This window comes from Sturnira hondurensis, unplaced genomic scaffold (assembly GCF_014824575.4).
Source record: "Sturnira hondurensis isolate 20B ecotype Veracruz unplaced genomic scaffold, ASM1482457v3 Scaffold0022201, whole genome shotgun sequence".
Taxonomy (NCBI): Eukaryota; Metazoa; Chordata; class Mammalia; order Chiroptera; family Phyllostomidae; genus Sturnira; species Sturnira hondurensis.
This window is the reverse complement of record NW_028094832.1, coordinates 4,524,860-4,793,565: the sequence shown is the minus strand read 5'-3', so window position 1 is coordinate 4,793,565 and position 268,706 is coordinate 4,524,860. Positions and strand designations below refer to the sequence as shown.

The 268,706-nt window shown below is 43.0% G+C and overlaps 2 protein-coding genes across 6 annotated transcripts; one reads left to right on the top strand and one right to left on the bottom strand.

Annotated features, from left to right (window-relative positions):
* Positions 1–6,811: 6,811 nt before the first annotated feature.
* On the bottom strand, positions 6,812–20,313 carry FUCA2 (alpha-L-fucosidase 2). The gene is made up of 7 exons (XM_037034762.1): positions 19,993–20,313; positions 16,379–16,566; positions 12,925–13,264; positions 11,407–11,617; positions 10,967–11,157; positions 8,594–8,702; positions 6,812–7,316 (listed from the first exon to the last, which is right to left on the bottom strand). The coding sequence occupies exons 1-7, from the start codon at positions 20,223–20,225 to the stop codon at positions 7,176–7,178; spliced, it is 1,413 nt and encodes a 470-aa protein (XP_036890657.1). The 5' UTR covers positions 20,226–20,313; the 3' UTR covers positions 6,812–7,175.
* Positions 20,314–40,793: 20,480 nt separating this feature from the next.
* Positions 40,794–264,085, top strand: PHACTR2 (phosphatase and actin regulator 2). 5 transcript variants are annotated; one of them, XM_037034855.1, is made up of 13 exons: positions 40,796–41,167; positions 190,231–190,398; positions 212,259–212,339; positions 216,924–217,082; positions 222,591–222,830; positions 226,852–227,377; positions 233,635–233,819; positions 235,047–235,203; positions 237,401–237,456; positions 242,361–242,422; positions 245,082–245,219; positions 248,462–248,538; positions 259,665–264,085. In XM_037034855.1, the coding sequence occupies exons 1-13, from the start codon at positions 40,960–40,962 to the stop codon at positions 259,678–259,680; spliced, it is 2,073 nt and encodes a 690-aa protein (XP_036890750.1). In that variant the 5' UTR covers positions 40,796–40,959; the 3' UTR covers positions 259,681–264,085. The 5 variants fall into 5 exon arrangements, with proteins under 5 accessions (XP_036890751.1, XP_036890750.1, XP_036890754.1 ...); XM_037034857.1 differs by lacking the exon at positions 40,796–41,167 and adding an exon at positions 160,212–160,450; XM_037034856.1 differs by lacking the exon at positions 259,665–264,085 and having other exon boundaries at positions 40,794–41,167; positions 248,462–248,542.
* The last annotated feature ends 4,621 nt before the right edge of the window (positions 264,086–268,706 follow it).

Here is a 268,706-nt window from a genome sequence, read left to right as displayed (position 1 = left end):
GATGGTTAGTGATGTTGAGCATCTTTTCATATTATTTTTATTGCATTTTTATTACCATTTACCCCCCATACCCTCTTCCATCTCTACCCATCCGCTCCCCATGTAATCACCACTGTGTTGTCTGTATCCATGAATTCTTTCTCTTTTTTTTTTTGCTTGACCCCTCCACTCTCCCCCAACCATCCCTGCCCCAAATTATCAGCCTGTTCTTAGTTCAGTTTGTTCATTAGATTCCACATATGAGTGAAATTATATGGTAATTGTCTTTCTCTTCCTGGCTTATTTCACTTAGTATAACATTCGCTAGTTCCATCCATGCTGTCGCAAAGGGTACAATTTTCTTCTTCATAGTTGAGTAGTATTCCATTGTGTAAATGTACCATAGCTGTTTTATCCATGCATCTGCTGACGGACCCTTGGGCTGCTTCCGAATCTTGGCTATTGTAAATAGTGCTGCAATGAACGTAGGGGTGCAGAATGGCTATCATCAACAAATCAACAAATGTGTTGGCAGTGTTGTGGCAATAGGGTACCCTCATGCACTGTTGGTGGGAATACAGACTGGGACAGCCACTGTGGAAATGTACATAGTTATCTCAAAAAATCAGCAATAGCAATTCCACTTCCAGGAAGAACCCCAAAATACTAATTCAAAACAATATATGCATCTTTTTATATTCTTATCAGCCATATGTATATCATCTTTAGAATAATGTCTATTCAAGTCCTTTGCCCATATTTTTTATTGAATTTTTATTGAATTTATTGGGGTAACATTTGTTAATGAAATTATGTAGGTTTCAGGTGTACAATTCTGTAATACATCATCTGCATGTTGCATTGTGTGTTCACCACCCAAAGTCTAGAAGTCTAGTCTCACCATCATCCACTCCTTTACCCTCTTCTACCCCTGCACCCCCTTCGCTCCCAGTTATCTCCCTGCTGTTGTCCATGCCTGTGAGGTTTCCTTCCTTTGTTTAATCCCTTCACCTTTTCCATCCACTCCACCAACACCCCTCCCCTCTGACAGCTGTCAGTCTGTTCTCTGTATTTATGAGTCTGTTTCTATTTTATTTCATTCATCAGATTCCACATGTAAGTGAAATCATATGATATTTAGCTTTCTCTGGCTGGCTTATTTCACTTAGCATAATACTCTCCAAGTCCATCCATGCTGTCGCAAAAAATTTCCTTTTTTTTTTGCAGCTGAATAGTATTTCATTGTGTACCACGGCTTTTTTATCCACTCATCTACTGATGGACACTTGGACCACTTCCAAATCTTGGCTATTGTAAATAATGCTGCAGTGGACTTAGGGGTGCATATTTCTTTTGAATCAGTGTTTTGGGTTTCTTTGGATGTATTTCCAGAAGTGGAATTTCTGGGCCATAAGTTCCATTTTTAATATTTTGAGGTAACTCCATACTGCTTTCCATAGTGGCTGCACCAGTCTCAGTTCCCACCAACAGAGCACAAGAGTTCCTTTTTCTCCATATCTTCACTGACACTTGTTTCTTAATGTATGGCTTTGGCTATTCGGAGTCTTTTGTGGGTCCATATAAACTTTTGGCATATTCTAGTTCTGTGAAATACGCCATTGGTATCTTAATGTGAATTGCATTGAATCTATAGTTGCTTTGGGTAGTGTGGACAATTCAATGTAAATTCTTCATTGAATGTGGCATTTGCTTCCACTTATGTGTATCTTCTTCAGTTTTTTTCTTCAATGTCATAATTCTAAGTATAGGTCTTTTGCATCCATGATTAAATTGATATGTAGGTATTTTTTGAAGCAATTGTGAATGTGATTGTTTTCTTAGTTTCCCTTCCTGATAGTTCATTATTGGTGTATAAAAATGCATCTGATTTCTAGGTGTTAACTTTGTATCATGCTACTTCACTGAATTCATTTATCAGTTCTAGTTGTGTCCTAGTGGAATCTTTAGAGTTGTCTATGTACAGTATCACGTCACCTGCAAATAATGACAGTTTTACTTCTACCTTTCCAATTTGGATAACTTTTATTTCTTCTTGTCTGACTGCTGTGGGTAGGACTATGTTGAGTAAGAGTGGTGAAGCAGAACATCCCTGTCTTGTTCCCGATTTTAAGGGAAACACTCATAGTTTCTGCCCATTGAGTGTGATGTCGGCTGTGGGTTTGTCATATATGGTCTTTGTTACATTGAGGTATGTTCGCTCTATTCCCACAGTGCCAATAGTTTTTATCATAAGTGGATGCTGGATTTTATCAAATGCTTTTTCTGCATCTATTGATATGATTATATGGTTTTTATCCTTCACTTTGTTTATGTGTTTTTTCTTATTTATTGATGGGACAAAATCTATGCTACACAGTGAAAGCCGTCATAAGTGGGAAATTCATAGCATTAAAGGCCTGCCTCAAGAAACCAGAGAAATCTCAAAGAAACAATCTAAATTTACACCTAAATGAACTACAGAAAGAACAACAAAGCCCAAAGTGAGTAGAAAAAAAGGAAAGAATAAAGGTCAGAGCATAAGTAAATGAAATAAAATCTAAAAAACAACTTAAAAGATCAATAAAAACAAGAGCTAGTTCTTTGAAAAGATAAACAAGACTGACAAATCTTCACCCAGACTCATGAAGGGAAAAGAGAAAGAGAGAGACCCAAATAAATAAGAAATGAACAAGAAGTAACAACTGACACCAAAAAATAGGATTGTAAGAAAATATAAATAACTACAGGCCAATAAGTTGAACAACCTGGACAAAATGGATAAATTTCCAGTAACATACAATCTTCCAAAACTCAATCAGGAAGAATCCGAACATCTGAGTAGACAGATTACAAAGTGAAGCAGTAATCAAAAGACTCCAACAAAGAAAAATCCTGGGCGGAATGACTTTGCAGGTAACTTTTACCAAACATTCCAAAAAGAACTAACACCTATTTTTCTCAAACTACCAATAGTTTAATCAATTCAAAGGGAGAAAAAGCACCCAAGCTCCTTTTAGGAGGCCAGCATCATCCCAGTTCTACAAACAGATAAAGACACTACAAAGAAAGAAAATGACAGGCCAATATCCCTGATGAACATCGATGCTAAAATACTCAATAAAATAGTAGCAAACTGGATGTAGGAATACATTGAAAAGACCATAGGCCAGAATCAAATGGGATTTACTCTGGGGATGCAAGGTGGTACAATACCCATAGCGTTTTTGCTGTTACTTTGGGAAGATGCTAGTTTTCAAGTTTCATGTACTATAGTTAATGCTCTATTTTAATTTGTTAAGAAAAACATAGCATTTCCTTCTGAAAAGAAATAATTCATGTTCCTTTAAATCTATAGTACTGGCCCCGGCTGGTGTGGCTTAATGCATTGAGTGCCGGCCTGTGAACCAAAGGGTCGCAGGTTCAATTCCCAGTCAGGGCACTTGACTGGGTTGCAGGCCAAGTTCCCAGTAAGGGATGCATGAGAGGCAACCACACATTGATGTTTCTCTCTCTCTCTCCCTCCCTACCCCTCTTTAAAAAATAAAAAGTAAAATACTTATAAATGAATCTATAGTACTGTATTTATAAGGGCAAGTAGTGCAGAAATGAATGAATCATATCAGTATATTAGATGTATTTTCAGTAATACAAGGATATTTCCAGTAACTTCATTCTATGTTTTTCCAACATAACATGCAGCTCAATAGTAGAAGGCAGAAAATGTATTGTGAAGTCTCTTCTAAGGCCAGGCTAAGCCCAAAGCCACTACCAGGGAATCTGTGTACAGAATGTTTTAATAAAAAGTGTAAAGGGGGAGGACAGGGAAAACATTTCTTTTTAAAAATGTGACAATGTAATGTTATTTCCCATGGGGAGCTATAAAAATGGCATTTTGTAGAATCAGTGGACATGTGTACAGTAGGGCATCTCTTCCAGCAGCATTAACCCAGGATTCCATCCAAAGAAAATTTGAGGCTGAACAGGTGTGGCTTTCTAAGGATACAAAGTGGAACCATCTGCATCTCCAGCTGTGGCAGCTGAAGAGATGACAAGGTAAGAACCACATGTGTTTGAGCTCATTGGCCTTAGACATTATTACAAAGTCATCTTCTGTCAGTTGGTGAGAGCCCTCTTCTCTGAGACCATTCGTTGTTCGGTTAGTCCAAAACGTCATTTAAAGCAGGGTACTGTGAGTAGCACAGGTATTCTCAGATATTTTATCTTAAAATATAAGTATTGTTTACTTGCCAATTATTTAATGTAGGGACCTTTTTGGAGTAAGCCTCCTTAGCAGTGTTCCCTGGTTGTCTTTCTTGCACAAATCACTTGTATTCCATGACATAGTTGTGAAACAGCAGTACAGAAGTCTTGTAGATTTTTCCTGTATTTTCCCCTAAATGCCAGCTAGTACACTGATATAGATGGATTCCTAGAACACTTGCCTAGCAGGGGAAGCCTGTACTACAAGGGTCTCGCCCTCCAGAAGACAATTCTACTTTTGGGGGGTCCCCCTCGTACTGACTGGTTGTTAGCAAAGCATTTTATCAGCGTCTCTGAGAGCTGAGCTGTATTTTGTCATTTCACTTCCTCATAGCTACTCATTACCTGTACCCTATGCCTACCTATAATTTGCTTAAATATTTGCATTTTTCTCCTTTATTCTCAATGTGTAAAGGTAAAGGTGGACAGGATAGGAATTGAAGTGGTCTCAAAAAATACTTTCTTCAAAAAAGACAGATGACCCTACTTTGAAGATTCATATACCACTATTTATTTGTGTTGGTTTGGTTTTTTTTCCTTTTTTGTTTTTTGTTAGTCTAGTGTTTAAGATCACATTAAACACATTAGAGGTCCATGCTGGATCTCAAATAAATTATCCATTGAGATTTAGAACAGGAAAAGTATTTATTTGTATAAATAATTTGGCATGGTTTCAAAAATTTGAGGTCTAGAAATGAATAACTTTTTTCCACTTCAGCATGATTTTAAGAAATAAGTAGTGTTTTATTTCACTCTCTATTTAAGGCATTTTTTGGAAACTATGGTATGTCCACATTTGATTACGTGGCAAAATGGGACCTCAGATGACGGTCTGGCCATGCTGCAATCTTCCATTCAAGTTAACTAATCAATAATTAGTGTTTCTTTAAATTTCCATCAAAATCAGTATTGTTTTTGCTTCATTATCTTGCTTTATTCGTAAAGAACATCTGAGCAGGTTTTATAATTTTTAAGTAGATTTTCAACTTCATTTTGGTTGAAGGCAAATAGAGAGTAAACTTATTTATTTTTTTATTTATTAATTTTTTTAGAGAGGGAGTGAGGGAGAGAGAGAAGCATTGATTTGTGCTACTTATTTATGCATTCGTTGGTCGATTCTTGTACCTGCCCTGACCAGGGATCAAACCCACAACCTTGGCAAATCAGGACGAAGCGATAACCAACTGAACTACCTGACCAGGGCTCAAATTTTAAACTTAAATTGGACCTCAAATTAGCCCTCCTACAAAAATAGGCCCACACCTCCAATCCCATCAAAAAAACCTGGAAGAATATGTATTAAAATGTTAGTAGTGGTCATGTGAATAGTGATTTTACCTTCGAGCATTTCTGTATGTTTTAAAATATCTACAGTGAACATTAATTAGTTTTATTACCAGGAGGAGAAAAAAGACAATATTTTAAAATAACACAATTACTCTATTTACTGGAAACATGTATTAGGCCAAATTTATTATACACCCACCACTTGTCCTAGTCTGCTAGGGCAGCCATGACGAAATGCCTCTGACTGGGTGGTGTAAACAATAGTGATTATTTTCGCACAGCTCTGGAGGCTGAAAGTTCTAGGTGTCAGCAGGTTCACTTTCCCCTGAAGCCTCTCTCCTTCACTTGCAGATGGCCCACCTCCTCACGGTGCCCTTACACGGCCTTAATGCTCTGCTTGTGCATGCCTGGCACCTCTTCCTCTTAGAGGGACACCAGTCATGCTGTATTGGGGCCCCGCCCCTATGATTTCATGCAACCTTCATACCTCCTTACACGCCACATCTCCAAATACGCTCACACTGGGGATTAAGGCTCCATCGTGTGACAGCGGACACACTTCAGTCCTTAACACCACTAATTCCTAGCTAATCTGAAACAAAAATCTCCGCCTCAGAATCACACATGGAATTCAATTCAGTATGAAGATACTTTAATGGCAATGTGGGAGCAGGGAGAGAGGAAATTTCCTCTACCCTTCTAGGTTCTTCCTCCCACCTGGTCTAAATCAAACTGACATGAGACAGAGAGAAGATAATCAAATTTAATACAGATAATCAAATGTAATACATGTATGTGTGGGAACTGCACGCACATGAAAGATTCAGAGACACTAAGTTAGAAGGAGGCGTACATGACATTCTGAGCTGGGGCTGAGGTAAGGAAGGTGCCGGGGCTTCAAGGGGAGGCAGGGCTTTGCAGGACAAAAAGAAAATGAGATGTTCCGTAATTCAAAGTTGGCCCTGCCCTACAGAGAGGTCATCAAAAGTTATTTCTTTCCAAGATATGTACAGTGATGACATTTCTGTGTCATACTCTCTCAAGTGAAGTGGGAGAATGCATGTGAGGTTTACGATTGCAGAATAAAGTGGATTATTAACTCAGCAAAGAAGGTCTGGGACAACACTGTTCTGTGGAATTTTGTTTTTAATATTAATTTCTACATGAATTCTAACAAAATGAAATATCCTGTCAAAGATTTAAAGATATTCTTCATGTTTACTTTGTAGATCTGTTAATTTTCTGGAAACCTTAAAATGCTGAGAAATAAATTTTTTTAAAAAAGTAAATTCTGGTGATAACCCATTATGGGCAGGGTCCCAAGTTTAAATTCTCTAGGGGAGAGGTAAAAGTTCCTCGTGAGCCCTCACGATCTTGATGGCCTTCAGCTCGCAGTAACTCACGGGCCAGCGGGGCACACCTTGGCGGGCATGTTCGGAACACAAAATGTGCTGGAGAGTTAAAACCGTTACATGGCTAATTTAGAAAAAAAATTAGAGAGTAAGAGAGGGAAAGGGCTGTACCGCCTCAATAATCACTTGACTTTTCTCGCTCCATTTCACGTATGCTTTCTCCATGTGCTGTCATTCTGCAAACCTGACATTGTCCAGTCTGAGCTGTGACTGCAGCGTGGACCACTCCGCCGCACATTAGGTCACATCAGTGAGTGCCAGAGCCCAGCCCCATTTACAGGGCATCTGATGAACGGTCAGACGTGGCAGCGCCACCACGATGCCGTTTTTCTCCAAAGGGGTCCACTGAAGTGGCTGTCCGTGTCCCAGAAGTCTAACCTGAAATTAAAACACACACACAAGCATCTCCAGTTGTATCTCTCACTCACCCACTTTACTGAGAAAAGGTGGTTGATATTTCTTAAAAGCATGGTAGAGAGAGGATTCAGTGTTTTACTGTTATTTAGGAGTTCACAAGCTGTTTAATGCTGGATTAAAGAAAACATGCATCCATCTTGCTCCTGTATTATTCTCAAAGAAAAGTGCGAAGGACTTGGGGAAGAAGAATAGTAAAGGTTGAACAAAGTGTCAGAATAGAGAAAATGCAGAGGAGAGGAGCAGAGACAATGACCCTGGAGCCAGTCTGCCCAAATTAAGTTCCTACACAGAATGTTTGCTTCCTCTCCCTTACCCAGCCGGACTTCCTCCCCAGATATTGAATACCTACAATGTTTAACTGTGACCAATTATTACTGTAATAGTTTTGTATCCTTAGTCTTATACTAAGTGAAGTTAATAAAGTGTTTTCCACATAGGCAGAGATTCGACCCAGTTGACCCATAGGTGGTTATTTTGACTGATTAAATTTTGTTTGTCATGTAGAGCAATATAAAAACAAAACCCATTAACTTTTAACTAACAGCATTAATAAGGGCCAAAGAGAACACTGATCAAATAAAAAGTTAATGTCATACCCAGGCCACTAAGCTATAATTAAACCTCAGATTTGAGCTCCATTTTCTTTGCTTCCTGATCAATCATAAGCATTAGACATGAAATATAAAAAGATGATGCGAGGGGAAGCATATGGATGACTTGCCTCCAAAGAAATTGTCACTTTCTTAAAAATAAGCAATACGATTTATCAAAATGAGCTCCAATACCACACCTAGTGGTCATAACTTTTAGATTAATCATCACCTCTCTCCAAAGTGTGTTATGAACTTAAAATAGTAGGGCCAGGACATCTTTCTGTTACTCAGACATGTTCTGGGGCAACATGTCAGCGGAAGGACCCGAATTCCAGTTTTATGACAAGAATCATTTGGGATGCATACGGTAAACTTGAACAACAGAGAATGGCTGTGAAGAAGAATATTTACATTGATACACACGGAGATGATCTAACTGTTTTTATAAATTTAGTTTTCTTGGAAATGAAAGAAAATGTTCAAAGGTTCTCACCAAACATTGCCATTGATGAAGCTCATTTTAAAATTACTCTTACAGAATGAGAGAAACCCATAAAGGCTCTCCTTGAAGTTAAAAGTGATGTTTTCATCAGGATGTTCTAGTCAACAATTAAAAGAAACAATAAAGGTAACATTCCCTCTCACCTCTGTTGACGCCAGAGTAGCTTTGGGTTCACTGAGAAACAGCTCTCCAGAGGTGGGCCATCGGAGAAACACGGCATAGACCATTTTTTCCTTAGGTTTCCATGTGTACCTGGTTAAAAGGGGGGAAAGGCACAGTAATAGTTCTCATTAATTATGGGTCGAGTTTGGAATTATTTACAGAGATACTTCCATTTGGTAAATATTTTCAATGTCTTCATTAATAGAGAGAAGGAAAAATAGCCCCATGGTAGTGGAAAAAGCACCCCAAAAGTACTAATCCCAAGTCCAGTTGAGGGGAGGGGGCTGCCCGTACCACAAAGCAATTATCAGACAGCTTCAGGGGGTCCCACAATTCCACTCAATTCGGACACTATGCACCCAGAGACGGTGTCAGATCCCACCAGTTTAGAGTAGTTCTGGGGACAGTGACAGTAAGCCAGGGCCAAAACTCCAAGGATTTTAACGATGGACCTGGGAGTCTATTGCAAACAAAAAAGGGGGTTCTGCGGAAAGTAACCGCACAGGACGATCTGTTCCCGACGTGAGCAGGCGGTGGTGGTAGCCAACACCCAAGGCACGGACCTCGTTTAGTAAAGGTCCCCCTTTGCTGTAAGCAAGCCCGGTCTATTATTTTCAGAAAACTGTACTTGAACAAGAATTAAATTTAAAAAAATAAATTAATTAAAAAAAACGCCTAGTTAACACATAAGCACCCTCAAGGAAGCACATAATCTTGTCAACTATCCTGTAATCCAATCCCTGCCTTGCTTTCTCCCACCTTCATGGACTCTTCCTTTCCTTCCCTCCTTAATTCCAAATGCATACAAGAAACTGCAAGGCGATCCTTCTCAGGAGCATTTGAGATCTTGCTTCCCAGCAGCTGACAACAGTTTTGGCTCAAGAAACGCATTAAAATTCTCTGTAGGGCTGGGTGTTCCTTACACGGACACTTATGGATGGCTGCGGCGAGGAGGGGCCACCAATGAGACGGAGTGGAAGCGCACTCTCCGAGAGGAGCAGGGAGCAGGGCCACCAGGGGTGGAGCCATTGGCGAGAGCCAGACACAGGGCTTTACAGGCCTTGTTGGATAGCTCGGCTTTTATCTTTACTTATTTAAAGAAAATGGAATGGAATAACAGTTAATGATTGTGAAGGCCCAGATCAGACACTGTACTAGCAAATGTAAGCACAGAAAAAAAATTCCAAAACCAGACTTCAATAAGCCTCTGTGAAATGAAGGCCCAGGACTGAGTTTTCACTGTGGCTTCTCACAGCTCCAAAGTTCTGAGCTTCTGCCATGTGTTGCTTCTGTCTACACTGCCTTAGTTTCTTTTCTTCAGTGAGCTGATGATTTTTTTGTCATGTCAAGTGAAATCAAAGAACATTTAGTCTAAGCTTTGGATCTGTACTTGGTCAGGCTATCCTCACTTTGGTGGTGACACAAGGTGGATTTTTAGAGCCGCACTCGCACTACTCTTATCTGTGAATAAGACCCCACATCAGAAGCCACAACACACACAGAGTCTGATTCAGGTATTCACTAGCCCACAGAACCTTCCAAAACTCAGACAGAAGCCTAAGCCAAGGCTTTTAAAGGAAAATTCAGTTGCCCTGGCTGGTGTAGCTCAGTGGATGGGCGTGGGCCTGCAAACCAGAGGATCACGGTTCGATTCCCAGTCAGGGCACATGCCTGGGTTGCAGGCCAGTTCCCAGCAGGGGACTCACGAGAGGCAACCATACATTGATACTTCTCTCCTTCTCCCCTTCCCTTCCCCTCTAAAGATAAATAAATAAAATCTAAAAAGAAAAAAGAAAAATACAGTAAAGAGAAAAATTAGCAAGTTGAGATAATCTATTCTAAAGAAACTCCAGGTTTAGATTTACCTGACTACTATGAACAGATTATACTTTTTTAATCAACTAAATGCTGTAATTGGAGCTAATCTGTAAAATTTTACTGCCCTGCGGCACCTCTTGCTTGCTAACCTGATTGATACAACATCTGCAAGAGTTAGAAATTCCTTAACTAACTAAACAGAGTCTCTCTTTGGAATTAGCCACTCAGGGTTTTTCACTTTTCTAAATGACTCACAAGTCTTACAAGTTGATTGCTTTCCACTAAAATTGGTCCACCAGTCAGAGATATTCACAGATGGTTTAAGCTCAATTTGCTAAACAGTAAGTGTTCAAGAACATGCTCATGTCTTCCCCTCCCTTCTCCTTACAGTAAATAAAGTTCATAAACTTTAAAAGTGTTTTATATCGACAGGCAGTCATCCCATTTCCTTTTTTATCCTACCGTTCTCTTTATATCTCTGAGAAAACTTCAGTGCCTTCTTCAATCAAACAGCACTTGGTAAAAGAATAGCTCACCACACATCTGGGGTGACAGTGTCATTCTGCAATCTCCAAGCGCTGGTTTCATAAATGGCTTCTCCATTGACTTTCAGCCACGTCCCCATTTGCCTCAGTCGCTCCTCGAAAATTGGAGAAATGATGCCATCTTGTGTGGGTCCAATATTCATCAAAAGATTTCCTCCACACGAAACTGTTTCTACAAGTTGCTAAAAAAATAAACTAAGAATGAATAGAGTTTTTAGAGAAAGAAAACAATTTCATCATGAATGTATCGAGAGATTATATTTATGGACTCACACGTGCGTGTGGTCACCATCTAGGAGAAGCAATGTGGAAGACAGAACGGGGCCCTGTGTTTATAGGCTCTTGAGCTACACAAGTAGCAAAAAGTGATTCCCACAAACCCACCCTAATTAAGAGTAGTCCCATAACTGTTATAAGGCATTTTACTGCACCTTCACCAATTCTTCAATTGTAAGATAGTCACAGATTCCAGCGTTCCTCCGATAGCCCCAGGAAAACTTGTCTATTGTCATGCAGTTTTCCCACTTATGTGGCAAAAGATGTCCGGGGTTGTAACGATCACTGCAGGTGTAGTAGCCACCGTGCTTACAGATGCTCCCAGCTCCCCAGCGGTCATTGGTGACAACGGTGTCCCTCACTGGGCTGAAAAGAGAAGTATACTTTTTATATACAAAAAGTAAACTTTTTTAACATGAAAGGAAATGTCACTGAACAGAGGCCTGACTGAAGGCACCCCTGAAAATTCACCATAGTGTAACATAACGCAACACCCAGGGTTTTGAAATCAAGTAGACCTGGGCTGATTGCAGTCCTGTCTGTCTCTGTCCCTCCACTAGAGCAAGTTACCTCGCCCCCGAGAAAACAATTGCCTCAGCTATTATTACACAATAAATAACACAGAGGACACTGTGCCCAGTGCCCAGCACTTATAAGAGTAGTAAACTATTGTTGGGAACTTCTCCTAATAGAGTAAATGATACCCAACATTGAATTTACAATGAAGACATTCTTCTCACCCATGACCAAACAACATGATACATACATTCTAGCCTCTTTCTTCCTCTTACAACTGTGCCTAGTATTGAAAAATCTCAGGGAAGTCAACTGTCACCATCAAGAAATTCACTGGAATGTGAAATATTCCTACAATAGTATTTATCTTACAGGTGGTACCCGCAGCATCTCTCCAACTTAGAGGGGACGGTGTTGCTTCACAAGTTGAAGTACATGGCTCCCAGGCTGCCCACTGGAAGGAGTCCATGAACAATGTGTTGTTTTTGCTGTCAAGAGAGCTGCCTAGAGTATCTGTATGTGGGCCCTCTGGGGCTCAGGGAACCCGCAGAACACTTCCTGGCTTCCAAACACAATACCCAGTATCTTCTGTTGTAGTCACAAACGTAAATTTGTTCCACAGTTTAAGCCTAATAGAGAGCTCAGTCAGAACTCCCTCTTCTAAAAAGGGCAGGCTGGACCATGCTGGAAAGCAATGGGAAAGAACAGAAGACTTGAGAATGATGGTGAGAAAAGGAGACAGACAAAGGGGACAGTGACCAGCAAAGGTTATCAGAGGGTAAGAGGATAAAAAGCAGCAGCCATCAGAGAAATCGAAAAGCACATAATGAGAACCAGTCATGAATCAACAGAGTTGTCCCAGAAAAGGAGATGGACGTAGAGACCCACAACATTCATTCATGTCTTCAAACTCTGCATTCTGTGATTTTCAGTCTGATTTCAAAAGCAGACTTTTGAGTTGCATTTGACTCCTGCTTTGTAACTCTTGACTATTTTTCGTAAATATTAATATGTCTCATAAGCCTTATTTATAATGATTCCCTTCCCCATACCATACAGGAGCCTGGAAGGAAATATTTCAAGAATCAGGGGAATGACATGCAGCACCTGTGCTGAGCACGGTGCAGGTCACCACAGCCATCCGGGCGCATACGTGCCTCTCGTTGTAGAGCCAGGCTAAGAACCCCGTGCTGTTCCAGTAGCAGTCGGGCGCCCCTCCATCACCGTCCGCCCACAGGACCTCTGGCCGGTACTCGTTCACCAGCTCCCGGAGCTCGGGCAGCATCTTCGAAACCGGGAATTGCCGCTTCTGGAACGAGCTGGATTCATCATCGAGGAAGAGCGGGTGAAACCACTCAAAGAGGGAGTAGTACAGTCCGAAACGCAGGCCAGTCCTGCGCCTAATGGCCACCTCGAGTTCCTTGACCACATCCCTCTTCGGCCCCTCGTCTATGGCGTTCCAGTTCCACGAGTGCGCGGAGCCCCACAAGGCGAAGCCTGGCAATTACGTTAAAACCCTGTGTGAGAACGTCCACTGAATCATTGCAGGTCAATCTCTACGCTACAAAGGCCAAAACAAACTTGATCAAACGTGGGCTATAGAATCGACTGCCTCTACAAGCAGCTCTTACAGTAATTTTTTTCATAGTATATATTCTGCTTTTATATGCAAAAGAGAGAGAGAGAATTTAAACAAGGGAAACCGAGGTTTTTAAGAGTAATCTCAGGGGACCCCCAAGATCTGTATAGTCTGGTCTATCTTCTGCATTCTCCCCCCTTGGAGTACAAGCTCTCTGGGGACGGCATCCCATCTGCTGCGTTCCCTGTGAAGTCCGGGCCGGCCAACCGCGAGCCCAGGGTCTAATGTGAAACCAACACCAGGAGGTCACGGCTAAGGTTAAAGCCTATTCCTGGCTCTAGGATTCTTTATTTGATTATAGTGTGATTCTCAGAACACTGGTGATCTACGTGTAACAGCAAATCTCCATTAGGTTCATTACTCATTAAAAGCAGTGAGGTGGGGGGGAGGGGGAGGGGGCGGGTAAGACCTAGTCCATGGTAGTAGTTCTGTACTTTGCAATACTACACCCACCATTTTGCTCCTTAAATTACCGTGGATTACCTACCAACTAAATGAGTAAGAAAAGTAACGTCTGCCATTACACAACCANGTAACAGCAAATCTCCATTAGGTTCATTACTCATTAAAAGCAGTGAGGTGGGGGGGAGGGGGAGGGGGCGGGTAAGACCTAGTCCATGGTAGTAGTTCTGTACTTTGCAATACTACACCCACCATTTTGCTCCTTAAATTACTATGGATTACCTACCAACTAAATGAGTAAGAAAAGTAACGTCTGCCATTACACAACCACTGTGAAACAATTCATAGTTTTCAAGGAATTGGCATTTGGATGGCTGGTTGTTCTATCTAAAAATATTAGAAGCGTTATGTAAACTGATATACTTTAAAAGTCATATAAAAGTCTCAACATTTTTAGTTAGTGCTTAGGAACATAGGTACATTGTTATTATCCCACCAAAATCTACAAGAATCTCTGAAAATGGAGTGCAATAAGGCACTTTTGTTGAAACCATTAACCCTGGTAAATTAGGTCCAATCTAAGGTGGACACACTCTTTAGATTCGTTTTTAAGACACTTTTAAAAGAGCTCACACTTGCTCCAAAGATGTCTGCGGTACACTTCAGGGCAGTGGGGATATTTAAAGTCTTATTCAAAATGTCTCCACTTGATGAGCCCTAAGTCAGGCAGCGCTGAATGCAGGTGGGTCCTCAGTGGGTGTCACGACCATAAGCTCCCAGTGTTCTCCGCCTGACCAAGCTCAGCAGGGTCTTTCCCATGTCTGACAATGGGGGTCCTAGGAAGTTTTTCAGTGTGAGCTTCAGCTNGTACACTTCAAAGCAGTGGGGATATTTAAAGTCTTATTCAAAATGTCTCCACTTGATGAGCCCTAAGTCAGGCAGCGCTGAATGCAGGTGGGTCCTCAGTGGGTGTCACGACCATAAGCTCCCACAGTGTTCTCCGCCTGACCAAGCTCAGCAGGGTCTTTCCCATGTCTGACAATGGGGGTCCTAGGAAGTTTTTCAGTGTGAGCTTCAGCTTCTGTCCTCACAGTATTATCGCACTGTTTTGTTTGTTTTTTTCAAACAGCTCACTACATAATACTTTGTGCCATACGGCTTGGAGAAGCTCCTAGAGCCGGAAATAAGCATGTTCACAAGCAAATATGCTTCATAAATATTCATCTAGGCAGGAGAACCATTTATACAAAAAAATTTATTAAGCCACTAGAATGTGGCCAAAGAAAAAAATATTCTAAAATAATTCCATATTTGTGGTTTTGGTTGTTCCCTCCTACTCCCCTCCCCACCCTTGAAGAAAGCAATGAGGCAAAGTTTCTTATGCCGAGACAAAGGTGGGCTTACAGAGGAAACTGTCACATGAATTAACAGGAAGTTGGGGAAGTAACAATTTATCGATACTTTCTTGATCTTATAAACTCTTGAATGGTGATGGGTGCAACAATCCTACTAATCTAGGACCACAGTGATGGCCAACTTCACTGGGCCACAGGGTACCCATATATTTAGCTAAACCTTATTCTTGGTATATCTGAGGGTATTGCTATGTGAGATTAACATTTAAATTAGTAGACTTAGTAAAGCAGATTGCCCTCCCAAATGTGGTGGGCCTCATTCAGTCTGTTGAAGCCTACGTAGAATAAAAAGCTGAGTTAGAAAAAAATTCTCTCTATCTGCCTGTCTTTGAGCTAAGACATTGGTCTTCTTCACCTTTGGACCCAGACTTAGATTAGAACCTACATCATTAACCCTGCTGGTTCTCAGGCCTTCAGATTCGGACTGGAACTATAGTACCAGCTCTCCTGAGTCTGGACCACTCAGCCTCCATAATTGTGTGAGTCCATTTCATACAATAAATCTTTTTACATCTATTATACTTCCTCTGGTCTGTGTCTCTGGGAAACTGACTAATACAACCACTGTGTTTCCTTTGAGCTGTTCTTCTACCATCTCTGATATTTCTGGTCACCATTACATTTCCACAATCTTTTTCTTTTCAGATAATCTGTGTCAGTTTCTTCATTAGCAGACTGTCCCCCATTTGGCCATGCAGGAGTTGGCCAAAAGCACAGCCACGCATGCCATTCATTGACGCTGCTGTACTACAGCCGCATAGCCCCGTGGTGCCTTCCCAGAATGCATTATGGAGGTGGAATGAAAGGAGAGCAAAGACGCTAATTCCAGTTATAAACTGTGACCTGCCCCCCACATCCCAACTCAAATAGCCTTAATCGAATTTTGGAAATATTGTTAAATGTGCATATAATAAAATGTGATCATTTTTATTCTGTTATGTGGAGGGTATGATCTTTCTGCTTACCAAATGCCTCTTAATTGGGTGGGGCATGTGGCCCTTAAATTATAAGCAAAATGTCAGCAGCCACTTCCAGTGGCTCCCAAGAGAAAATTCTGATCTCGTGTGAATGACCTTGCTTTAGTTTATTCTTCCAAAAGAACTACTTTACATTCCATAACCATCGCCCATGTTTGCAAATGTTGCACTTACTTACCTTCGTGATGTTTGGAAGTTAAGACAACGTATTTGGCACCAGAAGCCTGAAAAATATCTGCCCACTGGTTCGCATTAAAAAACTTTGCTGTAAATAGTGGGCCAAAATCTTCATATTTGAAATCAGGAGGGTAATTATTTTTCATAAAGTCCACAAACTTCGGTATCTTTTCCTTTTGCCAGTACCACCTAAATGGAGGAACAGAGACAAGCACGTAAAACATACAGACGTTTGAAACAATCATGCCAGCTCTCTTGCCTACTCTCTCCTCTCTCAAATACTGCCCACACTCCCTTTCTCACTTCCCCACCAGTCTAACTTTTCCTGAAAAAAAGCTTACGGAAACCAACTTTCCTCTCACCTTCCATCTATCCCTCTGTGAAATCCACTCAGCTCATGAACTAGAGCATTCTACACAACCCCACCACACATTTGCTATTAATTCCCCACTGTTAAATTGCAATGGGTAGCACATATCTTTGTAACCTAAGTGAGGAAGGCTTCAGAAGGAAAACTAAGTTCCTAAAACATAACATGGGTCTATTACATTTACTAGCAGAGAACAGTTAAATTAAGAAGATGCTGTTATTTCAATGTATGGACTCAACCTTCAAGGGTTACTTGTTATATGCATTTATTCTGAGCATTAGGGCCAAAACTTCCTAAGCAAGGCCTCATGAGGAAAACAGTATCAAAATGTACTGAATTTTGCTATGTACAATGTGCACCTTTTTTGCCCAAATTTTTGAGGGAAAAATAAGGATGTGCATTACACATGGGTAGTACTAGTTCCATATCTATATAAATGTCTTTAATTCTTTTATTTACGTTTATGCATTGAAAGTGTAATTCTAGAAAGCAGTAACAATATCCACATGCAAAATAGTACCCTGCAATATGATCATCAGTTTTGTTTCTAAATATAAATAAATGAATAATTGAATTAAAAAATTAAAATGAAATATTTCCCCAAACAGTTTGAGCCCAAGACATGGATGCACATTATATATGGCAAAATACGCTATACATTTTAGATGAACATAGCAGTAACTATCCTCATGAAGCAGTCTCAAGCCCCATCCCTGACCCATCTTCTGCTTTCTCCACCTCCACCCTTCCAGAGTAGTTCTATAGGATGAGCAAATCCGTAACTGGCACTCCGTCCCCTCAGGTGACCAGGCGGTTCTTCCTGCTGAAAAGCCTTCATTGAAGGCACCATATATCGCAGCCACTCTTGTTTGCCTGCTCAAAAGTCAGACACATAATCTCCCAGATTCCACTGCAGCTTGGTCATGGACACGTGACCCACGCTGATCAGTGGAATTCAAGGGGAAGCCCACTTGGGAGATTCCAGGAATTGAGAAGAAGAGACACTGGGCTTCCTGCCATTGGACAAGGTTGTGTGAAGTTATGGCTGGCCACCATTGTGTGACCATGAAGGATGGAGTCAACAGGCTGAGTGTGACAGAAAGAACCCATGTCTCTGATTTCATCAACAAACCAACTAATTCTTCTCATGTATGATAGCAGGCCCCTATTATGTATGTTTTATTTGAATTTTCTGTGCCTTGCACTGAAAGTGTCCTGTTGATCCACGGCACATATTCACCTTTCACATGGAACTATAATAGAGAAAGTGGGACAGTGAGAAAGTTGAACAGGAATTAGGGACTTCTATTTTCTCCTTGTACAGTCTAATACAAACCTGTATTCTCTATATTGTCTAGGGCCACTTCTCAAACTTCATGCTAATGGACATGAAAAGAGGCACTTGAAAAGTCTGCCATTTACATTTGGTTTTGAATTGCCATTAAGAACAGCCAGATACACTCATCAGTACTGCTGACTGCCCCGGAGTCAAACTGCGATGGGGTTTAGAAAAGAAACAAAGGAAACCACAATAATTGAAGAATCCTCTACACTACAGAGTAAATGTCTTTCCACCTATCAGAAATGTACTCTATTCTGTTTTGATTGAGAAGTATTTTTATCGTTCTTGGTCACAAAAAAACAACCCTGCGTCCATTTGGAGAAAATAAAAAGTTTACCATTACAAAGAATAAAGTCACTAAAAACTAGCTGTTTGTGGTGGAGCAGTGGTCTCCATGAGCAAACGTCAACCATTCTCCCAGCACCAAACATATGTTTACCTAATCACCATGGTTGAACTAAATGATAGCTTAAAATGCAATGGATTATATTTAATAAAAGAGGAAGAAACTCTGTTAATTTATGTACCTAGCTAATCTGAAACATTTCAAAGAAACGCCAAATGCCTCACAGCACAAAACTTGCACATAAAGATTTATGGCATCCTGAAGTAAAAACATTTGAAAATATATGATGCGGTGAGAAAGAAGCCCTTGTTCACAAGCAGCTTTCTAAAGAGCAGGTGACTAGTACTGTGCAGGTTACACAACTGGCCTAATTTAATAAGAAAGGTCATTGGTTGCAGAAAGTCAATGTCTTTGTGGAAAATGGTACAATGTATACCATGCAATGTTGATACAGTCTAGAGTTTATACTATATACTACATAAAGTATGTGTTAAATTTGATGTGCACTATATAATAGGTATAGTATAAAAAGTTATGCACTATATATATATATATACAGTATATAGTAGATTTAAATACTCATTATTTATTTTTATCTTACTTAGGAATATATGTATATATATGAACACGCCTATATGCTTGATTACATTTCAATCTTGAAGAATTTAACACCTGAAGTAATCAGGAAAGCCACGTGAAACATGTCAAAGTTGTAGATTACATGCACATTTTTACAGAGGCCTCAAGGCAAAACCTAAAGAGCAATTTCTTGTGCATCACCTTCCATACAGTAGACTATGAATAATTAAAACTTTTTATTTCTTTAAGATTTTATTTATTTATCTTTTAGAGGGGAAGGGAAGGAGAGAAGGAGAAAAATATCAACATATGGTTGCTTCTGGTGTGTCCCCTGCCGGGAACTGGCCTGCAATCCAGGCATGTGCCCTGACTGGGAATTGAACCACAATTGTGTGGTTTGCAGGCTCAATCCACTAATCTACACCAGCCAGGGCTAATAATTAAAACTTTTTAAAATCAAGGTAACATTCTAGAACCTTTTTTAAAAACCCCTAGAGGCACATGGTAACACTTTAACATTAAAGAGCCAGTACATGCCCAAATGAGCAAACGTTTCCCACACCCATGAATTCACATTTGAACCCTACCGCAAGTCAGAATGACCGAAAATGAGCAGGTGGCAGATGGGACATCGGGAGTCTCCTGGGACAGTTAGGCCCAAGCTTCAAAGCTTATCATTGGACCCTACACAACTCCATGGACTTCTGCCAGCCTAGACGTTTGACAGTTATAATGTATGTGATAAACACAAGTTGGTAAGTGCAACTATCCGGAAGCTGGGAAGTCAGAGCCGCCTTAAGTGTCTGACAATTACCGCAGTCACGCGGAGGAAAAGGGTACAATAAGGCATTTAACGCCCAGGAATACTAACTGTGGATAAACCACTAGGAGGCGAAACTGAGAGCGGTGGCTGGGTCCTGGCTGGAGGCCCCGGGTCAAAACGAGGGTCAGAGGATAAGAGGATAGAGGCGCACTCACCAGAACCATTCGCTCCCGAAACTGGGCACGGAGAACACTCCCCAGTGGATGAAGATGCCAAACTTGGCCTGATCGAACCAAGCGGGCAGCTGTCGGGCGTCCAGGGACTCCCAGGTGGGGTCGAAGCGCGCGGCGCCGCGGGCGGGACGTTGCCCGGGCAGCAGCGGCAGCAGCAGCAGCAGCAGCACCGGGAGCAGCGGGAACGCGAGCCTTGGCAGCTCCGGGACCCGCATGTCCCTACGCGCTCCGAGCCAGGCCCGCCCGCTCGCGTCCTTCCGTGTCCCGGCCGAGAACGCTCCGCCTCGGTCACCTGACCAAACTGCCAGGGAGAAAGGCCGGGTCCAGGCTCGGGCCGCGGGGACCGCTGTCTGGGCGCTGGAGGGCCGCCTCGCTCAGGTGCGTACCTAAAGCGCTTCACTCCGAAGCCAGCACCACCGTTGCTTAGCTGACGCTCCCGGTCCGTCATCTAGCCGTTTGAGAAGGGCGGCGAAGAAGGGCACCGGAAACAACCCAGATCAAACTCTGCCTGTGGGTGCCTGAGACTGTATCAGGTGAAACTCCAAGAGTTTCTAATTCAGGGTGGGCACCCATAACGTGCATTTCAAACCAAGTTCTAGTTGCTGTTGTTACTGGCTCAGCCGCCAACCTCCAAGAACCACTGCACCTAGGAAACCAAGGTGACCTGAAACGGGTGAAACCAGTGTGATGAATGTCTGAGAAATCTGCAGCCTTGCAAAAGAAGCCAGAAACTTGGAGGGCTTAATCAAGCGGCAAGGCCAAAACTCAGGTCTCCTCCTCTTAGGCATTCAGAGCGAAGCCAGAACCCCCAAATCCCTTCTGCCCCTGCAAAACGCCTCTCCTCTTTCAATGGGCCGGTTCAAATGTCACCTCCGCCCAGTTTTCTATCACCACCTTCTTACCTCCCTACGATTTACTCCCTGCTGTGTGTTCCTATTAACATCTGATTCCAACCTCTAAAATAGGATTCCAAAGATCAGCTTGTAGTTGGGAGGAAACAGATCTCACTTCTCATCAGGATGTGAGCTTCCCGGGTGCAGGTGAGTGACCTTCATTCCCGTTGCCCCTGCATTTAAGGCAGGGCCTGGCACGCGGCAGCACTCTCAGCATGTGTATGAAAAGTCCTGCAGTGAGTTAGAACTAGCGCTCTAAACACGAAGCATGTTAAAAGGGCGAAGAAGATGAGGACTTACAGAAACTTTAATAACCATGTTTTGCCATGTATAAAATGAGCAGTGTTTTACCCAAATTTTTGTGGGGAAAATAAGGACGTGCATTTATACATGGGTAGTACTAATTCTTTATCTAGGGAAATGTTTTTAATTCTTTTATTTAGGCGTATGCATTGAAAGTGTAACTCTAAAAAGCAATAATGATATCTGTATGCAAAATAGTACCCTGGAATACAATAACTGGGTTTGTTTCTAAATATAAATAAAAAATGGAATTAAAAAATTATAACAAAAGTTTTTCTTTCTGAAAGCTTGGGTCAAAAAAGTGGGTGTGTGTTATACATGGCAAAACACAGTACTTTGTGGCCCAACATTGGGATTTTTGCAGCTTGAACTCTGAGGCTGCTTACAGGGCTGGACTCTCCGAAACTTGGACTTGGAAACTGCTTGCAGAACCAAGGGCCTCTTGGTCTGATTTTGGTTGGGAGGTCACCGAAGCCTTGTTCTACCAGCGTGAACCAGAACTGGGCCAAGAACAAATGCCTAATCACACACTATCTATTGTTTTCCTCTCACAGCCACATTTGCTGACCACTGAGTCAGCTGCCTGTCGAAAGCCCAACTGCCCCTACCATTTGGAAAACAAATAATTTAAGTTTGTGGTTTTGTTTCCCCTAGCAACCCATCCCTTTGCTACAACTTACACCTTTAAAACACAATCAAACAAAAAACAACCTGTTCTCTCTCCCTCCCATCTCTGTATGTGTCTTCAGTTCATACTGAGGACTAGCCCCTGGATTGCACATCATATGTGGATAAAATACTTGATATCTTTTGGAATTTTTGCTAACAAAGGAAGTGACACTAAGTAGTGGTTGCCCTCACTCTCCGTCTGATCTCTGCAGAGACATGGCCGCGGCAGCTGCCACTGTCATCCCAGGTGTGTGGGCATTCACGCACTTGACACAGTGTAACAACTCCCCGGGGGCTGCAGCTGCAGGCTACAGCGCCCCCCTCTTCTGCTCCGCCCCAGTGTCTCCCCAGGGCAATGGGACTCCTGGCAGAGAGGGATCAGGGAACCCACTGAACATAGATGACCAACTGCAACAACCCCAGTTAGTGACAGAGTGGATGCCAATTTTTATTACTTAGTATTTGATCCTAGAATAATCTAAGGACTTCAGTGGCCACTGAGCCCCCAGGGCACATTTTACAAAAAGGTGGACATTTTAGCCACTGCGCCTTCACGTCCCTTGAAACAGAGTTTTGTGAAATAAGTGGAGAAGACATTTTTCACAGTGACAATGAGATTGTGATCTCTTAAAGGGACAGTAGACATAGCCAAGTGACAATGCAGCAGTGGGGCCCTGTCTTCTCATCAGGCATTTGCCCATGTAAACCCCACATTTTGAAAGATTCCATTTCCCAAACAAGTTATTTATCATGCAATAAATTATTTGCCTTTTCATGTATTTCTGTTAATCAGACCTTCCAATATGCACATGCCATTTATGATTTCACTTGAAGGCAATGAAATTTTTAGTCAGTAGGTACCATCTTAAAATAAAAGTAAAATTTCTGTAGGCAATACTGAAAATAGGGAAGAGGGCACTCCTTAGTGCCCTTGGGGACACATAAGAATCCTAGGACACCACACAGGGAACCAGTAATACAGGATTTGGAATAAATAGGAAAGAGATGTATTTGGAAATGAAGAGGAAGAAGGGATTCTACTCCAAATAAGATGGCTAAAAGAATGAAATTTATAAAATATTTTATTTTTTAAAGATTTTATCTATTTACTTTTTAGAGAGGGGGGAGGAAGGGAGAAAGAGAGGGAGAGAAACATCAGTGTTTGGTTGCCCCTCATGCTCCCTCTACTGGGGACCTGGCCCACAAACTCAGGCATGCGCCCTGACTGGGAATCAAACCGGTGACCCTTTGGCTCGCGGTCCCGCACTCAATCCACTGAGTCACCAGCCCTATGAAACATTGTAAAACATGGCCACTTATACAACGAGAGCAGCATGCAGTACAATGCACTTCACGTTTTATAACATAATACATGACGAGCCTACTGTGGTTGCACTTTACGCTACTGCTCAGTAGCAATGGGACCGCACCACCTTAAGACTTCAACTCTACTGAAAGTTTTGATAGAGGATCCAATTACCTGAGAAATGACAGGTTCCCCATGGCTCACCTGGGGCGGCCTTGTGCCTCCATGGGGAACTCTGACAAGGATCCCTGATCCCATTCTGTTTGACGTCACCGTGAGCTACCAGATGAAGAAATTAAAGGCTCTCTGTCCCTGTAGCCACAGGCGAAGCCACCATAGTCCGCAGCCAGGTGCTGGGCAGGGGCAGGCACGTGGATGGGGCCTTACCTGGGTCACTGCTCCTGATCTCCCAGGGAGAGGGGGCCGGAGGCCAGCCCTGGACGGCTCTTTGCTGCTGCAGGAGGAGGTCATCACACCACTGCTGTCCTCTCGGGGTTATCGGCAGCTGACACCTGAGCGAGGCTCTCGAGAGCACGTTCTGTGTCTCTGTGTGGGAGTTGGACGACTGCCAGCCGCCCGTCTCAGCAGTTCCCAGAATTCCTCTGAAGTGGATAGTGGACGAGGTGAAGCGTTTGCCTCACAGATGACGTCAACCCACAGTGTGTTTCTGTAATTTCACAACGGCATTCAGAACAAAGTGCACCCGATTCATTCTTTATATGGCAAGAAACCAGCTCTATGGGAAAACAAGCTGATGATGTGGGGGAATAAAAGCCTCCCCTTTACTGACCTGGAGGTGGGCAATAGAAAAAGGAATGGGGGCGGGGCACAGGGTTCAGGGCAGGCAGGAGAGCAGCAGGACACGAAGTGTGAGGGCACAGGTTCTGCCCCCTGGCACCGAATTCCCATGCCAGCTCCTTCCACTACCACCAGGCTGTGCGATCTTTGAGAGCCACTCAACATCTCTGGGCCTCAGTCTCTGTACCTATTGGATGTGAAAATAGAAATAACAGTACATCTTCCCCCAAGGATTGCTGTGCAAACTAAATCATGCAAAGCACATACTAAGCCTCATCTAAGTGTAGACCAGTATTATGTATATTAGTGAATCAGTGGGGGTTAAGAGGTGGGCATTTCTGTCTGGAATCCCATTGAAGATTCCAGAGGGAGCCATTTAAATTAACCGATAAATTTCACTAGGTGAAGCCGGGTTGTTAGGTGAAGGGAGAAGCTGCTTTTTAGCTTTCCCTGGTGACCTTGATACTTAAGTGATACACACCGGACCCAGAAGTAGCTGAGACCCTACCAGGAAATCTGGTCTGAGTGGTTTCCTGTGGCCAGGCCTCTGTGCTGAGGATACAGAGTCCACGGCCATCCTCGGAAGACTCCATCATACCAGTGCAAGCTAAGGCGGGCCCAGCACAGACCAGATCATGAATCAGAGCAGCTTCAGGCTCCATCTGCAAACACCAGCAGGGCAAGCGTCAGCGCCCCAGTCCCTGGAGGGCAACGCCGAAGCCTCCCCACCCACAACCCCTCGCCACCTTAGGGAACAGCAAGGGGTGGGGAAGCATCTAGAATGTGGAGTGTTTTTACCCCCAAAAGAGGCTAAATATTTGTTAATAGGGCTGTTTGATTTATAAGATTTGTCTACATTTAGTCCAGATAGAACAATTAACATTGGCCACCAACCAAGAGAGAGGGACAGTGTGCTGTTCTGCCAAGGTAAGCAGGTTGACTACAAACAAAATAAAGGAGCCACATGTCCTTTATTTTAATAGAAGGAGTAACGGTGGGTACCACCGGGTCACGTGAGGACCCTGAGCTTCTGAGTGTGTGACACTTGCCTTCTATTTTACTTCTTCCTGAAGTCTTTTTTAAAGAAGATTTTGTTCATTTATTTTTAGAGAAGTGGTAAGGAGGGAGAAGGAAAGGAAGAGAAATATCAATGTGTGGTTGCCTCTCACGCGCCCCCTACTGGGGACCTGGCCTGCAACTCAGGCCTGCGCCCTGACTGGGAATCAAACCAGTGACCCTTTGGTTTGCAGGGCCATGCTCCATGCACTGAGTCACATCAGCCAGGGCCCCAATGTCTTCACTGAAAAATTGAATGATCTAATCAGTATCCATATATGGAGGCCCGATTCAGGGAGAAGAGGTCTGTGTCACACCTCGACCTCCTTCCCAGTGGCCCTCCTGCCCGAGGGGCATGGCCTGCTCCGGGCTGTGTGGATCAGAGCAGACAGAGACGTTTCCACAGCCCTGGTCAGGAGTGGCAGGGAAGGGGCTGGGCCCTTGGAGGAAGAGGAAGCAAAAAAAGAAAGAGAGAAAGAAAGAAGTTATTGTACAACAGCGTGGAGCTAATAATGATTTTTTAAACAGTAACAGGAGAAATAAAGAGTGCCTGAAAGTGGAATCAGAAAGAGACTACAGTGAAAAGAAAAGCTGACAATGCACAAGGATAGGGAGTGAAGAGAAGGAAGAGAGAAGTGAGGGGGGGTGGGGGGTGGGGGGTGGGGGGCGGGTCAAAAGGAGGTGCCACAGACGAGTAGGGTGACAGGCCCAGGGGCCCATCCCCAAGGGGAGAAGACAGAGTTCCTACAGAATACTCAGAACAGGGGGCGGAGGGTGGACAGCGGAGGAGGGACACGGGGGGATGGGGAAGGAGGTGATGTGGGCAGGAGACCTGGGCGAGGAGCAGGGGAAGCTGAGGAACCAGTGGGAGGCACTGGGTGGATGAGAAAGGTGGGATGGGGAGTCCTCCCTCCTGCCTGGTGCCAGCTGAGTGCATTCGTTTTCCTGGGCGTAGACTCTGCACACGAAAGTCCTCTTCTGGGAAGTCCCTTCTCCAGCAGCAGACCAGCCTGACCAGAACCAACCCCGGTGCGCGGAAGTTACGCCGCGCCACGCAGGCGGTTTTGTCCCCACTTAGTCTCCCAGCGGAGCGCTGGCTCTGGGGCTGAGTGGCAGGGGGGGGACCGCCTGGCTGCACTCCGACATTCGCTGCGGCCACTGGGCACTGCTGCCTTCACCGGCCCTTTCCTCTTCCAGAAACCACCCCCTCACACAGTGAGAAGTATATGTCATGACTATGTTGGTATAAAGGCAAATATATTACGATTACATATTAAAACATGTTTTTTAACCTAAACATTTCTTTTCTCCCCCATTCAGACCTTAAAAGAAATTTTAAAAATTTTGTGGCCTCTGCAAGTACCGTGGGCCCGGTGCCTACTGCGTGGAGAGATAAGTCTGCCCTGCAGAACTTGGAGACACAGGATAATAAGCACTAAAAATACACAAAGAGATTAGATGAAATATTTATATTAATGTGAGCCAGGGTAAGTGCATTAGAATAGCAACAACTGAGTGTGGAAATCCCATGGTTACAGAGAGGTGTTTTTTTAGGGTGGGCATATATAACATCCAGTACTTACTATATTCTGAGCACTCTTCTGAGTATTTGATGACGTATACACACTACATATGTATTGAATGATGGACATAAAATTAAATCTCCTCATAAGCCATTCTATTATCCCCATTCTACAGATGAGGACAAGGGGCACAGAAAGGCTAAATAACTTGCCTGAATAGACTAAGGCCCATTTTTTTAACCATCATGCTGAACTTTAGTTACTATGTGAATGAAAGCACTCTATTCCCTCACTCATTCATGTAGTCATTACTCCTTTACTTGATTAGGTCAGAATATATGTATGCGACCCCTGCTCTGTGCCAGGTACTGAGCTGGGCCCAGCCGTTGCAAAGGCAAGAAAACAGACCCAGCCTCATCCCTCATGCGGCCTATGTGGCTCACTCTCTAGTGGGGGATAGAGACACCAAACAAAGGCCCACCCACACGGAATATTGCAAACTGAACACTACGAAAGCATATGGCATGGAACCTCAATCTAGTCTTGGATTCAAAGAAGGCTTCCCTGGAGAGTGAAAATTTTAATGAAAGTCTCCTGGACACGTTAGTTAACTAGGAAGATAGGCAGTGGGGCACCAGCGTCCCGCAGAGGCTAACAAAACGGGTCAGGTGCCCAGGGTGCAGGAAAACCAACCCTCCAGAAACTTCTGAGAACTGTTTCCCTCTAGAACTAGCGTCTACTGGGAAGAGAGAAGGAACCCACAGCGACAAGCAATGATGGAGTGCTGCTGTGTGAGAGATGTTCGGTGCGTTGGAGTGTCGGGAGGGAAAGTGCTGGGGGGGTGCAGGAATGCTAAACAGTCATCCGGGGTAGGACCTGTAAGGGAGACTAGAGAATCGTCTAGCACTTCTTACAAGAGGCAGGCAGAGGAGCATCTTATCTATTTTAGAGCCCAAAGGGATATTCGCCACAGTAACTGAAGACATTGAGGATATCAAGGGTCGGTCCTGTGGATAGTCTAGCAGACAGAAATCGCCATGATCTCGTCAGAGACCAAATCCTCACGTGAGGCTAAGATAAGTAAGATCTGTGCTACTATCAAAGATTGCACCATGACACACGGGTCAAGACAGAGAGGCAAGCCTGTGCGGTGGTGAGGTGGTGAGGTGGTGGCTCATCTGACGAGGTGCCGTGCCCTACAGACTGGCACCAAGCAGAGACCCCATTGCTTGTATTATTATCTGTGGAATCTCTTATCAAGGAATAAAGATGCCAGCGTGTGGAACACATGTGACTGCAATTCCTGGAAGTCTCCAGATGGGGGCCACATTTTCATTCCCTTCCCAGCACATTCTCTTCACTCCTAAATATGGATACCTTGAGAAGTTAGAAAGAATTTCCCTCATTCTGTGAAGACAGGGAAAGCCCATATTATTGTCTGACCACAGAAGTGCTCAAATATTCATTCCAAGAAGTGAAAGACTCCCTCGGACATCTGTATCAGATCTAGTCTCTATATTTTGCTTCCCCAATGTTCTTCACAGAAAATCACACTTTAAGTCATGTAGTTATTCACCAACAAGTAAAACAGGATTAGAAAAAATGAAATATCTATGACAGTTTTCGAGAAACTACTATGAAATCTTCTGGCTTGTTTCAGGAGGCAGGTTCCAAATCTGAATCTTCTTACATCAGCAACTGAACAACCTAACAAATGAGGAACTTCCAGGAAGGCCTTACTTATTAAGTAAAGTGTTGAAACATAACCTTATGTGCACGGATTCATCCTCAGGATTAAAAGGATTTTCCATTTACTATTTTTTTTCCTTACGTGCAGGATTAATTTTGTCTATATTTAACATTTTGGTATTTGTTCATTGTGTTTCGTTTGCTTTTCATTAATTCTGCCTCAAGTATTCTTGTTCATGGCAAAAAAAAAAAAAAAGAAACCCTCTTAGTATCTCCCCTTTTCCACATAAGCCGTTGTAGGCACTCTTGATATTAAAAAAGAAAAAGAAAAAAAAGAAGTCCAATTTCCATATCCCAGTGGGGAGAGCGCTGGTGTTGGACCGCCCACGCTGCCCGGCCTCTTGCTGCTCTCCTAGCTGCTTGTGAAATTTGCTGTGAGCTGCTCTACGGAGTTGAACAGATGACGCTGGTTCTGGGCTGTGGCACGTTTGGGGCTGGCTCCTGGGTTCTCCAAGGGAGGACGCTTTCACCCTCTGCTTGCTACCTGCCATCACGTCCCCGAGAGCCCAGGATGACTTGTGTACAGGCTCTCACAGTGCCCTGCTCTCCATGGCCAGCCCCCTGTATTCCCACCGTGGCCACCTCCTCCATACCTGGGATGCCTGTTTGTGGCTTCTGAAAGTGGTAGCTCAAGTAGTCATTCTTTTCCTTTAAACACAGTGGAAGAAAGCAAAACAATGTTCGCCCGAGGATATCCACTCCTAATCCTCAGAATCTGAGCATATTAAGTTTCATAGCAAAAGGGAATATAGATTGCAGGTGGAATTAAGGTTGCTAAGTAAGGCTGAAATAAGGAGATTAGCTTGGATTATCTGGGTGAGCTGCCCCAAACGTAATCATAAAGATCTTTAAATGGGAAAGAGGGATGTCGAAGAGCCCTAAACTGGGGGATGGCATCAGGAAAAAGACGTGACTGGTCTTGGCTGGCTGTGAAGATGGAAGAGAACCATGTGCCAAAGAATGATTGCAGCCTCTACCAGGGGTGTCCAGCCTTTCGGTACCTCTGGGCCATGGAGGAAGCAGCGTTGTTTTGGGCCACACATGAAATACACAAACACTAATGAAAACTGATGAGCAAAAAACACAAACCCATTTTTAGTACATTTGCGATTTTGTGTTGGGCCACATTCATAGCCATCCTGGGCTGCACGCAGCCGGTGGGCTGCAGGTCGGACGTCCTGCTAGACGCTGAGAAGGGCAAGGAAACGAATTCTTCCCTAGACCTTACAGAAGGAACACAGCTCACCTTGATTTTAGCTTAGCAAAACCCATTTTGAATTTCTGATTTCCAGAAGTATAAGATAATGTGGTTTTTTAAAAGATTTTATTTATTTATCTTTAGAGGGGAAGGGAAGGAGAGAAGTACCAACATATGGTTGCCTCTCATGGGTCCCCTGCTGAGAACTGGCCTGCAACCCAGGCATGTGCCCTGACTGGGAATTGAACTGCGATCCTTTGGTTCGCAGGCCCACGCTCAATCCACTGAACTACACCAGCCAGGGCCAGATAATGTGGTTTTAAGCCACTAAGTTTGTGGTAGTCTGTTACGGCAATAAGAAGAAATTAGTACGTCCAGGCGGCCTCCCTAAATACCTAGGGCTCCCTTGCCTGGGTTTTCAGGTGGTAGCTCTCCATGGTCACTTCTTTAGCCTGCACATGTAGCGATCTCCTAGAGGACCCTGGGGCCCAGGTCTGGCTGTTCAAGGTGACAGGTCTCTGTGGTTAGTGATGTTGGCTCACATGAGTGGCATCTCTCTGAGTGCCTGGAGGCCATGTCCCTCAGGACGGTTCTTTGAGTTTGCATCACAGGCCATCTCCAGAATTTGGGGGACTGGGTTGTGACTTTCTGGAGTCTGAGCCCTCCCCCTCTCCCTCCCAGGGAATAAGAACCCAATGCCAGGAGTAGGGACACATTTACTTGTAAACCCTCAGAACTCAGAGGGTCTAACGAACCCTCTCTGATGACTGATCTTCTGAAGGAAGATTACCCTTGGAGCTTCCAGGAGGCCACGCAGCTCATTCTGTAGAAGGTTACTTACGGGGGCAACAAGTTTCTCCATCACTTAGGGGGCACACCCACCTTTCTTGGGTGGGAGTAGAGCTGAGCAAAAGAAGCCAGATATAAAGAGTTCATACAGTATGTCTGTTTATGTAAAATTCTAGACAAATGCCTACTATTCCATAATCACAACAGAGCAGTTCAGTGGTTTCCTGGGGCTATGGGCAAAACACGGGATGGCCTACAATTGAGAAGCAGGAGGTGTCTTTTGGGTGATGGAAGTTGTCAGGGTCTTGATTGTGGCAATTTTCCTAGTGTGTCCACCTGTGGAAATGTATAAAAGTGGCCCTGATGGGTGTGGCTCGGTTGGTTGGGCGCTGTCCCACAAAGCAAAAGGTTGCCAGGTCAATTCCTGGCATGCCTGGGTTGTGGGTTCAGTCCCTGGCTGGGTCGTGTAGGAGGAGTAACTGATAGACGTTTCTCTCTCACGTCAGTGTTTCTCCTTCTTCTCTTTCTCCCTCCCTTCCCCCCTCTGCAAATAAATAAAGTCTTTTTTTAAAAAAATTATAAAATTCTACATTTAAATAGACACAATATATTGTGTATAAATTAAACTTCAAGTAAGCTGATATTTTAAAAGGGATGAGATCTATTAACACAAGGAAAATCAAGAGACTGGTTAAATAAATAAATAAAAGTTTGTCCACAACACGGAGAAATAGTTGAAGATTTTTCTTCATCCTAAAACTGAATATGGGGTGTTGCTAATGCACTTTTTTGTTTAAAATTTTGCTTTTATTTCTGTTAGCATCTTTGGTAGACAGGAATGATATCCTGCCACAATATGTCTTTTTAAAAAAGCAAAAACATTTGACTATAAGGATGGATAATCTTAAGATAATCATTAATATCTACATCAAATCCAGGGCCAACTTCACAGTTAAGAGTGAAATTTTAGAGACATTCCTGTTAGATTTGGGGGGGGAGAAACTATGGTATTTATTATTATCAACTTGGCTGAAAATTCTGGCTAAAATAATAGCAAGCCGAAATAAAAAGTATTATTATTAGCAAGGAGAAACATCCCCTCCTTTCCTCCTGTCCTCACTTGGCCCCTCCTACTTTTTGTAGATGATATTATTGTAGACCTAAAAAAAAAAACAAGAGAGAATCCGCTGAAAACGCTTAGAGCTAAAAAATAATTCAATAAGGTACGAGGTTACAAAGATATAAAAATCAATAGCTTTCCTCTACATATGACTGGCTTGAAAAAGGAATTAAAAAGCCCATTAACAATAGCAACAAAAAAAAAGTGAAATAGAAACTAAGGTAAACAACAAACTGGGCAAATACATTTTCCGCAAATATGAGAAAAAATTGTACTCTTCTCGATCTATAAAGTGCTCACAAAATCAATAAGGCTAAAATCCCCACAGAGAAAGAGTGCAAATAACCATTTCACAAACAGGAAAGACAAATGGCCAATAATGAGATCAAACAGGTGTTTGGAGTCACCAGATTTTTAAAATGCTAATTATAACAACAGATGTTTACCATTATTTATCAGTCTAGAACATGTTTTAAAAAATTTTTTAGTCAAAGCTGGCAAAGCATGATGGATACTCAGAAATACTGGGAGCAAGGGTATGAATTTTGTGAGCCACAGTGTAAACTGCATGTGATATTTCTGGAAAGCAATTTCATTTTTTGTTTCTGAGTTGTTTGACATGATAGTTTCTTGTTTTTATGAAGTCAAAACAAATAACAAAGATATTTTTCTTTGTAGTTTTTTCTGTTACTTTCATTTCTAGAAAGTACATTCCTATCTCATATTTTCTTTTATGGCTTCTGTGTGTTTCTTTTTAAATTAAACTCTTTAATCTGTCTCTACGTAGTGCATCTTTCCTAGTGATATGTCAAAGGAAGATTTTAAAAATAGTTTCCAAGAACCCTGGAAAAAATTCAAACACTTTTTATTGATGAATTCCCACTAATCTGTCATAGTGCCTTTCTGATGGACCAAGATTCAGGTATATGTGATTTTTAGGATTTCATATCCTGCTCCATTGGCGTAGTGATGAGCAAAGTGATGTGTGGTTAGAACAGGGGCCTGTGGCTCAGCCTTCCTGTGCTTTTGTTTCCATCTGTGAAATAATGCGGATAGGTTTGTGTGAGGGTTCACTGTGTTATAGCGATACATCAAACACCCTTAGCCTCGTGTCTGGTATGTTAGACATGTCAACTGAATCTTAATATGCCAGCTCCACTTGTTTCCATTATTTCAGCTCTGTCTTGTTTTAAAACTATTGAGAAAAGCAGGTCTTCCACATTTCTACTTCTTTAAAATGTCTGCTGATTTTACCACCTTGTTTAGTCGAAAATCTTGGAGTGCCCCCTGATTCACTGCTTTCCCTCTTCCTCCACCTCCAATCCAAAATAAAATTTCAGAAAGATTTAGAAAGTATAATGTCGATATGTCACTGTCCCCCTTGAAGTCTTTCAGATACGTCCTTCCACCAGAATCAGCAGAGCACCTGTATCGCCGCCCCCCATCTGTGTGGCCTGCGCATCTCCTCCCCCTTGCCCCTTACACCCTGGCCTCCCTTGCTGCGTTCTGAGGCTTATTCTTCCCACGAAGTTGTCACATCTGCCGTCTTGCAGCCTGCAGTGTGTCCTCTGCACTCTTGGTCCCTGTGATGTCTCATCTTCCAGGTCTGTACAAAGGTCACATCTTCAGAAAGTCCTTCCCTGACCCTGCTGGTGAAAGGACCTCCCTGTCCAGCTATTTCCTATCAGATCACCCTATTTATTTTCTTCGGAGTATTGTAACTGTGAGGAGTGACCTTGTGTGTGGGCTTACTTTTCTCCAGTCTCCTCTGCCGCCCTCACTGTCTCTGTGAGCTCCAGAGCGTCTCCCCCCTACTCCCCGCTCAGTCGCACAGATGGGGCCTTCAGAACAGNCCCCCTTGCCCCTTACACCCTGGCCTCCCTTGCTGCTTTCTGAGGCTTATTCTTCCCACGAAGTTGTCACATCTGCCGTCCTGCAGCCTGCAGTGTGTCCTCTGCACTCTTGGTCCCTGTGATGCCTCATCTTCCAGGTCTGTACAAAGGTCACATCTTCAGAAAGTCCTTCCCTGACCCTGCTGGTGAAAGGACCTCCCTGTCCAGCTATTTCCTATCAGATCACCCTATTTATTGTCTTCAGAGTATTGTAACTGTGAGGAGTGACCTTGTGTGCGGGCTTACTTTTCTCCAGTCTCCTCTGCCGCCCTCACTGTCTCTGTGAGCTCCCGAGCATCTCCCCCCTACTCCCCGCTCAGTGGCACAGATGGGGCCTTCAGAACAGCTCACCGGCTGCGGTGCTGTTCAGAGGGAGAATGTAGCCAAAAACTTGTTGGGAGGTTGCATCGTCCTGTTCCTCCACAAGGCCTTCTCACCAAGGAATTAAAGGTAATTTTTATCTACTTCTCTCCCTTCTGGGAGTTCAAGCTTAAAAACAAACAAACCAGACATCTCAAGTCTCAAGGACAACCCCTAGGCTGGCCTGTTTGTTTGGGCCCCCCTCTCGCCCCCATGCAGCTGGAGATGCATTAAGAAGGGTTAAGAGATAATTTTGTATTCCCTCCAGAAGGGCAGGCCTTTGCTTCTTGGGAGCCAAAGCATAGCCTTCGAGCATCTTTTCTGCCTTTGTGTTCGACCAAAGGCCCCCAAACCAGAAAAGTCCCTAAGCACAGAGCGATCTCTGGGCAGGTCTCTGCCTGCTGCTCGTCTGGGCCATTCAAGGACATGAGGCTGGATTGTCTCCAAAGGGAAGGAAAGGGAGAGCAACTTGGTGGGAGTTTATTTTTTCTTTTTTTTTCTCTTGAGATATAATTTCCACACAGTAAAATACTCTCTTTACGGGCGTGCAGGTCTATGACTTTTGACAAATACCACTGTGTAATCACTGCCATTGGTCCCAAATGTCATTCTCTCTCCACTTCCTGGCCGCCACAACTCCGTTTTCTGTTCTCAGAGCTTCGCTTTTTCTGAATATCACTGAAGTGAAACAATACTATGTGAAGTCTTTTGAGTCTTCCTCCTATTACTTTGCACACTGCTTCTGAGATCCTTCCAGGCTGTGAGTCTCAGCGTGTTGTACATCTGCATTGCCAAGTAGTGAGTTGTGCATTGTCTGAAAGCACTTATCTGGGTTGTTTCTAGTTCTTGCAGATTATGAATAAAGCTGCTATAAACACTTTGGATAAATGTAATTTTTTACTGCCCTTGGGTAAATGCTTTTGAATAGGATTGCTGAGTCACAGTGTGAATGTCCATTTCACTTTAGAAGGAACTGCCAAACTAGTTTCCCAAGTGGCTGTGCCTTTTTGCGTGCTCACCAATTGATCTTAGTGTTTTGAGGGTTGAGTTGAGGAGATCCCCACCCCCCAGGTGTGTTGGGTACTTCCAACCTTTTAACAACCGAGCGATGGGTTCCTTAGCACCCCCTCTGACAGACAGTCTCTGAGGATTGAGGACGTGGGAGAGGGACTGGTTGTCCTGGACACTACATGCCCATGCCTTGGAAGTCTAGGTGAGGGACCCTAGAGCTGACCTGGGCAACCACTGGACTAAGAATCAGTACAGTCTCCTCCCGTCCTCCTAAAGCCTTACGCACTAAAATTCTTGTTTGGCCTAAGGAGAAGGAATTAATTCTGGAAAGTGTCTTTGGGCTAAAAATGTCTTTGGGCTAACCTTAATAGATAAAGCTGAGCTGGGTGTGATTTATAGAAACAAAGAAATATGCCACATATTGCGAATGTCTTAGAGTATTCTATTGAGCTCCCAGCATATGCCAATCATTACTCTCAGCACTTTATATACATTATTCTTCAATCCTCAAAACAACCCAACAAATTAAGTATCTGCATCACTTAGGGATCAGAACTGTAGCAAAAGATGATGACTCTGATCTCGTTCCCACTCTGCCGTACCCTTTGACAGACTTCTCTGCTCCCGGCCCCACCACTGCCCCACTCTCCCCCGAGAGTCCAGATTCATCTGCCTACTTCTCTCCACTGTTTCCTGCCCCGGCCCCGGAACCTGGCATTCCCTCTGCCTGGGGTGCTTTTCCCGCCTCTTTCTCTTTTTCATCCCCACCCCCTTTTAAAATGAACACAAATAAAAGTGTTCACAGGACCATCAAATATCAGATAAGAAGTGTGGGCCATCAAAACTAGTTGCCTCTTTCTTATTGGTTTTTTTCTTTTTTTTCAATGTGACCTTAAATGCTGGCCTACTTTTACTCTGTTGTGGTCCTTTAGCTTCATTTCCTTTGTTGTGAAGCCCTGTGTATTACCTGGACTCCTTGCCCTTCTGTTATTTCATTTTGATTGTGTATGTCATTCATTCTGGTCTCTGCCACTTCCTCTCAAATATTACTTTGATTTCCCTTCTCTCATTCAATCTGATTTTATCTGCCCATATTAAGGAAATAATATTGCCTGTAAAAGACACTCATTTCCAATGCCTTGATTTTAAAATCATTTTTCCTGAAAAACAAATTTACATGGTGTTTGTGTGTGTGTGCTTTACATATAAAGTCTGATAAACAGAACTTTGTAGAAATGTTATGGGAGAGGAAGACAGCAAAATAAAATTACTAGTATAAAAGTAATCCAAATTAGAAGGGGATTGGTGTTGCCTTCAAGAAATGTCTTCAGGAAGTTTGATTTTAATTCAATCAGCACGCCTGTTTGCATTCCAATCTTGTCGAAGGACTGTGCGGAAGAAATACTGATCAGTCACAAAATATCCTTCAGTTCCCTAGTGTATCTAGTTTCAAAAACTATAAGTACCTTTGATTCTGCATTAAACTATTTGAATACAAGTTCCTCCTCCCATAGGTTAAACCATGATATACAAAGAGCCCTTCACCTTGGCTGTGGCTTTAGGAGAGGCCCACTGGGCCCAGTGAGGGTAGAGGAAGGTGCTGGCCTCTGAGCAGGTAGGTTCACACCACATCCATGCACTCCTGTTGAAAGCAGAGGGCCCTAGGCACCGATGGGCAGATCAAGCTAATTTGCACTTATGAAATGAATGATAAATGAATATAATACATTTTCCTTTTTTATTTAATTCTTGTTCAAGTACAGTTTTCTATCTTATATTCCCAGCCCTCCAGCCCTGCCTCCCCCAGTGCTCCCCACCTCCCTCCCATTTCCGCCCCCCACCCTTAGTTATTGTCCGTGTGTCCTTTATACTTGTTCATGTGAGTCCTTCCCCTTTTCCCCTGTGAGTCTCTCCCCTCTCCTCTCTGGACACTGTCAGCCTGTTCCATATTTGAGTGTCATTGGTCATATTTTGCTTGCTTGTTTGTTTTGTTGTTTAGATTCCTGTTAACAGTGATATCATATGGTATTTGTCTTTCACCGCCTGGCTTATTTCGCTCAGCATAATGCTTTCCAGTTCCATCCATGATGTTGCAAAGGGTAGTAGTTCCTTCTTCCTTTCTGCAGCATAGAATTCCATTGTGTAAATGTACCATAGCTTTTTGATCCAGTCATTTACCGATGGGCATCTAGGTTGCTTCCAACTCTTGGCTGTAATACATTTTCAATTTATATCTTATGTCATCTTACATAAATCATAATTTTGAAAAAAAGATAAAACAATCAAGTTATTTCTGGTGTGTTAAATTGCTGTTTTAACACTAGGTAATGAAAACGAATCCCTTTTTCATCTTCAGTTTTTATTTCTAGTGTTTCAGAACTAACATTTAATGAAAAACAGCCAAATAAAAAGCAAACCAAAAGTATCTACAAACATTTTGTTTTAAAAAACTGAACCACATGCTTCTCTTTTTGTCAGTCTATCAAATAGCTTATGTTTATTAAGTGCTGGGCAAAATATTGTCCTCTGGGCCAAGGGACATTTTTAAGGAACTAGAAATCCTATAGCAGGAGTGAGACAGGATAAGCAAAACTCGAAATAAACAGAACCCCAGATAAACATGATTACTAATCATTTCAGGATTGCACATCCATAATCATATTGGAGAAGCGAGTCCTCATCCACTTCTTGTCTACCATTTCAGACTCAAAATTCATTCCCTCTCCCCACCCCATGACCTCCTGTTCTCCAAACACACACGACAGCGTCCCGAGAAGGCCCGCTCCCTCAGACCTTCGTGTGCTGGCAGACGTCCTTCCTCAGCCCGGGTGCCTTTGCATCTCAGATGCCACTTCCTCTGAGAAGCCTTCCCCTCAGGCAAGTTTGGTGCCTGCTCCTGAGGGTTCCCTGGCACGTTCCATGCACATGTCACTTTTGCCACTCGCCATGAATTGCCTGCTAATTATTTGTGAATGTCTGCCTCCCCAAAGAGACTTCGTTCACTGATTCATTCATTCAACTCACAGCAGTGCTGGGAGAATATAGGCCATCCTGGGTAATTCTGGCCTGAAGCAGCTCTCAGGGAGTAGGAGAGACAGGCTAGCACCCCCAAAACTATAACCTGGCATGAAAAGTGACACAGAGGCACACATGGGACCTTACATCCTGCTCAGGAGGGCCCTTGCCTGGCGTTGAGGTTGGAGAGCTTCATGGCGAGACACTTGGCCTGAGGCTGAAGGATGGGTGATGGGCAGGCGGAGAGGAATGAATGAAAGGTGAGGAATGATGGTGCAGCGGGGCATCGGTGCAAAGGTCCCATGAGAATAGGAACAGGAAACTACAGAGACGCCTGCATGCCCGAGAGAGGACTATGTATAACAGGGAAAGAGTTCGGGGCAGGGTAGAGAAGTCCTGACCTGCCACACTGAGAAATGTGCCCTGGAGTGTGTGTTGTGGATACTTGTTTCTGGAGGGGAAGTGAAGTCCTGTGAGCCTCTTGGAAAGATTATCCTGGGAATGAGATGCGGGCAGAGCGAAAAGAAAGGAGCCTGAAGATGTGGCAGTGGAGGAACAGGGAGGAGACTGATTCTCAAGATATTTATTTCAGAGGGAGCGTGGACAGAACAGGTTCCTGGAGGAGAGGGAGGCGATCAGCTCCGGGAAGGCTCACCGCCAAGAATCTGGAAACTGAACCTTACGAAGAGAAGCCCAAGAGGCAGCTGGACATTGTGGTCCTGAGACCAGGAGAGAAGTCGGGGCTGGAGGGAGAGATTTGGGAGGCGTCTGTGCATAGTTCAAAGCTCAAAATGAGATTTCCTAAGAAGGAAAAACGTCCAGTGTGAAGAGGAGAGGGCTAATGCTGGACCACTGGGGAATATTTGATGAGAACAGATGGAAACAAGAGGCCTGAGATGTGAGTAACAGGAGGCGGAGAAGCTCAAGGGATACCCAGAGAGATGCGTATCCCAGAAACCAGGGAAGCAGAGCACAGAAAAGGAGCAGGTGGTCAAAGGTGTTCAAAGTTCCAGCCAGGACAGACTAAGCCCAACCTGAGAGATTCCCCAGTACATTTGGCAACTAAGTACTCAAAAGTGATCTTGGCTAAAGCAACTCCATGAAGTGTCTAGGCCAAAGCTGTCACAATGCAGAGAGTAAAGCATGAATGGAGAAGGGGGACTAGAAGCGTGGAGGACCAGCTAGTGGATGCTACTCTCTCTCGAAGCCTGACTGTGAAGGGGAAATGACTGGAAGAATATAGGGTTGAGGGGTCCCTTGAGGGCATGGAACACCTAGCACAGCGCCTGGCCCACTCAAATACATATTTATTGAATAAAAGTTGAAATGATAAATTGCAGAATAAGTGAATAAGAGAGCTGGGGAAGACTGTGTGTGTTCTGAAGCATTTAATTACTTGTTTATATTCAGAAGAGATGGCAGAGAGAATAAACAGGAGAAGAGGAAGGCCTGGGGGATGATGGGAGCCCTCATATTGTAAGCAATAGGGAGAGGAAGGTGGGCTGAGACCCATACACAGGGAGCAGGGATGTGAGCTCCAGAGACAAGGCAGCCTAAGGGCGGGGGTGGGGTAAACGCTGAGCAAATGGATTCAGGAGTACAGAGTGCATCACTGGGCAGTACGCAGGGAGCCAGTGGTGATGGGAGAGACCACTGTGATCCAGTGCTGATTATTCAGGGAGGGTGGGAAATCCACCTAAGTGTCTTTTCAACCCCATCAGCAACCTATCTCCTAGAACAATGCAAGTCAATGCTGTGAAGCAGACCTCCTTTTTTTCTGTCCTAAACAGCACAAGATGGCAAGAAAGTGAGGTAACATGTGGAGTGGTGTGAATTGTAAAAGGTGAGAAAGCAGGCAATACTGCCTGGCAAGACCAGGCACGCGTGGCTTGTTTTGTGGAAATGGACCTGTGTTTGCACAGTTTTCACGGCAAAACTGGAAGAATCATATCCTGCCCACAGAGATGTGGCAAGAATTATAGGTGAAAGCCCTTTTAAATCATTATTGGTGAGCTGTTGTTATTACGGCCTAGTCGCTACAGAGGCCTCGGTGGGTGTTGACGTGCCCCTCTAGGTTGCACCCCTTGTTTTTGTCCCTCCTTTCTCACACCTCCTCCACTTGGACTGCTTTTCTTATTAAAAGACTAAAGGTGGGCGGTGTCTGACACGGCCCCTGGAATATGGGGGTGTGTGCGCCCAAACAGGTGAGTTGCTAACCCTGCTCCCCCATCACCTTTCTGCTGCCTGTCCGTGGCCTACACTCCACCCCAGGGACGTCTGTCCCTTGCCACGAGCTTCCAAGAACAGCGACTCTTGAGACTGATTTACACCCTTAAATCCCGGCGAGTCCTAACTTGGGGACCTAATGATCAAATCGGTAAAGTTTAGGTTGTGACGTCACCAGCTACACCAGCCAAATCCCCACTGCCCACTCTGCAACCCCCTACAAGGCAGGGTGTCAGCTAGGCTGTTTCCAATGAGCGCGGCTGGGAGGCCCCTCCTTCTGTTAAAAAGCATTGGCTCATACATCAAATCTGTGTTATTTAGTGAGTTCTTGGAAGTCCAGTCTTTCAAACATGACCTTTGACTCTACCCAGCAGACAGAAATCCAGGGGTATGGGCAACAATGAGAAGGCGAGAAGGACTTTTCAGGTAAGGGGCGACAGGACAAGCTCATCAGACTTAAGGGACTCCGGGCTCTGCCACTGACCCCGCAGTCCCGTGGCCTTGCAGTTTGACACTTGTAAAGTGGGTATGATCGTTTCTGTTCCACGGGGCTCGTGTGTGTGTGTGTGTGTGTGTGTGTGTGTGTGTAAACATGGCATTCCTTGCCCGCCCCCCCCCTCCGCCCCCCAATAAATGGAAACGGTGTTGTTAACCCTGACCTTGCATCCCAGCTTCGGAAGCTCAAACCCCACCTCTCTGCAGGCCGGTGACAGCCAGCCAGAGAGGACCCTCCTGCTGCCACCCTGCAAGGGGCAGTGGCCAGGTCCTTGGGGGCGGAGCAGTTGGGCAGGTTCGCGACACCGAGGGAGGCCGGCAACGAGCCCTGCGGCTTTCGCCGGCGGGAGGGAGAACAGGCTGTAGGCGGCTCCTTCCTGTGCAAACTTTTCTGTCCTCTTCCTCCTCCCGCCCTCTCGACCAGCTTCTCGGCGCCCGGAGTCCAACCTCCCGGACCTTCGCTTTGCCAAGGGGCCGCGGCGCGCCCGGCAGCACAGCGCTCGGCGCCGGCCCCACCCCGCGCTCCGGCCGGCACCGGAGGAGCCAATGGCCGAGGCGGGCCGGAGCCCTGCCGAGCGCCCGCGGGAGCCAGTCGTGCAGGTGGCGGCTGAAGCCTCGGAGCCGGAGGCGTCCGCCCCGCCGCGGGCCCTGCGCTGGCTGCCTGGGGACCCGAGCCCCCGTGGCCGCTCCCAGAGCGACCTGTCGTCGTGCTCAAGCAGGGGCCGCCCACTCCGGGTCCACATCTCCGGCTCAGGTACGGGCGGCTCGGGGCTCTGGGGGCCGGTGGCGGCCCAGGGGAGCGTGGGCGCAGGCAGGGGCGGCTATGGCTAGGTGGCCAGCCACGGCGTTCTTGGGCACTAGTCTCGCAGGCTGGTGGCAGGAGGGGAGGAGCTGGGGGGGGGGGCAGGGGAAGGCTGGGGGGGGGTGCGGGGAGGACGAAGCTGAACTCCCCCCTCCGCCCTCCTGGTAGGTTGCCGGCGGCCGGGTACACTCCGCCAGAGGTGCTCGAACCCGGCTTGCTGCTGGTGCGCCGGGTGGGCGCGCGTCTCGCCGGGGCGAGCAAGCAGCCCGCCGGGTTAGGGAGCGCTCCTGCAGCTGTGCGATGCCCGGAGCACCAGCTGCTCTGGCTTTGACCATCAGAAAGAGGAACCTTCTCTCGGTCTTGAGCGCGACTTTGTCCCTCGGAAGGGTGCGGTCCTCTCACTTCGGGGGCTTTGAATGCAGATCTTTGAAACCCCCCCCAACTGCTCATGCTTCTGAAATAAAGCGCTCTGAGGAAGAGTAGGTGCTGGTCAGAGAAACTGGGGATGTGCGTTTTTCCTCCCTGTGAAAACCCATGCAGGCGGTGCAGCTGGCCTGTTTGTTCGTCTGGTCCTTCACTGTGTTGGATAAAGCCTGGAGCCAGCACCTCTACGGTAGCCCGGCCTGGCACCCAGGCTCCCCTCTGCGCGGGGTGCATGGCCAGTCCTGGGGGTGTTCGGTGCGCGCAGGCGGAACCAGGAGCTGGGTGGGTGCTGCCAGCGCGCTGCTGCGTAACGTGGAGTGCATCACTTAACTTTGCCTTCCGTCGTCGGTATTTAAAGTAGGAATGAGAGTGTGGAATTCCCACATGGGGAGGTTATGAGGGTTAAATAATTAATACTTTGTAAATGCTTTGAAACAAGCATTATCTTAAGAACCGCAGAACTGTTTTTACAAGTCCACCAGGTTTGTTGTGTCCCAGGTTGTTAATCAAGGGTGGATGCAGGAGAGCTGCAGGTGGAAGTCAAACTAACGTGAAAAGGACCGATTGCAGCTGAAGGCTCGGGCAATGGCGCTCAAGTGCACACTAACCCCCACCTTGACCCCTTCAGGCTCTGGCCTCAAGCCTTTCAGCTCTAACTCAACCTCTTTTACGTGAATCCGAGTTTCTTTGTCAAAAAAGGGCACATTTCTGCATCTCTGACGCCACTCGGACTAGATAGCTCTGCTCTCCGCCGAAGCCCTCTGTTCCCTAATTCTTGTGACACTTTCTGCTGCACAACATGCATGCTTAGAGAACAGTAAAGGCATTGTTGATCTGACTTTGTGATCGCGTTGGATAAAGCTGGGTAAAACTGTTCAGTTCAGGTAATGGGGTGTAGGTTGTGGGATTTGTGTAAAGATTCTTCTGCTGAATTCATACTGTGCAAAGCATTGAATGGGAAGTATTTTACCTCTTGCTCTTTATGTCTTGGCCACACTGAACTTGACTGATGCATAGTCTTGATTGAGTTTCACAAAGATTAACTGTTCCGATGACTCTAAAGAGACAACTGAAAATCAGTCCAGTTGGTGACTGTAGATAAAAGAAGCGTAGCTCGTATCACCATTTTCCATTTTCGTAGAGAGTAATTAAGGTACGTATGCACCTCTTAAATGAGAGTGTGTGAAGTGTACATCATGTGAACTATGGGCTTCGTTTTATAATATTATTTTTACTTCCAAGAAATCTTTGTTTTCTGTGTGCTCTTAAAGAACACGGGGAAGTGACAGCTTCAGCCAAGTGGTCCCCTGTGTCCCCGATGCTGACCCTTGTGTAGAAGAGTGACCTCCTCCCAAGAGAGGCTGTTCCATTTTCAGAACTGAACCTCGGATTTCAAGAGCAGGCGAAACGTGACGAGGAGCTCCCTGTATTTCTTAGAGTCAGAAAAACGCGATCTGGTTCCTCATGGACGCAGGCCGAGTATTTTCCCAGAGCACTGCAGTCTCTGCAGCTTGTTGGGAATGGATGAGATTTAGCCAGGCGACTGTGGGTCGGGGATAACGGAGTCGTCCCAGGGATGCGATGGGAAGGTTCCACCACCTTGTGAAAACATGCCTTGGCCTGGGAAAGCGCAGTTTAAATTCCAGGCCCTCCCTAGGAGCCCCGGACACACGCGGGCAGTGTCCACAGCTAGACTATGTGTGGCCTTGCCAGGATGGCCCCAGAGCAGCCGCCAGAGCCTCATCTCGGAATGGCAGACCCCACTCCAGACCGACTTAATCCCAGTCTGCCTTGGACAAGGTTCCCAGGTTGTTCTCAGGCACGTTCACATCTGAGAAGCATGACTCTGTCTCTGACACTTGTTTTCAAAGTCAGTTACACACAGGAGTCACGTGGGGAGTGAAAAACAACCACAACCACAACCAAACGATTTATGGCTGAGTCCTGCCCCAGGGATTCTGGTTTAATTGGCATCTGATGCAACCTGGCATTAGGTGATTCGAATGTGTGGCAAAGTCGGGAACCACTGTTTTGTGGCATATATGTCAATATGTACTGTGATTCTGTGGCCGGGGGCAGGGTTGGCCCGGCAGGTGTAAGACTGAGGAATTTGGTTGAGTGCCTTCTCACACCCCCGTTGGTACTTTCTCCTACACTGCCACCCCTGCGAGCAGCTTTCCTCACTCCCTCTCTGATTCCAGTCAACAAGTTTCTCCTAAGATTACTTATTTATTTATTAGAGAGAGGGGAATGGAAGGAGAAAGAGAGGGAGAGAAACATCACTGTGTGGTTGCCCCTCACGCATTTCCAACTGGGGACCTGGCCTGCAACCCAGGCATGTGCTCTTACTGTGAATTGAACCGGTGACCTTTTGGTTTGCAGGCCTGTGCTCAATCCATAGAGCTACACCAGCCAGGGCAAGAGCTAATTTTTGGTAATAAGTTAACTACCTGGTGTGAATCCTTGGGAGAATGTTGAGGGGGGAGGGGACGTCACATTTTGAAATGATTAGTGGCTGGGAGGGAGAAGGAGAGGGGAAAGAGACGACTGGAGGCGTTCCCCAAGGGCTGGTGGAGAAGAACCTCACTCCCAAACAACCGTCCACTCCCTGCTACCCCAGTCTGTCACCCCACCTCCCACCCCTGCCTCCTCTCTACCCTTGTTTTTTCCATGAAAAACTAACTAAAACCCTGAAACTTGGCCGTGAAAATGTTGCCAGCTATGGCAGTGGCAGCCATTCCAACACGAAACATTTTTTAAAGACCTGCTCTGTGCTTACACCGAGCTGACGCTGTGGGGCTGTCACAAGAGAACCTACTGTCCCCCGCTGTGCTTTAATAACGAGACTTTTGTCAAGAAAAGCAGTTCAGACTTCAGTGGCTTCTATTAAGCTTGCGATGTGAGTGGCTGTGTTTTCACAGGATACAGATGCATGTGTGTTGTCAGCAAAACCTTTATGTTGTTTTGCACTTTAAACCCCATTCCAGCCCCAGACTCAGTGGCAGTGTCCTTTCGAACACCGAACACTGGGGGCTTGTTCCCCGGGGGGATGCTTAAGGAGGCGGCCACCAGTGTTTCTCTCTCCCGCCTCTCTCTCTCTCTCCCCCACCCCCTCCCTTTTTCCTTCCTCTCTCTTTAAAAAAGTCAATCAACTTCTCAGATGAGGATTTTTAAAAATCCATTAAAAATATGAAGAAAATCAAATATTTTCATCTAAGTGCATCATTTAAATAACACTGGAACTAATACATAAGTGCTTTCATTGAACTTATAAAAACTGAGGTTGTTTTTTTTCCTTTATAAAAAGTCATTATCATTTTGCTTTACATTTTTTTTGAACTTACAGTTCTGGAACACAAAAAAGTTCTGGATTTTAAAAACCTAGTATGTCTTTGTAAAGGTAGTGATATTTTATCATTAAAAAATAAAATCCTGAAATAAGCTTTTGGTGGTATATGGTCAGGCATTTCCTTAATTTTCCAGACCAATCTTTTCTCGGGTTGGAGACTCTAACTTAGCGAGTTCTGATGGGCTCTTTGGATAAATCCAATGCTTAGTGAGCAAAGAACCCTTAGCGAGGACACGACCCAGCGCATATTTCTGTTGTGAGCTTTCAGCAAGTGCTGACTGTGACCTACTGTGTGCCAGGTGCTACGCTGGACTTGCCAGGCCATGGGATGGCCAGGAGGCGTTTGCTGTCTTCAGGTGACTCTTAAGTCCTGCATCTTGGTCCATACAGAGCAGAGAACTCTTCAAGCCACTTCACAAAAGGGAGGTACAAATAAATGGCTTTATTAGCTTGATGTCCAGATGTCTGATACCCTGATTGATCCCTCCAGCATCTCTTTGCCCTGGTGTATAAGTAACTGCAAATCCAGTATCTTTTTCTTGAGGCTTTCATCCCTAATGTGTTCATTGACAAGGAAGTGAGAAACCTGGCAAACTTGGATGTTCTGTGATTCCTTACCCTCTGCTGCTTGGCCACCGCCATGAGGTGCTGCCATCCGAGGTGGGCTCTGCAGCTGATGGTCACCTGTCCCATTGGGGGAAGTCCTTCCTGTCCACATCTTGCTGGCGCTCCCACAGTGCCTCTCACTGACCTCCAAGGTTGTAACTCTTGGAGTTGGTGCTTGCTTGTTCAGCCATTGTTCCGAAAACCTAATGCAGTGCCAGGGTGGCTGCATCCCCGGGGCCTCAGTCCCTGCCGGGCTGGGGCTGTCTTAGGTCAGGAACCTGCTTGGGCCATTTGCTATGCTCAAAGCGGTTTTTACCAAACAAAGGCCATCTGGCTCTAAGTTTACTTTCTGTGTGTGCCTATTCACCGAACACCAAAGCCTCCTGCCAGGAGTGCAAAACCGATCTAGGCAGAGCACACGGCAGGGCTCACATCCAGCCCATGGCCAGCCCTGGTCAGGCTGTGCACCTTGGCGTGCATGTGCCCCCCTCTCACTCCCCGAAAGAGGGAGCCTTTTTCTTTGCCCAAAGGCCATAGGCTTCTATCCAGCTGGGAGCCAACTATTGGTTGGGCCTTATCCCAGACAGACTGTTTTTTCTCTGATTCTCACAAATTAGCAGCTGATGGTGGTCCTGGACCTGATGTTGGCACATTTAAAAATTCCTCTTTACCTGATATGCTGTAGCAGAGGCTATCACACTAAAAATCAGCTTCGCCTGTTCAATAAGGATATACCTGTCCAGTCAGGTGGCACTTTATCTGGGGCTGAAATCAGGAAGTTGTCGGGGACTGAGGCAACCCTGGGGACCAGTTCCTCTTTCTTTCTCTAGCGCTCACCGAAGGCTGGCAGCCTCGCGGGCCCCAAGCCTCTCAAACCAGCTGTCTCCCCCTCTGATCTGAACAGGTCCTCCTCCACAGCCACCTCCTCGTCCACTTCCCTACAAACACCACATCACGGCTTCCGTCTACGTCGCCCCATCCTTGCCTTTGCTTTCTCTCAGCTCCTGTCCCTATATTTACCAGGAAAAATTTCTTCATTCCAATTTCCTAGAAAAGACCTACTGTTTGAAAGCACCTCTTCATAGTAGCTCTTAGGTCACAGTGGGGCAGTCAGATCTGATGATACCTGCCCGCTCAAACAGCCTGTGGCCTGGAAGGTGAAGTCATCACACTGTGCCAATGTGGCCACTTAGAAAGGACTGAGCCAGGGAAGTTCCCGTTCATTCATCCATTCATGCAACTGGTCTTCACTGAGGTGAAGGCCACCATAGTCACTGTCTAGGTACTAAATGTACAGAGGTAACAAGATATGATTCTGCAATTTGAGGGGCAAGATTGAAAGCAGAAAGGGTGTAGCAGGCCAGATACAGCAGCATGCCTAGTGTTCTTAGCCATTGTTGTTTGCCATGATTGTGCTAAAAAATGGTGATGATGATAACAATTGCTCTTGTTCTTATTTTCAGAGGATGTACCAATTGCTAATTATGTTTGAACTGGGCAAGCTCTAGTTTGCACCAATAGTTCAAGGGTAGCTCTGAGACTGATAGCAAAGCCATGGGTTTATTTTGAGCTCCAGCTACTGTAGGGGGCACATGAGGTGAGCACATCTCAAATTTTTACTTCATTTATTCAACCAATAAACAGCAAATGAGCCAAACACAGAGGCTGCAAACACATCCCTAAGGGACTCACATTCTAGTGGGGGGGCGGGGGGAAGGTGGACATCTGCAGTGCAATAAAGTATGAGCTCTGACCTGTGCACTTTCCTGGGCCTGGGAGAGAACCCAGGAGACCCAGCCGTAGGTCAAATGGCTTGGGAAAGGGTAATCAGGGAGGGCACCCTGGAGGAGATGAAAGCTGTGCTATCTCCACGCAAAAGGAGGATCAGGAAGATGGATTTGGGTGAGGTGGAGGTGGAGTGTTTTGGAGAGAGAACAGTACACACAGAAGTACCAAGGCCTGAAACAACCTGACATCCTCAGAAAACCCACAGCCGTTCGTGTGGCTTTCAGTAGGGTCCCGTGGGAGAGGGGAGAGAAGGGAGATTAGGGTGCTAGGCCAAGGCCAGAGCAGGAGAGGCTCCCATGTCAGTGTTTCCTGACACAGTGTAGGTGACAGTTGTAAGGCGTTCGCAAGCTCGATGGGGCTGTGTTCTCGTGGCTCCCAACCAGAACACCCAGGGGAGGGAAGGACGAAGACAGCTGCAGTTTGAGACATGGAATCATGCTCGTTACCTGTGGGATCTCGGTCCACTTACTTTCCCTCCCTTTCCTGCTTGGCTTCCTCGTGTCTGACCTGGACTTGGTGAGTAGCAGTAACACCGGGCTCCGAGGGCTTGTGTCTGAAAAGTGCCCCTGAACTTTAAAGTGCTGTGCAAATGGGGGCACCTTCTGCACACTTCTGTTTCGGGACTTCCTATATAGTCGATTCAGATTATTCATGAGTTTGCTTCCTTTGTACTGCAAAATCATTGCAATCAGAAAGTAAGTTGTATTTATTTTTGTAGTTGTTGTGCCTAATGCAGGGCCTGGTAAACACTAGGTGCTTACTGTTTGTTTACAAACTTAATGCATGAATTACTTAAGTCAGTTCTTTTGACACCAAGTATCTATGAGTCAAAAGCTGGGCAAAATGATAAAAATGATAAATGGAAGATTGGGTAGAAACTGTTACTCACAAATGTGTTAAGCTTTAAAAAACAACTAAGCCATGTGTTTTTAAAGAGCTCACTAATGAGATAATTAGAGCTTCTTTGGTGGTAGGGGGCAAACCTTGCTTTGTGACATGTATAGAAGGTTGTAAAAGGGGTTTGGTGAATGCTAGTCCAGCTTCATGCTGGCGATGGTGGAATCAAGTCACGGGGGATTCTTTAGCCTCCTTGGAGTGCTGGGTGCTGGATGCAAGAGTGTGGACGAGAGGGGTTAGAAGGAAGTGAACTCTCGTGCCAATCCAGTGTGGTGCTGTGTACACACATTATCACAGCTCACCTTTATAGCAACCCTGTGATGTAGCTATGTATCTCTTTTTGATAAAGGAACCTGGCTCTAGACAGGTGGAGCAACCCACCCGAATCCCACAGGTAGCAGAGAAGAAGTAAATCCAAAACTGAAATCTTTATGACGTCAGAGCTCACACTCGCCTCACCACTTTCCCTTACCGTGCGCCACCTTCCTGCTTATCCACCCCCCTCGTGGAAACCACCAATCAGGCCCCCGCCCGCAGCGGGGAAATCCACGGCAGCATGCTTTACTCGACAACCACCACACTGAGCGAGACCATCAGAATAAACATCCCTTTCTAGCAAAAGGTCTTTCTAAGGCCCCAGCCAGTTGTCTGTCCATTTCAAGGTCCACCCAACACATCAGATTTCTGGTGTCCACAGCAGACCTGTCTTCGTTGTGACAATCCCAGCCCTTGCAGGCCGGCTGGCTGGCCCACGTGGGTGTCCTTGTTTAGGTGCCTTCCTTTCACCTCAGCCCACTCAGTCCCAGGACCAGGCGTGTGATCGTGCCTGAGAACCGTATCTCGTCTCAGAGTACAAGTGCAGTTTCAGTTAGAGTGGAGCGCAGGAAAAAAACATCGAAGCAGCTTTAGTGTTTTTAAAATACCATACTGGGTGACTCATTAGCTTTGATCACACTAGCTGAAATTTGCACAGAGAAGTAGGTTGCACCCGCTTGCCTTAGAAAAGTTTCTAAGGTCTAGCTCGCTTGGTGACCTATGGGCTCAACCTTGACATTTATGTAGCTTACTTTGCATTTTCTTGATGCCTCAGTGAAGGCCTCAGAAAAAGTAGCTATTGCTTATTCCTCATAACAAGAGAAACTTGCAACGTAGAGAAAAGTACGTTTTCCATATTGAGAGCCCAGGACAGGGTCTGGGGCAGGAATATCACGGGCGTGATGCTTCCGTTTTGGATCAGGGGCTCGCATATATTGTGTGACAAGAAATGTATGGTCGTGATTCAAGTCATCCACGATGGTCTGTAATCTTTTGTTTTCATGTTTGTTCTCACTTACCCGAATACTTAGCTTACTTCTTCAGAGCTATGCTTTCTATTAGACAATAGTTCAGTAATGTGAACATCAATAACAAACATATATTAAACCCCTATTCTTCAACCTACTGGGCATTATAAGCCTCTGGTTTCTGCTCCAGATACCTGGATGAAGGGGACAGAAATAGATGACAAGATAAAGAATGTGATTTATATGTGTGATAAATGTAATATAATTTATGTCCTCAAATGAATGTTATCTTGTAGAGCGTTCCTTTTGGAAGAGTTCATGCTGTTCTAATTTTGATCTTGCTGAGGCAAGTTTAACAATACTTGTGTGACTCAGATGTTTGGTCCCTCATTTTATTCAGTTGCCCTGATTACAGCTCGATAGTAGCTCTTTCTAAAAATCATATCGACCTTTCAGACACTGTCATTAGAGGAGATTTGAAATGGCCTTCTAGAAATTGCTGGGCTAACGGTCACATGGTGGGAATTTATTTATTGTTTCTCAGGATGATTATGTGGGTGGGTAGAACAATCATTTGGACATCTAAGTCATTCATAATGCTTTCCGGTGCTACTTCATACCCCTGAAACACACACCCAGGCAAGGGCAGTGCATGCTAACCGAACAGGTAGACTCTTAACAGAGTGACTGTGAGACTAAGAAATTAAAGAAACCCACTGTGACATTTGTGGGAGAGACTCAGTAAGGGATGAATGAAGAGGTTACTAAGTGGTAGCAAGGGTTTGGTCAAAATGAACAAATTTTCGTAGCCAGTAAAAGAGACTTCCTTGTTTGAGTGAAAGAAGACAGTTTTTGAAGATAAGAATACAAGAGCAGCCCCACACCAGGAAGTGGAGTTGTGAGTGTATCTTAAGGTCCTAGATCCAGGAACTGATAAGTTGCCTGTGCCAAGGGGACGCTTTCTCTCCATCTCCCCATCACTGTTTTTTTTCCTCTAGGGATCTATCTATCTATCTATCTATCATCTATCCACCTAATGCAATCCATTTTTCCACCTGTACTTATCATATGTCCCTGCTGTTATGGGCACATGTTTACTCCCTAAATTTACACATCTTCAGTTCAAAGCAGCAGAGAGACTCCTCAGGGCTCTTGGGTCCCAATCGCAGATGCCCAGCCTGGGCCAGGCAGCCATTCCTATACCCTGCTCTATCCATCCCATGGGACAAGTCAGGCTGCTGGCATGTGTGGGTTTAGGTGTGGAGAAGATAGTTCTTAGATACATGAAGGGGGGATGGGAAAACACTCCAAAAGTATCCATCACCTCAGTGCACCAGAGGAGCAGTGAAGTGAGGAACCCCTGGGCTTCTGGGAAGCAGACGTGTCATGAGAAAAGCCAGTGCCTGTTAAGGTAAGAAAGAAGAAAAAAGGGTGGGATCGGAAAACTATGTAGAATACGGAAACATTTGTGTGTAACGAAGTGGACGTTCTGTATGGCACAGTGAGGTATTACGGAGTTTGGGGGGAGGAAGCAAGAAGAAAGGGTTTTCTGGGGAGCAGCAAGGTAGGAATAGGAACAATGACGGACGTCATCGGCTGGGGTGCAGGGTGCGAGTGCATGTTGGGGTGTCACAAGGGAGCCGACCTTACAACGTGAGGAATGTGAAGCATACGGGAAGTCCTCGGCGTGAAGACAGACATTCTTCTCTTTTTCCAGTTGCTGGGGCGGCTACCCAATTTCCTCCCCAACAAGCATCCCACCAGCGGGTGCAGGGTGCCTGTTTCCTGGTGCTTGCTGTCTGGGCTCCTTTTATTTCCACTCCACCCGCAGTGGTCATCTTACCAGGCGCCCCCTCTCCTGTAGGAACAGTAATAATGGGCCTCACGCAGCAGACCAGGCCTATGCTTCCATCCAAATTGTCCCCTGTGGTTGAGTGGCTGATCCGAAACCCGGCTGTCTGGGCATTACGTTCTCCCAGAGGGTGACTTTGGCTTCTGATGCTATTCAGGGTGTGGGGTGGCATTCCTCCACGCTGATCTGATTAAACATTTCTGAGCAAGCATTTAGAGTTGGCATTAAGTCACAGTGATTACTCAGATGTAGATTGTTAGTTTTTCACTGGGAGGACTGCTCTTTAGGCAGCCGACAAATTCCCAAGGACCTGGGACCTAATACAAGTCCATGGCCTCAGGCAGTGGCCTCAGGCAAGATGGAGCTGTTTGCCTGGGCCTGGGAACACACAGGAGGGACCAGGCAGCTGCCCAGCAGCTGCAGAGGAAGAAAGAGGTGTTTTTGAACTTTCTGGTGCTAGCAAAACTGACACATCAGACTCTGTGTGCAAATGTCCCTGACCCACCGCCCCTTTGGGCTGCCAGGCTGCACTCCTCCCTTCTCCAGCTCACACCTACTCTAACTGTTGCCCTTTGGGCCCTCTTCCCCCAAGGCTTCCCTTGATGTTCATTTCTGTCACCCCTCACCTGTGTTCAAGTGTTACTGAGGAGTGGGCGTGGAGATGTCTCGAAATGATTCAGCTGCTCTCTGTGCCTCATTGAGGAAGCCCTTAATCCCAGGCTGTGGCTTCCAGTCATTATCACCTCACTGCTCTGTTCATAGTCAACAGGCAACAGAGGCCCCCCCCCACAGAGGATGAAAAACTAGAATCCTGGTGAGCCACAGGAGAAGGCAGCAAGTCTCCATTTTCTTGGGGTGACATTTCAGTGCTTCAATGGACAACTCAACTCAAATCAACGGTGGTGGCCTGTTGGCCAGAGTTCTCACCTGGGTTCAGGTCTGCTTTAGGTAACAAGGTTTTATTATCTCGTGTAGCATTTCCCAAGTGTTTCTATGGTTACGAACCCCCCGGGGGTCTTGTTGAAATGTGGCGAGTCTGGGGTGCAGATGGAGCCTCTGCCTTCTCTAACAGGCTTCTAAGTTTGATGCTGCTGGTCCGAGAACCACGCATTGAGGAGCAACCCTCTAGGGAAAGCTTTTTATTGGGCTTGTCGACTATTTTAAGGGCAGATTCCTTTTGCACTAAGGTCTTAAAATTCCATCCGTGGAAACTTCTGTCCTGCTTGAAAGCCTACTCTTGCTTTCCTGTGCAGTAAGCCTCACTATATGGTAATTGTGGGAGAGGGAAGCTCTGAAAGATTTAGGAGAGAGGGGGCCTTTAGAAATTCCACTTATGCAGGATATTTTGCTTCAAGAGACCCCCTGAGAATGGGCTCCTGGGACTTTGTCGGCAGAGCTTCTAGTGTCTAGTGTGTAGAGAGGCGATTTTTAACCAGCGTGCCACAGAATTTTAAAGCATGCAACACCTGACTATGTGGTCAGGGGCACTGACCTCTTTTCCCTAGTTTGCCAAATAAAAAAAATGACAGCAGCCAACACAATAATCGCTGTGCAGTGGGCGTGCCCTGCCTTGAGCCTTAAATGCATAGGTCTTACAATAGAGTTACGTCTTGTTGATCACATTGGATAATAAGGTTGCATTTGGGTAGTTAAGTCTTGGTATCAGAAACCCTTGCACACAAGTATAAGCACTTGAATTTTTTTTAAAAAGTCAGGTTGGAACAAAAAGGGTAGGTAATTACTCCTTTTACTGTTTTTCATAAGTCAATCAAAGTTATACCTTTTTTTGTAAGGTTGCCAGTGTAATTTTCGGTGGGCCAAAGAATTTTAGTAATTAGCCCTGGCTGGTGTAGCACAGTGGATTGAGCAAGGCCTGTGAACCAAAGGTTGTCAGTTTGATTCCCAGTCTGGGCACATGCCTGGGTTGCGGGCTAGGTCCCCGGTGGGGGCCACATGAGAGGCAACCACACATTGATGTTTCTCTCTCTCTTTCTCCTTCCCTTTCCCTCTCTCTAAAAATACATAAAATCCTTAAAAAATAAAAAAAACTTAAAAAAAAGAATTTTAGTAATTAGTTTATGTGTGCCACGATATGAAAAAGGCTGGAGATGAGCTATGTGGAGGGCTCTCAAATAAGAGGGTCAAGAGATGGAGGTGGAAAAAATTTTGAGATATAATCAACATATGACATTTTATTAGTGTTAGGTGAATGACACAGTACTTTGATATTTGTAGATATTGCAAAATGATTGCCACAAGTCTAGCTAACACCGACCTGCTCTCTGAGAACTCCCACATGTGCAGCCCAGGGTTGTCCCTGCGGTCGCCGGGCTGTGCGTCATGCCCCCAGGGCTGGCTCACCATATCCCTGGAAGTTCCTTTGACCACGTTCATCCAGATTTTTTTAAAAACAACATATTAAAGCACCAAACTCACTGGAAACTCAAAATTCAAATTTATTTTTTAAAATGGCATTACCCAAAACAGGTAAAGACAAGAGTAAAAGAATATACATTTTTGAAAAGTTTTTTTTAAGATTTTATTTATTTATTTATCTTTAGAGGGGAAGGAGAGAGGGAGAGAAACATCAATGTATGGTTGCCTTTTGTGCGTCCCCTGCTGAGAGTGGGCCTGCAGGGAACCGGCCTGCAACCCAGGCATGTGCCCTGACTGGGAATCAAACCACGATCCTCTGGTTCGCAGGCCCGCACTCAATCCACTGAGCTACACCAGCCAGGGCATTTTTGAAAAGTTTTAAGTCTTCGTCTCTTGGTGTCCATGATGCCTTTAGACGAGCAGAAGAGGAATAGGCAGAGAAGCCTGGAGCTGAGGTTACTGATGCTCAGACGAGGGCTGTGGTTGTACAAATGAGAAGGACGGGAGACCTCAGGAACTACTGGGTGGTGGATTGGGATGATCTTGGAAGGAGACTGAAGATGCTAAGACACACCTCAGTCTCAGAGTGACAGTGTCCTGATCATTATGGGGACGTTAGAAAATAGGCAGGGTTGAGGATGCAATAAGGAGATATGTTAGCTTTGTCAGCTGTGACTGATGTTGCAACATCCATGGGAGACCCCCTGTAGAGGTGCTAAAATAACAATGGGAGAGGCTATGGCTCCAAATGGAGAACTGTAAGTTCTTGATTGTGTCCATCATATGACAATTTATTATGCCTGGATAGCATGAGACTTGTCATACATAACCCTTTTATTCAACAAATAATTATTAAAGCAACCACAATGCATTTAGTTTTAAGTTTTCATATGGGCATAGGCTGTCTTGAGTACAGCATTTGAGTATCAGATTTTTCTAATCTCATAGTGCCTCGCCCATAGTAGTTGCTTATAAAGCCTTTATTGAAGCTGACAGGTGGTACTTGGGACTATTTGTAGTCACCTAGCAATGCTAAGGAGCCTCAGCTGAAAAAAAATGAGAATAAGGGAGAAAGAGTATGGTCAGTGAGGCTGTTAGCAGCACTCAAATCACCTAAGAGACCCTGAAGAATAAATCCTGAAGAGACTCATTGGTTTGCTTCTGAGGGAAGTTACTTCAGACGCACCTTCAGTGAAGTTGGAATGGAAACCCAGAGAGGAACTGGAGGAGTTGGGGATGAAGGGAGGTTTCTGGACCAGGACCACAGATGGAAACGAAGAGTGGGGAGTAGAGAAACTAGCCATCAATGGTAGAAGTCTTCCCGTGAAGCAAGGGCTTCTCGGGAATCTTTCATGAGCACAGTTCTGTGCGCCATCCCGTATGTTTAGGGATAATGTTCAGCAGGTAGCAGACGATGCTCTATCGAGACTGAAAACAAGCTGAAGATAAGCTTAGGAAGACCGGCATGCTCTGTGACTGTCAGCCACCTGTCTTTTGCCAAGTATTTGAGGACTGACGTGAGCAGTGATATTTCATCCACAAGCTTCACCACGCTATCCATCCCAGAAGTGAGTCTGAGGCACTCAAACCCGTGCACGATCGTCGATCCATCAGCCGTGCTCAGCAGGTAGGTCCTGAGTCTCCACTAGGCCCGGTGGGAAACGACATCCAGCCCGTGGAGCCCACGCGGTAGTGGGGAATGTCAAAGGTAAACAAAGCTGAACATCCGTTAAAGTGGAAAGGCCAGATTTTAATCAGTCCTATGCCACAGCGATAGGGAAAAGACTTCAGCGTGAACTGAACTCAGCTCTCCTTTGGGCATTTTAAAGGGAGAATGAGGAAATAGGAGGGGGGCGAGTGCAGGTTCAGCAGAGTTAGGGAAGTGAAAAATTACAAGCAGGTTGGTCCGTGTGAGTCTCCTTGGGTTTGTTATTTGCTACTTATCAAAGTCAGGCTCTTTCCTCCCACGGGCTGGGAGACAGAGGCCCTATCTTCAAGTGTTGGTTGGAACAAATAGTGAATTACTCTGGCAGCCTTGAGTTGTCTCAGGCAGTCACTGTAAAGGGTGGGGGACAATGGTCATTCTAGGGATGTGACCTTGAGCTATTAGAAACCATGTTAGTGTTTGTTCAGATATTGTATTTATAGGCCAAAGTTGAGGCCCAGTCAAAAAGAGGGCTCAGAAGAGCCTGGCTAGAGCTTGGTCAAGGAGACAGGGCTGTTTTCTGCGTCCAAGCCAAAGGGGTGGAGTGAGCGGGGGAGGGGGGTTGGGCTGTGAACTCAGAGAGGTGGCAAGGCCATGGGCCCCTTTGACCAGGGTAATGGCCTTGACTTTTTCTCTGAGGGAGATGGCAAGTCAGCAGAGGGCTTGGGTAGAGGGGTATCGTGTTCTGTGATAAAGTTAATGTGGAAGGCAAAGTTGGGGAGATAGGTTCATTAACACAGTGTCGACTGAAGAACGAATCCCCATGTATGACAGGGCTGTGGCGTCTGCTTCCCGCAGGTAATGGACCGTAGTGTTAGGGAAACCTGGGGAGACCCTGTACCGCCAACCTTGTGTGGAAGGAGCTAAACGACTCCCAGACCCTCAGGATGTCCTCCCTGAACCTGCAACAGTTCGCCTTGAAGTTGCAGCATAACTGAACAGCAGTTCTCCACTTTTCCAGCCTCAGCAAACTCGGATTCTAGTTTTTCTATCATTGAAATATTACATTCTTTTTTAAGTCTTTTATTTATTCCATTTTTAAGAGAGGGGAAGGGAGGGAGAAAGAGAGGGAGAGACACATCACTTTGTGGTTGCCTCTGGAACACCCCCTACTGGGGACCTGGCCCGCAACCCAGGCATGTGCCCTGACTGGGAACTGAACCTGCGACCCTTTGCTTCACAGGTTGGTGCTCAATCCACTGAGCCACACCAGCCAGGGCTGAAATATTACATTCTTAATGTTGAAAGTTCAACTACTACAGACGTGTGTAAAAGAAGAAGTACGACTTCTCTCAGATCCCCTGCCCTCACTGGCCTGCAGCTCGTACCTCTCAGGCTACTTCTGTGAAAACATTTCCCTGTATGGAAATATACAGGGACCGTGTGTTCCCTTCACAGAATTGGGATTACGATATGAATAGTCTTCACAAACCATGTTTTTTTACTCAGAAATCTCCTGAACATTCTTTTATGCCAATATACACGATTTTATGTCATTCATTTTAAAGTTTTCAAAAATTTTTATGGTCTTTTATTGTATTTTTTATAAATACTTCCCTGTTTACAAAATTTGTGGGACTTGGGGGGTATTTTTTGATGTTACAAACAATGTTCAGTGAAAGTCGGACGTACGTATCTTTCCGTGTATGTGGCATATTCCCATGAGAAAGTTCCCAAATCAAACATTATCAGTTTTCAAAATCTTATAAGGTGCTGCTGTGTTTTTCTCTAAAAGTCTGTACACATTTACACTCCTAGTAGAATGTGAGGGCCTGTTTCCACACCCTTGCCAGGACCCAAATTTGTTAGTACCTTTTAGCTTTCGCTAGTCTAAGAGGTATAAATTTTGTGTCTAATTTTACATTTCCCCGACTCCTTTAGAACTTGGGAAGTCTTTTATTTATTAGCCCTTGGTTGTCTTCCTCTGTGGTCTTCCAACACATATCCTCTGCCCCTTTCTCCGTTACATTACTTTCTCAGCTCTTGGTGTATTGAGGGTAATAATTCTTTGTCACATACGTTGGAAATACTTTCTGCTACTAAGTTGCTTTCACTTTGTCCTCAGTAGCTTCTGTGGCTCAAGAACAAATCCAGTTTTGATGTGTGCAGGTACATGTCGACAGACACACGTGAGGATTCACGAATGTGCCGTGTCTGTCTGTAGTTGCTTTGAAATGCCCTTCAGTAGAAGCCCTTCTGACATCTGCGATTTTTATCTTCCCTGGTCGTGGGGGAGGCTTCCTGCTTAGCTCTCATCTGTGTCTGCGCTGGGCCTGCAGAGCTTCGTTTAACCAGTGGGGACTGAGAGGAGCGATGTACAATCAGGTCAGATTACTTCTACCTCCTGCGATATTCCGGATATTTTCTTGGGGGTAAGTGAAGATGTGGGACACCAGCTTGCCTGAAGCACATTTCTGTTGCTGTGCAGATTGGAAGGTGTTATCTTTTCAACACCAGCACCGCTGCTAAATTCCATTGCCTCCAACCCAGATTCTTGATTTAGTTCAGAAACACCTAATATAACTATCTGTGAAAACTTGTGGTAAGAGGGGAAAGAAGGACGGTCTTTCTGGTCTGTTCTATTTTCTACCATGATGATCACTCACAAAGATATTTTATTTCTCGGTTTATCTCTGCATTTCCTTTTGCTTGAGTTTGTGTTCCTAAATGTCTGGCCATAGAAAGGCAAATTACACAGATAGCCACCTCACTGGAATGTCCAAATTTACTTGATTTGATAATAACCCCAGCCCCTTGTTTGGGTGTGTGTGTTTTAATTTTTTCTAGCTAATCGTGTGAATTGTCTCATTGTTCTGGTGAAATGTTGCCGCTACCACCTACAACCACCCTCCCACCTCCAGTTGTAGATAAAATCTAATTATCACCTAAGAATGGTTTCTTGTCAGACAGAAGAATTTAGGGCACTTTGACATTTAGGGCTTTTTTTTTTAACTGTTGTTTTTTTAAATGGATGTCTTTAAGCTAGTATTTCACAATTAATTTGTAAAAGAGGAAATAAAGAGAGAGCAAAAGGAAAGAAAGAAGGAAGGAAGGAAAGCAAACCTGTTACTGGGAGTAATTGCTCTGTTTGTAGTCTTGATTGAACTTGCGGTAAAAGGAACACTGAAAACGAGATGTTTAAGAAATGAATGAATTTCAGGGACCTCAGGCCGGTTCCTTTTCTCTGTAGATAATGACCAAATGTTCCAGCTTTTATTATAGAATTTTTTGACACAGTATTTTGTGATGCCTATTATTATATAATCCAACCCCAAGGTTATTCTGGACTTTGGTTCTTAAATTTATTTCAAGACGTTACGTGGGGACTTTTGGGCCGGGCATCTCCAGTGCTCATGGGTGGCAGGTAGAAAAAGTGGGCTGGTGGACCATGGAAACAATGGCCAAAGACATCCTCTCTTCTTTCCTGCTAGAAACCACATCTGTCTTTGAAATAAAAAGGAGGCCAGAAGGAAAGGGCCTTGCTAGCCTACCAGTCACTTAATGAAGGTCAGAAGGACTGGTTGGTGAGCATCTCTCTCAGCTCTCCATAGTTCACCAATAAGAGATTGATTCGGTTTGACACACTTTCCCTCTGAAAAAATAAACATTGCCTGAAGGATAAAGGCCATCTGAGGGTCATTCACATCCCTATGTGTGTAAACTACTTTAATCATCGTCATCGTCACAAGAGTATTGCAGAGAAGTTCACAGCTGCCGTGTTCGATTCTCCTAGCCTCCGGAATCCAGCTTGACTCTGACTTACCCCATTTTCTTGGGTGAGGGAAGGGGGAGGTAAATAGCCTTGGGTCTTATCATTGGGAATGCCAGGCAGAATTCGAACCCAGACTTCTGATCTTCAGTACACGCCTGCTGCCCCCACGCCAGATGCTCAGACCAATTACATCCCACATCCGTGTGCACAGGCACTTCGTTTGGGAACAGGTTGGGGGAGGGTGTCAGCGGCAGGCAGTGTGGGCAGCCAGAGACTCGGCCTGAGGCTGAGGCTGCTCTCTTAACTGTTGAGGGTCTTGATGTTGGAGGAACTGGCCTGATCATGCAGTTCGAACTCTGAACTCGCGCCGTTTAACCTGGTCCACTTCTCCCTCCAGACGGTGTCCTCTCAGGTCGAGAGGTACCAGTTCTTTGCATATTCTACCCACCATGTCAGGTTAACATGCTGCCACCTTGGGAACTTAGATAGACATGTAGTTTCGTTTGCATCGGATGTGATGAGAAAAAAAGTGGAAATATAAGTCATGTTCTTGAACAGGTCAAATTTAGGCCCACAGTCCATGGAATAAGCTGGAACTGTGGCCGGCAGTTAGACATACAAAAGCAGACCAAGGACACCAGGCCAGGCATAGAGGTCACCAGGACAAAAAGCCCCGGGTGCCTAGCAAGGGGCAAAACTGGGAGACCAAGGAGCCACCCCCGGGTTAACCTTTCCTTAGACAAACCTCTGGCCGTGCAGTTCAGATCTTCCCCTGACCTTTCCTCCCCCCGGCATGGTTCCAGTCATATGGGTTAGACCCCCTTAGAGGAGGAACGAACAAGCGGGCTAGAGAACAGCCATAAGCATTAAGCCCCCAACACAGGGAGGTTCTGACCCACATCAAATATGTCTAGGCCTCAGCTGTGTTTAAGATACAGGCCCAGAACAGCAGCAAAACCAGATAAGCCACAGCTGCATTGGCCCATGACCCCCTGCCCTGGTGCTGACCAATCAGTGGAGACCAGAACCCTGAAAGGACAGGCCTGGAAAGCTGATGAATATTCTATTGGGACCCTCCCCTGACACCTCCAGATAAATACCCTCCAGCTGGAGGACCCAAGGACCCAGGCCGTCTCCATGGAGCACACCCGGGCCGTCCCCACCCTCTTCCCAGGCATGTTTTGTTTGCCTCTTGCTCCTAGGCTCTAAGGGCCCTTCTTTCGCCTCTGTGACTTGTATCCTGAGCTCACTTCTTCTACAGCTCCTGTCTTCTACCTCTGTGACTTTCTAAATACACTTTCTCTTATAGTTTGAGTCTTGGCTCTGAATTCTTTCTTAGTCAGAACTGCAGTCCTGGGGTTGCTGAACCGAGGTCCGATCTGAGCCCATTGATCTAACACTGGTGCCGGCCTCACTGCCAACAGAACCATCTCCCATCCGGAGTACAGTCTGCACACGGCTGCCAGGAGCACCTTTCCCAAGTGCTGCTTTTGTTTTCCTCACTCCTGGCTCAGAGACACCTGCGAAGGGTGGACAGGGTCCCCCGTGCCCAACCCAGGCTCACCTGCTCCAGGAAGCCCACCAGCGCGAATGCTCTCCCTCTGAGCCTGCCCTTGGGCTCCTCCATTGCACTGCCACAGACGGGGCTTCTTCCTTCTTACCCCGCATCCCATGCCTTTCTCTCCCCCCCACATGGGAAGCCTAAAGATGGAAAGAGAATTACGAGAAACATGGTACCATCAAACTGTATGGATTTTATTTGAATTCCTCTTCACACAAACAGTTACACTGCATATTTTATGATGCTGAAAAATTGATATCAGTGGTTTTTAGGCATGAAATGATATTGCAGTAATGTTTCTTAGAAAAATGAGAGTTTCTATATTTCTATGTTTCTAATATATTTCTATATTTCTCTCCATATGACAGTATGGAGAGAAAAGAGATATACACTCTTTTTTTCTCTAAAATGCTCAAATTTTTCTTTCATTTAGCCACTTTTTTACCATGTAAACATGTCATGCTGGCGTTAGAAATATTAACGTTTCTAAGGTCATATGCAGTAGTAGTATTAGGTTTTTAAAACAATAAGTCAAGAATGTCAGATATTACAAGAAGCAAGTTAAATGTACCCATGTTCATTTTCACCTTTAGGCCACACGGTAGAGGAATCAGGACCTTCGCCATTTGCCTTATTCTTCTCATCTTGGTCATTTTCCTTAGTAATATTCTGGGCAGAGGAAAGTAAAGAGGATATGTCAGTGAACTCTGCAGCATTGTGAAGAGGTCAAGAGCAGTCCTTGTAGACAGTCTCGTTAACTGTTTCTGAACTGGAAACCGTTTCCATACACCGGTATGCTTGGATTGGCAGGCCTTTGAAGAGAATGTCAGGACCTTGCTCCGTGCCGGACTCGTAGTGGTGAGCAGGTGGCCGGTCACGCATAACCTCCTCTCTGAAGACCGCGCAGCTGGAATGCGTGGGTGTGGCCCAGCCTCTCCCTCCCCCCGTCCCCCGGTCACAAAGGCCAAGGAAAGAAGGGGTCACTCAGGGGAGCTGGCATTCAGACCCTTTCAGCTGCTCCTGGCCCATCTTTGGCTTCTGCTGGACATGGGGTGAGCAGAGAGGTGCTGAGCCAAACACAGAATGAATTCATACAGGAAACTAATCTTCAGGGGTATGTGAGGATATCCCAGGAGGGGAGCAAGGCTTCGCCTCCCTGTAATACATAGATGACTGTCCCAATACAGCAGGAGTCCTTGGACTGTATGTACTCCTCTGGGGAGGACTGTGGGTCTTGGCCGAAACATTCTTATTGCAGGCATCTGCTCTTTATCTGCCTCTTGATCAAGTGGGCCGACTCCACCCGAGTCTGTCAGGCCAGCGTGGGTTCAGAGGCAGAATCCCATGGATCTAACGTAAGACCAGCCTGTTTGGAGGCCATTTCTGATCCTTCTGAGGCAATGTCAGGCGAAAAGAAGGAGAGGGAGAAGAGAAAGGTGTATGAGTTATTCATTGGTCTGTGGTACTCTGAGTATCGCTAGGAACTCTGCCCTGACTTCTGTCCCTCCCATCCCCACCCCTCACTCTCCCTGGGTCTGAAGTAGGACAAGACAATGTAGGAAGGAACTGAGTATAATTCATTCATGAGCGTGGCAGGCAACTCTGTCTCTTCTTTCCTCTTGTGCTTTGCAGATGTTGCCGGTTACTTTCACACGCTTAAAACAACTAGGACAAGGATCGTGGAGACTGTTATAAAAACGTGACCAAGGACTAAAGTTCTTGTACATATGGGAATTGTTGGAAGAAAATAGACGCTTGATGTTTTTAACCTTTTTAGCAAATCTTACACAGTATTATTTAGTATGTAATTCATTGGGTTTTAAAAACTAAAATAAATCCCTTAATTAAATTACTCTACTTAGGAAGAGAGATCTGGGGGGAAAGTACATTGCAGAATTTCTGTATTTATAAAGGGCCCTGCAGTTTTGACTGATATCGTCAGTCAATTAATTGATGAGAACCCGCAGCAGGTACTCATTTTTTGCATCTGAAAGCAGGCTAATTCCTCTCTAAACCAGGTGACCAGTAGCCAGTTAGAAATGACCAGAAACTTAACCCAGTGTGGGACAACTGTCCTGAGCCCTTTCACGTCGATGTTACCATTTATTCATTTGATCAACTGTGATTAGAATCCATTACATGGAAGGTGCTAGAGGCACCAAAGTGACTGAGACATCATTTGTCCCTCTATCTAGGGGCAGATTTCTATGATATAAACGAACTTGACGAGTTTATGTCCACTACAGTTCAACACAGTGTAGCGTGGGCTACCATAGGCAGGCAGCCTGACCTAGACTGGAATTACCGAGAGAAGTTACCCATAGGAGGTGCTGGATACCTGAGCTGAGTCATGAAGGGTTAACTCTGGGTGCTGACCAGGAGAACAAGAAGAGGCTGTTCCAGGCAAGGTGAGCAGTGTGGGTACATAAATGAGAGGAAATACAGGCACCACGGGAAATAGTAAATAACTCTTGATGGTTGGAATATAAAATGCAAGGGATATGCATGTGTTTGTATGTTTGAAAGAGACTAGAGGTGAGTGGGAGGAAAATAATGTCAAGAATTGGAGGGATTGCCGGGGTTAGGACCCATAAACACTCCTGGGAGTTTTTAGCGATGACCAGGACAGGCTGCTGAACCTGGCCACTTGGCTGGGCTAATCCGTCTAGGGCCCTGTCAGGCTTAGCTGGTGGCCAGCCTGGCCCAGACCCAGCACCCAGCACCCAGCACCCCTCAGAGGCAGGCAAGGATTGGAGGAGGGGGTGATGAGCAGGGCTGACCTCCTTCTGACCTTGGCGTGACGCCCATGCTGCCCGTGAGCCTCTCTGCTTCTGTCCAGGGGGCAGGCCCCCTCAGCGCCGTTTCCCTGTCCACGTGACAACAGTGTTAGTGCTTGGGGATGGTGTGATTTGTTAGTACTGGAGCGTGCTGCACAACCATAGCGCTTACACTCTCTCTGAGTCTGGTGGGTGCAAAGACCCTCAGGCCCTCCAACACCAGCAGAGGGCCCTTGGATCTCTAGAGGACTACGAGGGCGGTGATCCCTACTGCTCCAAGCTGAGCGCTTCACAGCGAGGCCGTAACCGAAAAGACTGGGCGACCTCACATCAGACAGAGAACTGAATGAAAAAGGAGTTGCTTTTAAGGAAAAGACCAACCGAAAGCTTTTCTTCCTGTTGTTTACATATTACTCCCTTTATTACATATAGAAACAAAAAAATGAATGAATTTGAACAGGGAATGTTATTAGTATGTAGCATGTTTTTTAAATACGAGTTACTATTAAAAATGTGTTTTAATAAATTGGGTCTGACCTGAATTGTATAATTCTGAGAAAGTGACATAGATGTTGAGTCACCCTCAAACCACTCAGTCTTTGTGGAGGTCCCGATCTGAAGATAAAATTATGCGCCTGAAACGAGACCATGTGTTGTGAATTGGTAAGGACACGGCGTGTCTGTTCTCAGAGTGATTTTGCAAGAGGCCCCGGCTACAGCTCACCTGAGCACCTGGCGCCAGTCCCAACCCCTGTGTAGCCCGGCCATCCATTTAGCACACACAGCAGTCCCGGTGCTCCGTGCTACCTTGTGGTTTCCTCTGTAATTAAGCCATCGCTAGAGTTCCCTTGTTTGCATTTCCCTGGACACGTGTGCACGGGCTAAAAAGCTTTGTGAGAACAGGGGTCTGCCATCTTTTTAACTCTGTCTTCAGGGCCTGGAATGTTAAATAGTTGCTCAATTAATATTTGTTGAATGAGTAACTGAATCATGGAGATTGTTGAAGAAGAACTTTCTGGAAGAAATTCAGGAGCCTGGATAGCAGACAGGATTTGGGCCCCTGGGTTTAGGTCTCGGCCCTTTGGAGAAAGGAGCTGTAAGGCTCAACCAGGCTGGATTTTCAGGGGCTGCTGTGAGCCCAGAGTGTAGACACAGTGCCCCGTCCCCTGGTCTGATCAGCACTTGGTGTAGCCGGGCACGGGAAGGGGTGCAGGAGAGGCCTCAGCATGGACTCCCTGTCCCCACAGGTATCATAGTGAGATGCCTATCAAGTGACCTTGAAGTCAGGACATCTGAGGGGAGTGGGAGAACAGGAATGGAGACTCCCAGATTCATGGGACAGCTTTGCCGGGGCCCAGGAGCCCTGCATCAGTACTGGGGCGGCGAGCCAGAGAGAGCTGAGTGATTACCATTCATGCGATTCCCCGCCCTTAACATCTGGCTCATGAAATCTGAGGAAATTCGGGTTGCTTCAGAGGTTAACCTCCATCAAGACTAGGATTGGTTGAGGTTTGGGAGCCTATTTTCTCTTGTTGCCTCCCTGGAATAGGTCCCAGCCTTTCAATTGTGCCCTGTTCTCTAAACATGCCCCCGTTTTCCTCCCCATGTGTCGACATGTGCAGCTCCCGGAGCTTCCAGGGTCTCTTCTTTCTTGATGTAGAGCGTCCACTAGTCCTTCAAAACTCTGGCCAGGAGCAGCTGCCTGGCTGGAAGCTTCCTTAGCTCCTCTGGCCGCGGGTACTTGCTGTCTCTGTTGTGGTCTCACAGCTGTGTCACAGTGCCTGTGACCGTGTTGAAATGCTCTGTCTATTCGACCGTCTCTTCAACGTGACTCTGAGTCTTCAAGGGTAGTAATCTTGTCTTTAAATTTACATATGTCATCTTCACTGTCTCTGGTTATGAAAGATAAAAGCAAAATTAAAGAACATGTCCAAAGTGTTAAAAACAGATCAGCCACAATTTTTTTTTCCCAAAAGGCAGTGGCTAGCTGGGTAGATAAGTGTGGGATGATACATACAATGGAATGTTATTCACGTGTTAAAAGGAAGGCAATTCAGGCACATGCTGCAACATGGGTGAACCTTGGAAACATTGCGCTAAGTGAAGTAGGTCAGACATAGAAGGATAGATATCGTATGATTCCACTTATATGAGATATTAGGACAGGTAAATTCATAGGGACAGGAAGAAGAATAGAGGTTGCCAGGACCTGGGGGGAAAGGGAGAAGGGATTGTTATTTAACGGGTACAGAGTTTCTGCTTGACACGATGGAAAGTTCTGGAAACAGTGGTGAGTGTACTTAATGCCACCGAACTGTACGTGTGAAGTGGTTGAATTTTTTGTTGTGTACATTTTACCACAATTAAAGGCAGTACGTGTGGAAGAAATGCACAAAACATTGAACCACAAAATGTTCTGAAGACGCAAATGCAGAGAGTACTTCACAAGTGTGAAGACCAGTTAAATGGGATACAACTCACAACAGACACTTTTTTCATCGCTCACCTGAGCGTGTTTTTCAGAGAGAGAGAAAAGGGGAGAGAGAGAGAGAGAGAGAAACAGTGAACAGCTACCTCCCGTGCATGCCCTGAGCAGGGGTCAAACCCACAACCTGGGGGTGTGCCCTGACCAGGAGTGAGACCTGCAGCCTTTTGGTGAATGGGATGAAGCTCCAAACGACTGAGCCACACCAGCCAGGATGCGATAGACTCTTTATCAAGAGAACAAAACCTGTCTTCTTCCTCTTGACATTATTTTTAGGGAACGCAGTGAGATTCCATCGAAGTCAACACAGTATTCTCTTCCTTTTCTGCAAAACCATCAGCTAGAAGTGCTTTCTTTCAACATTAAATTCAACATCTGTTGTCTATGAAATTTTATGACAAATAAGTGGAGAGATTTCAAACTTAGAGTATTGAAATGCCTTACAAATTTAATTTCATTATGTTTAGTTTTTAACCTGTTTTTATTTATTTATTTTTTAATTTTTATTTATTTATCTTTAGAGGGGAAGGGAAGGAGAGAGGGAGAGATTTACCTGTATATGGTTGCCTCTGCTGGGGACACACAATGTATCGTGTGTCCCCTGCCAGGAACTGGCCTGCAACCCAAGCATGTGCCCTGACTGGGAATTGAACCACGATCCTCTGGTTTGTAGGCCCATGCTCAATCCACTGAGCTACACCAGCCAGGGCATTAACCTGTTTTTATAATAATATTACACACATGTAATAAGGGTAAAAATGAAATGAACAGCTATAATATGATTAGTGGTTTTATGTGTCTTTTACTTTCCTGGGGTTGGAGTCCTCTGTTATGTCAGATAAATCTTTTCCTTGGATGTTGTATTTTTCATTCTCAGGCACATTTGTGGAACTCATTAAAGGAGGGAGTCTGTATGTAAGCAGTGCCTCCAGGAAGAGTTAAAGGCCAAGCGGTGAGCTGCGCAGGACAGGAGGAAACACGTCAGAGCCGATGCCCGGGCTGGGGCTGTGTTTGGATTGCGTAGGGGCAATGCCCAGAGACGGTGGCTGGTAAATGCCACTGACTGATGAGACGTCAGTTCTCGGAAGGGCTGCTGATCAGAAGCAGAGGCTTTTGGCAGAACCTAAATGGCAAAGTCACAAACAGTAACAGGCCCTAAAAATAACCAGTGCCGCTCCAGCAAAATTCAAGGCCTGATATGTGGGAAGTATAATGGGAGACGTATCGATTGGTATTTTTTTGTCCTGATGCGGGCATGGTGATTACAGCCGAGCCGCTCACCTTTGCCCCAGAGGAGGGCGGTGTGGAACATCAGTCACCTTCAGCAGAGCCTTCCAGCCACCATGACAACTCAAGTCCATGGATGTGTGTGAGCAGTTTTCTGGTTCTAAGTGTCTGGAATGGAACTAAAATCAGCGGTCATTGTGTTCATTCTTTCATTCTGCTCATATTTAATGAGCACCTACCAAATATACCACACATGGTTCTTGGTACTTGGAACACTTGGTACTTGGAATCAAGTCAGAAGCAAGTTCTCTGCCATCCTGAAGATTATGTTCTTGCAGGGGGAGACACAAATAAGGAATAAACATTATATTATACATACATACATTATGAAATATGTGAGAAAGCGCTGTTACAGAAAAAAGGACAAAGTGGAGCAGGAAGAGGAAACTGAAGCGTGTCAAAGGGAGGTGTGTGGGGGGGACAGGTGGCTGCAGTAGTGTGGGCAAGGTAAGCTTTGTGGAGGTGATGACCAAGGTTTGGAGCAGGAAGTTGGCAGATGGGGGGGGGGTTCCCCCCCCAATCCAGGCACTGGAGGTGTGAAGGCCTCAGGCAAGAGCGCCATCTGCTGGTTACAGGCCATGTGGTTGCTCAGGGCCCTCTGAAGAGACGGCAGAGGGAGAAGGGCCTTGGGGCTTTTGCTTGGGGTGGCCCTGCAGGGTTCTGAAGAGACGAGTGACCTGATCTGATTTTGATTTTAAACTTTGTTTGGCTGGTGTGGCCCAGTTGGTTGGAGTGTTGTCCTGCAGCAGAAGGTTGTGGACTGGATTTCTGCTCAGGACACATACCTACCTTGCTGGTTTGATCCCTGGTCCGGGCACACAGGGTCTGCACATGGGGGTGGGGGGCACTCAACTGTTTCTTTCTCGCATTGGTGTCTCTTTCTCTCCTTCCCTCTCTGCTCTCCTCCTCTCTAAAAGCAATGAAAAAGTGTCCTTAGGTGAGGCTAAAAAATAAACAATAACAAAACATGAAGGGTTCACTCTGCTGCTGTGTGGAGAACAGACGAGAGGGACACAGGCAGAAGTGTGGCTTGTGAGGCGGTTAGTCCTCGACTGCAGGGCAGACAGGCTGGTGGCCCATCGGGTGCGGAGGGAGGGGCCTGGTCTGGAGATGTTCTGAAGGCGGGATTGGCCTGATTCCTGGTGGAGGTGCCAGGGCTGGTGTGTGTGAGAGAGAGGAGTCTAGGATGCCGCCGAGGTTTCGCCCCACGCAAGGGAAAGATGGCGTTGCCGCAGGTGGAACTCGGGGAGGCTGTGCGGGTGGTAGCAGGTGTGGGGCAAAGGGCGGAGCTCACTTTGGACGCATGGAGGTTGAGATGCCGGTCAGATGTCCAAGGGGAGGTGTTGAGTAGACCCTTGGTGTATTCATTTTCTATCCCTGCTATACCAAATCACCACAAACTATTCCTTCAAACACTGCAGCTTTATTATCCTATAGTTTTGGGGTGGGGGGCGGATGCGGAAGCCCTGAAATCAAGGTAGTGGCAGTACCATGCTCCTTTTGGAAGGTCTAGGGGAGAACCTGTTTCCTCACCTCGCCCAATGTCCAGATACCCTGCCCTGCCCCTTCAGAGTGTCTCTCCGACCTCCCAATCACCTTCCTCTTGTAAGGACACCTACGGTCACTTTGGCCCACCTGGACAACGTCTCAGTTCCCCCAGATTATTAATTTACATCTGTGAAACTGAGTTTGGAGTTCTGAGTTCTGCTAAGCCATCCAGTCTGGAGTAAACCTCCACATTTGAAGCCCACGTTGGGGGGATTCAGTGGCTTCCGTCACTTAGGCTAGGGTGGAGTTGGACACCGGATCCTGGGCTTAAAAAATGATCCTCATACCTCATGTTCTGCCTCACGTTCCCCCCTAGTCCACTTGCCCACCTTGCTCCACCGCCCCCCTCCCCCCCCCGTCCTCTTGGCTCTGGGTGTCGAGGATGGGTCCATTTTCTGCTACTGCAGGATCGAGTGTGTGGCCAGTGACTCCAGGCTGGACCACCTCGGTGAGAACCCCAGAGAAAGGATAGAACCTCTCTTTCATGGGGCTACAAGCAAGACCCTACAGGGCTCTGATAGGGCCTTGGGTGTCACCCCTGTGGTTGGTGAAGTTGGTCCACATAGAACAAAGTGGTTAAGGGGATGGGCAGTTGCCCAGAGTAAAGTATGTGTTTGGGGTGGGGGAGCTAGTTCTAGAAAAGAGGGTGGGAAGCTGATGAAACAAAACTCCGAATCCAGCTTCTTCATCCAAACACCTGTCTCCTCCCCTGCCCGCACCTTAGACTAATTTAAATTCCAGACGTCAGATTGTTTTTCCTGTAAAAAAAAATATTTCAGTACGTAACGCTAAAGAATAAGGACTCTTTTAAAGAACACAGCCACCATCCCATTATGGCTCTACAAACAGAACGTTACTACCATGGACTCTTCACTGTTCGAATTTCCCCACTTGTCCCATAAATGATGGTTTGAGTCAGGTTCCAAACTAGGTCGATCCGTTCCACTGGGTCCAGAGTTTCCTTCAGACATATGTCTATAGATTGTTTTTCAAAAGCTGTCAGCAGACACTCAGCCCTGTGTTCCTCGCCATCCATTCACTGTGCTGCCTATTCTGTCTCCACCCGGTCACCTGCCTTTCTCCGGTGACGGCAGCCCTTCCACTTATTTAAGTCACTGCCACTAAACACCAAAGCGGCTTCAGCTCCGGAAGCTTGCTGGGGTCATTTTGAAAGAGCCAGATGTGGTTTAGGCGCGGGTTTGCCTTCTGAAAATCCCCGGAGAGCTAAATACACAGCATTTTCTGTGCTGCTTCCCTGTTCTCCCATTGGGAGATGAAAACCAGGATGCTCCCTCCTCCCCCTCATCTTCTCCATATAGGCTTTTCCCTGTGTTTCCAAATGCTCACTTGCTTCAGGTAGGACCTTCCCCGAGTGGGCCCACTTATGAACTCCCCTCCTTGTGGAATGTGATAGGTCGTTGGCCTGTCAGTGAGTCCCTCAGGGCCCTTGAGGTTTAAGGTGGCTTCTGGGGGAGAGGGCTGGTGAGAAGGTTTTTTGTTTGTTTGTTTGGTTGGTTTGTTTAACGGAGTCATTCTCTAGTGTTTCATACTAGAATATTTACAGGCAAAATGATACGATGTCTGGAAGTTAAACTACTCTGATGCGGGAGCGGGAGAGGAGAGAGTCACATAGAAGAACAACTTGGATTCAGAGCTCCTCCAGCTTTCCTTCCTCTTCAGCTCTCCCAGCTGCGAGCAAAGGAGCGCTGAGGGTCAAACCTCACCTCAAGGTGTCGGCCTTTCCCACAGCTCACCCAAAGCCACCAGAGGGTTTTGGCCCAGTCGCTGCGCATCTTCTCATGACATTGTAATCGCACAGACAGTTTTACTCCTTGTCTATCCACCATGACACCATTAGCATTTCTTTTATCTTCTTACACCTTTTTCTTTACCTTAGTTTGCCAAGGATTCATAAAAGCCAAGGAATTCTTTCTTGGTAGGAAGAGGAATCTCCTGGGAAGTAAGAGAAACATTGGGAGTAAGAGACACGGTGCCAGGCCTGGCTTTGCCACTAACTAGACAGTGATCAAAGGTCTGTCCCCCAACTTCTCTGAGCTCCCTCCCCCACTAAGTGGGAAGAGCATCTCTCATTTCCTGGAGTTACCCCAGGGATGAAATGAGGTAATGACATTGCAGGGCCTTTGTAAACTCTGAATTAATAGTCTGAAATAGTGGGTCAGTGTCTGTGTTCAGATGCAGTATGTGAAGTTCTAGAAAAACAGTCATTCTCTCTGTTGACCAAAGGTACTCAGTCCTTGAAAGCCGAGTCTGACAGAGAGGGAGAGAGAAGGAGTTTGTTCAGACTGTGCTAGCGCACAGTAGGGGGCTCCGTGAATAGCCATCTGGCTCCCTTCCTGGGAGATGTTGTCTTCTCATTCCCTCCCTCCCCCATGTAAGCAGTGGATAGTTGCCAAGCCCAAATGAAGTCTTGCATCCAGAAAGCAATAGACAGTGGAAGAATCATTGCTTTGATTGTAAATGGAGCTGAGAATCTCAAACGCTTCTGATATTTTCACGAAGATTTGTGGAAATCGCACTGTACACATGCCAGTTTACTTTTATACGTTAGAATGAATTGCTGAGAGCTCAGCAGGTTTCTTGCTTGCTGTAGGAGTCTAGTGAACCTGAATAAAGGTGCACACGCAGGAGAATCATGCATGCAAATATGGCAATGGTTTGCATTTCCCTTATCACTGAAGAGGTGATTATAGCATTTCTGTGGTATGATAAATCCATGTGCACATTTGGAATTTAGTAATCAGAGCTGCAGGTGCAGTCTGACCATACCTCCTACCATTCAGCTCTAGTCCCTCCGCTGTTTCTCAGTTCTGGTTCCCAGATACAGTCCTCCCTGGGCAGGGCGGTGTGGTGAGTTGCCACCAGTGGGCTATGAGGGAGAGACACGTGTCGCCCATGGGCTGAGGCAGTGAGAAAGTCATGCCTCACGCTTCTGAAGAGGTTCTGTTTGCGGCCAGTGTATTAGGCTCAAATCAGACTTAACCAAAGGTTAGCATTCATGGCGTCATGGCATCTAAGAATTTAAAATTTGAGCACAGCTGACGTTTTAAAAACAAAGATTTGTTGAGCAGATATCCAGGAGGGATGTTTCCGTGGTCTGACGGGAGTCGCGAGGGTAGCCCCCTGGGTTCTTTCTTCCTGCCGTCCCCTGGACCCTAACCACAAGTGGCTCTGTGTTCCTCTTCCTGCTGTCCACTGTGGCATTAGATTTGACTCACTGGGCTGGATATTAAAGTGTGAGATGAGAAGTTGCGTATCTCTCAGTGACGGGGACAACAAACACTGAGTGTGGTAACACTCATATGTTAGTGGTAACATATGAGTTACCACTGGTGTGGTAACTCACCATATGTTTCACTTGGCAGGTAACTGGTGTGGTAACATCATATGTTTCACTTGGAAGGTAACTAAGGGGTTCTATCAATAGCTTTCTACCGATTGGCATTTTCATGGCGTCAGTGCAGCGACCGGAGCTGTTTCCGAGGAGGTGAGTCAGCCTGTGCCCCTCCCCCTTTGCTCCTCCTGCCTAAGACCCACGCATTGTTAGGGAGAGTCAGCAGCAGAGCCGTGGCTTTGCAGGTGTCTCCAGTGGAAAGACAATCCACCAGATGTGGCCAGAGACAGCTGCTCCTGCAGGTGGCAGGGTTAGCGGACTCAGCCACCTGTTCTGGAGAGGGACCTTGGTGCCGGCTGAGCCAGTGTCCTTTCCAGCATCCTGGCAGCTGACAGGCAGCTGTACTGGGGGGCTGGCTGTCTTTCCCGGTCTCTGCCCAGCCACCAAAGCCCTCCCCTGCACTCCTCCTCACCTGCCAAGGTTCACGAGCAGGACCATTGCCCTGACCCTCCTAAAAGTGCTGACTGATGTTTATCGTAATGACCCTGAGATTAGAAGAGTCAAATTATGTTTGTATTTTTTTCCCTTAAAATTTAAAAAACTTTCTAGTTCAAAGTAGTGTTAGCCTTGTGAAATTGCTGCAGAGCCAGTACACAGAGTTCTCTCATAGTCTCTCACCTGGCTTCCCCAGATGACAACAGCCTACACACCTGTACTGCAGTCATTGAACGCAGGACATGAACATTGTTGAAGTACTAACTAGTCTACAGACCTCACTCAAATCTAGCCAACTGTCCCGGGAGTGGCCTTCAATACTTCCTGCCTCCAGCAATTACTGTGGTCCTTGCTACACGATGCTTTGCTATTTCTGTGATTCCTTCTCCATTTAATAATTGGGATTCCATTACAGAGAAGAGCTGTCTCATCTGAGCTATTTATTATTCATTAAATTCTTTGTCTGTATCCATGTGGACTCACGGGGATTTATTTTATTCTATGTGTTCTAATCCATCACTGTTGCTACTTATTTTCCTGACCCAATTGTTGCATGTTTGGCTATTGAGAGTCCTTCAGGTTGGCTCCTATGTCCTTCTGACTTGCCCCCATCATTTTTAAAAGCATTTCCTTATTTCTGGCTTATCTTGTATTCCCTGCCCCCCATCTAGCAACGAGGAGCCCTCATTTAGGTATCGTTCTAATGGTACATTTATAACATTTCTCTTCGTATTCTTTGAAAATTAATATTTACCTATGGGAGGTAGGTTCCTACCATCTAGAGTACGTGATTAATCATGAAACGTTGCTCCGCCGAAGTCTGACTCTGAAAGCATATTCCATGTTGTTACCCATGGTGAAAACCAGAAAAGGAAGCCTCACCCTCAGAGGTTCTCACCAGACGATCTGCTGGTTCTTTCTCGGTTCTGTTCTTCTCTGCACCTGGCCACGGAGTCTGTGTCTTTTAGAGCTCGCTTTACTTTTAGACTTTGGTGTTGCCCCCCCAATTTTTTTCCGTATCATGTACATTTTCTGTCACATTGCTCTTTTGCAGTTTAGCTCCTTACTGGCCAAATCTCTCTCTCCTGCTGTATCTCATCACCTCTGACCTTTGCCAAATTCCTGGTGTGGCATCTCTGCTTCTCTGACCCCCGCGCCCATTTTCTAGTCAGTTCGGCCGATGTGTGCAGCTCTCACTGAGGTGGCAGAGAGAGTCTGGGCCAAAGCTCCAAGGTCTAAACGCTTCTGTGAGTTGTGTCCCCAGCGTGTATTTTTGCCAGGGGTTGTGTGGGGTGGGGAGAGTGTGTGTGTTTCTTACAGAGATTGATTTTAGGCTCCAAGAATGACTTATTTTCTTTGGGAATTTTCACATCTTACTGCTACAAATATGTTTTTTATTGTCACACTTAAAAAACCTAATACCTTTAATTTGTGGAAGTTTGGTCTTTGCCATATCTAATCTAGATGTACAAAATGGGATCTTTCTAACTTTCTACTTTGAAATGATTTTATGCTTTAAAGTATTAGGAATTTAGTACACAGTATTGCCACATACGCTTCACTCAGGTATAAGTATAAATTCCTTACAGGCTGTTCGAATTTCACTCTATATCACATCTATGTCACTTCTCACTCAGAATCAGTAGGGCCATATGGTCAACAGTTGGTGACTGCCTAACCTTTGACCTCCCTCGACTCCCAGCAGTAACTCTCAGATTTCCCTGCAGAGAAACCCCTGCTGTGTGGCATCCTCCTCCATGTACAGTAGCTCAGAGGGAGTGACCTAGTCTTTGCTCCAGGGCTGGGCTATACTTGGCTTTGACCAGTCAGTCTCGGCATGCAGCTTGGTGGGAGGGTGTGAGCATGGTCCGTCTCAGACCCGGGAGGTACGTGGAGACTTTCAGTGGGTCTTAGGGAAGAGGAGCTTCCTCTCATTCCATGCAGACCCATGATGCCATATCTTGTCATGGTCGTCAACCGGGGGGGACCTGCACAAGTGTGAATGTAACTCACTTAGGAGGAAAGAAAAATTGAGACAACTCCAATAACAAAATCAATAAAATATACTTTTAGAAAAAGCAGCACCTCCTAGAGTTGTTTCCACTGGAAGTTTGATGTAAATCTTTTCCAAACGAGGCGGCACCTACTCAGTAGCAACATTGAAACAACCACAAAGGGTGATGCACTGTCCCCCACAGATGTTTTACTTCAGCCCTAAGTCCAGCAGTGGGCCACTGGCCATTGTTTTCACTAATAGAATGGTGTTTTAAAAAAACCCACAGAACTCCCTTCTCAAATATAAAAATGTAACACTTTTAGTAGGGACCTGTGAAGCTTGGCCAGGTTTTTCTTTATCTCTGCAGAATAGCTAGATGCGACTGTCAGATTCGATTTCTCGATATTTGCTTGGCTAGTTAGTTATAACAAAATATCCACTTGGAACATAATGAAAAGATATAATTAGGCAAGTAAACACATAGTTATCAATGGCTGAAAACATTTCTAATCAATGAACTAAATTATTTTTGCATATATTTTTATATTTTATGTTCAGTTTTATATCTAATTATTTTTCTCCATTTTGTTTGTATAGCCCACAGACATCATAATTTCTAGCCACAGTTCATGATGCAATGACGGATCTTAGCTTTCTCTTTTATAACCGTCTCTTAAAGAATAAGTTCGTTAACTTATCACTAGCTTTACGTGTTTTATTTTTTCATTCATTTAGTTTGTATGACATTTTATAGGCACAAGGTATTAATTTCCTAGTGCCCTTAGAAATATTATAGTGATTAATAGTTTATCTGTAAACAATCTGTTTTTTATATGCTTGGCAATTTTACAAAGTGACATCTAGAAAGATGGACTTAGAGAAAAATCTCTCCCTAGATGCTGTTTGCAGTGTGGACACTAGATGGAGCAGTAGTCATGCTGATCAGCAAACATCCTGCTTGTTAGACACCTGAGGCTTACCGTTTGCACTTAAAGGCTTCTATTGGGAAGACAGATGTTCCTATAAATATGTGGTTTGATTTTTTTTTTCTCTTGTAAAATACTGTAGTCATTGTGAAGCAATATTAGATAAATTACTCTTTCTTTTTAACTTCTTAGCATTTATTTATCTTCCAATCTATTAAAACCATTATTGGACCGTTTTGTTAAGTACAAATGCAGTGCCTCTGGGGTCAATTGTTTTCAGAATACAATTGATTCTTAAGTACATTAAGTCTTTCTAAGTGGGCATTTGTTTTCAATTTAGGAAAAACCGTCTGTGAACAAATGCTCAGAAAGTTTCTAGAAACTTTTTAGGAGTGGCTGTTTTCAGTTAATAGGGAATAATCACATTTCTGGAATGAGAAAGCCAGTGTCCTTGGTGACATTGAATGCCTTTTAAGTTGATGGTCCGCATTCTCACGCACAACATGTCCATAGGGTTTTTCTTTATCTTTGCTGGCAATTCGGAGAATTTTCAGACTTGATGTCTTCACTTTGATCCTTGTGATAGGATCTGTCATGCAAGGCCGAATCTCTTGGGTCCCTTTGAATCTCACAGGGAGCCGCCCCGGGGCAGCTAGTGAGGGTGCTGTTGTGTGACCAGGGCTGCTGTGAGCTCTGGGAAGGGCCCTTCTCACCCACGTTTTGGGATTACATAGCTTGCAAGTCACAAGGTCATTCCCGAAAAGGAAGTTTGCTGAATTGCATTCATTCAAAAAGGACCTGTGCTTAATGTTTACCGGATTTTAAATTTATTAAAGTTAATAACCTACAATTCTTTGAGGAGGACCAAATTTTCTATAACACAGCTTATATATAGGTATATTCTATTTAAAATGCTATGCTACACCCACAAACATGCACACACACACACACACAACCACGAAAAACTTCTCTGTCAAATTATATATTTATGTACTTTAATTTTGATAAGATGTGCATTTCAGAGTTTATGATTGAATTGTATAGTTAGTTGAACTTGTTTTGAGAAGTTGGATGGAATATGAAAATAACTTTTGATTTAAAAAGTCATATTTTAAGTCCACTAAGACTTTTGTTATGGTGGATCTTCTGGTCAATGGAAGAATCAACCAACCAATTATTTTATGTTTAGTTTTTTTTTTCTTTTGTCCGAAACCCTGTGCTAAGCAACTAAAACATAGATAATTAGATTTGGCTCCTGCCTCTAGAAAATCTCACAGTCGTGGGCATCAGCATTTTGAAACAAAACGTTGCATAGCAGCACTGGCTGGAGTGGTTGGAGTGTCCTCCCGTCCAGGGAAAGGTCGAGGGTTCCATTTCTGGTCAGGGCACATGCTTAGGTTGTGGGTTCGGTTCGCATCGGGCACTTCTCAGAGGCAAGCGATGAATGCTTCTCTCTCCCATCGATGTTTGTCTCCCCCCCTCTGTCTCTCTCTCCCCCTCTCTCTGTCTGCAATCACTGGGTATATCCTCAAGTGAGAATTTAAAAAATAAATACATGAAATAATTAAAGTATGATTATAAGCAATATGAAAGATGAGGAAAGGACTCTAGAGGTTAAAGAAAGTAGGAAAGACTTTGGAGGAAGGGACATTTTTAATGTGTTAACCATTAATTGGTGCAAGTTTGCGGAAGATTTTCATTTTTTTAAAAAAAAGGGTGTGAAGAAAAACCCCAACCAGGAGGAATGGGTGGGGCAGACTCACTGAGATGAGAAGGGTCCAGGTGAATTTTCAGTTTGGCTGGAATCACGGGCAAAGAGGGAAGGAAGACGGAGCGGATCTGTGAGACTGTGTGGTGCGAGGCCTTGAACCACAGGCTAAGTCTTCGAACTACAGCCTCACATCAGTGAGGAGCAGTTGAAGATGTCTGGGTTCTAGAGCGATATCACGAGAAGCCATGTTTTATGAGGGATTAATCTGGTGATCATATATAGCACATGGAAAAAAGTCGGAGATGGGAGACCCATGTTGAGCCGCAACGCACCCATTCCAGTAACTTAGATGTGAAAGAACCTCAGGCCGCAGCAAAGGTTTAAGCAGTGCAGCCAGAAGTAAGGGGTGCGTGGGAGGTGTGGTGAGGGAAATAGAGAGACTGATATAATGCTGTTATATCAATCTGTGCAGATGCGGTCTTACCGCTCATCGTTCTAAATGAACCCAAGTCTGGTCCAAGACACCCACCCCTCATTCACTTTCCAGCACTGGTGAGACTCCCACCAGCAGTCTCCGTGTGGGTTACATCGGTAGCAGGGCATGTGTGATGGGGCAGGGGCCTCATTCTCTGCCCTTCATGGTCACTGTCACTCCCTCCCTGACCAGTGGAGGCACGTGCAGGCCCTGTGGCTACTGCAGATTGCCCCTAGACCCGCCATCCTCAGGCTCCAGGCAGGAAAGTTATAGCCACATTTCCTCGTCCTCCCTTTTCAGTGCAGAGCATCCTCCTCCATCTCCCCTTTTCTTGGATCATTTAGTTTAATTCAACTCATGTTGGCGCTTGACTTTCTTTAGGGAGATGAGAGGGCTCAGAAGTCAAGAGAGCAAATACCTGGCCTCAGGCTTTTCCCTGAGGGAAGGGCCGAGCAAAGGAGAGATGTAAGGATGGGAGGTTTTCCATTGCGCAAGAACATTGGCCTTGGGAGACAGTACGGCCTGCAATCCAGCTTGCGTATCGCCTGCCAAGCCGGGCCAACTGCCAAGAGGAAAAAAGCACCCTTAACTTTTTTTTTTTTTTGGCATAAAGAAGCCTGAAGGGAGGTCCTGATTTAAGGAAAGAAAATATTTTCATTTGGTGGCGGGGGGGGGGGGGTGGTGGTGTCAGTAGATGATTCTTTAGTAAAAAATATCAACGAAAATACCAGTTCAGCCCATTACTCTGTTATGGGTATAGTTTTAAAGTACATTTTCATCACCATATTATTTCATTTCATTTCCATTTTAGGTTTAAAACAGGGGATATGGCAATGCTAACCAACACCGAAAAATTTTTAGACTGTCTCCACAAATTTTTTAACATCTCTTCGTGATATAGTCACTTACCATATTACTATCAAGGGCCTTCTGTGTGCAAAGGATGGTAGTGGGAAATGAGGACGCAACGGTGAACTGGGTTAGCTCGGCTCCTGTCTTCTCTTTGTTTACCTTCTGGGGGCAAAGACAGACCAGGGAAAAGACAAGTGGACAAGGGGGATGAGAAAGCACAGGAGGCCCACAAGTCAGGCTCGACCTTGGAGGAGAAGCTTGTTTGTGGAGAACAGTAAGACCGGAGGGCGAGAGGGGAAGGCCCTCTTCTACTGGTGGTGGAAATCTGCTTCAGACTGGAGGACAAGCTCCTTCCCCATTGCAACAAGCAGAATGGCAGAAAGCGTGTGTATTCGTTACCTATTTGCTGTGTAATAAATTACCCCAAATGGAGCTGCTTGAAACAACACATCTGTTATTTCCGTGGGTCAGGAGCCTGGGCCTATCTTAGCCACGTCCTCTGGCTCAGAGCTGCTTGCGCACAGTTGGCAGTCAAGACCTGTGCCAGGGCTCTGCTCCTTTCCACACTCAGCCCCCAAGGCTGTCGGCAGGATTCCTAGTTCTGTGGGCCGTTGTTGGCCCGAGGACCCCAGCTCCTCACTGGCAATTGTCCAGCAGGCCACCCTCAGCCTCTTGCCACGGGGGCCTCTCCATGGGGCAGCTCACGACATGGTGGAGCGAGCCAGAGAGCAAGCATGAGAGGACAAGCAAGAGGCAGGTCTTGCTCTTTGTGTAACCCGATCTCAGAAGTGATAGGGGCACTGTTGCAGACCCTGTTAGGAGGGAGTCGCTTGCTCCAGCCCACGCTCGAGGGAGGGGATCGCCCAGGAGTGTGGCTACCAGGAAGTGGGGGTCAATGGGGAGCGTCTTAAAAGGCTGTCCGCCACAGTGTGGTTGGGCTGGAATCTGGTGGCAGGAAAGCAGGAGTTCTCTGAGGGCTTCCCTTTCTTTTGGGCGGCAGGAGGGTGATTCTCTTGTCAAGGGCTGTGGAGAGAGCCTCGTTTGCTGGAGAAGGTTTGACATGGTCATTGCATATCACAGAAAACAAAATTAACTATGGAGACTGAAAAGAATTGCTAAGCAGTTTAAAGCAACCAGAGACAGGCCTAGAAGAGGCACAATCTATGTGGCTTGTGTGGATTTTCCCAGCAGTTCAGAGGAAAGTGAGGGAAAGGCGGACAGTTGGATTCACAAAGTTTTTTGTTGTTGTTGTTGTCCAGACAGATGCCACTGAAGAGCAGTGGGGCCAGAGCAGGGTTGAGAGTGGGCAAGTGTGGGCTCTAGGCTATAAACTGGGCAGGGAGGAAAGGGAAGAGTGGAGGTGATGTGGAAGGAGAAAGGAGAAACCATGGGTCTGGAAGTATCAAGCAGGTCATTGAATAAGACAATTAGAGATATAAGAGATTGGGGTCCAAGAGTAACACGATGGAATTTAAAAAGTTTACAGGTGGTGTCATTGTCCTGGGTAGGTGGCTCAGTGGGTTAGAATGTTGTCTGGAACTCCGAAAAGTTGCTGGTTCAGTTCCCAGTCAGGGCACAAATCTAGGTTGCGGATTTGGTCCTAAGTTGGGGTGTATACGGAAAACAACCAACCGATGTTTCTCTTTCATACCAGTGTTTCTCTCTCCCTTTCTCTCTCTCTCTCTCTCTCTCCCCCCACTCCTCTGCCTTTCTCTTCTTAAAAATCAATTTTCAAAAACATGTTGTTGGGTGAGGATTTAAGAAAGAAAGAAAGAAAAGAAAAAGAGAAAAAGAAGGGAAGAAAGGACAGGAAAAAAGGAAGGAAGGAAAGCTAGAAGGTGGTGCCATTGATGGTGTGGACGAGGCCCCCCGTGTGCTGGCTGAAGGGCTATGAAGATGAAGGTCACTGAGAGGTGATAAATGTGAGAAGTTCAAATAGTTGAGGTGATAAGGAAGGTATTGGACGGGGCCCCCACGTAAGTGTTGTTGAAGTGGCTCCGAGTGACAAGAGCCTTGGAGTGGAGGGGAAGCTGCGAGCTGGGTGCCAGCACTTCTGGGGAGTCCGAGACCTCAGGGGGCCCTGCTCTGGCCCCCATGGCAGACCAGATATCCTGAAAAATGCTTCCATTATGGAATACCTACAAGTCAGAGGCAAAACCACACGCGTCACTTTAAATGTCTAGTTGACATTTCCGAGAAGGAGAGAGAGCAATCCCTCGGGGTCCAAACCAGAGGCAACTGGATGCCAGAGTGGTAACCAGGGACTGAAGCCACCGCCAACTTCTCTCAGCATCCTGGGGCTCTGGGGGGCGCTCCCGAGTCTCCTGGTGAACAGAGGACGAGCCCATCTGGTTTCCTTCCATTGACTGTGACGTAAGCCCCGGAGGTGTCTCCAACTGGCCTGGAACGTAAGGGTGGGAGGTGTGATGACAGTGACACTCGCCCCNTTTCAAAAACATGTTGTTGGGTGAGGATTTAAGAAAGAAAGAAAGAAAAGAAAAAGAGAAAAAGAAGGGAAGAAAGGACAGGAAAAAAGGAAGGAAGGAAAGCTAGAAGGTGGTGCCATTGATGGTGTGGACGAGGCCCCCCGTGTGCTGGCTGAAGGGCTATGAAGATGAAGGTCACTGAGAGGTGATAAATGTGAGAAGTTCAAATAGTTGAGGTGATAAGGAAGGTATTGGACGGGGCCCCCACGTAAGTGTTGTTGAAGTGGCTCCGAGTGACAAGAGCCTTGGAGTGGAGGGGAAGCTGCGAGCTGGGTGCCAGCGCTTCTGGGGAGTCCGAGACCTCGGGGGGCCCTGCTCTGGCCCCCATGGCAGACCAGATATCCTGAAAAATGCTTCCATTATGGAATACCTACAAGTCAGAGGCAAAACCACACGCGTCACTTTAAATGTCTAGTTGACATTTCCGAGAAAGAGAGAGAGAGCAATCCCTCGGGGTCCAAACCAGAGGCAACTGGATGCCAGAGTGGTAACCAGGGACTGAAGCCACCGCCAACTTCTCTCAGCATCCTGGGGCTTTGGGGGGCGCTCCCGAGTCTCCTGGTGAACACAGGACGAGCCCATCTGGTTTCCTTCCATTGACTGTGACGTAAGCCCCGGAGGTGTCTCCAACTGGCCTGGAAAGTAAGGGTGGGAGGTGTGATGACGACAGTGACACTCGCCCCTCCTTTGCCTGGCCACCCAGTCCCCTTTCACTGCGTGCGCTTGTTTCTACAATGAGCCATGGAGACAGCGAGGCAGCTCCCCGGGCACTGGCTGCAAGATCTTGGGTTTTAATGCCTGTGTGTGCCACATAGACCCTGGACAGTGGGCTGCACCCTTAGTAACGGGGAGAGAGAGGGAGATCTGTCATTGCAGGGACACAAGGGACCTTCGTGTCCCTGCGATGTCTCCTAGGTGGTCGATGGAAAAGGGCCTTCCATGAAAACATGTAACCGAAGGCCCATCCTCATGGAAGCTGGGCCCAGAGTCTGTGCTACCAGTTTAGGCCCATAAGGGTCAAGCCAGCAGGTAAGTCCGAGTGGTCCTGGGCGGGAGTAACCCCGTCCGGTCCGAGGCCACTCCTTTCGGGAAGTGGCACCTCAGCTGGAACTGCATGCTCTTCCCACACAGTGTTCGACTGGGCATGAGTTCACGATCAGAATTACAAAGTACACGAGGAAACAAGTCTCAAGGGGAGGGAGACAGAGGAAGAGAAGGTAACAGGACATTAGATTCCAAGTTATCAGCTATAGACAGTGTTACCAGCAGGAGAAGAGGAGATTCGATTCAATGGCCAAGTATCTGGAATACTATTTGGCTGTTAAGATTTTTAAAACCTTAGAAACTTTTATTTTGTTTTGTTTTGTTTTATTTTATTTTTTATTTTATTTAGCAATTTGATTCCTGCAACTTTTTACTACAGAGTGATCAGATATGAATATATGATATTCATCAAAGTATTATGTATAACAGTAAAAAAACTTGGAAACAGTCTTCATACTCTAGGATTGGGCAGTGAATAATAGAAGTGATCAAGTATTATTCATATTTACAAAGTTTTTGTGACCTGGGAATGGGCTGACAACATAATACTAAGAGATAAGGGCAAGATCAGAAACTGCTTGTTACATATGGCCGTATCCAGCTTGCCAAATTATTTAGCTAAACAAAAGCATTTCACTCTGTTTAAATAAATATCTGATGTATTCAGCAGTGGAAAAAAGGGCATGGGGAAATTGGTGGCCTTGCAAAGATTTCGTTGAAAGATTCAGCTGTATTGAAAGAGAAAAGTCTACGAGGAACTGAAGCATAAAAATACATAAGTAATAGTTTGCACAGACAGACTTCAATTTCAAATTCTGGTAGATGCACTCAAAGCATGCAGTCTGCCTCCCTGTTCTTGAATTAGAACACCATACTGGATCCTTCTATTTTGGATATGAAAACTTCTCACAGGATTTAGGAGGTAGTGTGTTTCTGTTCTTGTCTTTGAATGTAATTATGTATCAACTATTTATGCCATAGGAGCCAGAATATGGGCCACTTAGGTCCCCGTGGTTCCACCATGACTCACAGTAGCAATAAAAAGCATTCCTCCACAATCTCCCATCTCTATGAGTTGAGGAGTTTCCATATTTTTTACCAAACCGAGATCGAGATCATGAAAGCACCTGTCATACCACAAGGAGATGGATGATAGAAACGCGTGCTTGCAGCTCTCCTCAGATTGCCATCTGCAAAACACCACCTTCAAATGAAACACAAATCCTTTCTCACTTCTGACCTTGGTGGAACATTGGTTTATGCTCCCAAGGTTTATCCTCAAGTTGCCAAGTGACACAATGATATGTTTGTACTTTGCCCAGGGCAAGAACTATAGAATATGAATGCCATAGAATTGAGCAATGACAGAGCCAACTGCTGTCTTGATTTGGGTAGCAGTGTGTCGTGTGGCAATAGAGAGGACTGAAGTACACGGTAATAGGTTCACATCTGGCTGCACAACATAATTCATCCTCCTCCAAGTATTTATCGAGTTTGTACCTTAATACACTTCAAACATTCTAATGCCACGAATACAATTTTTTAAAGACATGGTTCTTGACCTTCAGGAGAGTATAACGTGGATGAGAGGAAGCCATGCCTGTGAAGAGACTGACAGGTAGTAGGAGGTCCATGAAGGTTGGGTTTCTCTCCCCTCGGGATAATACTTCTCCCTGGAGGTGATCACCAGTCGGGCAGTTGGGCACAGAAAGCAGTGGGAACTCCTGGCGTAGGAGGCTCTCAGAACGGACAGGCAGGCAGGGAGTCAGGCAGCTTCAAGGACATAGCTTGCCGGTGGGCAAAAGAGCCTCAGCTGCCCTTTGTAAATTCATTCCTTCATCAAATTTTTATGAAGTACACCCTGGGTGCCAGGCAGTGAAGGAGTAGTGATCAGTAGACACAGCCCCTGCCCTCTAGACTCGTCAGAATTCTGGTTACTCTGGGCCCCTCTGGATGTGATGTCTGACATCTATTGTGGTGGCCAAGGAATTTTCCAATCATCAATCAATCAATGATTGTTTTGCATCTAACATCTGCTACATACATGCTTCCAGAATAAGCTGCAAAACTTTTGGGTGGGGAGCTTGAAAAATTGAACTTTCAGTTCTGGGAAAATTACAGTATTAGGCAGGTGATCAAGAAAGGGATTTGGCCTTAGGGGCCAATTGTTAGACGTGGGGTCCAGATGGATCAGCTCCTGGGATCCAAGCAGTAATGAGCAGCTGGGACAGAAAGTTGGAGACGGAGCTGGGAACTGAGACCAACAGGAAAGTGACTTGATGTGTAATCGCAGTGTTGGACAGCTGAATCCCCATGCTGCTCATACAGAAAGGACTGGCCCCAGCTGCTGCCTCAAGAGAAGGTCAAGCAGTTCAGTTCTGGAGGGAAGAAGGTAAAGCACGGAACAAGCACTGTGTGATTTAAGTAAGGCGTCGCCTTGCCTCTAGTCGTGGCACCAGAAGAGGCTGGCTTTACCTGATGGCCTTTCCTGGAGGCCCTAAGGCAGGGTTTGTTCTGGCCTGGAAGACCTCAGGAAGTTCAAATGGTGTATAGGTTTTGATGTGATTTTTCAACCAACCTTGGTCCATTTCTACTACACGATATAAGAAATGAGCAAATGTGCATTGCCCATCAGCACAGTGACCTCTCCACCGGCCCAGTGGCTGTCAGACTCTGGATGATCACACTGGTCATCCCTTTTGTGGGGAAAGTAACTCCAGGGTTGAAGGGAGTGCCCGAGTTGAGGGCAGAAGTTTCCTTCTAGGGGACCAGAGTAACAGGCAGGCAATAAAGACTAGGAGTCCGGTACCAGGGGAGAGCAGGGTGCACAGCTGGGAGCCGTGGAGAGGGAGGCGCTGGCATTCCCCTCGAAACATCGAGAGCCTGATTTGTTTTTACCAGCTGAAGGAAGCCCCACCTCTCTAGGCTCTGTGGTCATAACTCAGGTGGGGGAAACATAGGAATATTTAATCAGCAACTGTGGTGCACCGACTAGATGGGCAGGACCAGGATTCGGCACTAAGCCCACACACTGAGGGCAACTGGTGGAAAAGTCTCAACAGGCAGCAGGGCCTGGGAGTGGGGCTCATCCGGGTGGGAACCACACCTGCCCCAAGGTGCAGGTGGAGTCCGGTGACAGGGAGTCTGTGCGGTGACAGGGAAGGATGCTGGGAAGCCGGTGTCAGGGAGCAGGGGCGTCCTTTGGAGCAGGACTCCAGGCATCAGGAAAGGGTTGGGAGCCAGCTTGAAGTCTCGGGGTGAGATTGATTTAATGTAGGCAAAACTCTGCTCCACGTAGAAACGGACATAAGCAGACAGGACAAGGACAGCACATCAGAAACTGAGAACCAGGTTCACTATTAACTTAGAGCATAAGGTGTGGGGAATTGGATCAGCACCAGAGTTGCTGGAGCCCCTTAACCCAGCAAAGTACAGTATAGGGTTGTACAATACAGGAGGCCGAGGGGGGCTGACAGCTCGGGAGTAGCGGGCTCTGAAAACGACTCCGGGGCTGGGAAGCAAGCTCAGTGAAGGCAGGGATCTTCCCTGGTTTTTAAAGGGCTAGGCACCTGCCAGCTGCTGAACAAATGTGAATGAATGAATTGCACTGGTGACTGTGCCCAAACCCCTCACAATGACGTGGAAGAGTGAAACTTGTTAGGTAATTTGTTTCAAATGTGGATTGGACCAGAGCATTGATGCCCTGCATGGTTAAGTGCCGGGGGTGGTGGATAAACTCAGCAGCAGAGGATTTTAAGTAGGGGCTGCTATTGCATCATGGAAGGAACAGATTCTTTTTCCTTTAAAATAAAATATAAACTTTGGAGACACATTATCATGTGCTTAAATGAGACCCAGATGTGTTGCACTGTATTAAGCGGGAGAGAAGTTTTTATGTGGGATCCTTTCAAGGGCAAACAGTACAAATAGGCCACATAGCTCGGAGGAACGGTGGTGTGTTGTCTGACTGTGAGTAGACCTGACGTGGGGCAGTCAGGCCACATGAGCTGCGCCGGTCTTCCTCCAAGGCTCTGAAAATGGGCACCTCTTCAGCGGTGTTCAGCGCCACGTGCTGCAATAATAAAGGTTGTCCAAATCACCGTGCTGGGATCGTCGTCCAGTCATTTTGTTCCTGATGGTAATTACCTAGCAGTTTCAGCTAATTAACTGATCTTGGTTTGTGAAATCCACAACATCTGCTGGAAGAGAGATAATCATCTATTAGCTAGGGTGGCAAGACATGATAATTATTTTAAATTTTAAATCAAATTACTTAGCTGCAAGTATGAAAAAAAGAGAGGTGTAATGAAGACTCGGTCCTGTTCTACAGTATTGCAGTTTTTCAAAGAAACCACACTTTATTTTTTGACAATGAATGCCCAGTCATATAGGTAAGTGTATAAGCTATTTCTGTCCCAAGGGTTTAATCTCCAAAAGATACAAAGAACTCACACAACTCGACACCAGGAAGACAAACAATCCAATTAAAAAATGGGCAGAGCACCTGAGCAGACACTTCTCCAAGGAGGACATACAGAGGGCCCACAGGCATATAAAAAGATGCTCAACATCAGTAGCCATCAGAGAGATGCAAATTAAAACCACAATGAGATACCACTTCATGCTGATCAGAATGGTCATCATAAACAAATCAACAAACAAGTGCTGGAGAGGTTGTGGGGAAAGGGAACCCTCGTGCACTGTTGGTGGGAATGCAGGCTGGTTCAACCACTGTGGAAAACACTATGGAGTTTCCTCAAAAAATTAAAAATGGAACTGCCTTTTTATTCAGTGATTCCATTGCTGGGAATATACCCTAAGAATCCTGAAACACAAATTCAAAAGATCTTATGCACTCCAGTGTTCACAGCAACATTATTTACAATAGCAAGTGCTAGGAACCCAGCCTAAGTGCCCACCAGTAGATGAATGAATTGAAAAACTGTGGTACATTTGCACAATGGAATACTACACAGAAGAAAGAAAGAAGAAGGAACTCCTACCCTTTGTGACAGCAAGGATGGAAGTGGAGAGTATTATGCTAAGTGAAGTAAGCTGGGTGGCGAAAGACAAATATCATATCTCATTTATAAGAGGAATCTAATGAACAATATAATGAGCAAAATCGAACCAGAGACGTGGAAACATGGAGAAGACCGACAGCTGTCAGAGGGAAGGGTAGAAGGGAGGAAGGGTGGAAAGAAGGAACTAGTCAGAGAACATGCATGTCCCTGTCCCATGGACAGGGACAACAGTGTGGGGATGGACTGTGGGAGTGGGTGGTGGGGCGGAGTGGAGGAGGGCAAAGGGGGGAAACTGGGACAACTGTAACAAAATAAATAAGAATAAAAAAATTACTCTGCCCATGGAATCAAAGATGTATATTGGATGGATTAATATTATCCAAAGTTTTACCCTAAAAAAAAAAGATCTGATGTTATTCTCAATTCATTTCTCAGTATCATGAAATGGTTGTGGTCTATAATTGAATAATTATACAAAAGCCTGTTAGCAATTCACACAAGGTTAAATTAAAAGATTAAGTCTGGAGTCTGTTTACAAAAAGCTGGAATACTTTTTCATGGAGATATTCAACAAAGCAGTGAAACATTTGAAAGCAAGAAAGTTGTAGTGAAGTTAAGAAACGCTCTCCTTTCATCTGCCCCATGGAAACTCTACTTGAAGGGTTATTTGGAGTCGAAAATTAGTGCAACACTCAGCACAAATTCTAAATCTTACTGGCAGTGGAAGATCCTGTAAATCCTTTTATTCTTAATATCATTGATCTTATAAGTGTAGATAGAATTACAGGATCCCAAATTAGAAGGGTTCTGGCATTGACAAACGTGAGCAGTTTTCCTAGCTAGAAATCGGCACCTAGTAACTCACTACCTTGTCAATAGAAATATGTGTGTCTCTCGGTACTAGAGTTACATAATATGGGAGAAATAGCGCTCACTGGCCCAGCCCTCCAGTAGTCTTTTCATCTTCAAAAACATTTTCTCATTTAGAAAATGCGGCCAGTTTATCCCCAGACTTTACGAAGTCCTGCATGTAAGACGGGTAGAAGTTTAGCTGCTTTAATTAGAACAGCCAAGCTTGCTCAGTGGCAAGGTTATCTCTGAGTCGCCCCCAAAGAATATCACAGGATCCTGCAGAATAGAGTTTGAAAACCATTAATTTACGCCAGATGTCTGAAATGTCAGTCCTCAGAGGAGGACTTTTGTGTGATAAACCCAGAGAAAGAAACAGAGGAGGGACATAAAGATACATGTAAGAATTAATGAAAGAGAAATCAAACATACGAGGATCAATAAAGCCGGAAGTTGGTTCTGTGAGGAGACTAGTGGAAAGGACACAGCTGGATATGTGCACGGGCGAGGGAAGAAATAAACAACATCAGAAATGGAAAAGGAACAGCTCCCTACAGGCTCTAGGGATTGAAAGATGGCAAGGGTATATTATAAGCAATTTGATTTCTGTCACCTTGAAAACAGATTAAATGCACGTTCCTAAAAAAATTAACTGAACCATAACTGGCTCAAGAAGAAATAGAAATTCACCAAGTCCCATAACTATTAACTAATTTGAATCACTGATCAAAATATTTCACCAGACCCAGAAGATGTTGCTAGTGAGTTCAACTCCGCATTTAAGAAACAAGTCATTCTAATTATATTAGTTTTCTAGGGCTGCTATAACAAAATACCATAGATTGGATGACTTCCACAACAGAAATTTATTTTCTCCCATTTCTGGAAGCTAGAAATCCAAGATCAGGGGTGTTGGCAGGTTTGGCTTCTTCCAGGGCCACCTTGGCGTGCAGATGGCCACCTTTTTATTGTGTCCTCGCATGTCTTTCCTCTTGGCGTGGGATGTCTCTGCATGTGCAAGTATCTGCTTTTGTAAGAGCACCAGCCGGAGTGGATTAGAGTGCCCCCCCAAAGCCTCATTTGAACTTAATCACTTCTTTAAAAGTACAGTCTCCAAATACAGTCACAGTCGGCCAGACTGGGGGGTTAGAACTTCAGCATATGAGACACAATTCAATCCACAACGCTAACATTACATGGACTATTTTATGTAATAGAAAATGATGAAATCCGTCCCAGCTCAGTCTATAGCCAGAAGGGAAAATGACAGGCAAATCTCACTTATAAGAGTGACGAACAATTCCTAGACAAATGTCTGTAGCCTAACCCAACAATGTATTAAAAATGCAGTAATCGTGCCCAGGTTGAGTTTATTATAGTCACTAAAACTCTGTGCTCAGCGATTAAAATTCATGGCAACCGTTTACAACAGATTAGTTTGCCCGTACTTAGTGGTGAAAGAAAATGTACTGATTTGAAAATATGTTTAATTTACACGAGCACTGGAATTTTGGGTGGTCTTCCATTCATTAAAACTTATAGGTTTGACAGGGGTACCTTCACTGTATTTGGGACTATACCACAACTTGCAATGTGTTGCAGATTTCCTTAAGGAACTCACCACGGCGAGGCCGAAGGATCGACATTCACAAGAACATAGTTTTCGCACAGGTCCCCCTGGTTGAATTGTCAGAGGAGAATGCCAGTCTCTGACTTTAAATGTTCTTCTGGAGCAAATGTCTCCCAGCGTGCGGCTGCTCACATCTGTTATTTTAAGACACTAATCAGGGAGAACATAGCATTTCACCTCCCCCATGGTATTTGTGTGACTCGCTAAGAAATCGGTGCTAGAAAGCTAATTGCCGTTTTCTGGAGTGCGCAGTCAATAGGCATTTGCGATCACAAGTGGGTGCTGCTACGGAGGAGGGGAGGAAACGCCACCGAGCGGAGGCCATTCAGGGAACTTTTTAGGTTTAAATATCACTCCAGGAGTTCAACTTTCAAAGGGGTTGCGTTTTTATTTATTTATTTAGTAACAGCGACAAGCTGTGTCACATGTTGTAGCTGAAGATCTGAGCAGGAAAAAGCTTTGTGCCTTACCAGCGGAGGTGGCTGTGGTGGAGAAACTCAGTTCCCAAGGACGGTCCTCGCCGGAGTCTCTGTGTGGGTGGATTAATTGCTGCTGTTGTGTGGCCTCATCCTGTCCCTCAAGCCCAGATGGCCATCTTGCCAGTGCATGTGCTTGTCACCAGGTGGACTGGCTGAGACCACGGACGAGGTGGAGCAGACCCACACCCACTGGCAGAAAACCCTACATTTATATCCCACCGACAGCCAGGGTAATTATAGCTGTGTACGGAGGACAGCATTTCTTACCATAATTTATGTAAGTTTTTGAGACAATATTTTAAAATATTAACAGATTTCCGCCCTCCCTGTAATTCTTTGGCCCTTGTGATGTCTCCTTCGGCCCGGACAGCTGGGGCCTTCTGCGCTCACTAACTTAGGAAAGGGGGACAGAGCAGAATGCAGAGCACAGGGAAGCCAACTCCTGGTTGTCGAGTTCCAAAGCCTAGGCCTGGCGGCAGGTAAAAGACTGGAAAGAATTGCTGGAGGGTCACCCTGGAGGCAGACAGACCCAGACACATCTAGGGCACTCTGGCGTGACCCTGTGTCAAACACATTGAGGAAGGAAAAGAAGCATCTGCGTGGTGTTCTAGACCAGCTGCCTCCGTGTCTCCAAGGGCCCTGCCCCACCGGGTGGCACAAGAGCAGAGAAGGAAGTAGGGAGACCGGGGGCTCCGAGGCAGCCTCTCCCCAGTCCAGGGGGTGTGAGGGCAGCGGGAGTGTGGCCCTCGGAGCCACAGACCTGAGGAGGCTGCAGGTTCTAGGAGGCAGGACACAGCCTCGATGTCCGTGGGCCCCTGGCTTAAGGCTGGCAAAGGCGAAATGGTATTAAGGACTTCTCAGGAGACTCAGGTGTGGACGATGGCGCCCCAGTACTGCTCTGACAGTCAGACGCCGGCAGTCATCATGTGTTGGGGGGGATGTGCCACCAGAGCCCAGGCTGCTCCCCTTGGCCACGCCCCAGGTACCTGAGATCCCGGAGTTCCTGGTCCAAACAGCCCTCAGCCCACCTCCAGGGCCCACCTGGGCTGGTATCCTAGCCCCGCCTTTATGAGAGTGTGGGCAGCCTGAGCGCTGGTATTCGTGCCCCTGGATTACAGGGGTCCCGGGAGATGGCTGTTTGTCAGGAGTGTTGACAGAAAGCACGTATGTGGATGCGAGTGTGGTGTGAGAGCCAGAGCCGCTCTCGGTGTGGCCATGTTCCAGGCCATTATGAAGGTATATTTGCTGAGGTTAGAGGATAGAACATATTTTAACTAGCAGTCTGTTAGCTTGCTTTTATACCTTCTAAATGTTGGACATAGGGGTCGTGGACTTCCATTGGTACTCTTGCACTGGGCCCACCTCTCTGCCCATGGCGGCTCCTTGTAGCAGTTGCCTGTCCACTGTGAAGTCCCTAGTAGCCTGCTCAGTGCCCTGCCTGCACTGTGCCCAGTGAGTGGTGATGGAGTGAACTGGTAAAATAAGTGTGTGTTTTTGACAGCTGTTCATCTGAAAAGGCATTCGAGGTTAACCACGCGCGTTTAGGACCAATGAAAATATTCCGGTGGAATTTGGCAACAATACTCAGAAGTTGGCCATAGGCTGCATGCCACTAACTATCTTTTAAATGAAGATAGGGTGTCGCTGCTGCCTCCCAGGAACTGAGATAGGAAAAGCCCTTGACTTGGTCATGGTCCAGGGGGTAAGCCCGGCTTCTGCCCGAGCGCTGGCCTTGGCTAGACCCAGTTGGCCGAGCTCTACGTCCTCTAGAGCTTGCCGTCAACTGGCACGGAGCCAGCGGCCTGCGCTTCTGGGCAGGGGAGGCTTGGCTCCCGCCCCTGTGTCCGGAGACTGTGCTGGAGCCAGGACAGCGGACTTGGCCCTGCTTAGCTCTCATTAACCAGGCTGTGGGTGGGGCGAGTCGTGTCCACGGGGTGGCTGACATCGTTGGGGCTCTCTGCTTCCCATCAGCTTGCTTTAGCAGAGCTCCTTTGCGAACCCATCAGCGTAGGGGAGACGTTCTGAAATGAAGACCATCACATAATGATTTCATGAAGGACATAACAGCTTCTAACGTCAGTCTTTTCCTGTTACCTTTTCAAACAGGGCTTTAGAAGCAAGTCCATTTTAGATTCTGGTAGTAAGAACAAATTTAGAAACGGTTAGAAGGTGTGACGCATTTGATGGAAAATATAGATGGACAAGGAATGATATTCCCCATTAATAGGGATGATTAGATAATGGCCACTAAAATATACATGAACTAAGGTAACTATGTCAAGTGAGGTGCTAAAGGTTAACTAGGTAAAGCAAGGAGCACAGGCGATAAACTTCTGATATTCTAGCTTCATTCCGCAGGAAACTACGTGGAGGGTTTTGTGCCACCGTTACTTGGCTCTGGGGGAGTTTTTTGATCTGTGGGGCAGAGCCGGCAAGGCCCAGGGCGTCTCCAGGGTCGTAAGCATTCTGTGTTGCTGACTGGGTTTGGAGCTTAATTATTTAAATGTTTCCAGACTCAAATGACTGATGAGCTAACATATTTTTAATTCAGTCTTTCACAGAGCAAGCTGTAAGATGTGCCCAGAGCAAACGCTGCAGGATGCTTTGAGGAAACTGAAGCTGGCATCAGTTTTATGCCGTGTATTTTATTTTGATGTTTACATTTTATATTGTACAGTTAAAATGTCATCTACAATGTAAGGGAATAGTGCCCTACCTTAATTCCAGTCCCCAGCAAAGGCTCCCATGAAGAGGACTAGAGTTTGTTTTGTTGTTGTTTTTTTGAGGAGAGAAAGAATGCTGTTAGAATAAAAAAAAAAAATGTTGCCAGAATGTTCTACTTAATTTAGCCCTCTAAAGATAAACACACTGGTGATTCATTGCATGCTGATGTTACTATTTTAATGTTAATTCTGCAACCTTTTCCCACTCCTTTCCTGTCTACGAGTAGGTGGGTTATAGGTAGACTGACTTAGAGGAAGAGTTTGTCAGACTCCTTGTAAGTTCTCCCATGGTTCAAACTATTTCTTATGTAACCGAGAGCTACTGGGGGCTCTTAAAATAGTTCTGTAAAGAAGAAGAGCACATTTGAGAATCCAGTCTGCAGAAATTATATAAAGTTAACACAGTTTACTAACCATCACACTTAAGTGCTTTAATTTAACTATCTCAAATGGATGGCGGATCTTTTATAGCACTAGGCAAATGGTAATTGAATCTTGGTCATCGGTCCTGCAAAATTGACCATGAGAACTATTTTTCCTGTCCTCAGCAAAACGTATCACTGAATTCCTTGTCACTTCTCAGTCTTGATGCTTTGTGGTTTTAGGGTACATTCCATGTCCCAGGCTGAGGGCGGTGCACTAGGCAGATCGTGCTTTCTCAAAAGGTTTGCCCCTCATTGCTTATTCTGTGGTAGAGGGTCCCCTCTGTCTGGGCTTCTCTAGCAAAGAGACGGTCTCACTTAAGTTTGTAGTGAAGTCTTCATGCATTTTCAATGAATGGCTAAATATGATTTCTTTTCCTGAAGATGAATAGAATCCTCTACATGTAGATCTTCCTTAACGTCAAGTGAAATCCCTACTTCCTACAATCCCTGCACCAGCACAGGCCTACAAGGTCAGAATAAGACGTACTGTGTGTGTCGTCCTTGTCGAGTTGTATCAGAGTATCAGTAACACATATTTACAGCAAAGGTTTGAGGGGACAAGATAGTAGGTTTTCAGCAAGTGAAGGGCTGTAGAGATACCAAATCTCTCTCTCAGAGTCCCAGCACCCAACACTGAGGGCTTGCCGTGAGACCTGTGAACTCACTCGGGTGGCCCCCACGCTTTCTGTCTGTCTTGGTCCTGGGCCACCAAGTCCCACTGTTGTAGGAGCTGCTCTCGCTCCTGTCTTCCTTCTTCCTTCGCTCCCTGCTGCCCTCCCCCACCCCGCCCCCTCGGCCAGTGTCTGCATGAAGACTACATTACTCTGCTGTACACTCTGGATCTTCCTTCCTACCCCTTGCACTTGACTTTCCTGTGATCTCTCCCTATTGTGGAAGAGCATGTTCATTTTTACCTCAGGAAAGCCCATTGTCAGGGAGGAAGAGGAATGACCTCCAGGAAGGCAGTTCCTCGGTCTACCCTCCAAGAGAGGAGAGAAGTGCACTGACGAGCTGATAGCGGTTCCCTCCTTTATGGAGTGGAGGTCAAGTGTTCCTCAGTGGTGTGGCTTTTTCTGCTTGAACCATGGAAACATAATCCTGGTGTCCAGGAAAGTGGTGAAGTCTTCATGCATTTTCATTAAATTAACCACTTAAAATGGTTAAATATGATTTCTTTTATTCAAGGTGAATAGCATCCTGTACCTATAGATCTTCCTAAATGTAAAGTGAAATCCCTACTTCCTACAATCCACGCACCAGTGCAGGCATACAAGGTCAGAATAAGACATACTGCATGTGTCGTCTCTGCTGAGTTCTGACCCTTGGATTTTTGTTCTGCTGTCTGTATTTGCTGATGGGGAGCCAGTGATACAGGGTTTGGGGGATCTGATTCTCCCATCCTCCCTCACATAACACACAGTTTCAGCTGTGCACTTGGTTTTTAAACTCTGCATCTGGCATTGACCTCAACACTCCTCGTGATAGCCTCAGGGGCATCCTGGACCCAGCCTTCTGAATGTCATATGGAGTTAGGTTCTTAGGAGGCCCCCAGTGCTTTCTTCTTTATAACTCCCCCACTCTTTTCTCTTGCCAAGTACTCTTTCATTACCTGAGCAGATCCCACTACTGGTGCCCCTTTGACACCCCTCCCACCACCTACCACATTTTCTACCTATTACCCAACCTCAGGTGCGCCCAGGGAGCAGCAAGGGGGCCTTGGCTGTCTCAACAGTTCCCAGTGAGAGTGGATTTTCATTAAGATGACTTGCGCAATGACATGTAGTTTGTTCAGACGATAATGTGGTGGCTGAAAAATGGCCACCACATCCTAATCACCAGCACTTGTCAATAAATTGCATTATATGGGAAAGGGGGACTTTATAGAATCAATCAAGTTAAGGGTCTTGAGTTGGGGAAAGTATCCTGGATTGTTCTTTTTAGGTCAATGTAATCACATGGGTCCTTGTAAGAGAGAGGCAAGGAGATCAGAAGAAGAAAAAGCAATGCAACAGCTGAAATAGAAGTTGGCGTGATAATGGCCGTAAGCCAAGGGCTGCCAGCTGCTTCCAGAAGTCAGAAGAGACAAAGAACGGATTCTCTCCGGGAGCCTCCGGGAGCCTCCAGAAGGAGTTAGCTCTGCTGACACCTTGACTCTAGCCCCTCAGGACTCATTTGCGACTTCTGACCACCTCCAGAACAGTGAGAATAAATTTAGGTTGTTATAAGCTACCAAATGTGTGGGCCTGTATTGTAGTATAGTTACCACAAGCAGCTCATACAGATGAAAGGCAATGGGAACAGCGAGCTGCAAGGAGCACTGTGAGTCAGGTCTGGAGGGCAGTCGGAGGAGGGCTGATTACTTCTCCGGGAACAACGGCAAGAGCTCCCCGTTGTGGCCCGTTTCCCTGCTCTTAGTTAGAACCTGGTTAAACCCTGCCTGGTACCCAGTGTCTCTCCTTGTTCTGCTCCTCATTTCAAAGGCAAATGTTTCATCTCTTTTTTTGCCCCATGGCTCCCAGGAACTTTCCCACAATTGTCTTGGAGGAATCACTCAGCCTTACAGTCCTCAAAGCCTGCAGCTAGATGTTTGCTGGGGCCCTAACAAGTCCTTCTGGAGCCATTTGGGTGGCTTGTGTTGATGTTCCCTGCTCCTTGTGCCAAGTTTGGTGAGCTCAGGGAGGGAGGTGGCTCCCTGATTAATAGGTAGGATCTTCTCTGGGCCTTCCTTGGAACAATGGTTTTAATGAGAAAAGGCTGAGAACTTAGTTCCCAGTTGAATCAGCCAGACACGCATTGGCTACCTTTTGTGGACTGAGCATGCTGTTCCCGGTGTTCTGGGTTGATACGAAAAGCGCAGGTGGCCTCCACCTCTTTCTTCAACGTGCGCCTGGATGAGGAAATACAGACAGTGGTGACGCAGAATCGTTTCTCCAGTTGATCCGATGGCTCAGTAAGTATTCGTACTTAGCCAGTGTTTACTAACAGATGGCAGAGTGTACTTGTGTAGGAGGGCACAAAGTTTTCTTTGGGCTTTTTAAGGAGATCAGGCGGAAACTGGTGAATGAATGAAAAGGTGACTGGTCCTGTATAGGCGTGATGGGGTTTCCCAGTTGGTGAAATGGCTGGAATTAAGAGTGGGCCTTTGCTTGCACCACGGTGTTTGTTTCTTTATCGACACACCCCTTAGGTGGCGAGGTATCATTCTAAACACAACTGCTGAGCACTTAGGAGTCCTCTCAAAGATACCAGGACTAAGTGGATCCCGGATTTCATGGACTGTTTACTGTAGCAGAGGTAATCAATTTATGATGGATAAGGCATTTGCAGGGTAGGAGACATCTTGTTATCTTGTTACTAAATTAATGTTCAGCCTCTTAAATTTGCGTCACTCAGAGCACAGGATACCTTGTCTGGTGAGAACCACCAAGGTGTCCTGTGAAGGAACTATTTTTGGTTGCCGTCTGTAGAAACAGCTCTTTAAGATCCAGCCTACACCTCTCTGCTCATCTGTGCTGTCTAGACAACTGAAACATCACACCCTTTCTTTGTAGAACCATCAGTCTGGGAGGGACTGGGAAGAGCCCCTGTTCCTTCATGGAGGTCGTCTTCTAGCTTTTCAAGCCCAGCTGGGACTTACCTATTTAATAGTCTATCTATCGTCACTGTGTGTTTGGAACAGAAGCGCGGTATCCGAGCAAGGACTCCCCAAACCACCTTGACCAAAAGTCCAGACAAGTCAGAAGACTGGCCAATGGCTACAGCCTCCTCCAGGTCCAGACGCCAGGCAGAGCTCTGAAGATCCTGAAACATTTCACGGCCTCTGCTTTAAGATGTTATTTCAGCCCGTGTGAAGAGAAGACACTTGAAGGCCTGTGTACAAAAGAAAAGAAACAAACTTTAATGAGTAATTCAGGAGACCCATCCTCCCCCATGACCCTGGAAGAGAAATCAAGAAAGGAAAATAGTTAGGAATAATCAGAAACAGTGTCGTGCCATGTAACTGTTGTCCTAAAACCCAGAAAATAGAATGCTATTTAAATGGGTAATGGGTTGGTTTGGTTTTTGCCCAGTGTTTTCCAGGAAATACTCTCTGTTGCAAAACTTTCTCCTGTGAACTTTTTTATTTTTAATAGTTGAGGGATTTGGTTTAGTACTTAAGAGAGTTATAAATCCAAGCACTTTGCTCATTGATACTATGTGTATCTGATTGCTGTTCTTGTAAAAACAGTGGCCAAGTCTTTTCAGAACAGATTTCTAGTAGAATCTGTCCCCCAGGGGACAGATTCTGGGAGGGAGCTTGACCACTTCCTGAATGGTAGCTGGTATTCTGGCACTTGATCTCTCTTATGAGTCAGAAAGAGAGAAGGGCTGATGGGCTGATCTGGGTCTCCAAGAGATCTGCTGGGCCAGGCAATGTGACTATGTGGGCAATTTCTTCTCTTATTTTTTTCATTCTAAGGAACCAAGTCTAGCTTTGCAGAGAAGGATCCCAGTTGGTCCCTCCAAAGCTAAACCAGGTGGTCCCCCCAAATATAAACCATTATATTTTTAACCTATGATTTTGGAGTTGCTACACCTCTTAGAAAAGTGTTCCTGCCTCTTGTTCTCCATGGCATCCATCTGAATGGGTCTTGGTCTACCTGGGCTCAGATTTAGGTAAAAAAAGATAGGGCATGCCCTGGCTGGTGTGACTCAGTGGATTGAGTGCCGACCTGCAAACCAAAGGGTTCCCGGTTTGATTCCCAGTCAGGGCACATGCCTGGGTTGCAGGCCAGGTCCCCAGTAGGGGACACGTGAGAGGCAACCACACATTGATGTTTCTTTCCCTTTCTTCTTCCCCTCCCCTCTGTCTAAAAATAAATAAATAAAATCTTTAAAAAAAAAGACAGGGCATGATTGCCGACAGCCCTCAGCTCTTCCCTGTGTCCTCAAAATCCAAATAACTTGTCACAGAAAAGTTAAGAAATAATATGAAATAAGAACTTTTCTAAGAAGCTAATGACATTCTCTTCTTTGAAATTGGGAAAGAAAGAGAGGGATGGCAATAAAGTTTTTTTTTAAGAGAAAGATGCAATCTTGGCCAGGTTATCTTCGGGAAAAGATATGATTACACCAGGCTATCTATCCCCAGGGGCTTGGTGGTGCATCTGAATGTTGTGCTGGTTGCCCCTGGTAGCCTTGCCCTTTCTGCCTCAGCTGGTCAGACCCAGAGTCATAGACGCCTTACAGCCAGCCTCAGACAAACCACCCTTTAAAATCCCGACAGTGATGGGCGGCAACCTCCTTTCTGTAGGTGGAATAGCACTGAGGGTATGTTGGATGCAAGTGCTCCCAACTACCATTGGCCTCAAACAGATGAGTCCTGATTCTAAGAAAGCTGAAGAATGTGGGAAACTTAATAAAAATAGGAACTAACCTCATAGTTAAAACACAATGTCAAACGTTAGGCTCACTGATGCCTCTACTATGCCATACAGCTTCTGTGGGACAATGGGAAATGGCCTGGTGCACATTTTACATTCATGCATTGCCCAGCGACAGCATATTAGTTGTGGGCCTGGGGAGGGAGCGGATTCTCTCTGGAGCTGAAGGACGTTCCACTCACCGGGATTGTCCCCTGTCAGGCTGCCTTCTCCTCCTGCCAGGTGGGGACGGTGGTGGTGCTGGCGGCGATGCAGGGAGACAGAAAGCAGATGTGCCCTTGGCAATCTGTGGAGTTTTTGTGCATCCAGTCCCTAATAGACACCCAGCATCAGTTTCATTATTTTTAGACCTCTCTCTCTGTGGCTCACCCCTTGTTTATGTCTTACGTTCTTGGGTTCTTGGTCGTTAGAGAGTCATGGGTGCTTAGCAGGTGAGAGAGGGAAGAGTGGGTTCCTAACTAAGGAAGGGATCCTGTGGCAAAACACTAGAAAAGATTACTCTCTACCCTTTTAAATGGCAAAATTGTACTGAAGGGCTGTAGTCCATCCTCTGAAAACGGTGGGGGCAAGTGTGGCATGGTTCTGAATTCAGGATTTTTGTATTTTTGAAAGCAAATATATAACGCCGATGTTATATGTTACATTTTACCCCAGCAGGGTCTAAACAGATTTCCATAACTGATAACATCAACATTTCTGTAGCAAAACGTGATTATTCATCCTAAATGGGATAAGTGAAGATTTTAATTAGCCTCACATCAGTCCAATTCGGGTTGTGACACAGATGCATTTTAGAGCCAAACTAACCCTACCCCCAAGAAAAACCCAAACCACCTTATTCTTTTCAGAGCTTTCTGGATTTTGGAATTGTGCACGATATTGTGGCTCTTGCATACAGCACATCACGCGTTCAGCGGTGTTTAAGACTCTGTCCTTGGGACCCAGTCAGGATTTGTGAGGAAAAGTGTTTTTCAAATGTCCAATAAAACTAACGTTTGGACCACAACCCATTTGTAATTTGGGAACTGACTGCATTGATAACAATATTTAAAAGCCATATTTCGCACTGTGTGCACAGCCAGTAGAAGTCTACTCCTGTTTGTCAACAGGCACTGCCAGCAGGTGACACTTCTGAGGTGCTCCTTCCCAAAACCTCAGACCGCACGATGTATTTCCTCTCCCTTGTATATTTTGTATTTCCCTAACTCTTCTCTTTTAAAAAAAAAAGTTAGTTTGCCCTAGATTTTCTGCTGGTAACAGTCTGAGTGGTTGGCGGTCTGCATCAGGACATGGAGATGAGATGCTGAGGTGTGGAAGCCTCAGCAATTTCAGTCCTATGGGAGTCAGGCATCTTTAAAAACTTAGGAAGATTTTTTTTTTTAAATTGATAGAGTGATAGGTCCTCAACTTTGTGTGACAGGATTAAAATAATGGGACTAAACATCTCAGGGCAGAATCACTGAGAAATTCAACTTTTCTGTGATGAAAGTATTTCTACACTGGTACTGATTTCGCAAGTGAGGTATTCTGCTTAAACAGTAGGGGAACCCCAATCTCTAGGTAAACCTGAAGTTACATTAAAAAAATATTATAAGCTATTGAAATGGAAGACTGGTTTATAAAAAGTTTGCAAGTGCTTTGTCACTAGAAATTCCAGCGGCACAAAGAAATGCTAAATAAATTAATAGCATTTCAAATTCAGCAAGCCTGGTAGAACAACTACACTAAGAAGTGTTTTTTAAAAACGTGTCCAAGTTAAAACCTGTAGAATCTACTCTGCACTCATTGTATCGTAGGTCAGGTGAAGCCATTGTGATTTTTTTTACCGTATGAGAAAATGCAGTTATGCTGTTCCCACATTCTAATATCATAGCAGCCACAGGATGCGACATACGATTTCATCTGCATCTGCCCATCCTTGTGCCGCGATACTGGAAGCAGTTGCAGGTATCTGGGAGGGTCATCCATCCACAGCCAAACTAAAGAATGGAAGAGAGATGGGTGTTCCTGCGTTAGTGAGTGCATTTGTCTTGATCCTCAGATTTCTGTTACTAAGTTGGCTACAGATTGTCACACGCTCTAGAGTCCCTTAACATCTTGTGATCATTATGCCTTGTATTATGAGTGGCATTTGGTAAAATTCCTCTGAATTTCTCTGCTAGGCTAGGCAGGCAGAGAGTCTGACTGGAAACATAAACACTGGTCATGATGAAAACACTAAAAATGAATGACAGGACTCAGCTTCTTCGCATATCCTTAGAGCAGAAATATTGAAGATGGCCTTTATTTTAAAATGCTTTATCTGCAATTCGTTGCTTGCCCCCAACAACAATAACAATAGCAACTGTAAGAAAACGTCAGCCCCGGCCAGTGTGGTTCAGTTCGTTGGAGTGTTGTCCCATAAACCAAAATGTCACAGTTCAATTTCAGCTCAGGGCATGTGCTTGGTTCCAGGTTTGGTCCCCGGTCGGGACTCATACAGGAGGCAACCAATCGATGTTTCTTTCACATTGATGTTTCTCTATCTCTCTCTGTCCTTGTCTCTCTCTCTGAGAAAGAAGACTATGTCAATAAATATATCTATTAAATTGCTTTTAAAAGAAAACTTTAAACTTTTACATGGAAAAGTTGCCCAGGTATGCAGTGATATCAGTGGTAAAGGCTGGACCACATTTAGACCAGCCCCAGAGAAAGGGGAGTTCATTGTATTTTTCAAGCTTCCTTTCTACCTTTTAATTATCTCTGCCTCCTCCTGCTCGTGTTTGCTCTGGCATCTTTGGGAACAGCGCTGTGTTCTGCATAGCATGTGCACTTCTTTTCTGAAATGTGCAATACACTCCACATGGCAGTGATTTTTTTTTTCCTCCTTTGCTTAGAACCGAGGTGAAAACCCCTGTGGACTCGAGTATCCACTTGATAGGCTCGGTCTCTCTTAATCAGCCTGTAATGGAGCTAATGGCTGTTTGTCATCCTCGGAGATATAAATTTCCTGGCGGTGTCTCTTGCAGACAGTGCATGAAGTATGCTGTGCGTGCCCACAAGGACTGATAATCGGCAGAAGGGCAGGGTGCTTCGTTAGCCAGGAGGAGAGCCGGGCTTCCCGGCTGCCAGGCTACAGAACCGCCTCGCCACTCCTGAGACATGGACAATGCCGGTAGGTAAAGCAGGCATGCATTCCTCCCACCCTCTTGGCTCCTTTGCCGTCTGCAGCCTTCCCTGCAGAATGTTTGTCTGTTGTCGGTCTTGTTCTGCACCGAAGGGTCCAGGAATGGGAGACATGTAATGTGCTCACCCTGCTGCATTGGGCGAGAGGCGGGCGGTATTTGCTTTGAAGTTCAGGACCTGGGAACGCAGATTCTAATTCCACAGTCACCTTTTTGAAGACTACACTGTTATTTTATGTAGGCTGCAGGAGGTGTGCTGTTGGGTCCTTTCGTGCTCAGAGCAGTGGATGAAAATTCATGTAGTTAATGAAACAACTTACTAAGAGGTGGCAAAAAATAGATGGAGTTAGTGAGCAGAACAAAATTTTTTTCCGGTGTTACAATATGAACTGTGTGAGAGCAGATGGATTCTTGTGTCCGAGGCTTAGTCTTCATGTTCGGATGGCAGGTAGAAAATGTCTCAGCATCCTCTGATATTTTTATTTCAGGGTATTTCAGGACATGAGTGGCCAATTGGGTACCTTTTAAAAATGTTTTTAATATCTTTACTTGACAGCTAGAGATCCATGACTGTGGAAGTATTCTAACGCAAATTAAATGACTAGCAAACAAATTACTTCCCATGCAGCACTTTTTTTTTCTTTGCTGTGTTGTGCTTTTACAGGGTCCACACTGGGATTATGCCCCACTTTGGGGGTAGGGACACTGAATGCAGAATTCTCCCAAACGTGTTATGGATTCCCCGTCTCTGGCAGCTCATTAGCTCCGTCGCTCTGCGGGTCGCAGTTTTAGAGGGAGATGCCCTTCTCAGCCTGGAGAGACGGTCAGCTCTGCAAAGAGGCCGCCTCCTTTACAACATGCCCTGCACAATGAGACCACCCGTGTTTAGGAAAGCACGTTCGTTTGTGAAATGTGGCTGTTTCAGCCCTCGGTTCAGGTAGCACAGGCAGACAGAGATTGGGAAGGCAGAGTGTTGTGCATTGTTCTATGAAATAAGTCACCAGGAACCAAACTCTGTGACTATAATCATTTTGTCTTTGGCAGGGAGGACATCGACATAGACTAGAACAGGGCGCTATTAGGGGTGAAAATGTTAGGGTTGTGAAAGAAACAAAACAAGTATAGTGGTGGGGTGTAGGAGAAAGGAGGCTGGACTGGTGTCTGTGCATTATACTCCACATTTTTGGTCATTAAAAAATATGGCACTGGGGCTTGTCGTAAGAGCATGTAGGTATGATGTCCTATGACGAGGCAGAATTTCAAGATCAACCCAAAGCTTCTCTAATGACAGTGGTAGAGTCAGTGAAAATAAATAAACAAATAAGTAAAAATCCCTAATTTCGCTTCATTTAAAACTCCTGCCACCCACAGTTAGTTATACTGAGGTCCTGGCAGAATTCTCACTTTAATTCAAGTAAGTACCTTTCTTAACTGACTCATGGATTTATTTAAAGGCCATTTGAGAAAAGGAATGAAGCTGCTCTAGCAGCCCTTTTGCAGGTTTAAAAATGCGAAGGGTTAGGATTTACTCCTTGGCTTGCTGTAGCTTAGAGGGGTAAGTGCTTTCATAATTTGTACTTATATTTAGGCTTTTAATAAAACACCTCTGCTTCCAATATGTTTAAGAATGTCTGTGCACCATGTCGAGGGGCTTTTAAAGCAGCAATATCTGTCTCACTTCAGATTTTAGGTGAAATACCAAATGCAGGGATGTATACATATGAGTAGAATAACAGGCTTTTAAATTACATTATTTTAATATTTCAGAAATAACATCTTTCTCCTAATGGTTAATTGGCTGTCAGTGATCACTTTTCATGGTAACTCTTTGATGCTGTAATCAGCCTCTCTCACACAGGGAAATATGAGCATCCATCACACACACACACACACACACACACACACTCTCTCTCTCTCTCTCTCTCTCTCTCTCTCTCTCTCTTCAATCACTTGTATTGACCATAGGAAGGCATTTGAGATAGTACTGGTAAGTGTCCAAAGGGGGGAAAAAACACAAAGCTCAAAATACCTTTAACATTTTACCAAGATACTCAATCAACTTGGAATACTACAATTTTACCAATTTAATTTAAATGAGATAATGATGTTGAAAATCTGCTTAAACGTTTCAATCAGAAATGAGCTGGGGCCTGGGTATCGAAGGCCAGCTGTGTAAAGCTGAGCCCCCAGCCCTCACGATTAAGCCATGTGTTACCGAGAAGCTGGGCCTTCTTCCTGCAGGGGGTTTGGGTACTTGTTAGGCAGAAACCCAGTGGTGGGCGCCCACTAGCCCACTGCCTCTGATTTATTCAAATCACACAGAAGCCTGCCTAGGAGATAGTTGTGTGCATTTCCTTTTAACAAATAAGAAAGAGTTGTTGCCTGGGGCTGCGGCCCTCAGGACGTCTGCGAGCGCATTTCAGCCGGCATGCTGGGCGCTTCTGTCTGCCCTCTCCTTAGCAGGCAAGAGCCGACCTTCCTCCCATCTCTGAGAGGGAGACGTCCCTTCCCCATAATTGCTGGCTTATGTATTCCTTTAAAAGCTTTTCCTGGAATAACAATAAAATATTTATCTCACAGTGTGTGTGAAATGTATCAGGGCAGTTTTAGCAACATCTAAGCTTCTCTTCTTTTTGTGTGTTGCCATTTCTTCCTGTAAGTTCTAGAACACGTACGCGTGTCCCTTTAGCAAACAAGTTTAGGACCACAACCACAGCGCACACTGTTCTGTCCCTGGGTTTGTGTCTCTGGCTCGTCTGCACCTGGAACTGCATCAGGTGCCCTCGTGGGTGAGCTGTGGAGAGTAATGCTGAGACAAAGCTGATGGATAGTGTGCGATGAACGTAGAAGAAAGCCCATGTTCGGAAATGTAATTCCTTGTTCCGCCGGGGCAGGGTGGTATCACGGGTTCTGTGGCCTTTGTCGGGCTGATTTTTCTTTCCTCAAGACCAACCTGTTTCCATTACCGTGTGTTTTAAGAGGCACGTTCACTTGGCAGGGGCGGTGTCATCTGTGAGAGCCACTGTGCTCTCACTTTACATTCTGTCCCAGTGGATGAGAGGCTTTTGACCCATGATGTACAGTCACTGAATGTGAGAAGTTCACTGTCTAAGGGTTCCTTGCAAAAGAGACTGGAGAATTACTTGGGAGCCAGTAGAAGAAAGGTTTACGATGGCGTGATCAAGAACATTAACTAATCTGAGATGAAAACAGGCTCTGCCACCTGCCGTCCCAGTGACCGTGACCAAGCTCTGTAAACTCTTCAGCCATTATTTTCTTGTCTATAAGTGGTAACAATAATTGAACTCATCTCAGGATTGTTATAAAGAGGAAATACGATGATATAGGTAAAGCTTTGGGCACAGTGGTTGGCATATGGTCAGACTCAGTGCATGATGGCAGTTTAAAGAGCCATCAAGACAGTGAAGCAGGGTTGCATTATGAAGAAATATGTACTCTCGCAGGATGGCTATAGCAGTGAGATGACGTTGTGGAAAGGTGAGCAGTTATAAACCAAGAGCCGTCAGGTGGTAGTTGGAAACTGACGTGGGTGGTGCAATGGGGGTGGGGTTGAGGGATGCACTGGACATGCACCAGCAGAGCATGACAAGTAGATAAGGAGGTGGGGAAGTCAACCCGTCAAAGCAGACCTTCAGGTTCCTAGTTGGAGAATCTAAGGTAAGAGTCTTGTGCTACGGAACACACAGGAGTTTTAAGGGAAACGCGATGAGTTCCATTTTGGACTTGTTGGGTTTGAAATACTTCTGTGTAACCCCCTAGCCTTGGTAGCTATTCAGCGATGACATTTAATCCACTAAAAGGTGTACACACACACAGGCATGACATGTGTGCACACATGAAATTCCTCACTAACCATGGATTTGAGATAATACAGGGCTGCTTTTGTTGTTGTTTTACCCCCAATCTAAACTCTCTTCTATTTCACATGTGGTTTCAGTTCAGTAAACCCCACAGCAGCTAACACTTTCCTGCCCCGCCACCCTCAGCCTTGGGGGGGGGGGGGACCTAGGGGGTGGTGTAGAGAAAGGAGACTTTCCATGGCCTCTTGAAAATTTTTCAACACAGATGAAGATAAGACCAGGCCCAGAGAAATACGTCCCTAAGCACTGAAGTAATGTTGGCCAAGGCCAGGCTGTTACCTAAGCAAGTGTAAGCACCAAGACCTCTGTTTCACACTGGTTCAAAACCTCAGTGTGAGAATCTACTTTTGCAGCTCAGGCTGCCCTAGTGGAATAGCAGAGGATGGTGATTCAGGAGAACCTAATGGAGTAGACTTCTGATGGGAGTTAATTTGCTTTGGAAATGAATGCTTTCTAGGACATTTGGCCTTGTCTGAAAACTATATTTGGTGCAATTAAATTCTTTTTTTTAATTTACTGTGTTCATGATATCTTGGTCTTAGTAGCTAGAATTTTGTTAACTGTGACATTTTTAGAAACATAATAATGTTGTATACACATATTTATACGTGATATACACATAGATTTGCATGAATTAATGGATCTTCATAGATGTACTTGTGTGTGCCTTCTTGAGAGGGGGATTCCAGCCTTGATACAGGGGAGTAAACTTAATAAAAATTTAGAACACATCTTCTTTTTAGTTAAAAGATAAATTTATTTTATTCTCTGAAATATCCCTTATATTGTAGAATTAGTTACTGTTGAACATTTTATTAGCTACAAAACAAGTAATTACAATATTTTCTCTTGAATTTGTTCTGAAGCCCACCGTGCTGGTGTAGCACTTTATAGTTCATCCAGTAAGTATTTCTGAGCACCTGGGATTCACATAAATGTATTTTTCTAAGGGAGAGACAAACATTTGATAAATAACCTGCTTTTAAGAACATCGGTTTTCAAAATTACAATCTTATTATGGAAATCACTCTAGCTTTAAAACCAAATGCCGAAAGGAAAAAACAGGTTCATGTTAAAACATAAATGTACTCTACACGTGGCACTACATTTTCTTAGTAGTTTTTACTCTAATTGTAGAGCAATTCTGACCTCCTGAGCATAAACCAACAGACTTGGCTTACAAGTGTGCCAAAGCAAGAAAAAGTCTTTGTTTCTAAATAAGTTTTGGATATTTTTCCAGGTAATCAAAATTAGTTCTGAGTGTTATTTTTTTGCAAACACTCATCTTTCCAAAGATAAAATGAATTCTGATTTTTCTATGTTGATAAGATAAAGTAGAAATTCTTGTGAAATAGCTTGCTTGGATCAAGAAGAATCATTGGAAAAAGATATGGAAAACAAGCATGAATGCATTTTGGTGGCAGAGGGGAGAAATCAAGCCAACATTTTATAAATTATATGCCATTGCATAATAATTCCATAGCCTATCAATAATTCCCCGGCACACACACACACACACACACACACACACAATGAATTTAGTGTTCAGGCAATTTGGAAAATGGCTGAGTTTAAGAGTGTAAAACAGGCTTTGTAGCACATTATTGGAATTAACATATAATTCCTTGCCTGTGCTAACATGTTGTTGCAAATTCCCAAGGGATATAGAATGCAGCATTTCCTGGTCATATCAGCCACAGGTTCTCCAGGGGATACCTAGTTACAAGGTGGATAACTCAGACTTCGTGATCACTGTTGTAATCCCCTCATTCTCAATCAGCCAGGCAGGGGAAGACAAATACCATATGATCTCACTTACATGTGGAATCTAATAAACAGAACAAGCTGACGAACAAAATAGACACAGAGGCATAGATGCATGGAACAGACTGACAGCTGTCGGAGGGGAGAAGAGAGGAGGACCAGGTGAGAAATGGTGAAGAGATTAGCTAAAGAACATACATGCTTAACCCATAGACAACAGTGTGGTGATGGCCAGAGGGAGGGGAGGGGGAGGGGGATAGGAGGAGGTGGGCAAAGGGGTAGAAAATGGGGACATCTGTAATAGTGTCAACAATAAAAATAAAGTTAAAGCTTTCCATTTTCACCTTACTCTTCCTCTCTGGAAGTCTTCTCGACTTCTCATTTCCAGATCTGGAAAGCCATTTTGGGGAACTAGGCAACTGTTCACTTGCATGAACATCAAACCTTGATTATTTTGGAATTAAATATCTGTGTCATCTCTGCCCAGGATTTCTCTTCTTGTTCCTTGTTGCTAGCCTTTGGGGCATTTCGCTGATTATTAGCATCGCCACGTGATAATGGAGAGAAGGGAGGGAGCAAGGGCTTAAACCTGCTTTGGGGATGAGTGGAAATCAACTGCACCTGTGAGATTAGGCATAATATGCAGATTTGTACAATTCAGACAAACATTGGGTTGAAAAATAATTGATAATAGGAGATTTTATATGCAAAAAATTAATTTCAAAGTTCTGTTGTGTAGGTCAGCCCTCACCAACATATATAACAAAGGCAAACCATATTTAAGTAAGTATTAAGTGTTTTGAAAGAAAAGGAGCTTACTTTTTCTAAGTGTCTGTTGTGTTCTAGGCACCAACTTCATTATTTACATGTTCTATCATGAACTCTTGCAATCACTCTTACTCCATAAGTAAATATTGTTTCCCCAAGTTACACATGAGGAAACTGAGGCTAGGTAAGAGTTCATTCAATGAAGAAGTGGATGATTTATAAACTAGAATCCAGCTCTTTCTGATGATAGCAAAATTCGACCCAGGATTTTTTATGTTGTCGTATTCCATTGAGAATGGGCAGTCTTTACCATCATGCATTCCACAGTATCTTCCTGGTGCCTGGAATGTAATCAGCATATAATATGTTTTAAAGTGAAATTGAATATGCCATTTCATTAATTGAGAGCATTTTTTCCAAAGGGAAACTCATTTTTAAAAATCACTGTCAAAGATGATGTCACATCTGAGGATCTGACGACATCCTTAGATGGAAGTCAGGGCATGGGTAAGAGACGATGTGGTCCAGTGTTTCTGTCACAGTCACACATTTCATATGAGCAGGGGGCCTCAGCCCAATCATGAAGGGGCTGAGGTCTGACTTCTATTCTACAAGCTCTTGGGGAGCCTTAGGTTTTAGGAAGAGGCGTGAAGGAGAGGACTGACTATTTCAAGGCATAATAATGGAAACAAGGAATGAGACAGAGGCAAGAATAGAAACTCTTAAGAATGAAATCCCTAGAAGGCTCTTGACTGGGGTGGCGGCATGGGTGGGGAGAGGGAACTGAATGAAAATCTAGCCCTGTTTCAAGTCCCAGCACACACCCCATTTTCGTGGTATGTCCCTGCCTGGTCTCCAAGCCCTGCCTTTTCTCAGGGCACCAACAGACCTCACCTCTCGGTTTGTTCTCACTAGAAGTCTCGGAGGTTATCCCCCCATTAGAGCCTTTTCTTCCCAACCAGGCTTTCAGAATTTCGAGGGCAGTGGGCACATCATAGACGTGTGTTCTGTCCTCTGAAGAGTTTTCGTGCTGGTTCTCAACTCTGCCACCCATTAGAACGACCTGGAGTGCTTTCAAAATATACAAACTCTGGGCCCCACCCCGGGCAAATTAGATCAGTGTCCTTGGGATGCGGTCATAATATTGGTATTTGTTTGAAATCTCCCCAGAATCTTCTAATGGGCAACTAGAGTGAGAACCACTGTTATAGACGCTCAGAAATACCTACCAAGTAGAAGTAAGCACTCAACTTCTCTCCCTTTCCTCTTCTTCTCTGCCCCTCCCTCTCCCTCTCCCTGAATAAGCCAGTCTAGCTGAGGATTTGTACTTGGGAATCATCTGTTTCCAGCTGGAATAGGAGGCTATGACCCTGAATGAGACTGCCCAGGTAGGAAATAAGGTGAAAACAAAGGAGGAGAGGCTCCGGACTGCATATGAGAATAGGAACAAACAGAACAGGAATCCAGTCTTTCTGCAATCCATCCATTGGGAATACGGAAAGCTAATCAAATAAGGCAGCGATGGAGGGGCTCGGTCACCCGCTTCCTAATCAGAATTGCTGAGTGAAATAAGCCAGGTGTTGAGGACAAATACCATATGATCTCACCTTTAACAGGAAGCTAAACAACAAAACAAACAAGCAAGCAAATATAACCAAAGACACTGAAATGGAGAATAGGCTGACAGTGACCAGAGGGGAGAGGGGAGGGAATTTCAGGGGAAATAGGGGAGGGATTTAGAGGAACATATATAAAGGATACATGGACAACAACTGAGAAGGGTGGAAATGGGAGGGAGGCGGGGGAGCACGGGGTGGGATGGAATGGGAGTAATAGACAGAAAACTGTACTTGAAAAATAATTAAGTAAAAACATTGGGGAAAAAAAAAGAAAAGTTGTTTTCTCCCCCAGTGTCTCTCGGGCAATTTCAACATTGAGTGAAGATTCACTACAGTGGCAGAAACAATTTCTGGTGAGACTTTCAGCATGTAAAGATTTAAACTACTAAGAGATGCTAAACATCCCTTGTCAAGTGCTTGTGATAGAACAGGTACATTATTAGACCCCAAACAGCCCTGCTATGGCTTCCCTGATTGTGTATCTGTGCCGAGCGGCTGGGTCAGAGCCACTGTTAGACACCGATGCTCTATTTGCTGTACCCATGTGACTCACCACAGGTGGCCTGCTTTTTCGTGGTGGAGAAATAGGTCCTGTTTCACCTTATGCTACCTTCTCCAAACACCCCCACCCCCACCTCAGAATGGGTTTCAGATCATTTTGAACTGACAGTGACTTTAAATAGATTTGATAACTTGCTTTGCTGAATATTTTGGTAAATGATGCTTTTTACACTAGGCTCAGTATATACTTCTTAATGGAAACAGTAAAATTAAAACAACCCGCCTTTTATGATATTTGATTTAATATGGTCACGAGGATCATTTGAAAAAGTGTCATTGACAGAGGTTTATGAAAAAACTCTCTAAATGCTTTTATAAATGAAGCATTCAGTACTGGGGGCCCCCAGGGGTCACCGAGGGGGCTTTGAGGGGACCCTGATTCTGTTTTTGTTTATTTGTTTGTTCTGCTATAAATATAGCGTCACTCCTGCGTGGGTGCATCTCCTACCCCCACCCTCACTGCCCTCCCTGCTCCGCCTCCTGCTCCTTCTCGCCGTCCCCTTCATGCACATGCGCCGTGGTCTGGCCACTCCGCGCTTCTCAGTGCACCCCAGAAACACACATAATTTCAACATGCTTGGCCTTCTACATGGACGGCCCTGGCTGCATCCCCCGTTGTCCCCTCAAAAAGCCTCCACGTTAAATGAGACCCAGCTCAAGGGCCCCCTCCTCTGTGGGGCCGTCTGCAGTTCCTCCAGCTGGAGTTGGGGTTCTCCATCCTCTCATCCAAGCAAGTAGTCTCCTTCCTCTTCGACAGCTCCTGTCATGCCAACTGTGGTGCTGTTTTATGTCTGCCTCTTCAACTAGACCACGGACCCCTAGGGGACAGGGCCTTGTCCTCTGCGTGACTCACCGCCTAGTGCAGCCTGGCCTGGCATAAGAGGGCTGATGGGTAAACTGGCTGAAGTAAAGCCTTGTGTGCATCCTTTATTGCGCACTAATACTTACATAGAAACTATGAATTAGTTTTTATTGGCAGTGGGATGGTGTGGCCATATATTACTTGAGACAAGTAGTGGGGAACCCATCAGAATTTCTTACAGAATTAAAATGTGTCTGTCTGTCTGTCTCGCTACCTCTTTATTTAACCATCTATCTCCCTGGATATCTGTATGTCTATCTATCTACCTATCTATCTGTCATCTATTCTTTTTTTAGATTTTGTTTATTTATTTTTAGAGAGAGGGGCAGGGAGGAAGAAAGAGAGGGAGAGAAACATCAGTGTGTGGTTGCTTCTTGCGTGGCCCCCACAGAGCACCTGGCCTGCAACCCAGGCATGTGCCCTAGACTGGGAATCGAACTGGCCACCCTCTGGGTTGCAGGCCTGCACTCAACTCACTGAGCCAAACCATCCAGGCCTATCTATCACCTATTTTTATCTATCTGCCTGTCCATCCATCCATCCATCACCAACCCACCCCTGCACCAGACTTATATTTAGATTCCCCCATGGGGGAAAAAAGATAGTTGTATTTTTTTAATGTTGACTGGTGATTCACTGCACACCTCTGTTGAGACCCATTGTCAGTTTCAGGGACGTATACTAAAACTGGTCAGACACAGCAGATTTCTGTTGTTTTGCGTGTTGCCAATATGAAAGTACATCATTATTCAAGAATCATTAAGGTATTGTGCCATTTACAAAATTGCTTTGATGGTTGCTGTTGGAGGCTTGGATTGACCAGTGAGTAAAGAAACATATCTCACTGAGACTGGTGCATAAAAGTGGTGGTGAAGTCTGTATTTCCTTCCTCTATGCACGGTGGAGAGACACTCTCTAGGGTCCATATCATGAACTAAGACTTGCTTAAAGCTCCCTACTCCCAACTTGCCTTTAATTTATCACCTGCTGCATGCCTCTGTCTGCATTTTACATACTTGGGTGTTACGTTCTTCGTAGTGGAATTTCGACCACCTTCTACTTTTTAGGAGCAGCTTAACTTAGGGATTTAAGTAAGGGGATAAAAGGAAGACTTGCCAGTACTGACCTACAAATGGTCAGCATGATAAAAGCATAAAAATATCTTAGGTTTCCTCTGTGAAACTTTAGTCTTCACCACACCCACTTACAGAACGGAAATCAATTCATTTGCTCAAACAATGAGCATTTTACAACATTCATTAACCAAAGGCTCACTTCTTTATATTAAGGAAGTTCGAAGACATTTGTTTAAATAACTGTGTGACTATAACTCTAATTGAAAAAGGCCAGAGAGTTGAAAGTGAAAGCCAACTTTGTCTTTAAAAGTCAGACTTCGTGGAAAACAAGAAGCCCTGCAGCACCCATTTGGGGTGAAGCACCACCGTTACCTTTTCAACATCCTGGCTTGTGTCAGTTTTTATCACAGCGCTCACGTTCTATAAACAAAGGTGTCTCTCGTGCTAACAGACATGGGCTTTGTCCCCAGCAGTTCCAGGGAAGGTTTTCATGGGGCCTTAACACTGTAAAAACTCCTAATGTACTCTTGGGCGCCTGGGTTATTTTAAAACGAAATCAAGTCCCACAAAATTATGTTTTAAATGCAGGACTGGAGCTAAGTGATTTTTTTTTTTGAGAATGCTGAACATTCTGCAGTAATATCCCTTTCATCTTTGGAAATGCTTACAAATATAGTTCATTTCTCACAGTTCTCCAGTGAACGATGTAAACATTTCAGATGATCAGCTCTGCTCGTACAGATATGAAACTAAGGCAAAGAAGGGCTCTTATTTATTTATTTCCAGAGGGTGGCCTCGTGCACAGCCTAACTGCCCACGGAGAACATCGCGCTGACACGGGAAAAGCATGTCTGCCCGCGCAGATGCTTGGCCTTTTGCCAACTCCTGATGGCTGGGCCCTGGCAAATCTGATTCCCATTGACTTTTATGCAGAAGGAAAGCCAAACACAATTCACCCTTAGGGTTGCATGCAATATTGTTTTCCAACGAAATGTGCTTGTACTTGTCCTGGCTGCAAGGGCTGTCTCTGGGGAGGACAGCCAAATGGCTTTGGTCACAGTGTCCACACACACACAACTGTCCTCATTTGTTATCCCAAAGCTGTCTGTTTAGGATGCACAGGCAGGTGACGAGGGACTGGAAATCAGCTGGAAATTTCAGTAGAGGTCCATTAATTTGGGGACCAAACCTACGAAGGACGTGTGTTTATTTGGGAGGTGGGGAGCAGATGAGGAGACAGTACAACCCCTCCCCCCCCCGCCCAAAGAAATGACAGAAGGAGAAAGATTAGGGAAGCCTCACCATCTCCCCATAGAGAGTGAGCATGGCGATCCAGCTCCAAAGTTGGGACTGGCGCGTTGGGCAGGGGTTTTGGGCAAATGAGAGAGAGAGGGAGAGAGAGAGAGACCAAGGTAGAGGCAAGTTTATGAGCCAGGTGGAGGGAAGACATTGGGAGGATGCATGGGTTTTATTCTGGCTTATCCGATTTGGTGTGAGCTGGCAGCAAGGCAAATTCAAGAGATCAGGGGCAAGTTCCCATGCACCCGAGTGCACTCAGGCCCCCTCAAGCGCGGAAGGGCGGCTTGTTGCCATAGTGGTTCATCCTCTCTCTGGAACAGCACAGGGCTCGGATGGCCAGCAGCTAGGAAGAAACTCACCCTTCTTCCACCACCATTTTCTTTCAATTCATGTTTTGCCTGAGAATCATTCTTATATTAGTCTCAGAATTAGTCTAAGAATCTTCTTATATTAGTCTCATTTACTTGCTTTCCCAAATTGAGCACACTCTAACATTTGGAAGAGTGTGCAAAAAAAAAAGTGTGCAGAGAAATGAGAGTCAGAAAAAGAGAACACACACCCTGGGTGAGCCTCTTCCACTTACCAGCCTGGGGCCGGGGCACATCCCCGGGACTCACTTCCTTCATCTCAGCGGAGGGTTGGCTGTTCTTGGTACTGCTGTGAGTGTAACGAACAGCAGGTTCGTTGAGTGCCTGCATGGTATTTGAATCTCTACAAATATGAAGTCATTTAACCCTCACAGTCACCTCACTGACAGCCGCACCCTGAGGCTGCTGTGGCGCCTGCACTCTCCCTCACGTTTCCAGGCCCTCCTCCACCCTCTGCTGTCGTCATGGTACTTGCATTTGGCAGCTTCCATTTTCTTCTTCTTTCATGAGCTGTTTCTTTTGTTTTCTTTCCATTTTATTGAGATATAATGACATATAGCTCTGTATAATAAGTTTAAGGTGTCTGTCCTGGCTAGGCTGTTCAGTTGGTTGGAGCATCCTCCTGTACCCCAAACATTGCAGGTTCAACCCCCCTTCAGGGCGCATAGGGGAGGCAACCTACCCCTGTTTCTCTCTCACATCTCTCTCTCTCCAGTAAAACATATCCTCAGATGGGAATTAAAAAATAATAATAAATTTAAGGTGTCTAGCATAATGACTTGATTTACCTATATTGTGAAGTGATTCTTTCACAATGATTATAGTTAATATCTATTGATCTATTATCAAATAGCAATACAAATGGGTGTTTACCTGTGCTGTTTCTTATCTCTGTGGTCTGGGAAACCAGATAATTGAGACTGTTATCCTTTTATCCGAGTAGCACACTGACCCCAATGAGGGCCTGAGTGGGTTTCCTATGGTCCATGCATATGAGCCGGAGTTCATGATTTTTTTTTTTACTTTTCCTTGAACCAAGTGGCAGTGTAGTTGAATTCCTAGTTCTTGACAGAATCTTCAGTGGTCTTGCCTGTGCTCTCAGGATAACACGAGATAAGGTCTCAGGATAAGGTCTCACACACAGCTCCAGTCTCCCCCCACTTGCATCACCAACATTTCTATCACCCACCATTCGTCACATAGTCCTGGGCCCCAGCACCCTGGACTCCTCCTCTCACCTTCATTCTGTGTCCTTGCTTGTCATGTTCTTCTCCTGGCCCACTGCTCCTTCCCTGGTCTTCACCTGGGGAGTTCCTGTTTGTCTTTTAGGATGTGTGGCTTATTGTGCACCAATAGTGCACAATAGTGCAAGACAATAGTGCGAGACAGACAGACATATTTTAATGTGCATCTGTCTGTCTCAGACAGACAGACGCATTTTAATTCCGCAAGAAATTCTGATGGGTTCCCCACTACTTGTCCCACCATCTGGGAATCCTTTTCCACCCTGGTGCAGGGTGAGTTACTGCCTGAGCTCAACTGGCACACATACCATTGTGTCGTCACCATTGTCGTTGGTCCTTCACGTCCTCTCTCCCACCAGCTAGGGAACTGCCCAAGGGCAAGGTTGTCTTCTCCTTGCTTTCCTTAAGGCCTAGCATAGTACATGACACACAGTAGGTACTTGCTACACACCAGCTGACTCGCTGCTTGTGCCATTGCTACCGAGTTGCAAATTGTGCTAACAGCATGATGGTATATTTATACTTTCTCTTTACATAATTTTTTTTAAAGTTTGAAGAGATCAGGGAGTAGAGAGACTGAACAAAAATGGAGGACTCATGGCCATGGACAACAGTGTGGTGATTGTGGGGGAGAGGGGTTAAGGGAAATAAATGTAATGGGGAAAAATACAATAAAGATTACATAAAATAAAATACATAGAAAAAAGATTAAGTTGAAAAAAATCATCACCAAAATAAATAAATAAATAAAGTTTAAGGAGACAAAGAGTTTGAAGGAAATGCAGTTGGATGAAAAAATATAAAACGTTGCTGTCAGCCTGATGATGTTGGTAAAATCCTTATACACCCAGAATGATCTTGTGATTACTGATGACTTTTTTTTTCTGTTTAACTGCCGTTAAACCAAATTTAGAGTTTTAAAATGTGTACTTTTGTAGGGATTCCTTGCAGGGGAAGATAGAACATGTAATAATTACAGCAACAAGTGCATTGAATGGGTAGCTTATCAAGAAGACGGTAGTGTCTGCCTAAAGGAATCTTATTTCTCAAGGGAGATTTGATTGTGCCATGGGCAGGAGGCACATCACATACGGTCATAAGTGGGCAGTAAAAAGGGATCAGTCTTCAACCTGAAAAGCAGCTCAGCCTACTGATATTTTTTATTCATTTTTTGGAACATTTCCAATGACCTTCTCTAGAAAGAGAAATTCTTTTTCAAAATACCTCAGATGTATCCCCCGCTCTTAATATATGGAGGTGGAAATAAAACTCAGCCGTGACACCCAGAGGAGAGGGAAATAATTCTGAACTGTTGGTGAAAACAAGCTAATGTGACTGTGGCATAGAAAGTTGGTTTCATTTTTATGGAAACGTTTTGTGTGTGCGTGCGCAGTGTCTGAAAAGAGTATGTCCCAAGATGTCAGTCCACATCCCCTGGGGAATGAAAGCGGCATTTTAGTATGCTACTTCATATTTTTCTATTTTGTTTGACGTCTTTTGGATTTTGCTTTTCACAGTAAGCATGCACTGCTTTTAGAAATGCTTAAAAAGCCAATAAATTATGTTTCAGTCAGTTAACTGGAAAGTAGTGTGTACGCTGCTTTAAGTATGAGATGCGCTCTGTCCTGGGCACACATCAGATGCTCCTGACGAGGTGCCAAACTCCTAGCAACTTGGAATAAATGGTTTGAAGGTCCTAGCCTTTCCCCGCCCTGCCCCCAACACAAGCTCTTATTGAAAGTGTTCTTTGATTCGTCCAAACTAGCTGTGAAATGTTCATTCTTGCCACCAAGACTTGGTCATAGTGATTCACTCGCATGCCATATTATCACAACGAAATCATTTTAACTGGATTTTCTTTTTTTCTTCCTATGTCGAGGGTGGACCTGAGGTGTATGAGCACCATAAGACATTTGGGAATATATCAGCAGTCTTTTTTCATGTGGTAGGAAGCGGTTTATTTTCATAGCATGGAGTTGTGTTCACATGACTAAACTGCACCCTGCGTGTACCTGGGAGGTGGCGTTGGGTTCGCAGGGCCTCGGAGGAGCTCCAGGCCAGTGGTAGGACCCCTGGGCTGCACTGAATCAGGTCAGGTGCTTCTGAGAAGGGCTGAGCTGGGGAGCTGGAGGGTGAGTGTAGAGGTGCGGCCTGGGAGGGGAAACCGAGTTTCTTTATTGGATGCTGGAGTTGACAGCAGTGGTGGAAATGAGAGATGGAGACCACAGTCATAATAAAGCAGGGGTCAGGGGACATGGTGGGAGCTCTGTTTAGAATACTTGGTAAGGGCATTGTTGGTCTCATGTCCCAAACAGGGTCACAGACACACAGTAGAATGGGATAAGTTCTGTGCCAGAATTGTGTTTATTTTGAGATATATCAAAGTGCTATTCGATGACTCAGAATTGAAACTAAACTGCTACCTGGGCAGGTCCTTCAAATACTAGTTGATAACTTATCAAATGAGCCTACGCTCCGCATTGATTTTGGCTTACCCACATGTGAGGAGACACAGGCGCTCTGGCGTCTTTCTGTACGCCAGGGTGTCCATAATAAAGTGAGTTCTGCTAGTGAGTGTGTGAATTCACCGTTGTTAAACATGGCCGCGTGAAGCTTATTGTTTTGAATTACTCTGAAATACTTCTTTCTTAGTTCATGTGAGGATCACCATTTTTTAATATAATTTAGATGAGAGACATAGGCGACAAGGGGGTGGCAGTTGTCCTCCTCGCTGCAGAAAGAGCGGTGGGGACAAGATGCCTCAGGTCTTTGCTACCGTGGAGTTCACATCCTATTGAGTTAAACAGACAATAAACAAGTGAACAAACAAATATACGATCAAATACTAGGAAGAAGATAAAGCAGAGTAGTTGTGCGGGGCTGAAGGGGTGCTATTTTGGGTCGTGTGAATTTTAGCTCCATGGCTGGCCATCTGAATGGGCCTAGGTTTCAAAACCTGGCAGATTCAAAAACCTGACTTTTAAAAAATCTTTTATCCGTTGGTATAGTTTTAGATGAGCACTACACTATATTTTCTTCTTTGAATCTATTTAAATCCATTAAGTTTCGTGCTGTTTCAAGTTCCAAGAAGTGCCCCAAGGTAAAAAAAAAATGCTAAGAATTCCATCTTGTTTTATGTTAGGACAGAATGAAGGCACATAATTACATGACTATCCCCACCCCTGACAAAACTGCAGTGGCCTAGATTTGTTTGAAATTTAGCACAAAACTACATTGTTATCAGAGGGTGTTCCCAGGAGATAAGAAAGGTCTGACAGATTTGCCCTGGCAGCTTGATTACAAAAATTTTAAAACATTTCTTCCTTAATGACAAAGACTCGTTGTTTACCCTTGTAGAGAACAAGTTAGCACATGTCTATTCTTTTTTTTTTATTTTATTTATCTTTAGAGGGGAAGGGAAGGAGAGAGGAAGAGAAACATCAATGTATGGTTGCTTCTCGTGCATCCCCTGCTGGGAACTAGCCCCTGCCGGGAACTGGCCTGCAACCCAGGAATGTGCCCTGACTGGGAATCGAACCTCGATCATCTGGTTCGCAGGCCCGCGCTCAATCCACTGAGCTACACCAGCCAGGGTTAGCACATGTCTATTCTGAAAAACGTTGGTCTTAGGGGCATCTGCCCAACTGCTGTGCACACCAGGCTCCCCGGGAGGATGGGTAAGGTGTGTCAATCAAAGAAGGGTGGAACGGAGTTTAGCACAGACGTTAAATTTCAATAGCCGGGGAGTTTCTATCAAGAGTTACATTGGATGCATGTACATTCATTTCAATATTTTGGTATTACTCAAAACAAATGTGTTGCATTCTGATGTTAAAGTTGCCCCTTGAGCTAGTTCACTAGCCAGACCGAAACTTTGTTTATTCAGTCATTCATTAGTTCTTCCATTCTGTCATTCGACACGCACTTCTGAAGACCTCTATCTGTCAAGGTGGTGCTTCTCGCTAAGTGTGTGTCAGTTAATTAGAGGCATTGCTTTCTTTTGAGTTGACACTGTTGTGGGGAGTCAGATAACTTACAGAATTAGAGGTGCTCAGATAATCACGAACAGTACAAGACGGAAGGCCCGGAGGAAAGCTCTGGTGGGCAAGGTGGGTGAAGCTCCAAGGGGAGGCTGCATTCAGCCTGGTGTGTCTGAAGAGCAAGTTCAGGTTTGCTAGGCAGAGGGCAATGTGAGTTTCTGGCAGCATTCTCTGACTTTATATTTACGCATTATTATTTTCAAAACTAAGATGGCATGATGCAGTTTGATAACCTGTCTTATTCAACAGAATGGCCTAGAATAATCTTGACTAATTCCCCAAAAAATAAATAAATAAACTTACTGACAGGACATGAATATTTTCTACCATTCAAATCCATAAGTATTTACTGGGCACCTAGCCACAAGCAATGTGCTATGCCATTATGTGGGTCACCTTGGAGAATTCAACAGTCTTCTCCCATTAAAAAAATTTGTTTATTGAGCTAAGCTTCACATAATATAAAATCAACCATTTAAAATGTACAATTCAGTTTTATTTAGTACATTCAGAGTTTTTACAATCACTACCTCTATCTAGTTCCAAAACAGTTCCATCACCCCAAGAAAACTCTCTTTCCATTATTCAGTGATTCCCTATTTCCCCCTCATCCCGACCCCCTACAAACACCAGTCCACTTCCTGTCTATGTGGATTTACCTATACTGGATATTTTATCCAAGGGGAATCATACAGTATACAATGTTTTGTGTCTCCTTTCTTTTACTTATAATGATGTTTCCAAGGTTCATCCACATTGTGCAATGTATCAGTATGTCATTTCTTTTTGCAGCTGAATAACACTTCATTGTATAGCTACCCCACGTTTTGTTTATCCATTTGTTCACCGATGGACATTTGGGTTCTTTCCACCCTTCACTACTGGGAATAGTGCTGCTCTGAACATTTGTGTCCACATATTTGTTTGACTGCCTGCTTTCAATTCTTTGGAGTATACACTTAGGAGTGGAATTGCTGGATCATGCATATTGTTTAACTTTTTGAGGAACTGCCAAGCTGTTTTCCACTGTGGCTGCAACATTTTACATTCCCACCAGCAATATATTATACAAGGGTTCCAATTTATCCACATCCTTGCCAACACTTGTTACTTTCCATTTTTTAAATAATAGCCATCCAAGTGCATGTGAAGACTTATCTCATTGTGGTTTGGATTTACATTTCCCTTATGAGTGATGATGTTGGGCTTTCTTTCTCGTGCTTGTTGGATGTTTGTATATCTTTTCTCTTCCAACTTTCATGGCAATTCCAAACAAAAGAACTTATATAAATCTTCTGAGTAATAGCGGCCATGTTAAAATGACTGAAGCACTTCACGAGAGCACTGACTTTAGGCAGAAAATATTCATTTGACTCTGAAAAGTATGGCATGATTGTTTAAAAACTAATCTTATTTTCTAATCATTATTGTATTAATTATATTATGCACAGCTGTTGTTACATTGCTTAAAATATGAACTCACGAATGTCTTCTCAATTATAAGTATTATCTTATACTCTGCAATAACTTGGGTCTGGTAAGAAGTTACTGAATTTGAGCCAGATCTATGATCTACCCATTTCTTCTTAGCCTTTTGAGATGTTAAAAATTTTGCCTGTGGGATATAGTTCTATAAATTTTATACTAGCCAAATATTTATGAAATATATGTGTATACTTGGCTGGTGTAGGAATTACAAAATACAGAAAATATCATAGTGTCTAAGGACTAGGAGGGGTATTGAACTTAGATTTCAATAATTCAACTCAGCAATTATTTCAATACAGCATATTTATTCTATTGCTTCACCAGAAATCTCTCTAGAAAGTGAAATACATCTTTTTCAATATTCCCAATGAAAGTTGCTGCTCATTTTTCTTTATAACTTCATAGTCACACAAAGATTAGACACTCGGGACAAGGAGAGGCCTAGAGCCAATGTTCTGTATCCAGAGGAAGAGAGAGATGACCCCAACACTGTTTGCTGTAGCAACAGCTGCCCCCCAAAGTACTTCCCACGTATTCGAAAAGTTTGCATTGAGCACGAACAACGTTTCGGGAATTGTCTAGCACCTGGGAATTTAGCAGAGAGCCAAACGCAGATCTTCCCTTATGTGAAGGACAGGTTCACCCATTTGAGGGACAACGTGGGATGATTTCAAAGGAGAATGGGAGGAGGTAAGGTCAAAGACATAGTCCATCGAAACAGGCCAGTGCTGAAGCTTAACTTGGAATTACAAGGATCGAGTTTACCTGTCCCTGAAACCAGGTCTGGCTTCTGGTTCGGTGCCTGTGTTTGTTTCCTGTCCGTGCTGTAACAAATTACTACCTATGTGGTGGCTTCAGCAAAACAAATTTATTGTCCTACAGTTCTGGAGGTCAGAAGTCTAAGATGGGTCAGCAGGACAGCATTCCTTCTGGAGGCTCTGGGGGGGAATCAATTTGATTTCTTTACTGGCTTGCGGAGACCACTCGCATTCCTTGGCACATGGCTCCTTTGGCCCCTTCCTCCCTCTGTAAAGCCAGCAGTGTCAGCAGCATCTCATCTGGACATCTGCTCCTGCTTTTGCATCTTCTCCTCCTGACTCTGACCCGCTTGTCACCCCCCACAGAAGGACCCTATGATTACACTGGGCCCACCCAGATAATCCAGGACAATGTTATCTCAAGACTCTCCTCCCATATCAGATAACATATGCCCAGGTTCTGGAGATTAGGATGGGAACTTGGGGGGCAGGGCTTTCTCCCACCCACCACAGTGGTCTTTCTCAAAGACCACCTGACCAAAGTCTGATTTTATTTTATTTGTTTAGCCGTGCTGGTTCTAACATTCTTAGGCTATATTATGATTATTGAAGGTCTTATTTTTTAGATTATTTCCCTTTTCTTTCTGGTAAGAAGATAAATGTTAGCCTGCAAATCCTTGAGGGCGGAAGAGATGGACTCATTCATCCATTTTCCCCAATACTCCCCTAATGGAGGTCAGAACGCATACTCCATCCATGTAGGAGGTAGTGGTGAGGGTTACTGTGCAGCGAGGGAGGGTGTGATTTTGTAGTTTTCTTAGTAATGCCCATGGAAATCATAAGGTTCTTTAATTCCAAGGATGAATATGGATCTATGACATGAGACTCATTTTGACCACCTACCCTCTCCTGATATATCTTTGGAAAAATAAAAAGGTAGAAGATGCCCCTCAGGTCTGCTGAGAGACAGAATTTTACCGTCTCAAAAAGAGCAGAATATATTTCTGGTACCCAGCCTAAATTTTCCTTTCAGTGATATTTTGAAAAATAAGTTTCACCATTTGAATTTATATCAAGCCCCGCTTTCGGCAAGGAATTGGCTAACTATTAAATTAGGTAATTTGGGCCTTATTCACAGATAACCACTACCTCTCTGTGGTGGAGAAGTACCATTTGGCATCATGTGATTTCTCTACAAAATGTCCTCAAGTGTTGGGATGGAAGGTGACAGATTAGCAAGAGACAGGGGCCCTTGGAAGCTGCAGATTTTACCAGCCACTTCACGGGGCATGAGCTCTGCTGTGTGCAGGGGGCCTTTGTCTGTGGTGTTGTCACTGCACAGAGGTCCCGAGGAGCCCTTTACTTGTTGAGTGTGCTGCCGAGAGGAGGCGACAGTTCCAGGGAGCTGCTTAGTAAAGGGAGCCCAGAGCAGAGCAGTGCTCTTCCAGGACGAGAATTCTCAGCCCTGAGACAATGAAATTCAAGTTCAAGGAGCCTTCGGGCCGTTGCTCAGCTTCATCTGCGGTGTGCGTAATGTGTGAGTCACTGCTGGGAACAACCTGTAAAATGTGCCATCTGCAGCGCGGAGCCTCCCAGCCCTCGTGAGACAACAGACAGCGTGATCCCAGCTGACCTCCGCGCAGCGATCAGCAGGATTGCTGCTCAGATGTGTTCACCTTCTTGTGGTTTGCATTTTCTCTTCAGGCCACTTCTGTGGCAAGAGGAAGATGAAAGCCCTGGATATGTGGCTAAAATAACTTCAGCAAAGGGATCTGAGACTCTCTGTCTTATATTGAGATGAGTGTTTATAAATATTCTGTAAGCTTAAATAATTAAATGCCTTTATTTTACTATCATTTTAAAAAGTCCTCTTTCTTTGTGTGGATGCAAACAGGAAATGAAGTCTGTCTAGAAAGTCACGGTCAGGCATGTTAACTCTGTCTGCTTTTAGAGGAAACTTAAGAAAAACATGTGACTATATATATATGTGTGTGTGTGTGTGTGTGTATATATATATATGTCACGTGTTTTTCATATATATATATATATACACACACACACACACACACACACACACACATATATATATATATAAAATCTTTGATTTGGTGACCTGTTTAACTGCAGTGGTAGAATTGCTGTAACTACTGTATATCCAGTTCTGATTAATTTTACCTGAATTTTATTCCTAACCTGAAACATCTATCCCCTAATTATGGCTCAAAAATAAATTTAAAAATTTGTGATAACTATATTGACTCTGTAAACAACTATCATTTTTTCTGGGCTGTGACAAAGGTTAAATGAGTTAGTATTTGTAAAGCCCTATTCCTGACACATTCTTTATCAAATAAATTAAGGTCGTGAGGATGAATTCCACTTAACCAATACTCTTGACAAGGCAACGTGAACTCCTTTCTTTAATTGAAACCTAGTAGAGCAGGTGTATATCGTGCTAATTCACTCGGGGTGGCAAAGAAGGGATCTTTTGCACCCTAAGTCTCTCTCACAGTAAATTACTCATTGGTTGTCCTAATAACCAGTGCCTCCTGCAAATCACGTTTTTAGTGGTTGTTTCGAGCAACACAAGCCGTCACAATGCACTATGCCGCAAATCCTTTCCTCTCTCCCATCAATGGTAGCCTTCCTTGTTGAAAGTCGTGAAGCAGGGAATTAAAGTACTTCACACAAAAACTGAACACCCATGTTAGGCTTTAATAAAAGGAGGTGTTATATAGTATCTAACTTCCCACGTATGGGCTCACTTCAAGGCTGTTTAAGCTCCTACAAGGAAATCGGCTCTCAGACCCCTTCCTGGCCCCGTCCATGTGCTTGCCAGTGTGCACCTAGGGTGCACCAACTGAGTGTGCACTCAGTTGCAAGGAAGACTATCTCACTCTAACAGGGAAAAGACAGGCCCTGAATCTCCCTGGTCTCCTGACCTATAACATCCAGCTGCCTTTCCAAACCCTGCAGCCTGGGTTTCAGCAACAGAGGCAAGTTTTAGCCTGGTCCTGAGAACTCTGTGTCCATCTGAGAAATATCGAGCTTCTCTTAAAATGCCTGCACTTTAAAAAGCATCATTAAGCCCTGGCTGGTGTAGCTCAGTGGATTGAGCTCGAGCCTGCGAACCACACAATCACAGTTCCATTCCCAGTCAGGACACATGCCTAGTTTGCAGGCCAGTTCCCAGCAGAGGACTCATGAGAGGCAACCATTGATATTTCTCTCCTTGCCCCCCCCCCAAAGATAAATAAATAAAATATTTTTTAAAAAAGCATCATTAAGAGACGGGATGAGGAGAAGAGGACAAAAATGATACAAGCCCTGAATTCCTTATTCTGCAGTGCTTTTTTTGATCAAATCTATTTTATTTCTAGGATTATGAATCTATCTCCATTATGGTGCAATGCCATTTATTCTGGAAAATTGAAACTAATATAGTGCAAATGAGTAGTGATGGAACTAAGTCAGAAACACACTGGCATACATAGGCCTTTGAAACTGAGAAGGACTGAGGTGTTTCACTTCCCAGGCCTGACCCCATCCCCAAAACCACTTCAGCCTGACCTTCCCTTGACCAGCCAATGTTCACTGATTACTCTTCCAGCAGTGGAGAAGCAAAAGTACATTAAACACCCAAAGGAGAAACTTAAGCTGCTTTTGTACCCCCGTCTTAAACACTGGCTACAACTCACAGTTATTTTTTGAGGTTCACAAAATATTGTTCTTTAGACTGCTTCTATTTGCGGGAAAACAAGTAAGTTTTTATATCTTATTTTGGGTCTCTATATTTTACCTAAATATTTGTTATTAAAACAGTTTAGACCACCCCCCCAAAAAAATTATTAAAATAATTTGGCTAGCATTTATAGACATGGACAAATATTTTTGAAAGTTTGGCTTACTTTAATTAATAAGCTTTTATTTTTAGAGTGGTTGTAGGTTCACAGCAAAATTGAACAGGAAGTACAGAGAGTCCCCATGTACAACTGTCCCCACTCTCAAAGTCCTGCACCAGAGTGGTACATTTATTACGACTGATGGGCCTGCACTGCCATGTCATTGTCACCCAATGCCCATAGTTTCTATTACAGTTCAGTACTGGTGCTGTGCATCCTGAAGTAATGATGTCCATCTACCATTGTATTATCGTACAGAATAGTTGCACTGCCCCCCAAAACCTAACTACTGATCTTTTGATTGTGACCATAGTTTCACCTTTTGCAAAATGTCACGCAGTTGGGAATCATACAATAGCCCTTTCAGATTGGCTTCTTTAATTTAATACTTTGCATATAAGTTTCCTGCACGTCTTTCTATGGCTTGATAGCTCATTTTGTTTTAGCACTGAATAATGTTCTATTGTCTGGATATACCACATTTTATCCATTCACCTGTTAAAGGACCTCTGGATGGCCTCAGATTTTCGCGATTATGAACAAAGCTGTTGTAAACATCTATGTGTAGGTTTGGCGGGGGGGATCAGTTTTCAGTTCGTTTCGGTGAATTTCATGGAGCATAGTCGCAGGATGGTATGGTAAAGTGTGTTTCCTTTTGTAAGAAATAGGTAAACTGTCTTCCAAAGTGACAGCAATGACCAAGAGAGCTCCTGCTCTTCACCATCCTCACCTGTGCTGGGTGTTGTCAGCATTAGGTGTGTGGCCATTCTCATCAGTGCAAAGTTATCTCATTGTTGTTTTAGTTTGCGGTTCTCTGATGACATGGTGTTGAACATCTTTCCATTTGCTTACTTGCCATCTGTGTTTCTTTGGAGAAGTGTCTTTTGCCCATTTTTTAATTGGGTTGTTAGTTTTCTTCATTCAGTTTTAAGAGTTTTTTTGTATATGTTGGGTAACAGTCCTTTATTAGATGTATCTATTACAAATATTTGCTCCCAGGTTGTAGCTCGTGTTCTCGTTCTGTTGACATTGTCTTTCGCAGAGCAAAAGGTTTTAAATTTAATGATGTGAGCTTATCAGTTGTTCCTTTCATGGATCATGACTTTGTTGATATAGCTACAAATACATCACTATGCCCAAGTTCACCTAGATTTTCACCTATGTTATCTTCTAGGAGTTTTATGGTTTTGTGTTTCACATTTAGGTCCATGATCCATTTTGAGTTTATTCTTGTAATGGATGGAAGATCTGTGTCTAGATTCATTTTTTTGCACGTGGACATCCAGTTGTCCTTTTTCATATGAACTTATAAAGATTTCAAGACGAAATTTAGGTTTAAGATCAATATAGAAATAGTCTTGTTTTCGAAACAAATGTTTTACCTATCAACGCAGTATCATGAAATGACAGTGACAGTTATATCCCATTCCACTGCTGTGCAAGACTCATGAGCACAGATGTTTCTGCAGGCTTTGTTCACACTGCACTAGAGTCGGCCTTCGCTAGGGAAGTAAAATAATCTCATGTAGAAAACGGCATAGAAAATTTTAAGTTTCAGGTCCTGAGTTCACATTACTCTATGTAATAATTTCAGGAACAGTACCTTTTTCCTTGCAGATAATCCAGTAATGCAATATAATTTCTGAACTGCAACTCCTTTCAAGGATGGTCTTAAGATATGTTCTAGGTTCTCTTCCTGAAGGTTGTAGCCTAAGAATGTCCTGTTCTCCCCACAGGCTGTGATTAAGCAAATAGGTTTTCTTGCTGTCTGATCGTATCAGAATGAGGACACTGAGTCCTATTCAATGAGAGGGCAGTTTTGCTGAAAATGCAACTTGCATTTTTATTTCGATATATAATTTTCTATATATTTGAAGATGGTATTTATGTACTCAGAGACTATTAAAGGAGAAATGGTTTGATTTTTAAACTGAGGTGGAGGCCAGCTGTGACTCATGCTACTAAGCAGTTTTGTGGTCATTGTGTAAATGTTCCCAACAAAGGAGTCTGATGAGAGTGAGGCTGAGCCAGTGAAATGATTTATCTCTTGTCTATTCCACTGGAGAGTGAGCCCTGAATTCATGCCAAAGATGATAGAGGCCAACAGCATCTGTGTTACAAGGTGTCAAGCTGATGACTGTGCAGCTGGGTGTGTGCAGATTGCTGCAGGCAAATCCTGGGTGATTTGCGTGCCACAGATGTTTGCTCATTGGATCTGGCAAGGCAAAGGCAACAGATATTGCAGCGGCTCTGAAACATGGCCGTGTCCCCGTGGGATCTCCTAGCCTCACATTAGCGGGTCATCACAAATTTAAAAATCAGCACTGACATTTAAAATCTTGTTTTCATTATTTTTAGGAAGGACAAGCTCATTTAGCTAAACCTAGAAACCATATCAGTTTCTATACACAGAACATTTATTTACTCAAGGAAATTGAACCTTAAGTTCACTGTTATCATTAAGATGTTAGACAGAGTCTTTATATGTTCCCAAGTATGGCATTTATCCTCTCCATCTTATTTGCAGATAGCAAGTGTTATCTCATTTTTATATAGTACAGCTTTTCTTTCTCAGCCCAAATTGGATTTTATATATATATATATAAAATATCCATTGGCTACCTAGCCATATGGTATGTATGGATATTTTAAATACTTTCTCATTATTGGGACATACTGAAATGTATTTAATCAGTCCATTTCTGTTAGGGGTATTTAGGGTGTTTTTTGGGGTGTGCATGTTTTCTATTACAAAATTGCCACACAAAGTATGCATATTTAGAACTCTTTGTTCTCTTAAATATGTCTACAGGACAAATTCCTCAACGTGGAATTGTGGGATCAAAGATATATGTTTTAAAATTTTTGATAGATACTGCCAAGTTATCCTTCTAAAGACTTCTATCAATGTATATACCCTGTAAACAATATAAAATAATACCTCTTTCTCCTACCCTTACAATAATTAATATTATTAAATATCACCCAAAAGCTGAAAAATAGTTGGTAATTATTTTTGTCTGTTTAGTCCTGGTCACATGTACTTGTTTTCCGTGACCCAGCTCTTCATCATCCTTGGCTTTTGCCCATTTCACTCTAGTGTCCTCTTACTGATCTCTAATGCCTCTCTCTACTGAGGATGTTGTGCCTTTCATAAATGATGCAAATGCTGAAAGTTTTTATTTCTATACGATCACATTTATAAAGCTTTTTAAAATTTAGGCCTTCTGAGTGTCGTATCCCATTTAGAAAAGCTCTTCATGCTCTAATTTATTTTTTAAAAAATTGAACCATGTTTTTTCTGATTCATCTTTTGTTACATATATGAAATGTTTTATATACCTTGCCATATATATAAGAAATATTATATTATCTATACATGTGAAATGTGTTTTTAATTTAAGAGTGAGGTAGAGATTCTCATTTCTTTTCTTTACCAATGCACTTCTACATTGGTAAAGAAAAGAAATGAGAAAACTGTACTTGAACACTTCTACACACCATTAGTTAATCTTCTCATTCATTTGACTTATCATCTTTATTACTTGCCATATTTCTTGCCTGTTTCTGAATACTTAGGTCAATGTTTCTCAAATACCAGTCAGTATATCACTTAAGATAATCTGTGGTCTCTCTCAGGTAGTGTTTAGGCAAATGGTTTCCAAGAAAAGTATGGCTAAACTATTTGACTTACAAATTTAAAACATACAATTAATTCTGATTTCCATGATGATCCAACATTTAGTTTTATTTTGAATTTTTATTTTAACCTTACGTGTTCTAAAAATGTATGGTGAGCAATTAATTTTTAACAATAAAAGTACTATTTCACACATACTTGTACATACATATATAGTCTCATTTTTTTGGTCATGTCTTAAACATTGCCTTTAAACATTGTCTTTAAACATTGCCTCTAGCTCACCTTGGCTAGCATGTTTAACAGGGTATGTTGTGTCATAAACAATGAACTCTCAGGTCACTAGTATATTATTATTTTTATTATGAAATTTGCATCTTTTCTTATTTCTGTTGGGCTGTGATATGTTCTCAATCCACAAAAACAGATGAGTGGCCCTGTGGTCACTCACTAGAGTATAAATGCTGAGTCTTTTTAGCGGGCGCGTGTCTCGGCGCCTTTCTTATGTGAGGAGCCAGATTCCAGTTCAATGTGGGACAGGTGCTCCCTTTGCCACCCTTCCCTGGCAGTCATCACTGAGAAATGCGGCTGTGATGTCACTGTCAAATGCTCTTACTCCAGGTCTCAAACCTGAGGGTTGTTACACCGTCAATGTTTCTGGAGACTTTTTCATGGGCACTGACGGAGTGGAGCATCTGTCCAGCAGTAGGTGGGGGCCCCGGGGCTTCGGAGTTCAGCAGCACGGCTGACCGGTGTGCTGTCCTCTGGGGCATTGCAGGGGCTGTTGTCCTACGCAGGTGGGTCTTCTGAGGGATTGTCGCCGTGTCTTGTTCCCTTGTTCTTTCCCTACCCCTGATCCATGAGCCACTCTGTATCCTCCCAATTAATTATTTTTCTGTTTAAGCTAATCGTTTTTGTTGTTTGTGGCCAATAAGAGGTAAAACCAAAAGAAGGAGACATATGAAACATATGTCTAGATTTAGACATAATAATATTTAGATTTTCTTTGGCTATTAGCTGTTGGTCCATCTATTTCCAGTCCTCATTATGTTGTCAGTGATAGATTTGCCAAACAGGAGTGGATTTGTTTTCTATGCTGTGTAACAGATGACCACAAACCTGGCCACTTACAATACACAGTGATCATCTCACAGTCTTTGTGCCTCGGTTGCTGAGGCACCACTTAGTTGGCTCTGCTGCAAGGCTGCAGTGAACACGCCAGCCAGGGCTGGTTCGCATCTGGGGACTTGAGTGGGGAAGGGTCTGCTCCGAAGTTCACTCAAGTTGTTGGCAGAATTTGGTTCTTTGGAGCTGTAGGAGTCACAGCAGCTTGCTTCTTCAAAGCCAGCAGAGAGAGCAAGTCTCGAGAGCACAGGTGGCAAACACAAGGCCCACGGGCTGAATCTGACCCTCCACCTTGTTTTATCTGGCCCTCCACCTTGTTTCTACCCAGAGGCAGCCCCAAGCTCTTTGCCCCTAGTTAAAGAGTAGTTACATTTATACGGTCCTAAAATGACATTCAGCCCTTTGAAGGCAACCACAAGGCTGATGTGGTCCCTGGTGAAAATGAGTTTGACACCCCTGCTCTGGCGCAAATCTGTTATCCAAACAGAAGTCTTATGCAATATAATATGAGCACAGGAGAAAGATCCCATCACCTTTGCCATATAAAGGTGACATAATCATGGGAGTGATATCCAATCATCTTTCCTGTGTTCATCAATCAGGAGCAATTCACTGGTCCTACCCACCCTCAAGGGGAGGGGAGTTAAACAAAGGCAGGGCCACCAGGAGACAGTCATCATGGGGACCCCTTGGTGTCTGCCAAAAGCAGAGCAGAGTCAGCCAAGCTTTCATGTCAATTTCAGACAAATGATGTTTCTGGTAAAAAAGTAAAATAAAATGTTTTGAGAACAAGGTCAAAATATTTTCAGTAGGGAGCTAATGAATTATTTGAGTGAAGATGGAGAAAAAGTGCTGAGTCCTTCCTTGCAGCAAAAAGAGATGTCAGTCATCCTTCTGAGAGCGTGGTGGCCTGCCACACACGCAGTGGTCACCATTGTGGCTTGAAAAGAAGCACAGCAAAAATACTAGGAACAATGACTCGCACATAGCTATTGCTATAAAATGAGTTGTTAAAGAAATGATGAACAATGACATGGTAAAACAAGGGAAGTGGAAAAAGCTATTTTTAAAAATTCCTTTATCAAAATTATCAGATAACAGGGCAGTGTTTTGGTAGAGAGATTGAAATCTCAAAATTCCTGGTGCAGTGGTTGTTTTGAATATCTAGTACCAGCAGACAGAGCCCCAAAAGAGTCACCGCCATTCCCAATAACCCACACTTGCAAGCTTGGATTCGCAAACCAAGTAGAAACAGAGATGGCAGCAACTGCTGAATGTGTAACCCGACCAGTTGCTCAAATCTGTCCATCTCACTGCACTGATCAAGGTAAATATTTGCAAAAAGATCATTCCTATCACGGGTGACAAAGGTGATGGTGATGTATTCATTTAACGAGCATTCCAGACAGAGGGGATAAAGAGGCTCTGATGAAGAATGCATTCTTTATGGCATGGGAGTAAAAGACAGAAAACTGTACTTGAACAACAATTAAATAAATGTAAAAAAAGAATTTAAAAAAAAGAATGCATTCTTTGAGGAGCAGCAAAGAGGCCTCTGAGACTGGAATGGAGATCTGAGCGTGAGAGTTCAAAGATGGGGGTTGGGGGTTCATTTGTCAGGCCTTTTTGTCATTGAAGGTCTTTGGCTTCTACTCTGAGTACATAAGGCGTTTTTATGAGTTCTGACAATAATAAGTGAAAGAAACAAAAAAAGGACTCCCAGACTGTAGTGTGTGTTTGTAATAGATTCTCACATAAAACTAATAAAATGGGCATAGGAGCATCTGGGATATATATATATATATATATATATATATATATATANTATATACAATATATATTATATATAATATATTATATATAATATGATATATATAATATGATATATAATATATATAATATATATATATAGAGAGAGAGAGAGAGAGAGAAAGAGATAGTACTTTAGCCCTCATCTCAAATACTAGAAATAAGACTATAATTAAGATTCACTACACAGATTTTGAGTCAGTTTTTCAGTTCTCTTAAGGAGTTATCCTCTCAAATATATATTAGCTTAAGAAAAAATTCAAAATGCACAGTACTTTTACGAAAAGAACAGACAAGTCAGAAGATGAATGTTTACTCAGCAGGGAGAGCCACCACACTCTCCCATCAAACACACGAACATACCCAGCCCACGGGAGACGTGTTTGTGCATGGGAAGCACCAGAATCTGTCGTCCTTTGCCCTCTTTCTAGAAGCTTGGATGAATTCCTTTCTTCTACTCTGTTCATTTTCTTTTTTAGTAGCATATTTGACCTTAATGATCATAAGTTTATGTAATTTATTCTATGCCAAAGTTGTAATTTAGGTAGTTTGTCGATTATCCAACAACAGTGAATGACATTATCTCTCTAGCTGTACTTTTTGCTTAGGCTTCAAGAAATAAAACTGTTCTGTGTAGCATCGAAGCCTCAGCTGGGCCTGATTAAATCTGTTGAGTCTACCCAATTAGGGCCGGATTTTGGACAGTGTCTACTCTTGTACCGAATACTTTTGAGTCATTGTATCTTTCTGCTTTCATGAGCCCTGGGCGATGCTGCTCATGAAATGACTGTTGAAGTAGCGAAGTACTGCTAGTCTTTCCAAAACTGAGTCGTGGGTGAGACGGGCCTACGGCAGTATGACACTGTGGAACAGACAGAACGGGACTTCACAGAGTCGGGAGAGTTTCCGTCTTTAGCTTCCCCACGTTGGGGGTTCGTATTTATGCCAACGTGCCCACTGTTGCTCAAACCACTGAAAAAACTCCTACATGTAAAGGTACTCAGTGCCACTTTCTAGGTGACATGAGGAAAAGAGAATTATATTGAATTTACACTTTGTTTTATGCCTGTGTTTTCATCTGTTTTCATTTCTGATATCTAAATGAAATCTGGCCACTTCAAAAAGAATCAAACTTCTCTGGGGATAGCGTCTTTGGGTTTGGTGGTAATAGAATGAGTTGATGGATGGAAAATACTCCAACATGAGTAAAGGTGGGAATGGTTTGAATAACATGATTGGCAAGACAGGTAAATATTATACATTCTCTTTACGCACATACGGAACATAAACGAACATTTACTAAGTCACAAAAGAAATTCTGAAAACATTGGAAAACTAATTTGATATATAAACTATTCTCCGACTCTAATGGCATTAAATTAGAAGTCAGCATGGCTGCCCTAATAATGACGTGTTGTTTCTGAGGCTGCATAGAACGAGTTATTAATGTCCTCACTTTATGCATTGGTTCTCGTATTTTTCTTTATGGATAGGTTAGTATACAGTGTTACAAATTCCCATAGCGAAGACATTTAATACAGAATTGTTGGATCGTGAACACTTCCTACCACAGTGACTCCTGGATTGAAGGCCAGAGGATGGACAGGGGAGCAAGTTAACCCAGAGACTCAGAACCCCACAGCATAGACCCTGGGGCAGAGCCTGGGGCAGAGCCTTAAAGAGAGACCCTGGGGCAGAGCCTTAAAGAGAGACAGGAGAAGAGCAACTCGTCATCTAGGTGACAGTCAGAGATAGAAGAGAGGCGAACTGGGTGATGAGGCTGGAAAGTAGAGAAAACCCAGTAGAACTGGTCGAAGCTGGAAAAACTTAATGGGTTTTGTCTTCATCCTGACTTAGCCCCAGAACAAACTGCCCATTTGTTTTCTGCCAACTAGTGTATTCCTACTGATACACTAGTGTACCAGAGCTTAATTTGAAAAGTATTTAAGACATTTTCTTGGACAGTTGTATATTGGGTTAAATAGTGGCTCGACGCCCCGCCAACACACACAAAAGATATGTCAATATCCTAACTCCCAGAACCTGTGCATGTGACCTTATTTGGAAAAAAGGTCATTGCAGATCTAATTAAGTCTTTTGAGATAAGATCCTCCTGGCTTACCCGCATGGGTGTTGAATTCAACGTGTCCTTATGAGAGACAGAAGAGAAGATCGCGATGCACCGAGGAGAAGGCAGCAAAGACACAGGCGGAGGCTGGAGGGTTGTGGTCACAAGCCAAGGAATGCCTGAACCACCTTGGAAGAAAGAAGCAAGGATTCTCCCCTAGGGCCTTCACGAGGAGCGTTGCCCTTCTAAAACCTTGATTTTAAATTTCTGGAGTCCAGAGCTGTGAGAGAATAAATTCCTTCTGTTTTAAGTGGCCAAGTTTGGGGTCATTTGTTATGACAGCCACTGGAAGCTGATACAAGGGGCTTCAGTGAAATTTAGTTTTACATTTTCTTTTTGTAATGCTACAAAAGGCCTAGAGATTCATGCATACGTGTGGCCAGAGCTACACAGTGACAAGTTGCAGCTGCTCTGGGGCCGGCTGCATGGTGGCATCATTCCCGTTGTCACCAGTTCCTTGACTCAGAGTGTCCTTTCTGTCTCACTTACTACACCCCAAACCCTAGGCAAGGTCAAATGCAGTGTTGTCCTAATTCTGTTGTAGAATGAAAAGCATTTCAACCCAAGTTCTATTGTTTTTAGAACTAGTGTCTGTAACACATTGTTGTTAGGGAACAGTTCGTTCTTTACAGTTCGTCTGAATTACAAATACACTTGCTTTGGAAGCACTGTGAGAACCAAATAAAGTGATCAGTTGGCCAGTGCAAAGAATAGCTATGTTAACACAAGTAAATGAAATTCATGAATAAAACGAGCATTTCATTTGAGTTAAAGGTCTGAACCTTCTTATCTTCACAACTCTACAGCCATCCGAGGTTCTGGTTTGGGCCTGGCTTGTTGGGTTGTTTGTGTTATGGATTTACTTGTCACCCTCCAACGTCCATAGGTTCAAGTCCTGACCCCTACTCCCGCAGAATGAGTCTTTATTTGGGATAGGGTCCTTGAAGATACGGTGGTTAAGATGAGGTCATCATGGTGGGCCCTAACCCAATATGACTGATGTCCATATAAAAAGGGGACAGTTAGACACAAAAATGCATGCAGGAATACCATGTAAAGATAAAGACACAGATTAAGCAATGCTTCTACAAGCCAAGGAATACCAAAGATTGCCAGCAAACCCCCAGAAGCTGGGGGAGACCTGGAACAAATTCTCCCCTACAGGACACCTGATTCTTGGGCTTCCAGCCTCCAGAACTGTGAGACCATAAACTTATGATGTTTAAGCCACCCAGTTTGTGGTACTTTATTACAGCAGTCCTAGCAAACAAATGTAGTATAGCCCGTTTCCCATTAATTTGCTTGTGAATTATTCACGAGTGGCTCGGGACAATAGAAAGAAGAAGACCTGGTTTAGAATACTATGTTTCAGGTGATTTCATCCTTCACTATTTTAGAAGTAACTATATTAGTACTATTGTATGTTGCATATATAATAATGAATTGAGTACCTCATTATTTTACAGATACTTTGTTGGTGAACAAGTTACATAAACTTTTACTTAAACAGATCTTTACTAGGGCAAACTATTTAATAAATAATCTATCCAGTGACTTTGATTGGCTCAGGTTGTATTGGAATAAATATAACCTCAAATCAGATTTAACATTACTTCTATTTGGAGAACATTTTGGTGGCTCAATTCAGAAATTCTTTAAAAGCAATAGGTGGTGTCAGCTTGTGAAGAAGTCTCACATGCACACTGGTGGATTTGTAGTTCAGAAATTGGTACCATTTGGGGCTAGCTCAGTTTGGAATTTAGTTAAGTCTTGGAAGTAAGCATTCCTTTGTGGCGTCAAGGTATTGATTATACCAGTGTTCCAACTATCAGCCAATTATGACACTTGATTATAATGNCATTATTTTACAGATACTTTGTTGGTGAACAAGTTACATGAACTTTTACTTAAACAGATCTTTACTAGGGCAAACTATTTAATAAATAATCTATCCAGTGACTTTGATTGGCTCAGGTTGTATTGGAATAAATATAACCTCAAATCAGATTTAACATTACTTCTATTTGGAGAACATTTTGGTGGCTCAATTCAGAAATTCTTTAAAAGCAGTAGGTGGTGTCAGCTTGTGAAGAAGTCTCACATGCAAACTGGTGGATTTGTAGTTCAGAAATTGGTACCATTTGGGGCTAGCTCAGTTTGGAATTTAGTTAAGTCTTGGAAGTAAGCATTCCTTTGTGGCATCAAGGTATTGATTGTACCAGTGTTCCGACTATCAGCCAATTATGACACTTGATTATAATGAGTTGTTGCAAGTATCTACATCCAAGTCACGGACATTGAGTCTGGACAGTATTCCTTGGTCAACATTGATATTTGGTTCCACAAAGCCATGGAATCACTAGAGGTAAACAAAAAGTATAAAACTCATGATGTGTGTGGCTCTTCACTGTTCAGCTCTAAACTGTGACATTGAATTCCCACCTTTCTTGCCACTTAAAATCACACCTCAGGGTAGCTTTAATCTGGCTCTTTAAAATGGTAACTATCTCACTTGAAATGAGTCTTGCGTTTACAGGCAGCAATGTAGTGTTCTGTTTCCATGACCGATAGCGATATTCGGTGTTAAAGAAAGCACTGAAGAGGAGTGATCTGTCCCAACTTGTTTTTCCTTCGTACAAGCCCCTGCGAGCACCACATGTCCTGCTCCTGAATAGCAAAAGAGATTAGAGGCAGCGTTATTTCAGATCAAAGAATATGCATCTGCCTAAGCCAGGTTTTTCACATTTAGAAATATATGTCATTACAGTCGCTCAGCAGAATTCTAAAGAACATGCAGTTTTAAGAAGTCAACATTCCCTAAATGTTTAATACGCTGATACTTTGAGCTACTGTTCACACTTTTTCCATTGTATTGAAAGTAAAAGTGAACTTCTTTGCTGAAGAGAGCTAAAATACACTGAAATTCTGCACAGGAGCACAATTTTCAGTGTGCTTTATTATGAAGTGTTTAGACCCCCGGGACTTTTAGTGGCATTTACTTGGACTCATGAATATTTTAGGTTCCTTTTGTTTTCACAATAGAACATACAGGGTTTTTTAAATTTAAAGTTAGACTTAGTGCTGGAAAGTGCTGTTTCTAATTTTCTGTTACTGGTCCAGCATCCCCAAGCTAAGGAAAGGTGTGAATGCAGTGAAAGCATTTTGTAAATTTTTGCTACTGAAGGGTGAATTTCTCAGTGGAAGGGAAAAATTTCTAGTGGATAGACTGACAATGATTTGTGCTGCCATTTGTAATTCTCTCTCTTTCCCAATTTTGAGAATATAGATATATGACACGATTTAATTTCATTTTATAATAATGTTCTTTAAATAATATTCTTTATATCTGTAGTGAACAAATCAATTTTAACAAGTAGTGATTGTCCTTAGTAATGAACAATTTGAAGGAGATAGTATATATCTTACCTCATACACGACACACACAAAAATTAGAGATGAATTAAAGATTTATATGTAAAAAGGTAAAAAGTACCAGAAGAAAATAGGAAAAGTGTATTTTTATACCATTTGAGTGTGAAAGGCAATCTGTAGTACAACCCTAACATCAGAAAACCTTAAAAGAAGTGACTGAAAGATTTGAGTATCTGTAATTATAAATCACTACTCTATAAGAAAATTTGGATGTAAAAAAACTGGGGGAAAATATTTGTGCAGTGATAAACATGTCAGAAACAATGCCATAAATACTCTTTTAAATGTTTTATATCAAAATGTGTGTTCTCCAGCCCTTTAACAGGTGTTTGAATGAGCACCTAATATGTCTAAAGCCATAGGCTAAATACAAGAAAGGTACAGAGTCGACTCAGATGGGTCCTTCCAAGAGCCCCAAATCTAGATTTCACTTCCATTGTTAGAGTGCCTATGTGAATAAGTAGTTATTTTTAAATTATAGAACTCCATGCCTCTAAATAAAGCAGGCATTATCTAATATTAGTAGGACAACATAGATCCTTAAAGTTTATGGACTACCTAAAATAATTAAGTTACTTTGACAAGTCAGTCATATCATGAGTAACAGACCTTTAAGGTTGAATTGACTGTACGTGGCAGATGCATGCGGACGCGTATAAGTGCATTTTACTGTAACACAGTCACTTCTTAGACATGGGCACTTCCAGTGCAGCTGAAAAGGTGCCCCACGTTGCGTGATTTATCCTGGAACCACAGCTCCCTTTCCTGTGTTCATGGAGCAAGAAGGGACGATAGTTAGAATTCCACGTTTCATGAAACATCAAGAAAGGCAGATGCACTCTGACCTCAGCTTTAAATTTAACCTAGAGTATGGGAGGATTTGAGGCTGCTCAACATACTTCTCAAGGAATTTTCCCCCAAGCACTAATATCTGAAGAGCCTGAAAAAAAATATGCAAGAAAAGTCTTCTTCTCTCTTGACATGAAGTTATGCTCAGCATGCTAACTCCAAACAACATTTTCCTATTCTTTGTAATGTCTGTGCTAAAATAACAGTCTTGTGATGAGGATTATTCTCTATAATCAACATTTCTTAAGTGCCTACAGTAGGGTAGGGCTTGCTTCTTAAGAATTTTAAAATGTATTTTTTAGCAAGGCTCTGAAGATTGAATCTTTATTTTGCTGTCATTAGTTACATTTTTCTAAGAAGTTAAAAGAATACAAAGCAGAATTATTTTAGGTCCCCATTAAAATGTAGAACATTTTGCCCTGGCTGGAGTGGCTCAGTTGGCTGAAGCGTTTGACCCGTAACCAAAGGGTTGCAGGTTTGATTCCTCGAAACGGCCCGTACCTAGGTTATGCACTCAGTCCCTGGTCCAGGCATGGAAGGGAGGCAACAGATTGATGTCCCCCTGTCTCCCTTCCTCTCTGTCTAAAAGCAATGAAAAAATGTCCCCGGGTGAGAGTAAATTAAAATAAAATGTAGTACATTCTATGGTGACTGCTTACTGGGGACCCCTGATAACCGGAAATACTGCAATTTATTGAACTGGGATGAAGTGGTGTCTGTTGTTAGGAAAGTTATTAACCAACTGGGCATGTGGACAAATGTGGACACGTGGACAAATCTCACAGCAGAATGCTGCAATAATGAAGGCAATGTCCAATTAAGAACAACATTATTAGCTGCAAATTCCTCCAGGTTATCTCCTGCATATGATTTGGGGAAGGCAGGATGGTGACTGGCAGGTATTTGACATGGGGGAAGGCTGTGACAGCCTCGTCTGCATTTCCCTGAGAGCCACCAATCGGTGTCATCCAGCCACCGATTTTCCTTATTAATTGGTAAGAGTTCATTGTAAGGCTAGAGTTCTCAAATGAATTAAATCCATAATAAATGGACCCGATTGACTGTAACTTGGGAATAATTGAAGCGAGTGGGAAGGTGAGGCACAGAAAAAGCAAGGCAGGGCTGATTGAGAGGGAAGGTCAGTGAGTAAGTGAGGAAAGACAAGAGGCACAGAGGGGCGAGGAAATCCGAAGTTCCTCACTGAGACTGAGCTGAGCTGAGGTGGGAAGGAGTGAGGAGCCAGTGGCATTTGTAAGTGCTGAGAAACACTGACACCCTGAACGGGACGTGCTGGCCAGCACTGCGGAGGGTGCCGTCCAGCTCCTCCTATTCCCGAGGTAGCCGACTGGGGATCATGCCTCTCCTGCCCAGCGCCGGTGCGTGTGCTTACGCATGCGTGCACGCGTGAGCCTCTGGGGTTAAATAAAGCCTCCTAGATCTTGTCTCCCCTTGTGGCTTCTGAGTTTTTGACTGTGGAGGGCTCATGCTCAGCCAACCAGCATCCAAAGTCAACAGCTCTTCCTTCCTTTTTTCCTTCCTTTTTCATGTATGTTTGTAAACAGCAACGCCCATCCCCAAGGAGTATGAGGGGCAAGGAGAGTGTGAAATGGGCCTGAGTCAGACAACATTTAAGAAGCGCAAGGATGAGGTTGTTGCCTTGGCTTTACAGTGTTAGTAGACTTCTCATGGACACCTAAAGCATTGTGTGTGTGAGTGTCTGTGAGCGTGTGTGTCTGTGTGTGTGCACCCGCATGCTAGGGAACCTCAGGATGATTGGCTAAAAGGGAGTAAAAGCCACTACCTCACTACCTGAGAGCCTCACATCTTGAAATGTATGATTTCAGCACAGATGAGTGTCGGGAATCTTCTGTGGGTAAATGTAAAATTCCAAATAAATGTTAATGTAATACATTTTACATAAACATTCTAACAAGGAAACGACCTTTTCCCTGCCTGCATCAGGCGGTGGCCTTGAGCCAGAGGCGGGTACTGGACCGCCTGCTTCTTTTCCCTGCCTGCTGGGTTAGTTTGGCCCGAGGGCGTTAGAGCCAGCATTTCTCAGATGAAACTCTCTTCACGGTGACTCCAGCCCTGCCTTTCTCTGGGGACGTGTGATTTACCTGTCGGCACTGTGAACACACATATGTGCATCGCTTTTGTTCCCCCAGCAGAGAGACTCCCTCTAAGCTGGGTCAGTTTTCAGTTCTTATTACAAAGCTCAGAGTTTCGGGAATCCAAGAGGGCTGCTAAATCCTATCGATAAAGGTGAGCAGCCTTCACACTTCCAGTATAAACAGAAAGTTTATTGTGAGGTAAGCAGGGCCGAAGGTGGTTTTACCAGAAACAGTGCCATTCACACCCAGGGGTTGAAATTAAGCTGAGCACCCACCTGGAGCTGAACCTGGACTGTCACACTCAGACCGTTTGTCTACTCTGGTAGACTGAGTGTGAGTGTGTGTGTGTGTGTATTATAATATTTTCACGGCACTGTGAAATTCTGTTGCTTTTCAGCAGCCAGTGTAAGCAGGGAGGTAATTCGTGAGCCCAGCCCAGGAACAGCACCCAGCCCCATCTCAAGAACTTCCATGCTGTTTCCGGCAAGATTTAGGCTGGAAGCTTCTGGTAAACAATAGAAAAGCACCAGGTGTTCACAGCAGCAGTCTCCTTCTCCCTTAAAATTTGTGACTGGCAGTTTTCCCAAAGCAGGAGAGGCGCTCTTGGTTGCGCAGGGAATGGTGATTGTCTCATCACGGCAGCATTTGTCCTGATGCCTCTGGACCCAGCTGCCTCGGCAGTGGTCCCTGTAATTACACTTTGGCCCTTTAGAGACAGGGTGTGCCACAGGACATACCGGGAAGCTGATTCGTGTTCAGAAACTCAGGTTGCTTTAAGGTTTCTCGTTGGATTTTAATAAAGCTGTTCAGAGAGAGTTGGTCTTTCCACCCTTGTGTAAGGAAGGATACTCTAGCTCCTGACCATGAACTTCGTCTTCTTGCCTAAAGTGAGACAGTGGGATGCTTCTGCACTGCTGTTGCCAAACCCCTTATCTTCTGTGGAGGTGGTAAAGGTATAATCTCCAAGTTGTTTTTTACAATACTTTGAGGACAGAGTTGACTAACGACCTGAAAGAATTAATGTAGCCTTCCATGTGCCAAATGTATTTTTTTACAAGTAGTTTATATGTAGAATTAAAGGAAGGCTGTTGAAAGTCTAGAAATAAACCCTCACATCTGTGGAAATTTGATTTTTCATCAAGGACAAATCAGTTGCCATGACAACTGAATGAGGGGAAGGAACCATCTTTTCAGCAAAAGGTGCTGGGGCAGTAGCACCTCCACGTGCAAAAGAACGATGTGAGATCCCTGCCTCACACCATATGCAAAATATTAACTCAAAGTTAAACAAAAATCTAAATTTAAGAGCTAAAGCTGTTAACACTACTTATTTCCTTTAAGAAACAAAGCTAAAAAATAGTATTTCTTTGAAGAAAATATAGGGGTAAATCTTCATGATCTTAGAATAGGCAATACTTTCCTAACTATGACCCCAAAAGCACATGAAACAAAGGAAAAAATAGATAATCTGGACATGATCAAACTTTTGTGCCTCAAAGGACACTGTAGGGAAAATGAAAAGGCATCCTAGAGAATGAGAGAAAAATTTTATAAGTCATCTATCTGATAAGGGCCCTGTATGCAGAATACATAAAGAATTATCAAAATGCAATAATATAAAGACAAATACCCCAATTAAAAAATGAACACAGAATCTGAATAGACCTTTCTCTAAAGAAGATACACAAATTGCCAATGAACAAATAAAAAGATACTCAATATTATTAGCCATCAGAAAAATGTATTTAAAATTGCAGTGAGATACCACTTCATTCCCACTAGAATGGCTATAATCAAAGAGACAGATAATAACTAGTGCTGGCCAGGATGTAGAGATATTGGACCCTTATACTCTACTGGTGGGAATGTAAAATGGCCCAGGCCCTTTAGAAAACAGTCTGGCAGTTCCTCAAGCGATTAATCTTAGGGTTGCCGCACGACCAGCAATTCCACTCCTAGCTGTACATGTGAAAGAACGAAAACATGGTCAACAAAAACTTGCCCGTGAATTTCATAGCAGCGTTATTCATGAGGACCACAAGGTAGAAACAACCCAAATGTTCATCCAGCTGATGAACAGATACATTAAATTTAGTACATATGTACAATGGACTATTACTTGGCCATGAAAATAAATGAAGTACTGATATGTGTTGTAACATGGATGGCCTTTGAAAACACTGTACTAAGTGAAAGAAGGCCACGTGTTGTATGATTCCATTTACATGAAATGTTTCAAACAGACAAATCTCTACAGACAGAAAGTACATTAGTAGCTTCCTAAGGCTAATTGCTAATGGATACAGGGTTTCTTGTTGGGATGATGAAAATATTCTAAAATTGGTTGTCGTGATGGTCACACATCACTCCATTGCATGCTATGGGAGTATATCTCAATTAAGATGTTATAATAAAACAACCATGAGGACATAGATGGGCAGAGAGGTAGAGTATGTCATTAATTGTAGGCTTTCTCTGTATTTTTCATTCTCTTCTCTTGGCCTTCATCTGCTCTCCCAGGCGGCTCTTAGAAAGAAACTATTTGGAGGGGAAAAAAGGTTTACAGCATAGTGTGCAGAAAACACAGAATTTATGAGGAAAATCTAGGGAGAAAGAGATGCTTGCCCTAAAGAGTTTACATTTATGTTTTACTTTTTGTTCGTCTTTCAGACTTTGTTCTCAGATGTGCACCTTTTACCACATACTAGCCATTGTCTCTCAATAGAAGTGGAAGCTCTTTAGAATTTTAATAAAATGTCGTCAGTTTCTTGGCCAAACTGGTTTACTGACCATCAAATATAGTTTACTTCTCACCAAACCCTCTTCCAACCTGTTGACAACATGAGAGGTAGAAAAAAGGAAAGGTGTCAGATCAGCTGTTTCCCCCCCATTTATGGCAAAAATAAGATCTCTATCAAGATCAAGGTAGGGCTCATTATTCCCCTAACTGAACTTCTTATTCTAAGCTGATTACAATGTAAGCATTTTAAACAGATGTTGGTGGAGGGGACTGGCAAGGGAGCTCAGTTGGTTAGAACATCATCCTGATATGCCAAGGTTGTGGGTTCTGTCCCTGGTCAGGGCACATACAAGAATAAATCAATAAATGCATTAATCCGTGGCACAACAAATCTCTCTCTGTGTCTCAGAAGCATTAATAACTTTTTAAAAAATTGGTGGAGAGAAGAGGAAATCACAGGATAAAATACATTCTTTCGTTTCCTTCTCCAAGCCAACCTTAGAGGAGTCCAGGCACAAGAGAACGTGGTGGGCTTACCTGGTCGGATGTCTGCTGGGATGTCAGTCTACTCCCACCTAGGCCTGGTGACTGACCTTGACCACTCAGTCACCTCCTACGAGCCTAAGCTTCCTTGTCAGCAGCCTAAGGGGTCCCAAGTCTCTCCCAGTTCCGAAACTCTATGATTTTATGATTTCCTAATCCGATCTAGAGTTCTCTTAATGATCAATACTGAAGGAGCATCTAGGTAGACGAATTTGTGATTGAATGAATATTATACCCAAGTTTTGATTAATGAATAAATGTCATAATAGAAACAATTTCATGATTTTTCACAGGCCTCTATAGCACTAACTGATAGTGAAGCATTTTAAATGAATGACTCAAATAGAAAAAAAACATGTCATCGGTTTTGCAGTCCACAGAAAAATGCACAACACACACGTTAATTTCCAAACTTAGGCTCAAAAAAACTAACTGGCAGATTCCACATGAACAGAGCTTTGCTTGACCATAGCAAAATGTTAAATGACCATAATTTTAATTTGAACCAAATTTGAAGTGGACACTTTTTAATCTTTTTACATTTTTTGGATTGGACCGTGATTGATATACAGTGAAGTGCACAATTTAAGAGAACTATTCAATGAGTTTTGACAGTTGCATCCACCAATTCAACCCGTTACAGAATATTCACATCCACACAGAAATCTCCTCGTGGACCGTCCTAGTCAGTCCCCACCGCCAGGGCCAAGTCTGTTGTGGCTTATTTCACCCTCCATTAGTTTGTCTAGTCCCGGAACTCTATCAGTAGAATCATACACTAGATACCCTTTTGTGTCTAGTTTCTTTCAATCAGTAAAATGGTTCAGAGGGTCATCCATTTTGTCGGGCTTATCAGTAGTTTCACACAGGTTGGATTCCCTGGAAAGAAACAGAGTAGCGTGCAGGGCATTTACCGAGGAGGCCCCTAGGGATCTACAGCTTTGGAGGGGAGGCGAAGGAAGCAGTGCTGAGCGGAGGGAAGAGGGGAGCTGTGAAGCCCGACCCCAGCCTCAGCTGCTCCCAGGGGGTGCTCTCGTCGTGACAGCTGCCGGCCGCGCATGGGACGTTCCGTGGTAGAATTCTCTCCACCAGTGGGAGCGCTGGAGCCGGATGGCCCGTCAGTCGTCTCCAGTCCTGGCAAGTTCCGCTCCTTGCTATCCATCAGGCCTTGGATAGGGGCTGCTTTGGGGAAGGATGTTTGTTTCCACCAAGGAAATCTCCCTGCCCCAACTGCTGAGGGCTGACTTCCAGCAACACCCCAGCAGAAGGGGAATAAGTCCTGAACTTCTGAGAAGGTTCGGGCAGCACGTCATAGAGTTTCATTGCTGAGTTCCACTGTTGGATATAACACTATATATATTATCCACTCTCCCGTTGATGGATATTTGGCTATTATGAATAAAACTGCTAGGAACATTCTTAAACTGTTTTTTTTTTGTGGACATATGTTTTAATTTCTCTCAGATAAATGCTTAAAAGTAGAATTTCTGAGTCATTGGACAGGTGTATGTTTAACTTAATACAAACTGCCAGACCAACTCTCCATGTTCCAAATAACTATTTTACACTTGCACCAAGAATGAATGAAAAGTCCAAGGTGCTATATGTTCTCCCCAACATTTGGTATCTAGTCTTTTTAATTATAGAAAAGACTCAAAAAGTTTGCCAACCACTTGGATTGGAATGTCAGAAGGGATTCCTGCTTGGCTTACAGTTTGGACTAGACTGGTTCTGAATTTACAAGATCAAAGAAGCACAATTTCATATATATTTTTATAGCAAAAATCACATTTAACCCATTGACTTTAAATCCTCTGTTATTTTGGAGGTGTACTGCCATATCCAAACTGCTTTCAGAATTAGTTTGGATTCTTGAAGTTCAGGTTAAACTTAAGTGTGAACTTAACCTGAAATTGAACCCCCTTAAAGGTCAGTTTCTGCTGCACTTGGAAATGAATTATGCTTGGGTTCTTTTTCCTAACAGATAGGTTCAATAAAGTATATTTAAATTATTTGCTTTAATAGTGCAGATCAGTTACTACATGCAGGGCTATGTGCCAATCACATCACCTGTGTCACATCAATTCATCCTTACAGTTAATTTAGGTGGATATTATAGTTATCACTCCCGTCTTACAAATGAGGGGATGACAGGGAAAGATGGAACTGCTTCATTAATGCAACNTTTCTGCTGCACTTGGAAATGAATTATGCTTGGGTTCTTTTTCCTAACAGATCGGTTCAATAAAGTATATTTAAATTATTTGCTTTAATAGTGCAGATCAGTTACTACATGCAGGGCTATGTGCCAATCACATCACCTGTGTCACATCAATTCATCCTTACAGTTAATTTAGGCGGATATTATAGTTATCACTCCTGTCTTACAAATGAGGGGATGACAGGGAAAGATGGAACTGCTTCATTAATGCAACAAGTATTTACTGATTGCCATGAACATGCAAGGGGAGAAGGTGTAGGACAAAAAATATATTTTTTCTTTTTTAAAATATTTTATTTATTTATCTTTGGAGGGGAAGGGAAGGAGAGAGGGAGAAAAATATCAATGTATGGTTGCCTCTGCCGAGGACGCACAATGTATCGTGTGTCCCCTGCCGGGAACTGGCCTGCAACCCAGGCATGTGCCCTGACTGGGAATCGAACCGCGATCCTCTGGTTCGCAGGCCTGTGCTCAATCCACTGAACTACACCAGCCAGGGCAAAAATATATTTTTTCTTATGGAGCTTGCTTCAATAGAAGGAGATGAGACAGGACGTGAAATAGGAGATAGAGAATAGTTTCACTCTTCTGTGCTTTCAGTCCATGTTTTTAAAGATTCGGTGTAGTAACTGATGTATGATATACGTTCATACACTATAGTATATTACTATACTTCTAGACATGGTATACACAGAAGGCACCCACACTGGCTAAGAGTTGCAGATACGGGTCCAGATTATTGTTTGAGGGTCGAGAATGGGTCAGGTGTCACAGTCCTTGGAGCTTAGACTCATGCTTTGGGCTCTAAACTCTTTAAGTGACTTCCTAAGAATTGCTTCTGTAATTCAGATATGCTGGGTGGGGTGGACGATTCATGTGTCCAGTATAATATTTTTGAATGAAAAAGAATATAGGTTCACAAAAGCCATACATTTTGATNGGTTGCCTTTCATGCGTCCCCTGCTGGGAGTTGGCCTGCAGGGAACCCGCCTGCAACCCAGGCATGTGCCCTGACTGGGAATCGAACCGCGATCCTCTGGTTCGCAGGCCCGCGCTCAATCCACTGAGCTACACCAGCCAGGGCTGGGCTCTAAACTCTTTAAGTGACTTCCTAAGAATTGCTTCTGTAATTCAGATATGCTGGGTGGGGTGGACGGTTCATGTGTCCAGTATAATATTTTTGAATGAAAAAGAATATAGGTTCACAAAAGCCATACATTTTGATATACAAACTGCATTTCTTCCCAACTGTTGTCTACGGTCTATTTTTCTGGCGCTGCCTCTCTTTGATGTCACAAAAGGGAAAAGTGTGGATTTAACCATCTGGCTTTCTCCTCCGCTGCTGTGCAGGTCGCTCTTTCCCTTTGCCTGCTAGACCTCCCTCAGCTCCAGTTAACCTTCTTGTGTATCTTACTTTCTTTCAAATAGTCCATATTCCCACCTGTATTCCTTACGTACTGCTGCATAACAACATTACCCAACACTCAGCAGCTTGAAACAATGTATTAGCTCTGAGTTTTTGTCTGTCAGAAGCTTGATGGGGTCCCCTGCTTATAGTCTCAGGAGGTCACAAAGCGGCAACTCAGGTGTCAGCCAGGGCCGTGGTCTCATCTACAGCTTGCCTGGGGAAGCGCATGCCTGCACGCTCCTCCTGCGCTGCTGGCGGCATCCCCTTCCTAGCAGAAGGCCAGACCACAGGCCTCGCTTTCTTGCTGGTTGTGAGCACAGGTTCCCTGCCCGTAGGCCCTCTCCATACGGCAGCTTCTAACATGGCAATTTGCTGCTTCAAAGCCACCAAAAGAGTGTCTCCTAGCAAGACAAATAATCCCATTTTACGTAATGTAAGCCCACGCATATAAGTACACACACTTTTGCTATAGTCTGCCGGTTAGAAGAAAGTCCGCTCCCGCCCACCTGCAAGAGAAGGGGCTTATGCAGTGTGTGAGTGCCCAGGAGCCACCTTAGCATCCATCCACCCCGCCCCCAATGTTCTGAAACACTTCCTGTATTACCTTGGTCAAATGTTTCCTCCCAGCAAAAACAGTACACTAGAACTCTCCCTCAGTTTGTTAACCTGTATGCCATGATTTGTGCACTAATGAACATCCCCATTTAGCCTTTAGCACTGTTCCAATGTAACCAAATCAATTTTTAACAAGATGTGGAGTAACTGAACAAAGCTTTAACAGAGGGTATTGAAAATGTAAATGTATATATTCATTAGGAGATAGCAATATTCAGATTCTATGTATTCTCCATTACTGAATCAAAAAAAACAAAACAAAACAGAACCCGTAAGTACTGATCAGTAAATGTGGTTGTAAATTGCTGACTGCTGGGCCAGACAGTGAACCAACCCCACAGTACTTCTACTGCATCCTCACTTTCCTTTTCCTATTTCCCACAGATCTGCAGAGTTCATTGATGTGGATCAGATTCATTCATTCATTCATTCATTCATTCATCTATAAAATACATGCCCACGGAGCGCTTCCCCGTGTGCTGGTGCTGTGCTGGTCTTCCATCAGTAAACAGGACACAGCCTCCAAAGGATGTTCAGTCCAGTGCAAGAGACACCTGGTGGGACACCCTTGGGGTAGATTCCATGGTGGAGGTTGCTGTGGAAATACACGTATTTAGGTCCCAGAAAATTTAACATCTAAGCCAATGTGTCTTTGAAAACATAAAATATCGAACAATCAGAGGCCAGATACTGAGAACCAGGCAACCCAAGTAGACATAAAAACATAAAACCCGAGGAAGGGTGAGTCCTCTAGATGTTTGTAGAAGAGGGAGACGAACAAAGGCTATAGGGAAAACCTAGATAGAAGATAAGAAAAAACGTGCCTTGAGTTTTTAGTAACTGCAGTGTTGTCCAGCTGGGAGAGGAAGTCTCACTCTTCAGATGGTAATTTCAGTGTTCAGGGTAAAGTACTAGGTATTTCTCTGTTGACATAAATAATGGAATACACCTAAATATCCACAGTGCTTCTGTGTTAGATGAAAATCTCTAGGGGAAATAGGGTATCGTATAACTTTGAAGCAAAGCATGAATTATCACCCTAAAATCATAGACTCAAGTGGGAAATGTATATTAATGTCGACTGTTGTATTAATAAATGTAGGTGAACTTTGTTTTCAGCCCTGGTTCACAGTGTTACTGCTTATTCACAAAACAATACTCTATGCAAGCCTATAAAGAAGAAATCAGATAATCTGAAGAAACGGTGAACCCTTTGGGACTTTATGTGGATCTTGGAATATTCTATAACGAAGCAAAATCTACAGCAGTTCCCCCTGCGAAATGAATAAAGTGTAACCATGAATATTTCACATACAGATTGCTGCTGCTTCTATAGCGAGCCCCTCCGTGACTTGCAGAAATTCCCCTTGTGCCTTCTCATAATTGAAAGCTCTCTGCTTAGAGAAGTTGGGGAGTGAAAACCCTTCAGGAAAAAAAGCCTCCAGATGCCTGAAGAGCGGTATGCAGGTTTAAAGGGGCAGTGTTCCAAGCCCACTGTGTATCTGCTTCTTAAGTGTGCGATTTGTCCCTGAATAAATCTGGTTTTGATGAAAGATTAAGTCTGAACACCCGCAGGGCACCTCGCCCCCCTTCTTGGCTCCCTTGTGTTTTACCCATTTGGAGAACGTGTCAACTTTCCTCAATCGAGAAGTCACTTGTAGTTACTGAAATTCATTTTGTATTACAAGGTCTCTTCGATATGCTCAACGTTCTCTAGAGAGTTGTTTTACTTGGTGACATGTCTTAAATTCAGATTCGAGTCTTAATAAAACTATGTTTTTAGGAACGAACCTTACTGCTTTTTTTTCTGGTTTAAAATACTAGAAGCATAAAGGTAAAGAACAGTTGAAGTTAAGCTTGTTAAATACGAGAAACTAGTAACTTTTTTTTTGTGATTCCCTTAAGAGATCATTCAAAGTTTCAAAGATGCTACTGTGCTACAGATAAAAATATAAATGAAAATAAGCAGTGGACAGGAGGTCTTGATCTGTTTTTAGTTATAGGATGCTGAGCAATTTCACAATGGAAGTGGTATAAATAACACTAAAAATGCATCTGTATCTTCCCCGAATGCAGAATCATAACTTTTAAATTTGCCTTCCACTAGTGATGTTTCCGTTCTTATAACTTACCAGGTGGTTTTATTCTTCATCTTAAATTTTCTTCAGCCAAATTTCAATTACTTATTCTAGTCTTCTTTCCCTTTTTTCTTTTTTTAGCTTCATCAGTTTAATACTTGCCAATTTATTTCTGTATGTTATTTCTCCCTGAATAAATCTTTTATAATTTTTCTCAATTATTGATTTTTAGAGAGAGAAAAAGAAAACATTGATTTGTTATTCCACTTTTTTATGCATTCATTGGTTGATTCTTGTATGTGCCCAGACCAGAGTGGTTTGTATTATATGAATTCTTTAAAATTTATTGAGATTTCTATTATTACTCAGTATTTACTCAATATTTAGTTACTATTTCAGGAATACAGGTCTCTATGTATGTCTATTACAACAAGCTTCTAAGTTGTATTGTTCAAATCCATAACCTTAAAAATATTTTGTCTTTTTGATCTTACTGCTTTTTGATTTGTTAAAATCTTTCCATATATTATGGCTTTGTCAATTTATCCTTGTAATTCTGTTAGTTTCTGCTTTTTGTATTTCGAGGTTCGGATGCAAAACATACTAGTTGCTAATTTTGTGTCTGTCTTCTTGTTAGATTATTCTTTTTCTCATTATATAACATTACCCCTATACTATTTATTATTTTGACTTCAACTTTATTTTTTATTTTTTTTAGATTTTATTTATTTTATTTTTAGAGAAAGGGGAAAGGAGGGAGATAGAGAGGGAGAGAAACATCAATGTGTGGTTGCCTCTCGCACAACCCCTACCAGGGATCTGGCCTGCAACCCAAGCATGTGGCCAGACTGGGAATTGAACCAGAGACCCTTGGGTTCTCAGGCCTGCACTCAATCCACTAAACTATACCACCCAGGGCCTGATTTCAACTTTAATTAATCTTTTATTGGTATTGATATACTAATTTTCCTTTGCTGAGTATTGGTATGCATTTTTTATACTTTTCTTTCTAGCTTTTGCTGTTTCAGTTGCGTCCCCTAAAACTGGCAGATAGAGAGGTGCGTTGCATTTCTCCTCCTTCCAATCTTTCAGCATCTGTCATTAGATAAGAATATTCCTCACATAGTTTATGCATTCACCATTTTGGACTTACATCTATCATCTTAATTTGTGCCGTCTTTTTTACCATGTTCTTTTTCAGTATTTGCTCTCATGTTATTTTCTAACTATTTGAATTTGTGAGATTTTTTTATATCTTCTTTCTTTTAATTACTGATTTGGAAACATATTACTCTTTTTCTTATTATTTTAAACAATACATTTTTATAACAAAGTCAAACATTTTTAGTTGGTCTGAACTCCTTTTGGTCAAAATCAAGACCTTAATGCCTTAATGCTAAAAATTCACTGACCTCTTTTCCATTCCACATAGCCAAGAGTTTATTAATTCATCTCATGTTATTCACTTCTGTGCTCACTGTTATTTCTTGCATCTCACCTTTAATCTGGGCTTCCTTTCTCCCTTGCTGAAGAATAGTCTATAGTTCCTTTAGTGATCAATTTTTTTTAAAATAAGTGATTATTTAATTTTAGTGAATGATTATTTCTCTAGGTATGGAATTCTAAATTGACAGTTATTTCTCCATAATACCCCCAAAATAAAAGTCTATTGTTTTCACCCTGGCTGGTGTTGCTCAGTGGATTGAGTGCCAGCCTGTGAACCAAAAGGTCACCAATTCAATTCCCAGTCAAGGCACGTGCCAGGTCCCCAGTTGGGTGTGTGCGAGAGGCAACCAAGATACGTCGATGTTTCTCTCCTTCTCTTTCTCCCTCCCTTCCCATCTCTCTAAAAATAAATAAATAATTTTAAAAAATATCTATTGTTTTCTTGGATTTATTGTGATTCCTCAAAGTGGAATCTGTCTTTTCTACTCACTACTTTTTGACTTTCTCCATATTCTTGATACTCAATTGCACTAGGGTTGCCTAGGTGGAGATTGATTGTTCTTCTCTCATGGCACCTAGGATTGTTTCATTCTCCACTTGGATGTCTACTGAACATCTCAAAATTAAACTTCTGATTTTGACCTACTCTGTTCACTGTTATGCCCATTTTAATTAATGGCAAGTCCATCCCTCTTTATTTGATTGCTCAAATAAAATTTGAAGTCCCCCTGCGTCACCTCTCTTCTTCCACACCCCACATTCGACCTATGAAGAAACTTGGCTGTGCTTTAAAATTCACCCAGAACTTCACCAGTACTGCTGCTGTCCACATGGCCTGAACCACTGTCATCCCTGGCCTGTTTTACTCCTGCTCTCTCTTTTGGTCTCTCCTGCTCTCTCTCCTGCTTCTAACTTTGTCTCCACTCAGAAGCCCTAAGGACCCTAAAATATAACCTAGATCATGTCATTCCTTTATCTAAAACTGTTATTGCTTCCCCATCTCACTTAACAGCCAAAGTCCTTATGGTCGACTACAAAGCCCTGCATGGTTTATAATCCCCTTCCCAGCTCCCCTTCCTATACTCTGTTGCAACCACACACACCTATCTTTATGTTCACTGGTCTTTCTGCTTGGAACACTTTCCCCCAAAATAGCCACGTGGTTAACGCAATCACCCACTTGCAGGTTATGTTTCAATATCACCTTTGCAGTAGGACTGCTTTGACCATCACATGCCAATCCGTCCTTCTCTGTTTACTTCATAGCGCTTTTCTTCTTCTAAATTGCGATAAAATTTACTGATTCGTCATGTTAATTTCCCATTTTCTGTGGTCTCATTAAAATATAAGTTCTATGAGTTTAGGTATTTTTACTTTTTGTGTAATTATATATCTCAAGTACCTGGAACTGAGCTTGGTACAAAGGATATGCGTAATAAATATTTTTTAGTTGAATGATGAACCAATAATGAATTCCTATTTATATAGAACTGTCATGCATATATAATATAGACCCTTATGTATTTTCACCAAATAGGAATGCAGTGAAATAACAGTTATAACCCAAATGCCCATTAACTGGTAAATGGGTATACAAACTTTGGGAAGAGCTATATAATGGAACACTACTCAAAACAAAAAGCAACAAAATACCGATAAATATAACAACATGGATAAGTCTTAAAAATAGTAAGTGAAAAAAGCCAAATATGAAAAACAGCACATGGTGTTACTCCAGTTATACGAAATTTTAGGAAAGTCAAACCAATAGCGATGGAAAGCAGGCCAGTGGTTGCCTGGTGCCAGAGGAGTGAGGCAGGGATTAAGCACAAAAGGACATGGTGGAACTCTATAGCATCCTCAGAATTTTCTAAAACTTCATTGTGGTGGTGGTTGTACTGTACACTTACCAAAATTCATTGAACTGTCTGCTTGAAGTGGGTAGATGTTAGGGTTTTGAAATGATATGTCGAAAAGCTGTAAGCAATAAACACATACAGCTAATACTGATGGCATTGTCAGACTTGAATCTTTCTTTGGTCTAAGAGGTGCTTTATGGTCTTGAAGTGTCTTCAGAAAAAATAGCTGACTCTGTACTGGAGAGATTTGGATTTAGCAATCAATAAAGTTCAGAGCCTCCCCTCTATAAGCCCATTGTTCATAACTCTCGGTGGAACAGACCTCTGCCAGTACTCACTATTGTGATCATTTACTTGTAAGCCACAACACCCACCCTTCACCATGTACAATACCCCCTTATCGGTGGTTTGTCTTTCCATGATGTTAGTTACCCATGGTCAGCTGTGATCTGAACATGTTACATGGAAAATTCCAAAAATAAGCTGTTCATAAATTTTACATGACTGCCATTCTGACAGCGTGACGAAATCTCGAGTTGTCCGCTCCTTCCTGTCCCGGATATGAATCATCCCTTTGTCCCGTGTCCAGGCTGTGTGCTCTCCCTGCCTGTTAACCACCGAGTGGCCCTCTTGGTTATCAGACTGACCGGGGCAGAATCCAGGTACGTTCAGGGAACCCTTATTTTGCTTAGTAATGACCCCAAAGCCATTCACATAACTTTTTTTATAGTATGTTGTTACAATTATTCAATTTTATTATTGTTGTTGTTAATCTCTTACTGGACCTAATTTATCATTTAAACTTTATTATAGGTCCAGATATATAAGAAAAAAACAGTACGCTTAGGGTTCGGTACTGTCTACTGTTTGAGGAATCCACGGGGTGCATCTTGGAAAGTATCTTCCACAAACTGGGCGTAACTGCTGTGTAGGGAGGGGCAAAAGCAGATTCAGAGTTGTGAGTACATGAAACACAATTTATTCCTGTAGTGTTCTTCATTAATTATTGTAGTGTTCCCCATAGGAACAACTGTAAACCTACTTTTGCCCCACCCTGTGTATACTATAAACCCCAGCAGGGGCGGGTCTGTACCTCACTTCACGTACACGCACCAGAGGTGCTGGTCCCTGTGAGAGGTCCTCTGTGAATTCTGGTTGAACCTCCAGGTGATTGTTAATAAAATGGCATGGAAAAGGAAACTTACAGTCACTGCCAGGCTTGATATTGTCTTGCAATGGAGTCCCCATCCTATTACCACAATCATACATGTATTCCTAATGGACTTTTTTCCCATCCACACCTCAAGTTGCTATAATTGAGGAGATAACCTGAATGGGTATTGCCTTATTTACCACATATATAATTAAGTGCCCTGTGTGTGCCCAACACCTTGTTATATTCTAGGGAAGGATGCAATGGTTAATAAAACCGTGATTTGGACCTTATTTAAAACAATTATTTTCTGTAAACTGGGCAGTAATTATTAAAGATGTCTGCAAGGACTGTTCTCTATAGATTCGTGGTCAATAAATTAAAAATTATTCATTTTATAGCAGTGATCAGAGTTTTAAGTACAGTGAGTGAGTAATTTCTTTTTCTTATGAAATGATGTGCAGCAAGTTGCATACCTTTTTTTTTCCTGGGGTGGGGGAAGGTTTTTGGAAAAGGAAATTCCAGCTCCACCCCCTGAGGTCCTTATTTGCCAGAGTAAATCCTCCAACAGCCCAGCTCAATCGTAAGTAGGCACACGTGAGACACAGTACACTCTCTGCACAAAGGCAGGACCTGGGTACTCTGTTAATCCTTTTAGCTCGAGCAAGCAGCAGAAGGAAAACTCAGGAAATAAATGGTATAAAAATATGAGAACAATGGGAAAGCAAAGCCTGCCTTACAGGTTTGTTTCCTGTTCCAATACTTGTGGAATGTGGTTTTCTCTCCTACTGTTGCAAAATATAACTAAACTACCCAAAGTTGTCATTTTTTCCTTAACCAAAGTTCTCCTTGATCTGTTTATATTACTGTGTTAAAATGACAATCTCTCAGAATTGTCGAAATAAGCAGCATAGGAAACATTTGGTTGCAATTGCTACAGAGTAATATTTCTGAAAAGCAAACACAGAATTTCAAGTGAAATTATAAGATAGAGTAAACTTTGCTTTTTAGTAGTTATATTTTTTAAAGTAAACTGTCTTTCACAAAATGTATCCAAGTTTTGGGGTAATACAAAGTGTTTAAAAAAACAGTGGATATTCTAATAAAAAAGCTATCTTAGTGTTTTAAATGGTTTGCACATCAGTTTTTAGTTTCTGAGTTACATATTCTTTTACCTAATTATTAGAGCCTCTTGTGTTAAAATGAGCAGTTTAAAAATTACCCCCTAGCACCTCCCTCAGAGGAAGGGGGAAAGATAGTGTTCTTTTTAATAAATCTGATAATAATTGGAAGGAAAATAATTAGCTAAAATGATGCTTTAAATAATCTGTGAATTTCTGTTGTTTTTGTCTGACCATTGTATCTGGAAAACAAGCGCATTTTTTCAGATCCTATTTGGACACTTTCTAACTTTTATTTACTAAGTTTCATCTCCTTTCCACTAAGAAAGGGCTTCCTGAGACTACAGTTTCCATTACTCAAGGAAATGTCAGTAATTCGCGGGCTCGCTGTGGCTAACTAAGTTCAGGAATATGGGTGCTGAGTAAGAGGACCTTCACCTACTTGTACGTAGCCATCACCTGCCACTGTGGCTTCCACAGTCACCACTGCTGCCATCAACCACGTCATCTCCTGCCACCCCTCCTAATCCTTCTCTCCTCCCGAATGCTGCTGTCTCCAAATGGCCCTAGCGCAGCCGGCAGCATCCGGGCAGAGCCAACACCCAGGATGTGTGTTCATGGCATTTGTGCTCTTCGGGATGAAGTGCTCATTCTTTCTCCCACTCCAAGTCTAGGTTGGCCCCCTAGACAGGCTGGCAGTGACCTAAGTGACAGGATTTAGTAGTGGTGACAGTAGTAATTGTAAAGCATCTTCTCTAGCCTCTAGAGTATAGATCTGCCATTTTCACTTTGACCTAGTAGGAAAGTTTTCCACAAATAGATGCCCAAGTTTAGGTTTATGTCTGCTTTTAACTTTTTATCTAGTATTCTCAATCAGGGCACATGTGTGGGTTGCAGGCTAGTTCCCAGCAGGGGATGCACGAGTGGCAACCATCCATTGATATTTCTCTCCCTCTCTCCTTCCCTTCCCCTCTAAAGATAAATAAACAAAAATCTTTTTTTAAAAAAGCCAAAGCTTTTTATCTAGTAGATACAGTGATTTCCACTCATTAGGAGTGCAAGTGTAACACTGGTTACTCCAGATGGGTGAGTTTAATAACCCCCACATCAGACAAGCCAGTGAAGTCTGTGTGATAGGGCAGAATGCTTGAAAATCTCAGTAAGTAAACCTCTTTTTTAACAACCCAGTTTCAGGAAGAGGAAGCTCTAACTAATCCATGCTTAATTTCTTACCAGAATTAAATGAATGAATCACAGAGGGTTTTTCAAGGATTGGAAAATATTTAGATAGACTGTTAGTGGAAAGCTCGGTAGACGCCATCATTGTGTATTTTTAGGAAGGCTTAACATAAATGATTCCTCAAATGCGGTCCTGGAATGATCTGGTGGCAGTGAATTACCAAAGACGACCGTAGTGGTCTGCCGAAGTCAGCTCCTCCAAGCCAGTTGTTTTACGTCCAGGAATTTTGCAAACCATTTGCCATAAATTTTGAAAGCTGCTGGGCCACTTGTTGAATTGGCCATTGTAGGAGTAGGTACGTCTTGGAAACTGGCGAACACTATAAATCACAAATCAGTCTTGTCCCCTACCCCAATAAAGCTGATTAAATGTCAGGGCACCACTGGATAAAAGATTGGTGTCGAAATATAGTCCAAATAGCAGGGTCAATGAGATAAATGCTGAAGAATTATAGATGGCTTCCTCAGTGTTAAATGTTGGCAACTAATCTCACATAGCATCTTTATAAATTCCTTGGAAAGAGGTAAGAGAGAAATATCCATGTTTTTCAGATGACCTTAAGCATTCCCACCATTTAAACTATAGAACCATGGGAGTAACACCCAGATCTCTTACATAACTGTGAGTTGGTTGGATAATAGCGGAATAAGAAAAGATTAAGGCAGTTGGGGGACAGTTATATTTAAATACCTGTGTTAAGTTCTAAACTGTATGTTACGACTTAGAAATAAAATTTAGTGGTTTCTGTAGACTTCATCTGTGTTCATTTGAATAATTTGTTAGCTCTGATAGAAGGCCTCCTTCGGTGCCAAGCGCCATCAGAAGCTCTGGAAACCAGAGCGAGTAAGTGTCCCGCCATCGAAAGGAACCCCAGTGCCCACTTCCTGCAGCTTTGGTTGACATGCTTCATGGATAATGTAATGGGACTGGAAAAGTTTCAGAGAAAAGTTCGTAACCTGATCGGGGGATTATAAGGATCCCAGATGAGGCTAAGATTATATTAACTAGCAAATCATGAAAGGTTTTGAATAAAGTAAATATAGATGGATTTAGTGAATACCGAAAGACTGGAATGATAGGGTAGTACCACTTTGATGTTTGAAAGAAGAACCTGCAGAAGAAAATAAAAGAGACGTGTTATTGTTTCTCAAGGAAAAGAAGTAACGAGAGCAAAAATATTATATCTCAAAGTTGAATTTTAGCCAATTTTTAAAGATAATGACATTTACATATTTGAATGTGCGACATTTAATATGTATTTCCTCTAATCAGTGATCTCCATCTGAAATTAGATTCTGTCAGTGGAAGAAAGAGGGGCCAGTTCCCTCCTCTCAAGTTTAGGTTGAGAGAACCCTTAACCTGGGCTTTTTTTGCTGTTGTTTTTAGGCAACTTAAAGCAAAGAAATGGAAAAATCATTATAATTGTTTACTTTCACTGTTGAACTCCCCAGTGAGGATGTGTTCCCAAAACACATTTTTGCACTTTTAAGGAAATTTAATTAGGGTTAATTTCAATGTCCTAATTTGAACTCACATCTTAATCCTCAATTTCATTTTTAAAAAATCAGGGTTTCTCAAGAGTGAATTAGGCAAAGGGAAGTGGACCACACTACTCTGGGTTGGCTTTCCCACAATCAAGGGTGGGTTGGGGGGTGTTAAAAATTAGGGCAATTATGATGAAACAAACAAGAAAATATCTTTAAAAAATAAAGCAACACAAAGATACATCTAATCTTTTGCATTTAACCAGATATTTAATGAGTTTTAATTTTATCATGCTTTTATAAGGATCCTAGTTTCCACCTTGTATGTTCTTTACTTAAAATAATTTGATCATTTTATGTAATGAGCATCTGTGTATTGGTGCTGAAATGTATTAGTTGCCTTTTGCCTGAAAATACTATGCTTTGGTATTTTGGAAGTGTATTTTCAAAGGTATGGATTCCTAAGGTTTGCAGGATTTTTGTAGAGCACCCAGCACTCTTTCCCAGTTTCCATGGTTTATGGTGATACATCAGGTGTCATTCAGTGTGCTCTACCTCTCCAGGTCCTACAGGGTGGGGCGAAAGTAGGCTTACCATTGTTTGTATGGAAAATACTACAATAATAAATAAATAATAATAAAAGAATGAGCTCTGTTTTGTGTGCTCACGACTGCACACCAACTTCTGCCAACCCTTGTATATATATGGCCTAGATTATTCATCATACTAATTAGTCATCGATTGTAAATACCAAGAGTATTCATATTCATATTTGGGGAGGTTTGTTTGTTTTTAATCCTCACTCAAGGATATGCTTGTTGACTTTAGAGAGAAACATCAGTGTGCTGCCTCCTGTAAATGCCCAGACAGGGGTCAAACCAGACCCTGGCAAATGTTGATGCACGGGCAGATACTCCAACAACTGAGTGACCCAGCCAGGGCTATATTCATATTTGGAAGAAGATGGAGATTTAATAGGATGTTACAGTAGAATTTCATTCAATTTGGGGGCAATATTATCTTTTAAAAGAAATTGTTGTTTTTGTTGTCTTCACCCGTTGGGTCAATGTATCCCAAACACCTTGCCAGGTGCTCTCCCAGTCCTCACAGTGATTCTTCTGTGATGTAGGAGAGGTAAGCATCCTAGGCTTCAGGGGGAAAGAGTGAGGAGCCTGCTTTATCAATCTCACACACAGATCCAACATTCAGGTTTACTGTGCAGCCTGGCTGAGGGAGGCCACCAATGGTGTGTTTTTTCTTAATTCTATTTGTTAAAAGGAAGATAATTTTTTTCAATAAGAAAAAATGCACAAAAAAGGCATCTAATAGTGCTGTAATACTGCAAACACAATGTTAGGAAGGAAGCTAACTTCAAAGAAACAAATTTTCTCAAATTAAGTACTGTGGCTAAGTGAGTCCCTTTCTTCCAGCGGTAAAGGATCATTTGACATTGGACCTTTTAAGTTAAAGGGGAGTCGCCTGAACTATCTACTACTATGGTGGGAGGGGGATGTGCCGGTCTCACACAACCCAGGCCTCTCCCCTCCCCATTCCTTGGTCCCCCACTTCCCCCTGCTCCCCTCCCTCTGGCCCTCTCCCCCTCACTCCTCCTCCGTGACCCCTGACCCCGGCTAATCTGCATAGAGGAATGACAGGCATCCGCTGGGCAGGATCCGCCTTGCCGGCTGCGGCCGGCAGGGCAGTAAGACCCGTGCAGGGGAGAGGTGAGGGACCATGGGCAGCTCTGCACGACCGGGAAATGAGCGCTTGGAAATCTGTCTGTGAGCGGACCCATGATCAAAGGACCAAAAGAGCCGCGTGATCACTGGACCTGGCCCTGCGACCCTAGACATGGGCCAGACCTCGGTCTCCACGCTGTCTCCGCAGCCCAGCAGCGGTGAGTCCGGGGCGCACGCGATGCGCTCCCGTGGCGCCGGCCAGCGCTGGGCTCCAGACGGTTGGGGGCTCCTCGACTAGTTCTGCTCTGCCCGAACCCACGGAGTCCCTCGTAGAAACCCGAGAGGCAGCGCTGCCCCAAACTCTTTGTCGTGGAAAAGTGGAATGCCTTTTGGGATCCAGCCGATTTTACCTTAAAGGCACAGGCTCCATTTTCTGCACGGGATGCCTCTCTTCGGTCTTTATCTGAATTACTTCTGAGCCTGAAATTTACGAGAAACGCCATTTGCGTAGTACTGTGGTTTTAAAACGAGAAACTCAGAAAGATAAACGTGCCAACAGGTTTCTCTGTATTTACGCTTGGCTTCTGAACAGACCAGAACTTCATTCTTTCAAGCTTTTCAACTGATTTATGGTTTGGTGTTTTTCTGGGGTAGATGTGCTTTTTCTTCCCCTGGCAGAACGCTGAATGCTTAGTATGCTTCGTAACTAACTACACAAAAAATTGATTGTTTCAAGTGATTCTTGAGTTGTTTATGTTAGACACACAGGCTATACACTTTGGGGAGTATGCCTCATGAACTCTTACTGAGCGCTAAAGTTCGTTTTATGGAAACGTGTGTGACGTTTCTGAGTTATAATGCCCTGTTTTCTTTTTTTTTTTTCATTTAATTAAATGAAAAAAGGAGAAGGAAGGTGTATGTCTGGCATTTGTCCAGGAGCGTAGGGATAAACAACTTTTGGGTGGCGTTTCTTGTGATTGGTTAATGAAATTAATTTAAAGGGTACTATTTTCATATTTTTCCATTGACAATTAAAAATACCCTCAAAAGGGCTATTTACATTATTCCTTGAGAAATTTGATACACTTTTAAAATTTTGAAATTGTGTAAACATCAACAGGATCTTACTGAGAGGAAATGACAGGGCACCAATGAAGGTTTTTTTAATCAGCTCCAGGATGTCTCCAATGAGACAGATTTCTGTCACCCCAACCTCTGCCCACATGGGTTTGTTTATTACACTCTAGAGCCTCATTCCCTGGAATACCATGAATTTTGCTGGGTCTTAGGTCAGTGCCCTAAAGAAAGAACCCTCTGCAAAGGAGAGAAACTAGAACCCCCAAAAGTTAGTGACAAGGTTGCACAGAGCTCCAGAACAAGGGAGACTTCATATTGATGGCTTTTTGGAGATTTGGGGGGTAGGGTGTTGATTTGGATCTTAATTTTAGAAAGTTTTTTTGCATACTTTTCTTTGTCCTTAAAGCAGTGTCACTTCTCTTATTTCAAGAAAGAGTTATATTTTTGTATTTCTGCACTGGCAAGGCAGAGATTTAAATCAGTACCCCAGCACCTCAAGTATAAAGTACTGTCCTGAATTTAGTTCTGTTGCCACAAAGTATTAAGGGGGAGTTATTATTAGAAGAGTGAATTTTGCATTTACAACAACCAAGGAATATTCCATAGATGATAACTAAGAAGCAGAATAGGGCCCTAAAATGTAACTGTTCTAGCTCTTACCCAGTAGGGCAAAAAATACCCAGACTGCTATACTGCCTAATAAAAGGACTAGTCATGTCCTGAGAGTGTGCCGTTTATTTGGATCAAAGTAATTGAGACAAAAAATTATTGACCGTAAAAGATATTTTGGAGAAATAGCTCATGGTATGAGTTGACTTGAATTGTGGGGTCTCTGTCTGGTTGTTTAAGAGTTTGTATGGATTGACATGACCCATCCAGACATCATGAGTAGAGAGTGTTTCCAGTTTTGCTTTTGTTTTGTTGGTTAAGGGATGGTAGTGGCTATGCCTCAAGTTTTGGTATTGGAAGAGTGGAGTAATTTTCTCATGATATCCGCTTGGATTCTCTAAGCCTATTACTATAACTCAATTTCCCTGAACTTTTACCATCATCTGATTTGCAGTAACAATATAAAACCAACAATGGCCAAAGAACATTTGATTGCCATGTCTAAGTTTTATATTCACGTTGTTGTTCTTCTCTGAGAATGTCAGACCCTCTACTCTTCGAAGTATTCTGTTCACTTCTTAGTGGTTTAACTGTGGCTTTATCAAAGGTGTAAAGATTTCTGTTCTCTTTGGTCTCAGCCATCTACTTGTTTCAGCCTACAGGAGCTGCTAGGGATTATGATGGCGAAGATGATTCTCATCTTAAACATTTAATGGGGAAAGTCTGTTTGACTTTCACGAATCCGTGTCACAGAGTCCAATAGTTCACACTTACTATGCATATGGGCTTTTGTAAGAATTATAATTATAGGTTTACAGGTTTGCTTGCTTTTCACTCTCTCGATTTCAGGCATTTTTGAACCTTTCAGCTTAAGGCTGCCTCTGTTCTCTGGGATCTAGAAAGACCATTAAAAATTACTTCTGAAAACATGCAGTTAGACCCATTATTTCTATTTTTAAAAATAGCTTTACTGTCATAATTAACGTACCACAAAAGTCACCCACTAAAAGTGTATAATGTATTGTTTTTTAGTACATTCACAGCACTGTGCAATCATTAGTCCCTATTCCCATCATTTCCAACCTCCATCCCCTAATTAACCAATAATCTGCTTTTTGTCTCTGTGCATTTGCTTGTTCTAAACATTTCATATATATTCACACAACACATGGCCTTTCGTGACTGGGTTCTTTCACTTAGCATGATGTTTTCCGGGGTCATCCACGTTCTAGCATATGTCAGTACTTTTATTTCCAAACAGCAATTCTTTGTATATATATGCCATGTTTTATTTATCCATTCATTAGTCTGATGAATATTTTGGTGGTTTCTACTTTTTGGCTATTATGAATAATGCTGCTCTGATCTTCATGTACAGGTGATTGATGAACTTGTCTTTCTTTCTTGGGTGTATATCCAAGACTGCAATTGCCCAAAGAAGGTGATTTTACTTAGGCAATTTGCCTTCCTATAATTTAGGTACGAAAGTTCTTTATATAATGGATACACGTCCCTTATCAGATAGATGATTTGTAAGTACTTTCTCCCATTCTCTGGGTTGTATTTGTGCTTACTTGATAGTATGGTTTGCAACTCAGAGTATTAAAATTTTTATTGTGTCCAATTTATCAATTTTTTCCTTTCATGTGTATATTTGGTGTCATATCTAAGAAACCATTGCCTAACCAATGTCAGGTGTGTTTGCTCCTAAGAGTTTTATATTTTAACTCTTATATGTTGTTATGTGATATATTTTAAGTTAATTTTATGTATGGTGTGATGTAGGTTTCCAGTTTCATTCTTTTGCAGGTGCATATCCCGTTGACGAGCACCATTTGTTGAAAAGATGCTTCTTCTTTTTTGTTGAATTTGTTGGCACCCTTGTCACATGTCAGTTGACCATGTACCTGCATGTAAGGATATATTTCTGAACTCTCAATTCTGTCCCATTGACCTGACATCTATTAACACGTCACACTGTCTAGACTACTGTAATTTTATAGTAAGTTTAGAAACATAAAATGTAAGTCTTCTAACACTGTTCTTCTCTTCCAAAATTCTTTTGCCTATTGTGGTCTCCTTGCATTTCCATATGAATTTTCTAATCAGTTTTTCAATCTCTGTAAAAAAAAAAGCCAGCCTCAGGCTTTGCTAACAATTGTGTTGAACTTATAGACCGGTTTGAGTAATACCGCCATCTTAACAGGAGTCTTTCAACCCATAAATATGGATGTCTTCCCATTGAGTTAAATCTTCTTTGATTTCTTTCCACAATAGATGTTTAGTGTAAAAGCCTTCCTCTTCCATTGTTAAATTTATCTGTAAGATTTTATTGTTTGATACGATCATAAATAAAAGTGTACTCTTTTTTTGTAAAGATTTTATTTATTTATATATTAAGAGAGAAGAAGAGAGAGATAAAGAGGGAGAGAGATAAAGAGGGGGAGAGATGTGTGAGTGAAACGTCAATCGGTTGTCTCCCACACCCACACGCCCCGACTGTGGACCTGTCTGCCAACCAGGCATGTGCCCTGACTGAAATGGAACGTGTGACCTTTGCTCAACCAATTGAGCCACACCAGTCAGGGCTGAAATTGTTTTTTATTTCATTTTCAAAATGCCCCTTGCTAGTTTATAGATATACAAAAATTGTAGCCTGCATCTTTTCCAAACTCATTCTTTTGTCTTAATGTTCTTTTTTCAGTGGATTCCTATATACAAGATCATACTATATATAATATCTGTATATAAAGGTCATGTGCAAGGAAAGATCATTTTATTTCTTCCTTTCCAATCTAAATGTCTTTTATTTCTTCCCTTGTCTAATTGCTCTCACTCATTGTACAGTATAATGTTCTCTCACTTCTATGTATAATGTTAAGTAGAAGTCAACATTCTTGTCTCGTTCCTGATCTAAGGGTAAAAAAGTCAGTCTTTCACCAGTAAATGTCATATTAGCTGTGGTTTTTTTCATAGGTGAAAGTTTCCTTCTACTCCTAGTTTGTGAGTGTCTTTATCATAAAAGAGTGTAGGATATTCTCAAAGGCTTTTTTTTTTGCCTCTATTGAGATGATAAAGTGGCTTCTATTCTTTATTCTGTTAATATAGCATATTATATTAATTTATTTTCAGATGTTAGACCTTGCATTCTTGGGATAAAGCCTACTTGGGTATGATATACAATACTTTTAATATTTTCCTGGATTTAGTTTGCTAGTATTTTATTGAGGCTTGGATCCATTATTTCTAAGTATAGGCTAAATAGGTATGGTTTCAAATAGTGTGGTTTCTACATCCTCTGGTCTCTCTTGCTTTAGAAGGGTTAAGACTTCCAGCATTCCCATTGCCAAGTACAAGGCATAGTGGATTTGACACAATAAATGTTTGTTGATTATATGAATGACTCCACAAATATTCTCAATGAACAGCTCAACTACTTTAAGCCAGTGACCATGTGAATGAGAGATATGTGTTACTCTTACTCTTTTTCACTCAAGAATTGAATGTTACTCCGGCTCTATTGTCTGAAGGGTGGTGTCTGAATCCAGTAACTATTCCAGTCTCCTTCAACCCCACCCCCACTCCCACCAGGCCACAGACTAGCTCTTGCCTACTCAGCCTCTGAGCTTGACTTGAAAGCACAAACAAAATCACTATTTTCATTTTTAGGAGACAAGGGAACACAAGTGAATAAAATGTGCAGGTTACTTAGGCTATGATAGGATCTTTATCTGTCTGTGTTTCTCAGTTTCCATATTTTTGGTTGGGGCCTTATATTTATCATGTTCAGGATATTTACCTATTTCCTTGGGAACATTGTATAAGAAGAAATCATAAAGGTAAAAGTGGATAAAGTTTATTCTCCTTAATGAAAACAGCATGCACACGGCCAGAAGTCAAACTTTACATGATGATTCAGTATAAAAATGACTTTCCTCCTTCTTAGACTTATATAACCCAGCGTGCATGACTTTTTCATTCCAGATAGTTTTCATTTATGTATGTATCTTTGTTAAAACACAAGCAAGACATATAATACTTTCTGCTCTATACTTTGAGATTTTCAAGTTTGAAATATTTCCATATTTACATCTTTAATCTTATAAACAAAATATTATAAATGGGTATATCATAATTTCCTTTAAAATGACTCTCTATTGTTTTTATACTTTATGTTTATATTCTTTATTGTTTCTGGGTTCTTTTTATGTGTATGCTGTTATGAACAATGCTGAATGAACACCCTTATCTAAACATCTTGAACTACATGTACCAGGAAAATCCTAGCAGTGGAATTGCTGGGTCAAAGATTTGTGTATTTATTTTGATAGACTTAAGTTACTCTCACAGAGGCTGTATCACACAGCCGATATATGAGAATTCCTTTTCTGCACTCTTTCTCACCAGCACTGCGTAACAGGGTCTCCCTTAGACCCTACATGTGGTGCTTTGTGAGAAATAGGAAGTCACTCTTTTGGGGTGAGGCAGTTCTCAGGCAAATGGCTTACCCAGTGGAACGTGAGCAGGAATGCAGTTCCCGGTCTTCCTTGCCTTGATGACCTTGTGCACTGAGCACTCTGAACAAATATGGGACCCAAGTGTTGTGCCTAATTAACTTCTAGAAATCCTTGTAAATCTATTTGTAAAAAAGTAATTTCTTATTTTGATTATGAGTGAAGCGGGGCATCTGTTTTTTTTCTCTCTGAATTGCCTATTTATAACCTTCCCTTATTTTATGTTTTTTTTCCTGGATCTGTAGGTTAAGGATATTAGCTTTGTGTATATTACATATTGTAAATATCTTTCCATGTTTATCTTACCTCCTATATTTGTTTACGTTTTTTATGTAACATTCAAGTTTTATGGAGTCAAGTCTATCAGTTCTTTTCTTTCTTATAAACTAGAGCTGCTAGGAAACATGCTTTACTTTGCCGTTGTTCTCATATTTAAATATTTGATTTCTAATTTATTCTGATTGAAAGGAAATGATTTAATGATATTATAATTCTAAGCTTCCACATGGTTAAAAAAAACACCAAAAAACTGACAAAGGAGATCATAAAGTTCATAAAATATTTGCATTGTACAAGGAAAACAGTGCTTAGTATCTTATTGTAAAAAGACCTTTTAAAAACTATAAAGAAAAAGAAATTAATAAGAAAAAAGCAAACACTCAAATAGAAAAATGAGTGAAGAACATGAACAGGCATTTTTCAAAATATCTAATCACTATTCTGAGTGCTTGCTTGAATTAACTTCTTAATTTTCACAACATCCATATAGGGTTAACTACAATGTTTTCAATTTTATTTTTTAAATACACTTGACATTTAGTATTATATTAGTTTCAGGTGTACACCCCAGTGGTTAGACAACACATACTTTACAAAGTGATCTCCCTGATGTTTCAAGTACCCATTTGCCCTCATACATAGTTATTACAATGTCATTGACTGTATACCCTATATTGTAATTTACATCCCCATGACTATTTCGTAACTACCAATTCGTACTTACTAATCCCTTTATATTTTTCACCCAATCCCACAACCCCTCCCCTCTGGCAACTGTCTGTTTCTGTTTTGTTTGTTCATTTTTGTTGTTGTTGTTCTTTAAATTGCACATATAAGTGAAATCATATGGTATATGTCTTTCTTTGTCTGACTTACTTCATTCAGCGTGATAAGGGTAACTACCATTAATTAATATCTCCATTTACAGATGAAGGAAACTGAAGCACAAGAGTTAAGTAGCTTGCCCACATTACTTAAAGAAAAAACATAAATGATCAGTTGATGTATGAAATACAGCATAAGCAATTAAATTTTTAAAAGGTGCCTTTGATCATCTATGGACTTAGCAAAGGTTTAAAGGAATGATTCCCGGGAGATGGTTGCCTTGTGGTCGTTTAAATTGGTCCAGCCTACCAGGGGGCAGCTTGGTAATATATATTAAAAACCTTAAAATGTGCATACAGTCAGACCTAGAAGATCGACTTCTAGAAGCATACTGTGAAGGAAATAATTACTTGCTCACTGGAGCAATGTTTATCAAATTGGAAAAAACTCATAGTCAAACAGCAAGGGATTTTGATTTAATTGGGGTATAGTCATATAATAGAATAAGCCACTTGAAAATTAAATTTTTTTTGATAAAAGATTTTCATAATAAAAACCATAAAAATGTGAAACATTAGGTTTAAAGTAATATGATCCTATTTTGGAAATATGTGCCCAGAGGACACAGAGGGAGGAGTGCACTCAGGTGGAGATAGTGTGGCAGCGGCAGCTTGGCCCTCCTTTGGGCTCGACCAAAGCCCGGCTCCCCATCCAGGGTCCACCTGGGCTCCCCTGGAGTTAAAGCCGGGAGCTCACCTGCACAGCTTTTCTCTAGCAGTTGCGGACTCAGACAGTTTTCAGTGCATGTGGCTGTTTTTCAACCAGTTCTATTTTTTTCTTGTGAATTCAATGATGAAAAAATACAGTTTTAATATAGCCATTTTCTTATTAGATTTAATTTTCTTCTTTGTCTTTGATCACAATGCAAATGTCACTCATTTGGAGAGAAAGACGATGAGCACAAGTTTGAGCTTCAGTTACTTCTTTTTTAAAAATAAATTTTATTGATTATATGATTACATTTGTTCTATTCCCCCCTTCATTCCCCTTCACCCTGCACACCCCCTCCCCCACCATTCCTCCCCTTTAGTTTATGACCACATGTCTCATGTTCTTTAGATTCTATATTTCCCCTACTATTCTTGCCCTCCCCCCTATCTATTTTCCACCTACCATCTATGCTATTTTCTGTACCTTCTCCCCCCTTCTCCTCCTCCCACTCCCCTGTTGCTAACCCTCCATGTGTTCTTCATTTCTATGGTTCCACTCCTGATCTAGCTGTCCTCTTGGTTTGCTTTTGTTTTAGGTGTGGTTGTTAATAACTGAGTTTGCTGTCCTTTCACTGTTCATATTTTTCATCTTCTTTTTCTTATATAAGTCCCTTTTCATATAATATATAAGTCCCATTTCATATAATAAGGGCTTGGTGATGATGAACTCCTTGAATTTGGTCTTATCTGAGAAGCACTTTATCTGCCCTTCCATTCTAAATGAAAGTGTTGCTGGATAGAGTAATCTTGGTTGTAGGTCTTTGGATTTCATGACTTGGAATACTTCTTTCCAGCCCCTTCTTGCCTGTAAGGTCTCTTTTGAGAAATCCACTGACAATCTGATGGGAACTCCTTTGTAGGCGACTGTCCCCTTATCTCTTGCTGCTTCTAGGATTCTCTCCTTCATTTTAATCTTGGCTAATGTAATTATGATGTGCTTTGGTGTGTTCCTTCTTTTCAGTCTGTAGCGCAGTAGGTCTGGTCAAAGGAGTAAAATCCCAGAGAGCTTTGGCTTCCATTTATTTTCTCTCCAGAGGGCTGAAAGGAAAGGGTAGGTTGACCTTCACCTGGTGCCTAGTCATTGAAGTAGGGAACGAGCTAAGAACCCTGGATTGCCTGTCCTCTGATTAAGCCTCTTTAATTTGGATAGGGGGAAAGGTTCTATCCAGAAAGTTCTCTTTTCTCAAGGAATTTTAGTGTAACAGAATAACTGCGAGTCTCTATTCTTGGGAGGCAAGAGTCATGTTTGGTGAGGACTCAACTTATGTAAAAGTGCTACTGAGGTAGAAATACTCTTCAGAAAGTAAACTCTGTTTGGTCCAGGGCCCTCAACCTTCATTTGAAGCAGCCGGATGATAAACAAAAGCAACAAGTTTTGTTTGGGCAAATAACAGTACTTTAAAAAGTTTGGTCTAACTGGTATCATTTACACTTGTAAACAACTTCTCCATTCATTTTCATTTCAAGGGTCTGGATGTTTTTATTCGTATAAACCTCCTGGGAAGTACAACACCCCAACCCTTAACACTAAGGAAATTTTGGCTGACATAGGATCGAAGTGGTATTTTGCTTAAGAATATTCTGAAAGCTGTGTTAGTATGTGCATGGTGACTATATCGCTCACATTGCCTCATTTTTAAGGGGATATTAAGGAAAAGGAGGGACACCTTGTTCCAACAAACACTTCCTGAGCCAAAGTAATTCCATGTGAGGTCAGATTCAAAGATAAACCATACATAGACCCTGCCGACAAGGGTTTGAGCCTAGAAGGCACTAAGTGGAGAAGTACAGAAATGAGGCTGGAAGGGAATGGACCCCAGAGAACTGTGGGGACAAATCCAGGAGGCCGAAATGTATTTAAGGAGGACAAGAACCCAGGCCCCGAGATGGAGATTGGGTTGAAGGCAAGACTGAGACAGAGGCAGTAGGAACCACTGAAGGTTTTTTTTTTTAATCAAATGAGAGAAATGAAGAGAGCTTTCCCTGAAGGGGGTGAATCTGCCTTTGTGCAACCTTGATTTCACTGGAGAAACTGAAGGCAGGACCAGCGATCCAATGAGGTGAAATGAATGGCTGCCCTGGGATTGGCTGGTTGTTTCTGCCTCTCTGCCATCTCCGTGATTGCCAGCCAGGTTCAAATACACAGTTTGGCAGGTCCGCTGGAATCCTTAATGGGTGGCTCACAGGTAAAGGTCTAAACAGAAGGCTTGATTCTCTCCCCCCAAAACAGTCCTTAAGTTTGGCTTCCTGCATTTCACCAAGGGGTGCCTCCAACCACTCACTCATTCTAGCCAGAAATCTCGGAGTCATCCTTGGGTTTTCCCTGCAGATCTACCAGCATGTCCTGTCCATTTTTCTTCCGAAATGTATCTCATGTCTACTCACCTCTCTCTGTCCCTAGTGCCATCATCCAGGCCATGGCCGTCCATTGCGTAGACAACTGCAGTGGACTCCGGATGGTCTCTTGCTTCTGTGCTCAACCTTCTGCATTTCATCTTCCATACATTTAAGCGTAAATCATGACTCTTCTTATTCAAAACCTTCCCGTGTCTTCTCGTTGCACTTAGGATGAAATCTACATTTTATGCTCTGGCCCTCAAGGCCATATATGATCCTCTGTGACCCACAATCCCCACCTACCTCTCCAACTTCCTCTTCTACCACTTTGTCTCTCACCCCTACCTCACCCCTGTGATACTCTTTTTTCAGTCATCAGACAGGCTTGGCTTGTTCTTCCCTATGATGTTGGCAGTTGCTGCCCCCGGTTTGTCCAGGACATTCAGGATACGCTTCCCTTGCCTCTTCACAAAGCTGGGTCGTGTTTTGGCTCCAGCTGTATACCCACTTCACAGAAACTTGGCTGCCCATCCCCAGCCACAGCTGTCTCCTCCTTCATTGCACTTGCTCCCGTTATCTTGTTCACGTGTTTATTTTTTCATTGTCTCCCTTCTCCAGAAACAAAGCTCCAGGAACTAAAGGCAGTCAGTTGTCTTTCCTCCATATATTATTGAATATATCTTATCCCTAAACATATGCCTGACATGAAAACTATTTGTCGAATAAATGACTATCTCTGTTTGACCAGGTCACATATTAGTAGAGTGGTAGAAACTGAGTAGAAAGTTATGTGGCGTCCAGGAATCGTAGACTTGTTTAAACTCTAGTGTTTATGACCACCGTCTTAGCTAGTGTGCTTCCCTTGCTACTTATCGATTGTTCAGCTGACACGTTCTTGCTGACCTCACAGTGTGGACATTGAACCTATAGCTATTTTTTCCACATTTCCTCCGGCCCTGGTCGTACATTTCCCATCCTCCCATGTTCTCATCTTCCCAACGTTCTTACAGTGCAGTTTTGGCTACATTGGTATTCCACGTAATTACGTAAAAGCTAACAACAGCTAAGTCTGCACAAACCGTGATTAGTTTTTCTTTCCTGCGTAGATTTTGCGTTCCCCGCTAGTGTTTGTTTGCTTGCTAAAGATCCTCTATACTCATCCCCAAACTTTTTCTCAGTGACATACATCTTGGTATGTTCAGACAATTTTGTTATTCTTTCAAGTTCACCTTCAAGAAGTTTGTCTGTGGTCTTTGCCCTTTTCCTCTAAGTCTACTGCCCAGCTCTTGCTGTGGGATCTCTCCTCATGTCTAATTTTTTTTATGGGTCTGTTTCCTTATTTTGACAGATAAGGAGCTTCTTAAGAAAGCTCATGGGGCACATTTTTTATTTTTGAGACTTTGTATTAGAAAATGTCTTTATTCTGGCTCCCTACCTGGTTTATAACTTGGCTGGGTTGTAAGGTAGCAAAGCAGACCTGCTATAATTTACACAGACACCCACCATCACTTTTAATGAATCAGTCAACATTTTTCTTTATGTAAAAGACTTTTTTCCCACTTTAGCAAATAGCTTTTAGTTAATTTCAAAATACTCTCTTGGTTGGTTGTCACACAAATCTTCTTTGATCTGCTTTTGTTGTTTGATCTACAAAATGTTTTATGAAAGTTTAAAAGTTTTATAGTTGAATAGAATAAACATGTGTTTACTGTGATAATAGTGTGCTAACATTTTCGAAAAGATTTCCATCGAAGATCTGTATAGAATAGTGATTTTCAACCAGGGCACTCACCTCTTTTCTCTTAGATGATTGTCAAAAAACAAAAAAAAACTAAAAAACTAAAAAAAAAACCAGTTCACATAACAATAGCCGTCCAGTGTGAATTCATCAAAATTACACCCTTTTGGGGGGGGCGGTCAGATCGGCAAAAAATGTCATTTATTTTTTGGTGTGCCACAGAATTTTAGTAATTAGTTTATGTGTGCCATGAGATGAAAAAGGTTGACAGTGGTTGGTGTAGAATAGCTGTGCTTTTCCTTTACTTTTGTGCATTTTATTGTAGGGGCACATCATCCTCAGAGGGTGTACTGGCCCTGAAGGAATCCTAGGGCATTACCGACTGAATATTGGTGTTTCAAAGACTTGCCAGTTATGAGAATCGCCTGGATGCTTGATAAAAATACTGATTTCTGGTGACCATATTGTAGACCAGCGAAATCAGGCTTTTTAGAGGGTCTCAGAATGTGGGTTTTCAGTAAGCATTCCAGAAGATTCTCGAGGTAAGAAACATCTGCTGGAGATGAGCAGTTTTTAAAAGGGTAGCTTCGAACAAAAATTTCGCTTCACTAACAATGTGTATCTTCTCTCAACTTGAGGTGGAAATGAACAGAATGTCCAGTTCAAAAACACAGGTATTCTGTACTTGGTGCCTTGATGAATTCAAACATTAATATTCCTGTTCCCAAACAGGTATTTCCATTGTCAAGTACAATTTTGGCAAAAGCTCATTGCCAGACTCCTACATACATTTTGTTAGTATTATAAGCTGCAAAATAACTCATTTCCTGCAATACCCAGGTATGAGCCTAATATAGTTACATTGGAAGAGAAAGAGGCCATGAGCAGATGGTAATTACTGTTTAAGGAACAGACTCACAATTCCGACTCTGTTGCCTTTTCAGGAAGACCCCTGTGAACTTCATCTGAGCCAGCCACATGGTAATTAAGGTGGAACCCAAGTCAGAGAACAGGGCGTGCAACGAAAACAGGTGTTCAGTAATGAGGGGCAGGAACTGCAAGAACGGTTTTAGTAGAATGGACTTCTAAAAAGGAGGCCGAGCCCTTTCTCTCTTTTAGAAATGTAGGCAGCAAATTCTAAAAACTCCAAAAGGGAGCAATCATTTATTTAAAAATTCTTCGCATGTGTTCCTTCTTGGACAACGACTGGCATTTTACTCTCGCCTCCGTGAGTACTTCAGGGTCTTCCCTTTCAGCGTTGAGCCTGTCTGCAGTGCGTCACCCAGTGTGAAGTCAATTCTGGTCAGCCTCACTGGGGTCTCTTAAAAGCTCTTTCTGAAGGGTTTCTCAACCTCTCAGCAGAAGGCCACTGTTTGTCCAAGGGATGCTGAGGAGGGCCTGCTGGGCACTACCTTGCACCCTCCTTCCAGGTGGATATGTTTCTCACAACCTGGGTAGCCCACAGCCTGAGAGGATGGATGATTCGGGATTGCTGTGGCCCTTCCTCTCTTGGAAGGGGTTTGTGTTTTCCAAAATTTCTTCTCTCTCTGTCAAGTGAACTTGTCTGCCCAGCCAAGCTGTCTGTGGGGGCGTGCCTGAGAATGGAAATTTGGAATAAACCAGGATACGTTAACTAAGCTCATGTCGAGGGTTTCTGTGGGCCTGACTGAGCAGTGTTTCATTTTCCTAAAATCCACTAAAGCAGAACTGTATACATAATGTGCCCAACTGGTGTTCTGTTGCTTGGAAAGTACTTGACTGCCAGTTTTTTAAGAAAACATAAAAAGAATAAGATGAAACTGAAGATTTTTAAAAAGAATCTAGAACTACACTCTGTAAAAACTGAATTCCCTTTAGTCATCCAAGCGCAGAATATGAGAAAACACATATAATTTGTTTTTCAAATGATAGTGTTTTAATTTATAAAGCCATTATAAAGTAATCACAGAGCTTTGAAAGAACATTTCTTTCCCCTCTTTTGGGTGGCGTGGGGTAGTGATGAGATTGAAAGCCTTGTGATATTTCACTTTACCTTCAACATATGGATAAGTAGCTTTACAGACAACGGTAAATGTCTGTATTAGTTTGCTGGGATTACCATAACAAAGTACATAGACTGGGTGGCTTGAACAACAGAAATTTCTTTCTCACAGTTCTGGAGTCAAAGAACTTAGGACTTAGAAGTCCAGGATCAAGGTCTGGTTTCCCCTGAGGCCTTTCTCCTTGGCTTATAAATCACCACGTTCTCCCTGTGTCCTCACGTGGTCCTCATTCTGTATGGCACATGTCCACGTCTAAACTTTCTCTTCTTTTTCTCTTTTTTAATTTATTTTTGTTTTATTTATTTCTAGAGGGCAAAGGAAGGAGAAAGAGAGGGAGAGAAACATCGATGTGTGGTTGCCTCTTGCACGCCCTGCCATAGGGGACTTGGCCCACAATCCAGGCATGTGCCCTGATTGGGAATCCAACCAGCAACCCTTTAGTTTTCAGGCCAGCACTCAATCCACTGAGCCACACCAGCCTGGGCTTAAACTTCCTCTTCTTAAAAGGATACCAGTCTTATTGGATTGAAGCCCACCCATATGACTTCATTTTACTGTAATCACCCCTTTAAAGGTCTTATGTTCAAATACAGTCACATTCCGGGGTACTTGAAGGTTAAGATGTCAACATAGGAATTTTGGGGGACCCAATTCAACTCATGATCGTGTCCTTAAACAAATTAAAAGCTAGGATCCATTAACAATGGCCCCAAAGCACATTGGATCCATTGGCTTTTTTCTGATTTCCTTCATTCCATTCCTTAAATAGATTACAGCATCATCCTGGCTCACCTCCAACAATGCCACACCTTTAGTAGTTATGATCTGAGTAAGAGTGTACCTTGAACGTGATTTGCTACAATGGGAACCAGACAGTGCCACTCAGGAAGTGAAGCAGAGAGCAGAGGGTGTGAGGGGTAACATAAGAAAAGGGTCTGGGTGAAGAGGTTATTTCTGCCATCACTGTGTAAGAAATCCTACTCTTGCGACTGGCACGCCAAGTTGGTTGCGTAATGCTGAGAAACACAAAAACAAAAGTGCTTATCAAGACTCCAGTCCCAGTGTGGTCAGCAGCTGTGTGCCACCTGGCTGGTTTTGTGCCTCCTTTGAGGTCCCTTGATGGGAGGCACTCTCTTTAGAGAGATGTTTTGTTCCCAGATGTCACTACATATCAATATTTTTTTCCTTTTTTTTTTCTGTGTTTGATTTCTCTTGCTCTATATGCTTTCATTTTCTTGGATATGTTTGATATCCGCCAGGATGACATGTCTCTTCATAAAGAGCTGCTAAAATAAGAGAGAAAATGAATAGGGATGCTAAAGAAAGAGAGTGTTTAAACACCTGTCAAAGTGAAGCCAGAGCGAGAATGTTCTTGCCAGAAAATGCAGTAGCCTCGTTGAGTCAGGTGAGTAATTTAGAGATGATTCACGTGTGACTACATTTGTATTATGTGCCGTACACACTGTAGGGCACCTGGCAGGCTTTCAGTGATGGTTTCCGGTCGCTTTCTAAATTTCTCAGGAAATTCTTCACCAGGATGGACGGTCTGGGAGGACTTGCTCATCTGGTCACAAGATGTAGACAGGGCTTCAAAAACACCCCCACCTCTGTTAGCTTCAAACCTCCTTAATTTAAATGGAACTGGTCCTTCAAGCCCTTGACGCACAGAGACTGGGGTGCATCAGAATCTCGCAATCCTGGGCCCTCTCTGTGGATTTAAAACTCTCCAGTAACCTCAGAAATTATTTATTTATTTATTATTATTATTTATTTATTTTTTACCAGAAGTGTCCTAGAAGTAAGTTAGACAAGAGATGGCTGAGATTCAAACAAACAAACATTTCCCCAAAAGCTGCGTGCAAGACCCCATTTCCGTGGGCCCTGATCCGAATCCAAAGCAATGATGTGGTGGGTGTTGGGGTCATTCAGGAACTCCTAGCCGTGCCTCCTCACCCACCAGTGGTCACTCTGTCGCTTCAGTTTTCTGACGCATTCTGCAGGTTAGAATCTGCTGACCACTCAGTCTAAAGAAAGAGTCACAACGTTTGTGTTCTTCCAAGTGAGAACACTTCACTTGGATCCAAGACCCTGACATTTCAGACTCAGAATTCGATATCCTAAAGCGAAGAATTGAAGTCTTACGACATGCAATGGAAATAACTGCTAAGGACTTAATTACCAATTACTTGTGAGTGTGCCTCAGCAGTCCACACTTGTGTTTATGGCTGGTACTCCAGTTCCAGGGGCACAGGGAAAGAGCACACGGTTCCTGGTAGATCTTACAAGAGGAAAGGGTGCAACGTAAACAGTGGCGTCTCTGAGAATGAGTCTTGGCCAATCCCGAGGGTAAGAGTTATCAGTACACAAAGGGCCCTCAGGACTTGGCGTTGCTATTTCACTTAAAGGTAGCCTGGACTGTAAAGAATCTGAGGTTCTGAGGTTAACAGAATCATGAAACAGAACTTTTTAGATTTCAACATTAGGCTTATTTGGAAACAGAAGTAAATGCAACTTCCTGTGTGTGGCAGCTGTAGCCGCACATCTTATTGTAGTGCAGGAGTTAAAAAAAGAAAAAGCAACAACTTATTAGTTCAATTAAATGTAAAAAGTTCCACAGTTGTATTTTCAAAACGATTCACTAAATGTTGTCCTGACCATATAAGCAACCAGTATTTTGAATAAAATAGTTGTGGGGTTTTTTTATTTTTAATTTTTTCCAGGTAAAGATAAAAATAAATTGTGCAACTTCCCACCTGGTGGCAAATAGAGCCACATTCCATTCTAGCTACTCTCTCCGGTTCGGTTCGTGCAGGTGATGTCCACCTTCTTGCTTTGTTTCTCTCCTTAGCCCAGGGCATTTCTGTGGCAGGATGATGGTGATTTCCCTGGGGCGCTGGTGGGTCTCGGCAGCTCCCAGCAATTATCTTGAGACCAAAGGAGAATGTAGGTGGCTCTATGCCAAGTCCATTTGTGTGTGGGGGCGGGGGGGGAGGGGCTGTGTTTGTTTTCCTGGAGACTTCTAGAAGACCAGGAAAATATCTTTCAAACAAAAAAAGTACTGCTCCAGTTTCTCCAGATCATATATAGTCCACTTCTATCATTTGTTCCCCTCAAAGCCTTTCAGCGGCTCCCTTTCCACCTGCTTGGGCAGGCAGGAGGAGCAGAGGTAGTGAAAGGAGCTGACCTTTCTTGCACATTGCTGAGGCCATGGGACCCTTTCCATGGGTTGCGTCTGCTCATCCTGTGGACTGGATAATCCCATTCTGTGGACCAGGAAAAGGCCCTGAAAGGGTCAGTCAGGGACCTGCCCAAGCCAAAAAAGCAATCTGGACTAAGTTCCAGTTTAGTTAGATAATTTGCCATTCCCAGTTTCTTTATCATGACTAAATTGTGTTTCTGACTTCCCCAGTTAGGAGAATGGTGAAGACGGAGGAAAGATCTCAGATGCCTACTGTGTTTTAAACGTTTAGAGAAGAAAGAAGGAAATGTCAGTGTGGTGCGTGTGGAACGATCGCTCTTGAAAATATTAATTTTCACCATTCATCACTGTGTGAGAAGAGAAAGTTTTTAAGACTATTTCACATTGTAAATTATCCCAGCTGTTTTTCAGTTGTTTGTCTTTGATGGTTTCTTTAAAATTATATAATAAGCAGCATTGAAGTCTTTGTTCACCTGGAAAATTTGTCCAAAATGTCTCTACCATTCTTACAAGTGTTAATCATCCTTCCTGCTGGCTTTGATATTTTCTCAGTTTCAAACTTCAGTCTTTGTTATATTATCTTTCAAAATATTTGGAATTCTACAGGAAGGCACTTTTGGAACAATTTCCTCTGGGTGAAAAATCTCAAGCTAAAATAAATCATTGCCTATTTAGGCCAGGCCTTGTACATTATTGCCAAACATTTGTCCGTGATTTAGTTGCTCATTTTGTAAATATTTATTAAGTACCTTCTGTGGCTTAGGTACAGGGTGGGGGCACCGCCCACTGGGAACCAAACCCTTTTAGTCCCCATCCTCATGAGACCCCTGATCTAGTGGGGAGGACTATTCCATTTTCTTATACTTGCTTCTCGAAGAAGCAGTATTTTTCCCTTACTCACTAACAACAACAATTATTTTTATGGCTTGTGGAAAGGCCAGCACACTGCAACCAGCTACTTCTGAATTTTGCCATGGGCTTTTCCCATGGGCTTTTCTATTCTGCATTCAGCATGCCCTCAGGCCAGTGTTGAAAATCTTAATAAAATTTTATCAGAAAAGAATTTTGGAATAAGCTAGTTGGCATGCTGGTGGCCTAATTGGATTCCGAAGCTCTCACTGGAACTGTACCCAAATTCTGGGGATACAGCACGTTCTCTGGAATTCTCACTTCACACGCCTGTGTCACTGGAAAGAACAAAACCCAAAGAGAACATCTTGTAATCAGCATATCCTCAGTGAGTACACTGGAGGGAAAAATCTAAATCAACCCTAAAGGCATCATTACTATAAACTTATTTTTTAAGAAAGCAACTAATGGGATTTTCTTTCTCTCTCTCTGTCCCTCATTAGGTGTGTAGACCAAGGAATATTAATCCTTTGCATTTCAATGATTTTAAGTGGTTTCCTACTTAATTTGGACAGGATATTTCCACCTCTTAGGCAACATTAGGAAAGTAGACTGTGTCTGGCCCTCAACAATTTTATGCTGAACTTGACCTCATAACTTGGAGACCACTTTACGCTATGCCTGTCACTAGAACGAATGCTAAGCTGTCACAGTGTTAGCCCCTCCCGTCACCCCCGTGCTCTGTGCTGTTGTGACTTGTGTTTCTCTTTTGGAATGGACGGTTGCTTGAGTGGTAATGTCAGCCTCCCTCCTAGACTGTAAGCCTCCTCAGGGCAGAGAGCCAATCCACTCTGCTCACTATCTGGGTCCAGTGCATTACCTTGTTTATAGTAGTTGTTCAACAAATTAACTATAAATAAACAACTGCATTTCACAGTAAGAAGATTTTTCTACATGCTCTTTTTTTGTTGTTGTTGAAGTTTTGCTCTTCTTCCTTGCATTGTCTGAAACCCACTTCTCTGTGGTAGTTCTTCCCTGGTAACCGTCTGTATTGGAGACTCCATTCTTCATGTCTCACCATTGACATCTGGGCCACTCCTGCCCATTTTGCTTCCGGTATTGCAGATATTCTCACTTAAACTACAAGCTATCCTGCCGAGCCTCTGTTCACATCCCTTTGCTGCTGTCCTCACCTCCTGACTTCCCAGTCATTCCTCATAATCACCAGGTGTCCAGGCTGTCCCCTCCGCACCCTGAGTCTTGGTATTACCCTAAGGGAATCCAGGCCTGTGTCCTGGTGTATTTTCTGGCATTTTCACTCTCTCCCTCCCTCCAGGCTCTTTCCTCCCAGCCCATGAACAGTGTCCTCTTCACTTTTGAACTTACAACAAATAAGTAAACAGAACACTTTTCTTCATTTGGTGACTCTGAGTATAAAAGAAGTCCATGGTTCATTATTGATTGCATAAAGCCTGCTGCCTCCCAGGTATGACCACTCTCTAAGAGTTTACCTGTGGTCCTCAAATGCTGCTTTTGTTCAAGTAACTATCTCAAGACACTTCAGTACCAACTTTTTGCTAGTGTGCCAATGATGTATTTCTGACTCTGCTGAACATCTTCCCCTGAATGTCCTGCCAACATCTGGAGTTCATGGTGCCTGGACACAGGCCATAGGTCTTTTCTTCATGTCATCTTCTCATCTTGACATCCCACCACGTCCTCAGAGAGGTTAAGGCCATGCAGTTCTCCTCGACTTCTCTGGGTAGTGCGTCTGTTTCCTTACCTCTTCCTCAATGTCTCTCGGGTCCATTTGTCCTTTCCAATCCATTTGCCCTGCTCTCATCCAAATTCAGATGCCTGGATTGTCACAGTCACCTCTTAATTGAATGACAAGGCTGTAAATCTGGGTGCTGTGGGGACTCTTTATGACTAATTGGCATGAATTCTCCTTCTAGCATCCTGCCTTCCTTTGTAAAGGCCTGTGGGCTTCATTTCTGCCTTGGGAAGAGGGTCCGGGTTTCTGCATGTGGCCACCAGTGTCTTCACAGATATCAGTGCAGGGAACACGGTGTGCCTGCCAGGGGACTGTCAGAATAGGGACAAGGGTAGTCACATTATATGTAGATTCTCAGGGCTCCTATTTACCCACCAGCCTCTTGACCCAAAGATACTGGTTTAATGTGTTATTTCAATAATACTTCTCTTACATTTCATCCCCTATGGCAAATTTTTAACAATTTTGTCTGAGGCAAAATTTAGCTACTTACGTCATGAAATTACATTTGATTCTTCCTCACAATTTATGTACAGGGTCTGCCAGCTTCTCCCCTAACATGCCATCCCTGTGTGCTTGCTCTGCTTAAGCCAAACGGTCGCTGTCCCAACAGAGGAGGTGAAATTGTCTTTCACTCGGTGGTTTGTCCACTGGAGATGTAGCGACTTTGTCTTCCTTTTCACAAACACAGCTCACCCTTCACACAGCAAGACCTGCTCTCCCCCTAGGCTCTTAGAAAGGGAAGGAAGGTAGAAAGCTGGTTGGTTCCTTTCTTATTTTCCATCTGTGTAGCAGACATCTTGCTGTTCTTAAGCACAGCCATCATATCTGTTCATAGAATCCTTTACTTGTAGTAGGAACAATGATATTCAAAACTCAAGATGTTTTTGTTTACATTTGAATTGATTTTCCATTTGCAAAGTGACCCCGTTCCCACTCATTCAGAGTCTCTTTAAACCCCAAACGTGAGTGGCATTATTTAATCTGTTGAATATCCTGCAGCAAGTCTAGGGGGTGTTGTTCATGTCAGTGCACCAGGATGTCACACAGCTGCACAAACACACTCTCATTCTGAGGCCTGCTGGCCACAAGTTGAAACTCTGAAGTTCTCTGCGCAGACTTGCAGACAGATGGAAGTCTTTAGTAGCTTTTCCCTTCGGAAGTTTAAAAATAATGGCTGTGTCTGTTAGAAAAACAAGTTAAAAAACTGATGGTATCAAATTTCTAAAATGCATACAATGGTAAATAAGGACTCTATGCAATCAAATGACTATAGTCAATATAAGTGAAGTATGCACCCTGCCTGCATTCAGCAGGAACTTGACCGTGATGACAGCAGGCATAGCTTTAGAGAGCAAAACAGCACCTGCCCCAACTCTTGGATTAACCCAAGGAAGTGGTTGGGGGTGGAACTCAGTTGTTATTCATCAGGGTTTTTGTCTTGCCGTCTCTTAGAATAGAGCCCTATTCCCACTCACAAGCCTTTGATCCACTTTGTACAAAGGACACTGGAAGCAAATGGTTGAGTATCAATCCCATTTACCATCCGTAACCTTGGGCAAGTTGCTTGGTCTCTCTGGGCTTCAGCTTCCTCATTTATGAAATAGAAATACTAGTAGTTCCTACTTCATGGGGTTGTGGTGAGAATAAATGAGGTAGTATTTATAAAGCACTTAGAATAGTTCCAAATGCGACCTGAGGTTTGATATACTTAGCACAAAGCAGTATGTGAAGCATAGAAATTTTAAAGTTGGAAAAAACCTAGAGATCATTTAACCTACTTTCCTCATTTCAGCCATGAAGTATCAGGGTCCTTGCTTGAGATCACAGGGCTAGTTAAGTAGCAGAGTCAAGTCTGGGACTCAGCTATCTTCTTGGCTAACAGTTAACCATCTCAATTGGACGGTCAAAACCCAGAACATTAACTGCGAGTTATTGCCTCTCTGGATTGTGCAATGTCTTCTTTGCTTTTCGTTCTACAAACAGAGTCTCACTGCTCTTTTAGAGTTACTAGGAGGTGCTGCTGGTTCACCATGAGCTCAGCTGTCATTCCAGTGAGGACAGGCTTGTGGAGTGTGGAAAAAAGACTTGGTCAAAATCAGATGACCTAGACAATGTCTCTGCCTTGATTTAATGATTTGGAAAGCTACACAGCCTTCTTAGGTCTCGGTTTCCTCATATATAGGGCTTAAATATGCACATTATGTAGAACCATGAAATGTGATTGTTGTTCATGTAAATCATAATGTTGTGCCCGTGTTTCTGTGGGTAGTCCTGATCAGAACGGCTGCCTGCTCTATTATGCAGAGTGAGAATAAGCATAAAGCTGTCATTTTTCTGTCATTACAGAAAAGAAACTTCTCCATCTTTAACCTTGCTTCTAATTTAGCACAGCTTCAGGGCAACCTTAAAACCTCAAAAGATGGTAGAAAGGTAGATTAGCTCTCCTGGAAACCTAGTAAGGGCAAGGAGATATTACTTACATTTTCCAGGTAAAGGACGCGGTAATGATAGCCTTTCTAAAAAGAAGAGCTGTCTATAAAGCTCACCACTTTCAAGAACGCTGTCATCCGAGGTCTTGCTGAGATAGCATTTTTCTCATTTTGTGACTAGGTAGCTTCACTTGGAAATGCTCATGTATTTGGATGAATCTCATCTATATAGTGTCCAGTGCGAGAAGACAGACACAAAAGAAATGCTGTGTATTACTCTAAGTTGAAGTTCAAAAACATAAAACAAATCAGTGGTGGTGGAAGTTTTTTGGGGGAATGGCGAGGCGGGGGGAGGTTTGACTAGGAAGGGGCATGAGGAAGCTTCTGGGCCTGGCGGTGAACTAGACCTTGATCTGGATGGTGATTGCATGTGCAAAATCATTTACTTTCTGTGTGTATGTTTTACCTCAAAGTTTATTTTGAGAGAGCTCCATATTATTAACTTTAATGACAGTGGGAAGTACTGATCTCATCCCACCTCCCTTTAGAGAACTTTATAGTTTCTTTCAAGCCACAGGAGAACGGAAATTGGCAAATTTGGAGGCACGTTGTAAGAGCAGTCTTCCTCTCAGGAGACTAACTGCCTTCATTTGACTCTATTATAGCAGAATTTTTTACATTCTATTTATTTTTCTTTAAATTGAATTTCTTGTTTACATTCTGTTCTTTTTACTCTTGCTGGATTTTAAAAAGATGATGACTAAATAATTTAAAAAATATTTTTAGCCTTGACTATTATTACTTTACTGCTGATTTTTTTAAAGGAACTATTAGCTGAGTAAAAGCAAAATTTTTTTGCACCAACTAAGGTCATTTCTAACTCTCAAATTCTGTTATTCTCAGATTTTTAAGCAGTGGTAGATACATTTAAACATAGAAAGTTTAGAAATTCTGTAATTCCTTTTTAAAATTTCACTCTTAATGGCATTCCACATTCAAAGACATGCCTTTAGCAGTTTGTTTTTATCTTTTTTTGTATGTATATTTTGGTGTGTACCATCTGTTAGGAGCACAGCACGGTAATAATGAGAACATTTTTCTTGGCATCGCTTTCAGAGGTCAGCCACCCTTGGTTGGTTCACTTTCAGGCCGTTCCCACTTTCATTTCCACCAAAAACACCTACCACCCATCTTTGTGGTCCCAGTTATGCCTCCTGCTCCCTGGGAGCCAGAGGTACCAGCTGGGTTCCAGGCGGCTCTGCTTTCGCCTTTGTCCCAGAGCCTCCCCTCTGGCTGGTATCAGTGACCATCATCCTATCTGCTTCCCCCACCATGCCTGTCCGTGACCTCCCTGGCCCTTACGGGGTGAGTCACAACCCCAGGTTAAAGCCCATCTCTGGGTAAGAGGCTGATCTCTGGAGGTAGACAGGCCTGACTTCTGTTCCAAGCTCTGTCCCCTACTTGGCCTGTCACTTGAGGAAGATATTTATTCTTGACTCAGTCACATAATTTAACCAGTGAGTATTTATTTACTGGTTACACTGTACACACACACACATGCCCACACACACATTATCCCTGATACTGCCTTAGATGCCCAGTCTCTGGGAATCTTTGTTTCCTTATCCCCAGAATGAGACTAATAATGGTACTTATCTCAGAGCTATTGTGAAAATTAGCATGAGCTAATAATAATTCAGGTTAAGTGCTTAACACAGTGCCTGACGCACAGGAAATACCCGATAAATTCTGCCGTTAATAAAGTGCTCACTGATTTCCACTTTCAGGAGAGAATGAAACTCGGGTTGGGTCAATGACTAGCTCAGTGTTGGAGCACGCTCAGCAGACCTCTCCCACCAACGGGAGCCATGGGAGCCACAGAATCCCTGCATTGTGCCGCTCTTGTCCCCTCCCCCAGGAGGTCAGGGAGAAAAAAAATGCATGAGCTAGAACATGCATCCTCAATTGTCATAAATACATCTAAGTCCTTTAGATATACTTTCAATTCTCAGACAAAATTGTATTACTAGAAATAGTTCAGCTTCAGTGATTTAAAAATAAAGTACAGGGAACTTTCTGTCTTTTTATTGCCAGTGCTATTTCACGTGGGCAGTACGCAATACTAATCCCAGGATGGGGTGTGTGTGTGTGTGTTTGGAGGAGAGTTCGCTCTCTCCTCTGCGTGGTGTCGCAGGAACTGGGGATGAGACCTTCCTGCCGGGATTCTGAAACTGGACCCACGATCTAGCCTCTTGCAGGATGTTGAATACAACTACCTTATTGGGTCTGTCATATGCTAAAAAGTATTGAAATAGCAGTGTGATAACCTGTAAATATTCTTGTAGTCATAAAATACTGGGAATTTAAAGTATTGGTAAAGGGAGATTTCTAAGGGAAAGATGCACAGTTCGGAAATGCATCTTCCAAAACTTCTTTGAGCAGAAATCTTTATTGTTGACAAAGGCCAGGGCTCCCTGAGCCCTCTCCGTGGCTGACATCCTCTCCTTTGTGAGTCTCCCAAATCCTCATTGGCCACCATGCTAGTTAATGCCGCATTTTAACAAATGAGGCCTGTATTTTAGAATAGGATTAGTTTTGCAGAAAAGTTACCAAGATAGCAGAGCATTCTCGGCTACCCTTGACTTGGTTTCTCCTAGTCTTCATCTCCTCCCAGTAGGATGCATTTGTTACAAGCCTTGGTGCATTACTGTTAACTGAATTCTACTGTTTACCTCGATGTTGCTAGTTTTCCTCAAAGGTCCTTTTTGTCCCAGTATTCCATCCAAGATACCACATCACACTTATTCATCGTGTCTCCTTAGCCTTTTCTGATCTGGAACAGTTTCTCATACTTTCCTTGTTTTTATTGGTCTGGACAGTTTTGAGGTGTATTTGGTCAGGTAATTCATAAATGTTCCGCAGTTTGGTTTTGTCCGATGTTTTTCTCATGGTTACACTGGAGCAATGGGTTTTGAAGTATAATTCTCATCACATCCCCTCCAGGGTGGATGCTATCAACATGACTTATCACTGAGGACATTGATCAAGATCGCTTTGCGGAGGCAGTGTCTGTTAGGTCCTTCCACTGTAAAGTCACTCCTCCCCCGTCCATGATGTACTCTTTGGAAGGAAGTCATCGTGGGTAGACCACATTCAAGGAGTGAGGAGTAAGCTCCACCTCCTTGAGAAGGAGTTTTTGTATAAGTTATTTATATTTCTTCTGTACAGATTTATCTGTTCTTCCACATTTATGTATTCAATATTTATATCAGTGTGGATACTGCATATTGGTCTTATACTTTAGATTATCATCTAGTATATCACTTATGTTGTTGCTCAAATTGTTTCAGCTTTGGTCTTTGGGACTCTTTCAGTTGGTTCCTGAGTGGCTGTGATATACTTCTGTCAGTATGTTTTTTGAGTACTGGCTTACATTCCAGCCCTATAAGTTGCTCCAGGCTCATCTAGTATTTTCCTTGCCCCAGTTCCAGAAGCAGCCACTTCTGTGAAGAGATTGGATTCTTCTTACTGGAGAGTGCTGTTAGAACCCAAGACCCGAGTGTTCCGTGTGCTTAAGGGTTATTGTTGGTCCTGGGTCTTCTGAGCAAGCAGAGCTAGGAAATACATGTTTGCCTGCTGAGCCAATGTACACATTATCTGTCTGTCTGTCTATCTATCTATCTATCTATCTAGGCTCTTTATATGTCTTGCCAAATAAAAGTTCCTTGTGCTGTTTCCAACTCTAATCTAGTACCACATGGCTTACTCTGGCTTCCCCCTTGCTTATCTGTAACCTTTCTTTCTAGGAGTTCGAAAGCCTGGCTCCCACTTTCACTGTTCATTTGTTCCATTCCAGTGTACAGGTATAGCGGTTTCAGAATTGCCAGCTCACATCCCCATGTACTGACTCATATTTTCATTTTTCTGTTCCTTCTCTCTTCCCTTCCACTAGAGATTTGATCCAACCTAGTGGGAGTGCTTATGAGCAAGAGAGTAAGAATCCTTTATAAACAACTCAAGACAAGGATAGCCCCCTGACTTCCTTGGAAACTGTTATTACATCACATCTGAGGTGGCTCATAAATAATCAGTCAACTCTTGTCTACTTGGTTTTGTGCCCAGCATTTGTCTATATGCCCCTGTGTAGGACAACACATTCCCAAAGTCATTGTGCCATTGAGGGAGAAGCCCCACATGAGTGTAGGAAATAGTTATATCATGCCAAAGTGCTGTCCTAATGTTTCTTTGCCATATGTTCCGTGGCCTTTAAAGGGGCAAGAGGCAGAATTATAATAGAAACAAAAACTTTACTACAAATTTAAAATGCAGTGATAAGTTGCATTTTATGTAAGCATGATAAATCACAGAGGCACCAATAGCCTAGAAACGATACTTTAAGAAAATAAAGGTGGGTTTCACTCATCAGCTGACTCACTCAATCTCTCCAGCATTACCTCCTTCACTGAGGGAATTATTTGATTCCTGTTTTTCTTTGTTTCTTTTTGTTTTCGAGAGAAAAAGCGACTATTCTTGAATGGTTTGGGTTCAGAGCAGAGTTTTTATGGAGTGTCAGGGAACGGGATGTGTGGTTTGAGAGAAAATGAGAACTAGGATGTGTGCTGTAACTACAAAGATGAATTGGAGATGGAAACTGAACTTTCTATGTTTGTAATAGTCAGCCTTTTCTATTTCACAATATCAAAAGTGTTCAAAACTGAGCCCTTCAGCATAAATTCTCAATGAAGAAGAAATACCATGCACTTAGTTCCTCCCTGGGTTTTCCCCTGGTTTAAGGAGGGCAGTTGGATAGGAGTGGAAGTGAAATAAATAAGGATTTTACCTCTTTACTCTGGCTCCACTTCAAAATCAGTCCATTGCATGTGCCTCTCTGCCCATAGCACTGTGGCCAATGCGGGCGGGGTGAAGTAGGTGAGGAGCCATACACAGGAGAACTTGCATTTCTCCTGGAAATCCGAGTAAGCTTCACTGGTGGGAAGGATGGGATTTATCGATCTTGTTTGGAAGGAGCACTCATAAGGATTTAGGTGTTGACATGTACTGATTTTCTTCTTTCTTTCAGCTTAAGATTTTCCTGCTTCTTGGTATGTCAAGTAATTTTTTATTGACATTTAGACATTTTTGTATTATGTGATGAGACTCTAAAGGTTCTTGAATCTTTTGTTTTAACTCTCTTTGTCTGACATCTCTTCCAGCAAGTTGAAGCAAGGGGCGCTACCCCATTACTTCCAGGTGGGAAGGAAAATCCAGGTTCCCCACTCATCTTCCATTGCTACCTGGTGGTGGAAGTGGGCATGGTGGTAACTCCTTGTTACTGTCAAGCCCAGTAAGATTTTCAGATCCCCACCTGGACTCCAGTGACACCACAGTGGGCGGGCATGGTCTTGTTCTCGCTGGGAAGTGGCCTAATATCACCCCAATATTTGGGGGAGGAGGGAGGGAGACACCTTACTACTGCCAGGCACAGCTGGAAGTCCAAACTCCCACGTGCTGTGCCCCGACATTGTGGAGGTTGCTTCGTCACCAGCTGGCAGGTGTGAGGGTCCTGGCTTCCTGCTTGATCTTCTCTGACATCACTCTGGGTGGTGCAGCTGCTTGTTAGAGGTTCATGAGGATGGAACTCTCTAGTCTCCCCACTCGGCCTTTGCTGGTAGGGACGGTAGTAGTCTCTCTTGTGGTGATTGGTTGGAGTAGAGCAGTTATTTATAAGTTTCCTATCTTATTAGGCTGTCCCTTTCCCAGTCCTTCGGCTTTTGTTGAGGTTGTTGTGGTCTCTGAATGTTGGTGTTTCTCCAACTATAAGTGTGATATATAGGAGACAAGAAGAAAAGCCAAGCTCTCCCCTCCATGTTGTTTTCTGGGACCTGAGATCGCAGGCTGGTCTACCTTGTTTTCACCTGGCAGAGTCTTCTTATGTTGGTTTTATATATAACACCCAGGCTTTTTACGTTGTATTTAATAGGAGGAGTAGTTAAAAATAAGTCTGTTCCATTTTCCTGCAAAAAGTCCTTGCCACTCCATTTTTGTTTTATTTGCTTTGTTTTTTGCAATATTTTGTTAGGAAAGTTTTGAAAATGAAACAATTGTACCGTTCGTCACCACCTATCCACCACCTAGACTGAACACTTACTGTTTTGCTGTATTTTACTTTGTTGTATACAGGGTGGGGCAAAAGTAGGTCTGCAGTTGTTTGTATGGGAAATAATACAATAATTAATAAATAATAGTGCAAGAATAAACTATTTTCAGACTCACAACTGTAAACCTACTTTTGCCCCACCCTGTAGTTATCTGTCTGTCCTATCTATGCATCCATTTATTATTTTTCAAGGATTTCAGTACACTTTACTCCTAAACACATCAGCATGAACGTTATTAATTGGACGTCACTACTTACAGGTTTTTAAAAGGGAAATTTTACGTAACGTGAAGTGTGCCGTACCAGAATTGCCACCTGATGGGCTTTGTACAACCCACCCCACGTCCCCTGAGAAGTTCCTCGTGCCTCTTCTCAGTTCTTACCGCCACCTCACTCCCAAGAAGCCATTACTGCTCTGCTTTCCTTCCTTCCTTCTTCTTCTTTGTTATTTGGGAAGCGGGGAGGTGTTGGCCATAAATTTATGCTGTCACTTTCAGAACTTCATATAGAACCACACAGTATCCACATTTTTGCATGTTGCTTTTTTTCCCCAGCACATGTTTTTGACATGCATACATATAGCTGTGTGTATCAATGGCTCTTTTGTTTTCATTGCTAAGTGCTTTTTCACTGCAGAAGTAACATTGTAGTTTATCCAATATGGGCTGCTTCCAGTTTTTTGCCATTAAAAGTTGATAAGAAACTATCGACTATCAACACTATGATTCCTCATGATCATATCTTCCTTCTGCTTTGAACATAGTGGAAGGTGATGTAGGTTTTGTGCTTTTTTCTGATTAATAAGATGACAGAGGTGCCTAAAGATATGTTCTGTCCTATACAGTACCCACATTTCCCACATATTTCTTGTTACTAGTGACAGTTGTCATTTATTTCAGGCTGAAAACTTTTTGTATTAGAAGCAAAAGGTAGTTTAAGCATTGTGAAAATTAGAATCTAGCTCCTTGGCACTAAATATGAATTGGTGAAGCAGAAACCATAACTATAATATTCATTACTGAGAATGCCAAACTAGCCTATGGGGAAACATCCTAGTTCAGAAATACGTAGGGTACTTTATTTCTGCACAAAATATTGGTGTGCTTGTTGCCCACAGATTCAGCTGTTTCAATGACCCACAATTTTTTTTGTCCCTACCTATTAAGCCTCTCAGAGCTCCTGTTTCCACAACATGATTATCTGAGGGGACTGTAATTTCTTGTTGATTTATACTGATTGATATCAGAGAAGTTTAGGAAATGGGAAAAATAAACTTCACGTGAGATTCCAGTTAAAGTGGGTATGCTCCCTATTAACAGTGCGGGAAGAAATAGATGCAGTTGTTTTCCAAACTGGGCTCACAGCTTTTCTCTGACTTTCTTTTCCCTTCGTACAGTTGATGGACTGGACAAAGCTTCTATAGCAAACTCGGACGGCCCAGCAGCAGGTTCCCAGACACCTCCTTTCAAGAGAAAAGGGAAACTCTCAACCATTGGCAAAATCTTTAAGCCTTGGAAATGGAGGAAAAAGAAGACCAGTGACAAATTTAGAGAAACCTCAGCAGGTATGAATATCATAACTTTGTTAGTAGGGAAGATAAATTGTTCAATTGGTCAAAAGGTAAAAAGAAGTGTGACTTGCAGGGGTTTTTCTGGAAAAAATTAATCCATATTTTAAATGAAATTATTTCATTTAAGGATAAAATGACTTTGAAGTCTGATTTGCCTTTTTCTAATTGTTTTGGCTTTCTAACATAGTCTTGTAAATATATATATTTGTAAATTCATGGAAAAGGCTGATGTGTAGGGAGGGGAAGGTAAACTGGAAAAATTACAAGTAGAAATGTTATTTGGTAGTATTGTAGCTGCAAGAATCCATTTATACATGCGCACACGCACACACACACACACACACACAGCTGGGCTCTGTTTTGGGGTGCCAAACCCCACTGGTGCCAAATTTTTCTGTTATTTTATTTTGTGGATTTGTTAAGCCTTAAGAATTACATCATTTAGTACCCTTCATATGGACTCATGAAGGAAGATGGCTTCAAATCTCAGGCCAGAATTAAGCCCAACTTAAGTCCAGTACCAGGGGTATTTTGTTAATATATCTTAAGTTCGGCTTTTTCCACGCTTGTAGTCCAAAACAGCCACTTCATCAGAATTCCTCATTGCACCACAGTCTAAGATTGTCTCTGTGTGTACAGGGTCACGTGGTCTGCGCAGAGTTAAGAGCTAGTCTTGAGTTCTTCAGCTGTGAAAGAAGATAAAAAATCCACAAGTAGCACAAGGACATGAAACACGGACACCAGGCTTTCCTACAGAAATGGTTTCTGATGCATTTGCAGTTATATATTTTCTTTGAGCATTTAATATATTTTTTAAAAATCATGGTAACTATATCTGGGATTTGTTTAAAAATAATCCTGGAAAATGGGTGAGTAGAGATGAAAGAAGATTGGCCACGGGTTGGTAATTGTTTAAGCTGAGTGATGGGTGCATGGGGTTCATTATTCTCATCTCTTATAGATATTGGAAAATTTCCTGAATAAAAAGATAGAAACATCCCTGGCTGGTGTGGCTCAGTGACTGAGTGCCAGCTTGTGAATCAAAGGGTTGCCGGTTCCACATTCTTGGGTCGTGAGCCAGGACCTGGTAGTGGGTGTGTGAGAGGCAACCACACATTGATGTTTTTCTCCCTCCCTGTTTCCTTCCCTTCCTTTCTTTAATAAATAAGTAAATAAAATCTTTTTTTAAAAAAGATAGAAACAGAAAAGGGACTTGGCTTAGAGGGAAATAATGATAGCTTGGTTACTGAATCCTCTTTAGTTCCTAACTGGCTTCTTGGATGAAGAGGCGGTAGGAAGTGAGTGGTGTACAGAGTGCTGTGCTGAGTGAGGACCTCTGGGTTCTAGCAGTGTCCTTGCCACCAAGGTGCTGTGTGACCTTGAGAAATCAGATCAGAGTTCCATGAGTTGAGTTCTAAGGTGCTTTCAGTTCCAGATTCTGTCGTTGGTCCTTGACTCCTTCCACACCCTGGCTGGGCACTTGTTCTCCCATGCTCTTCAGTTACGAAAGGAACTACAGTGACCTTCTGAAGTGCCTCCTCGCCTGGTTTCTTAAGCATTGGGGGAATATGGCTCTTCTTGTAACCATGACTACCCAAGAGGGAAACAGGGCCCTGGACAGTAGTTTGGTTCCCAGTCAGGCCACATGCCTGGGTTGTGGGCCAGGTCCCCAGTAGGGGCTGTGTGAGAGGCAACCAGACACTGATGTTTTTCTCCCTCTCTTTCTCCTTCCTTTCTCTTCTCTCTAAAAATAAATGAAATATTTTTAAAATATATTTTAAAACATTTAAAAGAAAAAATTTTCAACAGGATTTTATATAAGTTTAGCTCCAAGAAGTTTTCGGTGGATACCATGCCCTAGTTCCTAAAGACTACCAAAGTACATTAAAAACCTGAAAAAGTCAGTAGGTGATTCATTGTTGTTTTTTTTTAAATCAGACTGTGAAAGAATAAAAACAAATCACATAGATATGTTAACAATTCCTTTTGAATTTGCCTCCTACATTTACTTGCATGATTTTTTTAAACCCACATTATTACTGATGTTTTACTTGAATTTTATAAGATGTTATCAAATATCCCATTATAAAGTATTTTATCATCACTTGAAATGTATGTTTATTTTAAGGCTTAAATTCCTGCTGAGCTTTGGAATGTATAAGTAAGGCCTAAAATAAAGGGTAGCACAAAATGATAGGTCGTGATTTTTTTCACATTGAGGGAAGATGTCACAGAGGAAAATCAATGTGGTTGGAAATAACCAAGAGAAAGGTGTTTGCTTCTTTTAATAAATTTTGTCAAAAACAGGGAAATCTAGCTGTTTGGATATGGCCAAGGTCATGTGCTATCTGGCAAACTATAAAGTATACCTTAGGCAACACCCACAATATCTTGGAATATGAAAGAAGATGAAATTCCTTCCAAGAAAAGTAATGTTTCTGTGTTTTTCCTTCTCTTAAAGTCCTGGCTTTTAAACACAGGGATGTGAATCTTTCCATGTTCCTCTGCACAGTGATTAATGCCACTTTTGCTAAGTCTGGGTTTCTGCTGGAGGAATTTTTTATTGGTATTAGACGGGATGCAATGCTGATTTATATATGCCGTTATAACACCTGCCATTGTCATCACACGTTCACTGTGGTGGTAGGAGGGAGGGAGGGTCCTGTCCTCTGCCTGCTCTGGTGGTCTTTTGTCAGCTGTGTTTTGGAAGGTCATCTTGTCTTATAAGGCAGGCAGGGCCTGAGCCCCGACTTCCAGCTCCCTGGCCTTGCTTCAAAGCAGGAAAGGTATCTGTATCTTCACCTCTGGTTTAGGCTGGTCTGTGGGCTGCTGGGTCCTAGGGCAGGAGAGTAGCCCCCTTGTCCATGTACTTTCCCCAGTGCCTCTCATCTTCACTTTTCCTGAGGGATAGGGCTCTTCTTCAGGGCCGCCTAATCTCCAGGTTGTGCCCCTTCCCTATCTCTGGAGTGCCATCTACACTTCTTTTCCCTGTGGAATCATTTCTTTCTATTGTGGGAGTGGGAGGTAGACAAAACCTTCTCTCTTGAGGTCTTTAAATATGCTTTCTTCTCCCCAAAACTAAGGATACAAACCCCGACCTCAACACAGCGGTTCCTCTAACTTCTGCATAGACTGCCACCATCAAAGCCAAATGCCTTGAAAACCCGGCCTGTGCCTGTCGCGCCCACTGTCTCTCCGCACTCTTATTCCGTTTCCCACTGCCGTCACCCAGCGTGCCCTTAGGGTCACTCCGAGCCTTGCAGTCATGAATTTTGTTTGTCTCTAATATCATCTATTCCAGCCTCTACATTTATCATCACTGATGAGTTCTTCCTTGATTTACAAAAGGTGTCATTATATTGGTTGCCTTTGACTTCTCCTGCTGTCTTTCGCCACCCCTTTTCCCCTCCTCATCTCCCCTGAATCTTTGAGAAGGGTTTGCTCCATGTCTTGGCCCTTCTCCTTCTTTGAATGTGTCCTTCCTCATCACACCCTCTTTTCTCAGTACCCACGTCCCTCAGACCCAGGTTCTAGATGAGGCCCAGGCACTTCTACTGAAGCACCTGCCGGGCAGCACCTGCCTCAGGACTACATCTCAACACGAAATCCATTCACGTGGTCTGCATGTATCTACATTGAACATATGGTATATGCCAGGCACAGCGCTAGAGCTGGGTAGTTTGCGGCAAATTGAGCAAGGTCTCTGCTGTCATGAAGCCTTTATTCTAGAGAGGAAAGCTACTGATGGATGCTATGAATGAGCATGGAGAGTGAGGGGTGAGGGCGTAGAAAAGTACTATGTACAAGCATGTTCCAAACCAAAACAGATCCTTTGCCGACCAACCCCAGGTATCCTGGCGATTGCAGACATGGCTTTGTGTTGCATCCAGACTTTGAACCATGGAGTCCTTTGACTTTCCCATCTCCCCATCTGGGAAGTTCCAAAAACCATTTGTTTAACATCAGTCTTTCTCCCCATCCCCATTGTCTTGGCTTCCTCACTCTCTGTCTCAGTTGTTGCAGGTAGCCTCTTTGCTGTATGTAGGTGTTAGCTGTACTCGCTGTAGAAAGCTATGGAATGCTAGAGAAGTCAGGGAGGGGCTGGGTTCGGAGAGCAAGCCCACAAGAAGGACCTGACCTAACTGGTGAGGCTGACAGAGAAGGTTCAGGATGGCACTGCTGTCAGGAACCCCAGAGTCAGCAAGATAACACGTTTCCAAGTTTCAGGCCAGCCACTAGGGCCCCCATCCTCTGTGTGTGTCTATGGCGGGGGGGCGGGGGGGAGGGGTTGAGGAACTAGGGGATTGAGCTGGTAACTAGGCCAGGAAGTTACCAAAGGATTCAGGACAGAAACTCCCTGTAGAAAGTGAACAGCCCTGGAAGCAGCCTCGCAGACCCCACCCTCAGGGCTGGGAGCTCCTGGTATTAGGATGACACAGCCCAGGATCCGGGAGGGAGGAGGGAGCAGAGGTTGTGTGCACTGGGGGACACGGGTACACAGGGCGCCCGTCTCTCCCCTCTCCCCAGAGATCCTCCTGACACCAAGGTGATCTCCCACAGGTGGAACTTGGGTCCTGTCACCTCCAACTCAGAAAGTGTGACCGACCATACCTTGTTTCCTAAGTGAATTCCAGATTCGTCAGCTCTCCTTGGAGTAACCAAACTGACCTTTCCTGTCCTGTCTTTGTTCGACACAGCCTTGGACACACAAGGTCACTCACTGAGCATGCCTGAGCCTGCTTGTCCCCAGACCCTTCGCTTTGCTCCTCCCTCTTCCTCTCAGCACCTTCTTCCCCCAGCCTGGCCTGCCGGAAAGATGGCCATCTATGCAAGGGTCACAACGTGCCTCTTCTTTCTGAAGCCGTTGGCCCGGATTCTGCCTCAGCTGGGACAGAAGCTCCCCTCCTTTGCCAGCACTGCTGTTGTGATGTAAATATTTTGACTTCTTTCCCTGTTTATGTGCCTGATTTACAGTGTTGAGTATTGAAGGACAGAGACCATCGCACGCAGCTTTGCCCCACTTCCGGTGCTTTATATAATATAATGTGGGCCTGGTGTGTACACTTAACTGTGTCTTGAATTGCGTGTTTAGTGACCATCCACTATAACTAAGACTAGAGCCCTGGGTGCTTTGGGACTTTATAGAAGACATGGAAGATTTAAAAATCAATAATGGAAAGAGAAAGAGAGTAATTTAAAATACCGATCAAAAACTTCCGTGCCACAGTGGCAACCGTATGCAACTATACAGAAGCCAATGAAATAATTAGGGAAAAAATGTTTTTTTCTTTTGCCCTTATTTTCAAAGTCAGTTATACTTCTAAATAAAGAAAATCAAGGCAACTTCTCTTCTTTAGAATTATGACTTTTATTTGTTTTGTCACGGGGAAGGAATGCCAGCCTAGATTTTTAGATAACATTGTTGTAAGTTATCAGCTTTCTACAAATCAGACTAACTTGTAGAGAGTCCTCTGGTAAAAACTTTAATTTACTGAAGGTGCTCAACATTTCCTATTCATAATAATGGCTAATTTTTATTGAATGCTATTATGTGCCAGGCCCTGCTCCAAGAACTTTACTTACAGTAACTCATTTAATCATCAAAGCTTACAAAGTTCAAGTGCTACTATTATTCAGGTTTTATTCATGAGGACACTGAGACAGGAAAATTCAAATCACTTGCCCAGGGAAGTGCACCGGATAAGGAAGCAAAGGCAGTATTTGCACCCACGCAGTGTGGCACCGTAGCCGGTACTTTGGACCACGATACCAAGTTGCTTCCCTGGAAGGTAACTCCTTACCCAGATCGGTAAGGATTGCATACTGAAAGGTAAATCTAATACATTTACCTTTCTAGAGTTTTTGCTATGAGAAGGATTTGCTCTCAGGAACTATTTTGGTTTTGGCTGGCTTGATGTCCACAGTGTACTCATAGAAAAATGATTGGCAAGAATCAAACCTATGTTTGGTCTTCGTAAAAGTAGTATTCTCCGTAACCATAGAGGCATAATGTTGCTGCTAGGAATGATTTCCTATACGATAGAAAGCAGGGCAGAATTAGAGGGTTTGCACAGGGTGATATTTGTTGAGGACAGGTCTAGTTGCATCAATAAATGACATCCCTTTGTCTTTATTTATCTCGGTCCCCTGAGAAGATGGAAGCCCCTTCACATATCATTCGCCCTCACAGCATGTCAGAGGCAGAGAAGGGAATCTCCCCCTTTTCCAGTAACCACGTGGCACAGCCAGGTCCACATGGAGCTCCTTGCTCGTGTGTTAGATAACACACACTTGTCTTCTCAGGTGTTCACGGAGCACCGACACCTGCGATACGCCGGGCTCTGTCGCGGGGGTCCAGTGGGAAACGAAAGAGGCAGAGCCGCCTTCCCCCATGAGCTGAGCGCTGGTCGGGGTGTACAGAAAGTGGACCCAGTCATTTAGATAGTATATTGGAAAGTGAGAAGAGATCAGATAAAGCAAGGAATTGGGAGTGTGGGAAGGAAGTTACAGTTTCCAATAGGGTGGGCAGGGATCCTTCACGGGAAGGCAGAAAACATTTCAGCAGAGAGAATAGGAAAGAAGAGCACTCAGGGAAATCCCGTTGAATACTCACATGCATTTTCTTTTTGTCTAGTAACGGTGTTCATGCACTGTGAAGGTAGTCCATTTTAAACTTTTCTATACCCAATAATTTAATGATTAAAATGCCTCACAGGCAAGAACTTCATGATTGTTGGTCTCATATCTACAAAGTAGGTGTATAGTTAATACACCAATTGCACAATAATTAATAAGTAAATAATACAAGAATAAACTGTGTTTCCTGTACTCAAAACTGTCAACTTGCCTTTGCCCACCCCTTATTTTCAGCCCCATGGCTCCTGTCGGATCACGTAGTTTCTCTCTGTACAGTTCCGCCGGAGGCGTGGAAATCCAGGAAAGGGATTTAACCCTGTAATGTAAACATTTTGGGTATGGCTCCCTTTCTCCAATTCAAGTCCAGTCCGTCAGAAAGCCAGCTTCATGGAACCGAAGTTTAGAAGCCCTCACTTGTTGGTGCTGGGGTTTTTTGGTGGTTCTAAGTCCAACAAAGAATGCATTTGTAAGTTGAAATAATGCATTATTGCCTCTGTCTTCAAACCGTGCCTAACTTACATGCTAGCAGTATCCCCAGTTCAGCTGTGAGGTTACTTGGACAGGTGAAAATGTAACCAAATTATCTTGCAATGTTCTGTTTAATCCACAACACACCTGCAACCTGATACTGTTAAGACTCATCCAAACACAGCCAAAAAGGATTTATTGTTACTGTAATAAACCATTTTCTGAGTCTTCAGTTAAGGTCGGAAAGGACCTTATTAGTCATCTAAGTCTGTCTCGAGGGCAGAACCCCCTGTCTGCAGCAACCTGAGTAAGAACAGTAGTTCAGCTTCTTCCTGGGCTCCCAGTTCCTAGTTGTGGTTATTGGAGGGGTTTTCTTTTCCATTGACCTGAAACAAATTTCTCTCTAGTATTTCCAACTAACCCCTGGCATGCACACACACACACACACACACACACACGCACACATACATGTATGTATTTCAGTCACATTGTTCATGATGATCCTTCCATCTTTTTCTAAAGTTCTTTCATCCCCTTGATCTATCTTCAATTCACTTTCTCACCATGGAACCATACTAAACTGCCTAAGTTATTCTGTGAGTTGTTATTGATGGGCAGGCCCAGTGCAGCATGGGCTGGAAACACATGGACAGGCCTGGTGAGCTCCCTGCTCTCCTGGAGCCCTCTGGGTAGCCTGTGGGTCTGCCCATCCTTCTGGGCATTTTTAATGCTCAGATAGCATGGTGGCTTGCCCTCACATTCTCATTATTGCACTTAACCAGCCTCATTTTTACTGTTTAGAATCACATCCAGAATAGGAATTCATCTTGTTTTTAAAATAATAAGAACTTATCAGTAGGAACCCAGTATCTTATAAATGTCTAGGGAAGTGAATGATGCCCAACGATAGTTTATTGGTAGATTATTGATGCATTTCTGCTCACCATTCTACTCTCTACCTCTATGAATTTCACTGTATTGGATGCTTCCTTCATATAAGTGAAGTCGTATTGTGGTTATCCTATTCTGACTGTTGTATTTCTCTTGGCACAGCATTCTCAAGGTCCATTCATGTTGCAGCCCATGAAAGCATTTTCTTTCTTTTTCAGACTGCATAGCATTCCACTGTATGTGTATACAGGTATCCCTCACTTTTCAAAAATTCGCTTTACATCGCTTCACTTTTGTGAGGCCAAAAGCGACACTAGCATTCAGCATTTATTTTGTGGCAGCAGTCACAGAGGGGACAGCACCCCGGGCCGGGAGAGGGGCCCACCAGCCTCTTTCCCCAGGACCACAGAGGCATCTGGGCATCAGGCCCCAGGGCGTTGACCTGGGTCTGCGAGCATCTGGGCTTTGTTTCATGCATTCCCACGTTACTGTAGGTTAGTGTTATTTAGGTGTGACTGGGTCATCCTCTCTCTCCTCCAGCACTCTTTTTTTTTTTTTTTGCTTTGTTAAGATATAATTTATGCACCACGTAGTTCATCCACTGAATGTGTGTGATTCAGTGGTTTTAAGTAGTCATAACTGCAACCATTATCAGTACCAGCCTTAAACATTCTCATCATCCTAAAAAGAAACTCCACCCCATTAGGCATCTCTCCCCACTTTCCCCAGAACCCCAGCTCTATTTTCTGTCTCTTTAGGAATTTGCCTACTCTCTGTTTCATGGAAATAAAATCATATAATAAATTCGTGGTCTTGTGTGACTGACTCCTTTTGTTTGGCCTAATATTTCAAGGTTCGTTCATGTAACGTACATCAGAACTGCAGTTCACTTTATTGTTGAATAATAGTCTTGTTCGAATATATCGCACGTTGTTTATCTTCACATCAGGTGATGGGTGTTTGAGTTGTTCTATTTTTGGCTATTACGCATGATGCCTGCCGTGAATGTTTGCGTGCAAGTTTTTGTGTGGACACATGTTTTCACTTCTCTTGGTTATATACCTAGAAATGGAATTGCTGAGTCACATGGTCATTCAATGTTTGGCGTTTTGGGGAACTGCCAAGACCCTTTTCCCAAGCAGCTGCACGACTGTACATTCCCACGGACGGCGTGTAAGGGTCTAGTTCCTCGACACTCTGGGCGACTCTCATTATCATCTTTTTTGTTGTTGCCATCCCAGTGGGTGTGAAGTAGGGCCCCCATTCCTCTCGGTTCCTCTCTTTCTGCCTTACTTTTTAAAATTTCTGCACTACATTTTACCTTCTAACAATGCAGGCTATGTCTATTGTTTATTATCTGGTCCTCCTTCCTACTAGATTACAAATTCCGTGAGAATAGGGATTTTTGTTTCCTTCTCTGATAAAAATCCCAAAGCAACTAGAATAAATCATGCCTGGCTTGTGTTAAACATTCAGTACATGTTTCTAGAAGGAATGGATGGCTTTTGATGAGCTTTTTGCCCTCCCATAGATGGGGTGTTTGCAGTTGGGTGTTTCTGACATGGAAAATGCAGGAATTTGGGGGGAGGTAAGAGAAACACAATACGTATTTTTTAATTCTTCCTTTGTGTTCATATCATTGAGAACTGCTTAGGAGCCTTCAGGAATCTTCACAAGCCAAAACAGGCAAAATGAACATTACACCACATTTAATGGGCAGGCCGGGGGCCCATTCCCTCATGAATGGATGATGAGCGGAAGTAACTCCCACTGTCCACCCTGTATGGCAGTGTGTTGAAGGTCACTGCGGAGGCATCCTTGACCTGAAACGGAGGCAGGTGGGGGTCGTGTTTAGTTCAGCCATTTTGGTACCTGTGTATTTTATAACTGAACCTCATCAGACCAAGTGAGTGTTAGAAATTCTGTGAACAGAGAGATAATATATAATAATTTTACCATACATACTTTCTTAAATTATTTTATTCTGTTTTCCTAAATATACATGATGCTATTAAAACACATTTTTGTCTATGTGCATTAAATATTAAGGAGACTATTCCTCTTCCTTTTTTTTCTCCCAGTAGGGTGAATTTTTTTTCTTGGTACAATCTTTCTGCACATGGGTGGATGGAAAGAATCGTGATGACCCTACCATCTTACTTATGGAACATTTATTATTCATTATAAAGATAAAACACATTTATGGAGAAGTATAATCTGAGTGTTAACTTCTTATGCATTTGTCATAAGTGAAATTAATGGTTTTGTAAATATTGAAACCTTCCACCACTGGTTTAAAGTAGCCGGCTGCACAATAAATGGTCAAACTGTCAGGATCTACCTTCTCCAGATGAACATAGTCCATAAAACCAGATGCCTAAATGGAGATTCCCTTGCTTCCTGTACATTCCAGAAAATATGACATCGTTTGTTTAATCCACACTGAGCTGTAGGTTTAAATTTGCGGGGCTCTACAGATGACCAGAGTCTCAGGACTCCGCCCTGTCCCATGGGGAGTCAGGTTCTTCTAGGGCAAGCAAGGGAACTCAGAGGAGCAAGGCATTTGCACTGAGCGTTGCATGGAAACATTCTCAGAGGAACTGTGGATGCCTAGACTGTTGATATCTCATTATAGGTGGCGTTTTTAAAAAGAATCACACCCACTAGAGTGAAATGTAGAATTGTTAACTTGAATTTCCTTTGCCATATATAATTCCTAAGCGGGATATGGGGGAAGGGCGGAATGTTCTCCTCAGCCTCTTAACAAGGAAGGCTTCCATTGGGACGAGACGATGTGAGTTTATATTGCTTTAAGAGAGGATCTGATTGTTTGTACGCCTTCCTTGGGTGGATAATTTCCTAAATTCATTTGCCTTTGGAGAGGTGCCACGTTTAAGCAGCTTCTAAGGGCACTACAGAATTCCTTCTGGCCTGGGTCAGAGAACCCGTGTCAGGAAAGTCCATTATTGTGTTTCCTTTGCATATTATTTCCCTCGCTGGTTTCGTTTTGTTTTGTTTTTTCATCCTGTGATACGAATCCGGTCTTTATCACCAAGGGCTAAGTCCTGGAAAGTGACCACTTTTTGGCTTTAACATTTTCCTGATTTGTTTCCCACGAGGAATATAAATTGCAGTTTGAATTCTTATTTCTTTTGTTAGGTGTCAACATTTTATTTTTTTGGCTTGGGTTTTCTTCAGCTGCTTTCCTAAACCCAGACTCTCTAGGTTTTGAAACAAATACTCTCAAAGTTGTCTTTATTCCCAAGTGTAAGTATTTCCTTAGTCCCTTTTATAAGACAGGGCGTGCAAGGCTATGTGGGAAATCTAAGGGCATAGAAAGCATGGTTGGAGAGGAGACTGGGCACTGGAAAACAGTGAACACGTTGTGCATCAATGTGGTTAGTGGCTATGAAAAGTCCTTGTGATCTGTTTTTCTTCTCGAATATATGGCTCTCAGCATTAATGTGGTCCCAGACTGTCTTACAGTTTAATTTATTTTTAATTGTGGTAGAAAACACATAAAATAAAATGTACCATCTTAACCATTTTTAAGTGACTAGTACTGAATGGCAACCCATCTCCAGAACTGTTCACTTTGAAAACTTAACAACAGTTCCCCATTTCCTCTCTCTACCACCCCCTTTAATTCATTTTTAAAGAAACCTTGGACACAGCAGGTGAACACCCATTAGGACTTAATCACCCATTTCAGTCTGATGTTGACGTACTGCTGGCATTATGTAGTCCTTTCTGTTTGCTGCGACTCTCAGTTCAATGCTAAAATGTCCAATTTAGATACCACCCCATGAAGTTCGAAAATGTTCCTTTTGAATAAATAGTTGGTATAATTTGCTACATGTGCAACATAGGAAGTAACATTTTTCTTTAAATAAAAGTTAAAGAAAAACCTTTTCTCTTACTCATTTGAACTTTTATTTGGGACTAAACTTGAAGTGAGAACAGGCTATGTGGATATTAACAGTAATAATAACTAGCAAGTGTCAGGTGTTATTTTAAATGCTTGTGATCTTCCCAATTACTCTTTGAGGTGGGTTGGTATGATAACCCCCGTATCAGTAAGGGATAAACACAGGCACAGAGGAGTTGAATGACTTGCCCTAATTCCCAGGGCTTATGAGCAGCATAGCCCATTTTGCACCTCAGAAGCCTGGTGTGAGTTTTCTTTCTTAATCCCCATACTGTGCTGCCTTCTAGGTCAATAGCATATTTAGATAAAAAGATCAATAGAATATTACCAAAGGGATATATACGCATATAAACAGGTGACAATGGAAAGTTGGGGAGGAAGAAAAACTCATATGGCCTCTACTTTGTGTTAAACACTTCACAAGATGTTTTAATCATCCTATTGCCCATCCTAGTTAGGTTTTACTACCTCTGTCTTCGTATGACAAAGACAGGGAGGAGGTTAGGAGCTTGCCTGTGGGCACCTGCTAATAAGGTGCAAGGTCTGGACTTGAACGCACGCTGTGTTCGTAAAAGGGCTAGACGATGTACTTCCTGATCCATTTTCTATTTTCTAACTTTTTCCATCTTCCAGAGGAATTATTAGACTCTGATAGAAGCTTAATAACCAGAAATTTTGAAACAAATGGAAAGGAAGGCTCCTGAAAAGGGATTCTGTCAAAGTGGAAAGTGAGCATTGCCATCACCCCTTACACATTATATAGTTCAGATGTGAGGGAAAGGTGCATTCCTCCAAAGCCCCAACTTTTTTTTTTTTGGTGTTTTGTCTTGGAAAAATATAAACTCCAGTTGCCGTTACATCTGGTTCCCTTACCTCATGGTCAGGCAGGAGTCAGGTGTCAGGTCTTCCTCCTGGGCGAGTTTTACCAAGGGAATACTGGTTTGTTTGGTTTGGGTTTTAGTTTTGGTACAAATACTGTACATACTCCTGTGTAGGCAAGATGGTAGGTAGAGAAGGGGAATGTTTAAAATGCTCAAGAAGACAAGCTTTTTAATCATCTTAAGAAAACTGTTCTGTTTAGAAATATATGTGAAAGTAATAAATGTGGATTTGGAAAATGGCTACTCAGTTGTCTTACTAATAGACTGGTCACTCACACCTATTAATTTGAGTGGGTGATGTTTCCATGTGTATCATTCATAGGTTAACTAAGTGAAATAGGCTGTTAAAGATGATAAATTAACCACCTCCAAAAAATTGGCCTAAGATAGGAATAATTTCAAACCCCTTTGATTATGAACCATGGAATTTGCTGTTTACATGAATGGGAATGTTGTAATTTAGGAGAGTTTAGTGTCCCTGAGGTTCCTTTCACGTCCCCTCTCGCTTGTCACTTGGCTGCCTGATCAGTGGTGATGTGGGATGCTGTCCCCTGCCCATTCAGTGTGGCTGAGTTCCTGAAATGTGTGAGCATAGATCGTGGGGAAGGAAGGGTATCAGAATTAGGAGTGTCTTCTCTGGAGGTTGTTGTTTCTGGTCTTGTACTTTGAAGATATTCTTTACAACTTAGAGCAGAGATTCAATGTTATATCAGTTCTCTAGCTTGTTCTTAGTGTGAAGTTAGAATTTAATTACCCTAAGGATGATTATCATTATAATTTTAAACATCTGTCCCTTCTGTGGTCTCATCCTGTCTTGGGTTCACTTTTTTAATCCTCACCTGGGGATTTGTCCTTTGGCTTTAGAGAGAGAGGAAGGGGGGAGAGAGAGAAAGAAAGAGAGAAACATCAATGTGAGTGAGAAACATTGATCAATTGCTTCTCATACATGCCCCAACCAGGGATCAAACCTGCAACCTAGACATGCGCCCTGACTGGGAATCAGGTGTGTGACCCTGTGGTGCATGGGATGATGTTCCAAGCAACTGAGCCACCCAGCCAGGGAAGCTTTACTGTCTTTTAATGTGAAAAAACAAGAAATGGAAACACACAAGAAAAGGACACCTTTCATACAACTAGGTGGATCTGAAAGCACTAGTCTCATGCATCTGTGTTTCTCACGAGTTTGTTAGAGTCCGACTAGAAGGAAGGACAAGCAAGCAGTGTTTCACGTAGCTCACAGATTTTGGCCCCTGATCACTCTCCTGAGATTACTTGTACTTCCAGGCCCTTCTGGGATCAGGGACTTACCCATTGTTCTAGTTCTAGGCATCCTTTGGGAGTAGCAACCATGAGTCCCCAGGGGCTTCTCTGCCAGGGCTGTTCCCAGCTCACCCCGTCGGGAAACACAGTGAGTTCAGCCGCTGCTGTTTGCAGGGCGCAGTGATCGTCATCTCTTGTCCCCTCCCACTGCCACTTGTGCAGTGACCTGAAATTTTAAAAATATTACAAACATTGATGGAAAAGCATGATGCCAAACAGACTGTAAAACATCCTCCCTTTTATGAAAAAAAAAACAGGGGGAAATGAAAATGAAATTTTTAATTTTTCTAAGTAATTCTGGGAAGATTAACGAGGCACAAATCAAAGTGGTTATTTGCTTATGGAGTAAGGGAGAGGTTCAGTTTGAATAGGTGGTGGACAGGGTGGGAGCTGGGGGGAGGGGGACAGAGCGAGAGTCCAAATTTTTATTGTATCTTCATATAATTTGAACTGTGAGAATGTACTACCATCTAAAAATTGGCCATTTAAAATTAACTTTTAAAAGCTGTCCTTCTGTGTCACATCTTGAAGGGAAATTGGAAAGCATTGTACCTCTCCTGGGAGAGCTGGAGTCTTGGTCATTGTCATCTCACGTGGGAGAATTCATGTGGTAGGCTTCTGGTTGGACACATCTGGGTTCAACCAGGTTCTAAGTATGTGACTGGAAAATCTGTGAATCTCAATATTAGTCTCTATTCCAAGGAAATAAAAATAATTGTTTAGGCCCTGGCTAGTGTAGCTCAGTGGATTGAGCGTGGGCCTGCAAACCCAAAGGTCACTGGTTCAGTTCCCAGTCAGGGCATGTGCCTGGGTTGTAGGCCAGGCCCCAGTGTGGGATATGTGAGAGGCAACCACACATTGATGTTTCTCTCCCTCCCCTCTTTTTCTTCCTCCCATCCCCTCTATCTAAAAATAAATAAAATCTTTAAAAAATATATTGGTTAGCCTATCTTTCAGGAATAATGGAAGGATTGATGAGAAAATAAGTAATAAAACACTCTCTAAGCCGCCCGTGAATGACAATGACTGTCAGGTTGCCTGAGGACATTGCACCACTGATTTCCCAAGAGGAGAACACAGACCTTTCCATCTTCCTCTTGCTTCAGGCCTGGTCAAGTTTCACACTTTTGAGGGGGAAAAGGAGGGCCTATGTAATTTTTCTTTTGTACTTCTGCCTTGAATACCTAGAGAATCTTTAACCTCTGATGGAAAAATTTTCCATTTAAGGAAAGTATCTATTCCACACCTTTTTTTGGTTAGTAGAGCTCTTGGCTTCTGATGAAGGATGATAACAGACAGCGAAGAAGAGATTCATTGGTTCATGTAACTGAAAAGCCAGAGACAGTGACCTCTACTTGTGGCTAGATGCAGGTGCTTAGAAGCTATGCTTAAGAATCTGGTCTGTCTTTTGAGTTTCTGTCCCTCTGTGTTGGCTTTTTTTTTTTTTTAAGTTGGGCTCTCCCTTTGTAGATGCTAAGTGACTACTAGCAACTATAAGCTTATATGCAGGTAGTTTTAATAGCTCCAGAAGAAAGAAAAAACCTTCCTTTCCCATTGTTCTGGCAAAGTCCTTGGTCCTTGATCTCATTAGTACAGCTTGGGCACGTGCCCTTCTCTGGACCCAGCACCAAGGCCAGGGAAGTAACCGAGCTCTCGCTGAATAAGCCCAGGAGCCCTAGAGCCCAGGGGTGGGGTCAGCCTCACACAGTTGACAAGGGCCAAGAGAGAGGGAAGGTGGTTCCTCAAAGGCTCAGGAGGGCTGTTGCTAAAAGAAGAAAAGAACACGAGACGTGCCCTCTGTCCCAATGCCCCCTCCCCGATGCACTTAAGTGCACAGTATCTCCTCTGCAGTCAACTATTTTTGGTATCATGAGGATGGAATAATAAAGGCGATGTCCCTCAGAGCACTCAGTCTACAGCCATGCGACTGTATACATGTGTAGCAGTGAAAAACCTAGTAAGGGCTATAACAGAAATAATCGTAATAGCCTACATTATTGAATGCTTTCCAGATCCTACATGCCAGTCTAAACACTTCCCTCACTGTAACTCATTTGATCTCCAGGAGAACCAGAAAGGGAGCAGCTATTTCATTTTGTCAATAAGGAAGCCGAGGCGGAGAAGTTACTTTAAATGACTTCAGGAGCATAAAGTGTTCTTTTTTGAAAAATATTTTATTTATTTGTTTTTAGAGAAGGGAAGGGAAGAAGAGAGGGAGAAAAACATCAATGTGTATTTGCCTCTCATGCGCCCCCTACTAGGGACCTGGCCCGCAACCCAGGCATGTGCCCTGATTGGGAATCGAACCAGTGACCCTTTGGTTTGCAGACCGGCCAGGGCAGGCATAAAGAGTTCTTCATTCTTTCCAGTACTAACAGTGAGATCCAGTACAGGGTACTGTTTGAAAAGGACCTAAAATTCAAGGGACAATTTCACCCAAGGGGGACAGAAACAGTCTAACTCTAGAAAGGAGAAATGATAAAAGAAGGAATGGAGCCCAGGAGGTGTAGGAAATGGCAAGAAGAGAAGTTTGACTTCAACACTGGGCTTGTGTCAAAAAGAGATGAAAAGTGAAGAGAGAGGAGGACCATTTGCGGGGGTCAGTTGTGAAGCTGCTCTGTGCTGAGGCGTTTGACGGGGGCATCTGTAGCCTGTGGGTCTGGGAGGAGGGGAGTAGAGTGGATAAACACGAAAATGGCCAGACCCCTGAGGGTTTTTAGGTGGGGCTGTTGGCTTTATTTCTGTGCCTTACATTCTTGAGATGTTTTGGAAGGTTTTTAAATGTCCTGTCGGGTGGCATTTTGGTGGTTGTTTCTTTAAACGATTTAGGTCCGCCTCCGTGAAAGGTCTTTGAAAAAGGAGGCCATTTCTTGGCCTTCTGTTTTCTGTCATTGCTGTTGAGGAGAGGCAAAGCCAAGCCTGGCTTATGGAACACTCTCCACACAGGACAAGCAGTTCTCTGTTCCCGCCACAGTTCTACAGTAAGGCCATTCAGTGCTCGGACCCAGGAAGATAACATGGCACGCTTATTGAATCATTTTCTATTTGCTCTCCTATTTTGTTCCATCATTAAACGGTGTTAGAACTGAAAATTAGGACTCCCTTTTCCGGCCAAAAGAAAACACAAGTGGTTTGTGGCCTGAAAGATTTACTCACACAGATACTTCCAGAGGATTAGAACACCCTCGCTGTACATCTGCAGAAAAGAGCTGGTGGCGTGAGCCCCAGCTTCCCTCCTGAACGAAGGCTCCATGCCCAGAGGACATCATAAATCACTTGTAATTTATGATGAGCCCAGGCGTGTGTTACACCCTGTTAGTTGGCTGGTGTCCTGTGCATACTATGACCTCCCTTCTCCAGAGAATACAGGGACTTTTTCAGATGAGCCATAGGCAGAGAGCTGAGGATTTTCCCTTTGGCCGGCCCAGCCAAGGGGTAGAAGAAGGAGACGACAGAAGACTCTTGTGCTTCGAGTTTTGCCACAAGCCTCACTTGCTCTCTCTTAGATTGGAAGTAGGGAAGGGGCAGAAAACAAGAAGACCATTATCATTATTAGTCTGTTTTCTTTCATTCCTTTATTCAACAAATACTCATTTTCTGAGTGCCAGCAGCCTGCTCTATTGGGGATGCAGTGGTAAACAAAACCGGGTTTTGATTCTCACCGAGACCACTCTGCCACAAAGTACTAGGTTTATGTCAGGAGGTGATGGCTTATTTTGCAGGTTAAAAAGATGGATAAAGACAGGAAGGGGAACAAGCTGTTCCACACTGGGTGTGCAGGAAATAAGGCGAACTTAGATCAGGGGCTTGAAGAAAGTGCTCGAGTGAGCCATGAGGGTTCTGCAGAGATGGCATCCCAGATACGGACAAAGGCCACCATGCAGGGGCATGTGTCAGGTGAGAAGCAGCCCAGCAGGGGCTGGAGGCGCTGGAGCAGAGAAAGCCAGGAGGGAGTGGTGAGGAGAGGAGACAGATCTGGAGGGCTAGCCTGGGGGTCACCTGGAGATATTACTGAAAGTGAGAGGGACAACCATGGGAAGTTTTGGGAAGGCTGATCCTTGTCAGACACTTGAGAAACCAGAGTGCAAGCATGAAGTCAGGAAAACGAGGGCCATGCACCCTTCATGTGAAGTCTTAGAGGAGAAGAATGTGAGCTGTTATAATCAGCTTTGGACTGTCAGAACTTCAGTTCATCCCGTGCACAGTGAAACCGAAATACTAGTTTTGCTCGACCTTGCTATAAAAATCACACAAGCTTTTTAAATTGGGTTAAAGGTAACCACGAACCATTTACTCAACTGGAAAAAATACTTCCATGGACAGACCTAGCTCCTACATCCAGTGACGTGTGTCCTGCCACACCTGTGAGGAGGGATCCCCAATGTTATAGCTGTCCTTGCAAAGATTAGTGTGGGCTTCAGTGTCAAAGAGCAGCTGGTAGAACACTTGGGATCAGATTCTAGGGGGCTTCAGTAACCCACTTTGCTCTCAGTGAGCATAGCACCAACCCAAGCAGTTTTCCCCTCAGAGAGGGCCTCGTCTGGTCTACAGCTATGGGGAGCGTGGACTTGGTTAGGGTGATTTCGACTTTTCTCGAGGGGTATCTTCCTAAAAGTGAGGGCGATGGGTAACTAGAGCACATCTAGTTACCTGCCTCCAAATGTTTACAAGCAGGTGAGCACATCTCAGGAATGTTCCTGAAATGGCTTTTGCTTTGTGTGGCCTGTTGGACTAGAATGAACTCTCAGATTCATTCCAATGCAAAACCCTTCTGAGCCTATGAAAAGTGTCCAGTGAATGTGCTCTGCAAACATACAGGCACTATATAAACAGGAGGCAAATATTTTAAAAGATGAAGAGTGAAATACTTGTTCTCCTGGGAGAGCGGTGGTTGGAACTTTGTGCCCTAACAGCATACCTTCCACGCTGGGTTGCCTGCAGTTGGTTCTCATTGGCCCCGCACACAGTTGTCTGCTTTATGTGTTAGAAATGTGCTCAGCCCAACACCAAACAAATAGCCAAAGGCATTTTCCTATCAAGGCCCCTTGGTAGGAGGTCGAGCCGAAGAACAAAGCTGTTGGATTCGAGTCTTGGCAGGAAGCCAAGCTGGCTGCTTCAAAGCTCCAGGATTTACAAGGAAGAAAGGAGGGATTTTTAGCTGAGATTACGTTGGAATTAAAGCAACAGAAAATTTAAAAGTAAAATTAAAGAGTGCTCTGGAATCCTTGATGCAAAGGCAGAAGCATTCTGGGCTCTCAGATGACTTTTTAGATCAAGAATGGAAGCTTTTCAAGGTGCTCAAAGCAGAGATTACCGAGTACATGTGATTAATGATCCAAGATCACGCAGCGTTTGGCTAAATCGCCCTTTAGGGATCCTTCCATCCCTCAGTTTACTGATAGCGGATTGGAAGCCCTGGAATCTGAGGAAACCGCCTGATCTCACCCAACCAGTTGTGCAAGTTCTGGTCCTAGAATCCAGGACTTCTGACAGCCATGTGGTGTTTTCAGCCACTTTGCAGAAGCAGCAAACAATTGAAAGTTGTTTCCCAAGAGCAAGGGGCAGCCAGCCACCATGACTGTATTCTGAATCAGCCATGCCTTTGGTTTCCCAGGATGGGGCATGACCCTCCTCACAGGCCCAGGTTGCCACCTGCATCCTCCCTCTTAGCAACCAGCCTGCAGTCTCCGTCCCTGACCCTGGGAGTAGGGGAGCTGAGACCAGGCTGTAAGAGGCCTTCGGGGCCAGCCTCCCAGTCATGCACAAGTGGGTTTGTACAGCCCCTGGGAGACCGCGCGATCGGGTCCTGCCAACCCCCTGCACAAACCCAGCAGCGCCCCACAGAGCTGCGGTGGGCCTTGTTGTTTGTCTTCCCCTGCGCAGGCCTTCCCTCCTCTTTGACGAAGGCCTGCACAAATTGAAGCTGTGTTGAAAGAACAACACTTTTTAAGGGAAAAAACTCCTATGAAGGAACAACAGCCCCTGCGGGGCCCCCTACACCGAGATATCTTTGTCCTCTGAAATCTCCAGCATCTCAGTGAACTCTTGTCCCTTCCTTCTGGAAGGGAGGGGGAGGGTTATGTCAAGGAGGGGTGGTTCTGTATGCGTCTCCATTTGGACCCATGAGATAGCAGTTGCCATTTTTTCCCTATTCCTGCATTCACTCAGTCATTCATTTTCTCATGGGTTTACATTCTGATTCTGTCAAGAAATGTGTTTGACAAAACCTAGAACAAAGAGCACACATGCAGTCGATAGAATATAAAGGGAGTCCGGTCTCAGAGGAGGGGAAACAGATTTCACCCATAAATTGTCATATGGAATTTGTTCCAAATATCAAATTTTACTCTGGCCTTTCTGGCAACCAGGATAGAGAAAGAAATACACAAATCCTAGCCAAACAAATTGCAGTCTCTTCAAGAGAGACTCAGTGTTGCCATTCTGGGACTCAGAGCCTGACTAAAGACTTACTGAGGACTTCCCGGTACATAGTACCGAACTCCCAACCCAAGAGCACCCCTCCCTCCCCGCTCTCTCTTCACAGTGTCCTTGCTTTAGCCCACCTGGAGCACCACTCCCCCCACTCCCCCCGAAGAAAAAAACTGTATTCTTAATGTTATCGTTGGCTCTGTTTGTATGTGTCAGGGTGTGGCTTGGAGTACTGGTGTGTAGTTTGGGTCACGAAATTATGTTGTCCAGGGTGTCCCTAGGGTTTGCAGATTATAAGGACAAGAGTCAGAATTGTACAGAGGGTCAGCATCTGGTCCTGTTATGGCTACCCAGTCTCCACTGGGTGCCTTTCCTTCTCCCCAAGGAGCCCTGGGCCTCTTCTCTGTCCTGCTTGTACTGTGTCAAGGTGCTGTTTTGAACAGGGCATCTGGAGGGAAGAGAGTCCTGTGGAATGCACTTTGAGGAGTGTTGGCTCAGAGGGTTAGTAGATGACATGACCAGGTGTTCATTTGCACACCTTCCTGGACCCTGAAACCAGGCAGTGGAGTTTGCAGTTGCACAGACACGTGGGGTTCAGGGACCAACACTGTACATGTGTACACGTTGTTTCACTGAAGTGGAACTGGGAGCACCCCGGCTCCGCTCTGAAGCGGTGCTCCCTTCAATTCTTGCAGAAGAAGGAAGAAGTAGTGTTGTGTTCCCGTCCCTTGCAGGCCTTTCGTGAAAGGATGAATCGACTCCATCCTCCTGAGTCTTGATGCTTTTTAAGTATGGCGAGGAACAGAGTTCCAGAAATCTGATGTGTCGGACTTTTATAATAGATCGTATGAGAGAGGAAACACCAGAAAAGTAGTCTATTCTCTTTGGTTTACTTGAATATTTACTGAAAGCGGACTTGTTTATTTGGTTTTTTTTCTTACTATACACATACATATTTTCTACATGCATCGCATATTCATAGAAACGTGTTTTAGAATGCATCATTACCAAAGACAGGAATGTTTCCAAGTGAAACATTGTTGCTGTGAAATAAATTGTCCAGATTCTGGGCCAGACACCATCATTTGAGAGACCAGGCACAGTGGTGGGGAAGGGGGTGTTTCCAGGTCCTGGGCTAAGGGTGTTGCCGTTGTCCTCATTATGCTGACTCCGATCACATGAAAACTGGGGTTTGGGCCCCCAAGTGAACAATATGCATGTGCTTGATTCTACTTGGAATGTTTTTCATAATTGTTTTAAGCAACGACTTGATTCTTACTTGTGCTTATTCTTTTTAAAAGTATTAGAAAGGAAGATATCCACGAGACAAAGTAGAGAGGAGCTGATCAGAAGGGGAGTTCTTAAGGAATTGCCTGATCAAGGTGAGGAAATTAATTCTACATTGAAAGTCATTTGATCCTGCCTTCTTTGGTCTTTCTTTCGTGTTCCTTTGAGATTTAAGAGGCTCGTGGTCTTGGGGAGGTAAAGCAGTGCGAGCACCACACTCCGAGAATCTTGCTTTAATCCAGCATGCCTTTTTGGTCTGCAGAGTCCCAGTGCTCCTAGCAAAGAAATTCAGTGACCTTTTTGGTGAGTCCTTCACCATACGTCACTCTCCATCCAAAGCTCTGCAGAGGCTCGTGGTAGCTGGAAACAGAGATAAGATACAAATTCTTCTGTGACTCCTTCTCACCTCTGTTCCTGGGTGTCAGTCTTTCTGTACAAGTTAACCTGATTGTTAGCCTAATTGCGGTTGCAGCTTGGCTCATGCATTTGGTTTCTTAATTCTACCAGTAAAAGAAAAGAGAGAGAGAAGAGATGGTAGACATCTCTCTCCTGTTCTTAATGATGCGCTCAAACATACAATCAATAAGGCATGAATGGGTAGATTAGTTAATTTGCTTTATCACCCTCTCAAGTAATTTCCCCAGTGTTCTCTTTTCATTTCTTTGGATCTGTGTTGCTCACCTTTTCACTAACAGTTATTTCCAAGTATTTTTCTTCCTATCTCTAATCTGCTTCTCCTTTCTTCTCTATCCTCTCAAGGGGAAATCTTACTAAAAAAGTCAAGGACTAGATGGAAGCTGAGATAAACCCTCAAAAGAAGACACCAAGATTGTTTATTTCTCCAAATAAATAATACCAACTAATTTTCATTGCTCCCATTACTACTGAAACTAAAGAAAATATTTCATGCAACATTGTTCATTCACCTCCTGCTTTCCCCTAAACATTTACTGGGGTATATTATTATTATTGTACTTTTATGGGAGCAAATAAAAAGTGATAAATTTGCAACTGTACTTGAACACCAATAAAAAAAGAGAAAAATTGATAAATTCAAATGGAAATAATAGTACTTCTCTTTTCCTGATATGTGTTCCTTGCAAAGAACTTAATGTCTTGTATTCATTATTCATAAATCCAAGTGACACACTCTTTCCAACATCTAAATAACCTCAGTGGAGCCTGGAACACTTCACTGTTTTACTCCTGCTTCAGAGAGAATGAGGCAATCTGGAGTGAATACTACCTATTTTTTTTGAATCCTCACAATTTTAAGTATTTTACTTTGATTTTGGCCTGTTCTACATGTCTCACTCCATTTTATGAATGAATTTTGTCCCTAATTCTCCATTACCTTCGAGTTATTTATTTCCTGCCTGGTATTTTTAAAAATAAGAAATGCACATCCCTAACCTTTCTGCTTCTTCGAAGGTCAGTTTACAATATCACAATTTGTTTCCTCTCCAATCTCTCTGTAGGCATTAGAGGGCTTACAAATCCACTGAAAGCTGAACTCGGCACAGTCACCTCTATTTAGATATTTTAAAGAGGGGGAAGGAAATTTGTAATTGAAATTGTTACTGAGTATTTTTTTGTGTTTGTGTGAAGCCTCTTCTTTAAGCTTAGTTCAATGGTGTAGGATGGAGAATGGCTTAGGAGTTAAAATTGTGGTTAGTTCTACACATGACATTTTTTTTCATTGAAAACCAGATTTGATTATATCTGAAGTTAAATTTATTCATTGTTTTTTATTGTTGTTCAATTACAGTTGTCCCCATTTCCTCCCATTACTCGTCCCAGCCCTGCCCACCCCCCCACCTCCCACATTCAGTAAGTATTAAAAGTACAGATTAAAGTCCCCTTTTTTATCTAATTAAATATTATAACTAGGAAAGAGGTTACTTTCTCTAAACACAAGTGCCATTTGTCAATCTGAAGAAATACTTAATATTGCTTCATTTTTATTCTCCTAATCTGTTACATTATTTACATGATGGATTATAATTTCATATGCTTATTTCCCCAAAATGTTTGACTTATTTATTAACTTTTGCATACTGAACATTGTAAAAGCTTTAAAATACAAGAACAAAAGAGCAAAACTATTTTTAACCCAAACATAATTTAATAGGTTTAATGCTTTGGGAACTTATGAATTACTGAATTTCACTTTCCACCTCTTGCACCATCCCTATATACAATTACAGAAATTATGAAATACTTGGAAGTTCCCAATGATGCCTATTGGAAATAGAGTCCTTCCCCTTTTATACTGAAAGCTGAAAAAAACTCTGTCATTTTTCTATAAATAATTACCTTGAGAATTTCAGTCTTTTTTCAGCTCTAACCAAAGACTGGAAGCTGCTGTGCTTGGTGGCAACCTCCCCTCTTTTGCCAGTGAGGATTCATTCTCTGCCCTGATCTACTTGACCTTGCCTTAGCTCTTGACAGTGCTTGTCAATTACACCATTCATTCAGTGAGCCAGATAGAATTTTAAAATCTCTTCAGCTACCCTGGATTTGACCTTGTCCCATCCCACACCTGACCTTCCCTCCCAGCTATTTTTATTATTCCTTTTAAATTATTTTTATACCAATTTTAACTTCAGTTTAAAAGTTGAGCAGTTGATCTTCCCTCCTGAGAAGTTCATGGTCTAAATCCAAGTTCAGTCCTCACCTTCTGGTCTTTCCTTCCATCTTTTCTTTAGCTTGAACTTGAGGGCATGCAGATGCAGCCTCCTTTCCTTTTCTCTCATCGTATATTTTCTGACCTTCTAATGAGTCACTCACCTTTCATTCGTAGATGAGTTTCTCTTCATTTCTGTTTCTTTATTAACTATGTCTCACATACACTTGTTTACCAGAAAGAAGGAAAGCCCTTGAACCCTCTCGTGCTCCTTACTTAACCACTTATTTCTATGTGTGCTTTATCTCTTGGTTTACTTTAATCTCACAGTTCTTTTCTATGTTTTCTCTCTCTCTCTTATTTTCTTTTTTTTTGCATGCATATGGTCCTATAAGACTTGGCAAGGTTCTCTTACAGTAACTTGCAACCTAGCTCAGCATCTTCTTTTGCTAAGCTTATATTTTGCTTACATAAGTAAACTATATCAAGGACTTAACTTGTTTTAATACTAAAATAATATACAAAACTTGAAAACCTTCTCAATCGCATGCTAGCTATTAGTCACTTCAGTTCTCCTGTTTTATTCTTAACTTCCATATTTACTACAGACACATTTCCTCTTTCTGCCGTTTTTTACAAGCACCAACTTTATTTCATACTGCAGAGTAAGTGTTCTTTTACATTGTCAACTATTTCTATCTGTCATGTGATAATCCAGTATTTTCTTATAACAGTAACTAAGAATCCTTTGGTTTCTTTTTGGTTTTACATGTACTCCTTAAAGTTTATTACCTTAATTTTATTGAAGCATTTATGATTTATTAGCAGGGGCCTTGCCTTCATTTGTTGTCTCCTATTTTTATACATGAGTCAGATTAGAGGTGCTTTTTGTATTTTGAACATGATATGATTTTATGACATGAATTTTCGACTTACTAAAGTATCATCCTTGTTTTTGTTCATAAGGCCAGCAGATTTTATTGTGGAGCCCAAGCCATTCGCTCCTATTTAATGAAGATTGGGCAGATCCTCTCGATTTCATAATGGTTGCCAAAATAAGGTTAATCAAAATCGCATAAGTCAACTCTAATCATGCGTCTCTTCAAGTTTTCTCAGTAAAAACTTCAGTTCACTGATTTTCCTTTTATAATTGTAGCAAAGCTGCTTAAAATTTTCCAGGTACAAACTGAGGCTAATCTTTTCAAGCATTTTGGGTTTCTGAATTAAGAGTTTCTGAAAAATCTCTTTCACTTTAGAAACTCCTAGGAATGGTAAACATTCAGGGGTTAAAATATTTTTTATGATATGTGTAACATATCAGAAGGATTATTTTCAGAAAAATCTTCTGTACTTTTTTTCACGTTTTTCCCCTAATGTTTTCAAACCATTATGGGGCCAACTTTGATCAGTTCTATATAACAAATTACCTGAGTTCACTGTAATATTTCCATAAATAAGAAAATGAAAATACAGTTGGCCTTGCTAGCATCATTCCTTGAATGTAGAGTCGTAGTTGTATTACTGTGTCAGGTTAACATATGATATAGGCAATGTTTTGGAGATGGTGGTGCTTGGAAAATTCCATATTCTCCCACTAATTGTTTGTGCGTGTAATTCCATTTCATGTTACTTGTGTATTTGCATTCACCTTGTGTTTTTGGTGCTTGTTAAATTGTTTATTCCATTTTTCAGATTATGCCTTTTGAAGTCCTGTTTCTGAGTGACAGAGAGACTCCTAGTATTGACCTGGCAGCACCTAAACACGAGCAGAGCGGGACTCTGCAGCCCGGGGATATTCGATAATTAGGAATAATTATTCCTACTGTCTTGAAATGGCTCCTGGGTACCCCGTCTGCAGCTGCTTTCACCCAAGACTAAGGATTTTCTAGTTCTTTCACGTGAATGAATTATTTAATAAAATGGGGCGAAACAGCACGGGATGGATCGGGTTCCCAGGGCCTGAAACCTGAACCCTGCAGTCCTAGTAAATGGAAAGCCAGGCTTTAAGAAAGCCATCAAATTAGACATCCAGGTGTTTCTTTCCCTATTTTAGATGGAGATGTAACAGTTAACTTTGAAAATTCAAACGGGCACATGATACCCATCGGAGAGGAGTCTACCCGAGAGGAGCATGTAGTCAAATCTGAAGAAGGTAATGGCTCTGTAGCTGAAAAGGCGCCACCTCTGGAGGAAAAGGCAGAAGATAAGACAGGTAAAATCAAGAGCAACCCCTTTTTCTTTTACTTCAGCCCAGCTCAATGTTGAGAATCAGGTCTTAGGCTCCAAATAATGACCTTAAGATCAGTAGGGAAGAAATTTTTAAGCACAAAGAGGAGAGAATAACTAGCAAAGAGAAATTGGATCATTTCCTCAAGTAGGTGCGTCCATTTTATAAGCACATCATTTAATTTTTTATTAAAGGCTAATCAACAGTAAGAATTCGCTGGCCCTTCAGTCACTGAAGATGCCTGGGAATGTTCTCCTGTCCTCCAGAGCTTGTTCTCAGTATTTCTGAAAATAAAAATGCCAGATGTCTGAACGTCTTTCTCTTAGACGTGGCCCCTGTGAGCATCTTGGCCTGGAGCAGTAATGGAAGAAGGTGGCGCTTCCAGCCCAGCGCTGGCTGTCTAGCAGTGGGAGCTTGGCTGGTGGCACCCACCCACCCAACACTGTAGGTTCTAGACAGGTTCTAGACATTTCCAGAGAGACTCAAGAAGAGTCCCCAGAGATGCTGGGGATTTGGGTTCCTGTACTGGCCATGGGCTCTGCTCAGAGATGTGTCTGTACGATTGGTAATTTCAAAGCGTGCCAGAGGCAATTACGCCATTCCCTGGTGACTTCCTTAGAGACCTCGCTTTCTAAGGTGCCTGTGCCGAGGGAGATTGCGTAACTGCGGAATGCCTGTCTGTCAAGGACCCCAGAACACTCGCAAGTCCCTGGACACTGACTGATTGCCTCTCCATACCCACTGCTATACGGGCAGGAATCTCCAGGCGTCACACTTACGGGAACATGAACAGAAACTCCCACTGAGTAAGGCTATGTTGGGAGATTCTAGATAATTCCATGCAGCATGAATCCTCAGGAAATAGGCTATTTCCTCTTCTATAATGCCTGCTTCTGAGTTGGTGGATGGCAAAAATTTGTCAACCCTAGTTTAGATTCTCTAGGCATTTTGGGAACTCAGAATCTGCTGGAAGCAAACTTCTCTTCCTCTGTTCTTGGTCCAAATCCTTCAGAGACAAAGGGAAGAAAAGTACAACTTACAGACATTGTAACTTAAAATCATCTTCTCTGGAAGTCTGTAACCCCGATTATTTAAATTAACCTTTAAAAATTTTAGAGTGCTCTATTAATAATCTTTTAGAAGTTTATTATTTTGGTTTATTCAATATGAAGTATAGTATGGGGCTTTACTTAGTCTTGTTTCATTGAAAAACTCTGGTTAAGCTTATGAATACTGATTATAATAGTTTTCCTAATATTATTCCTAGAACATACAGAGGAAGAGACCTAAATTGATTTTAAGGGGATTCGATTGAAAATGTTAATGCACGTAGTGATTTCCTTCATTTTTAGTTTTTTATTCCAACTGTCCTCTCTCACGTCTATTATGTTTCAAACCCATCTGTGGCTTGTGCCTTGTTCAGCCGTCCCCATGGAAGCGTCACCTCCTTCGTTATATAACAGTGCCGTCTCTGGTGTTCGTGTGGCCACGCAGGTGTGTCCATGCATGGGCCAGACTTCAAAGGAAGTGTGTCCCTCATCAGCCTAATAAAAAGGTGCTGACAGTTTTATATTAATTAAGCCAACAGGCCTTGTTGTTCTAAAGAGGCTATGGCAGGCCTCATAGGCCCTGGATTTGAGAGATGTTTTTGTTTTCTTATTCTTTGCTTAGAACAAGTACATTCAGTTCCTTTTGGTCAAATAAGGTTCACGATAGCATCTTGCTTGGCTGGTCTGTACACGAGGAGCTGTAGTGCTGGGCATGCCATCCCACCGCTAATAGGGCAGGGAGCTTCCCTCTCGCTGTGTGGACGGTGCACACCGCCCCCCGCTCCCTGCCACTGGGACGGTGAGAGGAAGCATTCAACATGGAAACCGCTCCAGAGGAGTAAAACGAACATCACTTCTAACTCGCATCACACAGTATGTTCAATGGGAACTACCGTATGAAGAAAGGTAGCCATTCATTTCTCTGTAAAAGACACCACTTAGTTTAAAAACACCTCAGATTCAGTTTTACACCTGCTCCTCTTCTGACCTCACTCCTTGTCTCAGCTCACTACTTTGCAAATACACCACCCCACAGTCTTCATTCACCCTTAATTGGGGGGCATGCGCCCCCTTTCCTTTTGCAAGGGCAGTATCGATCCAGCTTATCCAAGAGTATCATTTCATCTGTCAACGGGTCATGCTTGGGGAACCGTATCATGTGCCTGTGGTGTCCCAGCGTCTCTTGTATCTCTTTTTAAGACGGTGGGTCAGTGCTTGAGTATTTGAAACATTGGTGATGGAGAAAACAAAACAAATAGCAGCTAGCCTCCCACTGCTCTGTGGATAGGTTTCTCCTAAAATACACTGGTGTTCCCGAGGCCCCCAAAGGCGCCTGCCCCTGCAGTTGGTACTGTGCCCTGGGGCCTCCTGTGTCCCATACTGGATGCTCTTCTCTCTCTTTTTTTTTTAATAGTTTTTTTTAAGATCAGCATTTGTAAAAAAGATTTTATTTATTTATCTTAGAGGGGAAGGGAAGGAGAGAGAGAGAGAAATATCAATGTACGGTTGCCTCTTGTGTGTCCCCTGCCGGGAACCAGGAACTGGCCTGCAACCCAGGCATGTGCCCTGACTGGGAATCGAACCACGATCGTGTGGTTTGCAGGCCCGCACTCAATCCACTGAGCCACGCCAGCCAGAGTGGATGCTCTTCTCTTAAGGGCTCCTAGTCTCCCACTATTTCCTCAGCAAGCCCCAAGGGAACTAAACATAGTGTAGGCAGAAAAGCTACCTGAAGTCTGTTAAGGATAGCTTGGTATTAAATTTGAGAAAGCTGAAAAGTGCCTGATGTTATTTCGGTTGAGTTATTACAGAGAACTTTCAATGAAGCAACACGATTTAGTGCATTCATGAGTGCGGCAAGTCAGGGGAGCTTCTTGCAGGGCCAGAATTGATCCTTAGAGGGAGATATGTATTTCTAAACCAAGATTGGAAGTAGACAAGAAGGAGGCATCGGGAGAAGGCGAGGAATGGGGGCAGTGATGTAATCTAGGCAAGGCAAAGACGCATGTGGGTCTCAGGTTTGCACTAAGTGTTGTGGAACTAAACTCTCCGAGTGGTGGAAGGTGCCCAATGTGCACGTCTAGTAAACGGCCATCCCCCAGGCTCTCGTGTGAAATGGACTGTCCTTGTAAATAGGCAGCTCGTTATTGACTAACCTCCCCCTCCCCAGAAAAGATGGTTCTTATGGACACCACCAATTTAATCATGTCTTCAAATTGTATGGCCATCAAAAAATATATATAACTTGGCTGACTTCATTACCTCCCGGATTAAAGGAAGAGTTTGTTTTTTCCTAATATGTGTTGTTAATACTATCAGCCAATCAGTCACATTCTCTGAATAGACATAATGTGTAAAGCATTACACATAATGTGTAAAGCCTGATGCGATATAAAAATTTGACACAAAAGGAGTTCTGAACACAGTCAGAGAAGCATACCCTGTGTGTGCACACATCCCTCCGGAGTCACCACGGAAAAAAACACAAACATCGGCCCCATGGCACACACCCCTCGTAACTGGGAGAGTTCAGGACGATGGAGTGGCCTGGGCCTCTCTGCGGGCCGGCCGGCAGTTTGCGCACCGTGTGCTCGTTTTGAACCTGTCATTCCCAAATGTCACAGAGTGAACCACCTCCTCCTGCCCGAACCCAGAAGCTGGATTCTTTGGGGTATAACTTTAGAATTTAAAACTCTGGGCAGAAAGAGAAAAGATCCTTCGGTGATATGCCTTGAAGGCAGCGGAAAAGATCGTGAGGGTTGGTGGTATGAAAGAGAACAGTGTAGCCAACTCTCACCAGACGGCATATCGGGCTTGGGTCCTATGTGTGGTCTTATGCTAGAGGCTAATCTTAAAGAAGTATTTGAAGGATAGGCTTGTGCCCCGTGTCAAAAGACTGGCAAGTCGATGTCTATTGTATTTGTATGTTTTATGTTAAAATGTGAGGTATGTGTGACTTGTGTTGTTCTCAGCCCTAACTGACTTTTGTGGTTAAGTGGCCTCCTCATTCAGACCAGGTGAGGAGAATCACTGCTTTGCTGGGGAGACATGATGTGTGAACAGAAAGGCAAACACAAAGTAGCCTCTGATAAATGTTGAATCATCAGCTATAGTGAAGTTCAGATGCAGGCGGGGTCAACTTGGGCTACAGTGATGGACAGACGTGGGCTTCATGGTTGAGGGAGGATGAAAGAAGTCTTGCTGATTACCTATGGTAACCTGGCCTTTGTATATGTGGAGTGATGGGGATGTCAAATAAAGGGGGAGGCGAAGTCCTCACTTCCCCCTGACTAGGATACGACATGAAAAAAAAGAAATAATAAAATGCAATGCATTCTACTAGTAAAAGCCTTTCTTGGTCACCCAATAATGGAAGGATACATCCAGTGAATGCTTAGTCTTGTCTTAACACCGTCTTATGTTTTTTGTTGTGCTCCATTTTTAAAGAACCATCATGTAGCTCTTTGGACTAGAACTGTATTTTAATTTCAGTCAGTCACTATTAGAAAAATATGGACATGACTACATGAATAAACATTCAGATATCTTCACTTTCCATAATGAGAGACAAATACTATTTTTCCTTCCATTAGGCATGACCTTGTGAGAGTTTCGTATTCTTAGATGTGAATTTTTGAAAAATGAATTTTAACCTGTGTCTTTTCAAAACTTTTTCTTGGGTTAACAAATCGCAAAACTAGTTTTTCTTTTCTTTTCTTTTCTTTTTTTTTTTTGAGTCTGCCCCCCTGGTTGTAGCACTGTTAGGAAAGGTCCGGGGAAGTTGCTGTGAAACAGGAAGCTGCCGACTGCACCAGCAGAGCCTGAGAAAACCTTCTAATAGTAGAAAATAGCTTATTTTTCCATGCATTGCACTTCCTGTTAAAGGCTTTACAGAGGCTCCCTTAGCTGAGAAAATTACTGGGTTCTGACCACAGTGGGACAGAACACAGGTCCCTTTCTGTTTGATGGGGCTTGAGTTGTCCTGAGAGTGAGCTCCCCTGTGGGGGACAAAGGTAACCATGAATCAGTCCTCGCCCCATGGCACTGTGTGTAATGCGCTGATCAGTCCCTTTCGGGAGCCCTTCTACTTTGTGAAATTCCAGGTAGGGCTCATGCTCACAAGTCAAGGCTGGTGTCGGCCCCGATGGTGGACATTCACGTTCATCCTCACAGTAACTTCACCAGGGTGACTAGCGCCACCCTGAGTTATCACAGGAGTGACGAGTGCACCCGGACAGCGCACCGCGGCTTGGCTTTCACCTTCGTTCTGACCTCAAGCATTGCTCGCTCTGGTGCGGAGCTTCACACTGGTGCCCAGGGGCCGAGCAGCCACACGTGTGTATCACTGTCACCTTGTGTATCACTGTCACTGCGTGTCTCGCTCCTTCTGTGTATATGGTGTATGTCTGCATCAGTCTGCCTCTGTTTACTTTCTCATTTGTAGAAAACACTGAAAACCACTCTGAGACGCCGGCAACTCCTGCTCCACCTCCCTCAACTCTTCCTAAGCCTAAGCCCAAACCTAAGCCCCCCAAAACACCTGTGCCTCCAAAAGGGGCTGCTGCTGGGGCCAGCCCCAAGGGTGACGAAGTGCCTCCTATTAAAAAAAATACCAAGGCTCCTGGTAAGCAGGCCCCCATCCCTCCACCCAAGCCAACAAGCCGAAATACAACCCGAGAGGCTGGTGAGTATGCCCCTGGTGGGGTTGAGTCTAGGGTGCCTGGCTCTGGGTGGGGCTAATTTTCTAGGAATGAGGGCCTTTTTGGTGTCTCCTGTGTTAGGATAGGTCACCAGTGGATTCGGCTTTGACACAGAGAATGCCCAGGAGATTCCTTTGTTGTGATCTCTAGTGGAAGAAAGTCACCCTTTCTAGTGATCAGTTGACCTCATTAGTTGGGGGTGAACAGACCTCTTTCATCGTGAGGAGCCACTATCTGCGTGAGAAGCATTAGAGGGAAAGAGGGAGCAGTGTTCCTGGTGAACGGCGATTATCCTATAGGACATTATTTAGACATCAACAAGCCTTCTGCCTATTGGAGTTGATGGGTGGATTTTTGGCTTGGGTTTTCTTTCAAAATGTCTTAAGTTTGCACATAAGAGTATGACACATATCTCTGACATATTTGCTGTATCATAATGTCTTAAGCCTGTCCACCTGCCTCGTCATTTCTCTATTCATAACGGACAAAAGTTGGTTCAGCTCCTGCCCACCGCTCCTTGTTGAGTCATTACTGTTTCAGCAGACTTGAAAGTTACATGCGCAGGGCTCCCCTGCCCAGGACAGAAGACCTCAGTTTGTTAGAAGGAGCGCATCCTAGGGGCGTGGTTACCAGTCACCACTACAAATCACCAGGACTGCTTGGAGATCTACAATGTCTGCTTTCCTTTCAATCAGATACGTTGAACCCAGAGCACATTCCTAGTGAAGTGAAATGAAGAAGCCTACCGCACCATCCAGCTTTTAAAAGACACTAATTAAGCACACTTGCTGGATGGTTCTTTTTCCTTTAACACATGCATAGAAATCCTCCTGTGCTATAGCAAACCTTATTTCCCCCCAAATCAGCAACAGCTTTCTCACAATTGGCTGCTGGGATTTGCCTCCGTATTGATCTTTTTTCCCTTTGTAATCCACAATGCGTAAAGCTCAAATTTAGGGAATGGCTTAGCTGACAGTATGACAGACCTCTGCACGTAAATAGATGTCTCTCCCCTGTGTCGCTGTCTTCTGCCTTTGACCTTGCATGTCTGGTCTCTTCTAATAAGGACTAATGGGAAATGTCTCTGAGGCTGTGCCAACCCTGCGTTCGGGCCATTTCCTCAGGGAACAGCAGCTTTTTCATGTCAGTGTCCACTCCTGTGGGTGTCTGTGTCCTTCCCAGATAGCCAAACACACCCCAGGACCAGTGCTTGAAGTGAGGCAGCCTCTGATCCACTTCTTTAAGAAAGGCCCCAAACTGCCGCCCTGTCCGTAGAAATTGAGGCGTGGCTCCTCGCACCTTCCTCGTGCCCCCACGTGGCCCCAGCTTGCTGTTGGCTGGATGTGGATACTATCTGCCTTCTCTCCAGAGGGAGCTGATTAATGCCAGGGCAGGGACAACTTGTATGACAGATTTTTTACTTATTTCCAGGTATTTAACTTGGAGATTATTTTTTACTCTCAATGAGATACTTTATTTGAATTTTTATACATTTATTGTTTCCTATTCACATTAAACACATCTCTGTACATACAAATAAAGCAGCGTAGTACCAAGTTCAAACACCCATCTGAGTTCATTGATACTAAGCTACAAAACGGATTCTCAGCCAGCAACCTCCTGACTCTTCCCTCCCACATCTACCCAATGTTCACAGACTCACGATGTTCCTAAGAGAATAGCGTGGTCCTGTCATTCATTGTATTAAGAGGCCCAACTGGTCCCCAGTGTGTATAAGAACGTTGCTGTTCATGAAACGGGTTGCTCTGCAGTGCACGAACAGGCCCCTCGTACCAAGGTCTTATATGCCCAGACAAAGCCAAAGCGGGGTAGGGTGGAGGGCGGGAGGTGGGGATGGGTGAACGGTGGGGGTGGGTGAACGGTGGGGGAGGGTAGTGTGGGAAAATCGAGACACCTGTACAAAGAAAAAAATGAAAGGCAAGGATGAAAAAACAAATATCGTTAACACTCCATGAGAATCCAACGGATATTCTCTATAACCATTTAGAACTTCCTACATGGTAACATTTCATTTGAACCATGTTGACCTTGTGGAAAGTTACTGCAAATGCTGCTCTTGATTTTCAGTCAGATACTTGAAGTTCTTAACGAAAGTTATCAGTGAAGACTCTTCCTCATTACTTAATTAGCGTACACCTCCAGTGAGCAGATACCGCTCCGCCAGTGAAACAAGGCAGAATGTCCTGTTTTTCCTTCCCCGTGTGATGATATGCACCGTGTTAACGACAAAAGTAGTTGACTGAGGGGAGGTGACACTTCCTCTGTAGTCACGACCTTGACTCGAGATGCCTTACTCAACATCGCTGATTTCAGCAAGAGGATGTCGTTTTAGAAGAAAATCCAATATGGTTTGGGTCTGCTCTCCAGGCATTAAAAAAAAAAAAGGTTTTGTTTTTTTTTTCTTAAGTCAGGCTAAGTTAAGTTTGCTGTTAGAAAAGACAGAATTTTCTTCAAAACAATTTTTTGGAATTGATAGGTGGAAGCGATTATGTTCAATTTGCCTAAGAAGATAATTAAACATGTTTAGACATCTGATCCTTAGCATCTTGGTTGTAAAACATAAATTTGGAATGGACTTACGTCGTAGGGGTCTGCTTAGCATGTTTGTCATGTAGGCAAGCGAAGATTGTTGACTTCGAAAAAGCAGGGCTAACCCTGGGTAGCCGGCCACTGGCAGCCTGTTCCTGGAACCAGAGTCTATAAAGAACTAACTCTGGAAAAAATAGCATTAACAGGCCCAGACGTGGAGGGGGGTCATTCTGGTTACTGTATAGATATAACATAATAAAGCCCCAAGCTATAGGGATCTCTTTAAGCCTGGACCGTGTCACCATTGAGACTGGCTTCTCATAGTGTCTCCGAGTTGGTGAAGTCTTGTACCTGCTGTCCGGTCCTTTACTTGTCCTTCATCCCTTGCCCCTCCCAGTGGACTTCGTTAAGGTTATAATGAGAGGTAAGTCACAATAACGGGTACGCAATGCACATTGGCTTCACAGTGCTAATAAGATACTTTCTGATGGCTCTGTGGAAGACGGTTTACCCCTCAAGGAAAAAAAAAAAAAGGAACATACAACATTATATCAGAAAAGGCAATTAGGAGAAATGTATAGGTCATAAAGGTCATGAAACCTACGTGTGTTCTCATTGGAGTTTGGAAGTGTTTCCTGAGATAATACAGAGAAAAGGTGAGCTCAGCAGTGTTTGGTTAGAGGCAGTTGTCAGAAGATCCAACAGTGATGCTCCTTTCCTTCAAATTAGTCAAATAGGACCACTTAGACATTTTTCTGTAGAAGAGAAATTTTTCTGCCTTGTGATATTTTGCAGGAACTTGTCTTTTCTTTGTGGCCACATGCTGGCAATCTGCCCCGCCCACTGCCCGTGGAGGTACGGGCCAGCGTGGCGGGCTTCTCCCAGGAGCCCTGCTGAGAGCTGGCTGAGCGTGCACAGTCTTGGCAGTAAGATGAGTACATTTGCTTTGGGCCCAGAAAGGAGCTGGTGGTATCTACCCCAGCCTCTCTGAATGCAGGCCACGCTGTGCCCCAGAAGACTCCGTGGGACATGTATGACTCGTGAGGAGCTCAACCTTGTCCTGTCCCCAGACACTATCCCCTTATGCTGTCTGTCCTGTACACATGATAATGGTCCTACTTTGGAGCATGTGGGGACTTTTTTCAGGTGACCCATGGGACAAGAAGCTGAGGGTCTCCCATTGGCTGACCCCGGTAGAGCCTAGAGGAAGGAAGAGGCAGAGGACTCATCCCTTCAGGTTTTGCCTCAAATATCACACTCTCCCTCCTGGACTGGAGGCAGGGAGGAGGCAAAAAAGAAAGCCGTTATTATTATTGGCCTGTTTTGTTTTGTTCACTTATTCAACACATTGAAAAAATGTTAGAAAGAACGTCGTCATTGATGATTGCAACTTGGTTAGTTTAGCCTGAAAGTGTCATCTTCTTTGACTTTTAATGCAAACTTTCTCTATTTTAGCTGGTTCCTCTCATTCAAAAAAAACAACTGGCTCCAAAGCCTCAGCTTCACCATCTACTTCCTCCACCTCATCTTGTCGAAAAACTTCAAAGGAGACAGTTTCTAGCAAAACAGGGACCATGGGAATCACAAAGGGCAAGAAAAGAACTGGCAAGCAGCCAAAGTCTCAGCCATCCTCAGATGCAACCACAACTGGTACGTCTGACCTTAAAGGAGAGCCTTCGGAGACCAAGGTGGAGGCTGAGCAGACTGTCCCTGGGACCGAGGAGCTGGCCACAGGCACATCCAAGTCTGCAGTCCCTCCACCCCCAGTGGCTCCCCCACCTCTTCCCCCCGCCCCTCACCGTGTCCTGGAGGAACAGTGCGTTTTTGCCTCAGACACTCCGGTCGTCCTGGTCAGCAGTGCAGCCGACCTGCCCGTCCCTGTCTTAGACCCAAGTCAGCTTCTCTGGACTGAAGAGCCGACAGACAGAACCACTGTCCACTCAGGCACTGGCTTAAGTGTTAGCCGAGAAAATGCAAACTGGTGAGTCGGGGCACAGACCCCACGTTCTGACTGCATTCCCTGGTAGGCCGGGCACTCAAGACCGCTAAGCCATTCTATTGGAAATGAAGGAACTACTTTGTTTTCTTCTCTAATTGAATCTAGTGATTATTAGATCCACACAACATGTCACCCAACCATTGGTTTTTCATACCCTGCCCCAGGAATGCCATGGGCTGCTGGACACAATGACATTGGTCCTACTGACAAATACACTTCAGATCTGTGCCTTCCAAGTGCGTTTAGAACCTGCCTCATCACTGCTCCACAGTCCTTTCTCTTTTCCCTGAACAGTCCCCTTCTCTTTTCTTGCAGTGGTTATTTTAGATCGGACCACTTGTGTAGGTTGCTCACCCACTCCTGCTTCCCTTCATTTCAACAAGTTGTTTAGCCTTCCCCTTCTCCAAGAAAATAATCAGGAAAGAACTGTATCAAGTTCCAACTCCTCTTCCTCCAACTTCAGAGTGGCCCCATTTCTTGCTTCCCTAATTCCCCACCCAACTTACATGTTATCTTCTCTGTGAAGCCTGTGGGTGTCATGCAGACAGAAATAGTTACTACATCTTCTCTGCCGTGATAGCCCTTTCTCCTGCCTGTGGGACCGAATTAACCAGCAGGTCGCATTTACCGCTCTCTCCCCAACAACCAGTGTAGACGCCGGTATGCCACAGTCATGCGGTCATCTAGTGCCTGAGCCCAAACAATTCCCATTCATCCCAGGGTTTTCATTCTCCTCTGTTCACTACCTCTAATTACAGACTCCTGCACGTTGTATATCTTCTACTTATAGGTAAGTAAGCCACGTTAGCTGCCCCGTCCACAGATGTGGAAGGAGGGCCGTCCCAGGATGGACCCCATGGCCAGTTCTGTGCAGGCAAGGCTTAGCCCTCTTAAGTCTGGCCTCTCTTTTGTTTCTAAGAACAAAATCAAATTCAGTCTTCAAATCGTTTAATTTACTCTTTCCTCTTTCAAAAAAAAGTAATATGAGTCATGTGAAAAACAATTTGGTCATTTATTTAAGTTGCTTTGGATTAATAGACTACAATGTTAACTTGATTCAATTACTGATATTAATAACCTTCGTTTATGGAATGCTTATTTTATATTAGAAACTGTCAGTGATTTAATTCATAAAGGTCTTCCCTGAACTATTTCTGTTTAATGGGTGAGGAAACTGGAGCTGAGAGAAGTAAGGCAGTTTACCCAGATTCCCAGTGCAGACCCAGAGCTGCTCACCAAAGCTCACTCTCTGAGGAACTGTGTGAGTTTCCAAAGTAATCGCCCCCATTTCTGCTATTTGGTGTATGTGTGTTCATTTCTTGCTTTTTGGGGGGGGTTGTTTGGTTTTTATCAACTTGAGCACCATGATTTGAAGGAAAGCCAAGGGAAGATAAATGATGTTACATTGCAAATGACTTTGCTTGACACTTGAACAAATGCTATGGGAAAAGATGATATTGAAACGAATGGTTATGGTATCCCTAACACTTGCAGTACTTCGCAAGTGTCTTCATTTATTTATAGTGAGTGTTTTTCAGCACTGCAACCAGTTCCAACCTTTAGACCTAAACAGACATTCTTTCAGCATCCATTTTTGCTTGTTCTCTGTGTGCTGGGCAGTGTACCAAGCACCGAAGCTGCTAAAGTGAGCAAAACACTTTAGTTAACATTATTTCTTACCAAAATAATGTCTGACATGACCAGGAAGTATAAATATTTAACATAGGCCTGTATGTAGGGAAATAACTTGAGGAGCTAGTTTTATTTTTCAATATACTGGAGAGCAGAGTGCAGCATGTGAAATGATTCTTTAAATAGTCTTAAGCACTGAGGGAGCCGGCATCCGAAGGTGATCTGACAGTCCCGTCCACTTCGACAGACATTTAGGGATAACACCGTATGGTGCTAAGCACCGCGCCGGGGGGCCTAATATCAGTCTTCAGCCCAAGTATTCGCAGGGCCGGCAGACAAAAGTGCTGGGCATCTGTTCTCCATTTCCCCTGGGACTGTGATCAGAGAGAGCAAGCTTAGGACGTAATTAGAAGACATCGAGGTTTTCATAATAGACTTTCCTGTCACTCAGGGTAACTAGCCTGCTTTCCTAGAAGAGAGTATAGAGATTTTCTTCTCTGTGTAGTCTTCAAAATAAAGAAGTTAAATTACAGTTCATCCCACAGGGACGGTTTGCGTTTGCTCTTGAGTTAATGAGCCTGAAATAAGTAGTCTCTCAAATTTCCATCCAAATTCTTTCTTTTGTTTTTTTAAGTGGATATCTGAATTAGAATTTCTGGCTCTCAGTCACTTGTTTTACTTAAGAACTTTCCCCCAGTTATGTTTAGTCAACGAATGTGTGAAAATCCTGTCATCTTTTGAAGAGGCTTCTGTTTGGAATCCCAATATCAGAACTTTAAAGACAACACATGGCCATGTGTAAAAATATCAGCCTCTGTTCACATATTACAGGGTAGTAACTGGTAGATTTCTATTCACTGGCAGCTTCGGTGGTACCGTGTATGTCTGGTATAATTGAAGGCAGAAACTAATAAGCCCATCTGGAGCCCATTTTCAAAAGGCACTTGAATCTTTGTAATCCAGTCCACAAACATTGGTGGAATGCACTGTATTGTCTAGTGTGCCCAGGAACGTTCGAGAAATACAAGAGCCAAGCCATAAGTTGATTGATATAAATTTGAAGCATAATATTTAATATTAAATATAACTCATAACATAATATCAATATAACTTATAATATTAAGGGTAAACAAGTTGTAATATAGTGTAAAATGTAATAAGTAGACTAAGAGACTTACGTCTGGATTCCAGCCCGGACTTGCTGCCATGGCTGGGAAACTGACTCATTGCCTTCCTTATAGTGTAGGACAGTGGTAAGTTGTAAATAAATGCAGAAGTCCTTGAAAACTATAGAATGTTATAAAAGTGAGATTAAAGTAACCATTGGTACCATAATAAATTGGTAAATCATGGCATGAACAAATACCAGGGCTCATTCCTGAAGTATCTGTGTTATTAATTGGCACATCTTCTAAATGTGCTGTGGTCACCCACAGTGGCTACTGAGAATGGCCTCCAATGGCGATTGACTAGACATTCAGACTGTGGGGAAGTTTTCGCATAAAACAGATCTTCTCTCATTTAAAAATGAGATCACACTATAGAAACAGGGTGGTGGTTCCTCAGGAAATTAACTTTAGAATTACCATGTGATCCTATAACTCCCCTTCTGTGTATATTGCCCAAAAATTGAAAGCAGGATCCCAAGCAGAACATCATTCACAATAACCAAAAAGCAGAAGCAAACCAAATGCTCGTCGACTGATAAATGGATAAACACAGCATGTACACACAGTGGAGTATTAGCCTTAAAAAGGAAGGAAATTCTGACACTCGCTACAGTGAGTGGTGAGCCTTGAAGATACACTAGGTGAGGTAGGTCAGACACGAAAGGACAAATGTATAGTTTCAATGATGTGAAGCACCTAGAATAGTAAGATTCGTAGACAGGGAAAGTAGAACGGTAGCTGCTGGGGCCGGGAGGGGAGGGGTAGGGAGGTACCATTTACTGGGAGTGGAGTTTCCATTTGGGAAGACAAGGAAGTTCTGGGGACAGGTGGTGGTGACGGTGTGCAGAAGTGGGAGTGTGCTCAGTGCCACCGAACTGTGCCTTCCAGACGGCTCACAAGTTCAGTGTTATTCCATGCATATTTTAGACAATAAAAATGACATATTATATTTTCCCCTCTGAAAGCAACTATTCTGGTTGTAGGATTTTTCTAATGTGAAAAATAGGGAATTTTGAAAGCACTTGGGCTTATGACCACAGGAATTTTCAATACCTTGGATTCTGACAAAGTGGCTGTTTTAATTATACAAAGAGCTGCTTTTGTCTTTCTTAGAGAGAACAGCAAGCGCATGTTTTGCAATAGCTGGTCTTTCAGAATTGTGGCATCCAAATTTGGATTCTTCCATTTATATCAGAGAGCAATGTGAGGATCTTTTGTGTCTTTTAATGAAGACTACGTTGTGTTCTATATGACATTTTTTGTAAAGTATGTATTTTATACTAGTCTATGCAAAGTTGCAAGCTTTGCATATTTATAGTGACTATATCAATTTTTAAATTTCACTTTTCAGCTGCAGTTGACATTCAGTATTGTATTAGTGTCAGGTGCATGGCAGGGTGGGGAGACAACCATGTACTTTACAAAGCAGTTCCCCTGATAGTTCAGGTACCCACCTGCCCCACCCATAGGCGTTACAATATTATGGACTAGGTTTCCCGTGCTGCACTTTACATCCCCATGACTCTTCTGTAACTACCAATTTGTACTTCCTAATCCCTTCACCTCCTCCCCTAAACCCCTCCCCTCTGGCAGCCATCAGTCTGTTCTCTGTAGCTATGAGTCTGTTTCTCTTTTGTTTGTTCATTTATTTTGTTTTTTAGATTCCACATGTAAGTGGAATCAGATGATACTTGTCTGTGGGGGCAACTTTGCCCGCAAAGTCCCCCGGTCCACCATGGATGAAAGTAAACACTACCAAGACATGAGCTGCTTGGGGAGGAAAGGTGGCTGACCCCTCAAAGGGGAAGGACCAAGAGCCCCCTACTCAAGGGGCTTTTATTGGGTCCGTTTGCACAAGAATACAGGTAAGGATCAAACAATAGATAGCATTCAAAGAACTATGAGGGCTTATTCTCAGTCAGGGTGAGTTAGCTAACTAGCCATAAAACTTTGAGCAACAAACTTCTTGTTTGGACCCTTATCATTTAAATGAGAGCATTCTAAACAAAGCAGGTTTCACAGGAGTTTTACATATTCTTTCTTATGCCTAATTTACCCCATACCCACCCTTTCTAGTACAGGGCTGTACCCCCTTCTCCATCATAGGTTTTTAGGCTTAAGTGGATTAGAGCTGGGCAGTGCTTCTCCCAGACAGAAATGGGGACTCAGGCTATATCACAATAGCGGTGGAGGTGGGGGCAAGGGTACATCGCTTCCTCCTTGTCCCAACGCCCCCCCCCCAGCCCTTCCATGATGGCCTCCCAAGTGATTGTGTCTGGCATAGGTTGCCCCTCTCTGAGGTGGCATACCCACTGTGGGACATTGACCAAGCTTTGGGGGCCGGGGAAGAAGCAGAAGCAGCGCTTGCTGCCAGAGACAAGCTTCGTCTCCTGTGGCCCGCATTCCACAGGTCGTTCACTTAGCTGTGGAGGCAGTTACAATTCCTGAAACCAGGCAGGGTGGTTCCCAACACTTGTCTTTCTCTGACTGACTTAGTTTATTTAACATACTAGCCATGTTGTAAATAGTAAGATTCCATTCTTACTCAGGGCCGAGTAGTATCCCATTGTACATGTGTACTTTAAACTGGAGGCTCTTACCAAGCTGAATGATAGAAGATGATTGCATCCTTACACATAACTGTTTTCTAAAGAGTTCGTTTAACTTCCACTCTTTCCACCTCATCTTATTAATACAGGCCTGTGGCAGTGGGTTTATAAATGGAGGAGCTAAGCACAGAGGGGGACACGTGATTGTCTTACTGTTGACACACTGGCTGAGATGAAAAGCGGGTCAACTCGTGTATCAATTAAAGACGTACTTTTCCATGTCACTGCGTTTCTAGGTGTTGGGCTGCAAAGCAACATGAGTCCTACTTGTCCAGGAACTTTGTGGGTTGGGAAGGCAAGGAAATGGGGACTGAGGCTCAGCGTGCCCACTGCTCCAGTAGGGCTGTCTCCAGGTCACCGCGGGAGCAGGTGGAAAGGTCAGGGAACCAGGCTGAAGGCCGGTGACAGACTCCCGACAGAGCCGAGGCTTTCACTGAGTCTGGAAGGACCAGTAGGAGTAGGAGGTCAAAGCAAAAGGACATGTTAGGTCAGCTCTTCGGGAGCATCGGCCCGTCATTCTTTCTGAGCCCCCATTACTGTGGGAAAATTAATCTGCAAAATATAGTTTCACCACATCTGTCTACTGACTATATCAGACACCACCCAGGCAATCCTTTCCATTTTACGGGAGAAGAATCTAAAACCTTGAGAATCAGGTGATACATACTGGTCTTCCATTTCAGTGATTTAGCTGGCCCAAGTCTGCTTTTTTTCATTTTGCCAGCCTGAAGGCTGCTCCTAAAACCAGCACTCCTTCTTACTGTCTGGGCCGCGTCCCCGACATTGCTCTGCGCTTCACGCCATCCCTGTGTTTCTGTGCCCCTAACAGTCTCACAACCAAAGACCAGCTGCTGGCCCCGGGGCTGATGGGAGAGTCTTCGGAACCCTTCTCTGCCCCGGAGGATGAGAGTCAAAGGGATGGCCGGGCCAGCGACTCGGACTCCGACGGGCCTGTCCTGTACACCGATGATGACGACGATGAAGAGGATGAAGATGAGGACGGCAGTGGGGAAAGTAAGACTCTTTTTCAGGAGGCAGGGAAGAAAGTGGGGGGGGGGTGGACAAAGCAGCTGCATTTTGTAAAAGAACAGAAGCCCCACTGGCAGCCATACTTCTGATGTTCTCTTTCCCCTCACATTCCTTCCTCAAACTAGAAACGTGAGTATCCCCAGGTGTAGCTTTTGGTGACAGGCCTTTCCAAACAGTGGTTCCGTGGGTGGTGAGAGGCCTGTTTGTGTTTTTCCAAAGAGGCAAAGCTTTCTAATGACAGAGGCCTTTCTCAGGATGATCAAAGATAGCCCTTCCCTGGGACCTTTCTTGAGTAGAGAGTATCAGTGCTGGCTTCCGTGGATTACTCATTGGAAGGGTTTTGAGAGTTTCCCTTATTTTTATGCTGGGGTTTGGAGAGAGGGGAGGGAGGGAGGAATGAGTCAAAAGTGACAAATCCTTTTACGAATTAAAAACACTCATCCACAGTAAGTAAGATAGTCTGCATTCTAGTAAGGAACGGTAGCAGAGAAGGTAAAGCCAACCATTTATGAGTAAACTGGGAAACCAGAAAGTGGTTGTTTTTTTTTTTTTTTTTTAGTCTTCTGAGCAGGATGACCTTGGAAGGATTCACTATACAGTTAAATTTATAGATTCTGAAAAGGTAGTAGCATACTAATGCTTAAACATCAGTTCGTCAAATTTCTTTCAGGTTCTACTGAACAACAGCAAAAATTTTCATCCATCTGGCATTAACTGTCATCTGTGCAGATGTCAGGGGTCTCTGGGTAATTTAGGATTAAAACTTGAGTAGCAAAGGTAGACTTTTGCCAGCGTGGTTTCTGAGGAGAGGAAAAGGGGAGACGGGAATTGCCTGTACAGTATAAGTAAAGGGGCTACGTGTGTAAGACTTGAAAAAGAGAAGAGAGAAAAGGCGTGCAAGCAGTCGTGTGCATGATGCGCCCTCTCAGCAAAATAAACTTCAAATGTCACTTTCCAAATGATGTGGTGGTACTTCCAAGTTTTCTGTGGCTCCCCAACATTTTTCAGAACATTTTAAAGAGTTCTTCAGTATTTCAAGGTGAACTATAGCCAACTCAAAACTATTTTCCCCCTTAGGCTAATTAGAATTCCCTGAGCGCACATGGACAAAGAATTTGGCCCTGGACTTGGTGGAAAGCCCATGCCACCTGTAACCTGAGTGCCGCTGCTAAAAGCTTGTTTCTCTGCATTTCCGCCATTTCTAATCCTCAGGTGCTCTGGCAAGTAAAATCCGACGGCGGGATACTCTTGCTATCAAACTGGGCAACAGACCGTCCAAAAAAGAACTAGAGGACAAGAACATCTTGCAGCGTACCTCTGAAGAAGAGAGACAGGAGATCCGACAGCAAATTGGAACCAAGCTAGTCAGGTAACTGCTGAAGTTCCAGTTCACACCGACCAAGGCATACCTTGCAATCCGTACCCCTTCCTGTAGTTTCCAACCTGAGGTCATTGTGCATTTTGTGTGTAAGGGCACATGTGGCCTATCAGGTCTTTTAAAGTTGGCCCTGGAGAGTGAACCACTCAAAGAACCCGCCCTTCCGTCCAGCTGGTCAGTGGCTCTGAGGTTGCCAAGGCCTAATCCAAATGTTGACAGACTTTTTCTATAAAGGACCAGTTCATAAGTATTTTAGGCTTTGCCGGCTAGAAGGCCTCTGTTGCGGGGACTCAACAAAAGCAGCCGTAAACAGTGCACAAACAAACCAGTGTGGCTGTGTTCCACTGAAAGTTTTTCATCAAAATGGGAGGCAGGCCCGGTTCAGGGGCAAACTGGCACTCCTGTGATTTCCGGGCAGTTCTGTCCTATGGGCCAGGAGACTGGAAGACAGTAGTGTTAGCTCCATCCAAGCCAGGCAACCTCAGCCCTGCTACCAGAGCTTCCCTCTTTGAACTTCAGGTAATGGACATCTGACTTCTCTTCCTGCCTCCAGCTCTTGTGTGATTTCTACTTTTGCCGCTAGTGAAGTTGGAAGTCTGTTGAACTGGCAGTTTTAATAGAAATAAGTGCCGAAGCTCTCATTTTTGTGACCAGTTCAAACATGTTTCAGTATTAGGTATTGTTCTGACCTCTCTCACAGCAGGGTGCACAAATCGAGAAAAGGAAACGGTCTGGAAGACCAGAGTGGGATTTGTGTGGCAGCTGTGTAGGGGCAAAGATCCAGGAGTCTTTACCTCTCACTTTCAGGGGAAGTCAAACACCCACCTTCAAGGTACCATTTTAATCAGTTATATCAGTAGTTGGGGGAGAGAAGATCATTCTAGAGGGAGGAATCTCTACTACAAAGGGAGGGTGATGTGTTTGGGGGGTGACAGGACGAGTGTTTAAACAGGATTCGGGGCTACACGGTGTCACAACGTCTGGCTGGCAGGCATGGTCACTAGGCTTTTGTGCTCTCAATTACTAAAGTTAATTTCAAAGGCGCTCTGATGAAGATTAAACTTGAAGAAAAATTGTCATAAGATATTTAAAATGTTATTAATCTTAATTCTCCTATCATTTCTGTCATAGCCATAGAAATTTAGAATTGATAGTATCTTTTTAATAGATTGCCTTTCATGTGTATTATTAGTTTGATTTTCACAAACTCAAACTACATCCAGAGGAAGTTTTTATTGGTGATAAACAAATTCATAATGGAAACAAGACCAAGAACAAAGTAGGAAGGGTTCATAGGACATTCAGCTCTTCCGTGCAAATAGCCACTAAGCACAGAGGAGCCTGGCTTGTCTCGAAGGCAGATGGGAAGGACCTACGTATCTCAAGATAACCATGCTGGAAATTCGTTTCAGGTCACAAAGGCAGCAGTTCACTTAAAATGCTATTCAGTGCAGATTGGTCATCTCCCAAGCTGATCTGAACTCAAGCAGCTGGCTGTTTTAGATCTGAATGGTTATGTATGAATTAGCAAAAGGCTAAGCTGTTTTAACAGAGACCCAAACGTGCACTGATCCAAACAAGGCACTTCCGCATGTTTCTTTCTCTTCTACATGACAGCCCAGAGGTGGGTTGGGCCATCCAGCTTGGCTGGGGGGAATTACCTCCTGCAGCCAGCCAGGTACCCCAGTTTCTTCTGACTTGTTGCTCTTCCATGCCTGTGGATATTCTCATCTACATGAGCCAAGTTGGCCCACTGCCCACATTTAAGTTCTAGCCTGTGGGAGAAGGAAAGGTAGAGAAAGGTCATTTTAGAGTAGTCATTTTTAAAGGCAAACAGTAGAAATTACAAACAGCATTTCTGCTCACATCCCATTGCAAGAACTTGGCCATAGAGCAACACCTGGCTGCTTAGGAGGTTGTAACTGGGGGCTTTGGGGGAGGCTCTGGCCACCCCCAAAGCTCAGGGGTTCTGTTTCTGAAAGGAAGAGGGATGATAGGTAATGGGGGTAGTTAACAGTCTCAGCCACACTCTCTAGTCTCCAAATTAACAGAAAGGACACTTCTGTAAGCACAAAAATTGATTTTTGTTTCTCGAAAAATGAAGAAGTATAGCTTCGATATTTTCCTTTGTGTCTCTGCTAAGGGGGTCTTGTTCATAACCTGTAGTGTGTCCTTTTTGCCATCCCAGGAGACTTAGCCAGAGGCCCACAACTGAAGAGTTGGAGCAGAGAAATATCCTAAAACGTGAGTATCCAGTGCTCTGCCCTGATGCCTCGTTTAACCATTAACGAGCTTCTTCCAGAGACAATCCATTTATCAGTAGGAAACCTTAGTCTATTGATTCACAAATGACTGAAATGGCCCATTCATATCACATGGATGTGTCCTTATTTATACAATTTTAAAATAGTTTCTTGAAGTTTATATTTCATTTTATGGCTCTGAGCCTGATATCTCCCAGACCAGAGTCACAGTTGTGACAATTGTTTTTAAGAAAGATGAAACATATTCCAAGTATTCTTTCACCAGACCATTAAATAGAAGAAAATGCTGTAGTCGGCTTGCAAATGCATGTCAAAGAAAAGACGAGAGACTCCACAAGGAAATGAACCAAACATTCCCATATTACTAATAATAATGGAATTTGTTGCCAGGTTTAACAAATGACTCAATTTAAAACAGAATTGTGGTAAAAGCCATTTTTCAATCCATTTCATTTCAATCCATTTCATTTTCCTTTGTTATGATAACTATTTCCCTCCTGAGTTATTTATAATTTCTCAGCCCTCATGGAGTTCTCCATTCATTTTCCAACTTTAGTTTCCCATTTGATGTTATCCTCTATTTTGTTTGACTTGATTTCCTCACTCAACAGTCCAGTCATATTTAAATTATTAAGGTTCCTATGTTAAAGCTATAAAATGAGTGGAAGCAGTTTGTTGTGTCGGAGTGTATCCATGTGGTTACTAACTACAGTGAGCTAAGTAATGGGCGTTTTTTAATTGGGCTACTGTAATTTTATCTATTACCCAGTTTCAAGAGAGCTTTTTGTTGTGTGAAATAGCAAAAAGCATGGGCAGAACCCCGGATGGGAACACAATGGTAATGAGCCACTGGCATGCAGTAAATCTCCTTCAACCAGGCCTGATGGAGAGAAGGGTTTTAATAGCATAGTCATACCCCAGTTACAATTACTAAAACAATTCAGCAACAAGGACTGAGGAGAGGAATTGGAGCGTATGGAATTTTTTCCTTGGAATTTTTTTGTGTCTGGCTGTTTGTGACTGGGATAGAACGCAGGAAAGGACTGAAGTGACCATCCGTGTATACAAGAGCCAGTTTGGAGAGGGAAAATGACAGGGCTAGAACAGAAAAAAAAATCTTTTGGCTTTTTGAAAGATGATGGAAGCAACATCTAATTAACAAAACCAAACCAAAAAGGCTCAGATATTAGGTTCCCCGGGAAATATTTGAATTAGCTTTTAGGTAAGTTCCCATGCAGACCACAAGTTCCTAAAACCCAGATTATTTTTATTGGATGCCTGCTGCAATACTTAGACAAAAAGGAGGAGTGGATTCTGGGTAATTTTTTCTTGCTCCTATGGGACAAATAGCGCCAGACCACGTTGGTGTTTGGTTATTTAAGGAACCGTATCGTGGATCTAGAAGTTCATCGCACATTGATCTTAAGTGCTGTGTTGGCTTTTATCTGCCATTTTCCTGGAGGTTCGGAAAAGAGTGAAATGCCAAAGTCAACTGCAGATTTGACTTCAGCCCTTATTTACTTCCTTTTTAGTTTGTTTAAGCATGCTTTTTCTTTTTTTTTCTTTTTTTTTTAAGCATGCTTTTTCTGGAAACAAAAGACACATTTGCAGTCTGGAGAGGCCGATAACTGGCTGAAAATCTCCTGACATAATAACGTATGGCCTAGTGAAGCAGAAAAGAGGCCTGGTGGAGGTTGTCCAGAGCACAGCTAGGACACTGTTTTGTCCCTGCTTGCCTCTCAGTTCTTCCATTTGTTTGTATGTCTCATTGCCAGCTTTTGTTCCAAAGGACTATGACTGTAGATTTGGAGAAGTCTTTGTGTGATATGGTGTGGTTTTTAAGGACACTTACTATAACTAGGTCATCTTTTCTTGACCAATTAGGGAACAGATGCACAGAATAAACCCTTCAATAGTCTCAAATTCAAGTCCATCACTAGTTCAATAAATGTAAGTCAGATGACAGTTAATGCTGATAGCTCTAATTGGCAACACAGGACAAATTTTATGTCTTGGTATCATTCCCAGTATCACAAACTATTTTATTTATTTCTTTTCTATTTTAGTGCATCTAGCATTTTAAAATACATGTAAAGTTATATTTAGCAGTACACTTTAGAACCAGTTCCTTGAAATTGTTAAAATAGAAGGCAAGTTTTGGTGCTCAAAAGGCCAACTTTTGCTGATATTATCAGGAAAAGTGATATCTAGATGGAGCACCTTTTTCAGGGTGGGGATAAAAGATAAAAACCCTCTTATGCTACGTAGCTGTGATTGTAATCCCAACTGTATCTTCTATAAGGAAAAGATGTATTAGGCCATTGGGTTATGCATATAACATTTTATATGAAATTTTTAATCATACAAAAAAAATGAAAGAATTTTATAGTAAACACTCATTTATATTCTTCCACTGACATCTACTTTATCACATCTTACTCTGTCATAGGTCCATAGCTAAAAACCCCACAGGGAAGCATGTAAAAGAGACAAAAAAAACAGACCCACAAAAATGGCCTTTTAAAATCCATTTTATCTGAATTGATGCCTTAAGAATATAATACTCCCGTTGCTGGTGTTTCCGTGGGTTTCTTTGTTCTTTTAGCTCATCCACAAAATGCTCTGGGCAACACTCACTCACTAGGGAGCTTTCCCGGGGTGGCCACCCCATTAAACCTCCTGTATTGCTGCTGTGTTTGTGGCAAATGCTTCCAGTGGCCATTCTGAAGTGCCCGCCCTCCTCTTCTCTGGTGAGAGTTACTGAGGGTGAGGTTTGTCAATGAGCCACATCGCTTCCTTCATGAATATTCCTCCAGCCTGTTTCTAGGAACCAGAATGGTTTACATCCTACTTTATAATGAGTCCTCTAATAAATCCAGAAAAAGGAGGAAACATTAAAAAACCTCAGGGAGTTTTTTAAAACTAAGTTTAAGGTTTAACCTTGAATCTTTTTAAGAGATTTTACAGTAACTGTTGAATGAGATTCAGAAGAACAGTCACGTTGACTTCCCCCCACCTCTAACCCTCTTCCTCTAACTTCCTTAGAAGCATGATTTTAAATGTGGCAAGTGTAAGGAAGTCAGCTCCTGACATTAAAGAAGAATTCCTGTATGGTAAAATCATGTTTATTTAACTCCCATAACCGTAACTGGCCTTTGAAAAAAAAACTTAACTGGCTGTCGTATAGATATGTAATATGCTTAAATAAGGCAGATTTTTCTAATATTCTCTTCAAAGATATGACATTTTACGTATTTTGTGAGAATTGGAGCATTCGTTTTAATTGTATTAGAAATCCAATTTTTTGTCTTTGAAAAGTACCTTTAAAAATATAGCATAATCATTGTAGAGGGATATTTGATTAAGATGTTTCAAAAGTTATATATTTTTATTATTAATATCACTAGAGGCCTGATGTTGTAAAACCCTAGTTTGAATGACATGAACTGTAAGTTTGGTGTTTGGATTGTGCGGTCTATATGCCTTATCTAACTCACCAAAGGTACTTATTAGGACCCTAAGGATGCCTTTTAAGGGTACCCACAGTATTTTCATAGGAAGAAATCGGAATTATAGTCAAATTTGTTTGACACTTGACAGACACTTAATAAAAGCCTACTAACTAGTTGTTTCTTGTCTTGCCGGGTGATTTCAGTTGATGTTCACTCTTTGTCTTAAAAAGTCAGACTAATCATTCTCTTTCTTATGAATTAAAATTACTTTTTCAGAAGAATGTAGAAACTTTTCACTGTCAAGATAAGGAAAACGAATGGAGATTTAGCATGTTCCACCAACAAATATAGATGTTGCAAATACTGAATGCCAATGGTTTATTAACAATAAAAATAGTCTTCATAGTAAGAAGTCTATTTGAATGTTAAAAATAAATATAATTATGTTTTCAGAGAGATCTTTTGTTTACCCTTTCAGTTGAGCTTTTTTTCTACACAGTTTTTTTTCTCTAATAGATTCATAAGAACACTTTCTAAAAGATAATCTTTTGTACGTATTAAAACCCAATGAGTAAAATCTGTGTTCATTTATTGAACAAATGATGAGCTACAGCAAGCAACAGAGAGAAGTTCATCAAATAAGCAACCATTAAAACCTGAATGGTATTTATTTCTTTAAAAGTTCTGGTATTTATTTCTTCTCTTAATCCTATCTGTTAGACAGCATTCATTTAAGTTGGCCATCAAATTATACTACTTGGTGAAGTACTAGAGAAAGAGAAGACTTTGGACTGTCAAAGTCATGAGAAAATAAATCATCTCCACCTATAGTACACTGTAATTCCACTCAGAACATTCTGGTTCAAAAGTGGAGTCCAAAGAAGTGACTACTTTCTGTTTCTATGGAAACCAAAGCAGACAAATTGAGCATTTTAGTTGGATTTGATTAGAAATCAGCAACTCATACATGCATCACATGGTTCTAATTCATTCTTTTGATATGTCTCAGATTTTCATGTGAAAGCCAGACCCAGAAGCACATTTTTACCTGAATTCTGATGATCTGTGCCTATAAGCCCATGAGATGAACAGCACGGAAAGATTTTCACCAGAATATGGGGACTCTTATGGTTTTGTCAGAATAGAGCAAGGAATCAAGAAGCAAAAAGGGTTACAATTAGTAAATAAACCAGTCCTATAGAAAAAATACTATATGTGTATATATATAAATTGATGTAATTATATATATATATACATATATGTATACAAATTAATGACCTTTCTGCAAATTCTTTTGACAAGTTTTTTAAAATGTTGGTATGTTTGATCAATATCGGTTAAAGTCAAATACTTTTGACCTGATCTACTTTTCTGATTATAAAATCATTTATAGTAACTAAGTCTCCATGCCTCCCCTTCCATTAATAAACAGAAAAGAATGAAGAAGAAGAACAAGAAGCAAAAATGGAACTTAAACGCAGACTCAGCAGAAAGGTAAGGAAACTGACCATTAATGATTGTGTGTGTTTTGAGATGTGCTTCATTTTTAAAATGCAAATCAGCTCTCTACAGGTAAATCTGATATTTAGGAATAATTATTCCTGTTAGTCCACTAACTGGTCATAGAAATTAAAGCCAATGTAATCAATACAATTATGATTATCTTTATAATTGCATGTTAATTTTGATGTTGACGATCAAAAGTTTTAAGGTGCATTTAATGATTAGGAAAACAACATGTAATCTTTGTGGAGAAATTTAAGTGCAAAAGGGAAAAAAGACACACAAACTTCATCCATTTAGCAATATCATTATTAATAACTCAATGTTTAGGTTTTTAAAATGCTCACATTCTCCATTGTAGTCTTGGAAATACTGAATAAATATCTTGTTATTACTGAAGATTTGCCACTATTCCATATCTGAGCTGGGAGAGTACCATATTTTTTGGACTATAAGATGCACCTTTTTACCACATTTTTTGCTTCAAAATTTTTTTCCCTGCTTTCCTCCTCTAAAACCTACGTGTGTCTTATGGCGAGGACCTGAGACACACCTAGGTTTTAGAGGACGAAAATAGGGGGAAATTTTTTGAAGCAAAAATGTGGTAAAAAAATGCATCTTCTAGTCTGAAAAATACAGTAATTTTTTAAGTGAACTTCATCATCCAGCCTGCCTACTACAGTGCTACTCAAATTAACAAATGACTTACCTCGGGTAATGGTTTTCACCATTTATCAGAATATGAATCTAATACCAGGACTATCACTTTTTCCTGCAAGTGTTAAAATAATAATAGCCTCTGGAAAAATCAACCACTATTGGAGCTTCTGCTTCATGATGAAGCTTTGTTTGGTGATTGTTTGGGTAATCCCTTCAGCCAGGAGAAGGCAGGATGAGTAAAGCGTGACGTCTGCAGTGAAGTGTGTGACCTCGCCCACAACTCTGTGGGCCGGCTGGCGATCCTTAGCAAAAGCATCCTGAGACAGTCGGAGAAACACTCCCTCCCCATGGAAAAGTTAGAGACTGTGTTTTGAGAGGTTTGGGGTTTGATTTTTAGGGGAAAAGATCCTTTATTCATCTCTTTTTTTCCCTCTAATACCCTACATGTCAAGTAATTATCCAGCTGAGAAAGACTGTAAACTGAATTTCTAGAGATGGCTCTTCTAGCATTCAGTGATCCTTAGGTGCCAACTACAGATAAGAAGTAGACCCTCCTTCTTGCTCCAGGCTCCCTCCTGACATGCATATAGTCTTCTCCGTGCATTTGGGCCCTTCCAGGAGGCAACAGAGCCTGTCCTTAACTCCTGTGCCCACCTGCCTCCGCTATCCAGAGTTCCCTGTCGCAAATATAGGACAGTCCCTATCACTAAGAGCTACCCAGTCACTGACAGGATCCTGAAGGGCAAGACTGGATGGAGAATCTCTGACCTGCATGGCCATTGGTTACCAGGCTTCTGGGCAGTCCCCAGAGGCAGGGTTTTTCCACTGCCTTAACTCCACCTGTCCTGGAGAGGCAGTAAGAATCTAATGATATAGATGAGACAGTAACTGAGAGCATAACAGAACCACTTAGATTATTGTTTCCTTTGTCCATTGCCCACCAGGGCTTTATGAGCCTAGAGGGGACTGAATTGTCATGTCCCAGCTCACGTGGCTCACGGCGTAGACCCAGGCCTTCTGTGGGTCTTTGAATGCCTTGATGGTTAGAGCATTGCCTGAGTTCAGCCTCTGGTTTTACTCAAGAGGAAACCCAGGCCTGGAGAAGGGGATGTTTTTAACCACAATAGCAGAGAGTAGGTGGTACCTGTTGACCAAGAGGCCATGTTTCTTTAGTCTCACAGCAGTCTCTGCCTTATTATGGGGCTTGAGAAAAGACCGAGACAAGAAAGCAAATACACACAGGGCTGGGTAGATTACTTAGAAAGATAGATTCAAATAAATTTCAGGTTTGACAAAGACCACAGGAGGAATCCACATTATTGGAAGCATCATAAAGGTTGCAGCTGATTTTAAGTAGTGAGCACCCTACTGAGTGCCGTTCTCCCGGGTATCCCCCCCTCCTTGTTCCTGCGAATCAGCTTTTGTGGCCAAGATCTTGTAAATGTCAGGTCTGGGCCTGGGTGCATAGCCTCTCACGACGGAGGGCCTGTAGGCAGGCCCTTCCCTGGACCAGGTCTGAGTCATAACTTTGTGCATTTCTGAATATACAGGTTTAATAAAATAGGAACCAGGATTTCTCTTCTCATGTCTCCAAGTTGCAGAGCTTCTGTCTTGATAATTTAGGCCCCGAACCAGCCATCCCTTGTCTGAATTTTTTGTTGTGTCTGTGTCGTGCCTGTTTCCTGCATCAGGGATAGCAGGCACCTTTGTCACAACGCCAAGCACGTTGGAGAAAATAGTGTAATGCAGACAGTTGCCAAAGACTGTGACCTACCTAACGACGACGATTTTTATAGTCTCAAAATTAGGGCACGCTGCTTTCTAGTTCTTATTAGAAAATCCCCAGATGCCGCTGCCTTTTTTTTCTCTTTTCTTTTGATATCTGAAAGTGACCTTCTTTAACCATAACTTTGAAGTTCTCCATAGAAAACTTGCCACCATGAGACTAACTGGTTTACTGAACTCGTCCTCTGTCCCCACTCGCCCACAGCTCAGCCTGAGACCCACTGTGGCAGAGTTGCAGGCCCGAAGGATCCTGAGGTTCAACGAGTACGTGGAAGTCACCGACTCGCCGGACTACGACCGCCGGGCTGACAAGCCCTGGGCCAGGTTGACACCCGCAGACAAGGCAAGAACTCTGGTGGCTTGGCCATGACCTTGCTTGGTTATGATTGTTTTAGTAATGTTAGTGAGGTTCTTTCAACTGAGTCTCAGGAAAAACTGCGACTTTCATAATATCAGAAAATACTACATTTTGGTCTCAGGGCTGTCTCTGGGGCTTGCTTTGTTTCAATCTTAGAAATAAATGCCCGGTTTCAGCTCCATTACTTTGTTGGCCCAACCCAAAACCATTTGGGCTTCAATCTCACTGCACCAACCCACCTCCTTCTCTCCCATATCTTTCAACAAAGCCAGTCCCATTCACACTAATAGGAGAAGTAATTAGGCCTAAGCTCTGGTCGTCTTTGCATAGAAGAGAGCTAAGGTTGTTATACATGTGTTTCACTGAGACAGAGGGTCTTAATTAAATGTTTCTTCCTCTCATAGCAATCTCTTTAGATAGTTAGAGAAGTAACTCTTGGAGTAAAGCTATGCTCATTCTTTGGCGAACGTTTTAAAATGAGTATTGCATTTCTCTAATTGGCTGTAGTCACAATTTCCTGACATATTTTTTTTCAAGCAACCGGTACCTATAATTTCACATCACATTCATTGCCTGCAACTGACTCATCGCGTCCGACTACAAACTAGCACACACAACAGGGAGAGCTGAGGCAATTATCTGTGTGCATTAGTCTCTGAAGCTCATTTTTTTGGTACGAGCGGAGGACTTGAAGTAAGAGGGCAGATGTATGAGCCTCATCTGTGTCCCTTGGTGCCCATTTGATATCTATCTAGCAAGTGACTTATCTCCGTTTCATCATTTGAGAGATGAAGAGTCTTCAAGTAGTTTTCGGATTATCGACTGCTTTTTGACAAATCACTGCAAAATTTGGTGACTTAAAACAGCCATAGTTTTGTTCACAATCGTTTTAGGTAGGAATTCAGGAAGGGCTCAGCTCAGCAGTTCATTTCTGATCCATATGGCATCGAGTAAGGTGGCACCTGGGGTTACAGACTCCACTTCCCAGAGGGCGTCTCCAATAGCTCGTCCTTGCCTTGTTGCTCCTTATTGCTCTTCGGTGTCTTTGTATATCCATACAGCACGGCATCTTCCAGCAGCTCTGCTTCAACTTTGGGTTTCTCACGCTGCGGTTCCCTGAGGGTGGGCACATTCATTTTACATGGCAGCTGGCTTGCAAGAAGGAGGACACAAGAGATGCTAGGCCAGTTAAGACCTGTATCCCAGACCGGCACAGCCTCACCTCTGCTCTGTGCTCTGTTGTTAAAGCAGTTACAGGTCTCACCCAGATCCAGGGCTGGAGAGATGAACTCCGCCTCCTGACGAGGAAATGGCAAGGTCACATTGCAGATGTGCAGGTGGGATATGCCCATAAATATTGAACTGACTGTCTGGGTACATGGTCACAAGTGAATTGGGTGATCAATATAAGGAGTGTGTAGCACGCAATTTACAATTAAAAATAAACTATACAGTACCCTTTTTGCAGCTTCCACATTGCAATTGATTCTCAAAGAATGCTTTCATTGATTTTTGCCAGACTCTTAGATCGGTAGCCAATCTGCTGTCCAGAATAAGGACTTTGCCTTATCTGACCTTGTGGTCCTTCAATGACACTATCTTCTTACCCAGAGTAGACTCTTTACAGATGAAAATGAAAGAGTTGCTCCTCACAATCACAAACTAAAATTTAACTCATTTTTTAAAAATGTCACAATAGTGACATTTTATTGAATACTTACAGCATACAAGGCACTTTCAAATAGGCTCTTAATTGATTCTTATAATAGTGTGAGGAGTTCTCACCCCCATTTCCAGATGAGACCACAGGTTTGGAGTAAAGGAACCCTCTGAGGGTCACACTGCTATTGAAGGTGCAGGCCAGACTGCAGTCTGTGACTTCCGACACCAGACAGACTCCTTTGCACTTCTTCCAACTGACACGTGAGTGTGCAGAGAACGAATTTTAAATGAACACAGAGACAGGATTCTCTGCCACCATCCCTATTAAAATACCTCATTTCAAGGAAGACTTTTTGATAGCTGTGAATTGAAAAGGAGTACAGAGCATCTTTACTATTTAAGTTCCTGGTTCTCGGTACCCAAATTTCGAGTGGTTAAAACAAAGTAACCTTGCTCTTGATCTCACTTGGGCAGCCAGAGGTACAGTCTCATGGCAGGGGACTCGGGCCCACAGATAGCTCTGCCTGCTTCATCTCTTCCAAAAGTCAGTAGCAGAAATTTTTTTTTTTTAAAAATCACCCCTCCTTTACCTCCCAGCCACAAGCTCCCCTTAGAGACTGCAGGGGCTGAGGAATACAATTGAGGAGACCAGGCAAGCTGTGAGGACAGAATTCAGCTGGAAGGGGCGCTGGGAGAAAAACTTGTGTTATTGCAGAGCGCCAGTGACAGGAGAAAGCCAGAGAGAGGCCGCCTTTTCCCACCACAAAGTAGATTTTTCTCTTCTGTCAGCAAAGTAGTTCCCTGTGGTTTGTAAAGCCATTCTGTGTTGTAGCTGGAGAGTCCATTTCTCAACGACATCACGGAGCTGTTTTTATTAATAAATATATGTTTACATGAGGGCACCATTCTCTGTAGAAAAGTTCGGATGTAAAGATAAGCACAAATGTGAAACCAAAACCCATTTGTGATCCAGCCACCATGGTTAGTAGATAACTAAGGTGGATATTTCGGTAAGTCTCTCAGCTTTGCATCCTGAAGAACCCAAGCATCTCTTTAAACCCACCTTTTAGGTGGCCTGGATTATGTGTTTGTTAGTCAGTGGTAATAACGTTCTGTTTCATTGGAGGAGCTTCTAAGTGCTGTGCTGAAGTGGTCTTAACTTTCAGTATTAAAGAATAAATGGAAGCTGCCTTCTTCATAGCTCTGTGGCAGCTCTGACCAGACCCATGTCCCCATGTGTGGTATGAAATGCAGAACTTTCGGAGGGAAATGATATTGTTCCTCAGACAGCCTCGTGAGCTGCACTGTCCTTGTGGTCATCGAGGGTGGGGGATGTGTGTAACTCGTAGATCAGACCCCAGGGTGAGTTTTGGAAAAGCACCCTTCCTCTGCCTTGTCAATGGCACTTGAAGGAAATCCATGCTGGCTTTAGTTAGCAAGACATGACATCCATCATGCCTTTACCTAGTAGAAATTAGGAGCCCCCTGCATTGTTGATGCAGTATATGCTGGGGAAATACGTGACCTAAGTACCAATTCTGTTTATCTACTTTTCTCCTATTTAGGCAGCAATAAGGAAAGAACTAAATGAATTTAAAAGCACGGAAATGGAAGTTCACGAAGAAAGTCGACAGTTTACAAGGTAGGCAGACAAAATTCAGTTTAATATATCAACAGTGATTATGATGGTAAATTTTATGTTACATGTATTTTACCACAATTAAATTTTTAAAATTTAAAAATTTACAGTTTACCTGGCTGGCATAGCTCAGTGGATTGAGCACGGGCCTGCGAACTAGAGGATCAAGGTTCGATTCCCATGGGGAATGGGCACATAGGAGCATGCCTGGGTTGCAGGCCTGTTCCCGGCAGGGGGACACACCAGAGGCAACCATACATTGATATTTCTCTCCCTTTCTCCTTCCCTTCCCCTCTAAAGATAAATAAATTTTTAAAAAATCTTTAAAAAAATTTACAGTTTAGCATAACACCATCTAATGAGCATTTCTAAAATTAAGTTGTTTTATTTTTTTTTCAAAGACATCTGAATCATTCTAAAGAGCTACATTTTGCTTTCTTTTGGGGTTTATTTTCCGGGCCTGAAGACAAGTACCAGTAGCCCTGACTCTGCTTTTGAAGAGACTCGGTTAGAGTTTTATGCCCAGAGCAGATGCTGGTGAAAGCAGGTTGGACACCTCCATGTCTGCTTTGGACTCACAGTGGACATAACTCAGGATAGAAACTCAACCTTCAGAATATGTACAGTAACTTAAAGCAGGAACCCAGTGTGTGTTGGTGCCACAGAAGCTCACGACAATCCTACCGTTCTCCTCCCAGCACCATTCAGTTTAATCGGCCCTGAGTGATCGTGTGGTCCGACCCCCGCAATTCACAGGGGTTCTGTGTGTTTCTCACAGGTTTACATGCTTCATTTTATATAGCAGGTGTGTTCCTAAAAATGTGCATGCCAATCAAACCTTTAAAAATCAAGGTGTTACAGACACCTCGATGCCAGGACAATCACGTGAAGAATTCCTTCTGGAAGCGTGTACTGATCCCCAAGGCTGGAAACAGCCTCTGGAGGGCAGCCGTACATCATGGTGCTGCTGTTTCTGCAGTGGCTCCTGCTGACGGTGGTGTTCCCTGCCAAGGAGCACATCACGTGATGGAAGTAGGGTTTCGTAGTTAACCTCTTACCCAAGGTGTGTGGGGCCTGCCTGCTCCTTAGATATGGTTCCTGTAACTGTAATGCCAGGTACGCAGAAGAAACTCCCCTTTCTTTTAGTGATACCCGTTTTGTTTTCTCTAATAGTATTTATTTATTTTGTGTGTGTGTGAATACTTGTAGGACTTTCAGACATTCTGAACGTATAGGACTTTTTTCTATTTGAAGGCTTCATCCTATGGGAATCTACACACAAACCCCCGCACAGGTCAGCACCAAGACAAACCTGTGTCCTCTCCTTTTCTCCCTTCCACTTCTGGGGTCAGGGAAAGTTCGTGCTAATACCTGACACCTGCGGTCACACTTCTCCAGGAAAGTTGACCATACTAAGGTGGCTGAATATTTATGGTGACATCAAGCCAGCTGGGACCTTCAGGCAACTGGGAAAATGGCATGTTTTTGTGTCATTGAGTCCCGATCCCTGAGATGTAGTGACAGCATCGACCCAGTTTTTGTAGCTTTCCTAGAAATTGTAGTATTCGGTCACCTGGTTTCATTTGATGGCATTATATAAAGAATACATCATAATAAAAAATAATTAAGCTTTTAACATGCCTTCTTGGGGAAGTCCTCATTTTATGGGGAAAAAACCCATATTATACCAAAAGAGGTCCTTTCTCTTCTGTTGTACATGATAAACAAGTAAAAAGAAAGCAGGATGCCAGGGGAATTGAAGGCCATTTCTTTTTTAGATATGTATTTTTAATGTGAACAAAGAATATAGTCTAAATAAACATTCAAACAGTGGAAAAACTTTATCAAATAAGAATGAAAACTCCCTGCACTCCTTCCCCAGTCTGTTCCCCTTGTTAGCAGGAGCCACGGGTGAGATTTCAGCGGAGCTCCTTCCAGACATCTTTTCTGTGTATTTACAAACCTGTGCGTGTGCACTCATCTGCATGTGGGTCCGCCGTCTCACCCCACACAAAACAGCCTCTGGGGCATCCTGTATAGTGTATGTCTCATTCATGACTCGATGGTATTTCATAGATAATATATGCTGTATCTTATTGAGCAGTTTATTCTCTTGATAGATGTTTATGAAATTTTTCAGGTTTTTGTTAGTGGAACAATGCTGTCTTGACTTTCTTTATAAATGTATCTTTGGGCACCAGTATTTCTGTATTAGTACCGTAAGTAGATTTGCTAGGTCACTGGACATATTTTTTGCATTTGGAAAGATACTAGTCTGTGACCCAAGTTGACAAGCGTGCCTGGTCTCTTCACCTTCATCAGCATTTGGGAGTGATGATGGTGGCCAGGGGTCTGTAATCTAAAGAATGAGCATTAACACCCCATTTCACTGATTTCTATAAAGTCGGACATCTTTACATAGCTTTATTTTTATTTTTATCCTTTGATGTGTTGTGATCAGTTTTCTTCTGGGTCGTTTATCTTTTTCTTATGGATTTGTGAAAAGTCAGACATTGTGGATAGCTGTCTTTTACTACATATCACAATACTCCCCCCCCCAGTTTAGCATTAACATCTTAATGCTTATGGCCTTTTGTTTAAATGTTTGCATATTTAAATTTGACTGTATTGTAATTTTTTAATTCATTGTCTTGTGTCCTATGGAGGAAAGCCAAGATTATAAACATATTACCTTTAATTTTGACACACGCTTTTTCATTACATTTAGATCTCTCATCCATTGGGCATTGATCTGGGCGTGTAATTCAAAGGAGTAAACTAACTTTGCTTTGTTCTAAATCAATAGTCAATTGTTCCACTGGCACTTTCCTCCCCCTTGATGAGAAACTCTTCTGTTCATGCACACATGAGTCAGTTTCCAAATTCTGGAGATTGCTCTAGCGAGCTGTTGTCTCTACCCTTGCACTGTGTCGCACTGTTTAACTAGAATAAGTGTGTAGTATATTTGTATATCTGGTAGCATATTTTCTCACCTTGAAAATTCTGTTGGCTCTTCTTCTGTGTTTCCTCATCTACAGACTTTTAGAGTATGCCTCTTGTAGAGGCATACAAACTATGCCTCTTTAGAGTATTCTCTAATACTCTTTAGAGTATTCCATAAAATAGTCTACTAATATCTTCATTGTTTAAGTAAATGCTAATAGATGCAAATAGGGATGAGCTGAATTTCAAAAGAAAACCATAGACTTCTCTTTTTTTGGTAATAGCTGATATCACAGATAAGCTTTAAAAGTTTTCCAAAAATATAATGATTAACACTATTTCAATTGTCTTTCCAGATAAGGAAAAATTAAATATTCATATCACTAAGATAAAGATGGCTTGCTTAAGGATTGTTAAAACTTGGCAGTAAAGCAAATGTCTACTCCTGTTTTTCCATTAAATTATATTACGTCATTTAACTTGTTTTTCAGTACAGAAATATTTTGGCTTTGAAACATATAAATATCATGCTTATGATTTTCAAATTGTTTTCAGCATTTCCTATGTATTTTTTATTGAATTTGTTGTGCCGATATTGATTAATAAAAGTGTATGGGCTTCAGGGCCACAGTCCTGAAACACATCACCCGCGTCTGGTACTGTGTGTTCGCCACCTCACGTCCCATCCCTGTCCATCATCATTGCTTATCTCCCTTTATCCTCTGCTACCTCCCCCCACCCCTTTATCTCAGGATGTCTTTTAAGAGGAAGTGTTTTGGTAAACACTGCTGTGTCTAATTCAAATACTACAAGAATATGATCGTGTGTTACACTTAGAAAATTGCCCGTGTAGAAGATAGTGGTACTCCCAGCACCAGTCACCTGTGCAGAGAATAAACATGCTGTTGATCATTACCCAGCCTCTTAAGTGCAGCGTAGATACAGAACAGCTCACTTATTAGCTCTTCTTATTAGCGTCAGACATTTCCTCCTTATGTCAAGTAAGCCTTTCTTTATACCTGAATCTATTAACTCCCTGGGCATTTGGGCATGGGAAACGTGTTGAGACGGCCCTGCTCCCTCTTCCAAGGCATCTCTTTATCCAGAGATCATCTGCTGCATTGATGTGTCTATCGGTCAGCACTGGAAGGAGCCGGTCCCACATTCAGCTTCGTTTGCTTCAGTGTCTCTGCATACAGACACAAAGAGCTGATGACTTTGGTTGCCACTGGGAAGGGAATTGGGTGACTAGGAGCAGGCATGGAAGGGATTCTTTTCACTACTCACCCTTTGAACCTTTTGAATTTTTGAAACATAAGAATTTATCACCTGATCAAAAAGCAACACTTAAAAGAAAAGTAAAGCATCTATTCCCTACTATTTCTATAAGAGTGGATTTCATCATGATGACTTTTCTTGAATAATGTGCTGGTGCTAATATTAATTGTGACACTTTTGTTATTGGCATACCAACAGAACACCTCTGAAACCCCACCATGGGATACATTCTAGGACATGTTTGATCTGTAGTGGTGAAGAATTATAGTGATCTACTCTCATGTCATTCCCCAAGGTTCTCCCAGTGGTTTGCAGACGGCTTGTTTGCAGTGGGAATGCATTCCAGGGCCATGTACCAGGGTGAGGACAAGTGGGCCCTGCCAGAATTCGTTCTGGGTCCTGCTAGGTACCAAGCCTTAACTGTGGCCCTTGGAACACTTGTTGCTTATCTGGCCACATCCTGTATTTTCTCCTCACAACAGCGGCCTACACACACTGCTGTTCAAAATCTCAAGGATCCTTTGAAAGGCCACTGCATTCTGGAAGGAGGTCACCAAAGACGTGGCCAAAGAAAAGCCACTTCCCATTCCATAGTAAATGGAATTTCTACAATTTAAAAGAATTCTCTAAACAAGATAGGCAAATTGTTTGAAAGGTCAAATTTTATTTAAAAACAAAATTGTAAAATGGTTACAGTTGAGTATTAGGATTATGGGTAATTATATTTTTCTTATGGAAATTCTGTTTTACAATTTTTGTTTTGTCAATGTGTATCATTTGTAATCAAGGGAGTATTTTTTAAGTTTATGTTTTGTAAATGAGAACATTTTTTAGACTGTGCAGTGCAGTATTTACATTAAGGAATATTATGAAAGGACCATTGAATTGGTGCTCTTACAATGAAAATGGGCCTCAAGGGGTTATTGGCATAATGTTAAGTGGAAAAATCAAGATACTAAGAGCATATGTAGCAATGGTATACTTTATTTAAAATTCAGAGGCATAGAAAAAATAGAATGCATAGAAAAACCATCAAAAACTCTTAATGCAGGAATGTCAAACTCATTTTCACCGGGGGCCACAACAGGCTTGCGGTTGCCTTCAAAGTGCCAAGTGTAATTTTAGGACCATATAAATGTAACTACTCCTTAACTAGGGGCAAGGAGCTTGGTGCTGCCGCTGGGTAGAAACAAGGTGGAGGGCCGGATTCAGCCTGCGGGCCTTGTGTTTTGCCACCTGTGTCTTAATGGTTTGTTACAGAGTAAGGTTATTTTTTTCTCTTTTCTTTTCAGATTTTCATTTTAATATTTTATGTACTTATTTTTAGACAGAGGGGAAGGGAGGAAAAAAGGAAGGGAGAGAAACATCTATGTGAGAGGGAAACTTTAATCGTCACCTCTCGCATGTCCCCCAACCAGGACCAAACCCACAACCCAGCATGTGCCCTGACCCGGAATCAAACCAGGGACCTTTTACTTTTTGTGGAACAATGCCCAACCCCCCAAGCCACACCAGTCAGGGCTGCTTTTCAGATTTTCGTAATGTAGCTGTGTTGAGATGTGTGTGTGTCTACGTATATGTGTGTGTGTTTAAAGCCGTTATCTCTTTCTAGTCCATCTTGCAATATTACCATCTTATGTGGATTTACTGATAAAGTAAGCCACTCATTCAGCTTCTGGATATGCTTATCAAAACATGACATGGCAGAAACTGCACATGAGACCAAAATAAAAATTGAGGGTCCTCCGCAGAGGTACTTTCTTTCGTGGGTGCTCCATTTACTTGCTGCCTGGACAGAATATTAAGAGTTGCCAACCGCTGCTTGAACCACCAGAGCTGGAACCATAGCTCGGCATTCAAAGTAACAAAATCCCACCTGCCCTGTGGTCTGTTTTCTTAGACAGAGAAAAGAGACAGAGCACAGTGCAGTGGTTGAGGAGAACTTCCATGTTTGTTTACCCCAAGTGTGTGTGCCGGGACAGTCAAACCCTTTTAAATAAAGGGGAAGTGAAATAGTCTGGATTTCTGTATATAACACATAGGCAAGTGGAGGAAAGTTCATATTTTACATTTGTGAAAAAAAAAATTTTTAGTTATTTATCTTTAGAGGGGAAGGAGATAAACATCAATGTATGGTTGCCTTTCGTGCGTCCCCCGCTGGGAGTTGGCCTGCAGGGAACCAGCCTGCAACCCAGGCATGTGCCCTGACTGGGAATCGAACCGCGATTCTCTGGTTCGCAGGCCCGTGCTCAATCCACTGAGCTACACCAGCCAGGGCCATTTGTGAAAAATTTTATATTTTGTATTATCTGAGTGAATTTATGGGAGTACATTTTTAAAAATAAATTATGGAGGAACCACACAGAAAATAAAATTTTTTATGGAAAAGAATTTTTTTCCTAATCCCATGACTTAAAAATAGCTTTTCCCCCCCATTTACTCCCTCTCAACAGTATGGAAGTTAGAAAAATGTATTTCACTTTTAACAAGAAAAAGGAAATATAGATAACTTCACATTTGAGTCTCTGGAAAGTTCTGGGGGGGAAAGAGCAGCTGGAAAAACTTAAATATCCTTAGGGCACAGTAAATGTATTTATTGCCCCATCAACTTGAAGCCTAAAGCCCAAACTGTCATTCTGTCATGCAGGCACATTTTGCAGGAGGTGAAGCTGAAGCTCTTATTTTCAAAATAAATGCAAACCACCAAGTGAACAAACTTAAGAACAATTTGCATTTTCCGTACCTCTAACATAGTTTTAGAACTGAATTTGAAGATACGATGCCCAGTTGAAACAGGCTATATAAATGTCCTTTTCTGATTGGATGGTGTGAGAAAATATATGTGTTTTTTTTACCAGATCTGGGCAGCCCACATGAAGAGTGGGTACAGTTCTGATCCCCAACTTTGTCAGCGTATTATTGCCTCACACTGTTCTCTGGCCACCTCCCTTGCTCGTTTAGCCAGCCCTTGAAGCGACACCAGTGCCCTGTGACCTTCCGTGCAATCCAGACTGTAGAGCTCACTCTCTAATGGTGTCCATGGGCAAATTGTGTCTGCAGAAAATAAAAAAACAAAAATCTTATAGCATCCTGCCAATTTTTAGAAATGTTTTTACAGGACACTTTCCAGAAAAATGCTGGACTTAAAAAGGCTCTAAATCTCTTCTGGTCCACTGACTACTCACTTTGTTCCCCAGCTCAGTTTTTAACTTACCTCCCTTGCCCCACAGACGTCATCAATGGGAAGAGAAAACCTCTCATGCCATATTTCCCCAAACATGTCCTTTGAATGCAGGGCCAAATGAAGATTGGGACACTGTGGAGCATTTAGTGTATGAAGCCCAGCAAATAAGGAGAGGGCTAAAGCAGTGGCTGAACCACATGAGTGTGATTCCTGGAAAGCTGACCCTGACAGAGGGAAGCCTGTTGTAGCTCATGGGGTGCAGGGGCCGCAGGGCTGTGCGTTGGTCTGTACTGACAGAGTGCCCAGGGCTCCGGCTCCTGCATGTGCTGTGGGCAGTGCTTCTGTTTCTGGCGCGGAGGGAGGCGATGCTGCTGGTTTCACATGGGCATCACGAGCCTTGCTTTTCTAGTAATTCCAACAATTTTGTGCTGAGCCCTTTCTCATCTAGTTGTCCATGCGACAAAAGGCAGATGACTTTGAGACAACTATAGCAATCAAAGTGTAGCTTGAGGATGTGGAATAGGACTTTTCTCTCCTCGAAATGGATCAAAACCAACCAACATGTAGAAATTCAACTCATCACCTTTTTTATTCCATAACACCCACAGGGCACACACACACGAAAAAAACCTTTGAATGAAAGAATGGATGAAGGCATGTTTTGATCTTACTGTCTAGTGTAGGTTAGGGTACAGAATCTGGAGCCTGGCCTCTCCACTTACCAGCTCTGTGTCTCGGGTACATGCCTTAGCATCCTTGTGCCTCAGTTTCCACATCTGTACAAAGGGGATACACGAATATGTACCTCATAGGATTGTTTTCAGGATTCGAATAGGATATATATTTTATATATAATTTTTTATAGGTAGATAGTAAACATTAGCAAATATTTGCTATCATTAGAATTCTTTTTTGCCTATCACATTTTATATAAAAAATTGTTTTAAGAGGTTTTCAATTACTCTTTTGTAATATTTTTATAGAATTTTTATGTTTTTCCCCAGGTTATGGTTGACTTCCTAGAAATTCACATGACACAGTGCCCTGTTAGATGGGTTATCATAGACTAGCATACATTTAATTATAATTAATTTTAGGGGCCTCATAATTGAATTCTACAGTTATAGAGAATTATACAAAGAGTTATCAATAACTTTCTCAGTACCCCTATATATATGTATTCAGTTGTTTATGACTTCGACAAGCATTTATTAAGCACATAGAGTGAGCCACACTGTTTTGGACCCTGGGAATTAGAACAAGTCAGATAAGGTCCTTGCTCTCAGCTCCTTGCTCTCACGTGGTTATTCTCTAATGAGGAAGACAACCCATTAACAAGCATACAAACAAATATGATAATATCAGATTATGTTAGGTACCATGAAGAAAATGTGACATGATGCTCCAGGAGGGACATAGGTAGGTCTAGACAGGATGGCGAGGAAAGGGGTATCTTGAGGAAGTCAAAGATATTTTGTGATTTAGGTGACAAGAGGGAGAGTCTTCAGCACTCTTGGGAGAGGAAAAAAAACATTCCACCTCTAAAGCAGGTCAACTAAGGTAAAGGGAAGAGCTAGGGCAAAGGGCCTGGGAAAGACTTTTGCATGATCGGAGGGTAAAAAGAAGACCCTGAAGACTGAAACACTACTGTTGTCTCTGTTGAACAAATGCAGAGCATCCAAGTTCACAAACCTGCCCAAGGTTGTGGTTGTGATAGAGTTAAGAGTGGGACTCAGAGTGGACACATTTCTACTTTAGTCACAATACATTTTGGAAACTTTGGGACATCTTATTTTTATTTTGACTTTTGGAAAGTCAAACATGCAAAAGTAGTATAAGAAGCCCTATGCATCTATCATGCAGTTTCTCCAACTATCAGTTTATGGCCAATCTTGGTTCACCTATTCTTATGCGTGAGCACAAAATTGGAGGGCATTTGGGGCAAAGATTTGGGACTTACTGTATTTTGGGAGTAGTGATGGAGGCACGAAGGGGGACCCCCCAAAAAACAGAATTATCTTCTGAAAAGCAGGACCCATGTAATACATACAGGCTTTTCCTGCCGCATGAGTGTTCTAGGAATCTATCTGTGTCAGTGCACCAGCTGGCATTGTTGTGAGAGGCTGTGTTCGGCTTCAGTGAATTTTTTCGATGATTCTTTCAACACATTTGCCCATTTAATAATGGGTGATTTATGAGTGCGCCTGCCCGCATCTCACTGAGTGTTTAGCAGTTTTTGACCAAAAATGGCATAACCCATGCCCCACCCTCTCTATTCACCCAGTCTTGCCCCAAGCGACTTTTTTGTTTCCCCAGATGAAAAAAGTCCTCAAAGGGAAACATTTTGGTGATATGGAAGAGGGACACAAAAATGGCAGAAACACTAAAAGGCCTCAGAATCAACTAGTTCAAAAACTGTTCTGAGCAGTGGAAAACACATCTCAATAGGTGTATTGCATCAGATGGAGAGTACTTTGAAAATGACTGAAGTTTAAACATGTAAGAATAAATACACACTTTTGTAATAAATAAACTTTGGGTGTCCAGAAAGATGGGCCACATCCTGAAAGACTGCAATTGCTGCTCTAAGAAATTTAAATATTACTTTGTAGGAAATGGAGAACGGTAAATGATATTAACAAAGAATAAGAATAATCGGATGAATATTTATGATAATAACGCTAGCGACCCTGTGAAGCGTAGATTTTATCTCCAAATCTATGGGTCTGGACAGGGAAATGAATGAGGAGCCTGGTTTACTGGTGCAGGTGCACATTAGATTATATAAGACAAACAAAATGTTTAAATAGAGTTACATAAATGTGTACTCACAGAAATAGGCTGAAGAGGCAGATCAAATAAGGCCTTATGGAGAAAATGGCTTTTCTTGATCTTGAATGTGAACAATGCTGATGAAAAATGAAGGGAGGGGATCGCACTGTTAGGGAAGAGCAAGTTCAAACACAGTATGCAGAATCTCAAGGGATGTTCAGGAACTTGCATGGAGGGATAGTATGCCAGCTGGCTACCCGGCATGCTGTTCGAGTGTGCCAGCAAAGGGTCCTGAGGGCTTCAGTGAATTCATAGGCAGTCAGCAGAAGCAGAATTAGGTGATTAATGGGAAATAGGAGGTGAAGGAGAGGTATGAGTCGCAAATCTGAGGTTTTAAACTAAAAGCACTTGAAAGGGTAGAACAGTTAGCAAGATAGAAAGTGTAATGGCAGTTTTACCAGAAAAGATCATCTGTGTGGTTGTGGACATGCTTGTAGAACATTTAGAAGGAAATTCCCAGCAGGCAGTTGGCGGTTCAGGTATAGAAAGTAGATTTGGAGTCCTAAGCAGGAGGTGATGAGAGGCTGAAACTAATGAAATAGTGACTCTTTGTTAATGTTTTCCTTATATAACTGCAAACCAGCTGTAACCAAGTCCCTTATGAAACATCTCACTCTAGTCAGTACAGGTCAGAAGGTGATGCTCAAGGGTTGTGATGTTGTGTGAATTGATTGCTGTACATCCAGGATGATATAATCAGAGTCTTTTCTGCAGGGTCTGTCTCTGCTTTCCAACGTAACATTTATAACAGTATTCTGCTGTGCACAGTAATTCAGTTGGGCAATGTCTAGAGCCACCTCCGATTACAGACATCACCATACCTTATTCAGTTCACTGAATGCAGACTGTGCTTCTATATCACAGACTCAGAGTTTCCACCTTCTTATTTCAGGTTTCATCGTCCGTAATGAGGTGCGAGACTCTTTGGAAAAATAGACTGATCATCTTTGAGAGAAGCCTTGCTTCCTGAGCACCTGATACTGCACTGCATTTTACTTGTGGAGAAGAAGCGTGTGGGAAGTGCTCCCCACCTCTACAGCCCAGATGGGGCCAACAAGCAAACGGCAGGTGTAGTGACCTTGCTGTCCAGCATGTGTATTGATGGTAAGGGACACAATGGTTACACCAGTTATTCTTCATCAGGGGTTTTAATCAAAGAAGATGAGCAGAAGACAATCACTGGCTCCCTGTTACCAGAAAGCCAAATTTTAGAGTGCGGGTTTTAAAAAAAGAAAAACGGGGAATGGAATGGCTGGGCACTGGAAAGGGGTGGGTATGGGGTTAAAAATCAGAAGAAAGAGAAAAACTTCATTATGTTAATGAAGCAAAGACAAAAATGAAGCATAAATGTATTTTTGAAGTAGGCTTTTGATAGCTAAGAACTTATTGAGGGATTTCAGGATCTAATCGCCCAGTGTGGATTCCTCAGAGACCTGATCCTAGAAGATGTTCTTTCACCATTGTGATGGTGCTGTATAGTACCATTACTTTATGTTGTGCCAGTGAATCAAATTGCCAGAGACAAGTTTGAGTGTTTTCATGCATCTTTTTCTTACGTGCAAGGGGCTTTTATGGGCTCTTCACAAGCATGCTTACCCGAATTCTGTTGCATGCTTTAAGTAGCATAGATAGACATACTTTGCTTTTTCTTGTTTAATACTCCTTACCTAATATACCCCAAGGGTAAAAGGACTGGGAATAAAGTCAGATGTGATGCGACCCTATTCAACTGTAGCTTTAGAAAGAAATATTTTGGTCTTTGCCTAGCTTACCTCCAAAGTTGAAACAACCATGCTTGATCTAAGGAAGATAATATCGACAATCACATCTTTTTTAAAAACCTGATTCCAAAATTAAAACTTAAGCAAAATGCAAGTGTTCTGCCAGCAGATAGCTCTTCACGGGACTGCACAGGACTACTTATTTTCCATGCTGCGTTCAGTGGGATTGCTGCTATTTAAAAAGATTAAGCACAGGGATCAAAACAGTAGTCAAAGACGTAAAAGAACACAGAAAAGTTTTGTGAAGTTGAGAGTGAGGAGAATCTCATTTTGTGTTTTAAGAGTCTGCGGATTGCCTCCAGAAATATAACATTGAGTTTCAGTGCAAAAAAATGGGTGACTTCAAAGTTATGGAAGGTTTCCCTATGAGCCTACAGTCAGTATTGTTTACATGAATAAACCCTCTTCTGTGATCTTGCTATTTTCCGTGGAGTCACCGGCACAGCATGGCTTCTGCTCCCAAACACATGTGACCATATGTATAACTACTACCTTGCATTTCATTGTTTTTTCCCCACAATTATTTTGTGCCCCTTATATTAAAGACACATGATTTGTATAACAAGAAAAAACCTGAATAGGCTTAATTTTATTCTCAGAGCTTGGACTAGAATTTTGTGAGATGATTCTGATTTCTACTATGGAAGACTAGAATTTTCTATTTCAACCAAAAAAGCAAACACTTCATCTGGTAAAAAAATTTGGATCTTGCCTCTTATTGATATTTTAAAGACTCACTTGAAATTGGGATGATTTTGCTTAAAAGTAAAACGGATTTGGCCCCAATGGGTCTATTACAAAAACCCAGGGCCATTTATGACTAAGAAAAGTGACCGGCATCGTTGCACCTCTTGCTGCGCTCAGCCACGTGCGTTAATGAAATAAACACAGTTTTCGGCACTGGTGTTATTTCATTAATAGGATAAGATAGATTTTTGCCCTGAAACAAAAAATGTTTCTGTATGGCCCAGTGTCTTTATCTGGCTAAGGTTTTGTCCATTTAGTAGTGTTTACAGCCATAGACATTATGTGTGTTCTAATTTTTTTTTACTGAAGTCACCCTCTTCCTCATTTTATTGTCTTAGGGAAAATACCAAGGACTGTAATGTTATTTTCATTTTCTATGCTTATGATTTTTGAACATGGTTTTGATTTCTAATCAAAAGACCTCGCCGCCATAAAAATGGTAAATATAAGACATCACTGTTTTATCCTTCAGTATGAATGTCACAGAAAGTCCCTGCTTGGTCGATAAAAGGAACAGCTTTCCCGCCCCCACCCCCACCCCCAGTGGTGCATATGATGCAACTTTTTATTCCCTACAATGAGAGGCACCCAGTACAATAGTGAGAATCTGGTGCCTCGATACCTCGTTTTTCCTGGAGGAAGGTTCAGATCTGTGGGCTTCCCACACTTTGTCTTCATATTGGTTTCCATGCTTAGAGAAATGCTTAGAAGTAACAAGGTTTAAAGTCCAAGAAATCAACCACTGCCTGTCTAATATTTAAGACCTGGAACCACCATTTACTTCATTAGATTGATTCTTTAGATAAAAAGCTGTGGAAAGAGTCAGAGGGTTGTAAACTAAGCTGTATTTTGCAGTACAGGCTGTATTTTCAATAGCTGGCTCTGCAAGGCAGAAACACTGCGTTTCCACCCCAGTGACCCATCTAGAGGTCTCTTGCTTGGTGGCCCTCAGCGGCCATGAAGGTGTGAACCCTCCCCTCCCCGATATAATTCACCCTCTGCCTGAGCATTTCTGCAATTTCAGCATATCCGCAATCTAACCAATAAGCTGCAGTTCTATAAAGATGATTAATGTGTGTGCAAATTGTGTTGTCGTAACACAACTCCAGGTTTTCCCCAATTTAAAGTGCAACATTAGGCTAACATAGAGGAAGTGCATGGGTTTTCCTGAGTCCCCAGGATATTCTGATTAAGGAAAAAAAAAAAAAAACGAACCCGTTTCTAGAAAGGCTACGGGCAGGAAAGAACGAGAGAGACTGTTAAGTGCTCTTTCCATGGGCTTTATCAGCATCTTTGTGGCCATTACCAATCAGTCTGAAAAATTAGATCTCTGGTGAGCAGCATTAATTTAAAGTGGCTCTGCCTGATCGTTTCCTGTGTGTGTGTGAAATGACTTGTATATTTTATGGTCAGTGTAGTTTGCCCTTATGTTAACTCCTTAAATGATTTGAATGAAATCTATGATATTCAGAGAACCACTTGGGGGTATTTCAATAACTGTTTTAAATGGAGAAAAAGGCAAACTCATCTCTTTCTGATTTACCCAAAAAAACCTGACTTTCTGGTTTCATTTTATATCCTTTATTAGCACACTGATTTTTCATTATCCTTTTCTAATGTCAGTAAATATATTCTGTAAGTAGAAAGTTCTGAAATTTAAACGAAAACCCGTTTAAGGAAGTATAGGACTTGCATACCCCCCTCAGAAATGACCTGATATTGAAAGTGAGAGACAGGTCCTGAAACTCTATAATTCAGGTTTTACACCCTGCAGTTAATTCAGTGTTGTACTGGCACTTGTATTAAAAAATACTGTAGTAGCTTCCACTCAAAAGAGAGAAAAATCTGCATTAACACTGCCTATCCTGGTTAAGTACCACATTTCACCACGTAACAGGCACTGCATTTGTACTTAATAGAGTTAGGCAGACACAACTTTCGAAAATTACACTGTATTCACAATAGAAAAAGGCAGTCTTATCTACAGCACAGTAGTATGCCCACATTTAAACAGGGAAGGTTTCTTTTCTTCCTTTCTTGCTCAAAATTTTCTTCCGTCGGTTACCGTTTTCAAGTGCTCTGAGCAGCACATTTCACGTAGAGTGAAAAATCTTCACAACAGGTGAGAAGGAATGAAACTCAGAAAAGAGACATAAATTTATGTCACTTTATCAGTCTGGTAGCTCAAGCATTCCTAAATTCCAATGGTATTTTTAAGCCTAACCTTACTAGTAGAAGTGTATGCTTCGAAACAAAAGCTAATTTCTTCCCATCATTAGAGTATGCTGTGTACACTAAGGAACCACTTGAATGGAATTTATTACACAGTTGTCTCTTGGCCTCTTGAAATAGTTAATCTTCCACTACTGAGTATTTGCTCTCTACGAATGGGTGAGCTATATCATTTGGCTTTATTTGACAAACAGAATCAGCTTCTAGAACTGAAGTATGTCCTAGAGCAGAAAATCATCAAATGAATACAGCCATCTTTCTGAGAGAGAGCGCATCTCCAGGTAGCTCAAACCCAAGTTTTAAAGAGTAGCAAAGGGCTCTACTATAATTTGGCAGTGACCAAAAGGTGTTAGGAACAACCGTAAATACTCCCAAACCATTTTCTTTTCTTTTCTTTTCTTTCTTTCTTTCTTTTTTTTTTTGTAATCATTAAGCTTTAGCTCAGTATGGAAATCTAGAAAACAACAGAAACATAGTCCACTGAAGCTTTTTTGAAGACAAAGCCGTCCCAAATCAACAAATCCCATTGTACATCCTGCAAGATTTCTGGCCAGAAAAAAAAAAAAAGGAGAATCCTATGGTCCTATGGCAGCTATTCCCACCAAAAGCCACCCTTGCAGGCAAGGATCGTTTTCAGCTCTGCTGGGATTTCCTACACACACACACACACACCAAAAGGAAAGCAGTTGTGTGTTTGTGTTGCTAGCACAGCTGTACATATGAGCAAAGCAGTGTGGATTGATGCCTCTCAGTGGGGGTGCTGTTGGCATTTGGAGCTGGGTGATGCTTTGTTGTACAGCGATGCCCCCACGTTGTAAACTGTTCACTCTCCCAGGCGCCTGCTGACTAAATGCCAGTGGGATGCCCAGTTGTTATAAAAGCCAAACATAGAAAGGCCTCTCCAGTGTCCAAATGTCCTCCCAGGAGGGTGGTTGCACCTCCCTTGAACACCGCGATCTCCTGAAGGTTGGGGAGATTCCTGTACTCTTTAAGTACAGGAAACGAGTCTGTCTCCAAACATCCTCTCAGCGGCCCTCCATTTCTTCGGGCCCTGAATCGTTTTGTCCCCATTCATTTTTCAAGCCTTCTGCTTCAGTGCAGCTTTAACTTGCCTGTTCTTCAGGGAGGAGGCTACTGGGCAGCCGTGGCCGTTCTAAAGGGCACCTGCACTTGGATGGTCCCTGCATGTATTTAAAGGCAAGGCTTCATGGGAAACAAACACTTTCATGTTTTGATCTCACAATTTTACTTCAGAGCACCACTGTGGCTCATCGCCCGTGTGAAGATCATGAGGACTGTTGCATGGCTTAACCACACACATGAGGGCTGACAGGCCCATACACAAAGCCTGTGACCCGTGAACATCGCCATTAGACTTTTACCTGGGAAGCTGCATCCCGTGCGTTTGTTCCAAAACAGTCGCCTGCTTATCCCATTAAGGAATCATTTAATCTGCATGCAAAGTTTGACTGCCCCTGTATCAATAGTCATATGGCTCCGTTTTCCTGAAATTTGTGAATATTGAATTGTGAAGGAAATGTGGATGAACTGTGGATTGCATGTACGTTGTTCATATTTCATTGATGATCATGCCCCAGACACGATGAGTTTTCCCTAGGAAGACATTGTCTTCCAAAGAGAGTAAGTAATATACTTAGTCTCTTTTTTGCTTTTTTTCACCAAACCTGAATGGTAAATGTGTCTCAGAATGATTTGGATGAATTGTGGCTAATGGAATGAAATTAATTTAGCCACTAAATTTTTTTTAAATATCCAAATTTCTAAAAATCTGTTTTGAGAAAGAGCAACTCAGAATCGATAAAGGTGGTTACATTGTCAACTTCTAGATGGTGCTTAAGAGTTCGTATCTTGTTAAATACCAGTATTTTTTTAATAATATATTGAAGGGAGTAAATGAGGCAGAATGCCATTCCACCCTCAGGTCAAGTTTATGGTATATTAAAATGCCAATAATATTTGTGCCACTTGCCAATATGGGGGGCTTTTCCCTAACTGGATGCTTTTGTTATAGTCTGACTATTCCACTCCGTCACTGAGAGTGCCCCCCAGGGAGAAGTCACCCTTGCAGTGCGAACTAGGGTTCAGAAACAATCTGCATGAATCTAGGGTCAAACCACTTTCATTACTTAAAATAGAGGCACTCATATTTTTATATATTTTTAAATATTTCTTCTGTGGCTTAGAAATGTGCCAATGTGTTTGCAACATTCTGCACCGATTCATCAGATTTGGTACCTACCCAAAACTCTAGCTGATCATTCTCTTGTATACGTCACAGACATTTTCAAGTCAAGAACTGTAGTTGTTATTTCAAGCTTTGGTTAAAGTGAGAAGGTGGTCAACTGTGATCACTATTAGACTGACCGACTGATTCCTGATTTCCACCGAGTGATCGAACCCTAGGTATTGCACAGGTATACTACCTGTGAGTGTAAATAACTGGAACTGTACACCGAGTAACGTGACAGCTTCTCTTTTGTTGTTGTTGTTGTTCTTGATCTGTACTGTATTATAGGATGTGGGTATAAATATCTACAGGTATACACACATATGTATATGTATTCCACTATCATAACCTGAAAGAAAGACTATGTATTATCTTTTTTTATTCTGTACTGGTGTTTGTGTTATTTAAAAAGCAAAATTATGCTCTATTTAGTTGTATAATATTATAGAATACCTTGCTGTGCACAATTCCAAGTGCCTTAGAACATTGTTTAGCTTTCTTAAGTATATAAAAATGCATATATGTATAAAATTGGGAAACGTTACCTCAATAAAGTCATTGGGAAATCCCCACCTTTAGTTTGTTCCAATTTCTATTGTATTCAGAGAGCACTCAGTCGACTTATGTTAAAAACTTGCAGAGTCCTCACCTGTAAAGCACGAAGAAGACAGCTTTTCTAATTGCTTGTTGTTTCAAGTCCACCTAACCGAAAACTTTTGTATGTAAGGCCTTGTGATTTGTACTTTTTATTTAAAATATCTGTTGGAGAATTACTGCTATAAACAGCAACTTACAGTATATTTTTTTAACTGGCTGTCTTTTTATATCTGAGGATATTTGATATTGATATTTTTAATGACATTATTATGCATTTAAAAAAGGTAGTCCCTTTAGAGTTTATAATATAGAAAATAAACTTCCTCATTATGCTTACTATTTAATGTATTATAAGCAAAGAGAGAGGTTGGAAACATACTTTGAGCAGAACAAGGAACTGGAATGCACTTTTCAAGTTTTTCAACAGTGGTTACAAGTGGTAGTTTTTCTCCCTCAACTCCAGGACAAGGGCAGAGGTATGAGGGGGGAGTTGAAAAGCATTTTCTGTACCATTATTCTAGACTGAAGACAAATGATGAGAAGATTAGAACCAAAAAATTAATAAGCACCCTTGAAAAACTGGCCCCAAGTACACTACCAAAAATTAGTGGTACATCCCCAAAGTAGGTGCAGTAGTTCAACAGCTACTTTTAATTTTTGTTCACACTAAAGCAGGTTCTACATTGAAACATTACTTTCTAAAACCCAACAAAGGTAAAAAATGGACAGTGTTTTCATTTTACACAAAGCTTTGATGGCATAGGGTTTACTTTGGTCAGATGCTTCGCTGGACCTCCACGAGACACCTGCACCACCTTACTGCTACCATGCTGCTGTCCGCAGACAAGACGGGTCCTGCTCAGTTCCTGGGCTTTGAACTCTGCCCCTCGAAAGTTGGTTGCTGTAATGAACACATAACATTCTAGAGAAAGGCTACGAACCTGAAGTTTGCATGACGTCTTCTGCTCCTTTCCTAAAACAGCTACCGTTACTAGAGATATTAAGGAGGAAAAATCTGTTAGGTGCTCACTTCTCATAATTAGACACATATTCTAGGGAGGACAGAATTAGCATTTTCAATACTTGTTGGCCTAAGGATTTATTCCTGGATGGACTTTTGACTTTGGTTGGTCCAAGTCAGACAATCTGGAGTAAAACCGAGCTCAGCATTGGGAAAAATGTGCCCCTAACTGTTCAGGTAGGCATACTCGGAAGCTCAAACTTCGGCTATACGTCATCTTTCCCCACAGTCCATTTACATTTGTCGTGTGTTTAGTCCAGTTCCTGATTGCCCCTGAAATCTTGGTCATGTCTTCTTTGAGTCTTTTCTAACCAATATACTCTGAACTCTCCTCCCTCATTCTTCCTCCTAACAGACAACGCTTGTGTTATTCCTTCTCAGAATTTTCCAGGGAGTCCCCTCTGCCTACTGAAAAAAAACCCGGGCATTTAATTCAGCCTCAACACCTTCTGTAGTTTCATCCGGCCACAGTTCCAAATTGCTCTCCTTTTATTCCTCACTTGGGCCAAATTAAATGGAACTCAAGGTTCCTCAAATACAGTGTACACTCTTCCAACATGGCAACTTTTTTTGCACCTTCCCCTCCAACTGGAATTTTGTTTATTAACATCCCACTCATCCTTCTAGAAATGTTTCAGGTGTCTTCTCCAGCTATTGCATTATAGTTTCTTTAAAGTGTTAGATAGGATATACAAATTTAACAGATTTTACTTGCTTTTTAAGCACTTTGAAGGTCCAAATGTGACTATAACAATCAGGTTAACACTTTCCAATCTAATTTGTTATATTTATAAAGACTGTAAATCAAATTTTCTTAAACATTTCAGTATTATTTATAAATTGAAAATGTTCTTATCCTTTTCAACTTTACAAGTCTAAAATACATTATCTAGTTTAAATTGGAATTGCATGGCTAACTGGTCAGATTCTATAATATTCCAATTTTTAAAAGAAGTTACAAATACTTTAATGGCAAGTTCATATAGATTGCCTCAATAATTACAAAGAATAACACTTGGGCTTTGATTTAACATCCACATTTAATTCTAAAATTTCCCAGGCTTCCAGGCATACTAAGAAAAGTAGATTTTAAAACCTTGGGCAAGCTGAAATCACTGTGTTGATGATTCACCTTTTTGCTTAATGGCTAAAAACCCATGACTGAGAAGTACCTTTTATGGGCTTCAAACTTCTGGGAAGAACCTACTTGAATCACTGAGACATACTCAGAACTTTCAATCCCTATAACTTTAGAGGTCTCCAGATCCACAGCCTCCAGAAACAATGGGCTTTGGTCAAGCCAGATGA

Coding starts and splice junctions, on each gene's coding strand:
- FUCA2 (XM_037034762.1), bottom strand. CDS start 20,225: ATGCGGGTCCCGGAGCTGCCAAGGCTCGCGTTCCCGCTGCTCCCGGTG. Junction 11,618..12,924: donor GCCTGGCTCTACAACGAGAG/GCACGTATGCGC, acceptor TTCTCTTTTCAG/CCCAGTGAGGGACACCGTTG. Junction 8,703..10,966: donor ACTGTCACCCCAGATGTGTG/GTGAGCTATTCT, acceptor CCTTTTAACCAG/GTACACATGGAAACCTAAGG.
- PHACTR2 (XM_037034855.1), top strand. CDS start 40,960: ATGGCCGAGGCGGGCCGGAGCCCTGCCGAGCGCCCGCGGGAGCCAGTC. Junction 212,340..216,923: donor TAAGGAATTGCCTGATCAAG/GTGAGGAAATTA, acceptor TCCCTATTTTAG/ATGGAGATGTAACAGTTAAC. Junction 242,423..245,081: donor AACGCAGACTCAGCAGAAAG/GTAAGGAAACTG, acceptor ACTCGCCCACAG/CTCAGCCTGAGACCCACTGT.